The 275,261-nt window shown below is 48.5% G+C and overlaps 9 protein-coding genes and 3 long non-coding RNA genes across 29 annotated transcripts; 7 read left to right on the forward strand and 5 right to left on the reverse strand.

The window, feature by feature from the left end:
* The first annotated feature begins 1,304 nt into the window (after window positions 1-1,304).
* Window positions 1,305-10,136, forward strand: LOC104052332 (adrenodoxin). Of its 2 annotated transcripts, none has more exons than XM_009513580.2 (4): window positions 1,305-1,721; window positions 8,050-8,174; window positions 8,651-8,780; window positions 9,036-10,136. In XM_009513580.2, exons 1-4 carry the CDS (start codon window positions 1,543-1,545, stop codon window positions 9,154-9,156), a joined length of 555 nt encoding a protein of 184 aa, XP_009511875.2. In that variant the 5' UTR covers window positions 1,305-1,542; the 3' UTR covers window positions 9,157-10,136. The 2 variants fall into 2 exon arrangements, with proteins under 2 accessions (XP_009511875.2, XP_064318787.1); XM_064462717.1 differs by lacking the exon at window positions 1,305-1,721 and adding an exon at window positions 5,683-6,519.
* A 4,915-nt stretch (window positions 10,137-15,051) lies between these two features.
* Window positions 15,052-52,603, reverse strand: LOC104044078 (rho GTPase-activating protein 20). 5 transcript variants are annotated; one of them, XM_064462759.1, is made up of 15 exons: window positions 52,486-52,603; window positions 34,371-34,453; window positions 30,026-30,196; window positions 29,272-29,421; window positions 27,660-27,701; window positions 26,821-26,905; window positions 25,838-25,915; window positions 25,043-25,109; window positions 23,836-24,024; window positions 23,202-23,377; window positions 22,531-22,692; window positions 21,279-21,348; window positions 20,180-20,244; window positions 19,426-19,543; window positions 15,052-18,850 (listed from the first exon to the last, which is right to left on the reverse strand). In XM_064462759.1, the coding sequence occupies exons 2-15, from the start codon at window positions 34,448-34,450 to the stop codon at window positions 17,115-17,117; spliced, it is 3,189 nt and encodes a 1,062-aa protein (XP_064318829.1). In that variant the 5' UTR covers window positions 34,451-34,453; window positions 52,486-52,603; the 3' UTR covers window positions 15,052-17,114. The 5 variants fall into 5 exon arrangements, with proteins under 5 accessions (XP_064318829.1, XP_064318826.1, XP_064318827.1 ...); XM_064462756.1 differs by having other exon boundaries at window positions 20,180-20,369; window positions 21,279-21,388; XM_064462757.1 differs by lacking the exon at window positions 52,486-52,603 and adding an exon at window positions 51,801-51,886 and having other exon boundaries at window positions 20,180-20,369; window positions 21,279-21,388.
* Window positions 52,604-88,551: 35,948 nt separating this feature from the next.
* On the reverse strand, window positions 88,552-101,334 carry LOC135315314 (uncharacterized). The gene is made up of 4 exons (XR_010374749.1): window positions 101,185-101,334; window positions 96,630-96,770; window positions 93,277-94,818; window positions 88,552-92,349 (listed from the first exon to the last, which is right to left on the reverse strand). It is a non-coding gene; the product is annotated as an uncharacterized LOC135315314 (long non-coding RNA).
* Window positions 101,335-109,601: 8,267 nt separating this feature from the next.
* On the reverse strand, window positions 109,602-117,293 carry LOC104052915 (V-set and immunoglobulin domain-containing protein 4). Of its 3 annotated transcripts, XM_064462775.1 has the most exons (7): window positions 116,966-117,290; window positions 114,002-114,358; window positions 113,048-113,329; window positions 112,651-112,737; window positions 111,823-111,936; window positions 111,288-111,309; window positions 109,602-110,516 (listed from the first exon to the last, which is right to left on the reverse strand). In XM_064462775.1, the coding sequence occupies exons 1-7, from the start codon at window positions 117,018-117,020 to the stop codon at window positions 110,321-110,323; spliced, it is 1,113 nt and encodes a 370-aa protein (XP_064318845.1). In that variant the 5' UTR covers window positions 117,021-117,290; the 3' UTR covers window positions 109,602-110,320. The 3 variants fall into 3 exon arrangements, with proteins under 3 accessions (XP_064318845.1, XP_064318846.1, XP_064318847.1); XM_064462776.1 differs by lacking the exon at window positions 112,651-112,737 and having other exon boundaries at window positions 116,966-117,293; XM_064462777.1 differs by lacking the exons at window positions 111,288-111,309; window positions 111,823-111,936 and having other exon boundaries at window positions 116,966-117,289.
* LOC135315315 (uncharacterized) lies at window positions 114,337-123,943 on the forward strand. The gene is made up of 4 exons (XR_010374750.1): window positions 114,337-115,329; window positions 115,807-115,980; window positions 119,832-119,941; window positions 121,313-123,943. It is a non-coding gene; the product is annotated as an uncharacterized LOC135315315 (long non-coding RNA).
* A 122-nt stretch (window positions 123,944-124,065) lies between these two features.
* On the reverse strand, window positions 124,066-131,868 carry LOC135315312 (V-set and immunoglobulin domain-containing protein 4-like). Of its 7 annotated transcripts, XM_064462769.1 has the most exons (7): window positions 130,632-131,089; window positions 129,303-129,659; window positions 128,389-128,670; window positions 127,992-128,078; window positions 127,476-127,589; window positions 126,247-126,268; window positions 124,066-125,110 (listed from the first exon to the last, which is right to left on the reverse strand). In XM_064462769.1, the coding sequence occupies exons 1-7, from the start codon at window positions 130,684-130,686 to the stop codon at window positions 124,912-124,914; spliced, it is 1,116 nt and encodes a 371-aa protein (XP_064318839.1). In that variant the 5' UTR covers window positions 130,687-131,089; the 3' UTR covers window positions 124,066-124,911. The 7 variants fall into 7 exon arrangements, with proteins under 7 accessions (XP_064318839.1, XP_064318844.1, XP_064318843.1 ...); XM_064462774.1 differs by lacking the exon at window positions 127,476-127,589 and having other exon boundaries at window positions 130,632-131,107; XM_064462773.1 differs by lacking the exon at window positions 127,992-128,078 and having other exon boundaries at window positions 130,632-131,098.
* A 4,022-nt stretch (window positions 131,869-135,890) lies between these two features.
* On the reverse strand, window positions 135,891-152,190 carry LOC104046767 (heat shock factor protein 3-like). 2 transcript variants are annotated; one of them, XM_064462766.1, is made up of 13 exons: window positions 151,998-152,190; window positions 150,785-150,893; window positions 148,973-149,100; window positions 146,086-146,210; window positions 145,139-145,214; window positions 144,337-144,398; window positions 143,792-143,873; window positions 143,375-143,508; window positions 142,296-142,541; window positions 140,788-140,893; window positions 140,172-140,237; window positions 139,031-139,097; window positions 135,891-138,466 (listed from the first exon to the last, which is right to left on the reverse strand). In XM_064462766.1, the coding sequence occupies exons 1-13, from the start codon at window positions 152,124-152,126 to the stop codon at window positions 138,138-138,140; spliced, it is 1,659 nt and encodes a 552-aa protein (XP_064318836.1). In that variant the 5' UTR covers window positions 152,127-152,190; the 3' UTR covers window positions 135,891-138,137. The 2 variants fall into 2 exon arrangements, with proteins under 2 accessions (XP_064318836.1, XP_064318835.1); XM_064462765.1 differs by having other exon boundaries at window positions 140,166-140,237.
* A 142-nt stretch (window positions 152,191-152,332) lies between these two features.
* HEPH (hephaestin) lies at window positions 152,333-178,847 on the forward strand. Of its 4 annotated transcripts, XM_064462761.1 has the most exons (22): window positions 152,336-152,483; window positions 152,796-152,870; window positions 156,017-156,213; window positions 158,504-158,748; window positions 159,472-159,684; window positions 160,244-160,423; window positions 160,841-161,095; window positions 161,688-161,856; window positions 163,056-163,195; window positions 165,144-165,275; window positions 165,867-166,078; window positions 167,745-167,895; window positions 168,202-168,414; window positions 169,229-169,439; window positions 169,701-169,840; window positions 170,735-170,866; window positions 171,840-171,946; window positions 172,692-172,917; window positions 174,371-174,510; window positions 174,895-175,057; window positions 176,132-176,164; window positions 177,750-178,847. In XM_064462761.1, exons 3-22 carry the CDS (start codon window positions 156,053-156,055, stop codon window positions 177,992-177,994), a joined length of 3,468 nt encoding a protein of 1,155 aa, XP_064318831.1. In that variant the 5' UTR covers window positions 152,336-152,483; window positions 152,796-152,870; window positions 156,017-156,052; the 3' UTR covers window positions 177,995-178,847. The 4 variants fall into 4 exon arrangements, with proteins under 4 accessions (XP_064318833.1, XP_064318832.1, XP_064318831.1 ...); XM_064462762.1 differs by lacking the exon at window positions 152,796-152,870 and having other exon boundaries at window positions 152,335-152,483; XM_064462763.1 differs by lacking the exon at window positions 174,895-175,057 and having other exon boundaries at window positions 152,333-152,870; window positions 177,750-177,889.
* Window positions 178,848-203,814: 24,967 nt separating this feature from the next.
* LOC104043373 (G-protein coupled receptor 83) lies at window positions 203,815-213,020 on the forward strand. The gene is made up of 4 exons (XM_009502984.2): window positions 203,815-204,273; window positions 205,781-205,906; window positions 208,062-208,195; window positions 208,723-213,020. Exons 1-4 carry the CDS (start codon window positions 203,896-203,898, stop codon window positions 209,345-209,347), a joined length of 1,263 nt encoding a protein of 420 aa, XP_009501279.1. The 5' UTR covers window positions 203,815-203,895; the 3' UTR covers window positions 209,348-213,020.
* A 4,575-nt stretch (window positions 213,021-217,595) lies between these two features.
* LOC135315316 (uncharacterized) lies at window positions 217,596-222,339 on the forward strand. Its single transcript, XR_010374751.1, has 3 exons — window positions 217,596-217,985; window positions 220,517-221,791; window positions 221,895-222,339. It is a non-coding gene; the product is annotated as an uncharacterized LOC135315316 (long non-coding RNA).
* Window positions 222,340-233,101: 10,762 nt separating this feature from the next.
* On the forward strand, window positions 233,102-235,081 carry LOC135315426 (uncharacterized). Its single transcript, XM_064463574.1, has one exon. It carries the CDS (start codon window positions 233,102-233,104, stop codon window positions 235,079-235,081), a length of 1,980 nt encoding a protein of 659 aa, XP_064319644.1.
* Window positions 235,082-254,489: 19,408 nt separating this feature from the next.
* Window positions 254,490-262,948, forward strand: LOC104048745 (G-protein coupled receptor 83). Its single transcript, XM_009509293.2, has 4 exons — window positions 254,490-254,866; window positions 255,654-255,779; window positions 257,122-257,255; window positions 261,567-262,948. The coding sequence occupies exons 1-4, from the start codon at window positions 254,519-254,521 to the stop codon at window positions 262,159-262,161; spliced, it is 1,203 nt and encodes a 400-aa protein (XP_009507588.1). The 5' UTR covers window positions 254,490-254,518; the 3' UTR covers window positions 262,162-262,948.
* Window positions 262,949-275,261: the final 12,313 nt, after the last annotated feature.

A 275,261-nucleotide genomic window follows, 5' to 3' on the forward strand; every position in this document is an offset into this window, starting at 1 on the left:
GATCCTTCCATGGGAGGACACTGCGTGTGACCTGCATGGGCCTAGTAATGCCCAGCCTGCACTTGGCAAATAGGAGTGAGGTGGAATGAAATATTCCTCTGTGCGGTTCTACCAGATGCAAAGTTGAACAGAAGGAAGTAGACACATGATTTTAGAAGCTGGGATTTCCCCCCAAGAAATAAAAAGGGTTTTTTTCCTCTTTTAATCCTTTAGGCATTGCCCATGAGCTTCTCTCCAATGCAGCTATCTCAGCGGTGTGTTTGAATGCTTGGACGCTTGCCTTTAAAACTTTAAAACTGATTGAAGAACAGGATTCCCCTCCCCACTCGTGGAAAATACTTACGTTCCTTAACGTCTTTGATGCTTTTCTTGGGAAGCTTAAGCAACTTCTTCCAATCCAAAATCTTTGGGTGGAGAATTTTCATGTTGGGGTGGAAAGCTGAAACTTTCCAGTTATCTTCAAAACTACGAATTCACTCTGTGTGTGTTGAGGGGGACATTTCCCAGCCAGTTCTTATTCTTATGCTGTAGTTTCTCTCCCTTGTTTGGGCTGATTAGAGGCCAGTTTCAAAGGTTTTTGCTTATACTGGCTACTAAACGTTACTGCATTAAAAAACTTAATTAAAGCAAGCATCTTATCAAATGGTGAACTGTTATTTTGGTATTAGGGACAATTCAGGCTCCTGAGAGGAGAGCTATTCTCAAACTCCACAAAAAACAGGAACTGAAACTCTCTGTTGTTGCATTTTGGCCCTCGGGCAAACTGATTGGAGAGGAGGGTACACTAAGTTAGTGACAGTGTTGCTGGGAATAAATCAGAGTTTTCTTCTACAGAAGTCTCACTAGCATGGGATACCAGCATGAAATGAATGATACTTATCTGTGCCTTTATGGCACTTCTCGGCAGAGAATTTAGCAAATGAGCGAAGTGTGGCTGTTTCTCACCACCATCCTGTGAAGTAAGCGAATTTTCACATTTTAGAGCTGGGAGCCTGCAGTATTGGGGAAGGCGATGATGTGGCTGGATGACATCCATGTCAAGAGCAGAATCCTAAGTCTTACTCTCACCCCATTGCTGTAAGAACTGGCATGCCCTTCCCTTCCTGAGGCAGCAGCCTCAGGAACTCCTGCCAGTCTGCTCTTCCAGTCCTCAGTTTGCAACCCCCTCAGATTAGACATTGCAATTAATATTGCTCCTGAAACACAATTTAGGCCTGGTTCCTAAAACGTAGTTCTGTAAAGCAAAGCAAGGTGAGCATTGCTTGAGGACTGGTATTTGGAGACGATGTTCATGTTACCATACTTCACCCAATTCCCATGCCCTGATGGGCTGGACTGCAGCAAGATCCAAGCACAATCCCTCTGTCCATCCTTGCCTCCTCCTTCCCCTCTCTCCTCCTTCCCTCCACCCCCAGGGAGGCTGTCCTAGTTTTTTCTTTCCTTTTTTTTTTTCTTTTTTTCTTCTCCCTCTCAGCTCTACTTAATCTAGCTGGCCTTGCAACAAAGGACAGCCCAAGAGACACAAGCAGGACCCTAACTAACATGATAGCTCAAGGCATCTCGGGGCTTATGCGACCCTTGCGAAGTGGACTGAACGCGAGCAAAATTCGCTTTATTTACCTCTGTGGGGTGACTGAGCAGCATCACACACCAGCTAAGCAGGGGTCTGGAAGAGGCTTCAGCTCCACGCACAAGCTCCAGGATGCCTCTGGGGAACCGAGGTGAGTAAAATGCTGAACCCGACCTTGCTGTGTCCAGAAGGGCCTTTTCAGGAGGGGCACGCACTTCCCTGCCTTGTCCCACAGAAGGGAGAAGAGGCGCCCGTGTGAAACATGGCCTGCAGGAGGTGGTGGACAAGGAAGTGTAGGCTAAGCAGATGCTGACGGGAGGGAGGTGGTGCAGGGGGCCAGTGTGCGAGACATGCTTCTCTCTGCCATGGGAGCTGTGGAGGCCACAGCTAGTGGCCTGGATGCAGAGCGTGAAGACGATGGTGGCACAAGAGTTCATTGACTTCTGGGGCCCCATCACCAGCCTTTGAGGAATGGACATGGTGGGCAAGGTGCATCGGACAGCTGTGCCACGAGCTCGCTGTATTCCTGCTGTGGGGAAGCTGGGATGACCGCTGTGTCGCTCTGGGAATTGAAAGTTCTTCGTGTCCCTGCTGCTATCAAGGCAGAGTAGGGAGCTGACAATGTCTGCAGCCCCAGGGAGCAACATGCTCCTTTTGGGTTACGGGAAGCCATACCGTAAGCTCTCGTGCCTTGCTGGCATGCCTTCTTGAGAGGGAGGCGGAGGAGGTAGGCTGATGCTCGGCTGCCGAGACGGTGGCGCAGGTGCGAGGGGCTGAACGAGCCCGCAGCGCTGGGGTCCTGCCAGGCGCCGAAGGCTGGTGGTGACTGCTGGCGGGCTTTGCTGACTGCTTACTTGGGACAGGATGCACCGTTTGCATGGTGGCTGAGTGTGAGAGTTGAACTCTGACGGGGACTGGTCGGAAGCTTGTGTTTAGAAACACCTCTAAGCACGTTTGGTCCCTGCCAGGGTGGAGGCCTCCCAGCTGGTCGTCTGGAAGGGCAGACTTTGGCTTGTTTAGGGGCTGCCTTGGCAGTCCCTTGGGAGGTGGTCCTGGAGGGCAAAGGGGTCCAGGAAGGCTGGACGCTCTTCCAGAAGGAAATCTTGAAGGCGCAGCAGCAGGCTGTCCCCATGTGCCGAAAGGATGGGGCTGACCCGAGCCGCTGCCTGGCACGGTGCTCGTCGGTACTCCTGCGGCAGGAACTACTGCGGAGTCCCTGCCAGCCTTCCCTCTGCCTGTGCCTTGGGGATAATTCAGAAGGAGACTGCATTTCTCTGAGCAAAATAAAGGGAATTTGTAGATGTCCTAGGCCAGAATGACCTGGGTCAGACTAATCTGCTAGACATTGAGAAAAAGCCCCAAGAAACATCACAGGAAATACAATAAACCATTTTGCTGTCTGACCTTAGAGAAAAGTTACACTGATAGCCCTGCTTAATGGGATTTATGAAGACTCATTATCAATGGGTTTTCTTTCTAATTGGTTTGTTGCTTATGAAGTTATCTCTGGCAGTACTTGTAGGCATCTTGCTGTTTTGTACAGCCTTGGAAAGTATCTTTTTGGGAAAAACACTGACAGGGAGAAGATCCACCTTCTTGAAATCCCTTCACTAGTTCTCTGTGTCGCAGGAAGTTTGAGAGTGTTTTTTTGTTTGTTTCTTTAAGGGAATAATCATTCGGGATGTGTTGAACTTGCAGTGCTGAGTTTGTCACATCCTGATAAGAACTTCCAAAGCTCTGACACTGAGTCCTGTGACAGTAATGCCATTGTAAAATTGTTTAAAATAGTTCAGCCTAAATGAAGCAAAATTTAGTCTAATTAATTTCAAGTTGTTTTTAAAATCCCAGTTCAAAATTATTTTTTAACAAAATGTGAAAGGAATTTTTTCAGTTTCAAAAAACACTGATAAACAAATTCAGAAGTAAATAGAAAAGAAAAGGTAAATAGAAAAGAAAAGGTAAATAGAAAAGAAAAGGTAAATAGAAAAGAAAAGGTAAATAGAAAAGAAAAGGTAAATAGAAAAGAAAAGGTAAATAGAAAAGGTAAATAGAAAAGAAAAGGTAAATAGAAAAGAAAAGGTAAATAGAAAAGAAAAGGTAAATAGAAAAGAAAAGGTAAATAGAAAAGAAAAGGTAAATAGAAAAGAAAAGGTAAATAGAAAAGAAAAGGTAAATAGAAAAGAAAAGGTAAATAGAAAAGAAAAGGTAAATAGAAAAGAAAAGGTAAATAGAAAAGAAAAGGTAAATAGAAAAGAAAAGGTAAATAGAAAAGAAAAGGTAAATAGAAAAGAAAAGGTAAATAGAAAAGAAAAGGTAAATAGAAAAGAAAAGGTAAATAGAAAAGAAAAGGTAAATAGAAAAGAAAAGGTAAATAGAAAAGAAAAGGTAAATAGAAAAGAAAAGGTAAATAGAAAAGAAAAGGTAAATAGAAAAGAAAAGGTAAATAGAAAAGAAAAGGTAAATAGAAAAGAAAAGGTAAATAGAAAAGAAAAGGTAAATAGAAAAGAAAAGGTAAATAGAAAAGAAAAGGTAAATAGAAAAGAAAAGGTAAATAGAAAAGAAAAGGTAAATAGAAAAGAAAAGGTAAATAGAAAAGAAAAGGTAAATAGAAAAGAAAAGGTAAATAGAAAAGAAAAGGTAAATAGAAAAGAAAAGGTAAATAGAAAAGAAAAGGTAAATAGAAAAGAAAAGGTAAATAGAAAAGAAAAGGTAAATAGAAAAGAAAAGGTAAATAGAAAAGAAAAGGTAAATAGAAAAGAAAAGGTAAATAGAAAAGAAAAGGTAAATAGAAAAGAAAAGGTAAATAGAAAAGAAAAGGTAAATAGAAAAGAAAAGGTAAATAGAAAAGAAAAGGTAAATAGAAAAGAAAAGGTAAATAGAAAAGAAAAGGTAAATAGAAAAGAAAAGGTAAATAGAAAAGAAAAGGTAAATAGAAAAGAAAAGGTAAATAGAAAAGAAAAGGTAAATAGAAAAGAAAAGGTAAATAGAAAAGAAAAGGTAAATAGAAAAGAAAAGGTAAATAGAAAAGAAAAGGTAAATAGAAAAGAAAAGGTAAATAGAAAAGAAAAGCTACGGATTTTCTTTCCAGGTTCTCCTGAAGCCTTGGGTGCCCAAAGCAGGTTGCCTCCAGAGGAGGCTTGAGCTCATTTGGGGGATAGGAGTACAACCAGGCCGGTATGTGCGTGGGGCTGTGGGGTGTGACTGAACTGAACAGTGAAAACAGGGCGTAATGAGGCTGGGTTTATGCCCCGAACAGAGGCGCCTATGCTAAGAACACAGGCATGCAGCTTAAATTTCCTCTACAGCCAACGAAGGGAGAGAAGGTGCTTACAGGTGCTCTGTGTTGTGGTCAGGAGTACTTGGCACCGTCCCTGCTCTCAAAGGTGAACTGTTGCACCCAGGCTTCTCCAAAGTCACCCAGGGGGTCTCTGGCAATAGCATCTGCATCTATACTTCGTTGTATCTAAGGACACCCTGCGTGCTGTCCCTGCTGCAGCTCAGCTGCCTCGGAGCTCATTTAACTGGCAGCAACAGCCGAAGCGGGGCTGTGTCCAGGAGGAACTGCGGGGAACAAATCCCCCTAGCCTCTGTGCGAGCCTGGTGCAGAGACCCTCCCAGGAGTGATGCCTGCTGAAGCTCTAGGTGCCTCAGAAACTACACAGGCGAAGTTTTCTGTCAATGAGCGTGCGTGAAGCTTTGGGGATTGTTGGATCCAGCACACTCTGCCTGCAGGTAGCCAGCTTGCGCTACCCTGTTGAAGAATTGCAGCATCACGTGAAGTCCTATGACTTTACTATTTCTATTGTGTAACAAATTATTTTACCCATAACTGTAAAACCGACACTGCCAGGAAATCTGCCTATTGACCATAACAATCGAATAAACGGGTCCAATCAACAAAATATAGACAGGGTTGTTTTGTTTTCTTTCAGCATTTGAGAACTATCCTTTAAATTACCTACTTACAAAGAAATGTCTGTGGGTGTCTCTACGAAGGAGACTGAAATGTCTTAAAGATGTTCTTTGGCTGTTTGCTTTGGGAAATGGGGTGGTCCTGCCTGGCTGTGCAGGACTGCAACGTGATCTTTCCATTCTGCACGTGGGAAACTCTTCCCCCTGCAGTGGGGTCTCAATGCTAACTCCACAGCCGGTTTCGTACCAGGGGACCCTGTTGTACACTAATGGCCCAGCCATTGTTTTCTGCCAAAGGTTTCTGAACAACAGGAAGCCAGCCTCCTTGCGTGAGTGTGTAGTGGCCCCTGTGTTCTCCTGCTAGCTGAATCAAGATGCAGCTGAAAACAAAAGAGCAGAGAAGGCAAAAAATATTGTTTCAGCTCTTTTCTCCACCTCCAAATTTTGACAGAATGTGGGGGTTTGCTTTCCTAAGAGATAATTGCTTGGAATTTTCTGTGCCTGAAGTCTTGCTGGTGAAGTCCCTGTGACAACATTTTTAAGAAACAGCATCCTGAATCGCTTAGACTCCAACGATTTGTCAGCAGGTGGATGGGATTATATCTAGATGGTGATTGTGACTTTTATGAAGTGGAATGAATGATACCTGCAAACTTGAAAGAGGAGAACATTTCTTCGCCCTTTTCCGTTACATTTTTACAAGAATTCTTTCCTGTCTCCTATTCTGCTGCATCCATCCTCCGTGTTCCACCTCTGCCTCTTGTGAGTTAAGGAAGAGCAGAGGAAATTGTTTATACTTGATCCTTATACAGTTTTGTGCTTAACGTTAAGAGGAAGTCAGCAGAGATCTCCACGCGCTTCATTTTCATCCGCCACAGAGCAGAGATGGATGAGCAGACAGGGGTAAATCCTTTCAGCTGCTGGTGCTGCTACACCAGGGACAATTCCCATTTAACCAATTCTTCCTCCCAGTCTCTGACTTTCCAAGAGGACGCCTGGCACAGAGGAGCGTGGGTTCTGCAGCGTGTCCTTGGCTGGTGGGTTTGCTCTGATGTGTGGCTCTGGCGCTGTGATGGTTTGTATTCAGTGTATATTGCAGATACATTGCAAGAAGTCAGGAGGTAATACTAGAAATTCTCAGAGCTGTTTCTTTAACTGGCCCTCGGGTTTCCAGGAGAAGTGTTACCGAGCTTTATACGAAACAGCACTTTTATTGGAAGAAGCTGGATACTGCTTCGATCAGCCTTGTGTAAGTGGGAAATATCAGGGAATTTTGAGCTTGGCCAGTTCTCACTGCAAAATTCACTCTATCTTCAAGGCTGTGGTTTGTTCTTTCTATGCCAGAAACGACAGCAGCAAGGCCGTGGGGCAGCGCTGACACTGCCAGTGCTTGGGAGTTTATCAGCTGTGGGAGGCAGAGGTGGTTCTTTCCAGAGATCTGGGGGAGTGGTGCATGTTGCCAGCTTGACGAAAGAGAAGAGGATGGACCCATCTTCTGCCACTGGAGAATGTCCTGGGCTTTGAGATGATGGGTACTTGGGCAGTGACACACGGAGATGCACTGGGCAGAATAAGCACTGACTCCAGGGTGCTGCCCTGTTTCAGCACAGTGGGTGGGACCTTTGGGTAACCGGGACCTCCTGCTTCGAAGTGACCATTTGGGTATGTACGCTATAAGAAAAAAACACTGCTCCTGGGCTTCCTCTGGCAAATATAATAGATGATCTCAGAATATGGTGTCTTGGTGAGAAATCCTTGACAGCGCTGTTCAGGGTGGCAGCCTTCACTCTGGTGGGGAGAGCCTGGTCTGGAGGAGATAAAGTGGCTGTTGTTGCCCTCTTATTTGTAGATGTGGTTTCCGCAAGTCAGCAGTAATAGATGCTGATGGCCTTGTTCTTAACTCTGTACCAGGTTAGATCTTGCAGGCTGTCAAAATAACTAGCAATTTCTCCTGAGCGAGGATCACATCAGCTCAGAGGAGGCTACTCAGCATGGTTACTCTGTAAGCTGGGGCTGAGCGTATCTCGTCACAGCAAGGCTCCCTGTGGTTGTGTCCAGGGAAAGAGCGGGCACCTCATTAAAGAACAAGCAGCAGAAAAAGAACAGTCCTCAAGTAATCCCCTTGGAAAGGGGAAGCAAAATGTGAACGACAGCTCTTATTGCGTGATTAGTGTCTGCTCCTGAGCACTTTCCTTGTTATTACACTGCTCCCTCCAGGATTAACATCGCAGGGCTTGCAGCTCTCTGCCTGCCTACAAATGCTCCCTCCGCCAGCCAGCCCAAGCAGAGGCAGCGGACGCAGAGCATCTGCGCTTGTTCATGTGCAGTTAAATATTTATTCTGAGGGACATTTGATAAAGTGGGAAATATTTTGGGTCAACTCAGATTTGCCCACCACTGAGAACCGATGACCTGAATCTTCTCTGACATGCGTGGTGTAATCCTCCTAGAAAGCATTTGTGCGCACGTTTCCCTCCAAATGTCTCTAGTGCTCAGCCAAAAGACCTCAACGGTGGGTGTGCAGGAAAGGGTGGGATCCTCTGATTTTTTGCAAACATTTCTTACAGCTCTGCAGACCAAGTGACGGTGAATTTTATAAATCGGGATGGAGAGCGACTTACGGCCACAGCCAAAGAAGGGCAGAGTTTGCTGGAAGTGGTAGTCAATCAAAACTTGGCCATTGATGGATTTGGTAGGTGTTGCACAAGGGTACGTGCTCTTAGGATTTATGCATCTGTGCTGTGACCAGCGGGTGCCTGGGTAGAGTATACATGGAAATACCTGGGAACAGTGTACATGGAAACGGTGCACGTGATGCTGTGTTCTGCTGAGCCCATGAAGCAGGCTTCTCTTCCCCGACAGCTGCTTGCTGGGCTGGCTTACCACACTGAGACGGCCGTGTGATTTCCACGCCGTTACCGCTGGCATTCCAGCGGTCTCTGTCAGTGTGGGTGGCTGGTTAGAGCTGACACACAAGTTTGACAACTGATTGCGATGCTCCCAGAGAAGAGGCAGGCTGAAATCTGCATCCATCTGTTGTGTTTTCTGGCATCTCTTTTGACACGCTGCAGGTCTGTTAAAGGACCTTTCTCACACTGTTCCTGAAGGTGGTCTCTCTCACCCCTGTGTTTTTTCCTATTTGCTGTCACTCCCTCGTGTCTCCACCAGGTGCGTGTGAAGGGACGTTAGCCTGCTCCACCTGTCACCTCATCTTTGAGAAGGACACCTTCCACAAGCTGGATGCCATCTCAGATGAAGAGCTGGACATGCTGGACTTGGCGTACGGCCTCACTGAGACGTAAGCCTCCCTGCTGACCACAGCAGATCCTCAAGCCTCTGAGGCAGAGTCTCAGCAGCTGGCACCTGTTTCCCAGGGGACAGAACTTATTCTGTATTAAGGTTGTGCTTCTAGAGCTGCTTTCTCTTGGGGCACAGGAGACCTTTAGAGAAAACCCAGCCTGGACCAGACACCCCAATGTGGGTGGGGAATTTCTTTCTTTACTGTGAAGATGAGCTTCACTTAATGTTTTTGGTTTTTTTTTTTTTCCCTCAGATCTCGCCTTGGCTGCCAGGTGTGCATTAAGAAGTCAATGGATGGTCTGACAGTGAGGGTCCCCGTGGATGTATCGGACATCAGGAGGCAGCTGGAGGTTGGAAAGCAAAGCAAACAGTAACTGGAAACGACTCCTGCACAACTCACATCCTCATTTTAGGTGTGGCAGGGTACTTTGCTTTTGGTTAACACTATTGCTTTTTGTGGCTGGCCTGCAGAAGACCATAAAGGTCTGATGCAGTATAAATGCCTGTTTGGCAAATCTCTTATTCAAACAAAGCTTAATGCTAGGGTATTTGATATATGTTTTAAGTGCTTAAGTGCTCAGCTGGACTAAAGCATATGGCTTTACATTTCCCTGGGTGGATGACAGTAAACATCTGTGCTGTATGTGACTCACACTCTCCATTGAAATGTAAGGAATTCTGCTATTCTGAGTAACTGCTGGGAATCCTGCAGGGCTTGGCTTTTTAACTGTAGAGCAGATTTTTCCCAATTTGGGAAGCTTAAGGAGAGATAGCTGTTCCAAATACAAGACAGCGCGCTGACTGGCTTGATGATACAGGCTGAGTTTGGTTAGCAAGAACATACTGATAACCCTTTGAATGCTGCCATTTCCTATAAGAGGGAACCACTTCATATGAATTTGAGATGCCACATGTCACTGAATTATGTGCCATGATCTGCTATTTTCTCCAAATATTAAATTTTCCAACTGCTATGCTCCCACATACATCAAATAAAATTCTAATAATCAGGCTTCTGGACCTATGAGATGTACTTTTCTGGTAACATGAGCCTGGTTGGAATAGAATGAGTTTGGAAATTTAGGTATAATATCCTGTTGCCCCACTTTATTTGGCTGGATTTTCCCCTCGTGTTTGAGTGAGTATGTCAAACTTTCCATCTAAATGGTGCAGAGAACCTGTGATCTGTAAGCGAGTCTTCCACACAATTCTGCACAGAAACCTTCCCTATGGGTTTAGTTAAAACCCAGGCTATGTTTAGCAACCAATTTAAACCAACAAGTTACTGTTCTTAGGCAATGTATCAACCCCATAAAAGATGTATACATTTTAAAAATGCTTATCTTAAATTAAAGAATTCACAGTTTTATTTGGCATAAATTGCAGAGTTTTGATTGGGGCAGGGGATGGGGGACACAGGGCTGCCCTGTCTGGGAGGCCAGGAACTGCTCTATGCCTGCCACAGCCCCTTCCAGCTGGCCCTGAGACCAGTGTAAAATCTGCTTGCACACCAGAAGCCCCGTCAGTGACAGGAGCATATGGCCCTTGCGCTCAAATATATTTAAGAAGGTGCAATAAAGCCACTAGGAGTAGGAGACACAAGGAACGTGCGCAAAAGGAGACATGGGAGGAGGCAGGTGGAAGGGGACAGCGTTGGTGATCCAGCCTGATAAATGGTCATGAAAGGAGGTGCTCTATCCCAGAGGAAGCACACCTCTGAAGGGACTGTAGCCCATAGATGACCCACGCTGGAGCAGGGACAACCCTGCGGGACTGCAGCCCGTGGGTGACCCACCCCAGGGCGGGGACATCCCTGGGGGACTTGCAGGATCAACCTTGGGCATAGGTAACAGCTAAGAAACCAAGAACACTGGAAGTAAATAAGTAAGAAGGCAGGACTGGCAGAAAGAAACTTTTGTGCACATACCCTGACCTCCTGTGCCACCTCTTCCCTTGCTGAAGGCATTGGGAGGGACTGGTGAAGACAAAAGGTGTGGAGACAATGAAGTGGGGGGGGGGGGGGGAGAGTTGGGTTGACTGAAGTTGACCTTGTGGAAGAGTGAGGAAAAGTGTGCCCCTGTTTGTTTATGTTTGCTGTCTTCCCCCCGACTCCCCTCTGCCCTCCGATACCTGAATAAGTAATTAAAAGTTTATGCTAGTGGGCAATATATTAAGTAAAATTCCACACCTTGAGATGCTTCAGCCTGTGACAAAAGTATCTGATTAGATGGGTGAAAAACAAATTTTGTATAGACAGAGGTAATACCTTTAATTAGACCAAATGCTACAGCTGGGGGGAGAGCAGGGCAAACGCTTTCAGACATACAAGTGCTTCTTTGGATTTGAAATAAGAGCTGGAAACTCCAAGTTCAAGCATCCTTCCAAGGGGATGTTCAAGCATCAGGGGAGGGTTAGGCTGGGCATTAAGGAAAGATTCTTCCCCCAGAGGGTGGGGGAGCCCTGGCACAGGCTCCCCAGGGAGGCATCACGGTACCAGCCTGGTGATGTTCCAGAAGCACTTGGACACGGCCCTCAGAGACACGGTGTGAATTTGGGAAATAAGTTGGACTTGATGATCTTTGTGCGTCCCTTCCAACTCATGACATTCTGTGATTCTATGATCTTGATGCAAAGTGAGCGGAAAAGAGCGTTTAAAGGTCAGGATCTCTGCAAGAGCATTGAACGATTTTTGTCTGGCACCACCTTTAACTCTGCCTCCTTCTGGAGTTTTCCTGCGTTACCTGCTGGGTTTGACCCGGGTTTGTGCGGGGGTTGCAAGCCGGGGCCCACCCGGAAATGTGCAGCAAAAGGAAAACGCAATCTCCCAGCTCTGCAGTCACTGGCATCAGCCCCCGGCACCGTGCCAGGTCCCTGGGCCGGGGGGCCGGGGGTCCGGGGCCGGCGGCTGCCCCGGGTGCCGCTGGGACGCGAGGTGGAGCGCCTCGCACGCAGCAAGCGGCGGGAGGCGGCGGCGGCTTCGCTGGCTCCATCCCTCCTTCCTCAGCTCTCGCACGCTGCCTGGTGACTGGCTCTATCTCGGAAGGCTCAGAGCTGCTCTCTGTGTTTGATGATCTCGGTGCTACCTCCGTGCCTTTATTTAGGGCGGTGATAATGCTGACACAAGCCCTACCCCTCTCAGGGTGGGCTAATGTCACTGTGGTGCTCTCAGGCACGGGTGAAGAGTGACACCCTGTAAATCCGCCACTAGAAGCTTTGGCTTCCTCTCTGGTCCATCATGCAAAAATCAGTACAAAATTTTATCCAGGGAAACTAACAGAAGGCTCTCGCTGGGGGAATTTTCTGGTGTGGGCCAGAACCACTTGCTGTAGGTGGTGAATGCAGCAGGGCGGATTTTTGCAGGGTCCCAGCCCTGCTTTGGAACCATCGCTGTGGTACTGGGGCTTCAGAGGCTCTTGAATGGCACGTCACATAAGCCAGTGCAAGGCCAAACCTTCTCCAGGGCAGCCCTTTCCTCAGATATACCTCAGAAAGGCCCTCCAGGGTGTGCCTGTTACCTCTGCTCCAGCTTGCCCCAGCTTTACTATAATAAAGCAAAGAGAATAAAAATGGATTAAATGAAAGCAGTAAAGCTACCACCTCCAGCACTTCATGTCTCTCCCCGCTCCTGATGCCACCACTACCCCTTCGCAAAGCAGAGATGATCCGGAGCTTTGCAGTCCCGCTTTTCAGCCCCCTCCTGTTTGTGGGTTTGAAGCTGGACCGCAGGTTGCTGCTGAAAGATGTCGGTTCTCGACACGCAGGCATGATGCCACGTGCTGGTGGACGGTGAGGGAGGGAATAGCTGCTGGCTTGAAAGGGCTGAGTGATTGTCACGGTCCTCTTCGGAGTGTGGGTGACCTTTCAAGAAAAATTTTCTAAGGCGAGCCGTTTGCTTTGATACACAGGCAGTCAAAATAGCCCACAAGGCTTTCTGCCACTTGAAGGTGCCACGGGATGTCGGAGAGGACTCTGCACAAAGGAGCTACCTGCAAACGATGCGGGGGGATAAATCTTGGGGGACTGGCTTCCCTGGCTCTGTCAGGATGTCAGAAATGGCACTGAGATAGTTGAAATAAGCTACAGCTGCCCTGGGCCCTTCCATCACGATTGCTACCAGCCCACAGGCTAAGGGAACGAATCATGCACACCAAGCAGAAATGAGAAGGGGCTGATGTGCACGAGTCACTGTCTCTTCAAGGCGAATGAGTTGGGCTTGTCTGGCCCTGATCTACACTGGGAGCAGGTTACAAAGGCTCCTTGCTTCCGAGGTGGCAACCACATGACAGGCTGTTTTGGGTGACTGTGTCCGGTGGGGCACCAAGTAGGGCTTTCAGTATGTGTCAGGCCAACTTGGACTGAATCTCTCCTTTTTATCTGAAAAAGGGCAGGGAGAGAGAAGGGAAACCTAGTTGTGTCTGAGGGCTGTACAGTAAGGGAAAATGTGGCCTTTCTGGGGCAGAAAGCCAGCTGTCTGTGGATCTGGTACGTCTTGTTACAAGCAAGCTGGTTGCTGTGGAACTTTTTCGAGACTGCTTGGTGACTTCCAAATACATCTCTGCGTCTCAGGAAGGGGCACAGCCCACTTGGGTGTTTTGAGAAAGGAATTTTGGTAGGAGTTGGATAAAATATGTGCCAGGAAAATGACATCAAGCAGCACCCTAAGACATCAGCGATCACGTTCTCAGCAGGTGTGACTCAGTGTCAGAGGCAACCACTGTGAGGATGGGGTACGCTCCTGTTGAGGAAAGGGACCCTTTTTTGAAGGTTTGGCAATTGTCTGCCTCGGACTTTCCAGGAATCCTGGTCCAGAGATTCCACCACATGACAGAAGATGAATGAAACATACATTTACAAGGAAGACAAAGCTAAGAGAGTTGCACTTTCCTTCTTTGCAGGAAGACAAAGAGCATGCCTCTTTATCCTTATCCTGCCAGCTGCAGCTGCTGTGCAGCTCTCCTCCCCATGACACCTGCACCGACGGGAGCACTGGCGGCACATCTGCAAGCTGCTGTGGGAGCATGGGTGAATCACAGCCCCAGGGGCACAGTGACCCACTGCTGTGAGTCTCCTGATGGGGACTGATAGCAAAGCAAGGTGCTCTCACAAGAATCAAGTCAGAAGTTGTATTTTGGACAACTTTTATCTGTGCCCTTGAGTTTCCTGGGATTAAAAGCAGCAGTTTGGCATTATTGTTCAGCAGAGTCCTGGGACCTTTTTCTCTTTATGGCACAGTCCCACGGGGGCTGTGGCCAGGATCTGGGCGGGGGGGTTTAGAGGTGGGGCATTACCTGTTCCTCAGTTGCACTTGGAGCGTGCTAGATGGTGACGCAGCGCACAGCTTTGCCGGTCTGCTGTCCGAGGAAAATCTATGACTGATTTGCTACATGTCTTTTGGTAGCCTGGAAGAAAGCGGAACACTTCTGCTGAGTGGATGTAGTATTGGCTGCCAAAATGTGGGGAGCCTCTTGGGCTCCAGCATGCCAGACTCTCAGAACTGCATTATTGCCTGGGCTCGTGGAGAAAACAGTGCTGCAGATTTCCATGGCCAGGCCTTAGAGGGCCAGCAGGTAAGCGAGGTCCCTGTGACCTTGGGGAGGCCAGGCCTCCCTCCATTGTGTAGCACCCTGCCTCTGCTGTGCAGCCCCACGCTCCCAAAGGGACCAGTGGTTTGTGCTTTTTTTTCTTTTCTGATAAATTTTGGAAGATTTTGTTTTGTTTTAAATTACAAAAAATTATTAATAGAGAACTGGGTTACAGCAACTATCCAGGAAAACGCGCCCATATTAGGCAGCCTAAGACAAGAAAAGGAAAAAAATGTGGGTTTTTTTTGCCCCGCCTCGCCCAGTGTTTCTATAAACTAATCTCTTTCAAACTTGCTCATAATTCTTTTAGGTGACGCAAATCGTGAGCTCTTACTCTGCCTTTGGTCCAGGTCCCCCTTGTTTGAACTGAGACCAGCCCAGCCACTGAGCCAGTTTACAATCCTTTAGCATGTTTAGAATACAGAATAATCTCTCTTCCAAGCACAGACTGACTTTTCTCATGATATTTAGTGGTGTTTCACCTTCCTGAAAAGACACAGATAGGCGTAATGCCTGAGCTGAGTTGCTGGCAGAGGGCTCCTGGCCAGCAGAGCCAGCCTCACAGCTCTGGGGTAGGACGTGCGTGTTCCGCAGCAGTTCACTGGTTTGCAAACACTACCCAGGCATGGCAGAGAGGGACGTCAGGGCAAGGGAACAAAAGGCAATCACTGCACCACAAAGACAAACTAACTTGTGTGTCTTTTATTGAAATAGTTACAACTGTAGCTTTGCAAAAAAAAGCCTGTGAATGCCTTGTCAGCGTTCATGTGTGAGGGAAATGCTGGCGGAGTGGTGGGGTTGCATTATGAGTATATACACCTTTCATCATACAAGAGCCACCAAGGTGATCTGGGACACACAGTGCCACAGCTGCAAGTTAAACACCCTGCGTATAACAAAGCAAACTCTATACACCTTGGAAAGTGGGCTCTGGGCCTCCCCCCCCGACCCGACCCGGTATTCGATGGTGTGAATTTGGCGTGCTGGGCCAGTTCCCTGGCACTGTCACAGGCACCTGGCAAATGCGCGGAGGCGTCTGACACCTGCTAGGTCATTTTACAGCGGAGGCTTCCCCCTCTGTGCAAGGACTGAACCACAGCAGGTGTCAAGCAACTCCAGGTATGGCTATTTGCAGCCACTCAGCAACTTGCAGGGGGCACTTCCTCCACAAGGACTACCTTTCCGTCACTAGGAGTCATGTATTTCTGTCATCCTGCTACCCATTCACTGCTAACTGAGTAAAAGGAGCGGCTCTGAGAGAAACCACCTTAGAAAACTCTCACATAACTTTAGAATGAAACGTCCTGAACCTTTTAACCTTTGAGCCTTCTCCCATCGTTTTCTGACCGCCTGTCAAACTAACATGGTGCTCTCAGCTTCTTTTTAGAGCCCAGCTGGCAGCATCCAAACCCTCTAAGCAACTCCCATTATGCCTATGGCGCTGCTGACCATCGCTTTGTTGGAATCACGGGGATGCGCCAGGAGTCCACTGGCTGCACTTCTTCAGTGGGGCACCACAAGCAGCCTGCTTAGTGCATCCCGGCCTGGCACTCCTCCAGACAATCCTGCCGGAGCACACTGGCCCAGCCGCTATGCTGAGTGGGCACTCACTGCTTCCCTAACACAGCGGCAGTGCTGTTGAAGCCCGGCGAGGCTCAGCTTATGGACTTTCTGGCCAGATAGGGCATTGCTTCAGCATCCGCTTGACAACATTCTTGACAACTTCCACAACTCCTTGACCTCATGCTAAAGCCAAATCCTACCTAAGTCCCTCTCAGCATGACTAGGAATTTAATTAGTTGCCCCATCCACACTGCTACTGGAAAGGGCCTTCTGACATGTCACCACCATTTAGAGAAATATAATGTCACCTTTTACTAAGACTAAAAGGACCAGCTGCTCCCAGGGGACACCAAAGAAGAAATATGTTCATAGCCCCGCCAAAGTGATAGTCCTAAAATGCTTTAGCACTGTGGCTGTTAAATGCTAGCTTTGGGGAGGTATGAGACAAGAGAATCATCGCACAATTAATTGGAACAAAAAGCCACCTCAGGGTTAAAATGTTACATATGCCGTCTGCCAGTGAAAGCAGGGCTTTGGGCTCTGGGCCCCATCCGGTGTTTCTGGAACCCAGCCTCAAACAGTAACTAATGCAGACCGTGACTGAGACCGCTGGGGGACAAAAGATGAGCAGAGAGAAGCAGAAGTATTTTCTGGGATGGAGGTGAAGGGTCTTCCTTTGGATGAACGGTGGTGATGACCAGTGAATAATGGAGGATTTTGTGCAAGCGAAAACATTTTTAACTAATTCTGATGGAGCATTAGCTGTCCTACTTCTCCAGTCAGCCACGCTTAGCAGCAGCTGACTGGAGAAAATGAAGCAGAGTTTCTCCTTTCCCACTTTAAAAAGAAACAGAGTCAGACCCTGTACAGGTCAGCTAATTCACGGACAGGGAGAGTCTTGTGGCATTCAGCCCGCTAGCCACCCAGCCAGTGAAGTCTCTTCTGTAGAAAAAGGGTGTAAAGAAAAAACAAGAACAAACCCCCTGCACCCACCCCGCCACCACCCCCCTCCGCCAAAATGAATGTTAAACCCCACCATTACATACACATTAGTGTCGCTTTACACTTATTACCCCATGCAGCCTGCTAGATTCTTCACACCCTGACCATATCTTACAGAATATTTTCTGCTGCACATACACACACACACAAAAAAAAAAAAGTTCAGTTCTTCCCCATCCATCTCCCTAGACAAATGTCTCTCTCGCAAATGCCAGTGTATCATGCTCCTCTGTGGCCACCTCTTCCAGTGGCTGGCTCCTGAGCCACTCCGTCCTCCGCCGGAGGAGTTCGTTCTCCACCGCTTCCGCCTCAGCCACGGGGCAGGTCTTTGTGTCATCGTGCGTGAAATACTCCCTGACGGTGTTTCGAATGGAGGCGGGGAGGATGATACGGATGGTGTGGCTAAATGTGTTGCAGCCCTTGCTCTGGGTTGGCGCCTGCGCCATTTCCACTGACTTGCTCTCCAGTTCCTTGGGAGTGGAGGCACTCTGGGGGCTCTCTTTGTGCTTTGCCTGCGGGGACGGGCTCATTGGTTCATGGTGGTAGCGCCTGGAGATGGACTGCAGGACAAGGGGGGTATTCTGCCCATAGAAAACCGTCTGGGGGATAGGGACGCTCACAGTCTGCGAGCTCTTGGGCAGGCTTTGCTCGCTGCTGCTGGGCGGGTCACTGCTGCAGGTGTTTGCCGTGGCGCTCTCCTCTTCCTCTTCCACTGGAGACCCCCAAGAGGTTTCTTTATTTGGGGCCACGTAAAAAGTTATCTTGGTACGCTTCAGGCTTTCCTGGTTTGGAGGGCAGGCTTCACCACTTCTGATGTCGATGTTCTTCACTGCCTTCTCCCTGTGCTGCGGGTGGCTGATCTGTGGGGATTTCTCGCTGGCTGGGCTGGCCGCTGGGAGCTCGGGGTTTTGTTCAACCTCTTTGGTATAATCCTGGCTCCCGAGCCCTGGGCCAGGGCCCCCTCCACAACTCAGCTGTCTCTCCTCTTCTTCCCAGTCAATGTCAGTTAGTGGGCTTCCCATGGCAGCGCCACTGGCCGACGGAAAGCTTTTGCTCTCTCCAAAGCAATGGCTGCTCTCCACAGCTTTGAGTTCATACTCATGGAAACGGTCCAGATCACACAGATGTAAAGGCACAGAAGATGTGAAGGACTTGTGCCACTCTTTTGGGGGCCTCTTGGCAATCTTGGGGGACACAGCATGAAGCCTAGCAGATGTGCCAAACATGAATGGCAGGGACGAGACATCTGTGGGACTAATGGCTGATGATTCTGAGCAGTAGGAGAAAGCACTGTCTAAGGAGCTGAGTGAGGAGGCAGACGGGGAGGTGGTGGTGGAGGACAGGCTAGAGAAGCTGGACCTGTTGGACAGGCTGGATTTCTGAAGGCTGAGCTTCACCCTAGAGCTGGTCTGAGGCGACTGCCAGAAGTTCTGCCTGGCCTTATTAACCCCAGGGCTTAGGCCTTCATCAATCAACTTCTGGCTCTCCACCTGCAGCTGCTTGAGCCTGTGGATGTAGTCTGTATGGCTGTGCATGATGGTGGCATCACAGCTGGACTGGCGGGCCACCGGCTCATGGCTCTGAGCAGGAAGCTGGGAGCTGAGGCAGACGCTGGGCTCCGATGAGCACCGGTCCCTGGCTGGGCTGAGTGAACGTATTGAGCCGATGGAGCAGAAGGAGCCATCCTCTTCCAGGAGGTCATAGCTGTCTGCACTGGTGTTCTTGCGGACTTTGCTTTGGTAGCAGGCTGTGATCTCACTGAACAAGTCCCAGTCTTCCTGATCCTCATCGAGTAACAAGCTGCTGGTTGGGTCAAAAATGGCATCTGTTTCAGGTGCCAGGTGGTGCTTTGGTCCTTCTGGGTCACAAGCAGAAAATTCCAGCTCATCAGAGGAATCATCATGCTGAGCCAAGCCAATGCCTGGGGCAGAAAACACAAATTAATTTGTTGCCTATGTCTCCTAACCCCACATAGTGCCTTACAACCAAGGCAGGGAAATATTATCAAGTCCATGGAAAAGCAGGGATGACCCATTATTTTCACAGGGACCAAAGCAGGACTGGGAACAATATGAAAAATTCTGCCTTGATGACCTGAGCAGTCACCACTGGCCTGTACTCATAGGATAAAGTTAACAGAGACAACTTGATCTCTTTCCATTATAGATTAGCTTTATAGTAGTGACCTGGAAGAAAAGAATGCTGGGCCGTGGCATTGCTAAGGCTACACTGAATTCTTGTGATGGCTGGAATAGGCTGAACAGCAGCTACAGAGAAAGATAACCATTCTCAGGGACCCAGCTGAAGTGATGCACCTCAGCCCTCGGCTGCCCTCGCTTCCTGCCTATGCCTGACAGGCAAAGGGAAAACCAAAACCAACGTTTTTTTAATGCTTTTCCTTGGAAGACACACGAAGGGAAAGCAGTCTTTTGCATAAGGAGTTTACCTATTAAAATATTTTAAACATTTCTGGAAGATACAGTACCACTAACTTACCTAGAGAGTCCTCTGAGTTTTTGGACTTCTTTTTGTCTGGTCTTTGAAACAAGGAAGCAATGTCACCTCCAAAAATCTCTCCTGAGTTTTCAATCAGGAACTGCACTAACAAGGCCACCTGGCAGGGACATGAATTTAGAGTCAGTTTCATGAAAATATAGCCAGCTACATAAAGCAAGTCAAATCAGTCCCAGAATGTTAGTTTTCCTCTGACAATGATGTCATTTCCTACAGAACCTTATGATCAAGAAGCTGTTAAGAACATGGCAATGTGTTTGTATGAACTACACCTGGGGCAAGAATGAGCTACATGAACTGGTACGGTGAGCCTGGTACAGCAAGTTCTACAATTTTCCTTACTACTGATAACACCTCATAAGCTACAAGCAAGCACTCCTCCCCTCTGATGCACTGTCATGTCCACTGCTTACCTCGTCTCCGCAAGATGGCTTAAGACCCGGCTGAAGTGGCAGTGTCTAATTTCAGCTGCTCCATCTTTCTTGTGCTTGCTCGACCATATAGGAAGTTCATCTGGTAAAGCAACCACAGCTGCCCTTTCCACCCTGGATAAAGCAAGGGGCTAAATTCCCCTACCAGCATGGGCACAGCTGCACAGGGGAAAGGACAAAGCCCAGACCCCACTCGCCCAGCACTGTCACTGGTCCTACGCCTTCCTTTAGTCTACAAAATAGAGTGCCCATAAAAAGTAGTAAAAGGGGAAGACAAGCATAAGGCCCAAACCATGAAAGATTACCTTCTTTGTAGACCTGCTCTCCTCTTCAGGCCCCGTGGGACTTGGCAGCCACAGCATATTGGGTGCTATGCAAAGAGCCAGGTTAAAGGCATTCATCTGATTCACACCAGAATTCTGCTCAATATGATGGAGGACTCCAAAGAGGTGTCTGAGTAAGATGAGGTTGGCCTCTGGAAGCTGGTTGACTAGACTATTCAGGGAGTGGGAGCAAAGGAAAACAGTGCTGTTCACACACATCTGCTCTTCAAACATCAGAAATTGCTTCCCAAAGCTTTTGCCCCCTTTTGCAACCAGTTTGAGACACTCACATTTGATAGTAAAGTAAGACTGTGTCACTCCCCTCTGCCAAATTACACGACAGCCAGAACTTTACATCCGTATAGCCTGCCTGCTCTGGTCACAAAGCTGGAGGGACCAAGGGACTTACGTCCAGAACACATGGGTATAAGTCCATAATGCCTTAACAAAACAACGATCACCCAAAGGAGCTGCAGCTCCAGGCCAGCAGCACAGGAGACAATGCTATAAAGACAACGGAGGAAGGAGGCCCAGGCCAAATGGTAAGGTTCGAAAACTGAGCTGAGCCATTGACAAGAAGAGGTCTGGTATACTGTATGTCCCACAGGAGCCTGATAGACTCTTCTTGCTCAGGGCGGCAGTTTCAAGGCAGTAAAGCCATTTTCAAGGTCTCAGTCACCATCTTGGCAGGGCTATTTCTTCTAACTGCCAATATGGTGACCAGCTTAATTTTGTGCGCATAAGAAAAAAGTTACCATTGTTAAGGATCTAATTCCGCTAACATTCGATGTACTCCCAGTGGCTGAATTATTGTGCTTTTTCGGTTTGCTGGTTCTGGTAATCTGAACTGGTCATTGGAAAAGAATTTTCTAATGACATTTTTTGGGGTCAGAAATGTTAACAATGTTCATAAAAGACCATTGAAAGGAAAATATTCTGACCAGTGACACTGGCAATCAGCAATAGCTCTACTGTGGCCTGGAGCATTGCCAGGAGTCTCCCAGAAGATGAAATCTATGCTTAGGGCTGTATGGTCCCCTTTCTCCCACCAAAAGAAGCTTCTACAAAGGCTTTTACGAACCTTTTGATAGCTTCAATCTTATGTGCCATATTTTCTGTGTCCACAGCTTCCATCCACAGTCCGTGCATGTCTGAGGATAGAACACTGTCAGGTATATTTCGGAGAAAATCCTGAATTAAATATATACATGCAGAGCAGTCTGGTCAGTTTTTAATTCTTTGCTTTGGTTTCACGATGCATATAGTCATTGTTTATTCATATTAAGCACAAGATAAAACAAGACATGACACAAATACATTTCTCCTCCCCATCCCACTTCCACCAAGCTGTCCTGCTCACGCTCTTCCCTTGCAGCACTGCAGAACTGTGTTGCAGCTGCTGGTGGCAGAGGGTGAGCAGTCAGCCTGTGGGCCCTGCCCCTTCTCCGGAACAGGACTGATCTCTGCAGCAGGCAAAGGACTCATACCTAAGGCTTTTCTCAGCTATGAGGATTGCTGTTTTATTCCCAAGGGACTATTTAACAACTTGTATGTCTTGTGTTGGAAAGTGCCTGAATATCCTCCCAGTCAACAGCTTCTTGTTTCAGGCCAACAAGAGCAAGAGACACAGATGTTTTTTGATACTTCAGGTGCCTGAATTGTTCTGACCAGATTTAATTGCTAGTGCAAAAGATAGGCTTTTCTTACTAAACTTGGGTCTTATCGCAAGCTTCATCCCTCCCCCACCACAACCCCTCTGCAGCTGTTTTCCCTCTTGGGTGCTGGCTGATTAGAGGGTGAAGGCTTAGTGTCTAGGTAACGCAGGCTAGCTCCTTTGAGCACGGCCTCTCTGTTTGGGGAGGGATGCAGAGCAGTTGCACTTAAATGGCATGTGTCCTCCCTTATGTCCCTGCAGTCTCTTCTGTGTGTCCAGAAAAGACAAAGAGCACCTGTGCTGCGGTCACCACAGGGCTTCACGCCTATGTCAGTACAGCATCTGAATTGCTGAGTCCAGACTCTGGCATATTATTTGGCACTGTATAGATGCCATGGTCGTCTTGGAGGTACACATTGCTATAGCACCTGCTGGAGGCTGTTTTGTACAGGGAGGTGCAAAATGAAACACTGGCCTGAGGGCCACTGCACGTATCTGCATGTGAAAACCACCACCCCTGGGTCAGGCACACAGATGGACCAAGCCATCAGGTGAGAATGGCCTTGCTGGAAAAGGCTTTGTGTTCCCCCTCAAATCTTCTCTATGCATGAAGACTCATGTCGCTTCCTTAAAGAGGTAAGGTATGATTAGCTCAGCTGAGTTACTTGGCCAAACATACCGTGATGACAGCTGCAGCCACAAAGACTGACTCTCCATCCACCTGGACATCATCTCCAGAGTTCAGCTTCTCTTTCAGCTCCTTGCAAGTCTTGGCATTGGCAGAACGTCTGAAAATGCCCCTAGTAGAGGGACCTTCGTGGTACAGCAGGAGCAGCATATCCTAAGAGAAAGCCCAGTTGTACTTAAGAGCCTAACACTTTACCCTGTTGTCTGTGTATATTATACCTCATATATTTTAACGTAATTAGTGTAAGGACTAATCAGTACCTGGAAACAAGAGATTTGTCATGATTTAACCAGGGACGAGAGCTAAGTTGCAGGTACAGTTCATGTGGGTACGCTTATCCTGTGGAAGTGTGAGTCCGGTGGACCCTCGTAGTGAATGAGGTCTAGGCTCTGAAGCATGGCATAGTCCACTGACATTGCCCCTTGTCAGCTTGTGATGACCGGGTTGGAGATGCCACTGAAACAGGGTGGACATCTGTGCATGAAGTGATATGGATTACACAGGACAGGGATGCTTTCACGCATTACTGAGCTAGATCTGAATCACAGGGAAATACTGGTGGTCTTCCACATCCAATCCTCTTCAATACTACAAGTGACTTTAAATTCTGGGCTAAATACATCAAGTTTATGTCAGCACAAACAGTCCAGGCTGCTCCTTACCATGATTGGCTTGGGAAGGATGCCGTCAGGACAGACAGAGGACAGAGACAGACCAAAGAGCTTCCGTGGGGTAGTAGGAGACTGCGAAGGGGGGCTGCCCGTGGGTGTGCTGGTGCTGCGGCGCAGGGCCCAGTCAATCAAGGACTTCTTCCTCTTGGTGTGTTTCTGCAGTGAATCTGAAAGAAAACACAGACCTTCGTCAAAGAGCTGTCTGTCCTTCCTACTGGCCACTGAGCGATCTAGAGCGGAGGCAGAGTTCCCAGCAAAGCAAGGACTCTCTACCATTGTGTGGTTAATACCTACACTATTTACGGGCACAGTCAGATAATATACAGCAGTGAAATCACTTGTTCATATTTCAACCATCAGCAAAACTTTTATTCAATCACTGTTTGTTAGGGAACCTTGCTGTCTGTGCAATGTAAGAACGGCTTGCAGTTGAAAGCTAATGAAGGACTGAAAGCTAATTCTGAACATTTGCAAAGACAAGTTTAGTCCCTCTGCAATCTCTTCCTCTCTGCGTACACTCAGGTATGAGAAAGACTCTGGAATACATGTACAATGCGAGGAGGAGTTTGGCACTGCCATGGAAAGCAGTCTCTACTTGGTCATAATGGATTCCTGCAGCCCCTACCTCTCCTCAGCTGCACTGGAGCTTGGAGCCTGGGCTTCAGGACAAACTGACACTGTTTTTCCTTTGGCAGCCGATCAAGGAAGGAAGTCTCTGTCCCATCAGCCAGGAGGGTGTTATTGTTGGTTCCTTGTTGCTGGTCACTGGAGTCCCGGAGACAGTTCAATGCGATGCTGAAAGGATGCTCATGCCCTGTTGAGCAAAGAGGCATGTAAAGAGCAAGCAAACATGCAGAGCTATGTGAAAACAGCTCCAAATCTGGGCAGGAGGAAGCACCCACATCCAACGGCTCCCACTGCAGCAGGGCCTCTAAGCAATGTTGTTCAAAACCTCCACCTGTGGACTAAAGAGGCCAGGGCACATCTATACATATATGATCATCGCTTTACAAATAAGTTCACCCAGTTAAACCTGGCCCGCCACTCTTCATAGCAGCTCTCCAGACCATTGTGCAGCAAAGCACTATTAGCTGGGTTTAAGCCCTTATTAATAGGCTTATGGACCCCACTGCACTAATAAAACACTGTAAGCATTGCCCTGTGCAAGTGTTAGCTTACTATGACAGTCTAGTATGTATTGGATGGATGCAAAAAGCAAGCATGTGCCACGATGACTTGCAAAACACCAATAAACACCCATAAATAAACATATGCAGTCTAATGAGCCCCAGAATGATACTCTTAGTACAACAATATGGTCTTTGGAGCAAGATCTCTTTAAAAAACAACATGCATAAACTTCCTTGGAGAGCCTGGGGATGTACTTATTGGGTTATCACTGAAAACACAATGCAGAGTTAATGCAGCAGTTACTCAGTCAGCATATCTAAGCAGTATGCTATAGGGCAAAACAGGCTCAGCAATGGCTGCACCATCGATAGATCTGTCAGAGAAGCAAGCAGGAGCTGAAATGCACCTACCAGCTTGGCTACTGGGTAAATCAGCATATTTCCTTGCTTCCTCTCTGGCTAGATCTAAATGGTGGGCTCCTTAGTGCACGTACATGCTCTCTGTCAGGACTGCCAGTGCTGCCTCGCTCTGGCTTGGCAGTAAGGCCACGAGGGCTGAGTCTGCCCCAGCCCACACGCGCTGCCTGTGGTTTTTTAAGTGAAGACTGCAATGCCTGAGATGTTTCTCTGCCACACACCCCAGTATCATTTATCACTTGTTCCTGTGGTGCTAGAACTGAGGGAAAATGGGAGAGCTCTTACCAATGAGAGGGTAAGCAGGGTCATCTTTTCCTGAGATCACCCAGAGGTGGTATTCACTTGTCCTGCCCTGGCGGTTGAGGAACAGAGAAGAGAAAAATATTAGGTGAGGGGGGCCAGGGTGAGGGTCCGTGAGGCTGCACTCCACTCAGAAAGCAACAGAGATAAGGGCTGAAGAGGCCAAGGAGCCGGGCGTGCACAGCTATCTCCAGGACAGCCCCATGGCTCGGAGGGACGGTGCTCTGGATCAGTCTGTCTGATACAGAGTGGAAGGGGAAAGGTGCAGGAGAAGGCAAGACCGAGAGCCAGCAGAATGTAAACCCATATGATAGTTTCCCAGCCTGTTTTAGCAACATGTTCCACAAGCTTGGTACTAAACTACTGGAACACTGTCAAAGCTACCTGTCAAACACTGTAATGGGAAAGGCTGGACCACTGCAATGGGCAAGGCTCATCTGATAACATCACTGATTAGCTCATTATTTTTTGGTTATATTAATAATCCTTTGACAAGCTTGGCCCAATCCTAATGCTGGATTGAAGCATTGAAGTCCTCTGAAATCCAAAGGACTTTATTATACAAGGTATGAATTTAATGTAGGCATGTCAAGCGTGTCTGTGTTTCTAGTACTCGGCACCCACACAAATATATTGCTTCATCTTGTAGTCCAGAGAGTATTAATGCCTTACTGGTTAGCTACAGCAAAGCTAGACTTCTCCACATCTGCATTGTCCTGTAAACCAGACGTTGCCAGCCTCCTTAGCTAAGGTCTGGCAGACTATACAACTGCCACTTACAGGAAGTCCAAGCTGTAGAAGGGTCTTCTTCATCACACTCTCCGCAGTTTCCACATTGGACACATTGACAGCCGTAGTCTAGAAAGGAAAACAAAGGAAACATAAGAAGCTAATAAGAAGACACAAAGTTTGGTTGCAGTTTCCTGTAGCTTTAAAATCTGGGGAAAATGTCACTCATCTGTCTATTGACTGTCTTTATTAACCGTTCATGATTAGAAGAGTTGCACTAATTTGAACTACACTGGAATAATTGTTAAGGGTGATGGCTATACATAGTGAAAACTGTTCTGTGCTACCTCTTCTATCACAGGTTTATTATGCCATCCAAAAAGGTCATCCAGTAGAAATCACAGGAACTGGGTGGTGTTCAGAGCCTGTATTAGATCACATCAGCATTTGACTGATAGTAGAGCCACTGTCACTCCAAAGGGTGAGCACAGCACAATGCTAATAAACCATGAGTGTCTGGGGTCGCCCTCTGAGGGAAGAGTCCCCAGGACATAAATGTGACCCACCAAGCCTGGCACGAAGCCTAGAAATGTATGTTATTCATATGAAGAGACTGGGAAACATTCCAGTAAATTAATTCAGGAGAACACACCAGTGAGCCTTTCATCATCAGTATCCCCAACTTATTTCACTGAAAATAGGAATGACCGGGCACTCAACCACAAACCATCACCAATTATGAAGTGAAGCAGAAGGAAAAGAAAGAAGCCAGAGGCCAAGAATAATTTTAGGAATTAACTGTTCTTTGGTAACAGTCCGGCTACCTCCCAATTTCCCAAACCAAACCCCTCTGACTCAGCTTCCAGTGGGAAGGATGCAGCTGCCCAGATGCACAGCCTCTAAAACCTTTTCAGGTGGGACTTGAATTTTAAACAGGGATAGCAGCAGCAGCACCACAGCCCTGCCTGCCCTCCCCTACCCCACAGACCTCCATGCACTGCTGGTCTGATGAGCAGGTTCTTAGCTTTACTTACAGAAGAACCATTGTCAGCATCCAGCACAAGGATCTGAAGGGTTAGATTCTTCAAATATTCATTCTGTTTTACTTCATTGATATGCCTGAAAGTCAAAGAAAAGGGGAGGAAATATAATTTCCCAGCGAAACTTGAGAAGGACCCTAAGATTTGGATCCAAGAGGTCCAAAGGACCTGCTCCTTAGCTCGATAATAAATAGAGATTAATTACAACAGTAACAATAACATGCTATATTCATAGTGTGGTCACATGCTCTTACTGTCTTCTTTATCTTTCTCTGAGGCCCCACCCTAGCAAAACCGCACATGGCAGTACTTCAATGCAGATAGATGTCTAGCATAACACCTTCCAGTGTCCTTAGGATCATTACTGTTCTCCACAAATCAAGAGACTTCTTCCCCTCTCTGTACCTATACAAACGCTTCTGCCTGGATGTTAGTGGGAACAACATATAAAAACATAACATGAAAAAGAAACAACTCTAGCCTCTAGATGCCACAAAATCCAAACTTCAGTTCGAATCAGAAAGCAGCTGAAGAATCAGTAACATTTGTGACATTTCCACAGTGATTAGCAAAGCCAACCCCCAGCTCCAAAGGAAAAAAGGTGCTCCAGCAATGTTATCGTCTAGTGGATTTCATCTTTTCTGCACTGTCAACGCCAATTTTGCTTTCACCCAGGGGCTTCTACGTTCAGGTCTCAAAGGTGGATTTTTCGAACAGTAGCTAGACACTTAATGTCCTGAAAATCAGAGGGCAAGCTGACACCTAGCATGACAAATTTCTCTGAGGACTGTAGAGGAACCACCCAGGAGAATGACGAACGGACGATCACTTACCACAGTAATGCTGACAGCCATCGTTCCTTCACGTCAGCTGAGCTGAAGATAAAAAGGGAGGCAGATCATCAGACAAGTGCTGAGTGGGTAACAGCCTTTGGAAACTCCACCCAGTTTCACTTATATATAGCTGTAAGTCAAAGTTCCTTCCTGCAAAGCCCTGGAACAAAAGCACAGTCCTTTCCTGCTTCTGTCCTATTTTAACAAATAACAAAAATAATACTAATACTAAAAAATCCCAGCAACAAACTGGACTACATTTCCTGCCCGGGCTGGCAAGTGTTCAGATAAAGGACAAATATCTTTCTGTGATGATGGAGTTAACTCACCTTGTGGGCCCTTATTATTTTTGCAGTGACCTTTAATTGCTATTTTCTTTCTCCTATTATTTCCTTCCCAATGTCTGCCGTTCCTAGAAGCTTCTGCTGCCAACACGGGTTACCCAGGTCTCAATGACATGAAGGAAATGGAACTGCTGTTGAGTTTGGACTAAGACACAAATGGCAGCTTGCATGTCAGAGCATAAATCCTAAGGCCAGGAATGTATCACCCGGGAGAAACCATCCCGACCCTTGGAAATGATGAGGCAGCATGTATGAAACCATGGTCCCCATTTCTTTTTCCACCAAGGCTGTTGCCCCCCAGAAGGAAAAGCATCAGGCCAGATCAGCCCTTCCTAGCTGTGCCAGCAGAACCCCTGAGGACAGAGCGACCCTTGAAGACTGCTGACACCTCTGCTTTGCAGAAGAGAGAATGAAGCAGAGTTGCCTAAGCCAGCAGTGACCTGAGCTCCCTGTGGATATACCAGCTCTAGATTCAATTCAGCCAGGCTAGACTGAGCTCCAGGTAAGAAAAAGCTCACCTGCTTTTTGATGAGCCTTATTAGCTCAGGCACAACATTGGGACAGCCTTTGAGATGGCATTTGGGGCATGAATAGGCTACTCTCTAGCCTACAATCCCATGTTTCTATTTTGGGGGGTAGAAAAGGCTAAGCAAGCTCTGGACTATGCTGCTTGTGCAGACCCATCTTGAAGAACCTTTCCATCTTTAGAGGCTGTTGCTGTTGGCTTGGGACACCCTGGCAGACAACTGAAGGAGGAAGGTTTGTCCATGCCACACTAAGGGTGTATAAAGGATTTAATCCTGGCACAAGGCCATCTGGCGTTTTTCACTGACATAATTAACCTGTCCCTTGTAATAAAAATTCTCAAATTAGGGCTGATCTCCTACAAAAATGGCTGCTGGCAGGCGCTGAGACAACATGCTTGTAAGTTATATGATGGCACAAGCTGGTTTGCTATGGCAGATTTGGTTGTGATGCGCCAGGATGCTCTGCAGCAGGGTTAGCCCTTGCTATAACAACACTTGCACGCGTTAGTCCTCTAAAAGGCTCTCAGGGACCAGCCTGCAGCTATCCTTCTAAGATGACTGTCTCCCAAAATCTAAGTTTTCACCATGCTGCCTAAAGTGAGTGGAACTCCTCTGCTCAATGGGGAGAAGGGTTGTAGTAGAGTCCAGGGCCCTGTAGCCTCAGTCATTGTTTTGCTTTACACATGGGAGACCCGGGCAGCTGCCGGGCTGCAGAGGGAGGTCTGGTGTCTGGTGGGATACCTGAAGGTGACAACATAGTTGGTGGTAGGCCAGCCGATGACAAATGAATTCTCAGGACCCATCTTTTTCTCTGTCACTTCGCTGAGACAAGTGCCGGTCCATACTTCACTCAGATGCACCTGCTTTTTCAGCTTCAGGCTGGAGGAGGATCTGCAATTCAAATCATGGATTTCTTAGGCCAGATCCTAACATCTAGACCGCCAGAGTCTGGCCATGCCACCTTCCAGTCATGCAGATGCAGTGACAGCAACAAGTCCCCCAAAAACTAAATGTCTGGGCATGTGGAGGCACTACAAGGAAGTTTTGCAAACAATTTTGGGGTTGATGGCCACAGTGGGACAGCTGTAGCTTAGGGCAATGTGATCCACTAGAGCCATGTGCAGATAGATGGTGATTTAGGCTAATTACTGTCTATGCTAATAACTGAAGTCACCTAAGCTCTTAATTTATGTGTGGCAGAAGTAGCCAGAGCAGAAGCCAGTCTTCTATCCTTACTGCCTTTTGCCCTCATGCTATTTCTTCAAGAAGCCACATAACGGAAAGGGCAAAACCAATTAAGACAACCTTTTCCTTCAGGAAAATGCAGTGAAACATTAAGACCAAGAAGAATTTCTGGAGGTGGAAGGGGTAGATGCCACATTTTAGATCCACATTTGTAAAGAAGAGTTATTTTGACACCTGCTCCACGAATAGCTCAGAGCCTAGCTTCAACAGCACATACTGGGGAGAAGGAGTGAGCGTGAATTCCTCTTACTTGGACTTGGCGATGACCAGCACATCACTGAACAAAATCAAATGTCTTTCCTGGGTCTGCAGGCCCACGGTTAGCTGTACTCGCTCGTCCAGGATGAAAGTGGAGCCTGGGCTGCCGAACACCCCTCTTGGCAGCCCATTGTCTGAATGGGAAAAGGAAAGGGTATTTTCCCTGGAGGAGGAAGAAAAATCGTAAGACTTTGTCAGCAGCTTTTCTCACAAGGGTTTGTGATTGGACACAGGTGACCCTTGGAACAGCCCAACAGCCCTGCGCTTCTCCCAGCACTGCCCCTATTGCTCTCAGTTATGAACTGCATTTGCTGGCCTCTGGCCAATTAATTTTACCAGCCTCAGACAAATGGAAAACTGCCTAAATGCCTGCACCAAATCTGGGGAGGTGAAGCTGCTGAAATATTAATTTTTGAGTCATTTATTGCTCAGGTAAAACACTTATTTCCTGCACATGCTTGTGAGCTATGACTCAAAAAGAACACAGAAACCCCATGGCAGTCCCTGGCTCATGGCACTGCTCAGACTGGCATGGGGAGGGACCATTTCTGCCCATGTTTTCCATCCTCACTGATCTGCGTGTCAGTGCAAGGGCTGCAGCACAAAAAAAACGAACTGCATGTACTCATCTAATTCTGATTCTCACCTGATTCTGGTTTGCCTGGCTGCAATCCAGCCTCTTTTTTCTACTGAGATTGATATAGGTGCTGACCACTTCCAAAGAATGCTGATCGCTTTTGCACGCTGACCGCAGTCAACAAGCCATTGTCAGTATTGAACCAGATCCTTTCTCTATGCTCTCCTCAGCTGGAAGAGCTCCACCAGGTGCTCATCTCCCCACTTGCCTCTCAGCACCCTACCAGAGCACCTTCTCAGCGCTGCTCCTGGCTCTCGTAGCAGTGCTGGCAGTACAGCAGGTCCCACAGCCATTTCCTGGGTCTACCCTTGCTCTACAGGTGGGATTGTGCTGAATGGACATGCAATAGCTCTTTGCTGAGCCTTGGTCAGAGCCTGGGTTCATGTGCCCAATCCTGACTGAATTAGCTAACCTCCGAGACATGACCTTAGATTTATGTAGATAGAAAAACAACAGAAATCCTCCTGTCTCTACACATAGACAAAAATGTGTATCTGTTGCTTCTGCAAGTGAGAAGCTAAATCACCTTTAAACTTGATATTTAAAGCTTTCTATGTGTGCCAGTTAAGCAATGGGAGCCACGCCATCACACGAGCTCAGCAGTGGATTTCCTAAAGCTGGAGCTGTTACACAGCTTTGTAAACACAACAGCAGGATAGCAAAAAAGATCTCACCAATACTCTGGTGGCCTAAGCAAAGATGGCATTGTACCAGCTCCCTATCCATCATGAGAAACGTTTAAAGCTTCCCTCCCTCCAGAGGATATTCTCCAGCCAAATAAAGTAAAGAATTTGTTTCTCTTCTGTACTTTTTTTTAGTGCAATTTAGAAGGGGGTTGGGGTGGGGGTGGGGGAGACATGACAAAGAAGCCACATAACTTGGCCAGAAGACAATCAAATGAAAATCAGTCCTGCCCTTTATTTTAAATGATCCTACGAGACTGACCCCCACACGCTCATTTCAGAACAGCACAATATACTGTATGAATCAGTTACCTATGGTGTAACATAAAAGGGGTATTCTTCAGGAGGGCTGGTCCAGATCAAAATGTCAATGAGTTCAGCTTTATCATCTCTTTCTTACTAACAAAATAAAACTAAACAAATAACTCAGGAAATATTATTTATAAGGTTGCTATCAGAGCAAGGCAGAAAGGAGCGTGGCATCCCCTTATCTGTGTCTAGTAGTTACACGGTGCCGCAGGAGGAAGAGGGGATGACGTCGAAGAGTGCTCAGCTCCCACTAAAGGACCAAGGAGCTCTGCTCGTGGCTAGCACTTCATATTTCAGCAGAAGATCTGCACATCTGGCACGTTTGCACCTGACTCTATCTGCTGACACTCCTGGTGCTTTACACCTGCAGAAGCAAAGCGTCAGCAGAGCACTGGATGGCTCCGGCCTTGCAGGCGAGAGAGGGAGCTTTTCATGTCGAGGTCACCACCCAACCTGTCCACTCAACCTGGCTGTGCGGGAGAGGTGCTGTCATCTGACAGGGACGTGACCGCCCCGGAGGATGGCCGGATCTGGTGGCTCTCCCACCAAACGGCCTGAGCCGGTGCTGGCACACGTGCTGCCAGGGCATGGGCAGCCTTCCCAGCCCCCTCACATGCCCAGATGGATCTCCATCTGGAACGTGGCTGAGTCTCAGGGCCAGCTCTCCCGCTGGCGGCCCAGGGGCCGGAGGGGTCTCTGGCAGCATGTCCCCAGAAGGCGGCCAGGCAGGGACGTGCTGGGCGGAACACCAGGATGCTCCTCAGGGACGATGCTGCCACAGTCCTGGTGTGCGAGGCAGTGAATGCCACACCAGCCTGTGTCCTGCGTCCCACCGCACCTTCCCGGTGCACCTTGTCCATCCTCCGCCTGCCCTGGCTGCTCCCATGCCAGGGGCTGCCTCCCCTGCCTGCAGCAGCTCTGTCCGGACCTGCTCGGCCGGGGGCAGCTGGCAGCCTCCTTCCCCTGAATAAACTAAACCGCAGCCCTTCACCGCAGCCAGAGCCGAGGGGATGGGGACAGCCGCGCTCTCGTCCAACCCAGTGGGCCTTTGCAGAACACAGGCAGGCCCACACGGGGCCTCTCGGCACCACCGCCCTCTGACACCTCCCAGTTGCGCTCCTCACCCACAGCCACGTGCTGCTGGGAGAGGAGTCCCCGCGAACTGGTCTGCACTGGGCAGCTTCTCTCCTGTGGCTGCTTCTGTCTGTCCTTCCTGCGGCATCAACTCTTCCTTTTCGTAGGGCATCTCTGCTTCTGCTTCTCATACCACTGCCTGTGACTGGTGAAAGGGTAGACTAAAGAGCAAGGAATCCGTCAGCCAAGCACCCGTTGACGGTTCAGCCAGAACCACACCAGGAAGCTTGTCTCACTTGCAGTCCAGAAAGAGGGGGGAGGATAGAGCTTTTTCTGCTGTTTGCAAACATAAGGGATATATATACCTATTAAAAACCCCACCCACCCACAAATACATGTATACATACATACACACATAAATATTTTTATTTTTAAGGAAAATCTCTTATGCCATCAGGAGGTATGGCCTCTCAGAGTTGTAACGTAGTGTACATGATGTGAGTGACCTCGTCGCCGCATCTCAGGAAAAGAATCCCCTGGACTTTGTGTCTGTAAGCTGAGGCTCATTGCTCCCGCCTGGCAGGAGCACACTGGCCTCCCTGCACTGGCTATGCTACTGGGCAAGAGGGAGGCAGTGTGGGCTTCCAGGTGAAAGAGAATTTCAGGAAAAAACTCCAGGCTTACAACTCACGAAAGCATCTCCTTATCTAGAGACTAAGCGTGACACAGCACATAGTCACAATATGCCCCATGCAAGCTCTGAACAGGCCCATGCCTTCAAGTCTGCTACATTGGCAGGTGGGGGTCAGGGCATGTGAGAGAAAAGCCAGGAGAGCCGTCAGGAAGAGACAGAAGCTCTGCTACTCAATCCAGCTTGGACTGTATAGAGCATTTCATGCCCTGATGGCAGAGAATGGCGCTGCAAGGGATAGAGGAAGGGCTCTCTACCAGCCAGCCCCGGCTCCGCTCCCTGCATCTCGCTGGTGATGTCTACTCTGCCAGCGCTGTGACCACCCCCCGAGCTGAACGACGCAAGTGTCAGAGCTCGTTTATCCCAGCCAGGTCAACAGGGAAAACCCACTACAGAAACTTGCACACTGTTTCTCGTACCTGATCTTACTTGGGTGCCTCTGTGCTGTGCAATATTGACTGGGTCTATTTAGACTTGGATTTAACAAGCATCAAATACCTAGACTTAATATTACCTGCATTGAAAATAACAAGCTAGCCTTGCGTGGCGGGTTGACCTGAGCTGGCTGCCAGACCCCCACCAGCTGCCCTTTCACTCCCTCCAACAGGACAGGGGGAGAAAATAAGACAGGAAAAAAGAGGAATTCAAGCACTACTTCCCATCGGCGGGCAGACGCCCAGCCTCTGCCTGGGAAGCAGGGCCTCAGCATGCGTAGCAGTTACTTGGGAAGACAAACACCATAACGTGAATGTCCCCTCATCCTCCTCCTTTCCCCCAGCTTGTATTGCTGAGCACAATGCCACTCCAGTAAAAAAGAAACTATTCCATATCTGTCCACAAACAAATTGTCCTTAACACCGTTAAATGAATGTGAAAACAAGTTTGATTTAAGTCTCTATAGGCAGAAAGGTGGAAAAAGGAGTCAGAGAGGTATTTCCTCTACCTGGAATGGTACTTCGACTTGCCGAGAGCTTTCGTAATGGCAGAAGGGGTAGATCGTCTTCTCTGGACTATGGGCTTCATCTTCTGCAAGACAAAAAGACATTCCAGTTGGCCACCTTGGAAGCAGATCTGCTCATTACACTCTACAAGTTTTCTTTTTATCTAGTTAACACTCACGGAATCTCAGCACTGAGAGCCATGATCTGTGCTTTTAGACACCTCCCGCCCCCCTTCCTTATTATTAAAACACTTGTCAACTCTTACATTTATGTGGGACACTTACAACTTCCCTAACTTGAAATGCTTCCAATTTTCACAGCCCAAATTCAAAGTAATGACATGAAATTAAGCAGAGAAAAAGCCTGCAGGCTGAAGGTCAAGAAAAACTTCCTAATACTCATGCCATGGAGTAGTTTGTTAAGGAAAAGTATAGAAATCCAATTTAAAACTGCACTGGACAAAGCTATGAACAGCATATAATACTGTAGGGAACCACATTTTAAGGGCTGAAGCAATGGAGGAGGTTACTTAGTAGATTTTTCTCTATCTTCATTTTCCACGATTTACAAATTCAGCAAATAGACTGTTATTAGGCCCCTCCCCAGGTAGTGTAACCTCAAGACAATTGTACCTTTTTTAACAGCCACAGCCACCAAGTCTTGCATGACACAGAAATGAGGTGACTGTAATGGTACAACTTGTGAGCTAGACATGATAACCAACATACACACACGAAGGTCACAGGTCTCCTTTTATTTGCCAAATGAATTTTGTGCTGGCGAAAGATGACAGATTTTAGCCTGGGAGAGAAATCACAGAAATCCCTACATCAGTGGCTCTTGCTTAGTAGCATGGGAAAATCTGTCCCACAGCTCATTTCTAATTTCAGCATTTGCCTGTATTAGAGCTTGAAGTACAAGGAAGTTTAGAGTATGCTGAGAATTATTGGTCTTCTGCCTTCTGAATGTATCAAAATACAGAATATCCTAAGAGTAAAGGAAACCAGGATTGCTGGTTGAGCAGAAGCCCTACGGAGAAAGCATGTTGCTTTTATTAACTGTGTACTTTTCAAACTCTATGCTGAATGCATCAATATCCCTTGCATGTGAGCTCATTAGTCCCACCTCTGAGTACACAACACCATTACACCTCAGTACCTTGTAACCACATTAACATGACATTCTTACGCTGTTAGAGAAAGGTATCCTCATTGCACCGATGGAAAGGGGAAGAACAAGGTGATTGCACTGAATTTGGGTGCCTGGTGTTCAGTACATTGGGCCTGGTTTTTCTGAGCAGACAGAAAGGTTTGCTGAGGGGGTTGGTTTGAAGCGCTGTTCCTGCTCAGTGTCGCGTGAGCTACAGCGGCTCAGCATGGCTGTAAGTCTATCCCCAGGGATCTACGTGAGGAATCCCAAAAATTAAGAGCAGGGCATTAGTGACCACTTCAAAAGTTGCTGGAAGTGATTTACCACACTTCAGAAAGGAAATCTGTGGCAGAGGCTGGCGTGGAGTCCAGTTGCCAGGGAAGGCGCTCTCCTCCTCGTGTCCCATTTTGTTTACACAACACCTTTTGACTTCGGCAACAAAAGACCAGGGAATTCTACAGGCAAGAGCTGTCTCCACACAGACTCCTGATTCATTGCCTGATCAGGTCCACCAGAGCGCTCCAAAGCACAGACGACCTTGGAAAAAGTGTGTGATGATGTAATTCAAAGTTGGAGTGGGACTGCAAGTGCAATTTAATAAAGCAATTTCCAAATATATGAATACTCAGCTTTGCAACACCAGTAGTGCTCTCTAAGTAGATTCTTTGTGTATGTGTATATATGTAGACAGTGACGGATGGCAATTTTTCCCTCCTTCCCTGATACGACCTTGCCAAGCAAAGATCTGATTTCGGGAGTTTCACAGAGGGAACAACTAAATAAAAATAACATCTGCTCAAAAAAGTTTTTTTAAAAAAAAGAGTCCCTACTAAAATGGAACATCTGACTTTCAGAGGTGCCTTAATAGGATAAAATGTTCCTACAAAACATAGTACAGTAAAGCATCAGTCATGCAATATCTTAGGGTAGGAAGAAAGGATGGGTGTGGTTGTCTGGTGGAAAACCCCAGCAGGCTGTCAGCTGCAAAGACCACTTGAATACATACAGCAGGCATGCATTGTAGGAACCTCTTGACTGGCATTGTAATAAAACCTTGCACATGATAGTATCTTCTGTGCCGAAGAACCCTACCTATGGCACATAATAACCCTACTGTAGGTAAAGCAAACATTTTGGCCACCCCAGTGCGATAAGGAGTACCAATGACGTATGTTATGTGAGTGAATATAGGAGGGCATTTTACTCAGAATAGATGTCAGGGGAGATATGAGAGAGGCAAGTACTGGTGGATTCCTCCTCCTGAGCATTAGGAATGGTTTCAGGTTGTATCTGAATGGTGGTGGCAGTGCCTTCCAAGAAGCCTCATCTTTGCCTGCTCACTGCACTTCTCCGGAGGAGTCTGAGGACCTGTTTGCTAGCACCACTTCCAGCAGGCACTGGACGACCCATGGATATCTCACAAAGACAGAACTTTGGGTTTCCAGTGAAATGCTGTGACTACAGGGCACAAGGTATTCCCCATACTTGCTATCTCCAAATAAAATGCTGAGATCATCGGTTGCCAAGGGGTCTAGTTGCCTGATTCCAGAGAGACTCTAGGCAAACCAGAAAATTTCCTTCCAAGCCCTCAGCCAGTCTCTTCGACCCTAGCCCGTCAAGCATCCTTGGCAGGATGTCACTGAGATGATGGCCGCAAGATCACAAGCGGCATCTTACTGAGGGAATGGGACACAATTAATTGGCATGATTTCATGGTTAATATACTCGATTTGCATATTTGATAGAGGAATAATAAATTGTTCTGCCTTTGGTTTCAGTAGGCATGCAAGGTAAAACAGTTGCTCATGTCCTCCTTCCCTGCTTGGGATAACCTAGCTGGGTTCTAGAACCTACCGCATTTTAAACAATTTTGGTTTGTATGGTAGCCCACGTAAATGATGTTTCCTTAAGAGGCTGCTGGACAAGGACAGTCTCCTAACGCCTTGAGCGTTCTTCCAGTACCACATAGAATGTGCTCTGAATCCTGCATATTTCTAAGGTCTACAGTTTTATGGTTTTCTTGCAAAAAAACCCCCTCCCATCTCACCATGCAGAAGAAACACCACAAGGCCTCTGTCTCATGCGGGAGCTCTCTGAGTGGCCACAGCCGCCTTGTGCTTGAGCAGAGCTGGCAGTGCTTGAAGGGGTGGCTGGGGGTCCACAGCCCAGGGCTCGCCTGGGTGCCAGCACCATCACACCGCCTTTCCCCACAGGCACCGCTTTCAGATGAAGCTGTGCTCCTCCACGTTAAAGCCATGGAGAGCTTTTGCTGGAAGCCAGCTCTGTTCACATTAACCAGGCACTGGAATCAGAGACTGGCCAAAGGGATACGGCGTAATCTCTGTGCTGTTTTGATGCCATGGAAACAGATGCTCATTTACCCAACATACTCTGAAAGTGCTTGAACACTTGCAACATCCTGGACCGTGTTTGTGCATTACTCATCTCAGAGCTGCCAATTTTAGCTGTGTATTTCTTGGCACTGGGGAGGTTGTGAGTCTAATACCCCTCATTCCAAACCCATGTATGGCCTACACTATTGGCTCAGCTGGCCAGCATGAGCAGGGTATTTTTCCCCCCACTGACCTCTGTGCTTGAATGTTATTCATCAGATAGTTAAGGTGGGATGGAGCTGAAAAATAATGACACCTTCTTAGTACAGGGTGGGTTTTCCTTCCGTCAATAGCTGGTCAAAGCTTGCAATGTCTGTGGCACCGGAATGCTGCTGTTTGGCCTAGTTCACGTTCAGAAACAAAAACAAAATTTGTTTAATAGTGCAACTTTTCTGCAACACACAAATTGAAATTGTTGTTTCAGAAACATTGATTCACTGTGTCTTCAAAAGCACCACATGCTTTCTTTGACCCCTAGCATTTGCTGCAAGTTGACAAGACTCACGCACTCTGCTAGCAGCAGCGGGCAGCTGCCAGGTCAGACTCATCTCTGCCGGCCAGCGCAAAGCAGCAGGGAGACACATCTCTCTCACTCATGATGCTGCGGAAGACTGTAGGTTATGATGGCATGGAGGAGAGCCCCTGATGCTTCCAGACCAAATGTGGGAGGTAGACACAGCCAAGGAGCTGGTTGGCTTGGCCGCCTGCAAGGCCAGGGCTGCCGGGGTGCAGGACCACCTGCACAGTAAGATATGACAGATCTACAGGATTTTGAATTTCTGGGTTAGCACATATGATAGGGCTGCTGCAGAGCTGCAGACCACGGAGCTGGGTGGGTAAGCTAGCACGAATCAAGGGCATTTTCCAATGGAAACTTGCCTGGCAGGAAGCTTTAAGATCCTGTGTGGCAGGAAGAGTTCCTTCAGAGCCCTCCCTTCATTTTACTGGAAGGCTCTTCCAAAGCACTGTATCTTGATAAAATGTTTTCAATTAATCTGCATTTTCCAGGGAAAAAACACATTACAAGAAGGGTCCTGGTTAGCTCTGCTTTGGCCATTAGTATGTCACCACTGAAAGAGGGATCAAAAAGCCAGTCTGAAAACAAGTAGCAGTGTAGAAACAGTAGGAGGAAGCTCTGCAGAGCCTCTGCCACGAAATGGGGCTAGCTAGTATATTTAAAACTAGCCTGCTATGGCCATACCACTCTGCAGTCCATAGTGGAAACGTCCTTCATGAGGACTGAACACACAGCAAAGAAGATCAGCCAATTAACCTGTCTCCACCCCACACACTCTCTGCTGAGGCAGGGATGATAGCCATCACCTCCCTTCTCTTTCGACGAGGGGAGAATTGTGCACTGATTTTATTAACGTTGTCCCTTGCTAGACAGAGATGGACAATCGCCTAAAAATTAAGATGTCACTCCAGGTCTGGGACATTCACCCATCAGTGTCTAATGCATTGTGAAGGAAAAGTCCAGCTGCCCCAAGGAGCTCTGAATTTCGCTTGAGCATTTCCCCTTCTGTTCCCCTCCTGTGTGGTTGTTTAATGAGCCCTTGCACCGACTCTGTTGCTTCACACGCAGGATTTAAAGAGGTTTGAAGCCGCATTTTATTACAAACCATCATATGGAAATGAGACCAACTTCACACTTCAGACGTGACACTGTACCCAGGGGGTATTAAAAGCAGTAAAATCAAATACAGGGAGAGGGTTAATTCAGGTCTGCCTCTATTCTCAGCACACTGATGTTTCACCATGAGTTCTTTGCGTGCTGCTGAATGGAGCGACCCAAGCAACATGTCACTAGCATGGGTCCAGGCACCCAGCTCACACTTCCAAGGGACATTTGCTTCTCCCACTGCTCTTAGCTGCCACATTCTGTTACTCTTTTACACAGAACATTTGTCTGTCAGTGTAATTCTCCCCAGGTTTGACAAACAGTCCACTTTCTAGCTGAGAAGACAGTGAAAGGGTACCATACACTCTTAAAAAAAAACAAAAACAACCCAAAACCAAACCCACAAAAACCCTTATCAATGTGGCCTCTGAGTCAATTCCATGCTGACATTCACACCAGTTAGGGAGGCTTATGTTGGTAAAGGCACAGTCAGAGACAGTAAAACATGGGCCACAGAGTCTTTGACTACTTGGAGCATTACAGATTGTCCAGAGCCAATAACATCAAAATTATTCTCATTCTTGGGTGGATCTTGTGAAACAGTCTCTTCCTACAAATGCTCTCATCACAGTACTGGTATATTGTGTCAGAGCAGATAGCTGATCCCTGCTATTGATAACTGAACCCAGTAAGGGCACGTTTTTCAGTAGTCTACTGGAACAGAGCAAAAGTTACTGCATAAATGTGGCATATGGTTATTTAGCTCTCACAACATTCAAAAAAATACTTAAGAATCCAGTTAAGAGTACAGAAACAATTAACTGATTGCTTGGGCTTAGATCCATCCATGTGAAAACAACTGCTGCTGCTCTTCTATCCAATAATGAGTTTATGTTAGCAGCAGCATTCCTCAGAAATATCTTAATGAGATAATGTAAGACACTTCTGCCTCCTGCTCTGTCTCTTGTTGATGTGAGCACAGGATGCTCTTACAAAGTGCCTGCATAAAACTGAAGTTGCATTTCTGGTTGGAAAACCCAAATAGAGAGAGACAAAGAAAGAGAAGGATAAATTGTTCACTGCACAAAAGGAAATCAGGCATTAGATTACACAAACTGAAAACAACTGGGCTTGCCATTTCATGCTGATTTGCACTTAAAATGAGTTTAGGGAAAAGTGCACTTGCATGGCTGCTGTCTCATTCTCCGCTGTTCCCAGACTACATCTGCCACTTCAGAAACTGTATAAACTTGAATGTGACCCCACGACCAGGAGCAGCTTTAGCAGGGGCTCCAAAAGCTGCTGCCTTGCAGTCATTCCCCCTTGCCCCAAATGGGGAAATCCATTGCAGGGCACTCAGTGTCACCTTACTGGGAGGCAGCCTCAGCCACGTGTACCTGCCCTGAATCTCACCCAGAGGTGCTGTGCCACTCTGCTAGCCTGATCTTGGGTGATACTGGCTTGATAAGTTACACTCCTTTCATGCTCCTTGGAAGAGGACATGTTTTATTCTCAGCCTTGATTCCCTGCCCTGCTTGCCACCCAGAATAAGAGCAAAATCTCTCCAGTTCTCCTCCAAGTGTCCCTTAAAAGGTGCGTGTTTGGAGTTCTAGGACCAAGACAAAACCCTGGGCTTGACTTGTTCCTGTGCTGGTTTCCCCATCTTTGCCCAGTTCCCAGCCAGGGGAAGATGCTACATATAGCAGAGATCTGTCGTTGTGATGGTGATCATGACTAGGCATCGTTAACCAGCTTCTTTCCAGCTTGCAGCCAGGCAGGCAGGCCAGCATGACCTGATGGGGAGAGGGTTCCAAAATGTAGCAGGCCCTCCAAAAGACAGGTCGTGCGTGAACCAGCTCCCGAGAGGAGCAGCTGCTTCCCATGGGACCCCCAGCCCGATGTCCCCCCAGCCAGCCAGCACCACAGTAACCCCACCAACAGTTCCAGGGGAACCTGGCCTTGAGTGGTGGGCTGCAAACACTGCCCACTCTGATGCCTGTCAGTGAGGAAGGTCCCAGGGGCACGTATGGAGGGGAGATGGGAGGACAGGGGGCTGTCACAAACCGGTATGTCCAGGACTAAGCAGAGACCAGCAAAGACAACCATACCGTCAGCTAGGGTAAATCAATGTTGATCCACTACAGTCAGTAGCTTTATACTCAGGTAATGTAGCGAAAGAGCCAGGCCAAGGACACTGAACTCTATAGGGAAGTTTTATACACTGCTTGTATAGCAACATAATGATTGTAGCATGAAATCTGTATACAATGAATTATTTTAGTATAAGAGCCTTGTGCCTCTGCTACTAGAGTAATATGAGTAATTAACCTGGTGGAGCATTAGTTTGAAAGGTTTGCTAAGTAACAGAGCTGTTCAAGGATTAGATGTCTTTAGAAGACATCCAGAAATCATGCTATGCCTAAAAATTCAATCTTTAGAAGTGCAGTGCCTACTGACGTTAGAAACAGGAGTGATGTGAGCAGACGCACTAGTAGTGCCTGCAGCATGTGCTGTAAGGCATGTAACCGGAGGAGTGGGTCTGCAGATGTAGACAGAGTAAGACACTTGGGAGGTTAAAACCTTTTTGAAAATACTGATGAGAGGAAGGAGGACCTGGTTTCCTAAGGGGTCTCCCACGTCTGTCCTGTGCTTAGTTTCCCCCACGTCAGAGTGCATAAGAAGGCCATGAGTATAAGCACTGCTGGGGCTGGCTTTGTCAGAAGGCGCATGAAACCTCAGGGTGGAAGGCAGACTGCGTTGCTTTTCCTGTGCAATTAGGAATATTTCCTGTAACAACTTCACCACTAATTAACTGTTCAAGGTGGAATGATGTTAAATGGGTCACCACCCTGCCACGTGGAGTCTCTGCCTTGTTCTGCAAGGCAGCAGACCCAAGCCTGCCCCATCAGCTCGACTCTGGACTTCGGCTGCCCAAGGAGCTGGATCCAGCTTTCGAAGCTACCCCTTGCAGTGCTGACCTGGGACCAAGCAGCAGGGCAAACGCTACTCGCTGCCGAGGACTGACCGATCCTCTCCCCATCACCCCAGGCCCAACAGGCACAAGCCTCCACTTGCACATGGGTTCCTCTCAGCTGGTGAAGCTCCGGCAGCATTCGGTGGGCATCTGGGCTGCTGCCAGCCACTCGCAGCGACCCTGCTCCGGGTCCCCTTGTCTCAGCTTGAAGGGAAATGGGGGCAGCAGGGCTGGAGCTGCCCAGATAGGTAGACAGAGCCCCCCTGAGGGGCCACAAATGCACCCCCAGCAGACCAAGCCTCTTCCCCAGGGCCATCTGCGCCTCTCCCCCAAAAGCTGGCCCATCCCTCTACTTCTCACCCTGTTTCTTCCCCAGTGGGGATGGTCTGAGGCCAGCTCAGACAGTGCTGCAGCACGGTGGGTCTGCGCTCTTTTAACCCTGGAATTATGGCTTTCCCAGGGTGGGCTGTGAGCCCCGTTACCTGTGGATTATCTGCTGTTGAGGAGGGTGTCAGGATGGCCCTTCCCTGCAGTGGGGCTGAGAGGTGTCACAGCTGATGGCCTTTACTAAACCTACAGGAACATCCCCAGCCTCTGATACCTCCCTCCCTGCCACATCTGGCAGCAATCCACCAAGAAGCTCAGACATTACTGGTCATGGTGGGGTACAACCACCTCCCAGTCCTTACGGTGACAGCAAGTGCCTCATTTTGAGAGGAAGCCAGACCAAAAAGTGTAATTTTCCCCATTTTGGTGCCTGGCCTGCTGCACCGCTAGGATTGTTATCCACGGTCACAGCTGCTCCATACTCTCTGTCTCTGAGCAGAGCCAGGCTCTATAGGCAAAGGCACAGCTCTGTCAGATATTCCACCTCAAGACACCAGATGAGCCTTTTCCCATCATGCAGAATAGCCAGAAGATGAAGCATTGTGCTGCAACACCACCCCATTCCCAGCTCCCAAACAGCTGCATGCGAGCATCCCTGCAGTACACGAGGCCTTCGTGGCTGCTCTGAAGACATTTCAGGGCAGGCGAATAAGGGAAGAGAAGCAAACCCTACATATCTAGAGGAATACCCACCGCTGTACATGCCCATGAGCAGGTGGCCAACTGAGGAGCTCTGCCAGGACTATGATTAGCTGCCCGTGCTGCCAGAGGACTGACACAGCCTGTTTCCAAGACAGCGGTGGTCTTAGCAAAGTAACTTTCTGCTCTTCCCTCTATATAACTATTGTGCTTCACCTCAACAGCTTGCAGCTGATGGGCTCTAAAACAATTACAGTCTTTAATCAGCCAAGCCCGTGCTTACCCTTATCCCGTACATCTCTACTCCAGCTTTGACGTGACTGCTTGGAAAATGGAAAAACTGAGGCTCAGAATGGAGACATAAGTAACATGCCCACAGTGATGCAGAAAAGTAGTGGCAGAGCTAGACTTGGAAATTAGGTCTTTGTACTGGGAGAGGTCTAAGCTAGGTGTCCTTTCTCCTCAAATCATAAGGTATATTCCCCCAGAGTCATTACTGCAATGTTTTCATTGTGAAAAAAAAAAAGACAGACATGGTTCTGGCCCTGGGAGCTTATCCAAAAGCACAGATCAACAACATCTGTGGGCAGACAGAACCAGAGCAGATCAAATCTCATGGAATATTATCAGGAATTCCTGATACCTAAACATTTGCCATCATCTACCTGTCCAAAGAAACAGGTCCTTTTGCTACCATTGGGGCTACAAGCAGCTTTTCCGCGATATGGATGACTCACCCACCTAACAAGGAGCAGCATTAACTGCTCACGCTGCCCAGTTAATACTACAGTAACTGCCCTGTGCCTTCTGCCACCCCGAGACTCTGGCAGTCCATTCTGTTTTCTGGCTAACGCAACCCCATTCCGATCCGTCCAGCCTCCTTTTTCCATAGTGCTTCGTGTTAGGTAAGGACATGCATGCCTGACCATCTGTATTTTAATAGTTTGTCCTACTTCACTTTGCATAGGGTGAAAATTCAGTGCCCAGAAGAGAGGAACAAAAAAGTGCAGCTGTTTTATGAGCTCTTCGGGGTGAGTTTTGCCAGCACAGGCATATGGTAAAGCATTAACATTTCCTTGCAAATGCTAGGGAGAATCTTTAACTCTCCTGCCACAGCTTTAACCCTTTGAACTCCTTAAGACCCATAATTAGCCTAATTAATCAGAGGAGGAAGTGTAAAATAATATCGGGTGGCCACAGTCCGGTATTTTATTTGTGAATGCAAGTCCCTTCAGAGGCAGGACATGGCTTGATGTGAAGTCAGAGCTAAGAAACTTTGGTGTAAATGTTTATCTGAGTCATTTTACACAAGCTTGTCTTCCTGTGTTGTTTCACTAATTGCTTCCCTCTCCCTTACTGCTAAAACGCAGCTCCAAACTCAAACGTATCTTAAAATATGCAGAGCCTGATGGCAGCAAACCAGTTTGCAAGGACACATTTTGAAATGTTTCCTTTTCCTTCCAAGAAATGAAGCCCTGCTGGTTTATTTTAAAATGTCCCATATAAGGGGGACTGGGAGAAACAATCTGCGACTGCCAAAGGCCGAGCGGGTTTTCCACTCGGGGATGGTTGGGGATTAGTTTGACTCACACTAATCTGTTCCATGCTACGCTGTTTTCCCTGCTCCTAAGGATAACTTGTGCCTGCAGGGCCTGCCTTCCTTGGGAGTCTGGAACAACACTGCCAGCGACAGCGGGTGGCCATGGGAGAGGATGTCCTGTGAATCATGGAGGGGACTGCTGTCTCATGGAGCACCAGAGGTCTTCCCGACTGACAAGGGTCTTTCTGAACAGCTGATGTAATGGTCCGTGTTCTTAAATGACACTGGGCTGGACCCCAGATCAGGACACTTGGAATTTATCAAGGCTTGGGTCTGCGTTTCTGGCTACTGCACAGCCTTGCCCACATGGCACCGTCCTCGACCGGGAGTATCCATAGCTGGGGATCAGCACAAGGATTTGGCCCTGTGATACAGGGTCGTAAAGCAACGTGAAACTCTAAACTGTCACTCAGACTGCAGGACGGGTACCTAAAAAGGGACCCAAAGGCTTTAAGCAGGAAGACAAGGCCACAGCTCCCGTCCATCAGCTGTGCCTCTGTAAACACCTGGGAGCCAAGCCGGAGCTCTGCACTTCCTCACTGCAGCATCCAGTACCGGGCTGAGAAGTGAAAAACAGTGAATACAAGAATAACAGAATTTCTGTTGTTTCCAAGCCTCAGCACACCGACGGAGTGTTGGTGAACAGAATCTGTGGAAATTATGGGCAACTGCTGCTGAAAACACCCATGAGTGGTCTTTCCTCTGCAAATCTGCAGGTTCAGCAGGAGGGGATGTGCCCATGTGTTCTGGGACAACAACAGAAAAAGCACTGCAAGACAAGCGCTTACTGCTGGTGAGGACAATCATTGGCCACCACCGTCAAGAGGATCAGGCCCTGAACTTCTGAAGGGTGCACTCGGACAAATTCCTTTTTGTACAGATATCAGTTTGAAAAACTCTGAGTAATACAAATGCAAGTCTCTTCTTTGTAGCCAGCACAGCAAATTGCTAATTGATGGAAACTGAAGAGATCAATAAATATTGATGTTGATTTAGAAATACTTGCGTACTTTGTGCTTCTGGCCTGGTGAGGAACTAACAGCCGTTAGAGGAAGCACTTCCCCCTTCTAGCACTGTGGCCAAAAGTGGTGGGAAGAGTAAAACCTTGTTTTGTAAAATTTCTTCACCTTTTCTTGAAGGTCCTGACGGTTTGGTTGCAATTCTGGTGTCCAGGGCTGAGCAAATTTGAAATACTTGGTGACAATGGATTAGACCAAACAACAGCTGCCTGTTGGGATTTTTCTGCAATGCTTATTCCCGAGGTCAAAACCCACTGCAACAGATTCCCCCTGGATGTTTTGATAGAACTTTATAGTGGGACTTTTTCCTCATCCCTTTCCTTCCTTTGAACCAATGCTGAAAGCTACCCCAGGAACCTCTCATGAGGAATTCTTGCCTCTATAGCTCTAAAGAAAACCTCTGCACAACTCTACACACACACACGGTCTGTAGCATCATGCTGCGGCATGCTCTGATTATGAACATAGCATCAAACAGTTCTGGGGTTACTACTGATAAGGCTCATGGGGAATCACTGGGGGCATACTTTTATAAACTCCTTTAAACCATTTAATTCAGGCTGGCACTTTGGGGTAGAAGTTTCTGTTGTAAAGTTGGATGTATATTTAACATTGGAAAGGAACTTGCTGGATTTCACAGTATAAAAATTCATCACTGAGGCCAAAGTAAATGAAGAACCGTGCTCTTCCTTTAAAAATGCAAATAAATAGTTCACTGAATCGCGCTTTGGCAAAATGAAAAACTCGAAGAGCAGCAAAACCTGAAGAACAGAAGAATGTAACACATTCCTTCATGTCTTTAAAATAACCCCCTTCTCTTCCCCTCTCTTGGTTCTAATCTCCTCCTCTTGCCATATTAAAAGCTAAAAACTCACAGACAGGTGGGTCTGCCCAGCTACAGAATTACTTCAGCCTTCTGAAGCAGGGCCTCTGAGCTTGAGTATGCTGGTCCAGCCCCTGCTAGGGCCCAGGTTAACTCCCAGCGCACGAAACGCACAGTACCCACGCTCCGCGTGTGATACAGGACGATATAAACTGCACAAGGAAGAGAAAGTGTAAACTACAAACCGTTTGTGAGGCAGCAACGCCTCAGGTTCACTGAGCGGACAGTGCTTCTCCCCTTGAATGCCACGGTGTGAATCCTCACCTCTCCCCGGACACACATCCAGTGCAAGCTGCCAAGTTGCTAGCGGTCCAACACACCCCTGAGAGAGACTGACTAGACACTCAACACCTTTACAGCTGCTGTGCCTTTCTTTTAGGGGTAGACGCAGGCTTGTTTCTGAGCCAGCTTCCCCCAGCCCTAATGCAAACACGTGCATCAGTTGTGCTCCCCAAGAAAGGTCCCAAGTTCCCACCTTACGAATGATCTTGTTGCAAGCAGAGGGTCAGTGGGTGACACCATTCCCTCTACCAGGTAAGCGCCAGCAGCCTTTGGTGCCTGTGAGTTTAAGTACCTAGTGCGTGTTGCAAGTCTTGCGTTTTTCATCTATTTACAATGATTAAATCATTTTATTTGCAGCTCGGCCGTGGAAAAGACCTTGAAAAGAGGCAGCTCTGTGCATCTGGATTTCATTAGAGCTGAACATTAATCCCTTTATGCCCTATAAGCATCCGGTTAGCATTATACAGACTTGGGGTTGTTAAATGGCATTCTCAGAGCTGGCTGGCTGAAAAATGGGTTAATCGACCGCACCTCTCCCAACACACACACACCATGAAAGGCATTTTCCTCTTTCTGTTGCTTGCTCATCTGCCTGTCAACATCAGGACGGGTAACACACTTATTAGTAACATTCACTGCCGAACTCCTCCTCAAAACTCGTGATAGGTTTGTGCTGAATTGTAGGATTTAATCCCACAGAATTCTACACCTGATGGAAATCAAAAATAGCCTCAAATGAGGATCCAAACCCCATGAGTTGCAGTGGAGCTGCAAGTCTAAAGTTACACGAGCTGGGCAAATAAAGGTAGACTTTGGCTTGAACAACTGCAATTTTTGCCACTTTTTGGAGGTGCAGGAAGGCATTAAGGGTTGAACAGTGACAGAGGCCAAGAGTGAGACATCGCTGAGCAGCTGGGCAAAGGTCAAGAATGGAAAGGCAGGTGGGAGCAGCATTATGGGAGCTGAGCCCACGTGAAAAAAAGTGCGAAGGAGGATCCTGAAAACACAGCCTGAAGAGATGCCAGTGGACTGAGAAGGGGAGGAGAGAAGCTAGTCATGGAAGATGAAAAGCTCAGAGATCAAATAACCTGGAAGCCAGAGATTGTTCGCATCACTTGGCAAACTAAGAAATATGCATATTCTTAGAGTAAAAAGCTCTTGCTGTGAACCAACGCGAGTCAAGTAGTGTGGCCTTAAAGAACGTGTCCCAGTTCTTTGATGGCGTGAGAGGTGGAAAAAGATAAGCAGTGGAATCAAACTATTCACATTAAGCTCCTTACACGGGGCTGTTATAGTTATTCCATAGGAGCAACTGCTACAAGCTACTGCAGAAACTCAGATGAGCCAACGAGAAGAAACAATTAGGGAGAAAATGCCTTTTTCCACTGAAGTCAATGATAAAACACCAGTACGTTGTAGAGGCTAGGAGTTATAAGAGTGGGTACAGCATCTCCCATGAATCAGACAAAGGTTAGATAGCATAATGACTGAGGCTGAATAGTAGGCTCTTCATTTGCCCTCCCTATGCAAGCACATGTGCACACACACACGCTGATAAATTTCCCAATAAACACAGCAGGCAACTTCAAAACCAAACCAAAACAAGCCTTTCAATAGGAATTATGAAAAATAAGTTTTAAATCACAAAAACATCCTGTTTTGCTTCAGTTTCTCTCTCACATGCCACAAGCTGGACTCCACCCTACCTGTTTTCAGAGAGGCTAACTATGGGCGCCAGGTTTTGGAAATTTTCACGTCCTTATCTGTCCTGCCATTTGCTCTCAGGGCAACGTGAGGAGGGCAGTAGTGTGGAGACAAGAAGAGACACGTTGATCCCCTGTGCCAATCCTTTTTCCCATAGCTCTGAGATCCCTCAGGAGAAAATATTGAGAAGTAGAAGATGAACAGAAGATGGTTTTATTGGTTTGTTTTTTAAAATCAGTGTCTGCCATAGTCCCCACCTCTGGCTGAAATGGAGAAGGTGCTGTTAAGCAGACTTGCTTTTTGCTCTGCTAGGTGCAAGTACTCATACTGATGACACTTTCACAGGCAAGTTAAAGAGAACATCCTGAGGAGATGCCAGGTCCCTACCCAGAGGCGCACAGAGAGGTGGGAAGCTGGCAAGGCAGATTTCCTGTCTTAGCTGAGAAACCAGCCACGCAGATCAGATGCGTACCGCACTTTAGTACCACCTTAGATGACCTCTGCACATCAGCTTCCAGCCAGGGGATAGAGGTTGTCTCCCGAGCAGTGCTGCCAAGCAGGCGATGTGCTGCTAGTGCTCTGGAGGCTGCTGGGGTGTTTGTTCGGAACGGGAGCAGTCCAGCGCAGGTGTGATCATACGTAGCTGTAAGCGGGACATGGGCGAGTAACGACAGCGTGAGCGGCTGAGTGCTGCTGTACACATTTTCGGAGGTGCGTGGGTTTGGATCTGCTGGGGTGCTACTTGCTGTGATGGCGGCACTGGCAAGTGTGAAGCAGTGAGCAATATGTGGATGAAGGCGAATCGAGCATACACAGGAGCCTGGGGGTGTTTGTGACCGTGCTGGCATGACAGAGGGTGAAACAGCAGAGGGGTGGTGAACCTGTGGCAGGCAGGAAGGTGTGCTGGTGTAATGCTGTCCACAAGGGACTAGGAAAGGATCCACCAGGAGGATGTCTGCATCGGAGCTGCAAATCAGAATCTCCCATATTACAGGCTGGAGGGGGTCTGGGATCCCTCATGGCTAGTCAAGGCAAACAAACATCCACTACATCTTCCAGCTAATTAAGAGAAGCCATATCAATGGTACATTCCTCAACATCTCCCATACCTATGAAGTAAAACCCGTTTGACTACGCAGATGCTTGAGTCACATCCCCTGGTTATAATCTAAAGAAGTTCTAGTCCCTGGAGCTACCTCCTCTGCAAAAACAAGGCCACACACTTCCCATTTCTGGGACCAACGTAGCTGAATTATAATGAACAAAGGTGAAGCACCAAGAAGCATAAATGGTCCCTTCTGCGAATGCCAAGCTCACCTACATCAGAGCCACATTAAGCGATCTACATGTGCATTCAGCCAAAACCTCAAGTGAAGCAGCGCTTAAAGACATGTCAAGAGAAAGGAACTGTTTCCAGTGCAGTTGATGGGAAGACCTTCACTGGGCACCACTGAGAGTCTGCAGGGGCGGCAGAGACTATCATTATGTCTCCATGGTTAGAGAAGCCTATCCAAAATTAGGTTATGCACTCACCCAAAGCGTGGTATTGTGTTTCATAGGGATTCCCTGAAGCAGTTGACTCCCAGAAAATGTAAATCTTTTTAAACCAATAAACTTCAATATTTCTTTTCCTCTTGAAAGGTACCTACATTAATTTTTAAAGCATCACTAGAGGGCGTTAAATAAATAGACCTCCCAGTCAAGCTAACTGCCTGTACAGGCAGTGAGATCTCTGAGAAAACTGCTCAGTTGCAAATCCTGGGGGGTGGGGGGGAAGGTTTAAAAGGTATGTGCATATCAAACGGCCTCCTGACCACTTTCTTTCTGGCTCACAAACTAAATGTTTTGCTTCGCTTTAGGTGTGCCCTGAAGAGCAGCAGCCCAGGGGCCTGGGGAATGCACCCAGGTACTTCCCTGCAGCTGGGCACGAGCTGTTTCAGCAAGCCATTGGAAGCTGTCCCATGCCCATTTATACATATCCCATCAAGTACCAGTGGCTTAAGCAGCTTAAAGTCATGCTGGACAAACTGGTGATCAGGACCTTGAAGAAACCATTGGGAAGGCTGAGGTTCAGTACCTGGTGGTGCTCCGTGCATCCCAGGGAACACAACCCACATAGGAGCTTCATGCTCCTGCGGAAGCGGGTGTCCATGGCCCTCCTGCTCCGGCCGTGCAAGCTAGCAACCGGCCGTGACACTGAGGCAAAGACCATACTGCTAGAGGCCCTCGTTTCCCACCTCTGCAGGTAACGTAGAGTTGGCACATCACAGCAACACTTTGACTGGGTTACACAAAGGCGTCCGCACAGAGAGGTCTAGTTAGGAAGAAGATCGTTAAGGGATGTTCTAAATGTAGAAGAAGATGGGAAAGTAAAGGCAAAACCAGGCATCTCTGTCTCAGGTAGGGCCTTTAGGTAAAAACTGCAAGTGTCTCTAAAGAATTGGCAGCAAAAGCTGCAATAATGCATCACTGGATTATAAAGATCTCTCTGGTTGTGGGCACCTTCCAGCCCCTGGCAAGGGCAAGCACTATAAGTATTACAACTAGTTGCGGATTAATTTTTTTTTTTAACAGACCTTGCTATTTATTCCAGTGGAAACTCCCTGCAAATAAAATAGTCCCGCTCAGCTACTGTTTGTTTTGGATGATTTCAGAATTTCAGACCGGCATTTTGCATAATGTTTACAGTTTTCCCTCGTATTTTCCATTATTTCAGGCTAACCCCATGCTAATACGATATTCTATTGTTTGTTCTGTTGCATTTTAAAAAAGAATAATCACCACGGGTAGATGCAATTCAGTACCGAGGGAGCAGCTCTTCCCCGCTCTGCCGGAGCGAGTGCCACTAGCTTCGCTCACTCCAGAGGAGACTGCGGTTTCTCCTGGAGAGCCTAAAAATACGAGGCAGTAACAAAGGGACTGTCACTGTGTCCTGCCATGAAGGCAAAGCAACGCGCACTTGACAGGTCTCCTGGAACAACACCGGGATGCAAAAGCGCTGCGATTCTGCCGCCGCTCTGCGAACGCGCCCGAAGCAAAGCGGCTCCCGGACCCCCGTGCTGCGGAGGCTCCCACGTTGCTTCCCTGCCGACCCAGGCCAAAGGCAAGCGGGACCCCAGCCCCACACCGACGTGCGGACACACTGTGAGCTCCCCCAGCTCCCCCCGCCTCCCCTCCCTCCTGCAGCCGGGCTCGGGAAACCAGACACCTTCGCCTCCTTCCAGGCTGGCGGCCGCTTCCCCCAGCGCCTCCTGAAGCAGACCCTCCAGCTGCCCCAGCGCCAACAGCTGAGCGACGCCGCCACCGACGCGCCGCCACCGCCGGCAGCCCTGGGGAAGCGTACGGAGAGACACCCCCCGCCCCGCAGCGCAGCCCCCCGGGGGAGGGCAGCAGGAGACCCCCTCCCCGCCCCGCAGCCCCGGCGGGAGGGCAGGATTGAGCAGGGCAGCGCTGCCGAGGTACTTGCCTGGCTCCGCGCAGGGCCCGCGGCGCTGGCGCCTTGTCATGCCCGCGGCCGAGGCGCGGCGCGGCGCATGGCGGCGGCGGCGGGGCCGGCGAGCGGGCTCGGCGCGGCGGGGCGCGCGGCCGGGCGGGGCGGGGCGGGGCGGGGCGGGGCGCGGCGGGGCGGCTCCGCTCGGCGCGGCTCCCGCCGGCCATTGGCTGGTCGCGGGGCCGGGCGTGGCCGGCGGCAGCGCCCCCTGCCGGCTCGGGGTGGCGGGCAGGGACGGGAGCGCTGCGGGCGGGGTCGAGCTCCGCGTCCCGCGTCCCGCGTCCCGCGTCCCGCTCGGCCGGAGCTGCTGGAGGCGGGAGGCCGCGGTGAGCGACCCGCCGGCGCCCGCGCACCCCTGCGGGGCGTGGGCGTCCCGGGGAAGGAGCCGGCCTGGGGCAGGCAGCGGCGGGGCTCCCACCCGCGACACTCCGCGTGGGAAGGCGAGGGCGGGGGAATGGCACGCTCCAGGCTCCTCCTGCGTGGGACGAACGCACCTCTCTGCGTGCTCGCCTGCGACCCCGAAGCGTTGTGGGGAAAGAAAGGGCCCGGAGAATGACTTGTGCTGGGGGAAAGGGCAGGACCCGCTCTTTGCAAAGCAGCTTTTCTGCGCGGGGCTTAAGCACGGGTAGGGTCAGGCTGGGAAACTACAAAGCAAAGCGAACCTGGCACGGAAGGGGGCTCAGTAGATTTGTTTGCTACCTCAGTGCTGCAGAACCGGGCTTTCCATGGTGGGCATTGCCCAAGAGCAGAGTCAGAGACTAACTACGGGGAAAGAGCTACCCAGAAAATCATGCTAAAAGATAGCTTTTCTGGGCAAACTCAGTGGAAGAGCTAAGAACTCACAGGACCGGAGACAGTCACGCTCTTGTTCCAGAAAGCAGTTGTTCCTGAGCAAGATGGCATGAAAGCAACTTTAGAAGGTATCACACACAGTTCCCACACCGCTTCCTTCCTCCACGCTCACCTCCAGATCTTCTGTCCCAGTTATCAGCAATGTATGTGCCCACGCAGCTTTCCAACTTCACCTAAAAGCAGACAGCTCCCCACTTTGCCTGTGCCAATCTGTGTCATTCCTTACATCTCTTTCCATACAGAGCTCCAAAAAAATCTCACCCAGTTTAGCAGTCCATCCATTCTGTTAGGAGGAAGATTCTGGTTACACCTGGACGGTACACATCAGAGTATTTGGGACCATCAGCTGTAGCCATTTCCTCTACGTGTCATCATCTTTTCCTGATCTCACTGTTCCTCCTTCCAGCTTTCTCAACTCCTTCGTTTCAAACTTCCTCCTTTTTCTGCATCTTTTCTCCAACTAGACCGCAACTCTTTGGGGGGGACACTCATGACCACAACCTACTCAGAATTCTGTATATAACCTGTTGCAGTACAAACACATAAATAACTGTGAGAAATTGTCCAGTGAAACTATTTTTCTTCCCCAGTGGAAACTGCTGAATGATTCACATTTGGGGGAAACCCGTTCGTTCTGGCAAACCTTCTGATGGAAGTCAGGCACAAGCCCTCTGCAGGAAGACCTTGGCGTGGACTGGTTTGCTGCCAATGCAGCTCAGCTCAGCTTCTCAGCCTAAAACCTTGTTTTTTGAGAGCCTATGAGTACAGGCCAGGTCAGTTATCCGGGGGCTGGTCAGATGCTGGAGGCCTTGCGAGTGGGGCTCCTACTTTCAAGGAAAGCACCTGTTGTCTGGTATCTGGGTTGGAAGACTAAGGATCTGCGATGAGGCTGCCTCCAGGAGGGGCTTGTCTCTGTGCTGGGAGTCCTGGTGGCTTACAGAAATGGACATAAATACTGCCAGACTAACCAGGTGCTGCTGCTATTCAGCATCCTTGGGTTCTGGGCCAGCTGGAAATTCCGTACATTAATTCCATAATTCTACCATGATTGCTGGACAGAAATTGCTATGGAAAGCAATTAAAGCATGCACTGACAAGGCACATTCCTCTCTGAAATTATTCCTACGACTCCCCCTGTATTGACAGAACCCATGATTGCAGCACATTTCATGGGATCACAAATAACCTGCTGTGGCAGTCACCCAACTTTCCACTCTTCTGTGCCTTTCATGGAGGACCTGGTACCCATTTGCCCTCCCTGCTATGTGAACATGCGCCATGATCACAACACTGTGATAGAGCTGATGCAAAAGAAACACAGTGGGTCTTAAAGGGAGTATTGGTAAAAGAGAAAAGACATTTATAATGCAGATTCTTGTTTTGGAAAGATTTCCAGAGTAGCCTATTGCTTTTTCCTTTCTAATTAGTATGAGATGAATATTTGTGGGAGGCCATCATTTATCACCAGTTTTGCTAGATCTTTCAGCTCTTTTTGTGTGCCACAACAAAGCCTGTACTGTTCTCCTTTGTATCACTCTTCTCTTATTAAATATCTGCTTTGAACATTTTGTCACTTACTTACTGTGAGTTTTTCACCTTAATCTCTTTTTTTTTTTTTTTCCCTTAATTTTAAGCAACTCTTCCTGCATCATGCAAGGTAGCGGACAGATGACCTTGCAAGGGGAACTTGCGGTGCACCCACAATGCAGGTCAAATACATGGGCTTCTCCTGTATCATCCACTTTTAAAGCCTGACCCTAGGAGGAGAGTTGCTGTCTCATTTTGGGAAAGGCTTGCTGACCATCCTTACTGTGGTTGCTTGACCTCTTCCTTGATCTTTCCTCAAGGAAGCCAGTTAGTGGCAATTGTGCTAATTGATTTTATCACGAAGTTATTTGTTAGTGTTACTATAATGTACAGGGCTGAAATTTTTTGAAAGACCCCTATGTAGGAGTTTAAGTCCCACTGAAAGTCAAGAGTAATTGGGCAGCTAAAGCCAGCGGGCACTTTGTTAAGTTCTCACTCCAAGATTTTTGAAGTTCCTGTCATGGGAATGTTTTGCCACCATAAACAGAGTTGAGAGGTATGTAAATGCCCTCAGAGACTAGCCCAAACTCCTCGCTGTCCCGCATTACTGGCGCTGCTTGAAGTGGGACCTGCCTGGGTGGCTGTCGTACAGGCTGGAGTATCTGGGACCATTCATGGCTGAGAAGACAGGAAAAGCAATAGGGGCCAAGCGTATTCCCTCCCTGCCCCTCCTTCCCCTCCTGACACCAACCCCTCGTTTGCGTTTTTTTTTGTTGTTGTTGTGTAGGAAGTTTCCTTTAGAAAGTTTTCTATCTGCACTTTTGTCTCTGTGGGGAAGACTATTTACGTTGAGAAAGAAGCCACTTGAGACACTATTCCAAGGTAAACACATACCGAGGGCGGATACTTTCACAGTTCCATCACATTGGGAAATATCTGTACTATAAAATCCTCTATGGAGGCGTGCTGGAAAGAATATTTTACACCGGGAGAATGTACTCTAATCTATGCTAAGATATTTTGATCTCTTTCACGTTTTCGGTTCAGTCCTGCAAACAAGTACTTAAAGTGTTAAATAAACTGAAGCGTTTAAAAAAACAAGCACACCACATCTCAGTCACACAGACTGTCTTGGAAAGTCAGGTGATTTTTGAAACTAAAAAGAAATATGAGGAATGCTTTATTTGGTACGTGGTACACTGTGGTCTGATCTTTGTTTTCTCTATGCATACAAGACTTGAAAAGTTGCAATATTTCAGTAATGACTGCTCCTCTGTCTGTAAACAACCCTTACAAATATTTTTGAGCATAAGGTACCCAAGAGATACTGCTGGAAAATGAAATAATAGACACCTCTCCACTTCCCTAAGAAATGTGTAAGTGGTTTGTCTTTAAAGAGACAAAATAAAGTGGCCAGCCTCCCCCCAGCATGCATTCACGGAGTATTACAAACCACGCAGGCCCCCCTCATCATCTCTCGTTCTCCTGGAAGTAACCTCAGGGGGCATTTCCTGTAAGCAAAAAGGTACAAATAGGCCAGACAAATCTGAGATTGCAAGCAATACTAGTGCTTATTAGTGCTTTTCATTCATATTTTCCCGTGCCTGGTGAAGTGGATCCACAATCCTGATACAGCTCTGCCCGCTGTCTTATTACAGCAACAATACTGTAAGTAAAATGGCACAGCCTTTTCCGAAGGAGCTCTCCAGACAGAATGTCTTGATCTTTCTTCTCAAAGTGCTAGTGAGCAGAAAAAGTTCCTTTGCAGTTGCAAGTTCCTGTGAATTCTGAGTTTAATAACACTTATTACATTAATTTAAACATGCTTTAGAACCTCTAAGCTTATTACAGCCAAGCTACACAGGTAGCTTGATGAGTTCAGCTGTGTTTCTTTATCTCCATTGCATAGGCATAGGGTTTCAGGATATCTGTGTTTTTAGACCAGCAACATGTGTCAATAAACAAGGCAACATTTCTTCTAGATTGTTGGGCAAACTTAGGCAGAAGATCATCTTCCCTTCACTTTGTCTCCTGCCCAAGCATCATCCATGAATGATCATTTTCTGAAGAGCAGTTAATCTTCATAAGAAAGGGCTCAGAAACAGCCTGCTCTTTTCTCAAGCTAGTTTTCTTTATGGTATCACAGCAGCTGTGTAGAGGATCACGTATGGAGAAAGGAAACAGTTGTATCATGCGAAGGTACAAATGCTGAGGCACTCTCTCCAAGGAGCAGAAGTAGCGACGTGGAGTTTAGGAAGGTCATCTCTGCTTGGGTTATCTTTGCTCGTGACTTTGTTGCTCCACTCCATCACCTGCCTATCTTCCTCAATCACTCTGCAATGCTGCCGGGTTTTTTTTCTTCCTTTCTGAAATGTGAATACACATCAAGCATTTTTTAAAGATACAACTGCTCCAAGCTAGCCAAATTGGCTGCAAGCCTGGATGTTATAGGGAGGAATTCAGTCTTGGAAATCTGACAGCTTTGATGGTATTTAGGACCCTGGTGTCTTTCAAAGGGGTGCTGAACGCCAGCGCTCCCCAGAAACAGCCTTTTCTACCAGGGAAGTCCATTTGCAGTAAGATCAAAACTGACTTGTTTCAATTGTAGCTATTAGAGTAACCTTTTAAAGAGTCCTTACAAAAAAAAGAGCCACCCCCACCCCCAAAATAAAACCCCAACAGTTGGGAATTTGTTTTCAAAAGTACGTTCAAGATAAATTCCTTGGCAACTGTTACTGCAAATCATCGTGCTTTGGAAAGATGCAAATTGCACATTATCACATGGGAGGCATCTCAGACGGACCCAGTGCTACACCTACAGCTCTATCTGCATTAGAAATAAAGAATCAGCCAAGGGATTCCGCTCCAATGCCATTGTTTTCTTTGTTGGTTATGCATTTGTTTCAAAACCTAGTGTGGTGCAGTCCTCATCCTCCTGTGCAGGCAAGGAAGATCTTGAAATACTTCCCTTGTTTATGGGACATGGCTGAAAACTTTGCTCCGCTGCTCTCAGATCTCCTTGACCCTGTTGCTTGAGCAGCAGGGATGAGGCCTCTGTCTGACATGAGCGACTCAAGCAGACAGGCTGGTGGTGTAAATTTCTCAACAGATAGAAATATTTTGTTTTAATTTTTTTTAATCGTTATTTGATAGTGCAGAGAAACTGTTTGAAAGAGTCAGCCAACACACAGGATCAATAAATGCGTTCACTGTGCTCCTGGGTTTGCTCTCCATACTACAGTGCTGCAGAAATACTACATGGCTCACGATTGCATTTGCCGTGCTGCTGACATTGCTACCTCCATTTGTAATGCACTCATATCTAGTGGTCCTAATTAGATGCTTGCTGAAAAAATGCAGGGATCGGCTAAGAAACATTTCCATGTCCAGCACTGCACTGTCAGTGAGCTGAAAGCCAGGGAAGTTCCTCTTTCCCTTCAAGCATTAAGTCATAGGCTGTGGCTGAGAGCAGGAAATTGGGTTAGCCGGGGCACAGATCAGATCTGTACAGAAGTCTGTGTTCCTGTGCCGTGAATTTTGATGATAACCTTTGATGTGTGAAGGCTAGCCCATCACATCCTCCTTACACAATGTCATTTAACATGGTTGCCCAGGCTGGATCTTGTTCTCAAGCCAAAGGTTGAGCTGGCCCCTGCTATAGAAAGAATACATCCTATAGGCATTGTGTACTCCTCTCCCTGATTTACATCGTGTTTCCTTTAGCCGGGCTCGCTGGCATCCTGTTTGCCTGGTTCCTTTGTCTGCCATAGCTTCATTCAGGGCTGAAAATACCATGAGGATGTCTGTACAATGATTTGGCATGTCTGAAGAGCATGAAGGCTACTAAAAGGAATATGTTTCCAAATGGCAGATACTCCTTTTTCTTTCCTTCCTCAGGGCAAAAAGCCAGTTTTATGACAGCCCTTCTTGCCACAGTCTCTTAACCACCACTTCAGGTATGCATTTCCCATGCAGTTTCCAGTCATTGCCCTTTCTTACCCTCAGCCTGATAAGCCTTACCTCTCATGACTGACTTGCTGCTTTGTGAAAGGTTTTGTGCCCAATTAGCAACAGGTTCCTTCACTGCTTGGCTAGTATTCATTAGAGTGGGGTGTCACATGGTTTTGCTGCTAGGCCAGGAGAGAAATTTGTCTACAGCATATATAATATTCTCCCACAGGTACCCCACCCCTACCCTAGCATGAAGACAATCAGACAAAATAAAGATCTTTTAAAGCCACCTCTAACTTGGAGCTGTGCTCCTGTTTGCAATACAAACAGGCAGTGTTGTTTTGCCATGCCATTAATCAGGCAAACAGGATTAGAAAACACCTCACTCGTGCTATTTGGCCAAGTTGTTGTTGCTTCTGGAATCTCATCTTTTTCATTTCCATGCACGCTTGACTAGCCAGTTCCAGTGTGGTTAAACCTTCATTTAACTATAAGAGCAGCTGGAAATACCCATGCAAAAATCCACGACCTGCTGCAATCAGTGGGATAACTCATCGGTTGCTCCCTGTTCCTCTGTTTCAATGAAACATTAATCACATGAGTAAACCCAGTGAGATTTGGGCCACGATTTTAAGCAATGTGATTAATTAGGTTTTGCCTTGCTTCTATTTCATACTTAGAGTCCTGCAGACTCAGAAGAGAAAGCCACCAGATTAGAAAAGCTGTATTTTCTAAACAGTTTTGCACAGATTTGGGAGACCGGAAAGAGAAAGAACTGGAGAACAGGTCTTTAGATCTTTAATAGTGATGGCATAAGGAAGGCTCTTTTCCCATGCCTGTTCTTGTTATTGCCTCTCTGGAAATAGCTTGGCACAAAGTTGGTCTGAAAGGACAGGAATATGTCAATCTACATTGTGACTGCTTTATCCCAGGTAGAATAATAGATGAAATAGATTCCCAACTGAAATGAGCATCTCTCCAGCACTGTGTTCTCACACACTGTTTCTCGTTGAGTGCAGCAGAAATGCAGGACTCCCCTAGATGTTGGGAGACCTGTGACTTTCTTTGATCCCTGAATAAAGGACAGGTCTTCTGAGAATTCTGCTTTGTGAGGCTGATGTTGAAGTGTTCCTCATGCATGCTATCCCAGCGGAAACCCTGAAGCGGCAGACTTGGCCCATAAGACAGTAGAGAGTAAGCTTTGTTAAGGTCCATTACAAAACTCTGATGCCCAAAGCACACTCGGGGAATTTTCAAGCACTGGTAATAATTTCACTCCAGGTTCCACCCTCCTCCTGTCTCAGTGTAATGTAACATACATCACAACCGGAGATGTAGTGGCCTCGGATTAAGTCCTGCTTCCAGACCTGGTCCTGAGCACTGCCTTTCATCTCTCCTTGCTGGAGGCTTGTTGAAAAAAGCACAGCCTCAATATTTTTAGAGGAGAAGATTGCACACTGGGGGTTTGGGTTGGTTTCTTTTCACTTTCCTTGAACTTAAAAATACCTACCGGGATTTTGTTCCCAGTTTTGAAATAAAACAACCCCTCTTAAGAGAGACCAAGCATGGGAGATGTGAGGTCAAATACTCAATGGAAGCATCCTAAGCAAACTTATGACAGTGGATGTTGTTGTGCAATCTTACCTTGGAGGTGGCTGATATCTGCCATAATAACACACCGAAATACATGCCACTGTGAGAAAATGGGCTGAATGTTAGAAGCTAAGAGAGCCTTTTCAACACCCACTGTGCAACAGAGCTTCTGAAAAAACAGTTTAAACAGGTGATTAAAGCTATGCATTTTCTAAAATAGTTTAGAAAGGAGTTGCTGTGGTTTTTAGAGTATGCTGGTATGTTCTATTTACTTAAAGGTGGTTTGTTTAGTTCAGGGGATACCGTCACGTGCTGTCAGTGCCCAAGAGAGGCTGGAGTCAGAGGTGTGCACTGCTTGGTTTGGACATTCAGGGAGCTGCTGCAAACCTACATGGGCTAAAAGGGTCTCTCTGAATTTGCCACCTGTGAATTACTCCCCGATACCACCCCAGGCTGTTCTCACCCTATGCTGAGTGTGACGCCACCTGTCCCTGGCGAGGGCTGTTAACCCGCTTCCAATCTCCCTGGGTAAGAGCAAGCTGCCAAAGTCTGCAAGGCGCTAACCAGCCGTAACGGCCCCCAGCAGCCCTGCCCAGGGCCTCCACCACTGTCTGCCCCTGCCCATGGGCCCGGGGCCTGCAGCCTAAGCCCCAGCCTGCCGCAGGAGCGCTGGGCTCCAGCGCTGCTGTGCCTGTGCCCAGCGAGGGACCCAGCCAGTCCTGCAGCCCCAGCCTACCGCCACCTCCCAGCCCAGCCTCAGACCTCCCGTGTCCCCGAGGACCACATCTAACCCCAGCCACCATCCCTGGGCCTGAGCAGGCCCGACCCATGGGCTGGCCCGCCACGTGTCCCAGAGCCCGCTTCCTCACTGCCCGCTTGCCCGGGCTGCCGGGGCCTGGCTGCCCTGCGGCCTGCGGGGCAGGCGGGATGGGCCTGGGCGGCGAGGCCCTGCCCTGCTGGGCACCATGCCGCTCGGCTTCTGGCCAGCACCTCATGCTCTTGAAACCCCCAGAGGTCTAAAGCCTCCGGAGCCAAGCTGCCCTGGCTCCTCTGTGCTCCCCACCTGGGGGGAGAAGCATGGTGGTGCCCGCAGGCTCCTGTGCCCACAAGAGCTGGTGAGACCCGAATTCACTTGCACTGCCTCAGCGTGCGCTGGCTCAGGGAGCAGGGCCGGCATGCGGAGAGATCAGTGCCGGCGGCAGTGGCGGTTGTGGTTTGGTTGCTCTGTGTCCTTCGAGGGACATGGGGCAGGTGGAAGTCTCAAGCCCCGTGTGCTGGGCTGCAGTGCACTTCAGTGGCTATGAAGCCACCTACAATTTTATCCTGGGTGCAAACATGTCACAGAGCTGCTCCCTCATCATTAACGGACATCAGAGCACCTCCCTATGCCCATATCAGTTCATGGTGGCTGGTTCTTAATGACTGGCCATTTATGGGAAAATATGTGCTTTCGAGAGTAAGAGTGCTGCCATGGTAGCACTCTGCCCATGCAGACAGGGCTGTGCTTCTTGCCAGCTTCCAGCCTTGGCCCTGCGTACATGATTTAGCCTTTGGAAAAGAAGAGGTGATTGGCACATCCTGTGTCTGTTTGGAGAAGAATGCACAGCAACTTGTGAAAATAATCTATTGCACATGTTGAGCACCAAGAATGTCAGGCAGGCACAGCACTGAGGGCTCGCTGTGGGATCAACCTGTGCTTTCCTTGCAGTCATTGCTGGGAGCAGTTCTGAGCATCCACCAGAAATAATCATGGCAGTGAGGAGCACAATGTTCAGAAAAACCCTACAATTTCCATTCTTTTCCTTCCACTCATTGACAGCTTCTAGGATCAGATTCTTCTGAGCCTCTGATTGCCTTTCTTCCAGCTCTTCTCTGCTGTTTTCACACTGCTGCAATTTCAGTTCCATATTTTGTCATGTGTAGGGCAGAACTGCCTCAATATTTTAATATCTAAGGAGAGGGTATAGAGAAGGAAGTCAGGCTGTCCCCAGAGATGCAGAGTTGTAGAACACCAGGCAGCAGGTTTGAGCTGCCAAACATGAAACTGATTAGATGTAAAGAATTTTTTTTTTTTTGCTGTGAGGGTAAGTCAAACACAGACAAGGTTGCACAAAGAGGTTGTAGAGTCTCCATCCTTGGAGATATTCAAAGCTTGACTGAACAAGGCCCTCAGCAACCTGATCTAGTTGCATCAACTCTGAGGGTCACGCTGGACTATGTGATCTCCAGAGGTCCCTAACAACCTAAATTATTCTATGGTTCTGTGACACTGTGCTAATATTTCACACTGAATCTACTGGATGAACTCCTAGCGTTCATCCAGAGATTTAACTTCTGTTGAGTACTCCATTTTCTGAGCCTCACATTTGTCCTATTTCTCCCATTGGTACTAGATGACAGTTTGGACTTCTGCAGGATTGTTTGCTCTTCAGTGTGCAGCCATTTGGAACTTGCTGAGCTACAAACACAGAAGTCAGACAGGGAATACAGATCTGGATATCTGCCTTCCTCACAATTTGGGGATGTACAAAGCAAGCATTTTGTTTCATGTTCATGCTTAGAAGTATATAAATGTGACCTTGGAAGTATGCAAACAAAGCTGCTACCAGTCCCTGTGTCTGCCATGCTTGGTACAACAAGGACAAAACAGTGAATGGAGTCAGCAATCTTTACTGAAGAGGACTAGGATTTTAATTTCAAGTCTGGTTTGCCTTTTGCTAAGCTAACAGAATTCACTGGTAAGTACAGACAGGTAGCTTTCAGCATGTATTTCTCTTTCCTATACTGTCTGAGGATAGGTAAGAGCAGATGAGCTGGGCAAGGCCTGTGGACCTCAGAATCTATAGCCAACCTGGAAAACTGGATCCCTAGGAACACCTTCCTTCTTGTTGGAAGTAGATTAATTGTGAGGAGCACAGCGAAGTTCAGATGGCTTACCCAGAACTGATTTTAACCTGAAATAAGAGAAATAAAAACGGGGAATAGTCCCCCATCTGGGATCCAGGACCATGAACTACACAGGAGGCAGCTGTACTGCACAGCACAGGTTACAAGCTGATGAGCTTGTCCACTCTGAGTTCATTCACGTCTGAATTGTGTGTTGGGGCACCTGAGCTGTACGATAAATAGCAACGCTAGGTTGACTATGACAGCAGACACCGCATTTTCTATGAAGAGCATATGTGAGTGTACGTGAGACACATGATGTGCGTTTGAGACTGTATGCAGCATGTGTTTTTGGACGGGTGTGTTTACAGATGTTTTTGGCCCACTTAAAATATCTTTGGCAAGAGGCAGTTCTGTGAATTTGAACCAAGCCAAACACACCTCTGAGGTCATTGCTGCCATGAGATCACCACCTGGGCATAATGTTCGGGACCTTTGAAGACTCCCTTTGTGTTTTTTTAACATTTTCCCTCCTATTTGAAACTGATCCAGGGCAATTAGAATCCACTAAGGGAACAAACAGAGACCGTTTGCAAACCAGAGCCATAATAGCTAGGCATGGAGATCACATGCAGGGGCTAAGACAAAGTGTGCGCTGCTCTGGTCTTATTTTTCAGAAGGACTCCAAACTTGTGAAGTCAGTGTAAATACCAGATTACCATGTTCCTCTGGAATTTTGAGTACAGCCTCCTACTAGGTCACTATTTCTGTTTTCACTCTCTGCAGAATATTGATGAACAAGCTTGATTTTTTTTCTCTATTTTGGTTTCAAATGAGCTAATTCTGTTTATCAATCTACTTGGTACATGCCAACTGTTGTTCAGGAACCTGGCTTGGAGAAGGGTGCAATCTTAGACATCAGATATTAGCACCCCAAGCACCCCAGGGTGTTGGGGGTCAGCTTCATCCTTGTCCAAGCCATGTGGGCTGGGGCAATCTCCAACCCAAGCCAATTTGGTTGGGTGAGGGTGGGGTTTTTTGTTGTTTTTCTTTTTTTTTTTACCCAGAAGAAACAGCCAAATCCTTGAACTGCAAAGTGTCAAAGTCATACGGACGAGTGTGGTTGTGAGGCTACTGCAATGAAGGAGGAAGGTTTTTTTTTCCCTGTGGTAACACTGATACATGTGAATACATTCAGTAAGATGATGTCTGATTGACTCAAAAATCAGGAGAAACATCTCTGGAGCAGTTGTTCCATAACGATCCTCGAACCACCAGCACTGCAGCGACTCTGAAGTCCCTCGGTTCGCTCAAGGGAGCTTTGAAAGGATGAAATGTTTATTTGTTTGAAGGGATGGACAGCTCTTGCTGAACCTTGGCACCCTCCCCAGGCTGTAATACCACAAGTTTTCTGCTTCAGAAAAGGATACTGGATCTTGAGTGTTAACAGGGTAAAATAACCGTGTAGTCCATGGGATTGGAAAAGGTGGTGAGAGCATCCGGGATGGGGTGTCTTTTTTGGCAGCACGGTGCAGACGCTGCATCCATCGCTGTGCCACCCACAGACATTCTGCCTCATATCTCCCCTTTGCAATCCTCTCACACACCCTCCGCTCCCAGTCCTTTTCAAGCAGTCTCTCTCTGCACAGCCTTACACAACCCCTTTCATCCTGTTCCCACTCTCTTGCCACCACCCACCCACCCACCCTCTCTCTCTCAAATACTTTCTTCTCCGGTTTTAGTGCAGATGCCTCCCCTCCGTACCCTGTCTCGCACAACATCCCCTCTTGCCCGACACACAGACACCCTCCCTCTCCACAGCATATGCAGAAAAGAGGCATTTCCTTTTATTGTCCATACCGCCCCTGCAACCCCACCCATCTCCCGTTTATTCACTGCAATAACACATTTGGAGTGGAAGTAGCCCTGCTGAGAGCAGCCACTCAGACAACGCAGGAGAGCCAAGTCTTTGCCCAAAATTGCTTCTACTTGTAGACTACTGCTTCCTGCCTGTGCACCCAGAGGAAGAGGCACGCTCAGGCTTTGGAGATGTGGTGGCGAGATGTCCTTTGCTGCTCCAGGACTGTGAAAATGTTTGCAAAGCCCCTCTCCTCTTTGCCAGGACAAATCTGGCACAGGCAGCTTCAACACTGAGTTTTCTAGCGCACACTTTCCTGTGACATCTACATTGTCTGCAAAAATGCATGAGTGTGGAGGGGGACAGAATGACATGGGAGTGTGTTCATGGGTGGTAAAGCACTTGAGCTCCACGTTGAGGGTGATGGCAAAAGGGCTGGAGAGTGCCAGTGGTGGGGGAGACCATTTGAGACCACCAGATTATGTGATACAGGTCACAGACAGAGCAGTCAAAGAAATAAAACCAGCTTGTGCAAGCCAAGGAACTGGCCCCAAAAAGCAAATCTTTGGGGGACCTAGATGACAAAAAAACCCCAGAAATAAGATCATAAGCAGGGCACTACCCATATAAACCACCTCTTTCTTAGGAACACAAATTTGGAGGCATAAAGCAACTCTATATCATGATAGGGTACAGCCTACAAAATCATACTGGACTAGAAGATTTCCAGCAGTGTCTCTGAGCTCTTTCCTCAGGGCTCTCCCATGTGCTTCTGTGCCAGTCATGAGCTGGGAACACTTTTGGCTGTCCAACACAAATCGGGGACCACTATTTTTAACAGAGCTTCTCAACTCTCTCATGGCAGATCCACATTTTCCCTTGCTCCTCCTCATCCCCAGAGGCCCCAGACCTTGCCACTGCAGAGCCAACTCCATACAGGGTCCAAGTGAATGTGTTACAAAGCACTTAAGACCTTGCTTTATTGTTTCAGTGTTTTATTAAGATGCATGTTGCCTTTGAAGGATCAGTGATGCCGTACAGGATCCAAAGACCCACTGAAATCAATGCCTCATCACGCTGGGGGCTGTATACACAGTTAGTGAAACATAGTCCCTATTGCAAAGAGTTCGGACTCCAGCGTGGTAAGACCAAGAGGTGCCCTGGCAGTACAGTCACTCTGAGCTGGCTTACACAGCCACTTACAGGCCTGATCTCAGGGTAACATGCATATGGTTTTTTTGCCAGGTTGAGTTGGGATAAGATGCCCCACTGGGAGCACCACGCAAATGCTGCGTCAGGACTGCTTCTTCTGGCAGCGAAGCCAGCTTACGCCAGTTTAAAGGGACTATGAAAATACAGGCAAAGGGTAGGATGGAAGCCAAAAACCTCTGGTGCTCAGTGCCAAGGCTGGGTGTAACAGCCCTTGCTGCTAACTCCTCATCCAGGGCCATAGTCGCTCACTCAAGCTTGCTATAGAAATACAGAAGAAAAGTAAATGCAGCAGGGAAGCCGCAGAATCTGAAGACACCACATGGCTGTCTCACCAGCCTCTTCCCTCCTCATTTGACTTGATACATTTGGCAAGGGATTGACTGTCAGATGAGATAAAGAAAGATGCACCCCCTGACCCCTTCATCTTCCCTTCATTGTTTACAGCCCTTCCTGAACTTGGGGACAGTAGCAGCAGGAGCAAAAGGCATGGAATGAAACCAGTCCTTGATATGCTGTGAGTGCCCAAGAGTGTTGAGGACAACAGGCATGTGGCAAATCTGATTGTTGCCTGGAGGTGGTTTTAATAAAGAAACTTGGCATCAGGATCACTTCTGGGACATGAACATCTCTTTGAGCTGCCTACAGCAGTGGAAGATGAAAAGGGCTGGTGGGTGGTGGGGAGGGCAGAGGGAGCAGGAGTAGTGGTCGTGAACTTTGAGAGATGCTCAACGCTTTTATCCGGAAATGCCTGACAACCTCAGTCCAGTTAGGACTGCTGACTGTCTTTGCCAGGAACTGTCACTGCCAGAACTTCATTCAAAGCTTAGCTAATTAGGAGCTTAATTACTTTTGGGTTACATGTTAAAAGAAACCCTGCTAGCAAGAACTTTTCCCACACAGACAGATGAGAGGCCAACATTTGTCCAGCCAAAACTAACAAATCTGATGAGAATTTTCAAGAACTAGGATGTAAAACCTCCCAGTGCCTAGACCTCATTTCAAAGTATGGCTCGCCAGACTTGGTCCACAACATTCTCCTTCCCACTCCATTATTTGAGGGGTGAATAAATGTAGCCCTCAACAAAGAAAGCGTTAAGAATAGTTGCTCTTGCGGCATTTCTGTCTGTAGTAACAGCAGGAAACCTTCAAGAACTCATGGCAGAGCTTTTGACTCTCATGAGCTTTTTTGCCCTGTTCTTCACACTCACATCTTTGTGAAGGTCTGGAGTTGGCCATGGAGTGGCTCCATTTTCAAATAAAGCTCACTCTGGTCTTGGGATTCAACTCAGACCTCAAAAGCCCTCTCTGGGGCTATGGGTCAGTCCCTTATCTAGGAGCACCTCTCAGCTTTGCTGAGAGCTGTTCCACTTGGAATAAATAATGAAATACTTATTAAACTGGGGATTCTTGAGTCCATTTTTTTATATCATCTTATATTGAAAATGTGACTACAGGAACTCTCTTTTTAAGTGTGAAGACTTTACAGTTGGACTTGGTGATCTTAAAGGTCTTTTCCAACCTACATGATTCTATGACTCTAAGACATGGAAGCCCACTGGCTTTGGAGTCTGACTGGGTATAATTCCATTACAATTCCTTAAAAGCACCATTTCCAGGTGAATGAGAGCTTTCTGTTTTGTGTTGTAATGGAATTGTGTGTTTTTCATGCTCAAAATAAGCAAAGCTATTTCTTTACAGCCACTCCCATCTCACAAAAGATATATTTAGGCTTTATTGTAAAGCGCTTTGCAATTTTTGGGTGAAAAGTTCAAAGTACCGAGTATCACACTGCTACTGCTATCAGTTTGGTCCCCTAACAAGGATGTTGTGATGTGCATATTTGAGTGGATAATCTTATCGTAAGGATGAACTTGTCTGAATCTCTTCTTTTGGCGTGTTCAACTCCAAACTTCCCTTCAACATCTGACATGCGTGTTTTATTGTTCAACTGACTTTCTTTTTGTACAAACATCCTGACTGAAGCACATGCAAAGGGACGAGGGGAGACATTCCTTTCCATATAGCTTTGAGTTTGTCTTCTTGCTATGTGATCCCAGGGACACATGGAGGGCCCTGCGTAATTATAAGCTCTTTGTTTCCCAGTTTCCAAGGCCAGATGGCACATTCTAATGTTTTGTGGCACTTTTACCTCTAGGCCCTGAACTTGTTACAAACTGGGATGAGACGTCCTCACCATAGCAGTGTGCAGCTAAAGAACGTCTTATTAGTTACTGCTTTGGTAATAGAACACGTTGCATCAGAAGCAAATGAGGAACAGGTTCTGGCAAGGCATTTTTCTTGCACTGGTCTATCACAGAGTGCTTTTCTAGTCATCTGTGCATTAGACCTGGTAATTTGCGTCTTGGTTACAGTTATGGCAAAGCTAATGGATTTGGTGATTAAGGTCAAGTTCATTGGACTGCATATATGTTCACAGCTGCCTTCCACTGGATGCTGGACTTGGTCCTTTGTGTCCCTGTCAGCTAAACAAATTGTCAGTTGAACCCATCTGGTTTTGACATCACGTTTGTTATTAATCAGATTATTACTAATTGGATTTTTATAATACCACAGTGTTAAATTTTACATAAGCACAAAGGAAGAGATGGTCCCTCATAATCTCATGCAAGACAAAAAGGAGGTGTAGAAGAGGCAGAGTTCATTCAGTTCATGGACAATCTTTTGTTCTTTTCTTATTATTTTTGGAAAAAAAATGCTGCAAACTATATGATCATGAGAATATGATTTTGGCTGGAGTATATAAAGCGGATTAGGTTTCTGCTAATGTGAAGGGAGCAGGAGAAGGTATCCACTTGTCAGCACAAGGTCTTGTCTGAGATTGTAAAATATTGTTATAAATACATTTGTTTTCTTAAGACAACAATGAGACCTATGAACCACAGGGCAAGATAATTCTTGTTTCTCTTTCAGTCACAATCTGCTATATTTTCTATTATGTCAAATAAGGGATGAATTAGATGCTCTCCTTTTCTGAAAAGAAAACAGCATTAAGACCTCCCTGTTCAACCCAGGTCCTCATGTTTTTAAAACATGTGAAAACTTCATTACCTTCAAATGACAAAAATCCAGAAGAGGTTGTCTGAAACTTTTCCAAAGTTTAAGAAAAAATTAACATATTTGGATTTACGGTAAAAGCTCTGTTTTACTACAAAACAAAGCTAACAATACATCTGAGGCCTCTAAGGAACAATGGACTAGATGCCCTTTACTGCTCAAAAAAGACAAACTCTGTGGCATGTCTGTTACGTGTCTCTGCATGAAAGGGTTCTCCACTGGTTTCTTTCATCTGGCTCTTATTGAAGTTTCCCTAGGAGTAAGACCCGTGGAGAGAGAATATTCAGTTTATAGTTTTTGGCCATGTTTTATGATGTACTACAATTTCAGAGCACCTAATTTCTATGAGAAGCCTGATCTTCTTTACTGCCTAAGTGCTCCAAGAGTAGGTACTATATAGGCTGTACTCTAGTATATTGCTGGCACGGTGAAACTGATGCAGCTTTGCAAGTGCAATTGGTTCCACAGTTATTGCCCATGTGGCTTTGTCTGTCAGGGTCTGTATTCGTGCCCATTGTAGCTGGGTTGGCACAGAAAGCCTAAGCACAAGAACGGGAAACCACTCAAACCCTGGCGGAAAGATAGCATATGCAGACTTGTTACCTTTCTCCTAGCATCTGGTTCTCGTTGCTACCATGAGACACAGGGCTATATAAACTGATGCAGTCCGGGAGTTGGGTGGGAAGGCCAGTGCTGACACTGGTGATCATTCACCTAAGAAAAAGTTATATGGTCCTCAAGCCTGGACCAGGTGTGGGCACATCACCATAGATAAGCAAACTGCTTTGAAATGGCAGGCAGCCAGTGAGCTTATTTACACAGCAAATGGCACTTTTCCATACTGAAGTTCAGGGACAGGTAAAGATCATGAAGTTCTGTTCACCAAGCAGATATAAAGGCAGCACTTTCTAGAGAGTCCTGCTCTGCCTGTGCCCATGATATGGATAGGGAGACATTTATTTGAAATGAGCTGGATTATCCTTCCAATTTTAGAAAGGGAATTTTTTACTCATAGTGTACTACTATACAAGCTCTGAAGATGCTAAGGCTCTTCCTGGCATTCATGCAGCAATTACAGTGGAAGGATGTGTCAGGGCATGTCTTCTTGTGTGTTAAAGATTGGAAATGTGGATGATGGAGCAAACCTGACCAAGACTAATGATCATGCCCATATCTACCACAAGGCTTAGATCTTGGGATATATTTTTTTACTTTTGAGTTCTTCCATCCCCCATGAAAGGGCACAGTGAGATTCAATGCTATTGGTTTAGAAGATAAAGAAACAAAATTAAAAGAAGAGTGTGCTGCCAAAAATTGTTTAAAATGTTCAAAGTCTAAATGTTTTGGGAAAAGCCTTTCTTACTACTCATTTGCCATCAAGCTGTTGAAAACATTGTCCTGGAAATGAACATGTTTAATATTAGCAGCAATAGCTGCTTAATAGGCATCATTTATACCTACCAAGTAAATAGCCAGTGGTTTTTTTCCAACTGGGAAAGTTCACACTGCTGGTGAATGATTCTCAGAATACAGCTGCAATGGTCCAGTGTACTCTTGGAGTGACACCGTTGATGGTCTTTGTCTTTCATGTGGTCCAGATGTTTTGCGACATCAGACTGCTGCTAGCAATGACTGGGGTACTGCAGGAGCTTTTCCAGTAAACATTTTAAGAGGTAGTGCCTAATGACTTACAACGTGTGCTGCAATGCCTGTAACACCTCACATATATGTGGCAGAGACAGAGACAAGGATGGTCTCTGAAGCCCGACTCCACCACCAAATTCTTTCCAATGTCAGCTGGCCAGCTATATTCTGCCCTTGCATGTGCCGATTAGTCGCCTGGCCCTGCTGACTGAGCCATCAGGCAAGCGGTAATAGGGCTGCTGGTTTGCAAGCTACATACAAGCCTACAACAAATTTTCTAATCAAGTGTAGCCTGCAAGACAGAAAGAGACATAGATGTCCCTCTGGGTCACTAAATGACTCCTTATTGCAAGGACTCTCCCGTACCCCCCAAGCCTTCCACATGTTAAAAGCCCTGATCGACAGCCAACAATCTCATCTTCTTTTGGATATTTCTGAGACGGCACTGTGATGGACAATTTCTGTTCTGCACCCACAGAACAAATGTGCAACCCTGCGAACAGTCAGGGAGGCTGTGGGAGGTGCACAGATGTGAGAGGTATGTGGCGTGGTGGCTGGTGGTGGTTGTTTCTGTTGTTTTTCTAGCTCAGAACTGGGCTGGGTTTCCTGATCCTCTTGCTCTAAGCGGTCAACAATTTATTTCCAAGCTTTGTCATTGATTCCAGCTGGAAACCTGCTGGCATGGTGGTCCATGAAAAAGTAATTTCACAGCTGTCCAGCAGTCTCTTCCAGGGGAGAGAGGTAAGTAATGGCTGGGATAAAAAGCATCCTTTAGATCTCTTAACGCTGTGAATTCAGCCAGCATACATTCTAGAGAGTTAATGAGCCGAGAAGGCTAAAACGATGGTTTTATGGGCATGTCAAATGGCTGGAATGTGACAATATTTTAGTGGAAAATAGCACAGTTGAAGCAAAAAAGGATAAGTGCAGCAAATCAGAATGAAGTAAACTATTTGAATGACATTCAGATGGCCTTTGGTTCATCCCAATCACACAAACCTTTGCAAGTCCTAGGGAAGCAACATCAGCGCTTTTGGTGACAGCTCGTTGGAGCAGACCTTGGCCCCACAGTCCTTGCCTGGGAATTCACCCCAGCAGAGAACAGGTCTTCCTCCTGGAGCTGAGCTGGGTTATACAGCCACTGGACACTTAGCTGATCTGTTCCTCCTAGCCCAATGCCTTTTACTGGTGGGTAAAAGTGGTCCCAAACAGGTTTTCTCCCATCTGCTGGAAGAATTACTGAACTGGCATTGCAGAGACTTGCCAGGATCAAGCCGGGAGGCCTGAGTCCTCCTGCACTATGCATTTTTGAGCAGTTTAAGTCTTGACATAGATTCATATTTCTAAGAATTTCCAAGTTTTGGTGGTTTTTTTTTGTGATGACAGGGAAGCAACATGAAAAAAGCCTTTAAAGGTTTAAAGACAGAGAGGGGAAATATTTTGGTCCTGTTCAATATGATTAATGGATTCTCCTAGAATGGCTTTCCAAGATCTATGTTGTTACAGGAGCGGTGGGGATGGGTTCTTGAAGGAATAAAAGCTAAGTAGTTATAAAAATATTGCCTATTGTCAGTTTTAGGCACTAGTTGTAACACTTAGGCCCCAAACAGTTCTTTTCACCAAATGTTCAAGAAGGAAGCAAGAATTGTTGCCCACGCTTTACAGAGGCCCAGGGGGCTGAAATGCCGAGGGGTGGTCGCGAAGGAGGCCAGGAGCATGCTCCCAGCGCAGCGCTGCTTCCCGTAGGCACCCCTGACACGCAGTCAGCGGTGCTCCGCAGCGCACAGACACACACGTGTGCGTGTGCACGCTGCGGGCTCCCTGCCTGCAAACAGCTACCTACTCGTAACCCAGGTGCCCAGTCCTCCATCAAAGAGCTGATTTAACAACCAGGCGGGAGAGTACAGAGAAGGTGTGGGAGTGAATACAGCGAAGCCAGGCTTTCAGCTTTCCACCCTTTAAAGGACGAAAACATAAGGGAAGGTGTCAGAAGTCAATTTGCTTTGGCGGAGAGAGGGGGAAAAAAAACTCCTGTGGCCTGGCTGGGAGCCAGAGGATTTGTGCCGGCTACAGCCGAGATGACGCTGAGGACCGGGGAACAGAAGAAGGTTTGTGCCGGTGTCTCGGGTCACGGTGACCTGGCTCTCGGTGCGGCTGGGGAGGGTTGAAGGTGGTGCTGGCGTGGGGGCACGGCAGGAGCAGGACGCAGCAGCCTGTGGTGTCACTGGAGGCCCTGGCCCACGTCTTGCCGTCCGGCTGCACAGGGAATTCCTTTCCTCTTGCTTCAGGATGTGGATGTGTGTGAGACTCTGTGTGTGTATGTTCGGGGGGAATGGGGGCTGGGGGAGGAAAAAAGGACACCATTCAGCTAAATAGCCTTGTTGGCATTAACCTTTACCTTCCTGGCTTTTTCTGCCCAGCTGGACAAAGGAGCTTTCTGAGGGATGGGTAAGGGAAAATCCCATTCCTCCGTGCAGGGAAGCACACAGACCTCTTTGGATGGAAATTCTTAGTAAGCCCTCAGTCCCACTTTCTTAGCTTGTGTCTGCCCCTCAGTTTCACTCCTTTTCTGAATTTCACCATGCTGGATAGTCCTGAAAAAGCCTGAACACAATATGGGAGGCTCATCTCAGGGGCTTCCCCATCCCACTGAGTGAAACCCACCATCCTGGAGGAGACAGTAAAGGTTTTCACCTGAAATGGAAGTGAAAGGTGCATCTGTCCAGGCGCCTTAATCAGTAACATACGACCATGGTGTTGAGAGTTCAGTCCATGCCAACCCCTCCCCGCCCTAAACTCTAGCAAAAATTCCAGCTCTGCTCACTGATGTATCTGTCTTCACCTGATTTTATTTTGGTGGGGTGAGAGAGACCAAAATAGAAAACAGGATAGGTCTTATTTTAGAGGAGGTGGAAATCCTGCTGTCATCTAATAAGCTGGAGAAGGCATCTCCCGACTTGTAGTTCTTGTTTTTGGGTCCTACATATGGAAATTGTTACTCTGAGTTATTACAAATAATTACTTAGTGACACTGGAATTCCTCAGCGGGGTATCACACCCATGTTAGCGTTCCTTCTGCCATGCTGCACAGAACTGGTTGTATTGAGGACATAACTCGGGCATGACCAGTCTCCTGTTGGGAGATTTTGTCTGCTGTCTGCAGCCTGTGATTGCTGTTGTGAGGAAATGGGCTGTATGCAGGAGAGTTACTCACAGTGCTTTCAATTGGGTGGAGGAGTTTTGCGAAGCTGTCTAACCCTGAGAAGCATCACTGGAGACCGGGCTGGCCAAAATGTGATCAAAGCATTTCCCTCAACTGTCTCCTGCCTTGGACAGTCGCTTATTGGGGTGGTAAAAACCCCTCATAGAAAAATGATAGATGTTTAGATCTCCTTCCAACAACCTGCTAATTTGCCTGTGACCTCACTCACTCTGTAAAAGAGCATGGAAGAATTCCAAGATTTTAATCTCATCCTCTAACACCATTGTCCTGCATGCTTCCAAAGGTGGAGTGGCTTTGAGAGTTCTCCAGGAAGCCAGATATCCCCAGATTTCTGCAAAGATGCAGAAATGCCCACATACAAATGGCCACCACCATTGCTCCTTGAAAGGTGAGGCCCGTTGCCTCACTATTCGCTGTTAGGAAATAAAATTCCATCCCTGTGCAAGTCCTGGGGCACTGTGAGGCACAGAGCATGCTTATCAGACACGGAAGCGTATCAGGGCTAATGAGCAATGCAACTGAGAGTCTGGCAAGATGGTCGTGCTGACACCTTTTCTCATCACATCAGCACTTGGGTAGAATGAGCAGCTCTTCTGCTGCCCATATTCGCAAGGATTTTATGAGATCATTGTGGGACACTGTAGAGTTAATAGATATCAGTTAAGAATAAAACAATCTCAGCAATGAATTTTTGTGGCTCCCGTGACAAATTGACAAAAGCAATAACATATTTGTTTCTGTTTTCTTACTTTCTTGCACCAAGGCCAAATCATTTCAGAAATGAAACAAAATGAAATGAAACCAAACCAAACCAAATTTCTTTTTCTTCTGGTTTGTTTACAGTTAAAAACAAACAAACAAAACCCTATTGTATGTTTCTATTTTTTTCAAATTAACCTTAGGTAGCTTGAAATTAAACTATTAAAAAATAAAAAATTACCATCTTTTTACTTCACACAGTCTTTCAGGTTTTCTGGATAAATAAATTGGATACAGATGCTTTGGTTGCTGGAAATATTGGGGCATTTGGTTTGAACAAGCATTCCTAGTTCACTCAGGCTTGCTGATTTTTTCTGTCTGTCTTCACTAGCAAACTGCTGTTTGCTGATAAAGGAAAATCCAGGGACTTTGGCTTCCATTTGGCCTTTAGGACTTTGGCTGGAGACGCTCATCACCTTGGCAAATACAGCTCACATCTAATGCTTGGAAAGAAATGGTGATGAGGAGGAAAGTAGAGCCCAGGAGCTCAGCGCTGAGCTGGGCTGCACTGGCAGCTCTAACAGGAGCGCAATTTGCTCAAGGGACAAGACGACATGAGAATCTCTCTGAACACTTCCCACCCTCCACCTGAGCTGATGGGCAAAAGAAGAAAGACACCTGGCTGCAACGCGTGCATGGGCGCGGGTGCACTGGGGAGGGGGAAACTTCCGAGGAGAAGCAGATGTTTATTCTATTCTGTTGTTTAAAGCCCATGCATCGGTTCACACTGGACGGCCAAGACTGCCTACAAGGCTGGGAAGGGAGACAGTATTGCCCAAGGAGTTGCTGGGGAACAATGGAAGGAAATACGGACTCAGTGAATGACACAGACTGGGGCGGGGAGGGGGGATGTCAAGAGGATGTGAGCAGGATGGTGTTGGGGGAGCAGATGTGAGAAACTGCACACCACTGCTGGACCCAGCTTTCTGCCTCCTGGGTTTGCTCTCTCAACAACCTCCAGGAAGACTGTGAAGGTCATACCCAGGCCCTCTCCCACCAGAGAGCTCCCAGAGCGGCTTATTCACGAGGGGGTCAGTGGGATCCCATCCCTGCTGAACCATCCTCCAGTTACGCTGTCAGCATTGATATGCCTCTGAGGACCAGGTACCCACTCTCTGCGATGGAGAGCAATTTCTCATGTGCTCCAAAATATGTGTGAGAAACGTGTTTTACTGGAGCCAGTTCTGCAAAGCCCTCCTGAAGAAACTGTCCATTCCCAGGCTGCCCGGGCCTGCTGATGAAGCATGCATGTTAACGATGGCGCACAGACCAAGAGGGCAAGGCTTCAGGCAGCAGAGACACAAGGTGCACATTGAACCGCCTTGTCCTCACCGGTTGCCTGAGAGACACAGGTTCTTCTTCAGTTCCTGCCTGTGGTTTGCACCCGATGTTGGGGAATGCGCTCATCTGCCTATTTCCCCACCTGCCACTTGGAGGAAATGGTGCTCACCTGCCCACTCGAAGGATGATTCACATCACTGTCAGTCTCAAAAAATGAGATAGGAGATATTCACTGCTTCATCTGGAAGAAGGAATTACGTCCACCCGTCTGCGGGCAGCCAGCATGTCCATCCTCTACCTTTCACCCTGCAGACTTTGCTACTGGGAAGCACCCAGGGCTCATCTTTTCGGTGAAAGCCCCAGCGAGGTTTCCTGAGCTTGGGGCATGGTGGGAGCATCTTTAGGAGAGACAGGAAAAGATGCAGTCTGTAGAGGCTACAGTTTCTTCTCCAGCTGAATCAATCATTTTCCACTCTGATTCCATTCATCAAAAACATAAACAAACATAACAGAATAATAAGAAGCCCTCAGAAATGAGGGAATGAAATAGCAGCCATGATTTTGGACTGTCTTCCAGATGGAAAGATTTATGCTAACAGACCAAGGTAGAAGTTGAGCATCTGGGTTTCCAGCTTAGGGTTGATTCAGTTTTGACGTTCCCTGTGAAAGAGAAGAACTTTGGTCTGGAGCCCAAAGCAATCTGGCCAGATTAGGAATTGCTACTACTTTTCTAGGAAGTGCAAAGGAGAATGAATAAATCTTTAGCACTTGAAAGTACATACAAACATGGGTGACTGTATGAATATAAAAACAACCTTAATTGTATGAGAACTGTCAGAATGTTTATAAACTTCTAGTGAAGTGACATGAATCCTACTGGAGAAGCCTCAGATTCTCCTGTACACATAATAAAGATATGTTAGGCTAAACAAATCAGTAAAGAGGGCACAGAAAATGTTAAACAGACTCAATATATGTGCTCTTGGCTGCAGTCAGTCTTGGGCTTCTTTATCACTTCTCACGCACCTGAATACTTGGGTGTCTGCCCTGAACTGCAGTCCCATGAGTCCTGCTTTGTTCCTAGTTGCTTCTTCCTGCAGACTGTCCATGGAAGGGGGTGCCAGACATGAAGAATTTGGGAGAGGACAAAGTTTATTCTCAGAAGATATAAAAACTACCCCCATCAGGCAAATTCATCTAACTTCACTGTATAGTATTTTAGCACCCATCATCAGATGTAGCAGCAGCAGACCTTAGTGGAACTGAATAATAATTTTCACTGCTCCACTTGAGAATGGTGAGGGAATACTTCTTCTAGTGGTGCTTTTAATCTTAAAATTATTTTCTCAGAAATAGCATTTTTGCATTTTATTTACATACATGCAAATAGTATTTGCTTTTCCAAATTAAATAGCTCTTTTCATTTGCAGATCACAGCACTTAGCAAAGAACGGAGTATACCTCAGTTTGCATCGTACAAGTGAGCTGTCTTGAGAAAAAAGATGAATGAGAGTGTCTTTGAGGTCTCAGAAAGTCTTCCCCCAAAAGGAGACAATTTCCAGGTGCTCTCCAGCAGAGCCTTTCTCCACCAGGGACGTTCTTAACTCATTCATGCTCTGACCTCAGTGCTGACTGCTCACACAGCTGTGTTTGAATGATGCCACGCTATCTCAGCTCTGAGCCCCGCTGATGAAGGAACGTGGTCCTGGCCAACAGTGCTGTTGTCTCGGGTCCTGGCTCACCTGCTCTCTTCAACTATGGCACTCAGCTGCTGCTCCATTTCTAGACCCAGACCCAGCACTTCTGTCAACACACCTCGTTCCAGAGCTACAGTGCTAACTTTTATCCTCCATGCCAAATTAAAGAGTGGCTAAATGCTGTGAGTAAGCTTTCCACAAACACCAAGATGAGAACTACATTATGCATTGAACTTGAACAAAACAAGTACTCAAGAGGAGCTTGTGCTCTGGTGGCTAAAGCCTTGGCATACTTTCCAATACTAAAACCTGCACTTGTGGTCAAAGACAAAACAAATGCCAAAATGAGTGACAGCTCAGGAACATACAGGGTATTACAGCCTATGAAAGACTCCTACAGCACGCTCATTCTAAGGAAGGCACAACACTGAATAGTGTTTGCTGTGTCCTGTGCTTGTGAGACTTTCATCCATCCGTTTCACCATTTTGCTGAAAAAGCAGTGATCTAACCAGGGAGGATCTAGAAAAGAAAAATCTGCTGCTTAGGGATTTTAAGGGAAAAGTTAATGTGAAGGAATAAAAAAAAAGGATTGAACTGGGAGATCACAACGTGTATAATCCTGCCCTCTGCCTACTTCTTGCAGAACACGAGTGTAAGCACTCCGGTAGAAGGGAAATTATTTATAACAGTCCAGTAGGACATATCTAGGAGCTGTATGCTGAAAAAAAAAAAAATTAGGAAGAATCTCAGAAAAATGTCTTAAGACTGAGGCGTATTAGGCTGCTAATTGTTTCCTGAAAAGAAGTGGTGGAAGCTTCATCACCTGGGAAATTTTAAACTTTTCTCAAGCAGACAATGCAAACTGTCCCATAAGAACCAATTCTGTGCTATCCAAGCAAAATGGATTAGACCTATCAGCAGGTCTTTTCTATATTTAATTTCTGTGATGTATTTACGGAATGCTTGCCCATGTGCCAAACCACAGAAAAGTCTTTACACATTCCTAGTTTAAAGAGTCCTTGCTGCAAAGCCCCAGATCCTCATGCTCTCCAATTTAGATTCCAGCAGCAGCACAGGCTTCAATCAGTGTTGAAAACTGTTGGCTCCACGACTATTTTCCATTCAGCTGCATCATTGTTTGAGTAAAAAATCCCATGTAGAGGTACAGTTTGGAGAGAAAATGGGTGTTGGCCTTGTTGGATTGACTTCCACAGGGGCAGATGAAACCTGGTTAAAGGCTGAAAGAAGAAAATTGACAGGTTCCTCATGCACAATTAGAAAAAGTGTAGCTTAGTTTCCCTTGTGGGACCGTGTTCCTTTATTACTCGAGGAGTGACTGCTGGTGAATAAGCCAGAACCTGAAAATTACAAAGGACTAAGGCATTCCAAGAAAATCAAAGTCTCATCATGGGCAATTAACTCATCATTAAAGTAGGCTGAAAGAGGGCGATAATTAGAGCAGTCTGATATTGTCAAACTCCCTGAGCATATTAAAGTTGATAAGCTGCTCTGACAGTTTGCACATAAGGTCAAGAGAAGGTGGAATGGAACTGTGTGGCCATCCCAGACCAATCTAAAGCCTTTTGCACTGTCTTTGTCTTTCTATGTGTCTTCCCTTCATGCTGGGCACGTGTGTGTTTGTAAGCACAAGCATGTATCACTTCTCTGAGGCCTCTGTTACCAATCCTGACAATAATTATACACTACGCTGGCATTTTCAGCCTTTTGCCTCTGTTGGTGTTTTAATCAGTTTTAGTACAAGTACAGTATCCTCTAAGAACATTCTCCATGGATCTATCTAGCATAGGGTTGAAAGGCCCAAGCAGTGGATTTAAAAATGATCAGGGGTTGCAATGTTGTAAAAATTGCACAGCTGAAATACAAAGGCTTCTGCTATTTCTCTTGGGAGCTTATATCTCAATCTCACTATAAGGATGCTTTGCTTGTTAAGTTACTAGTTAGTCTAGTGTCCCTTTTGCACAATTTTCATATTTCTCTCAGCTGTAGTGTTCCAACAAAAATATGTAATTTCTCTCCAGCATTCGTATCTCCAGGTTTGTGCCTGTGCTGTCACTGTGCTCCTCCAGTTACCCTTTGCTGAGTGTGCAAGGGCTGCATGGTGTGCATCTCGGTGTACAAGTCAGCCACGTCATTTCATTTCCTGGATTAGGATCTATAAAAAGTCACATTCCTGGAATCAGAAACCTCCCAAGCCCATCCTGTGCCCAGTGCGACACAGGCGCCTTGCTGCAAGAAAGCCTCCCCCCCCCCTTTTACAAGAGCAGTAACAACAGCACGTGAATCAAAGAGCCCATGTTAAAAATAAATTACAAATTTTAAATAGAACAATTTCTCTGTCCCAGTCCAGGGGAATTCGGTGCTGTGAATTTTTTCTGTTTCCACTGCTCACCTTCTTCCCCCTCGCAGGATCCTGGCATGGAGCATGCGTGCAGCCCAGCAGCAGAGTGGTGTGAAACCTCGTAGGGCTGCCGGGGGCTGTACACCATCCCAGCCTGTCCCTCCTTCCTCATCCCTTCCCCTTCTCCATCCAGGCGGAGATGTGTGCTCGGGGGGCCTCCAAGGGACAGAACCCTCCTCGCTTTGCTTTGGCCCTGCTCCAGGTCCCCAGCGCCTTGCCAGACTGGCCCTCCCAGGGTTTGCTGCAAGGGCAGAGGGGAGCTAGGGGAAACCGGTCACCCACCACCCTGGCAGGAGGAAGAGGGAACCTCTGTATCTGTCACCCTCTCCATTTTTTTGAATCCCCACGCTTACCTTGGGAACTGCAGGAAAAACCAACATTTCTGGCCATTCGTGTGAGGGGCTACAGTTTTGCCATCTTAAAATGTGCTGCTTGCATCGGTGCGTGCCTGTCACAGCCTGCTGGGGACGCTTGCTGGGGACCTGGAGGGGAGAGGGGACCTCGCTGGCCACAGGTGTAGCGCAGCACTGACATCGCACTGCAGATGCAGACAACTCCCTTCTTTCCTCCCACTTTTATTTAGATCATTAAACCTTTGCAAAACAGTAAAGATGGTCCGTCCTCTCAAGTCTGTTTTTTGCAGCGAGTGCCTTACATGGAGCTGAATGGTGGCATCACTCACACACCCAAATACCTAGATTTGTATAGGGTTGAGGTAAAACTTAGGCATTGGTGAGCTCTCCTGGGTTTCTGCTCTCATCGCCCCAGGCTTGCCAGCACTACCTTCTGTGGCTTTGTAGATATGCACAGTGGAAACCATTTCAGGCTCTGGGGTGGCTGACACATGTGCACCACTTGCTGGCACTGTTTCTTCTCCTTAAAAGGCATTGTTTTGAAATGCCATTGAAAATTATCTTGATTCTTGCAGAAGCTGGAGGACCCCCATCCTGTGCCACTGGCTGTTTGGGGAGGAAAGAAGAAAAACAACAGCTCAAAGTATTCGCTTTCCCTTGAGAAGCCCTACATGTCCCAGCACCATTTGCAGAGCTTCGGGCCTTGGTGTGTGTCAGAGCTGGGGGGGACCATGAGATCTGGAGGAGGTCCTCAGAGCCTGGAAACATGGCTTGGCAAACTACAACCCTTCATTTTCATGCCCTGCTCCATCCAAACACATTCAACACCTTGTCCTGCCCTGGTCAAGACTCTAGCCTCATGTCTCACACAGAGAAGCCAGTCATACAAAAATGAGCAAAAGAGTACATCTCTCACAGAAGGCAGAACGATAGTAGAGCTCTTCATTAATTACCTTTTATTCTAAACAATGAAATAGTTTGCACTGTTTGCTGTGATGAGCAATTGCACTTACCTAACCTGCTCCTGAATTTACTCAGTACCAAAGGCTCAGAGGACCTGCTTATCTTCCAAGCTTTGATGAAGGTGACTGTACCCTAAGCCACTCTTGCTTTACTACCCATCCCAGTACATGGTAGCTGCAGGTTTTGAAGTATGGCTATGTCCTGAAGTTACTCTTTCATGTTGACAGGGAAGGCTGAATAAGTCACAGTCTAGCTTCGGTGGATGTGTTTAGTGCTGATAAAAAGGGTCTCCGCAACTGTGGAGGGTGATGGTTTCTGCTTAGCTGTAGTAGAGGCACATGGTTATACCTGTGCAGCAGAGGAGGGCCTGACAAACACTCACCTATTTTCTATAACCAGTCAAGCAGATACTGGCTGATCATGCTGACTTTGGTTTGACCCAAGCAGACGATGGACTGCATCAAAGCTGTAGCTGCAGTCAAAAGGCTTCTGGAGAAAGGAAAATACCACTTACTGATACGCTCATCGCAGCGCAGCGTTGGAAGGGATTCACCTTCACTGTCAACATGCCACCTCCGCTCCTCAGCTTCTTTATAAGCCCAGTTTCAGGAGTTATTTCACATCCCTCACGAGTAGCTCTCTTTATCACAGCAGTGATATGGCCAGTCTTTCCTTCAGGAGGGTGCACGTGGTTAGAGGCAGGGAGAATAGAAACAGTGGAGGACAGGAGACACAGCCAGCCAGCGGATGGGTGCTAACATCCACCACCGGGTGCGGAAAAGCAGCCAAAGAGCTGTCGGGCCGTAAGGTGGTTTTGTGAGGGGCTGTGCAAGCGAGGTTTCAAAAGACAAAACGTACTGAGCTTCATGGTCCCTTTTTATAGGCCAGTTTAATCCATAGGGGACACACTGCAGGGGGGAAAAATAAGATGCGATCTGATGCTCTCGAGAAATTAAGAAAGCAGAATTCCTCCTGAGCTTTACCCAATACTTTACTGACCTCCTGCTCTAGCCCGTCCCTCATTAAGAGGGATGTCAAAGGCCTTGACACTGGTGACAAGCTCTGTACAGGCAAAGATGTCTCTACTCATTGCAGGTCTGGAGCTCAACTTTGCAATGTTTGTGCGATGACATTTCTGCGAACTGCTGGGCTGCTGACGCTCCCTGTTCTGCGAAATGGAAGCTGAGAGGCATTGTGTAACATCTGCCCTTTGATTTGCATGAAATATTCATTGCAGGCAGGCTCCCACCCAGACCCAGAGGTACAGGCGCACCCCTCCAGGCGTAACCGGACCTACAGTGTGTGATTAAGAATTCATGTCCCAAGGCTTTCTAAATGTCTTTAATTTTTGTGGGGTTTCCCCCTCCCTTCTTTGCACTAGTGCCACGCGCTTCCTTGGGTAGGAATTAGTACGAGAAAAATATAATTATAGCGACAGACAAGCAGAAACATCTGTCAGCCAAATGGTCTCTCAAGACCGAGACTCCAATTTTCAGTCTATGAACGGCACTTTGTGTGTCCTGCCAGGGGGTGAATCTGGGTGGATGCCCAGGAGTCAAACAAGAGCCAAGCAGAGAAAGCATCAGCACAGCCAGTAATACAGGAAAAGGCAGAATTTTTGTGGAATCTTCACTCTTTCCTGCTGGTTTCCTGCTTACTACATGTGAGCAACAGAAACAGCTTTTGTATTGGAAACTGAAGCACAGCAGCTATTCTGGGACGACCAGATTGAGAGAAATAGCCCGTGGATAACCCACTGCCACTAACCTGGCTTTAACCTTCGTTGTGATACGCGATTCAGCTAACAACTGCTCTGATTTCCAGGAGTTTGGTCAAAGGTCTCTTTATTTTATTTCTCTCATTCCTTTGGTAAAAGCCTGCCAGCCATCCAGCATCGGGGAGGATGGGCACGCTGGAAGTCAGTGCCGTTACCAGACCCGCTGCTCTCACAAACATGCACACAAGTAGCACTGCCTGAATGGGTTTTCCCTCTCATGGTCATAAGAGTTTCTGTTTATTGATATACGTTGATCTATGTGGTATATTAACTCAGGAAAACCTTTATCTGGAGATCTCACAAGCCTTTTTTTTGGTGCGAGGACTAATGAAAACCTTTCCCTTGAGTATCCTGCTGTTGAAGAATGAAAATTAAGATGGACATTCACCAAGATGTGTCTTTCATTGTGTTTTAGACTTGGTTTGGCAGTGAAGTGGCGTGATTCACGGCAAACACTACATCCAGCACTAGGCTGGTGTAAGCTATGTAAGTGTGTGTTTTTATAAAGAGATTACATTTATCTCAAAGCTAGAAGGCTGGTGGGGGAACTTTCCCAGGGTCCTGACAGTATTTTGCATAGAAAAGAGGAAAAAAAACCTAGACAAAACTTTACAAAATTATATCATACTGCAGTTTTAAAATGGCTTGCACTACTAAAACCTGACCAACCTGAGAATAAACCTCAATCAGACTAAATGGGTCTGCTTCTTTTGAAAGAAAACAGTCCATGCCCCATCCCAAGAAACTGGCCTACAAGCAAGTGCCAGAGGGACAGGAGGCTTGGGAGAGAATTCGCTAACCAGCTCTCTGTTATCGTTATGGCTCAAACGTGATTAATTCCTGTGGAATTTGTTGTAATAATATTAGTCCTGGTGACCTCATTTTTTATACGTTACTGCCATTAGGACTCCAATATGTTACCTAGAAGATACTGAGCTCGTAGCCATCTGTGCTGTGCCTGCTGTGAGGATATCTGGACCTCCTCACCTGCAATTGCTGCCCAATCCTTCCCCCTCGGCAGCTGAGGCTGTCAAAGGAAAACTATTGGTGATTCAGGTGGTTCGGGACTTGCCCAATGTCCCAGCATGTTTAGACTTTGCTTTGCTCCTCTCACTGAGAAATCCCTGCTTTGTTTAATTTGTCTTTGTTGAGTTTTGGCATTCACTTTTTTGTCATCTTTCATCAGCCTGGTCAGATCTCTCCTTTTTATCCATCTTCTTATCTCTCTCTTCTGATGGATACTGGGGTCTGCTGACCTGGACTGTTCGTTCCATCCACAGCATGACTCTCATTTGAACTTGATTATTACAAAAAGCAGGAAAGATTAAATCAGTTTAAAACCCTCTTTTGTTTGCCAAATGTAGATGGGATGATCACAGCTACTATCAGAGGTTGCTGGACTCTGTTCTTCTACCCAGGGTTTAGAACAGTAATCCATTTTCAATGAAGTGACCCCTACAATTCCCTCTATACTCTCTAACGCTCATGCAGTTAAACAAGGTTTGCCAGATACTTAGAGTCCGATTAATGCACTTTTCTTGAGTTTGAGCCCTGCTCCTAAAAGTTTCCCACTTGCTGTGTGCATCCAGCAGGTCCAGAAGACTCCTGTGTGGGTGCCCAGCGCTGGAGACCTTCTGACTGTGCGTTGGCAGGACCCAGGGCTGCTCCATGCTTCACGAGATCCAGGCACACCCTGTAATTGCGTACCTTGAGCTACCTTGGTCCCTACGCTCACTTTGCAGGTCTGCGCTATAAGGTTAACACACACTGACTTCACAGTGGTTGAAAAACTTCTTTGGCGTCTGCACCGTGAGATATATTATTAACGATCGATTTCTTTGTCCTCCCAAGGACATTTTGTCCTGTTCTCTCAATGTGCTCTGCAAACATGACTTAATGCATTTCCCTTGGCTTCATTTCATGTCGTCCTGTTTAATTTTAGCCTGTTTCTGAAACCAATGGGATGAAACTGTGCAAAAGGACATTTAAGATTGAAACTCAGTTAGAAAAATGTCCTAGCGCCAAGTTCTGTAAAACCTTGGCAGCATTTCCCAAGGTGAGGGGACGGAACCCCTGCCGCTTAAATCATGTTAATCTGGGCTTGGTAAGAAGCTTGGGAATGTGCTGCAGGGAACCAACTCATGCTGGGCCAAAGTGCCTGTCCACTCGTACGAATCTTCCCACCCCCCGGTGTGAGGCTTGAAACAGGTGCCGCAGCGGGCAGACTTCTCTTTGCTGTCTCCCTTTTGGAAAATAAGAGAGTTTGATTTTCTTCTGCCCTCACATTCCATGAACAGTCCCTGGAAGAACTGCCTGGTAGAAATATCTAAGAAAACATGAACTCATGTCAAAGCTCGCCGAGAACAAATAATAAATTAGGGAACGGTAGCAGAAAAGGCAGTCCCTTGGTAATGGCCATCTCACTGGGAACAGACTCACCCCATATGAGCCAGGGGTATTCACCACGAAGGTCAGGTTCTGACTAGTGCATCTGAGCTGGAGCTGCCTGTGGAGTGACCGCACACGGAAGATGTGTTCTCAGGCTGGAACAAGCAAATAGTTTTAAATAGTGAGTCAAATAGAGAAAATAAGGTGTGGGGGGGGCCGGGCTGGGCCCGTCCGGACCGACACACACAACAGGGTTGGAACAGAAAACTCACAGAGGGTGAACTGTGTTGAATACATTACTGACTGCGAGCAATTCCTGCTGGTCTCAAGAGAAGAGAACGAGCTGTTGAAAAAATTATAATGTCCTTCAAAACACATTAAAAGTCTTTGTTCTTAAATGCTTTTTCTTTTAGCTTAACGACCATGAAATGGTTTTAGCTACTTTTCCCCCAAGTGTGGACCACCCTGGATTTTAGGAATAATCAGCAATGATTCCCTCCCATTCCCAAGACTGCTCACATGGCACTTCTGTTCCCTACTAATAGTGGGAGCAGAGTAGCTTACTGGGCATTTGAAGAACAACCAAGGCAGCCCTTCAAAACCTTCATCATTGCATGCAGCCCTGCTCCCACTTGCCTTAGTATCCACAAAGCCCGAGCATGGCACCACCGACGGTACCTGTGATGCTTGAGTGCTGCCACTCTCTGTGGAGAAAAGCCTCCTCCTGCTCTCCTGGTGGCAACGCTCTGCTTGCTGCACAGACCTAGCATGCCCTCCACATCCCATTCCTGCCCCAACCCCTCACACCACGTGCGACACTTCGTCACGCACGTTCTTGTTCTTTTGTATCAAAACAACCTCCACAGTAGATCTACCCCTCTGTGCTGCTTTAGAGAAGGATATAAATATTACAGTGCTTGAATCATGCTACAGCAGCTGACGGTCACTGAAAAAGAAGAGACAAAGAGCAGTGCAGGAAGGCCCAAGGTGTTCTGATGCTCCGGGGTGTCCCCGTTGGCAGATCAATGTATAAACGACATACTTCCCTGATCACATCCCTACAGCTTCAGTTGATTCCCAGGCTGTGCCTACACTGCTGAACAAAACATTGCCAGCTTGAGAGCTTAAGCGCTGGACCAGTGACCATCTCTCCTGCTCAATTATTAGCTCACACCCTGGCAGTATTTTAGCCTCTGCTAATAATACTCTCCAAAATGATGCCTGAACATTGCTTGGACAATATCATAAATCAGGAACCACTGCCAATAGGCAGCACGGGCAAGCCTAGAGTTTCATGCTATGAAAACAGTTCTCTGATGGATTGCAGCACAGGATGCGTGTTCTTTCACGTGCTTTGAACTGAAGAAAAACTCACATGAAAAATTAAGGCTTATGCCTTAGGACCACAAGGCCTCCACGTGCTGGAGACCAAGGACTAAGAGCTTCATAATGCGAACGCAACCAAATCCATGCTGTTTGACCCCAGGGCTCAGGGAATGGACTGCTCCATTCAGTGTTGCGGGCAGAGTTTGGCCCTGGCCGGTGAAAGCAGTGTGATGGGGAAGGGCCGTGCCCCGCTTTGTGTGAGCCGCCTGCGCTGTGGCCACGCATGACTGCCGCATGGGAGGTGCTGCCTTCGCCCCGCTTCTCCAGGCTGCGCGGTGGGGTGGCCGGCACGTCGCCTCCCGCCTGCCGCGGCTGGGCTGCGCCAGCCAGGCCACGTCCAACCAAGGGCACCCAGGCTGCCCGGTCGGCTCTGCCATCTGGGGGTGCCCCAGGGCGCCGCCGTGCCCTGCCACGGGCTGCAGGTTAGGAGGGAGGAAGCTTTGCTTTTGGAAGAAAAATGCTCCTTGAAAACCTGATGAAGGCCAGCCAGAAATGAAAGAAAATGGGAAACAGTCCCTTTGTGCCACTTCAGCCTTTACTGGACCTTATCAGAGTCTTTTGCTAAAACATTTCGGTCAGGCCCACAGCTGAAATACAGAAGGTTTTAGAGGTGTTTGTCTTTCAAGTTCTCTCTGCCACAAAGAGTTTTCACCACGGTGGTCCCCAGGACCTCCTGAGAACAGCCTGCTGGCAGCGGCGGCAGGCTGGGCTCCGGGCAGCGCTGGCAGGGCCGCCCCGGCAGCAGCTCCCACGGCTGCCACAGCTCCTGCCCTGGCTCAGGCCTCCCGGGCCCTGGAGGACCCAAGCCCCCCTTCAGATGCGGCGCCCGCCTCCAGCTGCGCTGCCTCAGCCCCGGCGTCTCTCCACTGCGCTGCGAGAGGGAGGGAGAGGAGAGCCGCATGTTAGCACCGAGGCCGAGGGCCAGTTCTGCCTGGCAGGTTTCCGCCAAAGCCAGCGGGTCTAGAGGAGGTACAATCTCACCGGTCAAAGGTTTTCAGTGTGTGGCAAACTCAAGAGAGACGCTAAAGCCAGGGTTTTGTTGGAAGTAAAATGCTTCCAAGCTTTTTTATGTGAAATAAAACAATAGGGGAAGACAAACTTGCTTTCAAGCTACGGTCACGGTGTGTATATGTGTAAGCGTGTGTCTGCATAAAGTGAGAAAAGGTTTAAAAGTCAAAAAAACCCCGAACTCTCAGGTCACGTGAAGTAAGAAATGTATTTTATTTTTCTCATGGGAACATGATGCAAAAGGCTAAGAACCAACAGCTGAAAGAAAAAAGTATCTGAAATATGCATTTTTTTTTTGTTCTTCCCATGTTTTTGCAAACGAAAAATGCTACATATGGAAAGAAACTGGAGAACCCTTTCATTTTATCAAATAAATGAAGGGAAATTTGAGGAGGACCATGCCCCACTCAGCATGCATATATATTTCTATTGATCTCCAAAAGATTGATTAAAATAAAAAATGTGTCCCTGAATAAAGAACAAAATGTTTCAGTCCCTGAGAAAACGACATGGCAAAACACATTTTCATTGACAAATTGCACCACTGCCAGTGTGACTGGGGAGCTGCTCAGAGGGGATGAATGACCTCCGGGTAGCTGTGAACGGGAAAGCTTGTGGGACCCCGGGAGCGAGAGCCAGAGCCCGGCACAGACCGGCAGGGGAGCTCCAGGTGTGCTGCAGGAGTGAGGCGCATCAGCACGGCCATCCAGCTTACGGAACAGGCACTGCCCTTTCGTCTGCATTAGCCTGTGCTCTCCCTCCCCGTGTGCTCATGGGAACGCGGATCCCCGCTGTGAAGTGCAGATACTCCTGATGATTCAGCTCAGGTGTTCTTGCAGAGTGACACCATCTCTGTGGGCTCCACTCTGATTTGCAGCTGCTGTCGTGCTCTGCAGCCCAGCCAAACCTACCTGTTTGCACTTATTTATAGAGACAAATGCTAGTGCTGCTCTTCCCAGGGCTGGCTCCTCTCCCTTGGGATGTGAGCAGCTTGCGGGTCAGCTCGGGCTGACCTTACCTTGCTTCACATCCTCTTGGCCTCTGGCCCCTTTCCTGTGGGACATTCCAGCGGTGAGTACTCACTCGCACCACGGCTGACGCCTCGTCCGCGTGCCCAGTGCGGGCTGCGTGCCGTGGTCTTTTGCTCACCTATCCCTTTTGCTCATTTCTCCTTTCTCGAGACATTAATAGCATAAAACTTGTTATGGCACTCATCCCAGCTGGCAGCACCTGCAAACCTTGTGGGACTGTAACTGCCAGAGAGAGAGAAGGACCTTTGTGAGGACCAGGCTGAAGGATGCAAAGCCATGCCAGTGGGGGAAAGATGGCAGAGCTGACGTCTGTGCGTTGACAGTCAAAGCTGCCCTGCCTCTGTGTGCCGGAGGTCTGCTTTGCCACTGCAGAGTGGATCCTGTACCTGTCCTTGTGAAGACTGTCTATTCACTGTCAGTTGCCTCTGACCCCTAATGTAAGTTGGGAAGGTTGAGTGTGCACCTCCCGGTCTTGGGGTGCAAAAACCGTACAGGCACTCCTGCCCGTGCCTTCCATTAAGGCTATGATGGGGAGTATAGACCACCTTTGGAGGTCACACAAAGTACAATTCTAGAGAAGCTTTGCATGAGCTCCAAAGGGGCCTAAGAAGGAGCCACCCAAAGTGATACGGGCAGTTTAGAATCTTCTGAAGAGGAATCAGAAGGACAGTAGTTATGCTGTGTAATGCAGGCACCTCCAGTGGAGCCAAAGCTGGAAGCCTTGACTCTCTCTCTGATCCACGCAGGAGGGAAGGTCTTTCCAGAGGCCAGCTCGGGATAGGCAGCAGTTATGGTGCATCTTCTGGAGGCACTCCTAGGCAAAATGGGATCTACACTTCCACATCAATGATGTGCCTAGCGAGGGAGCTTGGCTCTTAGCTTGGGAAGTTAAATCAGGTGCCTGGCATCAGACTGTGGAAACAGTAGGAGTAATAAGTTTTAGGTGTGTTAATTAGGCGCTGAGCAATTTAAAATCATCACTATATTTAAGATGCATTTGCCATGGAGGCCTGGGGCTGTCATCAACAGTTCAGGGCTCAACTTGAAGATCACTTGAGCTCTAACCTCCTAGTATCCGTACCCTCCCTTGTACACTCCCTGTTGGACCTCTGCGCTGCTCTCCCACTGGCCTTATGCCATAAGGGACAGGAAAGGTGGCAGCATGGAGGGGTTTAAGCAAGAAGTTGATAAGGCAAGGCTACCTCCAGTTACTTTCCCTGGGTGCAGTGCCTGTATTTACCTGTTTTCTAGAAGAAGCAGAAATGTTTGTTTCTCCCCCTACTACCCTCCTGATTTCTCTGTCTCTGAACCCTAAAGAAAGCAATTAATTACCCCTGCCAATGGGAACCAGGGGCAGTGCTTGCACCAAAAGAACAGTCCACTTCTTCAAGTTTTCTTTCTTGGTGTCCCTACTTCTCTGCTGCCTGCCTGCCTGCTGGGGAAGGCCATCCCCGCTCGCCTCTGTGCAGTGGCTCAGCGAGGCGACGGATGCTCGGCAAGAAGGAAACCCCGTGCAGACACGCCATGTGCCCTGCGACCAGGCATCAGAGCAACCACGGGCGCTGCCAGCGTCTCTGCTCACGGACACTCCCAGGACACGCTGTTGCTGGTGGTCTCTGAAAGCACGTTGTGCTTTAGGGAGAAGTGCCGGGTTGAGGCAGGCAGCAGCTGTGATGATTTTGATCATTGCTGGGTTTGGAGGCTGACAAGAACCCAGTTCCTTAAGATTACTGTTATTAGCAGACCCTTCTTTGTTTTGTTTTCTTAATCCGGTCCTAGCAGAATGCTGTAGCTGACATAATACCAGAGGTCACATTTTCACTGGTAGGAAGGCGATTCCCAGGGCAAAGAATTCAGCATCGCTCCTTTCGCTTCACTTGCAGTTATTCAGCAGGACTGCTTGAAGCTGCCTGGGAAAATCTCCGCTGCTGTCCCGCCGCTCCATCTTCTGGGTGCACGAGCAGGCACAAATCTTTATTTGCATTATTTTTACATGGACGTTAAAAATAAAATCCAGGCCGCCTCTGAAAAGTCCTCCTTGTATTTTTCTGACCAGCAGCTTTTTCCCTGGGGAGGCAGTAAGCCTAGGATCGCAAGGAATGTTCCCATGCCGTTTCCACAGCACCACCCGTCATGGAAATGGGGTGTCTGCCAGCCCCCGGGCCGCGGGGGGGGGGGGGGCGGCCCCGGCACCCCGCACCCGGCGCAGCGCGGGGCCGGGGCTGCCCTTGTGCCCGCGGCCGAGGCGGGCAGGGCCTCCGCGGGGCCGCGCCTGGGGTAGGGGCCGCCGCCGAGGCCCGCAGCGGCTGAGGCGGCGCGGGGGAGCCCCGGAGCGCCGCGAGCGGAGCGGCAGCGACACCCGGCGGCGGGAGCGAGCCCGGGTGGCGGCGCCGGGCCGGGCCGGGCCCCGATCAGGTCCGGCGCGGCGGGCCGTGGGCGCGCTGGGCCCCGCCGTCCGGGCCGCTGCGGGCTGCCGGTGCCCCCCGGGCCCTGGCGGGGAGCGGGGCAGAGCCCGGCCCGGCGCTCCCGCTCGACGCCGCCTGCAGCCGCGGGGGTCTCTGCTTGAAGCCGCTCTCCGCTCCTCTCCGGGCCAGGCCGGCTCTGAGCGAGCCGGGGCCTTGCAGGGGCCGGGCGCGGAGGCTGAGCCCCCGGGGAGGATCTGCCCATTTCACAGCCTTCCTCCGGCTTTCAAGGAACATGCTCACCTTGGGCCTCCCCTCCCGTAGCTGTTCCCTGGGCTCCGGTCGGGTCTGGCCGCCTCTCCGTGCCGTCTAGTCTTGGCTAAGGAGTCTCTGCTTCTCCCTCGGGTCTTCCACTGACCAGCTCTACGGGCAAGGTCACAGCTGAAGAGGGGCCGTTGAGGACCCTGCGTGGTTTAACAGCCACGATACCTGGATGTGCGCTCAGCGGGCTGGTTTGGGTGTGCAGAGGGAAGGAGGACGCTGCAAACACGATCCTAGAGGAGGCGAGAGCAATGTGAGTGTGGGAGTGGCGGCTTTTGGCGCAAAGCGTGTTCGCCGCCACGTTTCTCTCCTCTTCCTTGCATCAGCCACCCTAGATCTGGCTTTCTATCTCATAAAAAGTTGCAAATCCTTAGGTAAAGCCTAAAGCTGTATGTCACTGACATACAGAAGTGACACACAGCAACAGCAGAACAGTTTTTTTAAATATTCATGCCTGTCTTGGGGCCTTGCTGAATTCTACACTGTTTCCCCTATACACTACTGCAAGGGCAGCTTTGTCCTTGCTTGAGAACAGCACTTGTGCAAAGCCTACCCATCAGGCTAGAAATTTACTTGCTTAGAAAAATTACCCTGCCTCACAGAGTTACCCTGTCTCCTCCAATTTTAAGAGTCAATGCTCACATTTACTCAGCCTTTGACAGGAAGCCATGAAAACAGCCCTGACCCTATCAAGACCTCCAATCCGCCCTGCAGGCAGCCTTCCTTGTTGCCTGCTGGCATTTTAACCGGCTGGGCAGGGTAATCAGTGCTCTGACACTAATGCCTTGCTCAGGCAATGTGCTCTGATGGGCAATTTCTTGTCTGTCTTGGTGCCAAGTGTAAGTTCACTGTCTGGATAAGGCTAGGGTGCTGCTGAAAATACACTTTTTATGCGCCTTGTTGGATGTGTGCGATGTTCCATAAGCTGCTTTGAAAGCAGGCGTTTGTTTATGTATTTGATGAACTCTTCAGACTGAGGGTTTTCAAAGCTCATTGTCATCCACATCCTGGGACAAACCATCAGGTGCAATAAAAACCTCTTTCCTTTCTTATTTTGCCATGCTCTTACCTAAAGTTGTCCCTGATTTATACCTCACTGAGTAAAGGCTGTCAAGCGACTCAGCTGCTCTGGGAAAGGGGGAGAAACCCCTGGTTACTACATGATGCCGTTTCAGCCTGCATCCCTGCTGTAGGCAACACCACGTGAAGCACTGCAGTGGGAAAAGGTGTGCCGACAGAATTTTGCTGAAGTGGAAAATGCCCTGGGATGTCTCAAGAGCTCCATCACAACAGGGAAGATGCGCTGGAAGTAGATACTGGGTGTTGGAGGTACTCTGGTCTGTTTGGTGGGTCCCTCTCTCTTCAGCTATAGCATGGAGCCGTATGATTTTTAAAATACTCTTTTAAGAGTCTCAGTAGAAGAGAAACGGCTGCCCAGGTTACGAGGGCTGCAATCTTTCAAAATATACTTTTCCTCTTGGGAAGGGTGAGAAACATTGCAGGCAGTCAAGGCAATGCTTACGAAAAAATCCCACTTTTATAAAACTTGTTGGCAGTTGTAGCAACCCACATGATTTTGTTTGGACTTTTCTTGTCCCACTGTGGAGGGGTCTGACTGATGCAGGTGATCCTGCTATGAGAGGTGGTTTTTGGGGACAACGGCTGCAAAGATCATCTGTGTTCAAAGAGGAGAGGTTTGATGCAATAGTTACAGGGAGGCCCAGCAGCGTGATACCTCGTGGCCTGAGAGACAGATGGATGTTGTACAGCCAAACCCCCTTTTGTTCTGTTACAATGGTTTCTGCAGCTGAAAAGCAGCTCTGGTCTTGGGGAAGCACTTCATTGCCACAGAGGATGATGGCTGATGTAAACCCAACTGTCACTGTTGAGCAACGCAGCATGCTGGCTGCAAGCTGGAGCCTAGTGGTCACATACTTCCCTACGACAATGACTCTGCAAGCAAAGGCACAAGTGTTGAAACGCTAGAAGTGGGGTGAGCGATAAGCTACACATCTGCCTCCTCCCGGAAGCCCAAGCAAAGAGTCCGAGAATGGCAAATGCTAACATCTTGGAGACGCTGCGGTGGCTGCCTTGTGTGGGAGCTCAGGACTGATAAACACACCATTTTGGTATTGTAGGTGTTCCTGGTACTGTTGGTCCCATGTTGTTTCTGCAGTCATTTCTGAGGCCTAACCGAAGAGCGGAACGTCTGCCCTGGGTCAGACAAGGGCCTGGCCAAGCCGGTGCTCTATCGCCTGGGGTTCGCCAGCAGCAGATGCCAAGGGAAGAATGGAAGAACAGGGCAACCGGTATCTCGCTAGTGCAGTCCTGGTTTCCAGTTATCTGTGACTCAGGAGCCTTTCAGAAGCGGTGTCTCTGAACTTAAAAGGCCTGATGTGTTTTTCTTCCCTGACTTTGCCAATTGCTTTGGCCAGCAATGGCCCCTTGAGCCACAGGAGGGGAGCAGCCTGAGACCACCACCTCGGAAGGCCACCCTGCAAAGCTGCCTTTCCTGATGCGTTCCCATGCAGGAGAGAGCCTGGTATAGTTCAGAGACTGTAGTGGCAGAGTGAGTGTCTGTGTTTAACACAGGCCTTTGCTTGCTATGCCATGTAGGAATCTGCAGTGCTTTGGAACCAGGATGTTCATTTGATAAGATCTCCAGAAAGTGGCAGCAGAGAAACTTGGCTAATATGTGGTTTCTGAAAGTAATATGCAGAGAAAAGTAATTCAGCATGTTCAGTAAATGGCAATGATTAACATCAGAAGCACAATTGCTCTCTGCCTTCATTGTCTGTGAAAACGAATCAGCACAACCCTCTTTTTGACAACTTCAGTGCTTGTTAAATTTTTTTGATGGGTTAAAAAAAAATAAAGATGTGAATCCATGGCTGTCTTTCTAGTATTCCAGGGCTTGATTCTGTTCTCAGAGATAATATGTGTGGAGTAACTGTATCAACATCAGCAGTGAATAAAGTGCAGCTCCATGTCTCCTGATTTCTTTAAGAGATAAAGTCTATCAATCTTTTACAGCCAGAGTAAGACTTTACTCTTTGCCTAGCCACATAACAAGATTACCGCTGGAGAAAAGATAGTCCTTTGAGGGAGTAAATATGGGAAAATATGGCTTTATTTTTTAGTGATGTGCTGGAATTAAGGAGATAGATGGCTGCAATATGAGCTTATTTTGAGGCAAAACCTGTAGGCAAGGCTGTGATTCTTACTCAGCACCTGTGATCAGCAAACTGGTCTCGACTGAACAGGGATGTCAGGCTTTGGGAAAACAAAAGGAAGTCTGGTTTTCCTCTACTCATATAGAAATCTAGATGTACCAATTAAGATGGAATAAGAATGAACCCAAGCTACCCGAACGCACTGGACCTCTGGCTGGTGCTATTTTTCTGCTTCTTTAGAATTACAATACTCACGCTACTATTATTCATTTTATACTATTAATATTGATAGTGTATGATGTACAGGATGTCTTTTGGGTCAATGGCTGTGACAGTTAGTGGGGTTTTCTTATCTGTCACTGCCCATCTGAAAGACAGCTTTGAACCTTCTGGTTTGTGTCTGTCTTTTTCCCTCATCTCTTTTTTTCTTAACCAGAGGTCTAAAATAAAAGTAACAAACGCACAATCAACCATGAACAGAAACATCCTCCGTTTGCTGCAGTCCAGCCTCTGACTCTCACCGCTGCGCACCCGCCCGAAAAGGGAGCAGGAAGGGAGGGAGATAGCACTTACAGCAAAACTGGAGGGCCCATGTGGTGTGTTGATTGGTTTTTTTCTTTTCTGAATGAGATAAAGAATGGAAATGGAAACTAGGTGTTCCTGCGACTCAAAGCCCAGGTTAGCCAGCGAGGCAGGGTTTGGCCAAGCGTGCATTTTGCTGAAGGAACTAGCAAGCAGGCAGACTAGCAGTGAAGCCTTATGTCCACAGGCAGACTGGCTGAAGTGATTCCTCCGAGAGCCCAGCTGCAGGGGTTAAAGGCCAGGGTTGTGGGAGGACCTCCCCAGTGAGTTCCTCCATCATGCACAGCTCAGCCTTCAAGGAATAGTTGTCATTTTTTTTGTGCCTAGAACTAAGCTGCGGCTTCATCAACCAGTTTCTGGAGGGAAGGAATGGTGACAACACTCACCCCGTCTTGCTCCCTGGAGAATGCAGCACCACGAGTGCTTCCAGATGCAAGGCTCAGGACTGCTCCTGTCTCCCCGTTCCTCCTCCCCTCCCCTCACTCCGCTATGGTCATTCATGTGAAAGACCCTCTTTGTACTGTTTTTTTTCCCCAGCTGGAGGATTTGCTGCTGGCTTCTTTAGAGCCTGGGGCACTGTCACCGTGCTGCAGGGCAAGTCAGCAACTGCTGCTCACAAAGACAGCTCAGGAGAAAGTCTGGTAGCAAGTGGCTCTTTGAGACTTAATCTGAAAGCTCTCCAAGACCCAAGGATAGAGGAAAATAATTCAAAAATTACACTAAAAAGAGGCAATGCAGGAGTAAATATTATTCCTTACCTGGGAGGAGAACCTGAGGGAGAGTGGTTTGGTATTTTTGAGTTTGACAATTGTATTTGCATTTCTTCATACAGTGGCTTCAAAACTGATGACCTCCATTCTGGATGCTGCTGGATAGCAGAACTGGGTTGACTGAGCAAACTGAAATGAAAGACAGTCACTGATGGCTGGAATCAGGCCTGACTTGGTAACGTAATAGCTTTAATTCCTTTATCGAGTATGTTGATTTTGAAGATATTTGTGCAATGAACTGTCCCAAGGAAAAATCTCCTGGCACCAGGTGAAGGTGTGCTGACCAACAGACCTAACTCTGCATTCACCTGACCTTGGCTGAGCCCCTATGGATCATTGAGTGAGAGCAGCACGGGTGTAGAATGAGCCCCGATTTGCCTGTGTCCAGTACAAACCTGCCAGTCCTTCGTGCCTTACTCCATGACTGGTAAAAAGTACAAGGACTTGAAACTACAGTGGGAGGGAACTGGCTACATGCTAATCAAATGGACTGTGTGACTCATTTTAGCCACTTTATTTCAAGTTGTTTTCCAATAAAATTTTGTGGTTCGGGGAACAGTATGCAGAAACCTCTGAGGCAGTATTTGTTGGCAGTCCGTAATCCCCCTGGCTACCTTCTTTCTTCCTCTTCCCAGAGCAAGCCACAGAGCTGCATGCTGCAAGTGTACTGAAAAAGCTAGCTTGATTAGGAAATGCTGAGGGAAATTTCAAGGCTATTGCACAGAGTGGGGTAGTGTGGTGACATTTACAAACTATAGAGGAAATCAGCTTCACTGTGAAACATCCACCGCGGACACCAGTCTTGGCCTATGGGACTGTGTGGCAATTAGGAGCGGCGCAAAGCAGGGTGTCCTGGCTGGAGGGAGACACTTGATCTCCCGCTGTCCCAGTTAACGAGGCTCAGGCTTGTGGTGGCATGTTTGCTAGAAAGTCTTCGCTGAGTGAAGCTCATGCTGTCCTACATAAACGAGCTTTAGGCTAGCTGGTTTGGATGGTGCTGTGGGACGCCAGCAAGGGGTTCAATGCAGGTTGACGGTAAAGAATCTGAGCTTTTAATGGGAGGTTTGCAGACATGCCCTTAGGCCTTTTTGTTGAGCGTGCAAGGGTGTTGCTTCTTTTTGCACTGATCATAACTGTTTCGGGGTTTTTTTTATTAGTCTGTTTCTTGCCCTGGACATGTGATGTCAATAAGAATTTGTGCGACCACCCAAGGGGAGCATGAAATATCCAAAGAGCGTTTTTCCACATGACTCAGATCCCAGATTCGCAAGGCCTGCTACTAGGTGTGGCCAGATGCCACAAAAATGAGCCCGACAAAATGACCAGACTTATAAAGAGACTCCTGAACTCCTGGGACCCAAAGGACCTGATCTGCAGGAGTGTGCAGATCGGGGGCCAGGGGGCCACATCCTTTGCCAGAGGCCTGTTTTTACCTACGAGCCTATCTGCAGATTTAATACCTTACATTTGGGCATCCAGGTTTGATGCTGTCAATAATTCATTTTTGAGATACAGTGGCCAAAAAAGACCATTTTGATTAACTGCTCTGTCCTCCTGAATAACAAATGTAGTACATTTTGACAGTCAGCTTCAGAGCAGTATGGGGATGTTTGCCGTGAAGATGAAGCCAGTCTTGCTCTGAGCATTGCAGTTGGTTCAGGGTAGTTTAGTTTGTGGAGGAATGTTTCAACACTGCTTTTGTTCTCCTAATGAAAGCATTTGGATTGTCTGTACATTTTGCATATATACACGCATCCTGAGTTTTTTTGTTTCTTTGCCTGGGGGCCTGAATCGATTCTGATCCATGCTGTAGTACATCAACACTAGTCCCAGTGAAGTGCAGGGAATCCCATAGTTGTAAATGACATGTGAGCAAGACCAGAAATAAGCTGCAGTATTTTGTCAATCTTATTGCAAACTTGGTGTAGAAACTAGCAAAAAGGAGTGATCAGTTAAAATCTTCTGTTCACGCAGCAGAAAATGAAGGGCGATGCACAGTTACCTACTGCTGTTTGAGAAGATAATTGAGAAGATCTCTGCTAGAGATGGATGCGGACTAAGGATTTTGGATCTGAATTTAGGTCTGAGCTTTTATAAATTACAAAATGTAGTGGTATTTGCTTTGGGTCTTCTCAGTCACTCATGATTTTTTTAAATTCAGCACTGACTTATGTTCCACTGAGAGTGACCAAACATTTTGGTTTTGTGCTGCATCCCCACAAAGAATGGGAATAAAACTTCTGTCCTTTTTTCTTTCCATAGACCTTGACTCATTTCAAAGCCTTTTGCGTACAGGCAGGATAAAGAGAGAGTGAAAAAGAAAGCCTAGAAGAAAACCTACGCAAACTACATGAACAAACCTACTTCTTTCCCCCAATTAAAACCAATGCAAAAACGAAACAAAACCACTCAGACCTTTCCATTCCTCTTTCATTGTATATTTTAAAACACATGCAGATGAAAGAGGAACTGGAGAGTAACTGTATTCCTCATTATCTAACTATGCCTGGGGCACAAGGGCGGGTTTTGCTTTTAGCAGGAAGGTTGGCCGCACTAGGTCTGCGTGCAGGCGCAGGAGTAGCTCGTGAGCACTCTCAGGGAGTCAGTGTGCACAGTTACTTGGAGGTGTAAGTAAGTGTTTTCCAGATCAGGGGTTTGGACAGAGCTGCAGAAACGTAACAAAATATGTGGCTGCGGCCCAAGCATGCTGATAATGTAACTAAAGGCTGCTGGATGAATGCAGGCCCTGGCAGCACGCACTAGAGGATCCCCATGTGGTTTGGCTGCAGAGCCGGACGGCAGCGGGGAGGCTAGGAAAGCAACACCAGGGAGGCAAAAACTGGAAAGGAAGGGCAGAAGCCGACTGCTGGGAGCAAGAAAACCGGGCCTACAAGAAGGATCCCAAGGTCTCCATCACACTGGCACGGCTAGCTGATAGCAAACATGCTTGGGATAATGCAGACAAAGAGTGACGTATTTTTAACAAGTCCTGGCCTTACAAGATATGCTATGCACCATACTGACCTAAAGAGACTAGGAATGTCGAAAATTCCTGCTTCTGCTTGAATTGGTTTGGCTTCTGCTTTGATAGTTGTACCGCCAGCTTGAGCCCAGACAGCTCGTTGGCCTCTGTTTCCAGAGCTGCGTTGCCTAGCCTTGCTCCTACCCGGGTTAGATGAAAATAGCACTAAGAGGTGACAGGGTATGTGCCTTAAAGCACCTTGTATTAGAGGTGGTCCAGGAGAGGGAAAGAGGTGAGAAAACAGTGGAACTTGCTTTGGTTATAACTCTGAACAAAACACTGGCCTTTACTTTTCTGCAGGGGTACTGTGGCTGTCGATCTGCTCCAGAGGTGGACCTCGGCGGAGGCTGGCGGGTGTGCAGCGGGACTGGCAGTGGCCGGGGTGGGGGACCAGCGCTGGCTCTTCCATCAGGAGCTGTGACGGGGAAAGCAAAGCCTGTCTCCCGGCGGGAGTGCGGGGGAACAGAGGCATTGCAGCCTGCATCCAGGCGTTCAAAAGGGAGGTGAGCCCTGTGGGGAACCTTTTGTAGCAAAAGCACCTGCAGCGGCTGCAGAGTCAGCTCTCCCCTGCAAGCAGAGCCCTGCTTCCCTGCTCCTTTTGCGGCTGGAGGGGTAAGAGATCCCTCTGGGCAGAGCACAGGCATGAGCCTGTCTCCTGAGCCAGAACCTTTCCGGTGGTCCCTGCCTCCATGGCCCTCCGCCGCGGCCCTCCCCAGCTCTCCCTGTGGCTCCCCCGGTCCTCCGCAGCTGGGGACACGGGGGTCTGACTGCTGTGGGGCCGGGTGACTGCGAGGTGGCCGCACTTGGGACAGCTGGTGCGGCTACTCGCTCAGCTCCCTGCCGACCTGCCCTGTGCCGCCTTCGGCTCGGGTGTGAGGAGGGCAGCCGCCAGCACCCTGCAGCTCCCCCAGCACCCTGCAGCCCCCCCAGCACCCTGCAGTCCCCGCAGCGCCCTGCAGCCCAGGCCCGCTGGTGTGACATGGTTGCACGGGGTGAAGGTGCAAGGTACTTGCCCTCCCCCAGCCACCCCTCGCCCCGCTCGTGAGCTCTGCGCCCCGGTGGCAGGATGGGGAGAGCTGCTTTCACAACCTGGACATGTTGTCACTCACATCCAGACATTTCCTGTTATCTAACCTCAGCCTTATCTTCCCCATTTGCAGCTTCCTCTGAAAGGAGGAGCAGCCCCTTCAAAAACGAGCTGTGTGCCTGGTGTGTGCCCCCACCGCGCTCCTCCTGTGTGGCCCCCGGTGCCAGCCCACACCACGGCAGCCCCACGCTGCCGGCCCCATGCCACCGGCCCTGCCCGCCTCGGCCAGGCTGGCTCAGCACGGTAGGTGCCAGCTCCCCGTCCCGCCTGGAGGAAGGGGTGGCTGGGGATGGGGGAGGATCGGTCCCTTGCGGGTCACCTCCTGTTTCTCCTCCGGGAGGTCCCAGGGGACCACAGGGGTTGGGACACCGAAACCCATGGGGTAGCTGCACTCCTGGCAAAGCAGAAAGCTGTCCTCCCACCCCACATTGTACCTCGAGCTTCGGGGGGACGGAAGCCAGCTCAGGTTTGGACTGCTTCCCCTTGGAGATGGCAGCGTGTCTGCCTGAGTCAGAAGAGTTTTTTGGTATTTTCCTTTGGGGGAAAGGCGGCGGTGTTGAGCCAGGTGTGCTTTGGCAAGGGTAGGTTAGGGGATGTGCACGCTCCAGCCAGGGAGTGCTGCCCTGGGGACAGTGATTAACTGATGAGGGTGGACTCCAATTAACAGTGATGGCGGTGTATATGCAGCCCTACTAGGTACCAGGATGCACATGCATGTGCTCCCCCCAGCTCGCACGCACACACACGCTGCAGAGGAGTTGCTGGCAGGAGGGAGATTTTGATCTAAATTAGTCATAGATGAGGCAGCACACAAAGAGCAGGGGAAGTTGCGGGATGGAGGAGGGCTTTACTAGGGAGAGTCGGTGTCCCAGCTGGGTGCAAGTGTGCTCTTCAGCTCCTTTTCTTGCTGTCTCGATGGCTTCAGGACGGCAGACAAAGGTTTACCGCACACCCCCCTCCCCTCCCTGCTGGCGTTGGGGTAGCAAGCAGCCATGGGGCAGAGTCCAGCACGCTGGGGCGGGGGCCGCAGTGCTCAGGTGAGTGTGGGGGCTGTGGGAGGGCATGCAGTCAGTGGCCTCCAGGTAATGGGGGGGCTTATCGGGCCCTTCCCCGGTGCTTTTGGGCAAGCCATGAGGCACCGGTTGCAGCATTTCTGGTTCCTGGCCTCGTGAGCCATTCCTGCAGCCATCGCCGAAACCCACAACCTCCCCGCTCCAGTGTTTGCCAGCTGCCGGAACGGCGCCTTGCACGTCCCTGCCCCCGGTGTGGGGCAGCTGGGACCGCGGCTGGCACCTTGCCTTTCTGTCCCGAGCAGCCAGCCCAGCCTTGCAGTCTGGGTCTGTCTTTTGAACAGTCCCAGCCTCAGCGGTGCATCTGCTGCCAGAGCAGGTCTACCTGCGCCCGGGGGTTCGCCCAGCCGAGCTGGCCCGTCCTCCGCGCCCTCCTGTGGGACAGGCTGTTGCTGCAAATGGCTGCTTGCCAGGAGAGGATGGTTTTCTCCTGGGCTCTCCGGGAAAATCTCCCCCGGCTTCGGGGCCTGAACCCCTGTGTCGGGACAGGGGGAGCGGCTCCGTGAGCGCCAGCCATGTGCCTCTGGAGCCTGTGGGGAGCCAGGGCACCGGTGCGGCATCGGCGTTGCCTCGCGGCGCGGCGGAGGCGTTCGGCTGCACCTGGGACAGGAGCGGGGGGCTGCGCGGGCGCGTGGTCAGGGGTGCTGGGGGGAGCCCACCAAGCGACAGCAGGCACCAGCCGTGGGAGGGTGCGAGGGGGGATGTCAAGGTCTGAGGTAGGAAATGGCATTGTTGCTTGTTAGAAGTGGGGCATGCTTCTCTGTGGGCAAGAGTGCTGAATTACGTTTTTCACTTTTTGGATCAAATTTGAAGAGGAAGTTGGGACTCGTAGGACAAGATGGAGAAGTTTATCGTAAAGCAGGGCTAGGCAGAGGGGATGTCCAGCCTGGGCTGGGCAAGGAGGGGTTCCTTTTAGTGTTAGAAGAGCAAGGAAGAAGGTTCCCTCTTTGCCCACGTGAGCCTTCTCGGAAAGCGGAGGGTGGCCTCGTTGGCAGCAATAGCATCCTGAGCCTGGGGTTGCTCTCTGCGGCAGAGCAGGCAGCCACGGAGCCGCTTTGGCACCTGCCAGCTGAGGAGCAGGAGTTATTCATTAACTGGCTGCACCGTTTGGCCTCTTGCTCTGTTTTTGTATTGCTAACTGTCTCAGCCAAGTCAGCAGATGCGCTACAGGGAACTGTGCTTGGGTATACGAGCCCAGCTTGCCTGCAATGAAGCAAGCCCTCTGGGCTGCAGCTCCAGGCTTTGCTGGAGCCTGCCTGATGGATGAGATTGACCTTACTGAGACAAATATTCCAATATTTGTCAGGCAAAGCCCCCGCAGTGTCAGCTGCAGGGCTTGGGAGCACAGGAAGATCCTATCTGAAGCAGGACGGCATCCAGTGGAAGGCTGCCGGGAGCAAAGCCTTGTCTGAGTTTGACTTTTTTTGTAACGAAGGCTTCCAGCTCCCAGGAGAAGCACGCCCCCGGGTAACTGATGGGCAGGGGTTCAGCAGACCCTGTTGCCCACAGATCTGTGGGGATACTTGCTTTCAGTCCAGCCTGTGGTTTGGGTTTCAGTAAGTGGAAAACAGAGATGGCCTTGATTCCAGTTCAAATCCTGCATAATATGTGCATGTCTTGAAGCGGCTGCAGCCTCCGTCTTGGGGCGCTGCTACTCAGCACGTGAAAACCACACTGCCACACTTTTAAGCATGCTGTTATTAGGTTTAGGCTCAAGTCTATCCAATAATTTTACTTTTCATTTATTTTCATCACAAGTTGCAGAGCAGTCCGACAGCCCTGTAAAAATACCTGAGAGATGACACGCAGCTTGTGGGGGGAAAGGCAAAGCTTTCTGTGACTTTGATAAGGGACTGACTGAAGAATGCAGGAAGAAGTCCTCTTTCTGTTTGCCCTTCAGAGTATGCAGTTGATTGCTCAGTCTGTTTTATAACACTGAGCTTTTACTTGGAAATACCCACTTCAGCTTGAAACCAGAAGCTCTGACAATGACAAATCCATTCAGATCAGATACTATCGTTACAGGGTGGGGTAACAAGCTCCATTCCCATCTGCTGATAGAATTGTCTCCACTGTGTACCCTCCTCTTATCTGTTGCTCACAGCAACGTCTCAAGTGGCTGTTTTTCCCCTCAGAAAGCCACAATGGGGATCATTTTAAGCTGCATTATGACTGGTCTGTTGCTAGAACCCACAGATCAGAGTATGTTGGATTAAGAAACGTTAACCCAGAGCCTTGGCTACATTAAAACCTTTGCACAAGGGTGACAAAATGCTGGGAAGGCCCTGGTCCCTGAAGACAGCTTGGCACCCCTCTCCTGCAGCTGGTGCCTGGCCGCTTCGTGCTGCAGCGAGTGTCACTGCGGTGCTGCAAGAGCTCGAGAGGCATGACAGAATCAGTTCTCATTGTGCTTAAATCAGTAAGTCTTTTGCTAGGCTGATCTTAAGTCAGCTTATTAACACTGTTTTCTAATGCTCGTGAAATACACATGCTTCTTTTATCCATTGCAACATCTTTTATCTACTACGGTTGAAACTCATTCTGAATTAGGAGCCAGAACAAAGAACTGTTCACTATCTACATCTCACCAAAGCCTAATGTGGAGGACAAGGGGAATGTAAGACTTGCAAAACCTTTGTAGTAACCCAGTCTAGAAACTGATTTTATCTTTAAAGCTGTAGCTGTTCCCTTGCTGTTAAAACTTATTTCACACTCTGCTGGTTTTGGAGCACGTATAAAGAATGTGTATTTGCCATTACAATTTTTTTTATTTTAACATGAAAAAAAACCTTGCCTTTTCCACATATATTTCTATGTGTGTAATATTAGCGCTGATCCTATGATCATCTGTATAAAACAGAGTCACAGAAGTTAGAGATAGAAAAGGGTTAATAAACTGCCCACTGTATGATGCAGTTAATACACTTCAGCTGAATTCTACTTTTGTGTCTTTAATGGTCTACGTTCCAAAATATAATTAACATATCCATTTTAGTCTTTTCGCTGTGATACTAAAAATAGTGCAGCTGCTTTCTCACGAATTGGTGCTGCTGGTCACATGAAATTGAAGTCAGGGACTGGAAAGGAAGCTAAAAGCACCATGCTTAAAACTGAGCTACCTCTGGGCCTGGCTGCAGAGAATATGAATGGCATTAGAATAGTGTTATGCAGAATGGGTGTAGTTTAGAAGCCAGCCGTGATGAATTTTTCTGGGAGAGTTGCATGGTATCAGAATTTCCAATCTGCTTTTAGACTGAAATTCTGAATGGTCAACATCTCAGAAGGACACAGACCACAGTAATACTTAGCAATGTCTTCTTCTGTACGTTTTGTTATTTAATTTTCTTTAAGTGCATTTCTGCATTTAATGCACGCTCTTGTTAAAAGAACAGGGGAACCAATGGCATCTTTTGGTCTTTGTGCAAAAGAACAGCTCTGTCCAGTGCAAAATTGCTCCCCCACCATATGTCCTCCGGGTCTTTGTCTAGGCTTTATGAGCCTAGAGCAACATTGGTCTTCGTGGTGTTGGACCCAAGTGTCATGGCTGTTGTTTGCATGGACATTTTCTCAATATTTCAAACTACCAATGTACCCTTATGGCTAAGGCAGAAGGTTAGTCGGGAACTCTCAGCGTAATTTTCAGCTCCACAGAGCTTCAGCCTTTGAATTAATATAGTGGACATCTTCCTCAGCAGAAGGCAGCGTCTACTTGTGTGGTTCTCTGTCAACCAAAGAAAAGCATTGGAGGGGGAAATATGGGAGGGACAATGATGCTTTTTGCTAACTGGAAAAGCCTCTGAAGGTAACAGCGGCTTCTGCCCTTCTTTTCCCTCTCCGTTTGCCCAGGATGGCGCTGCAGCGAAGACCTCTGCCACACCCGTCGAGAGCTGCAGTGCAGCACTGCGTGTATTTGACAAGCTGAGTTCGACACTCAGTGTGCAGAGTGTCAGTTTGTCAAATACCCCAAGTGAGGCATTTGCCGAGCAACGCGGCGGCGCTCCGAGGAGACCACCTCCTTCCTCCCCCTTGGGCAGGACCCTTCCTGCCCGCGTTCTGCTCCTCCAAAACGCTGGCGAGACTGAACAACCCATCTCAGTTACCGAATGCCTGACTCTGAGCCTGTGCCACCAGGTTTCCCTCCCACCCCAATTTCGGAGGCGGCTCTCGGGGTACTCCTCCTGATGGCAAACCTGTACCGACATGGGCCTGGTACAGCTGCTCTGCCTTGTGCAGGCAGAGAACTGAGCCCTGGCTCCTTACTCTCTGCAGCCAAAGGCAATGCTGTTCTCTTCGCAGCGTTAGCTAGCCAGCTGTTAACTGGGCTCGGTTAGCAAGGATGCTGGGAACTATAACCACAACATCATGGGTGAGGGCAGCATTATCCATAATACAGAATCTTTTCTTTGGACAGGTAGGAAACTTTTTATATTTGAATTTTGAGCACAAATTAATGAGGCTTCTGATTAACTTCCCTCTGTCCCACTAGCCAGTGAAAAACGCGTGTTTGCTCAATCTGTTTTTAAATTAGGCTGAGGAGTCCATCACTTCTCCTTGAAGCCTTGTTGTTTGGAGAAGGCTCCTTGGTTTTGGATGGTTATTCCTAGTCAGCACTTGCAGCTATGTTACCTGTTGCTTTTCTTTCATTTCTGCTATTTAGTTAAAGTAATTCCCGCTAAATCATCCCACTTGAAGATCTAAGGATGAGTACGCGTTTTTAATAACTGACTTGTAGCATATCAGATCTGCAGCTTGAGATATCTCAGGGTGGGGAGAATGACAGAGGAGCAGTGCCCAGCCCAGTCAGACGAACTCTCTGAAAGCATTTAACATTGAAAACTCAGAAACTAAGAAAACATCCCAAGACCCGACTGACTTGTTTTAGGACAGTACCAGCAGCAAATTTTGCCGTATTTGGGAATATTGATAAACTTCAATACTAAGCTTTTGGGGTTTTTGTTGCAGCTATTTCTTGCTAAATGTTTTGAAGAAGCTGGGATTTGTACAAAGCTGGGACCAATGAATGTATATCGTTGCCTACGCAAATTGTGTTCTGCTTTTTGAATAGGTCCTATCATTAGGGCTTACTGTGCGCTTCTGGACAAACATGGTCCTACTCCTTGTGACTCAGACTCCTGTGGTCTCTCTCAGGCACCTACTCATGACTCACAGACATCACCCTGATCTTTATCACTGAGGTCAGCTTCAAAAGAGAACAAAGTCTATTATTTCAGGGTTTGTTTTGTCCCCAGTGGATCCCTAATGCAGCAGGCAGCTGTGTCAACCCCAGTCCTTTCTGCCACCACAGACCTCAAGCTTTTAACAAACCTGAACCCTTCTGCACCACAGCTAGGCAAGTGTTCATTTATGCTTTTCATCATTGTTTTCTCACACATCTCCCGCATTTACTTTCAGCAGGGTTTTCACCTCTGCTTTTAAATAACACCCCCTGCCACCCCCTTGGCGCCGCCCCCCCCAGCCCCCAGTTCCTTCTAGATGGCTGGGGGAAGGGGAAGAAAGTTAACCCCTGTCTCTCTTACAAGAACAAATACCAAATTGGGGTGGGATGGGTTTCTCTGAGACTTCCTCTCCCTTCTCCCTGCTGAGGACAGCAGGTTTGGAAGGGCTCTGAAGGCCAGGTAAGTGTAAAAGCCAATTGGTCCTGTCGTTGCTCTGCAGCAAGGGGAGCTGCAAGTCTCATGACATTGTGCTGGCCACTAGAATTAGTGCATTTTTTTGGAGGCAGTGTAGTTTCGGAGCGGAAGCTGAGGTTTCCCTTCTGTGCTGGAGCAGAGCTGGCACTCAGCAGATGAGTCATGTCACTGGGTGAGTGACCAGCACAACAAAGAGAGAAGTTCTTTTGTTGGATGGCGATACAAAACAGCAAAGCCCTCCATGACTGTCAGAAGAAAAATAATATGTTTCCAACAGGTGTTACTCCCAAACACACAAAAGAATATAAATAAAAATATAGTCACACGCTTGCTGCCTAGGGAGAAACAACAGCTTTGGCACTGGAGAGGCACTTTTTGTGTTCCCACTGTTCTGCTGCTTATGGCCAGAGCCATTTTGCTGTCCGCCCTAGAGGCAGTGCCAACGTGGGGTACAGAGCGTCTGCTCCAGCTGGGGCATCAGCTACCCCTCTTAACCCCTGTTGCCTTCTTCCTCTGCAGCTTCTCCCAGGCTTCAGGTCTTCTGAGGAAGGTGCCCAGACCTCCTCAGAGCAGACCGGCACTGGGACGAATCAAAAGTTGGAAAAATCATGCTGTTACACAGCCTATAAGGGAACTTGGAGCTGGGAGCTTATATTGGCAGCAAATCTTGCATAAAACGCTAGGCTAATTGAAAATTAATGAGGATGGCACTTGGGTGACAAAAGAGCGCGCCGTGGCCTGTGTTTTGTTTCTGGATCTGCTGAAGTGAGGATGGGGAAGCTGAGATGTTTTCAGTTCCCTTCCCACACAGCACTGACCTCGCACCACATGCTTCTGCCCTGCGTGAGCACGGCTGCAGCTCGCCATTCCCCTCACTTCGTTTGCTCCGCGCCGCCGCTGAGGGTGCTGACGCCAGCAGCTGCTGCTGCAGCCTGGTGCCGCCAAGGCCAGCTTGCGCTAGCTACAGCAAACACTGTAGTGGGGTGAATTACCTCACCCGAGGTGCAAAGCACGAGAGACCCTCACGCACGTTGCTAATGGTCCCCGTGCTTCTCGTCCTCGGTCAGGGCACAGCTGCCCTCCTCTCCACGGGGATGGGGGAGCTGGCCAAGACTGAGAGCTCAGAGACCAGTGCTTGGCGGGGGGTCTGGCACTGCCGGAGCCCCTGCCAGGACAGGCAGGCCCTGCTGGCTGCTGCCCCGGGAAGCGCAGCAGCCTGGCACTGCAGCACGGCCGTCCCTGCATGTCCGTTGCTGTGTTTATGAAGCCTTCACAACACAGGCAGGAGACTCCTCTCTGATCTTGCCTGATAATCAACTAATGTCCTGAAGAAGTGTCACTGTAATTCAGAGCAATAAATGTAAAAGCAAGGCTCTTCTTCCCAGTGCTCAGGCCATAAAAATCTAGGTGAACCTGCTATTAGGTCGCTGATCTGGGAAGGGGAGGTCCATGGCAGCAGAGACAAAAGCCATGTGGGTCCAAGTCAGTGCCAAGAAGGAGGGCTTGCGTGACCCAGTGCTCATCGCTTCCCCATGCTCCCTCCGCAGCACTGACTGATTTAATAAAAGCCAGTAACTCTCCGTACAGATGTGCTTTGCTAAAGCCAGGCGGCATGCCCCCCTCCCTGCCCCTGATCTGCTTGCCAAGCCTGCGGGACAGGGGGATGCTGCTTGGAGGTCTCCGACAGACAGGGAGGGCAGAGTGCTCCAGCAGCACCCCAGCACATGTAAGATGCAAATGATTAACAATGAAGAAGAAAACCAGGCTATGAGTAACAGCGTGTATTGCAAGAAATGCATGTCAGCTGAAGGGAGGAACAGCAGAGCACACAGACTTGCTGCTTTTGTAAAAAGGATCTTTTCTTCTGGTTTGCTTTTGCCAGAGGTCCAGGAATGCCCTGGAGTGGGTTTAAGCTGCAGTGACAGGCTGCACAGCCCACAGCAAAGCCTGCACCCCACTAGCATGGGGCTTCCGTCCACTGGTGTAGCAGCGCACTCGTAAGCGTGCCCCTGCCAGCCGGCACCTTCCCGCAAGGCTGTGGCCGTGCTGCGCTCAGCGTGGCTCAGGTTGGCCACTGAGCTGTTTTCCACTTGGAAGAGACTGTTTGATTTGAGTCACCAACAGCCGAAATACAGGGAGGTGCAGAATATTTTTTAAAAGTAACTGATTTTTAGAGCAAACCAATGTGTTGAGCAATGCCATGGAATGAAAGTTAGGAGGCTCATCACCTACAGGGACATTCCCTCTTCCTCTATCAATGAGCTCCAGCCTGATAGCAAAAAATGACATTCCTGAGACATCAACTCACCTCTGTGGTCCCTTTAACATGCTCTAACAACAAAGACTCAGGGACAAGCAGGATGTACTTTCAGTTTTCGTTGATCTATAAAAGCCAGAGGGAGTCCATTTCCAGCACCATCCGTGGCTCCTTGCAGGCTGGCAGGAGGAACATGCACTTGAGAGTACACCCTGCTGGTGCTATGGGCTAGCAGCATTGCACCCAGCTGCACCTTGATTTGCAGGCTGAAGACATTTGTGTTTCCACTCCTTCAGATCTTCTCTTCCTCGCTTTGGTCCTTCAGGCTGCTCAGAAATTATTCGCTCTATAAAAGTAGGTAGATAGCCCCTTGGCCGAGGTTTTCCGCACGGATGGGCAGGGCCTCCTTTGCCAAAGCCCAAGAAGGTTATGCAGGTCCCCTGGGTTAAAGAAAGGAGTGAGACTGGTATAGTTTTTACAGCAGAAGGCAGACAGGAAGAAGAGTTTCCTCTGGTAGGGTTTAACGCCTAACATCTGCAGCCCTGCACAGCCGTTGTTTGGAAAAGCTGGTTCTCTACTAAACTTTTTCTATTTAATATTCTGATTCCATTGCATTCACAAGATTCTCATAATCAGGATTTTTCGTGATGCGTATGTTGTCATAGCCGTTGTCTTGCATGGGGAAAGTGTCACTGGGTGTTTCAGTCTTAGAATTTGTCTCCTTGAGTAGGCAGCTATCAGGGACTTCCACATCAGCCTCCAATCTTGTGTCATCTGCAGTGCTATGGCTGAAAAAACAGACGTTATTGAGAAGGTCGACTAAATCAGAAGTCATGTGATTTACATCTTAGTCAAAGTCAAGATCTATCGCATCATCTGTGGAACAGCAAAATTGCTGTAAATCTAGTGAGGGCCTGGGAAGCTCTGAGACACTAGAAAGTAAGGAGAATTACACACACAAAAAGAAGCAATAAACAGTTAGTAGCCATAAACTCACGGCATCATCATATTATGCTCAAAAGAGTTATCACCAGATAGTCTAGCCTTTAGAAAGTAACTACCAGTAATATGTGGGAAAAATGGCAGTGTGTGAGGCTAGAGATGGCTCAGGTGTGCCTCTGAAAGGGAAGCAGTATGAAGGGATTAGAGGTTGAGATTAGGAGAGGGCAGAAGATCTGTTCGTGAGAGAGAAAGGCGTCTGTAGAAGGAACTTATCTCGAGGGAAGAGCTGAGAATTCCTGTCCTTGGCTTTGCGAAATAATGGTAGGAATTTACTACAGAGATGTTTTCCCACGGCTTCCGCAAGGCCGAGTGAAGGGCCCCAAATATCTCCCTCTTGTCCCAACACATTAAAGAAGGGGCTCTCTTGCTATCTCCTGCACTAAAGTGTTAATGCCCTCATGCTGCTCACTGAAGGGCTGTCAGGGCATTCAGATCCTCCCCCAGCAAGGCACGGAAATCTTTGGGCTTTTCACTGAGCAAAGAGGCCTTTTGGAAACAGACACCGGTGCGGTGCCTGCAAAGTCCTCTTGACGTCCCAGGGGAAAGGTTGTACTCACAAAGCAACTTCATAGAGAGGTTCTGGAAAAAAAGAGGAATCGGAGATGTGCATCAACATATTTTGTGGTTAACGTGCCACAGAAAGAAAAAACCCAGCCGCTCCCAGGTATCCGCCCTCAGGAACGACCCTGCCACCCTGCCTCTCCCTAGAAGGGACCAGTGGGGCTGGGCTTGGGGCAGGGGCCGGGGGATGGTGGGGATGATGATGGGGTGATGATGGGGGTGACGGGGATGCGGATGGGGCCGTGGCCACCGCCCCGCCCCGCCCCGCCCCGCCCCGCTCACCGCCCCGCCCCGCCCCGCCCCGCTCACCCGCCTTGCCCCGCCCACCCGCCCCGCCCCGCCCCGCCCCGCCCCGCTCACCGCCCCGCCCCGCCCCCCCGCCCCGCCCCGCCCCGCCCCGCTCACCCGCCTTGCCCCGCCCCCTCCCCGCCCCACTCACCCGCCTTGCCCCGCCCACCCGCCCCGCCCGGCCCCGCCCGGCTCACCCGCCTTGCCCCGCCCACCCGCCCCGCCCCGCCCCGCCCCGCTCACCCGCCTTGCGCCGCCGCCGGCGGAGCAGCGCGGCCGCCAGCGCCCCCAGCGCGGCGACCCCCAGCGCGGCCGGCAGCGCGTAGAGGTGCGGGGGCGGCGCGGCCTGAGGGGGACCTGAGGGCGGAGGGAGAGCGCTGTGACAGCAGCGGGGGGACCCGCCCGAGACCCCCCCGCAGCTCCCCGGGCTCCCCCGGCGCTGGGAGCGCCTTGAAACACCCTCTTAAAACACTTCAAACGAACGAAAGCTGCAACTGCGGCCAAAGCCCGGACAAGCCGCCGAGGCCCGGGCCCAGGTCGGTCGCTGGGGGGTCGCCGCGGGGCCCCCTGGCAGCCCTGCCCCGGTCGGTGCGTCTCCAGGCACCGGCGTTTGTAGGTGGCTGCAGCACGGCCCGGGACCGCTTCGGCCTTGCCTCGCTGGGACCCGCCGAGGGTTCCCCAGGACTGTCTCGCTTCCTCTCTCCGATGGCGGCTCCCTGGCTGCTCTGGGGCGATTTCCCGCAAGGCAGCTCCGCCGTAAGGCTCCCGGACACGTGGAGCGCCGAGCCAGGTTTCTCGCCCCAGGAGACCTCCCGCCGAAGCGTTGCAGCCTCCCGGTGTCCCAGGCTGAGGTCCCCTCTCTGCCACTGGTTGTGCTGCTGTCCTGGGGCTCCGCCGCAGCCACCCAGCGCTGGGCACCCGCGCCCGCGGCCCGGGCGGCCCGCGTCCGTCCCGCCTGCAGAGACGCTCTGCAGCCCAGAAGGAACGTCAGGCTGGTTTGTCTCGCCGCCATCGCTCACAGAGCCCTCGGCAGGGTGGAACAGCCCTTCCCCGGCAGCCCAGGCCGCTTACCTGTGGGCACTCGCTGGGGCACATCGCCTCGGGGGGTGGGCTGGGGCCTGCCGGCCTCGGGGCTGGGCTGCCGTGTGACCGGGCGCTCTGTGGGAGAGACGGGGCCTCAGGCTGCTTCCCCCACCCCTCCGCAGCACAAGCCCGGTCAGAGCAAGGCACGGCCAGAGCCGGGCTCCCATCCTGCAGGGTCCTGGTCCCGGGGGGGCACGGGGGATGTTTCCCTGACCCCTGCTGCGATCAGACGTGCTCTGGAGCAGAAAGGACGCCAACCCCCGTGGCTTCCTCGTTGCGTGGCAGTCAAGACACGGTTTGTATTTAGTGTTATACAGGTCTGATGGCGCTGTGAAGGAGGGAGCTCGCTGCCTCAGCCTCGTGCGGCTGTAGGCCGGGGACTCACCGCTCACCGTCAGCTCCACGGCGTCGCTCTGCTGCACAGCCCTGGCCCCAACCCTGTTTTCTGCCTCACAGAAGTACGTGCCGGTGTCGGAGGGCTGCAGGCTGTCCCACGCCAGCTCGGCCTGGCTGCTCAGGAGCCGGGCTTCCCCCCCCGGGCCGCTCCTGAACCAGCGGTAGCTGATGGGGGGGGACCCGCTGGCCACGCACGTCAGGCTGGTCCTGGCTCCTGGCGCGAAAGTCAGCCCCGGCTCGCTGGCCCTGATGACGGGCTTGGTCGCTGCAACTGGAAGACAAAGCAGGTTGGGCCGGGGTCACGCTGGCCCTGGCTGCGGTGGGGAAGGTACCCCCCGCCATGGCAGTTTTTGCTCTGGCTTTCGGTGCTTTCCCAGGAGGAGGAGGGGCACTGCGCTCGCATCACCTCTCTGCGCAGGTTAAGCTCAGTTCACGTGTGCTTAAAGCCAGGTTTATACCAGCTCTGCCACCATTGTTACTGCCATATCGTACAAGGCCTGCTCTGTTGGGTGGGTGCCCCCCTTGCAGAAAGACAGCTCACTGTAGCGCACACTGAGGATGCGTGGGAAGGGGAGAAGGCAGATTTGGCTAGTACAACACCCGCTCGCTGTCCCACTTTGTGCAAGAACCACAGAGATGCTGGCTACCTGCACAAAACCAAAACCAGATCTAGATGTTACCTCAAGCACCATGGGTTCAAGTGGCCTGTTGGTAGATCCAGACTGGGATGTGCACTAATGGATCCCCCTTTCCCCAGTCCATCCCTACGCCCCCATGAGTGGAGAAGGGCTAACAGAGCAAAGGCAGAGGATGCCTCAACACCCAGCCTGGGCGTGGGTAGACAGTATGGTGTGAAAGACTATGCCCGCCAGCTGCTTCTCCTCCTACATGCTCTGTGGATTAGACTGGCTATGCAAGAGCGGGGCTTTATTGCTGGTTTTACCTTTGACAACTTTAACCGTAGTGGTCACCTCCTTTTTTATCAGGCTGTTATTTTTAGACCTCCAGATGACTTGACAGGTGTAGTGTCCGCTGTCGGGGATTTCAAGCTTCTCGATCAGGAGCGAGGCATCCCCTGGGCTGTGCTTCGGGACACTGACCCGATCTCGGAACTTGGACAACAAGACGTGGTCACCAGAATCATCCCGCCGAAAGACGGTGGAGGTGCTGTCGTCTCGCTCCATGCTCCAGATAAGCGTTTCCTGTGTGAAATCGTCTGAGGGCCTGTAGGTACATGGTAAAGTGGTGGATCCCATCCACGTGCCCTTGACCTCGTGGACACCAGACAGATCCAGGAGGGCTGCAGGGAACAACAATTGAAGAGAAATAAGAATGCAGCGGAAGAGAACGTCCTTAGGCTAGGCGGTGGAAGTCAGCATGCGGCCACGTCTTAGATGTGCTGTAGACCACAGCCAGCTAAACCAGGGCCTGTCCCCATCTCACTGAGCACAGGGAAGTGAACAGATCTAATGGCTATTTTTATTGTTTTTCTCTGGACGCTTGCCAGTTCTCAATTCCTTCTCTGTACAGAGAGGCACAAATCCTCCTCCTGGTGGCAGCATCACAGCTCCAGTCTTCACAAGACCTTAAGGAGCATCTCTTACTCCTGCTCTCTAGCACCAGCCTGTACACCCTACTTCCGATGCTTGGCTTTCTGCTTACACTTGCACATGGTGACTCAAACAGCAACGGCCTCGCCCCACTGACACGTGATGCTCTGACAGCACCACTGGCAGCGTTGACTTCTACCTTCTATATGGGAGGAAGGACGAACAAAGCGAGTTTACTGCTTCGCTGCAGTGAGCAATGAACGCAATGTGTTTGCGTTCATCAACATCACTTTATTTTTATGAAACTTGCCTGTTGCGCACAGGGCCCAGGGGTACACCTGCACGGGGAGGGGCACTTCTCTGTGCAACAGCCTGTCCTGGAGCTAACGGGAGGTGCCAGTTGCGGGGAGGCAAGCATCTGTGTCTCCGTGACCTCGGGGACAGTGAGGGGACTGATGGGGGCGAGCACAGTGGGAGCTTGTTTCTGACATGGAACTTGGCTTTTCCTTTACCAGATGACTTTGGGAGGGCAGGCACGGCTCCATTCTTCAAATCTCACATCCCAGTCAAAGGCAATTCCTTCACGTATCAGTTTTAAAACGTTTTCCATTTCTCTTCTTCCTCTTTTCACAAACCCCCACCAAGAAAAGCCGAGAGGGTGGAAGCTATTTAGAAAACTGCTCAGAAATACCCCCAAGGCATTTGATGCACTCAAGTTCAAGTATGTTTGCTATCCATTGTATTCATCTGGACACAATTTCCTTTAAACATCTCTCCCGTATTGTTTTGCATTGCTGTGTGCCATGAAATAACTGCCAGCATCCACCGATTCCCGGGGAGCCGCTGTACTCTGTATGTGACCAATTTCAACATTAGCAGGGATGACTCCAAACGAGAGCTGATTGGAAGGAATGGGAGAAACTCAGCAAAATAAAAATCCCTGAGACAGCATTTTTAAAAGAAGTATTTCCTCCCAGTGGACACTTCTTAAACTGGGATGTCTTCCAGACAAACAATATGAATTTTCCCACAGGAGGGAAATAGAGCTGGACCAGGCAGAAACCTGAAGGGCTATGTTAGAGATTACAAGACTGATCAAAGGGATTTTTATTATCTATAATGTACGATAACAGAAAAAAAATTTGAACTCTCATATTCTGGCCCATTTTCTAAGACATCTTTCTTCCTATCCTGGCAGCACCAGCTGTCCTGGTGGCATGGAAGCGGCATGAGGGCAGGAGCCTATTTAGGGATCTGTTCTGAAGTACTGGACCTGGAACGGGAACGGTGGACCAAACCCGATCTTTTTGCTTTAGCCTCAGAGAACTTCAGATCTGACCTAGATTTCTTGGGTCATACCTGCTTCAACCAGGTAAGCACCCTGCCAAGCACTCGAGGGGGCACAGGAGAGGAGGGGGCGGATTTTATGGCACCTGGCTCAATCTCCCAACCTCTCCAGCTGTCTTCCCACTGAGACCACAGCTCCTCTGGGAAGTACCTCATAAGTAGCAAATTACCGGACGTTAGCTGGACTTGGCTCACCTCTACCCGTACCCCCTTATCCCGCTCCCCCTCTCCCCTCCTCCCCAGAAAGGTACTGGTTATGTTCAGCTGCATTAACTCCCAGTAAGTCACTTCAGGGGCAGAGACCAGGAAGCTGCAAAGCTGGTTTTTAATGATGAAACGGGGAACACACTTCAACCCGTTTTTTAAATGTCAGGGGCAACTCTGTGCTTCTGTACACCACTTGTTAAAACACCTCTCTCCTGTACCCCAAAACCTTTCTCTGCTGGTGTCAACGCCGTGTGTGCCCTGGGAGTGGCACGTACGCCTCATGGGCACATGAATTGAAGCAAAGATTCCAGTATTGCCTCTCCTAATGCACGTAGAGAGTCAGCAGGTCAGAGAGACCCAGGGGAGTCGTGTGTGCCTGCAGCTAGTCTCACAATTATAGCTTTTCTTCTTCCCAGGACCATGCTAGCAGAACAATGGTGATGCATTATTAAACTCTAGAAAAATGTGTATTCCAGCTTCACAACGACTGCTTTGGAAGCTTACGCACCAGAGCAGGTCCTCTCCAAGGGTCCTGAACAATCCTGGGTGTTTTTCTTGCTTTGGGGCATGGGAGCTGCCCTTTTGCTCAACACTGCCCTGTTTGCTCCACTCTTAAAAGCACCGTGTTGTATCTGATACCAAAGGAGACCTTTCTGAATTCCCAGGCTCTATCTTTCATACAAGAAATGAAAGACTTTCCACGCTTGACAACTTCTAAAACTGAAGACACTGTAATTCGAAAGATTTTCCCTACCCTCTTACTACTCTGGTTTTTGTTCTTATACACTGAAGCATTTACTCACCATTGCAGCTGATGAGAGCCATCATGAACACCACTGTCCGCACAACTTCTCCCATTTTTCCAGAACTGCAGGTCCGTCCTCCTTTCCCTGCACTTTGTGAGAGACCCCACACTCCTGGGACCAGAATGCAAATGCAGAACACTTCCCTTTCTTCTGCCCTTTGTCATCTAGGATCCTCTTTCTGAAATATCACGAGTCCATTTCACTGCTGACTTAGATGAAGGATGAAGGATAATCCGAGTCTATAAGGATCGTCTCAGCTCCATTTCACATTCCCCTGTCCCCATCCACTTCTCTTACCATTCTCTTGATTTTTCTGACTAGTGCTCTTTTTTTATTCTTCATAATTACGTTTATTTTTCTCTTTCATTTTCCTTCTTTCTCTTTCTTCCGCATTCACATCCCAGTGAAAGAGCTTTTTGATGACTACACAGTCAAGCACTCGCTAGCAAGGGAAAGCAAACCTGAGGATGCTTGTGAAGCATGAATTCAGTTCCCTCTGACTTGTGTGTGATGACATTGCTCAGCACAGTGCTCAGCGTCTCTCTCCGTCGTACCATGAGGGCTCAAAACTGGGCATCCAGAAATGGAAAAGCACAGGTCTGGGTGCACTGACTAACCTAAAAGTCATGCAGAAGCATGAGGCAGAGACCAACTTGCTGATGCTCAGTTCTGTTTCCTTAGTGTCTTCCCCTGCTGGCGGTACGCAGCTCTTCCACCACACAGATACCAACTTCTGCAGCAACAGACTCTCTGAGGGCAACAGTGTCTACCTTCTGAGTAGGTCAGTCTGTGACCTGAGTGAGGAAGACAACCAGCCCTCGTTTCTTTGCCAAAGAGCCTGAGGCTTTTAGACCAGAAAACTTAGGATGCCACTTTTACTGCTTTTTTTTCTGTTTTAACAGAAAATGTGTGGAGGAGAGGTCTTAAAAACCCAACATCCTTCTCTTTACTACGATAGGAATTTCCCTGCAAAAGCTCCATTTTCTGCCACCTGCCCAGAAGCTGAGCCCTATTGCAGCGCAGCTACAGATGCAGTTATACCTACCAGAGCCACGGAGAAGGTGCATGGGGAAACGGAAGGTTAACCAGCTAGAGTCATCTGCATTTAATGTTACACAAGCTTTTACCATCCCCTGGTGATCAGATGGTTGCTGCCTGGTGCCCTCGTTTGCACAGCATCAGAGACTACCTTGGTACATGTTTCTGCTGCAATAGTCCAGCTCATGGGCAAAAGTCTTCATGTTTCATGCTCTTCAAGCACATGCAATGTTTTCTAAGGAGCTGATTTATGACCAGCAGCAGAGGGACTTTAATTCAGGAGACATTCTGGGTATGCTCGCTAGGGGTACCTTTAAAAGTGCATCCAAAAGTTATCAAGAGGGATTGTGCCCAGATGTAATATGTTCCTGCTAGTTAGTACCAAAAGGAGAAGGGATTACATAAGATAAGAAACATCTATAAAGCAGATCTACTGACCTAGCGAATTCTGTTATAGGTTTTTAATCATTCACTAAAGCAACTTTCAGGCATTTATTCAATAGACGTGCCTTAGCATACAGTTTTAACAACTGCACCAGGAGAATAGTGTCTTTGAGCAGGAGGCAGATGTGTCTGAAAGACAGGGAGTCATTTTCTGTTGGAACTGGGAGGGAAAGGTAATTGGTGTAGTTTTACCACAGCTACATCCCATCAGGACAGATACTGTTTGATTTAGCTGAAGTTTTTACATTGCAGCTGAGCTCAGACTGTTCCCTGGAAGCGCTGCTGTTTGTCAGTGATGGCTTGTTCCCTCTCTGCACAGGGCAATGAAAACTGGGGACTATCTTCATTTTCCCCAAGTCAGTAAACTGATGAGAACAGTGCAGGTCTCATTTCAGTCTTCGGGTGGAGGCATGTGCACACGTGGATGGCTTGCTGACCATGATTACAGCTGAGCTCTGCTTATTGCTGCCGTAAAACTTGCCTGTGGCAAGCATGGGCAGCCTGGAGCAAGAAGCTGAATGTGGTGTGGCGAGACCTGGTACAACAAATTCATACGCTGTTCCAGACTAAAAGCTACCACCCGCTGCCATCCTGCTGAGGTAGACAACGGAGGCAGCAGCACCACCTGCTCTTGCAGAGCGTATCCTTGCTGGTGTGGTGGAAACTGGATTTTTGCTGCCTTTTCTTCATGACTTCTTTGCTGAAGTTACCAGCGTGGTACCAGCTCATACTGCCCATACTCCGCCTGCCCTCTCTGCTGCCAAGAAGCCATTAGCTATGTTTGAGTCTGCTTAAAAGCAAGCAAGCAAGCAAAAAAGCACTGGTTAAAATTCAAGCAATGCCACTGAGTTAATATGAGTCCATTTTCAGATAAATGACTTAAAACCAACTTTTTGCACATCCTGGCCCATGGCTGATGATAGAAGCTTGTCCCAACAAACTATCTCCTCTGCAAAAGACTTTAAAAGAAGCTGGATTTTGGGGAACATGCTCTGGATCCAGCTGAAAACCCAAGCTAAAACTGCTGACATGACGGCTTTCTGAACCGGACATGCAAGACTTCCTGAAGCTGCAATTATACAGGAAAAAAAAAAAGAAGACTATTTAGCTAAAACAAAAACAAAGAGCTGTAGTTCCTCAAATGCACAGCATCTTTCTCTCCCTGGGACAGAGATGTAGCTGCTAGTTTTCCCCTCCCTGAATCACAGTCAGCCCATTTCTTTCTAAGCAGAGGGACTCCTCATAGTTTTGCATCTGAACACATGAAGAAAAAGCCTTTAATGTCTCAGATGTTATGGCTAGTTACCTGGATTATTATAACCAAGTATATTTATTTCAGTGTCTCTGCTTTGGATTGAATCCATTGCTTTCTCCCTTGCAGTGCCAGGTGGGTGAGGCACGCTGCAGCCGCCCATCTTCCTCCCACATACTGGACATGACACACTTTCAAGCATCATTTCGTCAAGTATCGCAGCTCACGCAACGTGACCGGTATGGCTCTTTGTTCTGCAATTTCTGCTACTACATCTCAGGCTAATTAGGGGTGGCACAGTAAGGTCCCCATTTCCCCAAAAATGAGCACAGATGGGACCTCGGACCCTACTCGTAGGGACCAGCTCTGCAGAGCCTGCATCTTACACTCATGTTTTGGCATAGTCTGCCCCAGGCTAGAGAAGTTTGCTACAATTTTCCTGGTGGTGAAATAAGATTTTTGGCCTGTGAAGGGGTGAAATTCAGTACCAAGCTTTGAGCAAACCACCAAAAAGTAGGTAACTGAAGAAGAAAGGTCTCAAAGTTCTCTTTTTGAACCATCTGCGCTCAGAAAAAAAGGCAATTTTTACTGCAAGACTTGAGGCATTCTTATTTGGTCCAGTCATAACAAACTCACAGCTCTGACTAAACAGACTGTGGTTTACTAAGTACTTTTCAGATGTCCCCCGGGAACTAATTGTATGAGCCTCTACAGTCATGTACACCACCATCCTCTCACATATACCAGGCAGTCTTACAGCAGTCATGAAAACATGACCTTTGTTCCAGCTAAAGAAACAGAAACTTAGTGCAAATGAGCATCTCCTTCAAGGTCTGTGTGACAGAAACGTGATATACAAGTGCTCTTTCTGAAATTTAACTTCCCTTCCCAGGAACTCCCAGGTCAATGACATCGGTTCTGGGTTACTCATTATCTTGGCCGAATCCTTGTAAATACTTCCTAGCACTAAGAAAGGAGCCCATATTTATGATGTCACCTGAGTATTCATTTCCTACCTGGTGCCACAGATGGCCTTCACAAATCCGGCTATTAGAGCAATACAGATTTTACCTTTACCTGCAGTTATGACACGTGCTAGCTACTGATGCTTTTGGTAGCCTCACTGCTATCGCAGTCCTTGCTCTTTGCAAGCTTCCCAGTTCCTCTTTTAGTGGTTCCATGAAGGCTGGTGGAGCTCTGGTTTTGGTAAACACAGGTGCTGGTCTAGGATGAGCTGGCTTAACCTCAGCTTGTCTTCCTGTCACACCGCAGTTTGCCATGGACGTGCCGCACAAGATGCACAGCAACTGCCCTTTTTCCCAGAGATACCCCGCACTGACTCAGGATCCAAGCCCTGTTGTGCATCGCGCAGCTGTCCAACAGCGCATGTGGACATGAGACACAGAGAACCTAGATCATGGGTTTCTTTTCAGTTTCATGAGCTTGTCTTTTATGGCTTGCCTTAAAACTGTTTTATTTACCATCACCAGCTCCTGGCCATGGCTGTCCAGCCAGCATAAAACTGTTATTTAGCCATGTTTGTATGGCCACATTGCCTGTGGCTTTGCAATGCAACCAGAATTGCCTTGTTTTTTGATTCTGTGGTACAGCTGTGGGATGCCTGACAGCCGTTGTCCATGGAGTGTCAACAGCGAGAGTGCCCGATATGTCCAGACAGCACTGTGACCAGCCTGCTCGTCCTCGGAAAGCCCTTTGTCTCCATAGTTCTACCTTGCCTTAGTGCTCTCTTCTTCTTGGGCTGGAGCTCTGGCCACGTCACACCACCTCAGATGAATGGCACCGCCGGTCATCTCTGGCAGCCAGAGCCGGGTCCCTGCTTGGGCAACCACGGCAGTCACGTTGAGGTACTCTGAGCGTGTCGAGTGTTGCCGCACTCCCACCTGAGAAAACACATCTTGCAGAACCAGTGTGCCTTCCGACATGCTGGGTGTCTCTGACTGCTGGCCCTTTGACTTCCCCAGAACCTTGAGGCACGTTTCATCATCTAGTACAAAATCCACAATTTCTCTCTGAAAACAAGGACAAAAGGAGAAGGGAAAGCAAGCTATCTCCTGAGAGAGCCGATAGCAGGGGTGACGTTGCTTAAAATAACTGCCCCAGCCTAGCACAGCACAGAGGGTCTTTCCCAGCTGGGTCAAGACCAGCAGTGGTGGAAACACAGGCAGGGAGGGAAGAGCTCACGGTGCCGGCTGCATTGCCATCCTTCAGTTCGTACAGAGCTCAGCTCTCTCCTGAAGAGCCAAGTCTACTGCTCTGGATGGCTGCACCCATCGCTCCGCTTAGTGACAGGACAGCTCTTCTCTCCTCGTTCTCCAAGCAGCACATGCCACATGCACCCCTTTGCTCAGGTGTTCACCACATTGCCCGACTTTGGAGCACCTCTGCTTTCCAGTTGCTTCCTATAGCGCTGAAGGCCCGTATTCCCATTGCAATAAGTTTGTTTCTGGGACGGCGCTTAGATGGATGGGCTGCTTCCCAGTAACAGTGACATCCCCTTCCCACCCGCTCCCTACCACACACATGCACACACACGCACGCTTTTCTTAAAACCCCTTTTTAAAGAATGAGACCATTACTGCAGGGCTCCAAAAACTGCAATCTCATCTAGAACTGAAAGATTACAAAAAACATGACAGTTTCCCAGAAAATTTCAACACTGTTGGCTTGTCATCACATTAAGACACTATCCAGTCATGATTTTTTGGTTGTTCTCTAGAAACCTCTTTTAATGATAATTGTGTGCTTTGCAACTGTTTTCCTCCCCTACTCACCTACCTGCTTAGGAAGGAAAATGGTCAGGCTTCAACTGGCTTTTTACACTCTTCGTAGACGAGCTTTTCTTTCACCTCATAGAGGTCTTTCCCAACCTTAACAATTCTATGATCCTAAACGTCTCACTTCCTTAGCTCTGAACCTCAAATTGCACTAGCAGCAACTCTTGCATCTTCTGTTCCCTACAGCCTACAAACACCACCTGACACAACATTCAACACATATCCCAAACTCAAGCAGATTTACAATAATTCCTGTGCTTTCCGGTAGAGGGACCTAATATGCTCCCAGGAGGTAACTCCTGGGCACACACAGACATTCACACACACACACTTTTATAGGCAAAATAATGAGAAGTATAACAAAAAGCTACTAACTTTGCAGTTCTGAAGTTTAATGCTTTTCATTTGCTTCTCCACATTTGGAGTAAACTGCGTGTTCACATTGACAATTTTTTCCAAGACGTCATCACTGACAAAAGCTGCCATTTGTTCCCTTTCCATTTTGAAATCAAGGTTTCCCAGCCCTTGATTTTTAAGTACTTTCTTAAAAATGAGAAATGAAACTTGTGGTACAGGAAATTCAGGGAGAAAGTATAAGGTCACCAATAAGTGCCTGTGAAGCATGCCTGGTTGGTTGTGAATTTTGATGAACCTTTGTGTCATCAGTTCCGCCGGTTCCTCACTGGACCTCTGTGTACTTTGGGTTTCATGGCTCTGGATGGGTAGCATTGTGTTCCACACTTATTTCTGTATTGCATAAAAGAAGTACTTTTCTGCTCCCTTTAAAAGTGCTACCAGATAATTTTAGCTAATGTCTGCTTCCTTTTCTCTTTGGAAAAACTGCAAACAAATAGTCCCCATTGCTCTCCTCCACGCTGGCCACAATGAGTAAGTACATTTTGCTCATTTTGCCTCATTCTGCTCTTTTTTCCCAGCTGAGACAGTATAAAGCATTTGCAAAGAAGTGGTTTTATGCCACTAATCATCCTTTATTATCAATTGTCAGTAACTTTTCTGGCTCTGTTAAGCCCTTTCAAGATGAGAGACCTACATGCATACATAAGGTGGAAGAATTCCATGGGATTTTACAGTATCACAATCCTGTTTTCTATTGCCTTTCCTAATAGCACCTAATACTCTTTTTGAATGCTGGTGAATTTTGAGCTGATGCCTGCAGAAAACTGCATGTGCAGATCTTTTCTGAGTGTGAACAGCAAATCCAGGGGTCCACTAATCCTGTATCTGTGTCGCTGATATCCCCCTCACCCCTCAGGTTGCTTGTTTTGTTTTACATCTGTCTGCGTGGTTTTTGATGGGACATGGTATTGCCCTATCCTTCATCATAAAGTTCTTCTATAACTCTGCAGTATCCAAGTTCTAGGTTTACTCAGGGTAGTAGAAATTATGAATAACAAAACTTTTCAGCTCCCTACGTACCCTTCAGGCCTTCTAAGCCAGGATAAAAGTACTTTGTGAGTACCGGCTGAGGCGCTGTGAGTGCTTGCTGCATTTAAAGATGAGCTGGTCATGCAGAAAATATTAATATAAAAATAATTCAGACATGTATAAACAATTTTATCCACAAATTTATGGAAAAGTACCTAACTTCCTTCAAATATTAAACATCATTAAAAGAAAGACTAGAGCAGGTGAACTCAGAAAGCATGTGCCTTGTTGCGGGGTCAGCATCACCCAAGCTGTCCGGCGCCGCATCTATAGGAAGTGCGCCTGCATCTCGGCGCGAGCGCTGCAGAGAGGCGCCCCGAGTACAGCACGATGGGCACCCAGGACATTTCTTCTTTTTGCTCTGCTGCTCCTAGTAGGGTAAGGTTCTTGGTTTTATCCTGGCTTTAATCTATCTTTCAGTGTTCCTTTAAGGGCCATCTCACATTTAGGACATTTCACCACCTACGCAGCACTTGGGGCGATGGAGGAGAAACGCCCACTCCAGGCCAACCTCGTTCTGTGCTTCTTGCCCAGGAACGATGGGGGTGTTGAGCAGCCTGTGGTGCTGGTTAGACTCCTACCACACAAAGGCTATGAATGTATATCCTTTTGGTCACATAAAGCAGTAAGTTTAGTACACTTTAGTGTACTAAAGTTTACTTACACTTTAGTAAGTTCAGTTTGGCCTGGGCTCCTCCTATCCTAGCTTTCAAAGGGCTTTCGTCTACAGAGGTCATGAAAGGGAACCAAGAAAAGCAAAATCAGGTCTATACAGCAGGCTGTAACTAACTGAAGTTCCTAAAGAGGTTTGTGTTTTCACTGCTGAAATTGTTAAGGCTCCACAAATCGTGGAGGAGCAAAAACTGCTTGTCTAACCTATTTTTCAGAGGCAAAGGTGACTAAGAAGATAAATATTGCCTGGATGAAGGTACTCTTCAGGACTGCTACCTGCAGAGCACTGTTGGTTCTCATGCAGTATCGCCTACTTCATATACAGATTCCTGTGTGTTTCCAACACAGTCATATTCATTCTTTTCTGTACTTATTTCTTGAGATCTTTTGTTTACCATGTGCTCCATCACATAGTTGTTTTCGGTGGAGCAAATGGGTTCCTCGTAATGACCTGCACTTTCACATCTTGAAGAAGCTGCTGCTCTCAAGTTATGGCTGAAACCAAAACAAAATACAAAAGAAGAGTTGCAACCAGAGTAGACAAAGCATCCCCCAACCATTAAGATTTCGAGAAAGACTGGTCTGATTCAAACCCATGTAAACCTGGGCCATTGGAGTATGAGAGTATTCTGAGGCAGAGAGTCTTGTCCTTTGCTTCTAGGTGGCAGGAGAACCTTGGACATTATAGCAGCATTTCCCCCAACCCAGGGAGCATTTCAGAGGCAGCAAAAGGCATGTAAGGAACACAAGATTACTGCCATTTTTTGGAATGGCACAACCAGGCAACTGCTCTTTGCATATATATATGTACATATATATATTTTAAAAAGTGGTGGAGAAATGGTGAATGGCAAACTGAATGTAGCCCACACCCACCATGTGGCTTATGATATCTAATATCTTTAAAATGAAGGTAAATCCCATGAGGGGAAATCCTATCGCACCATTCGTTCAGTTGCTCACGGTTCAACTGTTGCTTAAAATGCTGCTTTATAAACTGCTTGGGAAGCACAGGACCTGGGCAAACACCCCAGGCATGTTCTACCATGGCACCCAAAATCATCAGCACTTTAACTTTATCTAGGCAAGGGGTTCTCCTTGTATGTTTTGGCTGGATTATTAGGCTTTTCAGTATGGATTCCATAGGTTGCAAGTAGATCAGGATGCTGAAACCCGAGTTTAGAAACAGCTACAGCTTCCTGCCTCAGCTATGATTAAAAGAGGCAAGTTCAGCCAAGGATATCTCAGGGATATATCAGAGTATAATCAGGAGCCTTAACTCTCTAGAAAGGGAATTCCTGTTCTTTGCATTTGAAAAAAACACTGGGAATTTATCCTTAGCAATGATCTTTGATAGTCCTCATTGGGCTGAGGAGTTGATAAACAGCTCCTGCTCATTATTATCATTCTAATATTGCAAAGGAATAGACCTTTCTTCCTAGAGTATGTGCTGATGTGGAAAGCCCACAGATCATCAGTACAATGTACTACTGAGCTACCCTTGAACTTCCTCATCCATACTGCTTAAGAGGCTTTTAATCTTGACAGCTAACTAGCACTGTTTGTTTATTTCCTGCTCTGATACAGTCCCCAAAGACTCATCAACATGTTAGGCAAAGGATTATACTCACTCTTTTACTTCATAGACTTGAACTGGAAAAGAAAATCAGAAATGTGTATCAATAATTTGCATTTATAGTCTCAAAAAATAATTTCTACTGTCTCTTCTTGATATAAAAAAGTGACCTCTGAAGACAGAATAAAAATAGGAACCTGAGAGATCATGTTAGGTGGATGATGACTCCTATTCCCAGGGTTCAGTCCAAGAAAATGAAAACAACCCATATCCCAGCTGTAACACAACTGTGTCAAAATAACTGGCCCAAGGTCAAAGGTAAAGTTGAGTTTAGAAACTAGAAGTTCCCAGTTCCCACAGTTTTCCTATTCACAGGAAGTTCAATAAAGAACCATTTAGAAAGAGATTATTTTGGATTTCATTTTAAAAAAAGGCAAAAGAAATATTTGATAATGATTACTATTAATTGGTAGCATGGAGTTTTAGAAAGGTAATTAAAGAAACAAAGGAACAAGGATAAAACTATGGCCATCAGTATTAAAAAACCCCAAAGCGAAACCCCAGTGTCGTCTCTGTACACTGCTGAGTGCTGCTGGTGGAAAGGGCACTCCGAGAGAGCATTTGGGCAGGAGTTTTGTAGTGTTAGTGCAGAAAGGAGAGAAGTATTCAGTAAATAGATCCTACGTCTGAAGACTAGAAAGGAAATGCATTTGTTTTGAATAGGGAGAATTAATGATGACCTCTTTTCCACCAGGTACTAAGGGAAGTATCAAACAGCAGCTGGTGCAAGCAGGTATTTTAAAGTTTGACTGGCTACTAGATACCTTAACAGAGATGATCACAAACTTGGTCGAGAACGGAGAGCCATGGGATGCCTGTGAGGACCCGGGGGAAACACCCATCCCCAATAACCACGGCGGAGCAGAGGACAGCGTGGTGGAGAAGCTGAGCCCCATGGGCGGCCCGGGGAGGCAGGGGCAGAGACCCCCTGGAACCAGCGTGAAGAGGAACGATGCAGGGGCTGCTTCCTGCGGCGAAGCCGGGCAGGTGCTCCCCTGCTGCAGCTGGTTTTCCCTAAGGAAAAGGGGCTCCTCTACCTCTTCACATCTTCCACCACCTATTTTGATCCATGCTTGTCTTGATTGACTGCTGGTATGATGCAGGTGCCGGAGCGGCTGCCAGTAGCTGCAAGCACAGTACCAGCCCCATCCCCAAAATCCCTCAAAGGTAAAACCAAGCTGGGCATACACAACTCGTTCAAATTTTGCAGAACACTCCACTCACCTTCTTTGGGCTTTCTAATGCAAATGATAATAAAGACAAGAAGGAAAACCACAGCACTGCAAACCACAGCAATCAGGATGACCAGGGGCAGGGACAGGCGAGTCCCCTGGGTACCTAGAGCAACACAGCAGAGTCATGAAGCCTGTGATCCGAGAGCCAAGCACAGATAGCACACAGTGACCCTTGAAAGAGGCAAAGCCCACTGAGCTCCCAGTGGAACAAAGGTTATGGCTGAAATAGTGCAATTTTTGTTTTTCGTTGCAGCCGTGGCTCTGTATGAGGCCTCCGTTAGGCTCAAATGCGTTAAGAGGCTCTGCCGGTTGCCTTTACGGCCGCAGCCTCTCAGCAAGAGGTACGTGCCACCGGTCTGGCTGGCTCATGCTAGGGCACCTGCTCAGAGCCAGGTGGGCGAGGGGCTGTTAGGGGGAGGACGAGCAGGGACACACACAGGCAGCGCAGCCCTGCGAGCCCTCGGCAGGGTGGAACAGCCCTTCCCCGGCAGCCCAGGCCGCTTACCTGTGGGCACTCGCTGGGGCACATCGCCTCGGGGGGTGGGCTGGGGCCTGCCGGCCTCGGGGCTGGGCTGCCGTGTGACCGGGCGCTCTGTGGGAGAGACGGGGCCTCAGGCTGCTTCCCCCACCCCTCCGCAGCACAAGCCCGGTCAGAGCAAGGCACGGCCAGAGCCGGGCTCCCATCCTGCAGGGTCCTGGTCCCGGGGGGGCACGGGGGATGTTTCCCTGACCCCTGCTGCGATCAGACGTGCTCTGGAGCAGAAAGGACGCCAACCCCCGTGGCTTCCTCGTTGCGTGGCAGTCAAGACACGGTTTGTATTTAGTGTTATACAGGTCTGATGGCGCTGTGAAGGAGGGAGCTCGCTGCCTCAGCCTCGTGCGGCTGTAGGCCGGGGACTCACCGCTCACCGTCAGCTCCACGGCGTCGCTCTGCTGCACAGCCCTGGCCCCAACCCTGTTTTCTGCCTCACAGAAGTACGTGCCGGTGTCGGAGGGCTGCAGGCTGTCCCACGCCAGCTCGGCCTGGCTGCTCAGGAGCCGGGCTTCCCCCCCCGGGCCGCTCCTGAACCAGCGGTAGCTGATGGGGGGGGACCCGCTGGCCACGCACGTCAGGCTGGTCCTGGCTCCTGGCGCGAAAGTCAGCCCCGGCTCGCTGGCCCTGATGACGGGCTTGGTCGCTGCAACTGGAAGACAAAGCAGGTTGGGCCGGGGTCACGCTGGCCCTGGCTGCGGTGGGGAAGGTACCCCCCGCCATGGCAGTTTTTGCTCTGGCTTTCGGTGCTTTCCCAGGAGGAGGAGGGGCACTGCGCTCGCATCACCTCTCTGCGCAGGTTAAGCTTGGCTTAGCTGTGCCTGTACTGACTATGCCACCCATTGCACCTCCTACCCAAAGGCTTGCTCTGTTGGGTTGATGCCATCTCCGTTCCTCTATAATCACCACTGCCCAGGGAAAGGGAAAGGGAGATCGAGCACGTACTGATGAAGTTTGGTCAAAGAAAAGCAATGCAACATCCCAAGGACTTCCCTTCTAGTGTGTGTCCCTTGGAAACATTGAGCCATTGGATACAGGTAGAGCCAGGGACAAGTTGGTGAGAGGCCACAAATCCTCCCCCGGCCCCTGCACCGCAGGGCGCAGTATCGTGGGCAGAATTCCTCTCTCTGAGCCATTTGCTGCTTCTTGCTGGAATCTGACACTGCTCAGCAAAACACTCCTGCATTGGAAGTGGATGGTCACTGCCTATTCGGTCTATTCAATCCCTAAAAGCCTGCCCAAGCCAAGCCTTCCACCCCTGCACACCTTCCTTCTTGGGTTTACCTTTGACAACGTCCACTTTAGTGGTGATCTCTTTTGCTATCAGCGTGTTGTTGCTGGCTTTCCAGGTGACCTGGCAAGTGTAGGTTCCCCTGTCAGAGATCTCCAGGTTGAGGATGTGGAGAGACACATTCCCTGGGGCGTCCTTCAGGACACTGACCCTGCCCCTGTACTCAGACAGGAGAACGTGGTCGCCAGAATCATCCCTCCGAAAGATGGTGCCAGAGCTCTGGTCATGTACCACAGTCCACGTGAGCGTTTGCTGCACCAAGTCCTTCACAGGCACATAGGCACATGGCAGGATGGTAGATCCCTTCCACACGCCTTCAAGCTCACTGGGGCCAGTCAGGTTCAGAAAAGCTGCAGGAAGAATGGATAAAGAAAATTTTTAAAAAAGCCATCACGGTGAAGGCAGGTCCTGGGTGATGAAGCGATGGTGAGAGCACCGGCTGGTAGAACCCACCAAATCAAATGCAGGGGTGGTCAGTGGAGATGACGAGGGATGGTCTGTTCAGGGATGGGCTAACAAAAAAGCAGCGTGCCATGAGGAAGGCAGATGGGCGACAGCTGATTGCCAGGGCACTGCCGTGTGCTATGAGCGCAGTTTGGCTCTCATGCTCTGCCTGGGGCTTACCTGCAGTCAAGTGAACACCAGGCAGAGCGTAGGATCAGGATTAGCAGACAGCTTAGGGCTGAGGGAAGGAGCTTGTCTCAAGCCCGAGTTGCGCAGCTCCCTGGTCACAGCTGGCATCTGCCCCTGCCACCCAACGTCACCCTCTGGGCTTTCCTGGAAAGCGCTGCACGTTAACAGCAAACCATTTGCTCTTCCGAAAGACACTGCTTTTTCAGATGAAGCTGAATTTAAGCAACTTAATGGATCAAAGAAGTCTAAAACTTTTTAAATTTTCCTAAAAAATTAGGTCCATTGCCTTTGTCCCAGTACATTTTTGTCACTCTTAGGGCTAAACCTTTTCTTCCATAGACACTTCTTAAACCTTTTCTCCCAATTTCCAGACCTCCCCTTTCCTGGGAACACGAGCACTGGCCGGACCCCTTGCGCTGGGCTGCTCGCTGTGCTCTGTGAAACAACTGTCGCCAAGCACCGGGGGTCTTTGCGCTCCGAGTGTGTGGGCAGCGCTTCCGCAGCCTCCGTGCACCGCTGCGCTCCACGGCCACTGGATTTGGAAGAGCTGAGCACCCAGCCAGCAGCATGCAGAAATGTTGGCCTTTTTGCCATGTTTCTATTTGCAAAGCAGACTGCACCGAGACCCGCAGACACACCAGCGCCAGGGAAGGAACTGCCCCAAGCAGGAGACCTTTCCAGAGACTCACCATTGCAGAAGAGAAGGGGACTTAGAAGCACAGCTGCTCTCACCAGCATTCCCATCCTCCCCGGGCTGCAGCTTCTCCCTGCCAGGCACAGCAGTCCTGCTCTCTCCAGGTCAGCAGAGAAGTCAGGAACACTTCCCTTTCTTCGCTCACTTTGTCACTGAGAACCCAGGACAGCTGCTGATGTTTTTTCCTTCCTCTTTTTCAGAAAAAAGTGTCTCAGTGATGACTGTCAGAGGTGTGGGCAGAACAGAAGTCCTAAGGGAGGGTAAAAAGAAGAAACTTTAAGAATTACTTCTACTCTCTTTCATATTTCCTGCTGAGTATGCTTTTTTCCCCTTCTATTTTTTAATTCAACTTTAAAAAAACTGGTTCCTTTGTTTCTTTTTTTTCCTAAACACCTATTTCTTCCTCTTTTCCTCCTTACATTGCTTTCTAAATAACAATTTTTAACTTGCATGTTACATACAAGAAGATCCGAGGGAGTACTCTTAAGGAGCTAACCAAGGCCCTTACTATTCCTTTTCTTATCAGTTTTCCTATGGAGCTCACCACTGTGTTTTAAATTAAGATTCATGAAACACCCTAAATCTTTACATTACTGGTGTGAGACAGATGATCATTTTAGGTCCCTTCCAAATGAAATATTCTATACCATTATATCCCATTTGAGAGGTGGAGAGTTTAGGTGTACAAACCCAAAACCAAATAATTTCCTAGAGCTGCAGACACCTGGCTTGTCCATCCTACTCTGTGTCACCAATTGATCCTCCTTTCTCAAGTAGCAATTTAGCTGCTTGGTTCAATTGATTAATTGCATTCAATTAAAAGCATGAATTAGGGCCGTAGGCACCTGCATTTCCTGCAGGCTACTTTGGAAACTGCTAAATAATTATCTGCCTAGAGAGAAAAAAGCAGGAACTTACCAAAGTAGGAAATCTTTGAGACTATCAAATCACGACTTCCTAACTGTAACGAGATGTGTTATTATTTATTAAAGGTAATGTTAGCGTTAATCTGTATTATTAAGTAATTGAGCACTAACTAGACCTGCCTAGGAGAAGTATCTGTCTCTACTGAAACATTTTCTTGAAGAGATTTTTGCATGTCTTCTTCTGTCTTCTGCAGCTCTTAATTTTTCTTATGCCCTAATCACAGAAATCTCTTCTGCTTCATTGTATTCAGCTAAATTGGTATGAGGACTTTGCTGTTGCTGCATCCAAATTCAACATACAGTCCTCCAATGCAAGGAACCAGACTAATGAAACACAGTCAACAAAATCCTAGACCATATTCTGAAGTACAACCCTCCTTTAAGGACAGTGAGACAATGTTTGCATCTGTAGAGGTACAGAGGTACAGAGTACCAGAGCAATCAGTGCTGCACACCCGATTCTGAAGTGGTGGCAATGTGGGGGAAAAAATATTTCTTATAGTCTTATATATGGCTTAAAGATGGCTCCACCTACATTGTCATTTGTAAGCAGCTTCATTAGGTTATAGTGTAATTTAACATTAAAAGCAGGAGTCTTGTGTGTACAGCCCTGGGAGCTCCGATATTATCGTGTTCCTTTTCTTTTGAGGTCTTTGCTGTCATTGTGATTGCTTGCTTTTACATATAGTCTTAATTTAGAGCCATTGACAGATCATTCTGCAAAACAATGGTGCTTAAAAGCATATATGCATATAGAAGTGCGATTTTTTTGACTACTTGTTATTAATATTGACCTAATTAAGACAATGTTATTGATAGGAGTTTGGATTTGGTCCTTTTCAGGTTATAACATTCTGATCGCTGTTTCCCTGAAGCTGGTGATTTTATTAAACACAATTTTCATGCCTTTATTTGGTTAGAAAATCTTTATATCCTTGTGGTTGTTTATCAGTCTCAGCCTAGAGAATCATCTGTTCAATCAATTTCTTACCATCAACTATATTTGCAGTTATGCCTGTAATTAAAGCGGGCACCTAACCAGCTTAAGGTCTAAATGCTACTTGCTATCCTACTTGATAAGGCTGAGTAAAAGCAGAGATTTCAAGAGATTTTGGGACCTGATTTCACATACTTCTCCCTTGTAGCTCTGTATTCCTCCATCAGAAATTTTCCGTGAGCTGCAACTCCAATCTGCAGCCACCGGGATGGGGAGAAGCAGGAAAAGCTTGTGTGGGTTACAGTGTTCACATACTTCTTGGTTCAAAAAAGGAAGAGAAAAGAACATGTTAAATTCAAATTAATGAAACTCCTTCCTGGGGAACATGGCTGGCTGGACAGGAGGGCAGAAGCCTAAACTGACTCAGACTAGGTCATAAGGGAACCTACCCCTAGCAGGGTACATACCAACGAGGAAGCTAAAACTCAAACTGTTTGACCAAAAAATGTGTGTATATATACGTATATATGTATATATGTATTTATATATTATAGCTTCAAAACAGCACTCTTGTTTTAAGAGGCAGCAAAGCATTCTGAGCATGGACTGTGTGAGGTGGCATCATACAGTCCAGGACAGACAGATCAAAAGAGGTTTTTCTCATACTCTGGAAAGCTCTGTGTTAGCAAGCAAACAGCAGTACGAGATAAAAACGGGTGGCTAGGCTAGCACGGCCGGCGCGGGGAGGACCAGTCTGGAACCGTATGAAAAATGATTACAAAAGAAGCATGCGTGGGGCACTTCTCAGTTTCTCATGCTGCGCTTGCCATGCCTGGATGTGTTCTGTATATTCTCAGCACGTGGAAGTCCAGGAGAAGCAACCTTTCCCACATACAGGACACTAAAACCAAGAAGTAAAAGCAGCAGCCGTGCGTATTGATGCTGGGGGAGAAAGGAAACTTGCATCATAGTGAGGCAACTGTAGTCACAGGTAACAGTCGTGCATCGAGCTGCACCGTAGCCCCAGGCGGCTGCACGCTGAGGGTCAGCGACCGCTGCCAGGCGGCCGGCTGCGCCGCGCAGCCCGTGTGCTGCAGGTGTACCTGCCTGCAGGCTCGTGCTCACGCGGGGATGTCCCTGCGGCCCCCCGCGCCGCTGCCGCCTCCCTCTCCTCATCTCCAAGCACAGCAGCACGTTTTCATATAAACTTCCTTTTTCTTGGCGGTGGAAATGATGAATACTGTTGTTTACTTCTGGGAAAATCTACAAAAACTGTGAAGCCCACAGTGCCGGTTAACCTCGGCACGGCCCCGCACAGCGTGCCGTGCCTGGATCAGAGGTCTGCCTGATGCTAGGGCTATCTGTGATGGTCCCTGTTTCCTTCTCACGTCACCTCCAGTAAACGTTGTTTTAATCAACACCTTACGGGGCTGAGGGCCTTTCTTACTGGAGCCTACGAAGAACACTTGCACCGGTGGCTTCACCTCGCGTAGCTGGCGGAGCCCAGTGAGAAATGGCTTTTCGGGAGAGGGCGGGTGCGCGGCTGGCCCCACACGCAGGCGCAGGGGCACCTGTGCAGTCTCTGGGCCAAGTGACCGCCCCCCAAGTCGGCAAACTGGGTGTCCCACCCCAGCTGAAATATGAACTTGTCTCCAAAAGGAAAAGTAAAGGGTGGTAAAAAACAAAAAATCCAAACAAAACCCAGCAGAATTTACATCGTAGTTGGTTGTTATTGGCACACTTTCCAGAGCGCTAGCAAATTTTGACCAAGCAGAGCGTTACAAAAGACTGAGATACGGGAAGAGCTGGTGTGGGTGCCCCAGCAACGAGAAGCAATGACGAAAGAGCAGAGAGCTGCACCCGAGTGGCCACGGTCACAGCAGGGGGCACAAGGCTGAGGCTGGGATTCTGCAATGCGGGACCACAAGCTATGAACAAGCAACAGGGAGCCTGGACAACCTTATACACTGCCTCTGTGTGAGATTACACCCAGGGAGAGTTGCAGAACATGGTTGAAACTCAGTTGCAAAAATAGAGGAGAAACTAGGGCAATGGCTCTGGAATAGAACTGTTGGTTTCAGTAATGTGTTTTCTTTTTTAAACAAATGCATAAATAAATAAATAAATCAGAATAGAAGTAATGTTAAAGGAAGAAGGCATAGATAAGTATTAGAAGATACTCAGACCTGTCTGATAACCAACCTTAACACCTGTAGTCTAGTGAATCTAAGTTAACCCTGTACAGTACGTGAACTTCAGCTGCTCACACCTTCCTAAAGAGGAAAGAGAAGATGGTAAGTGTCTGTGCATAAATACACCAACTGCTGATCTAAGCTACAATGTAAAGTTTATCCATTTGTTATAGAGAGGATAGGGGGAGATGGAGAAATGGGGGCAGCAGGGGGAGAAAGGTGAGTGAGTATACTGGGTGCTCCTATGGAAGAAAATACTCCAGCTCTGGGAACAGAGATAACTACTAACGAACAGCTTTTGTTAACCTTTTCCGCAACAGGTAACAGAGGAACTTGGGATCCCCAAAACTTCTGGACTCTTACCAACTTAATGACGTTTCATCCTCCAGGACTTTTGCACAGAGCCGCAGATGATCAGAGGGGCCAGATGGTTCCTACGCCTTGGCAATGCAGCTCAGGGCAACCAGAGTTTCCCATTGCTTTGTCCTAATTGTTTTTGCCCTGTCTTTCATCTTACTCTCCCTTTCACTTCCCATGGATTCACTTCAGTTGATTTCTGTTTAAATAGACTTCTTATTCAGAGGATCCCTCTGCTCCTCTGAGTAACATAGGAGGGCTCAAGGATACTTGCTCCTTTGAGGCAGCAGCATTTGCTTTGCTGAGCTTAGGGCACGGTGGTGTTCGTTACCACAGCACCTGTTTGAAGAGCAGCTTCCTGGAGTTGCCATTTTACAGCCCACAATCCATCACGACTTTCGGTCGTCCACTGGGGAGCTTTCCAGCACAAGTCCGCTTCTCACTAGCACCCAACATAGTATTTTGAGCTTTCACATCACCACCTATGAAAAAAACCCAGTATCAGTCCACTCACTGCTTAAATGTGAAGGCTGGCTCCCAGCAAGCTACCTGCATCTAGGCAGCGAGTAAATGCCCAAAGCCAGCCTGGCCCAGCACTGTCAGTAACGCCCTGTTCTCTCAAGCTTTGATTCCACAGTATATTGAATATGGGTTAAGATAGGGCTGACAGCTCTGAAAACAGGTGCCAGGCTAGCCCTAGCACTGCAGTTATTTTTGATCCAGCAGCAGCTGCCCCCAGAGAGCATTAAAGCTCCCCTTTCTCGAAAACTCAGTAAACAGGTTCGGGAAGTATTGGCACACACAGGAACACGCACAAAAACAACGTACAAGAAACACGGAAATGGTTTCACAGTTCTTGAGTTTAATTGTTTCAGCATGTGGGTTTTCCTTGCTTTTCAGCCTTCCCATTGCCATCGTTCTTAGGAAACCTGCATGAACACAGACTCTTCCTAGACCAGTACATAAACCAGACACAGATGCACAAGTTTATTTGCAGTTTTCTTAAGCCTTGGTTTCTTAACTTAAGAGAGAGTGTATTAAAAAACTATTATGCAATCAGATCAAGTATCTGACAGTGAGACGCACTGAGATCAGAGGACTCCACGATGGAAGAACATGACAGGAATCCCTTACAGGAACTACACTTCGGCCTAGCCTGTTCAGGAAGTCAGAGTTACAGAAGATCAGCCTCCCAGAGAACTTTGTTGTCTCCACTATGCTGTCAAACCAGCACAGAAGAAAAGTCTGTTTCTTACTGTTTCACTCTTGACAAAATTGAGGCCTTTGGGAAGAAATGGAAAAAACAAAAGTGGAACCCAAGACAGATATTCACTCATTTCCCCCTCTCCCTTTAGCTCACAAAAACTTGAGACTCTTCAGCCCATGTCTCACAAAAGAAGCAAAAAAAAAAAAAAAAAAGAGACTAGAAAGGGCTAGCATAAGATGTACTTGACGAAAGGCAATTCAAAAGATACAAAGACGAAGGGTCATGAGGTAAAGAACAGTTACAGAAGCATGGGAATGAAACGACACTGTGAAGGCTTTACACATACACACACACTCAGTAGCAAGATCCTCCTCTGCAACTCAAAAGATTTGACAATGAAGCACAAACCCAATTAAGCAAGGCTAGCATAATGTGCGTTATCTAGTAGGCTTTAGAATATCAGATTAACTTGGATTCTTGAATATAAAAGATCTCAAAACTTGCTCAGAAACTTTGGAGAGAACAAACCCTGTAGGTAGCCTGGATTCCTAAAACTTGAATAAAATTTTCAAGTAATTGTGCTGGTAGGAAATATCACGTGATATTATACAACGGGTTTTCTACCCGCTTCCAGGCCTCTTCTAGTCCCAACGGTTTTGTATCACTACAGCAGGCTCCAGGTTTGTGTGGGCTAGTGGTAGACTGTTAGAAACTTGGTATCAGCGAAGGAGAGCTGGCAATCCCACTGACACCAGGAGCTGCTGTCCACCTTACAGTTGCTCAAAGAAGTTAGGAAAACAGTGTAGAAAGGAATTTTGGGGAAAGGTTTTTTGATTAACCAGACACTAGTTTTGTAATTTGCTGTCAAAGGACTCAAATGCATCTAGTTAGTTCAGCTTTAAGATTCCACAAGCAGAAAATGGAGGAAGAAGTCCAGTGTTCATAAAGGGTCAGGTAGACGAGTAGCTGCTGCAAGCAGAAGAGGAATCTTAATGTCACGTCCTGCATCAATGCAAGTTACCCCATGACTCCTTTCTGCCTTCTCTACCCCCCCCCGCCCCTATTTTAAGGGCAGCTGCTGGACTTTGCTAGACATGAATCAGTTCTACTCAAAATTTCTGAGGACACACAACCTGTGAGCTAGGTGCAAGTTACCCTAGGAGAACTGCCATGCAATGTGCATGAGAAACCAGCATTACGCAGGGTGGCAAGCACTTCCTACCACAACACCTACAAACTGTGGCAATGGATGTGTGTTAGCATGTTAAAAAGTAATATTCCACAGTTAAAATGCAATTTTCCATAGGAAAAAACGTTCCCTGTACCTAGGAGCAAATCTAGGAGTACGAAAGTGACCTAAGCAGATGCAAACAATTGTAGCCACAAACTATCAAAACAGATCTCAAATTAAAAACAAAATTAAAAAAACCCCCAACAATCTTAATTCCAAACAGTAAACAAGCCACCTATTAAAATGGGCTCTTAGAAAGAGTAAAATCTACGTTTAAAATATTACACACCACGTTACTATCCAGCTAATAAAAAAAAAACCAAAACCAAACCAAAACCCACCAATAAAAATAACCCAGCCAAACTTTACAAACACATTTCCTTTGCAATAAGGATATCAGATAAAAAGTTATGGAACATGCTGTGGTACGTTTACAGGGAGGTTGTTCTTCCCCTCTGCCCAGTGCCTTTACTCCCACCAGCTCTTCTTCTGAGCTTGTGCTCAGTTTTTCCAGATGCACTCTTTGCTTGTAGAAAGAGAACTTCCTTTTGTCCATGGAGAACACGGCACCCAGGAAGCAGGTGAGGAGAGAGGTCAAACTTCTTGCTGTCCATTTCACATCACTGAGCCAGTTGCAGATGTTACGTGAGTTCAAGAAGTTTCTATCTCAGAGGCCTCTTCTATGAAGTTAGCAACAGGACTGAGGAGCAAGAGCGGAAACAGTTTATACTCTCCACTCCCATCTTCCGAGAGGAGCGGTGGGTCGCCCATTCCCAGTGCGTCCAGAGGCTCAGTCTGGCTCGTTGGAGTTGTTAGCGGCAAGACAGTTTCACTATCTGGTGGAGGATGAAGAGCAGGTTTCTCCTCCAAGGGGGGCAGCAGGTCTTTCGGATCCTCTGTCTTCCCTGCAGCTTCGCTTGAGGGTAGTTCTTCAAATAATGAAAGCAGAGGATTGGCCCTGTACTGTATCAGCTGCATATCTGAGGGGAAACAAAGGGTTTAAACTCCAGGCTCCTCTGTCACCTAAGCAAAGGCTCTTATTCAAGACAAGGAAAACTGGAGAGGCTGCTTCAAAACTTGGTTCACTAAAGAAAACCATACAGCTGAGCTGTGACAGACCACATCCAAGCTGCAAGAGGGGAGCTAAGGCTGCCGTGTCTGTTCACATCAGTATCTGAAGCATGCTTCAAGCCCCTCATACATACAGCATGCAATGGCAGCACTGACGTAGTAAAATGAGTAGCACTGCATTTGTGGGGGTCGTAGCCCATTAGGAGATACTTCCACAATGACATTTGCACTTCTGTTCCCTATTGTGACACTCTGTCATGTGTAAGAAAAAGGAAATCATTAACACCAATGTGGGGCATAGGATGGGGCCTCTTAGGACTGAGGCACAGCTTCGTAAGATCAGTGAAACATTCCAGTCTTCACAAAAATTTTAAGCCCAGACCAAAGGAGGAGATAAACAAAAATTCCATTTCAACACACAGTTTTGGCAGAGCTTGGAGCTGTCACAGCTCTCAGTGTTCCTTCCTGCCCACCTTTGCTTCCTGCTGTGTCTCCCTCACTCGCTCCCGGATCTTCAGTGGTCTCTGTCAAGTCTGCAATCTGAAGCAAAACAGACGGAGCATAAGACAGAATGCTTAACAACAACAAAACCCGTCTTCACTGACTGGTTAACAAAATTAAAGGAGAAAGGAGGAGAGAAGAGAAATGAAACAGTTGACCAATAAGCCCCTTGTTGCACTCGAGGGCCAGCAAAGAGGAGTTCTCAAAAGAAGGCAGGGTGAAATACAGACAAACCTAACTTACCAAAGCCAAGCAAGCTTCTGACCGGCACATATTTATTTCACCTTCCAAACCATTTATTATAATGTCTTGTTGGAATAAAACTTTTAAACATGATTTCATCAATACAATTAAATTTTGCAAGCACTGCTTCAACACAGCTGCATTTTACCACAGTTGTGGTCTAAGCTCTTACGACTGGAGAGTCCTAGCTTCAATATTATTTCAGGACTACAAAATAAATGACACTTGCAAGGTTTTTTTTTTCATTTTAACATGCATAAATTTTAGGAACTGGACCAAGAGAAGTAAATTTGCACTGAACTTTTATACGACCTCTGAGAAAATTCCACAAAGCCACGTTCAGAATAAATGCAGTATATTACATTATATTTTTCATTTCATGCTTTTCCTTCAGTCTTCAGACAGACTGAAGACACACAGTCTCATCTGAACTACAACCCCAGACCTAGTCATTACTTGGCTAAAAGACATCACAGGAATCCCTGATGCTACGAGAAACAAGCCAAGAAACTGTTCTCACACACTTAGACTAAAAAAGAGACAAGATTGTCTACCCTCCTCATTCTAAACAGAGGGTCTAGAAGTATTAGATAGAAAGAACATGTTATTCAAAGCAAAGTGACAGTTTAAATCAGCCCAGTGAGTGTATTACTGCAGCTAGGAACATAAGACTTGAAATTACCTTGAGAACCCTCTTAAATTCACATATGCCAACAGTGATAACTGAAAACATTAAGTCAGCAGGACTAGATAAAATAGCAGTTTCATCCTCTGCTATCAATCAAGTCCCCACCCTCAAACTGCATCAGTCAAAATGTAGCTCTGAACACCATATTAACCCTCCCCACCATAGAAGCAACTTACGCTTACATTTTCCATACCAGGGGAAGTTTCCATCAAGCTTATATCCAGGGCTGGCAGCTCTGGATTAAATGTCTGAAAATAAAAACAGTCCATGTGTCATATAATAAGGTTCTTAGAACAAAACGTGAGAGAGCTCCTGGAAGGAGAGCAGGATCCAGCACAGCACACCACCCTCTGAAGCACAGCGAAGGCGGCTCCTCCACAGGCCTACAGCAATTTACTTTCAACCTGTGGCAGAAACTGGGGTCACAGGAGAAAAGGACACCATGTTTCCCAGTGGTTTAGGGTATATGGCTAAGTTTCATCCCATACCACAATGCATAATGGAACACACAATCAGGATGTCATGATAAGTTGCGAAGGAGAAAAATGTCCTATTTCTTCATTTTTTTCCCCTTGAGTTACGTATAACAGAAATACTACATGAACTGAAAAAGGTTCTCAACTTACCTTGTATATCCTTAGGCTCCTAGAATGACTATGTATCATTCTATCCACAACTACTTGCTTCTCAGGATTTCCCCCCCTCTTGCCCATTACAAGATGGAATAAACCAGTAAAATTTCATAATGCACCCTAATCAATATTTTTCAGAAATCAGAAAGAGTCAAAAGACACTCACATCACTGAAAGCTTCAGAACCAAAGTTATACTGCTTCCCAGATAACATTGCTTGAAGCTCTTCAAGGCTGGCATCAATGCAATTAAGAAAATCCTGAATTTCTTCTCTAAAAAGACAAAATGATATAGTAGTGTACAGGCAGCAGTCAGGTCCTTCTTTTGCACCACGAGGCAGCAGAAACTCTTAGCAACGATGAGCTGACCTCTCAGTTATTACAGCTGTGGGGCAAGATGGGAGCCAGCCTAGGTTGCTCACCATCCAGAATAGCTTCTTGCCTAATGAATGAAACGGCATTCCTGCATCACTTTTCAGGGTCCAGCTCTTTGAAGGACAGGTACAGGGAAGACTACCTGAGCGGCAAGTATAATAACAGCTATCACATCAAAAAGCAGTTCCTCCTTCCACACCTACTTCCTCCTTCATTTTCATATCTCCTGAATGTTCTCAGATCCCAGCCCATATACCAATACCTGTTTAAACTAAGGTCTGATGGCTGTCACCTGGGGACGATATATAAGCAGCAAAGGGCGGGAAATAATCTGGATCTGAAGAAACACTACCTATTTTGAAACACCAGATTGTTGCCAAATTGTGCGCTTTTCCAAGGACACTGGGCAGGACACGGGACAGGGAATGAAGCGGAAAGGAAGCAGCAACACGGTGCCAGTCCTGCACTTCTCGCTGTGCTGCAAGCTACCTCCTGTGCTGGAATACTCAGCTACAAGCAACACCCAGTTCCAAGGCATTGCCCCGCATTTTGCAGTGCCAATGAGGTAAGGTCTTACAGGGCCTTCAGACTACACTGAGTGCTGACATGCATCATCTCAGCACTTCCTACCTGAAGTTAACCGCAGAGGAAGAGCTGCCAGGACAACGAACTAAAGCTAGTTCCTTGATCCAGCTCACCCTGCAGACACACGAATGACTGCACCGATAAAGCTCAAGGGCCAGTGCAAGCCAGGAACCGCTTACGTGGCAGTGCCACTGAGTGTGAGACCACAGCCCACATGATTTTGGTCCTAGGGGAGAGTCTGGTCTGACAAGACAGGAGGGAAGCGAACCTTTGCAAAAAAAGAGGGGCAAAGAAAGGAAGCAACAGCGAAACAACATCAGGCTAGCACGGACACAAATCCGCATCCAGTTCTCAGAAACAAGCAACACATGGTGCCCTCCTGAAATCGTCACCCTCCATCTGCTGTTCGGCAGTGCCAGTAGTTGGCGGTACATGGGCTGATGCGAGAGTGACCTCGCTGACCCTCAGACTGACAGACACATCAGAAGTCGGGCACACTCATTACTAGAGATGGGACTCATGAACTCGCCCTGCTTTTAGTGTACGATGCTAACACTTGTCTTTTTCAAGACCTACTAACAAAGGGGCAGAAATTTAAGTGAATTAACTTTCTAAATGTCATTGATGGACTATGTTCTGCTAAACACATCCTCTAAAACTTTGACAAGTTCCCCCAAGATGACGACAGCGTAAGTTTCCAGAAACGAGTTAATACCTTTCCAGTAAAGGATCATTTTGGTTTCCAGAGCTGTTCTCGTTCAAGATGGAGTCAATCACTGACACGGGGTCTTCTGGAGCATTAGGTTGTGCAGAATGGAGTTCCACAGCAACATTTCCTATTTCACTGGATTTGCTGACATCGTTTATAAGAACTGGTGGGACAGGTTCTGCACGACTTAACTCATTTGGCTGCAATACTTGACAAATAGGTAAGCTGGGATCCAGAGCTGCCTGTGTCTCTCTAAAATATGACCCAATGAGAAAAAACACACAGAAGAATTCACCAAATGTATTACTGCTCATTTCAAGTTTAGTATCTCAAATCTTAACAACTAATAATGTCAAGATAGTCAAGGGTTCAAACAACCGACTGGTCTTTAGAAAAAGAAGGAAAGTGCCTTCCTAAAGGCAGATGAGAATCTCTTACTACAGCTTATACAGACAGCACGTATCAGAGCAAACCACCCCATTTTGCCAGTGTATGGAAATTAGGCAGGAGGGAAACGCCTAACATTGCGTCTCTGGAAAGAAAAGATCCCACACTGGTCCATATTTCACTCTGGGTGTTAACAATTAAATGGGTTTTCACAAGAATCTGATGCCACAGAAAAGAATGCCTTCCCTTCAGTTATGCTTAGCATAATGCTAGTGAGAGCAGTACTGAAACTAGAGATAAAACTATATGTCTTGGTTTCTTTATTAGTAACCTTTATACATTTTGGATTGTTTGTTAGTAACCTATATATTCATTCAGGTCCCTGTTCAGTCAAAAAGTTAAGTATGTGCTTATTTGTTGATTAGACAGAAAAGGCTCAACAAACCAAACCTGGAGTGCCAAGCGGCTTGATAAGCCCTCAGGCACTCCTGAAGAGACAGGAGCTCTTAAAAAACTTTTGAGGACCACGACCAATGCTGTGTGCTGTAAAAGAGGCAGCCTAGAAACAGGCCTGTCGTGCACAAATAGAGTAAAAACCCGGAGAGGCTGTTTCCCAGAATTCATACGGATCACTCACGCTAACGTAACTACCCAATGAACAACCTAAGCATAAATACCTCCACATTCTTTAAACATACCTGGCTCTGCCACTTGTGTGTGCCACAGCAAGGAGACCATCGGTGGCGTTTTCTAGGGTATCAGTGATATCTCGAATGACAAGACCTGTACCATTTCCATCCTCAACATCCGCATTATGTTCCGAAAAAGCCACCTGCAGGGTACAGCAAACAGAGTCAGTAAACCAAAAGGTCTGACTTTTTCTGATGTTGAAGCTCCATTCTTCTTGCAGCTTCTCTTCCCTGTTCAGATTTCATCTTTCACTAGTTGTACTAATCTGCATGATTTTACAGACAGAGCAATGCTTTAAAGCGGCCCATTTCAAAATGGAGTGCATCTGATTATAAGATTAGGGTATTAATAGTTATAAGGAAGACTTTGAGATCCCTGTATATCATCCTGTCCAACCCATTGTCTCTCTCTCTGGGAAGACTTACTGCTTGGCCACTCTCCACCGGTATGCGAACATACTGACGACTGTATTTGGAAGGTGAAGCACCTGCAGCATCTGTTAGAGACCTGAGACAAAATACGGCTTTAGTATATAGTTCCACAGTAAAAATCCGTAGTGGTGCCAAATACGTACAGCAATGGCAAGAACCACCATTCTTCTACTTCTAAGACAACTGGCTTTTGGAAATGTTTTTTAGTAAGCGTACGGCAGACAGGCTGCATTCTAAACACGCTTTTTGCTTTGAATAAGTCAGTCACATTTGCACACTTTGAAGGAGTTACCATTTCTGATAACTGTGCCCTTCAAAATTCAAATTGTATAGTATATTCTCTTCCTACCCATTTGTTTTAGTGCTAAAGCAGAGGAAATCTTTATTTCATGCTTTATTCAACTTCCATCAGCTTTCTCAAGTCTGAATACACAAGTGATAAAAATATTCTTCGTACACTTTATATATCTTCCTTCTAGAAGCTGATTTATCCCTGTAATTGACATCTGACACTGGTTTGTGACCTATCCAGTAATTACCTTTTTCTTTTGACCCCAACAATATAATTCCCTCGCATCAAACTTAGTATAAATTGAAGAATCTAAAAAGGAAAAACAAACAAAAAAACAAAAACAAGTGGTCAGCATAGCAATCCTAACAGCAAATTACTAATTCAGACTTTCCTACAAAATTATGTAGTTATGTGATTGAAATTAATAGGTAAATTAAAATTCCATTTCTGTTCATGCCTTAAAAACAAAATGATAGTTACAAATGGCATTGAAAAGTTAGACCCCTTGGACACTTTTTTCTTTTTAAATGTAGCATAACACCACAAGTCATTAGAAGATTCCAGACCATAAGCAGCTGAGGGATAAACCAGAGAAAATTCGTTCCAGTGCAGAAGCTCCTATAGTTTCCTTGGGTTCCAAGTTGACTTCTTGAGTGGTCTAAGTCTGTCTTGGTCCAACATCTTTCACAGACTCCATTCCATGTGCCTGCAATCTCTTGTCTTAGGCTCCTGCTACCATGCACTGCCTCCAGCCCCATGTTTACCCCAGGTCAGCTTGGTTTACTGATTTCTCTCCAAATAAGATTCACTGATATTTCAAACACAGTGAAATCCTTTTTACTATGACTTTTCCTTAGTATTTTGCTTGTGGTTCTTTGCTGTGCTACTTCTGGGACGCTCAGGAACTGTGAACATTTTCTTTATGCTGTATTAATATAGCCTGTTCAGCTCTGTGTCATTTGTCATTCTACATAAGCAAAGAATGCCATCAGAGAGGCATCACAGAGGCAGGAATAAGGATGGTAGCACTGAAGATGCTGCAATGGTACCTTAGACAGCAGCTTCTGTTGTTGACTGTGCTTCTGCCTTAGAACTGCCACTTCCTTCCACAGGGCCTTATTTTCTCTGCAATGCAGAATAAATTAGAAGACAGAGGATGAACAGAGTTTACTTTATATGCTTTAGTTTTACAGCTTTCAAACTTTCACAGTACCTTGCAGGACCAAGGGCAACATTCCTTCTGAGGATAACTAACAATCAGTTAATCGGATCCACTATCATGAACTATGGGTTAAATTAACTCAATCTTCCATCAGGCAGGACCAAGCACTCACTAATAAGGACATTCTCATCCTCTGCTGCTCCACTAATAATCATGATCTGAGGTGTTCCTTCAAAGCCTCAAAGCCTTAGAATAAAGACACGGTGTTTGGAAACAGGCTGAGTGTAACACAGCCCACCTCAGAACAGTTGCAACGTTTGTGTTTGAGGGTTTGGTTTCTTTTTTTAAAGGAACAGAGGAAGTGGAGTGAAGGTATCTCCTGAACTTTGGTCAATACCTGCTTGCGTACCAATGATCTGAATGAATTACCAGTGCCTACACAAAAACTATCCGAGGGAACAGAGATGAGGATGTGCAAAGTCCACTTTCAATTAGAAAGAAAAACCAAAGACTAATTCTCCCTCACTGCATCTAACGCTGCTTTGTGTTTAGAAAGGGAAATGCTTTGATCGCCCTAAAAAACTACTAGAAGTGATGGCAACCAGAATGAAACCTCAACATAGTCAAACTCCCAGTCTTAATCTCTGGTCTGTAACTGAATTATAAAACCAAACAAGATTCAGAATGTCCTGTGGAGTGGAATGGGAATTCTTAGCAAAAAAAGGTATAGCTTCAGCTGTTCCCCGTTCAGATGAAGCCCACATTTAGAGTCAAACTCCATTAGATATAAGCAACATTCAATGTATAAGTGCCTCTGAAACAGATGGAGTCTACCTCTTCATGTTAGCCAGTCTGACATCCATGTTGTTCTGCTGCTCTCTCATTTCCTGGACTTCTGAGAGTACTTTGTGCAAATCCTCCGTACAGACCTTGAGATCCTCCGTTCTTACTGCAGATACCTAGAACAGGACCAGGTTGCACATGCTTTACTACAAACAGTGCCTTGCACACTGCTTTCTACAGTTAGTCTGTAGAAGAACAGGTACAAACTCCATTAAAAGATTAGGTAACACTATAATTCTTATGTGTCACAAAACACTGCAATTGCTGTAGATGATGGTCCTTAGGACAGTCTACTCTGAAAAAAACAAGATATCAATGAAAACATGAGATTAGCACTTTGTATGTGCAGGCAGTAGATTCATCACTAATTCATGAAAAAACCTACCACTGATTGAAAAGAGCCTTCCCTATGGTGTTGTCTCTGACAGGTCTGGTGACAGCTTGCCCTCTAGTGCCAAGGAAGAAGACACCAACCAAAACCAAAACAGAATCTGTAGTAGAATAAGACAATCGTATTGTATTCCTTTTAGGTGTGGGTAAATCTGCCAGCACAGGAGTAATAAATTTCCACCAAGTTGCTGGTGGCGGATGTGGGAACAGGGGAGGGAGGGAAGGTGTCTAATTAGATGCATCTTACTTGATTTGAAAATGTGTCCCACACCACCTGAATTGCAGACTCCCATATTGGTGCTTCCTCTATTACCACTCTGCTCAGTGACATTCCAAAATTATGGAGACTTGTCTCCAGAAAGTCAGAGTCCAAACTGCTCTTCTGCCCATAGCAGAATCCATGACTGCTCTTCAAACGATGGTGGAAGAGTCACCAGACAGCAAAAAGCTCGCTCTCTCCTCCCCATATTCAAAATTCTCCAGTTCCTTCAGCAACTCTCTGTGTGGTGGTGGCATCGATGGCTGACATACAATTCAGTATTTTGAAAAAGATGGGTCTGGTGCACCACACGTCTGAATGACATGTCCAGGTTTTGTGGGCATAATTTTAAAGATTGCTTAGCCAAATACTGATGATAACTGAACCAAATGGAGTTGCACACGATAACCACCAGATGTCCCCTCCAACCTACAGCATGCTATGATTTTTCTTATTATTCTACTAAATTCCAAGAGGGAGGTGAAAGCATCTGGGATTGGCCTGCTGAAGTGCTAGATAACTCCCATGCAGGTTGGCTCAGAGAACCCTTTTTTCCAAAGGAGAATGGGATGGTCAGAAATGGACCTGCAGTGTTATAAAATAACATCCCATCACTTCTTGATGAAACAGAACCTAACTGTTATGTAACCAGTCCACAGAAATAACTAACTACTTTCTTAACACAATCCAGTGTCACAGAGGATGGACCGAAGGGCCTGGCAGTTCTCCTCTCTGTCTGCGTTTCCAGGTGCTTCGCTATTCGTTGTGGGTAATACCTTATGCTAAGGCACACGAGCTATATCCCAAATGCAATCCATGGCCGTCTGACTTCTCCTCAGCACACCACCTCTCCACGGGGAAGACACCCAAAAGATGTCGAGAGCAGGTGGGAAGTCCAAATGCAGTCAGCCTGCCTCTAAAAAAAGGGCCAAACAGAAACATTCTGCCCAAGTGCAAGGAACTGCTCTCTTCAAAGTCTTTAACTCGACAGTAAGGCTGTCAGGACTGAAGCACACCAGCAGAGCTAACACTAAAAAGGAGTAGATAAAGGAAGTCCTGCATTCAAACTTGCATTCCTGTTAGAGGCTTGAAATCCAGTTTATAGCAAGTACGGAAATATGACTCCATTCCAGACAGTATGAAATCAAGAAAAAACCAACGGACATTTTGCGAACAATCCCTAACGTTTCCTGTGCAACAAAGAATACGTTTCACCAACCTATTCAGTAGTTTCATATGAATGTCCTTGGCACTAACTAGAGCTTTTGTCTTTCCATCTAGAATACTCCACCCAGAGCAATGCTCCTGGGATACGTGGTGCCATACATAATGTCATCAGCTGACTGCCCCAGAATACCAGAAAGCGAGGTGTGCAAGCCAAGACAAGTTAGCGATGACAGCACCTGGGAAGAGCACAAGCCTGAGTCAGAGAAGCAACCGTACAACTATATTTAATCAATTGCGATTCTGAACAGAGACAGCTCAGTGAAGAATCAATCAAAACACAATTGTGGCTCTCAAGCCTGCCCCGTACTTCTATTGACTTGGGCAATGTAGCTACCACATTACGACATTCTAAAGAAAAGATTCTGCTGTTCAAACGTCAACATGATGTATCATGATACTCTCTTTCTCTGGCAGCCAGGATATTATGGGCTGTAATGTGCCAACAGAGGATAAATATCTGTGCAGAAACAGGTCAGAGGAGGCCTGAATGTACAAAACAAAACTGGAAAGCGCTAATAAAGATGTAGCCTACTGGCAACACAGTTTTGGAGGAACAACGTCAGTTATGCGAGCTCACCCAAATGAGCTCATTACTGATGCCCTTGCTAATTTTCATTGAGCACCAAATGGGAATGTATTTTCTTTCACTTCTTTCATTTTGTGATTCCTTCCAACTCTGCTGTGCTGGCAGAATTGAAGACCATGGTAAGCTGTAATCATGTATATGAACCCCCTGTGGGAAAACGGCTCTAGTTTGACAGCTAGGAAGACCGTGGTCCTACTCCAGTGCATTGCTAAACAACAGCAGGGTGTGTTCTGCCCAAGAGCTGGCCCGAGGAGGCCAAGCCAAGCATTAGCCTGGCATTCAGGAGGGAGTTGCAAAGGCTTGCATCATGATGCACTGCCTTTGTTCCCATGGAATTTGTTGGCTGAGGACCCTAGACTGGTCTTGATAAGCTCCTTTTCATAACAAAGTGAAGTAAACACTTGCTTAGACTGTACCTTGCGCTTGATGTTTTCCAGTAAGTGTGCCTTCCCTTGCTTGAAGAAGGGGTGCTGGAACTCAATGACTGAGCTTTTCTCTGCCGTAACCATACCATTCTCCAGAGCAATCACCTTCCTGAAACCATCTGTGAAGAGGTATTAACAAGGTCATTTCTTTCACAGTACAAAGCTGACTGTTACAACACACAGCTAAAGAAACCCCCGAGGCTACTGAAATACCTACAGCACTACAGTTGCTGGGAGCAGAAACTAGGAAAAACAGCCAAAGTAGCTTTTCTTTGGTGCTCAATGACTTGACTGCTCCAGTCTTTGCAGCTAGAGAACATGTCCACAATACCATCAAATGACCTTGCAGGCTGTACCAACAGCATGCACGGCAGAGACCAGCTAGGGTCTGCAAGTCAGGCAGTGATGTCCAAATCATCACAGAAATTAGGTAGAAATTAGATTATGGGTTTTTTTAGGGTATCTTGAATAAAATCTTGTCCCAGTGGAAGCAGCAGAACGGTGAACCTTCCCTCTCGTGCCTATAATCCCAGACAACTACATATCAAAACAAATGCTGTCACGTACCACCGGGGTCTACAGAACAAAGTAAGGAAGAGAAATTAGTTCCCAGCCTTCGCAAACACGTGCACGCAGCGTACTTTCTCCATACCAGACTGCCTGCATGAAATAAGACATTGCCAGCTCTATTTCCGTCGCTGCTTCAAGTACCACAGGGCAGATGCGAAATACAGTTGACAGACCAATCCGTACCTCTCCTCATTTGAGTTTTTAACACAGTTAATGCACTCCAATTTCACTGCACCTCAACAGTGCTACCGTTAGAAAACCTTACTGGAAGGTAGGGTAGGTCCAGCAGGAAAAGGAGGCTGCCATCGCATTTCATGTCTTTGTAGGAAAATCTGCATTTTAGCATTTACCCTTCCTACAAGGCAACTGACAATTGTTTGCTTGCACTACCCTTTGACACTCAAGCGAGTCTCAACACTTGACACAAACAGCAGCACCCACCCTGTGTCAAGAGGCCAAGCGTACGCTTTCTGTCTCACGTCTGGCAAAACCTAAACAGGGATCAGCTAGAGAGACCAGGCAAACCTACCGAGCAAGGACAGAGAGTTCCTCCCCTTTCTAAATAAGGTGGCCACCTTCTGTGCAGTTTGTACCTTCACTCAGCCCATAAGCCATCTGCTGCAAGACAGCTATTTCTGCCGTGTGTTGCAGCCCCACACATTGTACCGTCTCTCTGAAATACCACCCCACTCCAGCTTCTTTGCCTGTACAAGCTGCACAGGTGTTATATCGTGGATGCCACATGATGCTCACAAGTCAGGCACAGAAAACATCATGAGAAACTTAGTCCAGCTTGATCCATCAGCGTGACTAATCTTCTTTCAACACAGCAATGCAGGCAACAGCATGATCTAGGCAGTTTTATTCCCATGGTAGATGCACGGGTGTAGATATGCCTGTGCTCCCCTAGGTACACACAAGTTTGCTGTTACTGTTGCCGTTCACCCTACCACTGGAGCCCAGCGAACTCTACCCAAGCTTCAGGTACCAGCATGTAAAGCGGTATTTTTACAGTCGTTGCTCAAAAGGACTCAGAGCTGGAACACAGACAACAAAGACTAAGCCAAGCTCTACTGTTATTCTTTTCTTTTGCAAAGCAAACTCAAGACCAGAATTCACGTTTTCAGGGATGAAAGACCTGTCAAGTCAATCAGTTTGTTTAAAGAAATCCAAGTCGATGCCAAATAGCAACAAATTTGGCAGAAAGAGTACACAAGAACAGCTGATGCTTACACATGTTAAGCTGTCGTATGAAGCTGGAGATATTGTTGTGCTTGAAGTACTTGGGGAGTAACTCCTTGGCAAACCTCTGCTCATCCAGAATGCAGAAGTTCTCACCATTCTAGGAAATAAGCAGAAGGAACAGTTAGAGAACAAGCACAATTCTTCTAAGGCGTTGCTCATAAGCGAAGCCATAAATCAACAGGGAGAATCCCTACGGCAGGGAAGGGCAAACGCCTCAGCAGAGGGAATTGCCTGCGCGAGCATGGTGAGCCCTTGGGACCGAACTGAAACGACGGTCACACAGCACACTTCTACGGAACGGGGGATTTTTTTTTTCAAGTCCTGAAGTCTTGGTCTTAACCCAAAGAAAGATCATTCTAAAAACCCCGCCGCCTGCTGCTCCCTTCGTCCACAGGAGACACAAATACCGCTCCAGCGCCACAGAAACTGTGCTACTAGAGGGCTTTTATCGCCTTTGACCAGAGCCCACCAGCTGCTGATGAGATTCTTCCCTTGTACGTGCTATGTCACCACTAAATATAACCAAGGAATGTCGCAGAGTTACTAAAAGCTCGGACGTCACAACCCTGCGGTGAAAACGCGTAACTGTGACAGAAGATGAAGTTTCCACTTCATCAGATTCTCAGGTTCAAACTTCCCGGAACCCGGCGGGTCTCCGAGCCCTGTTCGTGCAGCCCACAGAGAGAACAAAAACACCACGTTTCTTTTCGTCTTTGCCTTTGCAAAGGCCAAACCTCTGAAAAAAAGTGGAGGAAACCCTACGGCTGTAACGAGGGCAGGGGACAACACCGCGCGCCGTGTTTGCGCCAGATGTCTCGCGGGCCTGTTCGCGACGCCCCGGTGCCGGGGGCACGCGCCACCAGCACGGCCACGTGCCAGGGCTGGGGAAGCGACAAACCGGGAGCCGATCGCTTCCCGGGGCGCGGGGCCGCCGCGCCCCCCGGGGCCGGGATGCCCCCCCCCCCCCCCCACGCGCTGCCGCCCCGCCCCGCCGCGCCACGCCTGCTCACGGCCAGGGCGCGGGCACCCCTGCGGCGGGGAACGGGGGACCCCCGCCGCCCCGCCGCGGCAGACCGGGGTCCTCCCCAGACGCCGCCGCCCCGCGTCCCGCCGCCCCTCCCCCGCAGCCGGCCCCGATCCCCCGCCCCGCGGGCGGCGGTGCCAGGGCCGGGCCGGGCCGGGGCCCGGCGGCCGCCCTCACCCTGCTCCAGCAGATTACGTCGTCGCTGTGCGGGTCCTCCACCAGCGCCCAGAGCTTGGCCAGGAAGCCGGGCACCGGGGCGGCGCCGGCGGCGGCGGCGGGGGGGGGCAGCGCCGGCCCTTCCCGCATCCTCGGGCCGGGCCGCGCGCTCGTGCAACGGGCCGGGGAGGGCGGAGCGGCCAACGGCGGCCGTGACGCCGCGCGGGGCGGGGCGTTGCCTCAGGCCCGGGGAGCCCGCTCATTGGTGCGTGCCTCCTGGCCCCGCCCCTCCAGGCGGCCCCGCCCCGTGGCCCGCCCCGCCCGGCGGCTGCGAGCGTGACTGTTGTTGTGCTCCCGAGGGAGCGCGGAGCGCGGCCCCGTGACATCACCGGCCGCCGTTAAAGGGGCCGCCCACCAGCCCCGCTGCCTCCCCGGGGAGGGCCCGTTGGCGCGGGGAGGGCCGGGCCGGGCCGTGTCCCACCGCCTCCCGCCCCGCCCACCGGGCAGGTAGGTGCCGGTGGCCACGGGCCGAGTTCCGGCCCTGCGCCGAGACCCCGGGGACTCGCCGCGCCGGGGGGGCCGAGCCTTTCTCCCGCCCCGTTACCTGCCCGGGCCGGGCCGCGGCGCTCCGAGCCCGGGACACCGAGCCCGGCGCCGGGCGGGGCGGGCAGGTGCGCTTCCCGGCGGGGCGGCGGCGGCTGGGGGCGGCCCGGGCTCCCCGTGCACGGCGGGGAGCGGGGCCCGGGAGGGCGGGCGGGCAGCGCCCCGTTTTACAGCCCAGACTTTGCCCCTCCGCCGCTGGTGCATCGTACCCCGCAGGCTCCCGCTCCCGGAGATGCCTCCCGGCTGACGCGCTCGCCTGCCCGCACCGCCCGCGCCGGCCCCGCTCCGCACGTAAGGGACGCCATCGTCTCCCTCCTCGTCTAACGCTTTCTTCCACCTCTTTCTTGGGCAGGGGCTGCTCTGCAGCCACGGGTCAGGAAGGGGCCCCGCGGCCAGTCCCTCTGCCTTGGTAGCGTGGAAGCTGGTTAGCGACCCCGGGGGACTGAAATCCAGTTTTCTGTTCACTTGTGACTCCTGTGCTATTAGTGAATCGGCCAAGGGAAGTCTGGGAGTATAAAGTATTGAGGTTCAGGGATGAACGTGATACAAAGTTGGGGTTGGCTTTTTTTTTTTCCCCCTTGAACAAGACATATATTTCAAAGAAAGATTAACTTTTTGGAATGAGTTTAAGGTTGTTGCTTTCCTTTACCTTGCACTAGCAGAGTAACTAAATGGTGACTAGTGACTGTAAAGAGAACATGAGAACAGAATCGGTCTAGCCTGCTGAATCTTCGTTAAGTGGTGTTGTTTTGCTCTTTCCTAAAGTTGCCACAGAGTTACGTGCAACATCGTGATCAAACTGCACCTGGAGGTCCAGACGGGGCTCCTGTAAAGCCTCAGTAAGGCTGTCCCAAAGACTTGGTCCTTGATTTTGTTTTTTTGAATGCTAGAGCACATTCGCAAGGCATTTAGATGGCCATAACTTCTGGTTGAGTCTGATCTATCTGATAAGTTGACTGATGCTGCAGTGGGGAGCTTTACTGTGGTAAGCAGGGACTATGCCATGTTGGAATAGTGGGCTGGCGCAGCTGGGATTTGTCTCAGTAGGCAGTTTACACAACCAACTTTAAGAGTTGCTGTTTGTCCTTGGTATAAAGTCTAAGCTTTGCCCTTTCCTAGGATTTGATATTGCTCACAAAAACTGTTAGCGTGGTAGGATGTAAAAATTAGTGCCCACTGGCTCCCCAGGCTCGGCTGCTTCGGTCCTTGGGGACAGCCACTGGGCATGCTTTCTGCAGAAAGCTGCTCCTACAGACTTTGACCCGTGTTGACAAGAAGGCCACTTCTTTGGCTGAGTCAAAAGCATCCCCCTGCCCTTCCCAGCAGGGCGTGTGCTGACGGGATGGGAGGTTTCGGGCTGAGGGCTGGCACTGCCGGCTTTGTCTTTCCTTGTTGCTGTCCCCACGGCCTTTTGCTGTTATGGCATGTGTGTGTTCAGCACGGGTGCAGCTTTCTGAGCTCCTTACTTTGAAACCTCTTTATTGGCACAGAACGAGTGGGTCGGTGCAGGTCCTTCACCTCTCTGAACAGCAGCGGTTGCTGGAGCAGCGGTAGCAGAGGGTAAGGTCGGCGAGGTTAGGGCACGGCGTGCAGCAGCAGGGTTGAGCCAGCGTTCTGCCATCGTCCCCGCTCAGCAAGTGCCATGGGGAGGGGGCTGTTCTGTACCTGAGTGTGTTCAGGTGTGTGACCAGTACCTTCTGGAGAGCTTGCTGGTGGAGCCGCTGGAGCAGAGTGATGCTGTGTTGATGGGTCAAAACCATCTTGGATTTAAAGATCCTTACAGCTCCCTTTTGAGGAAGGAGGGAAGGAAGGCTTTTCCAAGTTGAGAATTGCTTTCTCTCAGCTTTGCAATTTAATGACTCTTTGGAATCAGTAATACTTGATTATTGTTTAGCTTCTGAGGATAGCACAGCATGCTCAGAAATAGAGGTTTGGAAGGTCTCTAGTCCATTGCCACGTACTGGGGTTGAATCCTATATATTGGGTGTCGGATGTGGTAAGAGCTTTCGCAGCTTCTCTGGGAAAGCTGTTCTGGTGTGACGCTGTACTAGCTGAAAGCTTACAGAATATCCAGCTTTGCTGCAAATAAACCTGATACATTCATGTTGCTTTTACCAAAGACAGGGGAAAATAAATAATGACAGCCTCTTTATAAAAAAAAAAAAACCCCTTTCTGTGTCTGACATGGTGTTATGTCACCATCCCTTTCTGAAGTTAAAGAAAACTGATTCCTTTAAGCTTTCTTGCTGGGTTACATTTTTCTAATTCTCTTGCTTTCTGTTCCTCTCTGCTGAATGTTTTCCAAGTTGCTGTTGTGTCAAGAACTGGACATTTGGTTCAGATGGCTGTTTGATTATTGGTTACATCCAGCTCCAGCTTTGTTAATTCCGTCACTGGGTGAGGTCCTCCTTAAGCATTGTCATGTGGGTTTTTTAGTTTGTCACGCATTTTTTTAACTCTAAGCTATTTTCTTATCCTTTGGTGTAATTCTGCTGCCCCATGTTGCACCAGTTTCTCCTTCATACAGGTAGTTCTTTGAACTTGTGTTCAGAATTGTGTTTTGATTATTTCAGACAATTTCTGCAACTTCCCCTGGATCTCTCGTTAGAGTATTTCTGGTGCTTATTCACACCAAGCTCGGTATCGATTGGAAGCTTTATGAGTAAGCTCCTTACTTCGTGATCTAAGTCATGGGGAGAATATTTAATCGGACTAGACTAAGTAAAAAGCCTTGTGTAGCCCATCTGAGGTGCACTCCCTGGGTTACAGAGAACCACTCTCTAAGAGCAATCTTTAAAGAGGTGAAAATTTGAAATTACTTCAGAGTGACTAAATCATACTTCCTCAGATGGCTTAGTAGATACGAGATCTTGGCAACGCTTCAAAATATAAAGGTACTTGCTCAGGATTATTTTCCTGAGCGTTGTATGTGGTCCTGTAAGATGACCTGGGCCATCAGAGGTGGTGAAAAATGAGTCACCTGAAATTCCAGTGCGCGTGGCACTCTCTGCTCAGGACCCCGCCGCCCTAGGGCGGCTGTTACGCAGCGCGCAGGATTTACAGGTGCCTTTTCCGCTAACGCAGCGCTCGCTGTGAATCCGTTCACCTCGCTTACTGAAATTACTGAACTAGCAGTATTTTCTCAACATGATGGAACAAAGCATTTGGAAGAGAACTACAGACAAAGAGAAAAGGTTAATCAAACTGTTATGAGAAGCGCGTTTGGTATTGGGGGCTGATCAGGAAGGCATAGTCTCCATCCACCTTGTGCCTTAATTTTGTTATAGGAGTGATTTCCTTCCTGGATATGTGAGTAATGATCCCAATAGGACTTCTGTGATCCCTTCATACCCTCTCAAAACGTCCAATACCTTCAAGCCACGTGCTTGTGTTCTTCTTCTGTTCCATTACCTTTGTTTTTCTTTTCTCCCAAATAGGTGTAACCTCCAAAAGTGCCTTCACTCCAGGCTACGATGGGATTGTTTTGGTTGCTGCTGCTTTACATCCAAACGCTACCACCCACGTTTGCTGGAGGTGTCACCCGAGTCTATTACCTGGGGATCAGCGAGGTGCACTGGAACTATGCTCCGACAGGGAAGAATGTACTTGCTAACCAAAGCATCGCACATGACCTGTATGTTTCGTTCTAGAAGAATTTAGTCCTGTACTGGCTTAAAATAGTAACTTTGAGTAATTTCGTGCAAGTATTCTGGGGCTTCTAAGCAAGCAAGAGACACGACCTCATAGATGTCTGTTCTTTATGAGCTTAATGTTTAACTTGTTTTATCGTAGGAACATAGAAACTGTATCAGTGGGAAAATGCGCACTCAGTTTAATGGAGCATCTAGTGACCAGAGCCCGCACACTAGAGAGAAGTACAAACACTCCGTAATAGAACAGATTGTGCAATGCTCTGCCCTGGGGTTTCATTTTTCTTAGTTCCAGCTGGTGATCAGCTTGTGTATCCTGAGGCATGATGACTTTTCACCTCTTGATGTAAATGACTTGTCAGAGCTGGCTTGGTTTTGTTTGAATGGCATTTTGAGCCTTAGACTTAGTGGAACTCACTGCGTGGAATTTCAGGGGTTGTTTGAAAAACGTTTTTGTTGCAAAAGTAAACCTGGAAACTGTAGAAATTACTTTGAGTCACTACAAAAAGAGGTTTTGGTTTTAGTTTTCAAAACACCAAACTTCTTCAGTGTTTTTTTGTTTGTTTTTTTCTTGTCTGGTTATGGGGTTTTTTGTTTGTTTGGTTGGTTTTTTTGGCATAGCTTTTCTCAGCTTTTTAAAGGCATTTGTGCTTTCCCTCCCCTGCTCCCCCCTCATTTTGTATGGCAAATAACTGGTATTTCTTGACCTGCTCTGTCATTTACCCCTCCATGATAAATAACGCTTGGGTTTATACATATTGTTCAGCAACAGCACAGCATGAATAGGAGGGCGCCACAGCAAAATATCAAGGTCTGTCAGTTCAGTATGGAAAAGTCTCTGTTCTCTGGAGATGCTGAATAGGCTTAAATTAGTTCACGGAAAAGGAACCCCCCCCAAAATTCAGGTTAATAAAGATGTTATTGCTGATTCCTGCAGTGATAATGAATGCAGTGATTTTTTTGTTTGCTTTCTCTTATAATACATGAAGAGAAGGAAATGAAATTCAAGGCCACTAAACTTAAAAACTGTTCTATCACTGCATTAGCTAATGGGACTTATCTGTACCATGACTGCAGAAACCAAATCGCTAGCAATAAGGATGTGATATTGATATGAATGAAGGAGGTAGTAAAATGCTTGAAGAATTTTTTTGCTGGGAAGAGGTGGACTAAGTGGGGGGTGGAAAAGAGGTCTGCAAAATGAAGTATGAATTATTTGTAAATTCTTTGCCAATAGTGGCTGCAGGAATGACTTCGCAAAGGGTTGAGCTCTAGCTTGCACAACTAGAGCCCAGCCCTTCACGATTCTGAATTACAAGGGCTTGGTGCTTCATGGCTTGGTCTCAACTGTTCATCTTCTGGAGATACGTGTTAGAGTTTGCCTGTATTTCTGGGCTACTTATATGACTGCAGGGTCATTGATGCTAAGGGGGAAGTGGGAGGAGTAACCTCAGCTCTCATTTAGGCTGGTCCCACTAATACCTGGACCATGATTCATCTCTTATCTACTAAGAATTAGCCATAAAGGGCAAATATACTCATGAGTTGAACTTTAGTACCTGTATGAGGTTTTAACTCTGGAAGCTGGTTACGTGCTGGGTACGTACCTGCCTGACTTGTCGGCTGTTCTACAAGTAATGCAGAATTTGTTGAGTAGGAAGGTATCTTTTAGGCTGTGAATTTTGGCCAGAGAGCTCAGGAGATCAGCCCTCCCCTGTGAATTAGCTGCAAATGCCTTGGAGGCTTTGAAGTGAGTTTCTAAAAGGCCAGTGAAGGCTGAAGCAGGCGTAAGAAGGGCTTCTCTTCCCTGTGTCCCCTGCACGTGGTTGTCAGAGAAGCACCGTCCTTCCCGCTCCTTGTTTGTGCTGCACAGTTCAGGGGTGCACTTTGTGTCCGTGCAGGGACGGGGACAGGGCTGTGGCCATGCAGGGCAGCAGGGGGAGGCGCCTGGCCATGCTGGTGGCTGTGGTCCCAGGCTCACCCAGCTGTTAATGTGCTGATGTGCCCCGTTGTGTTTCACACGCTCAGAAAGCGGACAAGTCTAACGGCCAGCGCTGCCCGTTTCTGAAGCGGACACGGGTAGCGCTGCCCCCGCAGTCAGAGGTGCAGGAGGAGGGAGTTCACGGATGACTTCGCGCATGCTGCCTCTGTAATGGCAAAGCTTTCGGGCTTACCTGGGGAAGTTGTGTGTCATTGTCACTCTACTGGGTTATCGACCAGCTGTTTTATGTAACACATGACTCACAGTGCCTTTCCCTTTTCTCAATTTAACAGCAAGGCCTCAATATTCCTCCAGCCTGGCAAAGACAGGGTGGGAAGCACGTACAAGAAGTCTGTCTATAAGCAATACACTGACTCCACCTACACCACTGAGATTCCCAAACCTGGCTGGCTGGGATTCCTTGGGCCTGTCATCCGAGCAGAAGTGGGGGATACCATTAAAGTACACCTAAAAAACTTTGCTAGTCGACCGTATACAATCCATCCTCATGGTGTTTTCTACGAAAAGGACTCTGAAGGTAAATGAGCCGCTGCCATAAAAGGGACAGATATTTTTCTCGCTGGGAACTCAGGAGTATGTGCTGAGGAGAGATGTCTGTAAAGCTGCAGACTTGGTTAGCCCAAAGCTATATTGCTGGAAAGCAACTGCGCTTAGGTGTTCAGTGAAGGCACCGGTGTTGGGTTAGCAGGTTCATGGGTCTGGGAGTAGTCTCCTGACCTGGGCATTACAGTACACAGCCCAGATTTCTTCACTTTAGAAGAACCTTCAAAGCTTGCTAGTGGGAGAGTGGTGCAGAGGCAAAAGAGCTGTATTCATTATTTGAAGTGCTGTAGTACGAGAGTCATGAGTGCGATGAGCTTCAGGGAATTCACAAGAATGGTGAGGTATGAGACCAAAGAACTGCTATTTGAAGCAACCCTAGAGATTGTAGAGAGGCTGACTGGCTCGTCGCAGAGTTGAAGGCAAAGCAGCAGTACGCAGATTGGGAATCATCTTTCTGATGACTGTCAGCCGTGTGCTGGGCCAGTTGCCTTACAATGGCTCTGTGCCTCAGTTTCTCTTTGAAAGAATAATGATTAAACACTGTTTAAGCCTTGGGATGGTGAGTCTTGCTTTGATATTTGCTACCCAAGTATACCTGTGCAGCTCTCTGCTGAGTGAGAGCAGCTCAGTGTAAGGATACATGTATGGACATCTCTGCTCTTCTTGAATGGATGTTGTGGTTGCTCAATTGTTCTAGGATCCCTGTATCCTGATAGGTCCCCCCAGGATCAGAAGAGGGATGATGCTGTTTTCCCAGGACAGAATTATACCTATACTTGGACTGTCCCTGAAGATCACAGCCCAACTGCTGATGACCCAAACTGCTTGACCTGGATCTACCACTCTCATATTGATGCACCAAGGGACATTGCATCTGGATTAATTGGGCCATTACTTACATGCAAAAAAGGTAAAAACTCCAAGAGGAAGCAGCTGAGGGCTGCAGTTTCATACTGTGAAGATTTTGTGGTGACTTGAACAAAGATAGGATGAGAAGATACTCTGGTGGGCAGCTCCCAACTTCATGGGAGAATGCAGCATGACTGGAGAAGACAGTACCCATGTTCTAGCTGGGTTATGACATTATCTTTATATGTTGGTGGCGGGGCAGGTGAGCTTGTAGGCCTCTTGATATGAGTGCGCTGTCTGAATCCATATTAAAAGCAGGAATCTTGTCCAAGAACTAGTTTGTGTATTTAAAAAATGGGGACTGTGTGATTTCGGCAGGAGTAAGAACACTTGAAGGTGGTGCAGTTCAGCCATGCAGTGGCAGAGCTGCTTGGGAATGAGAAGCACATTAGCAGGGATATATTAGAAAAGAGTGGGCTTGCTAGAACTCTGCAGTGAGCTGTGCTAGGGTGGTGGGGAAAGCATCTGTCTCTAATTTGTGTGGTAAGAGTTTTAATCCCTTGACTGATGTCTGCTGTTCTGCATGGGCGGGTAATCATTCATCTTTTCTTTCACCCTAGGTACACTGACTGGCAATTCTCAGAGACGCCAGGATGTGGACATTGATTTCTTTCTGATGTTCAGTGTGGTGGATGAGAACCTAAGCTGGTACCTGGATGAGAATATAGTGTTGTTCTGCACAGATCCAGGCTCCGTAGACAAAGAGGAGGAGGAATTCCAGGAGAGCAACAAAATGCATGGTCAGTGTCACCTTTGTGAAGCCACTAACTCTGCCCAGGCACTCCAGGGGTGTCAGTGCTCTGGTGTCTTGAAAGGCACTGTGTGCTGGTGTATGCCAGGGTGTGGGCGGAGGGGAGGCAGGAGGCAGCAAGCTCCAAGACCGTGTGCTAGGTAAACAATATGACAGGGGCAGTGCAGCAACTCCAGAAAAAAGTGTTACTTTAAATTAATCTTTGGCTTGAGTGGGCCTTTGTTAGTTGTTTGGAGATCCTGAATACATTTTAGGAATGAGTTGTGGAGCTGGGCTCTCCAGAACGGGAAGAGGAAGAAGAGTTCTGGTTAGGTCCGTCTTCAAACCTGCCTGTACTGTGGCCTGCTGACAGCAGCTCTGACAGCCCCTTTTCTAATCTCTGATTTTGGCTTGCTTGGTTTTGCAGCTATTAATGGCTATGTGTTTGGGAACCTCCCTGACGTGATAATGTGTGCTGGGGATTACATTTCATGGCATCTCTTCGGGATGGGCAATGAAATTGATATTCATACAGCCTACTTTCATGGACAAGTGCTCAATATTCGAGGCCACAGGACAGACGTGGCCAGCCTCTTCCCAGCCACTTTTGTTACAGCAGACATGATCCCCAGTAACCCTGGGAGATGGCTACTGAGCTGTCAGATCAATGATCACATACAAGGTAAGGCAGAGGTTGGAATATGTCCCACACTCTGCAGCCTCCCTTTTTTTCTCCCCGGGTGGGCCCGTGACGTACAGTGTGGTAGGGGGCAGTGCCTTGGGCAGGATTCCCGGTAAAAACGTCCCCAGATGAATGGGGTCACTCCTTGCCTTGTATAAATTGGGGCGGATTGATCATTACAGTGCAGGCCAGACTTACTGGGGGTGACTTGTACCACTGTATGATGGTCCACGTTGATCGGTGGTGAAGACAGTAAGTTTGGTACAGCTGAAAGCTAAGACGAGGCAGTGCTGTAAGAACTCTAGTCCCTGTTAAGAGGCACTTACGTGGTACATGGGGGGGATAGCAGAAGGCTCTATTCGCTCCCTGTCCATACTTCCGCAGCATCTGATATCTAAGGTAAGAAGCTCTGCGAACTATCACAAACCCCTTGCTGTGGGAGCCACCTAATCACCTTTTCCCAGCCGTGTGCCTTTGGGACAGCAACAGAGGAACATCCAGTTTGTGGTAGGAATGTGGGATGGTGTTTATTGCCTGGTCAAACAGTCTGAGAGGGGTTAAGCATGTGTGTCCTCCACTGTGTCTTGCACAGCTGGGATGGGGGCACTCTATGAAGTCCGGCCCTGTTCTCGGCAAGCTCCAGCACCCACCCTGGAAGGGAAAGTTCGGAAATACTATATAGCTGCAAAGGAAGTGCAGTGGGACTATGGACCTTCAGGGCTCGACCAAAGCAGTGGGAAACAGCTGAGTGAGGCAGGCAGGTAAGCACGAGGCTGATGGGCTAGGGCAGTGTTTGGGAGTCTCTAGTCTGTGTTGGGGAGGCGGCTAAGGAAAACATGGGATTTCTTGTCAAAATACGTGCCCACAATTTGTGTGGAATACATTTCCTGGGAAGGCAGATCACCCCATCTGGAGCTGTAGGTTGTTGTAGCTACTGTACTGAGAGCAGTACTAGGTTCACAGCCTTAGCACAGACTCCAGGAGTCCCAGCTTAGGTAGAACATGAGCTGCCACATGTGTCTCTGGGCTTCATTTCTGCTTGCTGTGCCTGACCTAGGAACAGATGTGTATATTTTATGAACTATTAAGAAAGCACATCTTGCAGCGGACACAGGGTGGCAGAGCTAGCCTGCAGATCTGCTTCGGTGTAGCCTTGCTGCAGCAAGCAATTTCTAGGAAATCAAAAGCAGTGACCTTGACGGCAGCCTTCCATCCCACGTGTGTCAGATGGTTGTGGTGGCAGTTGGTGAGTGGTTTCCCATTCAGACTTTGGCTAACTGAAACAAAGACATTCCTCCCCCTCCATTCCCTTGCCTGGGAAGCTGTTGGAGAGGATAGACCTCTTTCAGATGGAGAAGCAGAAATGTGGGGTGGTTAATGATTTACCCAAAGCCATCCAGCAACTCTTACAGGCCTTAGAACTGAAAGTTCCTTAGACCTGTGAGCTGGCCTTGTAACCAAGCTGTCTCTCCTGCAAGGCGTGTTACGTCCGTCTGCATGTTTGGAGAGGGTGGTGGCAGAGGAAATGAATCTCTCTTTACAGCTGTTGTCTGTGGGGTTTTTCCAGTTATGACTGCAGTTGTCCCCTGGCCTCTGAAGAACTCGGAGATGTAGCGCTGCCTTGCCGTTTACTGCGCTGCAGTTCCGTTCACTGCCCTCTCTTGCACACCTTGTATAGAGACGCTGTTCACACCTGTGCCACTGAGCACGGCTGTTTCAGCTGGGAGAGGGCTGCGTGCCAGAGGTGCTCTCTGAACACAGTGGGTAGACAAGTCTGTAGGGTGAAAAAGTTTCACTGAGGCAAGCTGCGCTTGTTCCAAACCAGAGGTGCTGTCCTTGTCTGAAAAGCTGCTTGATTTGGAGATGCTGCTGGCATTGCTGGAGGGGTGTGGGCAGGGAGCAGGAGGAGAACAGGGCTGATTTTCATAGAAATGACCTGACGTTTGCTTTTTGCATTTAGCCCTGCTGAGCAGTTTTTCAAGCATAGCACCTACCGAATTGGGGGTGTCTATTGGAAGGCAAAGTATGTGGAATATACTGATGAGAGCTTCCGCGAGGAAAAGCAGCAATCAGAAGAGGAGAAACACCTTGGGATACTTGGTAGGAATCATCCAGCAACACAAATCCTCTTTCAGTGCCAGCGAGAGCAATGCTGATGTTGGGAGTTCCAGTTGGCTGTAATTGTCCTCTTGCTTCATGGTGCAGTGAGTGGCACAGAGGAGGCGTTTCACAGCATTTACATCTAAGAGTGAGGGGGACAGACCTAGGATGTAGAATGGTAGAACAGATGGAATCACTTTTCTGCCAGGGCAGTCTTCAGAGATTGTAGTAAGGGCTGAGGGATGCAGTGTGGTGTCTGTAACTAGAGCTGAACGGCCACAGTGATAGCCTCTGGTTATGTGGTTTTGACTGAGCATCTTCAAGGCATGCTACAAACCCCACTCCCTCACAGAAAGCTTCCTCTTCTGAGTGGGTGGTCTCTCTGTTATAGCCAGGTAACAGTGGGGGTGGTGAAGAAAGACGAGAGAAGAAAATAGGCAGTGTGTAGAGGCAGATAAATTGTTCATGAAGGCTGTGACATATGTGGTAGAAACATACAGGTGTGGTCCAATTTCCTGCATCAACAGTGACTAATAATCTAATGACACTAGAAATTAGCAACAGCAATCCAGCAGAGGCCACAGAAGGAACGAGCACATGGAGTAAAATACAGACTGGGAGGGGGGAGGAGGATAGTGGAGAGGCAAACAAGAACTATGAGCAGCTGAATAAAAGTTAAATAGTGGAGTTATGCATGGGAGAGATGCAGTGTAACTGTCAGGAGCTGACGGTGTCTTGCCAGACCTTAGGAACCAGGGGAAGAAAAGGGTTAGCATTACCAGCAAAACAGCCACATTCCTATAGAAAGGCGAGTGACTGAGGGAAAACTCTGATATAACAAAGAAATTACAGATGTTTTCTATTGTAAACTAAAACCACTGAAGAATGAATTGATGAAAATCCCTGGTTAGATAAACAAGTGACATCTGTGGGGGGGGTGGCATGAACTCGTTTAACTGGCTCATTAAAGCTGACTCAGTAAAGTGGTTGGGATGTCTAGAAGGGATATGGGGCCACGAGGGGCTGAGCTCTGGCACAGGGAGCTGCTGAACGGGACGTGGTGCAGTATGGACATCCTGTGCTGCATGGGCATGTGCCGCTGGCTTATGCTGCCTGTTCTTGCCACAAAGTACACTCAGCTGGGCTGGTTGTTAGTGCTGTTGGTTTTCTTCATGGGGCCGTTAGGCGCGGCCGCTGTGGGCACCTGACAGCTCCTCACCCCGCAGCTCGCTCCTGCTGGCCTCCACCTGCCTCCATTGCAGTGGCCTGCTGTGGTGCCATCCAGAGTCCCTGCGCTTGCGGGATGCTGCAGGTAGCTTATTCACGTTGCTAACCATGCAGCAGGTTGCCTCTTGGTTTTATGGCCCACATCAGTCGCCTGAGATGTTTAATGAACAGTGGGGATGGAGCCTGGGCTGCCTAGGAGGGGAGGGGTGAGGAGGAGGAAGGGGGAGCCTCATCAGTGAAGAACTGCGGCAGGATTGCCCTGTTGTGGACCATCACGCTAACGTGGTCCCTCTGAACTGCAAGGAGCAGTCCAACCCTAAGTCTTAATCGATGGAGGGGAGAGGGCCACAGCTCCAGGCCTGAAAGGAGCCCCCTCGCACATCAGGAAGGTGAATGGTGTATTTACAAAGGGCTTGGTTTGGGGTTTCTCTGAGGAATTGGGGTGCCACCCAGAGGAGATGTTGACCCCCAGGGCAGTAGTTGCTACGGTGCAGAGCAGGGCCTGGGGAGGCCACGGTTTTGGATAGTTCTTGTCGGCCCCCTGCTCCTGCTGCCAGGGCTGAATGGCCTTAGGCAGCGCCTACGTACGAGGGTGTCTGCATTTCTTCTGCATCCTCTGCTCCCCCCTGCCTGGGTGAAAGGTGGCCCTGGCTGCTTCGGTTTGCCTGGTCACCCGGGGAGTTGCTCAGTTGCTGACATGCTCTCTCTGCTATTTGTGTAGGTCCAGTGATCAAAGCTGAAGTTGGAGACACCATCCTGGTGATGTTTTTTAACAAAGCCTCCTGGCCTTTCAGCATCCAGCCTCACGGAGTGTCCTATGGGAAGGCATGGGAAGGGATGCAGTACCATGATGGTTTGTGGCTCCTTTTTCTCAAGTAATTGAATGCTAATGCTGGTGGTGGAGCTCCACAGCTCGTACCTCCTCAGTGCGGGGTAGTTTCTGCAGCCGGGAAGGACTCGTTGTGCTCAGGAACTGGGTGGAAGCCAGCCTGGTCCTCTGCGCCTGCCCGAGGCCTTGCCGAAGGAGGCTTTCCACTGCCCTGGTGCCCAGGAAGGGTGCCAGAGGGAGTATGGCTCCAGAGGTGCTATTTTTTGGATGAAAATTCTAAACCAAAGCTCAGACCATTTCTAGCTGTGTGAGACCCCGTGAGCAGAGGAGCGCACCCAGTGCACTCCAGCTTAGATAACCATCTCCCCTGATGCAGGGGATCCCCTTCGTTACCTCCTGTCACCATGCTCGTCCCTGCCACGGCACCAGCAGGAATTTACATGGTACTGAGAGCAGCTCTCTGTGCCTTGAACACTCCCACATCACACTTCAGAGGGGCTGGGTGTTCTGGTGACACGAATGAAACAAAGCCCAGTACGAATGTAGCTGGTGAGAAGATGTAACCAAGTTTGTTCAGGGACCTTGGGAATAACCGTGCCAACCCCTGTTGTAAAGGTCTGTCCCAGAACGGGGTTGCTGTTGCGCCACTGCACAACTTCACGTACCGCTGGACTGTGCCGAAGCACGTTGGGCCCGCGGCCAGCGACCCTCCCTGCCTGACCTGGATGTACAGCTCTGCTGTGAATCCCGCCAAAGACTCCAGTTCGGGTTTAGTGGGGCCTCTGGTCATCTGCAAGCCGGGCACTTTGGATGGCAACAACAGACAGGTAAAAGGGGTTTTCCTGCCACAACCCTTAGCACGTTCTTTGTTCTCTTGTAGAGAAAGAAGCATCAGTGAAAAATTAGGGAAAATAATCAAACCAAATGTATGATAGTGTGAGTCTAGGCGAGTTGAATCAAAGCCACAAGGCAGGTTAACACCAGGACAGCTGGTGCCTAGGTCTTAGGTGGGAATGGCTGGAGTTCTGGGCTCCCAAGGGCTGCCCTTGAAATGATTTCTGAGCTCTGCTTTAAAACTCATGGCCAAACTTGGCTGAACAAGTGTACCTTGGATGTGACTTTATAGGTAGCTTTTGTCCTGAGACTTGCGTAGCAGGCTGCTTTGAGGCATGTGGAATATTCATTGCAGTCTCAGAAATGTTGAAAAGACATTTTTACTTACAGGTGGTTTGCTTGAATGATATAATGCTTTGAGATTTGGATGAATTGCATTTCATCTGCAAGATCAGCTCATATTCGAGTAGAGCTGGCTACAAAAAAGCATGTGAAAATCCGTGTCAGTCTTTATGCTTTTGGTAAAGAGAGTGGAAGTCTGAAGGGCAACCAGAACTTAACCTTATTTCACTCAGGGGTAGTCTACTCGTGGCAGTTAAGTCTGGGGAAGGCAGCAAATTAATACTGGGGAAGTGCAAGACAGATTAGCAGAGCCTTATTGTGAAGAACAGTAGGTAGCAGAAAAACAACCTAGTGCCACCCTGCCTACCTTGCGGTGTAGATCAGGGAGTGGCTGGCGGGTCTCAAAACAGCTGCCACAAGAGCCTCCCTGGAGGATTTGCCTGTGACTGCTTTCAGTGGTGGCACAATGTGGCTAAATTAGGAGTGCAGAAGAGATCAGCATGTTACACAGCGTGGAAATGTGACTCTCCTGAGCCAAGAGAATCGTGAATATGTACAGCTCACGATGTGAAGGAGCTGTGATAACGATAACATCTGCAGGTATTGAAAGGGTGTAAACAAAACAGACTTGTTTGGAAAGGCAGGCCAGGGAAAAATCACCTGGGGCAGCAATTCTGGCTCCACAGTCTTGGGCAACCCTTTAATGAATGCTTAATTAGGAAAGGTGCCTGGCCACCCCTCGTGTGCCACCGTCTGGGAATAGTTCAGCCCCCTCTGCAGGGTGTCCTCCTGGGTAGGGCTGAGGAAGCTGATATTGGAATGAGAATCTGGACAACAACGGGGATGTTCTTTTAGTGGAGAAACACACCGTGCTTTGGAAGAATGCATTTCTTAGGAGAATGAACACTTTCAAGGACTTAGGGTAATAAAAACATTCCCAATCTAGACCTGTGGTAGGAGAAAGGAGGGGTGGAACATAGTCCTCGGCCTGCCGTGTGGGCTGGGCTCTGATCTCAGGTCTGATTGGGACAGGCAGTGAAACCTCCACCTAAACGTAGGGATGGTGGGGGAAGGAGGCAATGGCTTCATATCCTTGCCTGCATTTTGGCCACTTTACTCATGTGAAGTATAGAAAATCCACAAGTGGTGCCTCTTGTGGAACGAAAGAGGAACATTCAACTTGACTAAAGAGGCCCTCAGTGAGCCAAGTTATAAGGTAAAGGGGAAAGTGAGAGCCAGGCACAACAGCTTTAACTGTGAGGGTAATTAATTGGTGCATTTTAAAAATTAACAGTCATGATTATGATTATATCTTAGAAAGGGATCGACAAAGAATTTTACCTTCTCTTCAGCGTGTTTGATGAGAACCTCAGCTGGTATTTAAATGCAAACATAAAGTACTATTTGAGGATGGAAGAGACTTCTGTGAAGAAGGATGGTGGCTTTGAGGAATCGAACAGGATGCATGGTATGGCCTGATGCTGTTCCACATGCAGCGGGAATGAACCTGCAAAACCTGGGGCAGTGTTCACCTGAATATTGAGCTGGGAAGCTGGAGTGGCTGTGTTGTGAAATGGAGTGAGGCTAGAGGCAGCAGGTGGGACATGGGAAAAGAAGAACAGCTGTCTCAGAAAGCATGTCCTGAGCGTATTCAGGGGCGGATTACAAGGAAGCTGTATTTCCACTGGCAGGTCTTCCCTGTCAAACTGCATGCACAAAATAAATCACTTGCCGATACGTACGTGCAGAGATTTAATTGTTTTCTGCTTTGCAGCTATCAATGGACTTATGTTTGGTAACTTGCCTGGGCTGAACGTGTGTGAAGGAGACAATGTGTCCTGGCACCTTCTGGGCTTGGGCAGTGAAGCAGATGTACACAGAGCTGTGTTTCAGGGAAACACCCTGCAGGTGAATGGGATGCGGAGGGATTCAACCAATCTGTTCCCCCACACGTTTGCTACTGCCTTCATGCAACCTGATAACAAGGGTAAGTGCCTGCATACCTAAAATTGCAGCAGGAAGAGTCTCCTACTGTAGTACTTGCTCCTGTGGCTGATTTTTTAGCACAGTCTAAACTCTGACAGGGCGAGCTGTGCTGTAGATCTGATTTGGTCCCATTTACGAGGCCACAGCTCCTGTCTTTGCATCTGATCCTGGGGAAGAACTGGAGATACAGGGTCTTGTTCCGTATCGTCCCAGACTGATTTTCTAGGCTGCCACTTCCTATTAAATACTTGTAGTAACAGCCCCGACGGACGTTGCTGCCTGCGACCCACAGAAACATGCGAGCATGTCTTTCACAATAAAGCAGCAGGCAGTTGCCAGAGCTTAACTCCGCTGCCCAGGCCTCACGGAGATTCACATTTATGGCAGACCCCAGCCTTCCCAGTTTGCGGGATAAGCACACAATACCATGCCTTATTCAGACAACGTGATGGCCTCCGCTGCCAGTTGTCTCCTCCGCTTTGGCATTTGCAGGCTAGATCTTTTACTTAACAAGCGTCTCAGCAGTGATACGCAGTTATGTCACTTTATGGGTTTCTTCACATCTAACAAGCTGGTTACTGGGTAAGGAAGTCTCCCGAAATGATTTTTATGTAGGACTTTGTGCCATTCCTGCTTGGTTTCTCTAATAACCCCCTTTCATCTTGGCCTGTGGCAACCAGCTTCCCTAAACAAACACCCAGACACACAAAACACACATACCGGTGTCAGCCACGAGACAAGCTCTGCACTGGGAGCAGCTTTTCCCTGGGATCTTTAAAAGTAGCTGACTTCCTTGTTCGTGCTGCCTCCCTCAGGGACTTTTGAGATCTACTGCCAGACGAGCAATCACTACGAGGCTGGGATGAGGGAACGCTACTCCGTTTCCAAGTGTGGAAAAAGGGATCCCGCTCCTGCCCCACAGTACAGGGGGGTGCGGACATACTACATCGTGGCAGAGGAGGTGGTGTGGGACTACGCGCCTGACCGAAGCTGGGAGCGGGAACGGCACAACCATTCTGCAGAGAGGTAGAGCCCTTCTGGGGAAACCTTTGGCAAAGCTTCTCAGTAGACCCTGGTGTGAAGCCTGTCGGGTATCTTGGCCATCTTGTGATGCGGTGTGTATGCCGCTGCTGGTGGGAGCTGCAGCGCCCCACGTTGCTTTGCCCGCCTTTGCAGCCAAAGCAGGTCTCTGGGAAAACCATTCAACTGGTCAATCCCCTGCCACGAGTTAGCTGTTTATTCCCTGTGGGCTTTTGGGTATCTCAGCACTCCTTCTGCATTTCTCAGCTACGCTGATGTATTTTTGAACAACGAGAATGGACTGCTCGGCTCCAGGTACAAGAAAGCAGTTTACAGGGAGTACACCGATGGGACTTTCCAGACCCCCAAGGCCAGGACAAATGGTGACGAGCACCTCGGGATACTAGGTAAGGATCTGTGCAGAGGGTACATCTTCCACTCGCACAGCAGTGGGACTTGGCCTGTAGAGTGTCAGTGGCTAAGGGCTGTAATCTGAAGGCCTCCTAGATATTTAGGCATCTGCTGTGTATGCAAGTGAGGAGAAATTTAGACTCTCTCCTGTCCAGCTTTGGAGAAAAAGGGTCCCGAACACAGCTTGTAGTAGAGAAGACTGGGTTCTCATGCCTGCCTTTATGCCAACTTTTGTGTCTCGGGCAAAGTATTTCACACCTGCATTTCTCTGACTGTAGAACAGAAATAACTGCTGACTTCTGAGAGATGTAGGTGGAAATCTGTACCTGGGAGAGAAATACTTCTGGGGCAAAAGCAGGCAGGCCTTGGGAAGTGGAGAAGCACGTTACATGTCTGATGGGAGTCTGTAGAGACACAGCTCTGCATTATGAACCCAGGACTGTACGTAGTGCCAGAGCAGCAAGGCTGAGGCAGTATATGCCATTCAAAATAAGCTGCAGCTCTGATTTGTTACACTGTCAGGCCAAATTGAATATTACCACATTTTTTTGAAAACAGCAGCAAGGTATGATTAAGATGCTGTGAAATTTAGCGTATTTAGAAATTGAGCATATTTAAAAATCAAGCCTTAGCTGTACTGGGCACAGTTAAAATGCATAACAACCTTCACTTCCCTCACTGTGAAACTCAGTCTGGTTTTCTAAGACTTACTTGAACTGGGACTGACCTGCAGTTCTCTTTTTGGAGGGTAGAGAATAGGTAGGGGAGTATCATAAATATTATAAGGGAATATGTCTGGGGAGAAGACGATGAGAGAGAAGATGGGAATATCCTCAAGGGATGCACTGACAGTTTTTGCTAGTCTCTGAGTACATTCTTCCTATCTCAAGGTCCTTTTCTGTGGGCGGAAGTGGGAGATATTCTCAACATCGTGTTTAAGAACAATGCCACGCGACCCTACTCCATTCGTGCACACGGGGTGCTGGAGAGGGGGACGGGACAGCCGCAAGTAGCAAACCCAGGTAAGTCACCGTGGTCTCCAGGCATGTTCCTGTACGGGCTTATGAAGCTAACTTGAGCCTATAGCTAGACCAGTTTCCTTTTAAGCAGGCTTAGATGTACTTGTTTTCTTGTGGTAGAGAAGTGGAACTGAACAATAACTGGTTGTTCAGGTTCACCACGGTTTAAGTGGGTATCGCTTGTGTGGGGGTGGCTGCCCGAGGAGTTCATGTTCTGCTCTGGCTTCTGGGCTAAGCTTAGCTCAGACTTTTCTGTGTGCAGCCTTATCTTCCCCACTGAGCGTGGCCTGTCATAGGAAGGAGAAACGATGGCAGTTCACAGCTCAGTCCTTGGTAGCTCTGGGCTGACAGCCCACGGTGGGGGAAGCCTGCCCCTCTTTGGGACCTATATTTCCTGTGCTGTGCACAGTGGTATGAAAATAGCATGAAATAAGAGAAACACACAATTGCTTGCAAGGATGCTGACTGAAATAACCAATTTGTTTTGTGGTCCAGGTGCCAACTTGTATAATTCTTGGCCCCCCTCAAATTGTGCAGGCTGTCTAAGCAGCAAACAGGTTTTCAGTCAGGCCCTATCTCTCTGAAATGTGTTGCTAACACACAAAATAGTAATTTTAAAAATGAATTTGAATGAGCATTGTAAATATACTTCAAAGAGACAAAAGATCATCTCAAGCTCCATCTGGACTGAAGAGGTGGAATTTCCTTGGTCAGGTTCAGTCTGAAAGGTGGCAGATGAGAGTTGCACGGGTATCGGACAGCGCGTGCATCCTGTGACCCCTCGGCTTTGCTTGTGAGAGGGGAGCTTCCATCCTGCTTTGCAGTGTTGGGAGAAGGAAGATGCAATATCCAGCAAGATCAGAATTGAATTTGCACTTTGGAGACAGGATCTTCTTTTTTTGTTTTGCTTTGCATGCTGCTCAGCAAACTGGTGAGTGTATCACACTGGTGTTAATGGTGCTTCTCTGTCACTCAGGTGACATTGTGACGTACCAATGGGAAGTTCCCGAGAGATCTGGTCCCGGGTCAAATGATTCGGCTTGTGTTCCTTGGATCTACTACTCCACAGTGGACCCAGTAAAGGTAAAATAGAAGTTAGAACTGGAAAATCCCAGTTAGACCAATTGTTCACCCTGTCTAGAAAACAGTGTGAGCTGGATACAGTTTAGAGATCGGCCGAGCCAGGAGGTAGAAGAACCACCTGGTGGCATGCCCAGTGTCCTCTTGGGATGGGAAGTCCTCCAGATTTGTCCTGATGTTTGTCCTTATTTTTTCCCTAACAAACCCTCATAAAACAATTCCACAATTCCTTCCTACAGCTATTTGCAGGCTATGAGAACCTCTCCCAGTAAGTCATGGTTGCTATTAGTGAGAGCCATAAGGCTAACCAAGAAGGACAGAAATTGTCCAAAACTGGGTCCTGTGGATAAAGCAGGAAGATCTGAGCGTTGCTAGGATCAATTATCAAGGCACTGATTTCACAGGGAAACAACCTGGAGGATCCTGCAATAAACCATTGCATTCAACTCCGAGGTCATTGTCTTGTTATCTCAAGTTGCAGATGTTTTTGCAGCCACAGAGTGGAGAATATTTTGATACCATTCATATTTATGACTTGGATTTGCATTCATAAGAGCATGTGTAGTTTCTCTTCTTGTGCTTTGGTAGCTGATTTTCACCAATGAGAGTACTTACACAGTAGCGCCGTTTGCTTTAAGTGGGGTGATGCAGGGAATAGAAAATATGGTTGCTGAGAGGCAAAGCACTGCATGCAAAAGAGGGTGAGAAGATTCTTGCCTCAGAGGCTTTTCTCCTTTGTTCTGATTAGGATCTGTTCAGCGGTTTGATTGGACCCCTGAAGGTCTGCCAGAGAGGGGCACTGCGGTCTGATGGGATCAGGAAGGATGTAGAGAGGGAGTTTGCTCTACTGTTCCTGGTTTTTGATGAAAATCAGTCCTGGTACTTGGAGGAGAATGTGGAACGTTACAGTAAGGGGAGTGACAAGGAGATCAACCTGCTGGATGACAAATTTCTGGAAAGCAACAAAATGCACGGTAATGCCTGTTAGGCACCTGAGCACCCCTTACTGTCTCTGCAATGCTGATGTTGATTCTGTGACCTCTATGAGTAGTCAGCCACCCAAAAACCAGGAGCCTGACCCCTAGCAAATGCCCTCATCCTTTTCCATTGTCAGTGGCACAAATTAAAGAGTCTGTTCTCAATATTACAGCACGTGTATGGTGCACATCTTTGATCTACAATAATTGTTACGGCTGTCCCCGTCAGGAGGCATAGCAAGATATGGGCCGGAGAGGTTAATCTCTGATGTGTCTGAGTGACTTGGGACAGGAGATAAAATCAAATATGAAATTAACACGTCAGACTCATTTCATCCTGTTTGTGTCAGGGCCAGTGGAATACGTTAGATTTCAAATTGACTGAACTATGTGGCTGCAATACATGGCTCAGTTGTTTTAGCCGATTACCAAAAAGCTGTTTCTGCCATAGTAGGATGAACACATTTTTCTAAATCACTTCTGGTAGTTTTTCTCCATATTATATCTATATTTCTTTAAAGTACTCTCAGCAAAACAAGTCCCGTGGCAGCTGTGGAGATGACAATAGTGAAGAGTTGCGTTGTTAACTATCGTTACTACGTGATACAAAGAATCTCCAGATATACATGTCCGTTGTTGTAATTGTTAACATTATAGCTAGCAAAACCAGCATGCTGAAGTTGGATGCTTGTTTTGGGCTACCGAAAGTGCTTATGGCAGATGTGGGAGTAAGACAGCGTTGTTCCTGCCCTCACATCGTGTCTCTTTCCATCTTATTCCCTCCGTTGTCATCTGAGCACGAAAGTTTCTGTGCGTGTGCCACCGCATTCAGCTCGCTCACTGTTCTGGTCCCTTTCTTGCATTTGCAGTCAAAGCAGTATTCCTTCTTGCTGTGCTGATTATGCAATGAAGTCCTGCCCTGTAACGCTTTTACAGGTGATCAGCATGTAATGTGTACAGCCAGCACGAGACTCTTAGAATGGCAGGGCTGCCTCTTGGCAGGATTTACCCGTCTTCATTGTTCAGCAAGTAAATTGTTCAGAGGTTTATATGTATATAGATATATACCTGTTTCCCTACCATTGGGCTAAGAAGGCCATTTTTACACATCTTGAATTCTAGAAACAACCGTCTCTGCTGGCTGCCTGCAGATCTTCAGCAAGAGGTAGTTTCTGAGATTTATTTGAGCTGAGCTACAGCATGGCCTTGGATGCAAGTCACTTTACTTCTACCCATTAACAGAGTGGATAAGTAGTTGAGCTGGAGAGAGACTGCCAGACTTCTGGGGGACTGTCATATGGAAGGCACTAACTGCTGATGCACACTGGTTGCTAAATGAGCTTTGTAGCATCTAACTTGCCCTGCATGTTCTTCCTCTGAGATGGCTCAGCATCTTTACTGTTTCAGTAACAGCCTTTTCTACTCTCTCTGTATGTTATTTACTGCACAGCAATCAATGGGAGGCTCTATGCAAACTTGCCTGGGCTGACCATGTTCCAGGGAGAGCGGGTGAACTGGTACCTCCTGGGAATGGGTCAGGACATTGACATCCACACAGTCCATTTTCATGCCGAGACCTTCATATACAAGGTAAGAATATCCTGCTGATGATAAAGCAGAGACTGACCACTGACACCATCACTTTTGCTTGACTCTGGTGGACTTGAACTTCTCGAATGACTTCACAGCAACTTCACGCAACTAGGAAAGGGTTGTGATTTCACACATCCAAATCTGACTCGCTGAACCTATGTATTGTGCTGGTATGTCTCGCCTAACCCTTCTCAGGATTAGGCATTACCGAGTTGTGTTTGCTTTCCCAGCTACAGCCCTGGAGCTGCTCTTTGAAATATTTTTTTGAGTTTTCAAAAGCTGTAGTGGCACTGAAGTGGTCCCCAGTGACACGAACAGAATTTTCTTTCTGAAAAGGAGCACAGAGTACTGCAGGCTAACAGCCTCCCTTCCCTTTGACAGAATGGCAAAAGCTACAGAGCAGATGTTGTGGATCTGTTCCCTGGGACCTTTGAAATGGTGGAGATGTTGGTGGGGAACCCTGGGACATGGCTGCTTCACTGTCATGTGTCTGATCATATTCATGCTGGTATGGAGACAGTCTTCACAGTCTTGCCCAGGCCAGGTAGGGGACTGTCACTGGTGGTTACCCTAAAACATCTAACAGCGCTTCCTACTACTGCTGCTGAATGACGAATGTTTGCATCACACTTACAACTCTTTTACATACCATAAACAGCCAGTTAATTGAGCAGATAACTACTTAAGTACTATTAATTTAAGATGCTCTGTTTGAATGTGGTAATACCTGCAGCTGGAATTAATAACAAATTAGTTTCTGGGGTTGACAATGCCTATATTGTTATTATGAGTTTTATTTTAGCTTCTGTCAGAGAAGCAATGTTCAGCCATCAGCTAGTAATTTTTCTTACTAAGAATATTACCTGTAATCTAAATGTACTTCCTAAGGCTTCTCACTTCACCAGTAAACTGGAAGGTGCTCAAAGGTGAGTGACACTCAACTCCATGGCAGGCAAACTCAGTAAATTTTCTTTATAGCAGCCCATGTGGTGCTGTGGTTTAGATTTGTTACCAAAACAGAGTTGATAACACACCACTGGTTTAGCTGTTGCTGAACAGTGCTTGCGCAGCATCAAGGTCTTCTCTCTTTCTCACTCAGTAGGTTGGGGTGGGCAAGATGCAGGGGAGGGACACAGCGGGGACAGCTGGCCCTGGTTGACCAGGGGACGTTCCGTGCCACATACATCATGCTCAGCAGTACAAGTGGGGAAAAGCTCTTCCCGGAGTAGCCATTGCTCAGGGGCTGGCTGGGCATTGGTCTGCCGGTAGCAAGTGATTGCTTTTGCATCACTTGGCTTTTTAGGGTAGTTTTTTTGGTTGGTTTTTTTTTTCCCCCTTCGCTTATTAAATTGTCTTTATCTCTACCCACAAGTTTGGGTTTTTTTTTCTTGATTTTGCCCTTCCGATTCCTCCCCTGTCCTGCTGAGGGGGTGAGTGGGTAATACAAAAACACCCTTGGTGTGATGTGGAGAGGGAAAACGTTGGCAGGAGAAAAGAAAACCTGCGAGCCCTGAAAAACCATGCTGCCTCTGGGTCTGATCCTGCCCAGCGTGCCATGTTCTGGACTGTGTACCTGTTCAGCCCAACGCTTTCTCACCCTCTTCTTGTTTCTTTTCAGAGCCAGAGCTTGAAGTCCTAAACTACGGTGCAGGTACGGTGTATGTTGCACTGCTAAATACTGTCTGTGTGTGTGAGGAGGAGGAAGGGAGGTCTGTTCAGAACAGATTTAGAGCTGCATGAGGAGAAGGGAGGAGCACAAACAACACTTAAAGCCTCTCTGTCAGGCTGGCCAGCGTGTTGGTCTGAGGCCTGGCTGCTGATAGATAACAGGGAGGGCTCCAGGTTAGTTTGTTTATCTGTCCTCCAGATGTCTGTGCTCTGATGATAAAAACAAGGAAGTTGAGCTCGTTTGACCATGTTAGGTGAAAAAGTTTAGTGGGCTCGCATGCTGTTGTACTTGCTCCTTATGGATTCATCTTCAGAGGAGAGTGCAAGCTTAGAAACTGGCAGAGGTTCAAAGGGTTTCAAAGGAGAGTGTTGCAAAGGAGATTATTTTTCTTATCACTTTTAGTCAAAACCCAAGGGGTGCCTTAGATTTGTTTTCTTCCCTTCCTGAGCTGTCAATGACTGTGGTTTCATGAGTTTTCATTCACCATTACTAGCTGAAGGGACTGAGTCAGCATGCAAGCAAGCACATCTGCCTTCTGGTTTGCTCTTCCCCCAAGAAAAAAGCCTAAGCATGTGCCCTGGGTCTTTCAGGTATTTTAAGGAACAGATGTGAGAAGACATTTGTTTGAGCAACACCAGGGAGAAGGAGTAGATAAGATCTCTTCAATATTTTCTAGGGTAAAAGTCTGAGTAGTTCATGGTGGTGATTTATTTCCCTGATTTTTTTCATCTTTCTCCACAACTCCATTCTTCAGCTGCTGTGAATAAATGCAGCTGAGCTGACTTCAGAGCCGGCTCAGACCAGCTGAACATACAGCTATCTACCTACAACTTTTGAGTCTTTCTCTACTGATACATCAGTCACTTCCTTCCCAACAACGTTTTCCTCACTAAAAATGAGTGTAAAGAAGAGTAGGAAATGTGTCAGCATAGTAATGACAGTATTAAATAGTTTGGTTTTATACCCTTCTCAGACATCAGCTGCGTATGCTCATCAGGCAGAAACCTTGATCAACAGTGGTTACCTGTGCAAACAGCCACTTCTCAATCGGTTGCTGCTGCCTCTGCATGGAAGCGTACGAGAGCTCAGGATCTTAAGTGGCTCACTCGCCACTGGCATGACTGAGCAAGTGCACTCTGAAAAGTGGTGGTTAGCACAGCAGCCATGTGCGTGGGGAGCCCGGAGCAGGGCGGAGAACTCGCAGCAGCCCCGGTCCAGACACATTCTCGTCTCCATTCCTCCGTTCCTAGCCCAGCCACTGACTCCCCACACAACCTCAGATCCCCTCCCTCGTGAGCGGGGGCAGCAATGGTCAGCTGTGTGGGCTGAAGAGCTGTGAGACGTGGTGACGTCCTGGGATGGAGTCGATTAGGGAAAGAACCATTCATTCTCAAATTTCTATGTGACCTCAGGGATGAGGGTCTGTTAGATGGAGGGCGACTGGGTCTCCTTTGACTTGCTTTGATTGCAGTGGGTCTTTATTTGGTCCTTTTTTTTTATTTTCTTGAACCTTTCAGTTGTGGTATTTCTGCCTCTCATTGGAACTATCTTTTTGTTTGTGTCTCAGAGTTTCCACCTGAGGACAAGGATGTGTCTAAGAAGATCATGCTTTTTGGAACTAAGTTGGCTCAAGGGCAGATAGAGGCCACAGTCATCACTCTAGCTGTTGCAGGAACGATGCTCTTCCTGGTCGCCTGCTTCCTCCTGGGAGTGGTTATCTATCTCAAGAGACAAAAGAAGTTAAGATGCAATCGGAGGTCCATCCTGGATGATGGATTCAAACTCGTGTCTAAAAAGAATTCGTCACTGTAAAAACCATGTACGAACTTCAGGCTGTGTGCTTTGAGCAGAGGCTGGATCGTTGTCCACAGCAAAGATTTTGGGGCATCATTTCAATCATACACTGTACTTCTAGAAGCTAAGGAGGGAAAGCTGGAGCCCTGACCTCTTCATATATCCTCATCAGCACTCTGTAAAGAAAAAGTCCATCCAGGAGAGATCTTAGGACCCTTTGAACTCGCCTGAAGACAAGTAACAAGACTAAAAATGTCCTAAAATACTCCTCTTCCCCAAGAAAGAGGCAGGCATTTCCCCTATTTTCTTCTGCCCAGAACAACTCCACTTGGTCTTTCTCAGCAGTCTAGCTTAGGCCAGATTCCAGCCTTGCTCCATTGCCAGAGCTGAGCTGGGAGTTGTCTCCCAAGAAACTGTGAGCCTTTAAAGTAATTAATCTGAAGGGGGAAGATAATATTCCCATTTTTGTGAATCAATTAAGAATACAGAAGAGAAAATGTTAATTTAGATTTGGATTGCTGGTTTTGATGAGTAATTGGACATATGCAAATTCAGGGCAGTACATATCAGGGTGTGGAGAGCTCTGCCGAGGACCATGACAACCGCTGTGCCTCACCGTCAGCCTTGCTGCAGCACACCCTTCTGCTCTCAGCACCCCAGGCAACGTGCTTTGATATTGGGCATCCTGTGCCTTGTGCTTTTCCAAGAGCTGTGGTGTCCTGGTGACTTCCCTGCATCGCAGCTCTGTCGGCCTGCACACGCGGGGCTGTACCTCAGCACCTCTGCAGCTGCTTGTGCAACAGGGTCAAGGATGCTGCGATGTGGTTCGCTCTCTTTCTTTCAAATACATTTTATTGAATTTGTCTCCAGAGTTGAGCTGTTGCCATGTTACTGTTGTGAGCCAAGCCAAAGACTCAGTCCTGTGTGAGCTGGAGTTTATGCCTGGGACAGAAAAAGCCAGCGGGTGCTTCCCCCATCATGGTACAATGGCAGTTTTGTCCAGGCAAACTTGGCCACAGTGAAGACGACGGCTAAAGTGCTGGTGGAATCTAGCAGCGTGGAGCAAATAAGTGGCAGTGCATGGAGCCTGAGGTAGTGTGGCCTGAGCTAAGGGAATGCTTGCCAGAGCGAGGGGCTGCACTAAGGCGACCCTTGCCCTGTGATAGCACAGAATTGCAGGTGTTAGAGATGGAGAGGCCTGTTCTGGTAAATAAACAGTCACAGAGCATTGCTGTCTACAGAACCCTCTGTGCTAATGACAGCCCCCATGGGGAGAGGAGCTGGGGGGAGCCTGCTTGGAGCCAGGAGGGGACCTGGGACATGGTGCCTCCTCTCCAGCCCCGGGGACGCCTTTGGTTGGGGTTGGGCACCTCCTGGTGCCTGCTCTCTCTGCTGCAGCTGCCTGCCAGGAGCCAAACTGTGGGGTGGGTGGTATAGCCTGTGACTAACCCCAGAGCTCTGTAGCCCACCCTGCAGGCTGTGGCAGCCATCCTGCAGCAGCAGGATGCCCTCACAAGTCAGTTGCATTGCTCTGCATGTCGAGTACCAAGCAGTTCCCTATAAAATACCTATCTTCCTGGCTTACCCACTGAATCCCTATTATCTAAATGGACGCAGGTTAGTGCTTACATATTTCTGTCCCTGGTTTTAAATTGGAAGGATTTCTTTTATGCTCTTTTCTAGGTGGCTTTCAGTGGCAATTAAAGCAGAGCGAGCTAAAATGGCTGTAATGACAAGGGACTGCTGTAGGCTATTTAGGTATAACAGCACCATTTTATTCAGAACAATAGTTATAACGTACTTAATCATGCTCAATTCATATTGGGTCCCTGCATATTTCCAGCTGCCCTTTCCTTTGGCAATGGGGACAAAGCTCATTAATTTCCTTTCATTACACTTCATTAAGCCTGGTGAGGAGCTGGAGGGCTGTTGAATGCTTTGAACATGGGTACTCTTTGCTCATTGTCAACCCTGGTTCAGCTGCTGTTGGAAAGCAGAGGTTTACAAGCCCACCAGTCCTGGGTGAGTTTTGGAAGCAATGTCATCAGAAATAAGAACCAAGCAGGAAACTTTTTTTCTTTCCCTCCCTCACCCCCTGCCCCCAGCTTGTTTAAAAATAGATCAGAAAATGTTCTTAGCCCACACTGAGACAAAGCAGTTATTGTAAATGTATTTACTTTCTTTGAGAAAGCAGAAAGAGGGAAGTAGCCCTTTTTTCAGTTCTTCAGCCAGTTGGATGTCGGCAGGCTTGGGTTTCAATGCTGGCTCCAAAGCCGGGCAGCGCAGGGGCCGGAGCTGGGTCTCCAGATTTGCACGTGTTCCCTAAACAGCTGGCTGCCACTATTGTGGGTTTTTGGGCCAAGTTGGAGCATCAGTGGTGGAGGTCTCTCTTCCAGTGTTGATAGGTAGTATACCCTAGAGGATGCCTCAGATGGGAGGGCTGTGTCCTCTGGTAAGCAATTCCACCCCAGATGGAGAAAAATCAAGGGAAAGCTTTGGACAAAACAGATTATTTTGCTAAAACTTTCTGTTGCAACAAACTGTGGTGAAGAACAGTTTACCAGCAACTTCACAACTGCCTCTAATCAGGAGTTGGCTCTCCCAGCCAGTGGGTGTACGAGGAGAAGAGGTGTTTCACAATTCTGGTGACTCTGAGCTGGAGCCCGTGAACAAATGTGAGTGTGCTTTGGCAGCAAGCCTTCTGCCTGAGCGTCCTACGGCGTCTTGTTTGTGCTTATCCCTGACACACGTAGGGCTACCAAGGAGTTACCTCAAAAAGACAGGCGGTGGGTGGGATCAGGGTCTGGGCACTGCTGCTCTGCAGGGAGACGCTGGGATGGCAACGCCGCCTGTGCTGAGCTGAGGCAGTCGGTCACGCGGGTGCGAAATAGGCTGGCGAAGGTAAACCTCTGTTCTGTAGTTGTTCAAGATAAATGGTTCACAGTAATACTCAGTAGGATTAGAAGTACTCAAGTAATCCATTAGCATGGCTCAGCTTGTAGGGACAGAAGGATAGAAATACATGCATACGTGCTTTTAGATAGTTTGCTGTAGGAAACAAAAAAACCCCCACCCCACTTTATTACACTGCCAGAATGAGTCCAGAACAGTTTTATCTTCATGGAAGAACTGGTCTTTCAGGTTTTATGTGGGTTAAACATACGAAGCAGCTAATATTTTCTATTGTATTCACTTTAGTATTTCTTGTCTGCTCTTCTAACGCTACCCTTCCCAGGGCCCAATTAGGTGTTATAAACTTGTCAAAGTTTACCCAGATGATCACGTACCTATTGAGAGTTACCCACCCTTGTCCAGGCTGTCTTAGGTGACTGCAAAGCTGAGTTGCTCATTTACATGGCAGCAGCTGGGTGCTTGCAGCAGGGCTGAGATGAAAATCGTTTTATTCGTGCTGTCGCCTTGCTCAGTCAGGGGCACAACCACCGCTGCAGTCAGCAGGCCTTGCTGCGCGTCAGGGCCGGCCCGGCCTTCAGCTGACGTTCCTTTACACTCCCACTCGTGTTACGGGTGCGAGAGATGTGCGAGTCAAAAGCAGGGTGGCTTTTGGGTGTGCACACGGAAGTATGAAACGCCCTCCGGATTCTTTTCTCAAAACACAAAATTTTAATGTCAAGTTAACCTGAGGAAAACCATAAAAAAACCTGACACTGGTAATTGTCAGTGGAAGGATTTGAAAGTCTTTCAGGTGTAATGCAGTCTTTAGTTCTGAATTAAATGTGTGGCTTAACATGTGGCTTGCTTTGTAATATGTAGCTGCCTTGCGGACTGTTTACAGTGGCTATAATTTTGTTGGCACGGCAAATGATAGGAGTGATTGTAAGTCCGGAGCGACGTGCACATATACTGCCTGGGGAAAGGAATTCAAGCGCAATAGCTGTCAAGACAAGGAGATCTGCAAGATCACAATCAGAGGATGGATCTGAGTAGAAGCAAAAGCTGGCGTCGTGCTTATTCCTATGTGGAGTACAAGAATAAGGCAATACGCGTATGCGAGGTACTGAACTTGCCGGAGCATTAGTCTCAGAAACAATTGATGAATTTAGTCACAGACTGTTCTGGCAATGTGAGAACAGCAGGACCGGGCATGTGGTTGATGAAACAGCTGTTACTGGAAATTAGCATTTATGGTGTTAAAATTCAAAGACAGCCTGCCTTGGAAATCAATTTGTTTCTTAATTTGCTCCTATTTTAGAGAAAGTAAATCTATTACTCAGCAGGTGTTCTTTATAAACCTCATATCCTTTGGTGTTCTTGAGAGACTGGTTTTGTTCTGTCGTTGTGTGTTCTTAAACTGTGGGAAGGATGGGAGAGCTGAAACAGTTGCCTATCCCCGAGGAGCCCTAGGGGAGGAGTAAGGGAGTAGGTCAGTCTATTGGGAGAAGGTACGGGCAAAAATCCTGCTGTGTCGGGGACAGTTAAATGGGTGCAGTGCTGCTGGCAGCGTGTTTGAGGGGTGCAGGAGAGGAACGGCCTCTCTGTTATTCAGTGTCATCAAGAATAATAAAGAGATTATGTCTTTGTGTACGGAAGGATGCCGATGTCATGGGAAGTTTTGGAATCTGTCATTGCAACAAGCTTACAGAAAACCCTGCCTGTAGGACCTTCCTATCAGATTCTTGGTTTTCATATTTAGGGCTTACTTTCTTCAAAAGAAAGCTTTCACTTTAGAGGTAAGCAAAGGATAGCCATCTGCCCTCAGCCAGGCTGACTTGCCTTTGAGAAAGAGAGAAGCAGAAAATGGCTCGGGATGCCGAGCGAGGCCGGTGCATCGCTGCCGGCCCGAGGGCTCCTTTTGTTGGAGCTGTGTCGCAGCGGCAGTGCTGGGCCGCGGGAAGGAGCCGCCGCCGCCTCCTGTCAGCGCGACCGAGGGTCAGGTCCTGCACCGAACTGATGTGCAGGAGGGGGCCCTGGTGCGGGCCCCGCCTGTAGCTTCAGTCACACCGGGTTTGGTGGTTACCCGTTAGCCATTTTACAGGTCTCCGCTGTCGCCACGGTTGGGAGACAGAGGGCCGGGCGATTTACAGTTGGGTTTGGGTGGGCTTTTCAAAACCTAACCCGTTCAACAAGACTGAGTATAACGATTGCGGCTGGTCCAATTTACAGACCCTCAATTTGTTAAACATCAAAAAAACCCAAAGCGTAACAGCAAAGTGGGCTTCAAAACAGGTGGCTTGTTAGCTGGATTATGTTTAACCTGAAAGCGCTGCAGTGCTCTGGCTTGTCTAGAGGAACTCATTAGCGGTGCATTGAGCTGAAATATTCTTCAGCCTTCTTTCATCGATCCTTTGTGAATATACAATTCAGCAGGTTACAACTGGCATGTGACCCCAGAAAACTTCCTTTCTGCTTCCTTTTTTCAGTGCAAAATAAATCATTCTTTTGATGAGGCGAGAGAGCTGTTCATTTCATCTGCACTTTGGCCTAGATGTTAAATATCATGTTTACAAATCTGTGTGCGGAGGCTTATGGACGTGTGCACGTTTTTGTGCATCTTATCCAGTGGGGAATCTCCTGCCCTGCCCGAAGGTCTTGCCCTGCTCTTACACATGCAGCTCCATGTAAAGCTGAGCAGGCATGACCATTTCCCATTTCTCAAGGCATGTCGTGCTTTTAAGTTGCAACCTCTTTTTTTTTTTTTGTTTCACGAAAAAAGCCAACACACATTTCCTGACTGAAAGGTTTTGCTTCAAGAAAACTGAAACAGGCATTCCAGCTCTGATTTCAAAAAACCTGAGGGAGATTTATGCCGAAACTATAAACTGTCTTTCAAAAGGTGTTCACAATGGAAAGTGGAAATTATCCCTTCAGTTTACAGAGATGTTTTGATGCTACTGGAATATTTCGTTTGATTTGTATGAGGTATGACAGAAACTGAAACTATTTAAAAAAAAAAAGGTATCGATAAAGTCTTGACACAAGGTCTTCCCACTTTCTTTTACCTTTTTGCATGTCAGGAGATCTACCCAATCCCTCCGCTCATCTGAAACTTAAAGAGTAAGTGAATCTCTTATTAAAAACGCTAGCCATCTAAATAAACCGTAAGGCAGGAGAAATACAGTCGTCTGCTTTCATACCTGAAAATTTCTTAATGAACAAGTACCTGACTTGCTCAAGGGACACCCTGAAGCAAAGCTGTCATCTGAGCACAATGGCTGCCCCTTCCTCCTGAGCCCATGCTCTTCCCACCACCTCCCTCTCCATCTAACTCTGTCTAGAGATTTGGCTGTAAGTCCTGTGTCAGAATATCTCGTGGCTCTTGGTTTTTCTTCGCAGCCTTTAGAGATCCTGAGCTTGGAGGTGTTCCATGAGTTAGGCTGGAAGAGCCAGCCCAGATCCTTTGGCGTTGCTAATTGCCAGCCAGAAATGGCCTCCTTGTGGGTGCTGTTCTCTTCCTAGAGTGAATGGGACCCACAGGCTGGAGGGTTTGCTGCGAAATTGCCAATTGTAGATGTAATAAATACCAGGTTTTAGTGTTGCTTTATAAGGAACCTTCTGGGAAATCTGCTGCTGGTGTCGTGGCTGAGTTATGCGATTCCCCTTGGGTGGACCTATACAAAGGTCTGATGAAACTGATTGCAATGTTTCATTAGCCAGCAACTTGCTGAACAGCTGATCATGCATCATAGCATCCAATCACTGTCAGGAATGACTCAGGATGTGAGACAAGGCCACATCTCTTACCTCTTTGAGAAATTCCGATAAATCACTGTCAGGATAAGTCATCATGTCCAGTCAGGTTAAAAGCCTGAAGACTTGTTACAAGGCTCGCAACAGAAGTGAAAGGCTTGTGGGGAAAGGAATCTCAAATGATTCAGCTCAGCCATGGTAATGCAATGGGTGGAAATGCCCAGGAGCACCAGTTTAGTTAAAATAATGGCAAATGCCTACATGCTATAACCTCAGGGACTATAAGGAAGCAGCTGGCATCCTGAGAGCTTGATACGCAAGGCTTCAGGAATAAATCGCTACTAGCTTCTTTATTTTCTAAGTCTTTAAATAGAAATACATCATGTTGGCATTTCACGCTGTGTTACAGACAGCATATTCATTCTTACCCAGGGGAACATCAATGTTGCTGATACAAAAGCCGTATCATAATTCGGTGGATTTTGAATAGCCAGGTGAAATGAAACCAAGATTTTAAATTCTTCTCATTCCATTTTTCCCAAACAAAACCTGAACAAACCAAACACCTTCTCAGACTTTGCCTGTATGCAATCAGTGTTGCAAACAATAATTAGCTAATCATCAGATACCCGTGTCCTGAGCCATACACCCTCTGCAGTTGCTCTGTGATCTCTGTTAGCTCTTCAGTTATGCAAGCGTGGTCCATTATGACTTTCCTATTAGTACTTTCCTCTTAGGCTGCTTTCACAGAATCTCAGGTTGGAAGGGACCTCAGGGATCATCTAGTCCAACCTTTCTAGGAAAAGTGCAGTCTAGACAAGATGGCTTTCCGCTGCTATATTTAACCGACTATAACCTCACCGCCTCAGTATGCTTCGTGACAGCGGCTGCTTTATGGGTTCCACCCTGCGCACCCACCAGCATCTGTCTCGCTCACTGCCTGCCTCTCCCAGGGTTTCCTGATGCTTTACACACTCCCGTTGGTTCTTTGGGCCATTTGTAACATCAAGCTTTACTGCCTCTTCTCTCTAAATCATAATCTTAGAAAAATAGCGTATTTGTTTTAAAAGCGTGTTGCCATGACAATGCCACATCTGGATCTTGTAAATATTTGGAAAGTGTATATTGTTAATCAGGGGAAAATGAGAATCACCTCAGTTATGCATTAGATGCCTGTTCGTAACTGGGCTCCCTCATGTAACTGAAAGAGTCTGGAGTCAGTAGAATGGATGATGGTTTTGATGGAACAGGACATGCACGTGTGCTCTCATGGTGTCCAGTAAGTTATCAAAGTTATCAAAGTAAGTTATTTTCAGAGAAACCAGGGTTGGCTGACCAGATTCATGCCATGAATATTGCCCAGCTCTTAAGGAACCAAGGAAATTCTGTAAAAAAGAACTGCTTTCTGCCTACAGGACTAACTCCTCTAGCACTCCTGAAACAATTGCTGATACACATTCTCTTTTCCATGCCTGAAAAGGAGACAATCTGTTATTTAACTCTGTCCTACAGTACGGTGTGGATAATCAGGCACTTTTCTCATGTGTTCCTCACTACTTTGCGAACACTGTGAGAGTTCGTTGGCTCACCTGGAAGCCGTATGTATTTATTCTGCACTTGCTTTCAGATTACTTTCACTTCGTGCAGAAACCAGTGTCATTTATAAACATTCAGAGAAGCCTGGGAACCTGCAGTTTGCCCTCAGCCCTTTCAGCCCGTGGGTGACTCTGCAAATGAGCACGTCAAAAATAATTCCTTTTGCTAAGAGCTGTGCCACAAGCTATGAGCTTTCTTTGCTGTTAAGAAGTCTTTTAAAAGTTCAGGAAACAGTGGCTTCTGAGGCTGTCTCTGCCTGCTCAGCCCATGCCGCTTCCAGGCGCTGCTGTGATGGCAAAGCACGTGTTCTGACAAGCACTACACAGGCTTCCAGGCTCTGGCAGTGGCTGAGGCTCCATGCTGCCTGACGGTAGGACTGTAAGTGTACAAAATGCTTGCTACCGAAAAGGTAACCGTGGAGTTTGAATTTTCTGTTCCATTATATGGAAAACAATCCTAATGCTAAAACTCACCCAGACACATCTTTCTTGCACAAAGCAGCCTGTACGTGCCTCCTGGGAAACCGGCTATGGACCTGAACGCTCTACCCAAAATAATGACTGAAAAGCTCACTCAGGAGGTGATGCTTTGAGATACAGCTAGGCGAATAGTTCAGGGGGGATGGAAATAAGGTATTTTAAAGTCCGATGAACCCCACCTGAGGGTTTACCTATGTTCATCTGCACCTTTCTGGGGTCTATCCTTAGACTGCAGGATGAAGGTGATTGCCCAGCTTCCTGCAGGCTAAAGATATATAAATTATGAAACTGAATGGAAGAGAGTCAGTGGATTCCTGTATGCTTTGTCTTAAGGTGGTGGGAAATAAATTTCACCCTGGGGAATGGAAAGGCAACAAATGTTAACTGGGTTTGCAGCGCTGGGCCACCCAGCGCTGCAAACTCCCCACCACAGGGCACGATCCCGCGAGTGTCAGGGCTCAGGGGGCCTTCTGTGAGATTTTTTGCTTTGTGTGATAAAAAAAGAATCTCTTTAGTAGGTCGTCTACATACTGCATTTGGCATGCTGATGCTAAAACACTACAAAGATACAGAAATAATTTGTTTCATTACTGCTCAGTAAGGTCCTCCCTGGCATTCCCTAGTTATGTATTACAGCAACAGTCAGCTGGCAGTGGCAAAATGTGATTAGCTCAGACTGCAGAGCACAGTTCAGAGATGCAGACTGTAGAGGATTAATTGAGGGAAAGTCTGCAGGGGCTTTGGAAGGCAAGGAGGCTCCTGGAGGAGCCTTAGTCAGAAGTACGAATTGCAGTTTGTCCGCATGGCTTTCAAGTAGACTTCTCTTAAGGTGTGAGTTTAATTTATCTCATGCCTCCATGAGAAACCTGTGTGATGAACTGGTCCATTGCCTGCTGGCAAGGCCTTGTGAGCTACCAGGTGCAAGTACCCAAAGCTTCTAACGAGCCATGTGCGGAGAAAGCCAAGGATTCCCCATCAAAACAAAGACTCCTAGAAAGTGATCAGACACCAGTGAATGACTTGGGAAAGCCAGGTTCCTCATCTGCCATCGTGGCTTGGTGTTTGACCTGCTCCTGAGGAGTCTTCTAGGTCTGGTGGCGGGGGAGTGGGGAACAACTGATTCCCTGCACTTACGAAGAATAGATTGCTGCTACTTAAGGAAGGTCATGTTTTAGGGGAGAAGCATTTGCAGAGCTTTGTAGCTAGTCAAAAAACACCGTCAATTTACCAATATATGTTTTGTTTCTAGTTGTCAAGGAACAGAATAAAATTTAGCATCATATCATATCGAGGAACGTGCTCTAGAAAAACTGTTTTGTCCCTTTTCTGGGCTCCCGGCAGCTCTGTCAGAGCAGAGGTAAGAGAGATTCCTGAACTCCCAGGCTTGTCCTTCCTGCTGCACCAAGTGAAACCCAGGCACTGATTCCCCATGTCCTGATGAGTGGCGGTATCCTGACAAAGATCACTCAAGAAGCAAAAACATAGCTTAGATAACGTGTAAACCTTATGATATATCCCACAGTCTTACAGACTGCTGTTTTATCTCCTTCCTACATATATTTTCTATCTTCTCTAATATTTAAATAAAAATCAAGGTGGGCAGAGATAGGATGTCTCACAAAATGAAGTGCGAGTTAGGTATTTGCTGGCAGGTGTGTGCTATTAGGCACAGTTGTATATTGGTGAGGAGGTAGCTCAGCTGCAGGAAGGCAGGTCTGGAAGGGAAAGATCCCCATGCCAAATGAACCCGGGTGGTATTAATCTGTTGTTTACAATGAAGTGTTTCTCATTTCTAGCATGCTTTAACAAACGGAAGAACTGGCAATGCCCATGTCAGCTCTTGGTTTCTGCAGCTCTCTCTCCGCTCGCATTCCCAGCACAGATGCCGCTCCCCGCTGACCCCTGACAGGTGCTGGAGGTGGTAGTTCTCTTCTGGGTACCTGTGCTGGGACTGGCCTGATGCTGGGGGCGGCTGGAGCAGGGCTGAGGGCTCAGCTGAGGCTGCAGCTGCCTGGCGGAGCGGGTCCCCCCCACTGCCTGGGGAGCCGGACGCAGCCCCACTCCTGCCAGGGCACTGTGTCTCCGCACGGGTTGTCATCAGCCCTGTCGGTGCATGGTGCCGGGGCTGTTCCCCAGCCGTGCTCAGCGCTTACAGCTGCAAGCCCGAGACTGTGAGTGCTGCACTTTGTGCACAGTGACAAAGGTCCCAGAAAAGCCCACAAGGCTGATAGTTTCAGAGCTGGAGTAGCATGAGCACCATTCTCTGAGCACCGTCAGAGAAACGCCCATACTTTCTAGGCTGGGCAGTTTTCTTCTAATGCGGGTTTTGCTTCATAAGCATATAAACATCATGTCCATTATTTTACTCAAGCAGCCAGAAGGGAAAAGCAGATTGCAGTTCACCCCAGATGTTCAGCCAGATAGCGTCATGTTTGAAGTCATTACTAACCCTCCAAATAGCACTTAGGGAAAGTCATCCAAAGGCAACTGTAATGGATGACTCTGGTCAGCTCTGCCAGGTAGAGCCCACCCCGACCAGGAGGAGCCACCACTCGCTGGCACAGCCCTGTCCGCAAAAGCTCTTCCAAAGCTCCTCACTCCTGACTGCACCCAGAGCCAACATCTGCTGACCTGGAAGCATTAACCTCCTCTGTTTGTCTGAAGTTTGTGGCAGATCACCTCCATCTGGTGCTTCGGGTTCCTGGGTAACCCCTCTCCAGACCTTTCCCATACGCTATCAAAACATCTTGGTTTGTGCTGATATTCCTCACAAACACTCTGAGTCATGTTTTTCATTGCTATCAAAGCATTTAGCACAGACATCAGCACACCTTCTGAGTCCTGTGTCTCAGCTCTGAGAAGCTGGCTGCGTAGAAAACAGAGAAAAAAAAAATCATTATTGTCTGAGATGCAAATTAGTAACAGACCGACCAAGGTGGAGACCAGAAATTCAGGGCTGGTTTTGGCTTCACTTGGCATGCCTTTTCTATAGCAAAAAGCAGCAAACCAAATAAAAATCCTAAACCGAATGTTCACGCAGAAGTACTTTCTTTGATCTTTTCTTCACATGCAGAGCGATCTTTTCAATGTTCTTGAAAATTTGGCCAGCTGCTTATGATTAATTTTGCTTTACCTTCCAGCAATTGTAGCGGCTCAGCGCTTGCTCCAGAAGTGTACTGCCCAGCACACACCAAGGCACAAACACAGATCATGGGATCCTTTTTTTTTTTGCAGGGCTTGTTGTTTTGCTTCAGGTTGACTCACAGCAAATGTTCCAATATGACTCAGAAAGAGCCAATATTTAATCGTGGAGACATTCTGTACTAGCATCTGAGGTTCAGCAACTTAAGATGCTGTTGCTGATAACAATAACTTTTTGCTAACAGCCACTTCCATTCAAGACTCTCAGCGTTGTTTGAGCATTATCCTGGTAAGTTGCTGGAAGGGCTTAAAAACTGCCAGGCAACAGAACCCTCTGCCCAGCTTGGGAGAAGTTTGGATGTAACCCAGGGCTACTTTGCTTCAGATTGTCTATAATTAAAAATTCATAATACCTTCTGGAGGCAAGATTTATGTGCAAATCAGATACGCCCTGGTGGCCAGCCACATAAAACCTTTTTTGGCCGGCATTAGAGGTGCTGTTGTTTTGAGTGTATGAAATGAGACATCCTGTTCCCAACTGGATTGTTATTTCTGGTCTTTCATGGGTATAAATTCTGGTAAATTTTAGGAAAACACAAACAATAAGAAGGCCATTAATTTTAGAGGATCAGGATTAGAGCTAAAGAGAGGAATAAATGTTTTCACCTCTAAGCTACTTTTGTGAAATTAGGTGCATCTCTCTGTATTTTGGCTTAGTCTTTGGTCAGCACCTTTTGAGCTGCTGGGATGTCATTTCAACTGGGCTTGTGCTTCCAAACATTCTTCAACTCAGCTGAGCTAAAGGAAAGCAATACCCACCACAAGTACATAAACCACCTTCCTCCAGCTGATCCTTCTCCTATTCACCATCTCCTCGGTGCCAGCAGCAGCGGAGCGCCAAAGCAGCACACCCCAGAAGCCCAGCTCTGCAGTAGCACCCCGACAGTGCCCAGCGCGGTGGACCCACGGCCGACTGGATGAGCAGCTCCAAGGCTGGGGGCAGAGTATTGTGCTTTGCAAAACCCACCTTGTTGTTGCTAGGACTGCCACTTACTCTCTTGTTAGTGTAATCGCAGCTGTTCTTGGTCTGACACATTAAAGAGAGTCCCAGGTGCTTGTTTTACGGAGATGAATAATTAACTGGCAATTATATGAAAGAAGCCTTGCTTAATGGCAAGTAGTTCCTCAAGTGCCCAGGCTGCAGGGGAGCTCTTTCCAACTGAAAATCTGCATGGTTCCTGTTTGTCTGAAAGCACATTCTTAAGAGACCTGGAGCCTGGGAGCTTCTCTAGAAGGTGAGTGGCTTGTGGCTTTGGCCAGCTCTGCTCTTGTTCCTCCCTGATTCCCCTCACGTACCACAGACCTGCAAAGTAAAGCTGAAATGAGTCAAACCAAATGACTAAAAAGTGAATGGGGAGAAATATTTCTAACTTGGGTTATTTGACTCCCCAGATTTGCTCCTGCCAGCTGATTTCAGGGCAGCTGCAATTGCTGTTTGATCTATTGACGAACACAAACCCTCAGAGAAACTGCCTGCGTTTGTTTAGTGCCCGAGTCTGTACAACCTGAAGAGAAGCTCCTTGATTTAAGTAACCAGCAGCAGAAAGAAAAAATGTAGGAAGCCGTAGGCTGTGTTGGAAACCTCGCACCCAGGAACTCTCCCACAGATTTTTGTATTTCTTTTCAAATTCTGACTGTTACGGAGGTAATACAATCTCAGACTTTTCTTTCTCATCTGCAGTTGCCTCCTTTCAAACCTTCCTTCCAAGCTGAGAGCCTCCTAAATTCCTAGACACAGTTGCATTCTTTGTAGGAAATTAATTACGATGGTGACTGCAGCCCCGATGACAGCGTTCCTGTTTGCAATTCACCAGTGTTAAAAACCTGAGCGACTCTATCTTAAAAAACGTTTTCTGGAGGCATGTGAGGTCTTGTCAGACTGCGTCATAAAGCAAAACCTTTAGGATAGTTCGACTTGGTCACTTTTTTCTTTCCCTAACACGTGCATCCCTGCACCAATGGGCTCCTGTTTTCAGTGACTCAACCCTCAGTCTCCTAAAACAGCCCAATACAGAAAAAGAATGGCTTTATCTATCTTTCGGAGCACTTTTGCTTTATTGTTACATTAGTTACTTCAAGGACAGTGAATAGTTCAGAGCTTGCTAATGGGTCTTACTGAGTTGTCTTCCTTCTGATTCATAGGGAACGCAACACGCAAACGTCCTTCTCGTCCCTTTCTTATTTTAGCTGGTCAAGGTACAAGGAAGCCTCTTTGAATTTTTTTTTTCTTGCATTCACTCTTGTAAATCGCATCATGGAGAAATAGATAAGCACAGGTACTTACCTGTTGTTCTTTCACTCACTTCCAAGTAGCTCTTCTTGAATACTTGTGTGCTGGGGAGAAAAAGACGACCAAATAATTTCTACTCTGCTGATCACTAGTAATTTACAATATCACCAAGAACTTTAAAATGAAAGTGACTTGGAATTAAAAAATAGTTTCAAGAGAGGTTTTAAGGGGAAAGTGGCTTACTGGGGAAATGTTTGAGACGGAGGCGATGGTGGAGGGGCCGCAGGAGTGACTGGCGGATCAGACCCGCCTAGTGCTGTCACTGACCCAAAGCAGAGCTGTGCTGGAGGCGGGGGTGATGCTTGGGAGTAGCAGCACGGAGACGGGTCAGTAAGCCCTGTTCCTTGAAAGCATTTTGGTGCCGCAGCCCTTTGAGAGTGGTGGGTGGAGAATTTGGCCTGGGTGTCCCAAGCCCCCCCGGATGCTCGGAGCCAGGCTGGGGTGGGCGGCGGGCGCGAGGCTCGGTGCATTACGGCAGGCACAGCTGATGCATCTCGCACTGGCTTGCTCTGGAGTTCCTGATCCTCCCACACATGCTCTGGGCTCCTCCTTGTGTCCCTGCGGGCTGCTGGCCCCAAATCGAGACCCCCAGTGCGGCTCAGTTGTGCCATGTAATGCTGGTTCTGCTTTCTGTGGGCAGCGTGCCTGGAGAGCAGACTGGGGGCCATGCCTGGGGGAGAGGGCTTGTCTGTGTGCTTGACACTGCCTGTGCTCAGTGAGCTGCCTGGCTCCAGGCTGCTACAGCAGCCCTGCCTGCATCCCCCTCTATGGTGCAGCGTCCTGCGGGGTCCCGCAAATTGCAGCTGTGAGCTCAGCCGCTCGGGGATTTGCACCATTCAACCCCGCACCACCGTGTCGGGACAAAGAGATGAGCACAAGAAGTAGAATTTGTTTTCACAAAGGTGTTATCTAGTTTACAGCTGTTAGCTTTAAACCAGCCATCTACTTAGAAGGAAACATCCCCATGGTTAGCAACACACCAGCCTGTTATTTAGAAGAAAGCATCCACATGGCTCTTTGGAAAGGGACAATTTCCCAAGCGTGTGGTGGGCTGGCAGAAATACCCTGAGAGGTGAAGCTGAGGGAAGGTTGTCACCAGCGTGGAACTGGCACAGCAGAGCAACAGAGAGCTGGATCAGGCCCAACTGGTCACACTCTTCTCTTGAAAATACTTTTACGCAGTAATTTTTATAAACGCACCCCGTGTTCACCTTGTAATCGTGCCTGTGCCTGGCCACCACATGAGATAACTGGTAGTGCTTTGAAGACAGAGCCGTTCCCCGTTTCAGCTAGCAGGGACGTGCACGCCTGCCACGTCGGTGCTGAAGCCTTGCCCCTTGCAGCAACAGGCGGCACGTCTAGGTCTGTGCATCGGTCCCCGTTCGCTGCCCTGCCAGCGGCATCTCGGCTCTCGTCACGAGCCGGTGCTTAAGCAGCCCTTCGGCCTGAGCCCCCCCTCTTCAGGGTAGCACCAAAGCATCCCCCGCCTTTGGTGGGAAGGGTGGGACTGCTCGGTTCAGAACTTCAGGCTCCACCTTAAAATAATTAGTGATAAAGAAAGAGGGGCTAATTTATCCCAATGTAATTAGTAAGTTATCACTTAGTATTTAATTAAGATTATTAAAACCAGTAATGAAATCGTCACAGCCCAGTTAATTGGAATCGACACTGCTAATGAGCCGTGAGTCTCCTCCCTCCTGCCGCCCCCCAGGGGACAGGGCTGCCGTTGGTTGGGGGCTCTCAGCCCCCAGCCCCTCCTTGGTGCAGGCTGCCCCCTCCTCTGGGGGGAAGGTGCTGGGAGTGTGGGGTTTGGTTTGTCTCGCCTGCATGAGCCGGCTCTGAGGATGAGGGAGTGAGGAGGGCTGCTGGAATAACTTGCCCGTTGAAGAGCAGGGGCTGCAGCGGAGAAAACACCTGAAGAGAAGCTCCTGGAGGCTTTACTCATGTGAAACCAATTTGGTCTGGGGAACCAAATCTTGGGTCTCCCAGGTGAAAGACTTCACTATTTCTGCATGCTTTGAAAACATTCCTATCTTTAAGAGCTGCCTTAGCTCAGTCACTACTCTTGCAAATCCATGCTACTGGTTTTGAGCTAACTCCTTTCGGCCTTCCCTTTCCCCTGCAGGCAGGGCTGGAGGGGTCCCACCGGGGCTGGCCCAGGCCAGGGACATCGCCACAGCCCTGTGCCCTGGTGCCACGCACAAGGCCTGTGTGGCAGGAGGCAGAACAAGGAAAGAATCATGAGACTGAAAAGGAAAAATCATACTTTGAGAGGGTTTTGTGTTTTTTCTAATATCTTGTGATCTTTAGAACCAGCTAAATCATCTTTTCCTGGACACATGCTCTGCTTCTTTTTTCCCCAATTTTCTTTCAAATCCAGGTTTCACCTTGAGTCCCTTAAGACAAACACTTGCTGCCACCTGCGCTTTGCTGCAGTGGCTCCTGGGCGGGGGCATCGCTCCAGGGAAGCCCAGATGGTTCGGGATGGGAACTGCCTGGTGGAGCTGTGGGACCAGCCCTGGGCCGTGGGGCAGGGGGCTGCTGGCTCCTGTCCCCCAAGGCGTGTGGGAAATACCTCCACTCTGCCCTTGCCCAGGGAGAACTCCTCTGAAAACACAACCTCCATACTGCTGAAAGCCAAAGCCAGGGGAGTGTGTTCTAGGCTCTGCATTTGAGCTTTCCCTGTCTCAGTTTCCCTGAGCTAACGGCTAATGCGATCCACCTGGCTTCCCACAATGAGGAAAAAGGCAGCAGAATCCCAGGGGCAAAGAAGAGGAAGCTAGGATACTGTAGAGAGAAGGTAGCAGCTGTGTAATTTTACATAACAAAGCAATTTTGGGAGGTTTCAGCTCATTCTTGCACCATAGTAACATTGGGTTTTCGTGTGGCTGATGCAGCTATGGTTGGACTGCATTTGAAATGGATCGCTGTGAGAAATGGGTTGTTAAAAACCATAAGCCGTTGGTCAGGTGTGGAAGTGAAGCCGTGGGTCTTACTTTGATTCCTGCAATTGGCTTACATCTCCGTAAAGAGATGCCCAGGCACAGGGTGGCAGGGGGTAAAATTTAGCTGGGAGATGGCCAGCAACCCCTCAAAAGCAGCTGCCCGCTGGCAGCCCCTGAGCTCCCCACCGCAAGGGCAGGCAGAAGGGTGCTTACGAAAACATTCTGCCGAATTCTTCTCCGGCTAACAGGCCCTTTTCTGGTGCTCAGTTTTTGGGCACCAAAGTGAAAAACGCTGCCATGAATTTTGCAGCTTGCCAGCGAGATGGTTGGAGCACGGAGAGTTGGAGATGGGTCTCGAGAAAAGGCTCTTCCTGGTGCCGGTGTCCTCACCTCCCTATGCCCGTTAGCAACAGAGCAAGGCTTGCCTTCTGGAGCGCGTGGTGTCTCTATCCCTGAATTTTTGGATACTGAAAAGGAGATACGGGGGTTCATACATCATTCAGGAATGTGAATGCAGCATAAGGCCTTTAAAGGAAATAGTAGATGTAGATTTTTTTTTTTTTTCTTGAGAGCCAGGAATTTTAGTGAGCGCAGCTGGGGAAGTGGCAATAATACTGAGGAGAGAAAATAAAGCACTGCCTAATTCTGCCCTTCTTGGAGCAGAGTTGAATGAAGTGCAGTTGAAAAGCGAGAAGGGACTGAATGCAAGAAATGTTTTTCGTAATATGAACACAAACTAATCCAAGCTGGAACAGCCGTCTTCAAAAATGTAACCTCTGAAAGACTGAGATACTCATTCTGGGATATCTTTTTTTCTTCAGGTAAGAGGCACCAAAAGAGACGCTGAATATTATAGGTACAAAAGAATCCCAGTGGGAAATGCCCAGGCTAGAGGAGGTGTAAAAGGATGCTGCAGAGCAGATGGGCGCTGGTCAGGTGAAGGTAAGGAATGCTGTCTCAGGGTGCGCCGCTGCCAGCGCGACCTTCCACATACCTGAGACGAGGCACTTTGCTGCTTCTGGCTGTGATTCAGCTGTGACTTCCCTCCCTGAAAGACGCGCTCCCGGCACAGGGCTGTGTCCTCTGAAGCTGTTTGCCTCCTCCAGCTCCGTGGCAAGATCCCTGGGAGCTGGCAGCAGCCACACTCGGTAACCGTAGTCTGGCTGGAGAGGCTGAGGTGAAATTTTGCTTTTGCAGAGAAATATTGGCTTCTTAAGGGAAAAGGATTTAAAAAAAAAATTTTAATGGAATGGAGTAAAACTTATTGCTCATAGCTAAAATTTCAGATCGGCATTGATTACTTTTACATCCTGGCTTTCATTCAGATTTTCAGTGAAAACCCAGCATTTTTCAGAGCACAGCCATAACCTGCAGAACACCATCGGTTCTCGGGTCACTTTCTGATAAAGCAAGCTGCTGTTCAAGGAGAGGCTTTGCAACTGTGTGTTTCAAGGCTCATGTCATCCCTGCCTCCAGGGAGTCTTCAGAAGCATTTCAAGGCTTCTTATTTCACTTTTTCTAGCAAATAGTATTTTATCTTCTGCATCACCTATTAAAGGAACAGGGCTCTCGGTTCCCATTTGCACATTTGTAGCTGCTAGTAAAATCAGACCTGGCCTTTTTTTGGTTATTTTTCAGAACCTTCAGAGCAGTTCTTAGTCTAGTGCATCTTCCCACCCTCCCAGAGGGGTTTTCTTCAAACTAAAGAAAAAAAGGCACAACAGAAGCTTCCACAGCAACTCACCCGCCTCTGCCAGTGGAGTTGGCTCCAGAACAGCCTGCCTGGCTTTTTCTCCTGGTGTTGAATCCTCTGCACTGGGAAGAATCCCACAACATTGCCTGAACCTGGCAATGCTCGTTTCCTCCTCCTGATGGACTGTGATCATCAGCTGCAGCATCAGTGATGATTGCCGCCTCTGTATGTCTTGTCTCCGCTATATCAATCAAATCTTCCTTGTCAAGGGCAAATCTTCAGGATTACCATATGTCAGATCTCATGTTCTGAACTTATCGCGTGCCCCTTGGTTACTTTACCTTGTTTTTACTTTAAAGCCATTCGATTGTAATAGGAAATAGGAAATAACATGAAATTTTAGAATGCTATTTTGTACTCTCTTACCACTTAGAATTATGTGCCTGTAACCCGCTTGAGCATTTTGCTGTGGGTGACCTATATGTACTACAGCTGATCTCTGCTGTGCGTCTGGCGCACTGAATTAGAAATAATTGCAGGCACATTAGAGAAGTCACGGAAGGCCTGTCAGGTACATTTGTGTCAAGCTTTACAAAGGCAGTTGGCCAGAGCCGACTCCCTCTCTTGATTTGGGAAGTTCTCCCTCTCCGGGCAAGGGACACAATCTAGCCAAGACCGCTCTCTAGGTGATACTGCAAAAAAGAAAGCGGCAAACATACTCAAATGTCTCTTAGCGCACAATATTAGAAAGATTGCGCTGGTTCCAGGCTGCGGAGCTGGGTATTTTAGGTGTTCCAGGGCAAACGTACGGGGTGCTGTGCATGGCTCCTTTAGTTACGTTGGCAAAATGTGGCCCGTGATAATACAGCACCTGGATCACAAGGTCGTGTCGTTCCTCAGCACGCCACCAGTTTGCCGTGGGTAGTTTTACACGATGCTTATATGTCAGCCGTCACTATGGAAAGGCTGGTCCAGCGTATCCAAAGAAGTCATTTTCATCTCCTAACTCCACACACCAGTGTCCTGGGTAATCCCGCACAAATCGTCTGATCTTTCGTCCTTGTCTGCAAAATGGGAATTATATTTTACTACCTCCTAGGAAAGCCGTGAGAATAAAAGCTCAAGTACTTTTTCAGGGAGATTTAATTGAGTACCTTGGCAGAAAAACAGTCTGTACCCAGCATGTCATTCATGTTTTATCCCCACAAAGAATAATTCTTTCTTTCCTATTAAGAAAAGACAAACTCTACAGTGTCTGTCTAGCTCAAGGCAATCCATTCCACTGAAAAGAAACCATGGAACTTCAAGGAGGACCTGAAAGTAATTAGTGATGTTTACTTTGGCATGACTATTTACTGAACATATATACGTGTTCCTTTTCTGGGTTAAGTATAGGTGGCCTGTCCATCTTGGTAAAAAATAGTGAAAATTGTCTTTTTGGCAGGAATTACACATCGTGATACCGCGTCCTAATACATCCCTACTTACTCTCGCCCTTGTTATCACAAGCTTTTGTCACCCTTGGCAGCTCCAGGGGTGTCAGGCTCTCACCTTAGATAGAGAGGAAAGGTCAGTTTATTTACAAATCATCATATAACAGAGTTATCATCAAACATTAAGATTTTACAATGGCTCTTACTTTACTAGCAAGCCTATGCATAATGTCCACTTAAGAGAACAGTGCCTGATTCAATAATTGAGGAGATAACTTCTGCTGGGAGCCAGAAAGTCCAAGTTCTTTCAATCACTCGTAGTTGTCCTGATACCATTTTCCATGTGCGCCTAATGGAGATCCCATAAATTTGATGATATTAACATTAGTCAGTTCCTGCACTTGTTCTTTTAGGTGTTGGTGTTTCTTAACCTTTGCTGCTGCTGCATCCACCAAAGATGTTAATTTGCTTTCACTCCTAACTGCAATGTCCGCGACCAGGGCTTGGTCGCCTTTAATGATCACGGTTTATGTGGTTCATTCTGTTCATCTCGCAGCGGTGGCTCTTGGAATACTACCCAGCCCTTCTTTTTTGCCTCTTCAGCAAAAAATTCACATAAGTGATTGTGCCTTTTAATCCTGGCATCCTCTTCTGCTGGGCAGTATCCAATAACATGTGCGCAGGACTCATTCTCCGCTTGACGGTGTCGACAAGATTTAATTTGACTTTCCTGCGTACCCCTTGCTGGAAATTCTCTCAACTGTAATGCAGCGATGAGTTTTCTGTGGGGAATGCGCCTGCAAAACTCTCACCAGTTGTAACTGATCTTGTCCTTCTCAAAGCTGGAACTATCACGGCCCTGGGAAACCAGCTTGGCCCATTCCCTGAACTATTTTCTCCAGTTACAGGAGATGGCTTTTGGAGCGGGTATCTCCCATTCTGAGACCGGTTCCTCACCGCCGGGCTCCTCGGATATCACCATTGCTGTTCCTGGGCCCCAGACAGGTGGAACTTTTCCCTTATCCCTTCCTGCTGCAATCCATAGTTTTTCAAATTCTTTCTTGAGCTGCCCCGTGTACTGCCTTGCCTGGAGACTGCGCAGTTCTGTGCAGCCTTTGGGCCTGCCCACTGGGAATCCATCCCGAGAGCCTGGCAAAACCCCGGCCTCCCTCCCGAGTGCCGGAATATAGGTCGGCATCGCATGTGCTTACTGGGGGTCCCCAGCGCATTACAGCAACCGTGAGAGGAGAAAAAGTTCCCAGATCATGGTTTCCAAGGGCCGTCCAAACTCTTACTTATAGCACACCTTTTGACTGAAAGGAGAAGATCTAGGGATTGATATATAGCTCTCATTGTTTCTGTTATTTATCAAACCTGTATTTAAAACAGAAAAGTGTAAACCATTAACTTCTCTAGGGAACAGGAATCTTTCAAACGGCTCCCTGATGCAACAGGCACATTGAGTGAATCTTTCCTCATTTAGACCTGAGAATTTAGCTGTTGAATTTTCTCCCTCTGGACAAGGCTCAAGCACTGAAACTTCTCACCTACTCCAGCTGCTTTCAACTCTGAATGGCAAAGCAGAGACATTTTCTTTTTCAAGCCAGAAATTCCGTTATTGTACCAGAAGTCCTTATTTTAAGTTTTGCCGTAATTTGCGTGCTCCCTCCCCTGCAGCGCAGCCGCCTGCGAGGGCAGGGGATGCTCTTGGTGGCATGGCTGGTTCCTCTGCGCGTTGCTCTATGGAGGCTCTAAGCAGGAACGGCGCAAAAGCGGGAGCGGCTTCAAGCAGCAGCTTTTTCGCTAACGGCTCCCACGACCTGTCCCCACCGGCGTGGGAGGCCCGTGCTCGGCGCCAGCAGCGGCGCTGGGAGAAGGACAGACAGAGCCGCAGACAAGGAGCTGAGAAACGCACCTTTGGGGCGCGATGGGAACTTTTGCATTAGGAAAACGTTTAATGTAATGGCCTTGTATTCTCAGTGTTTCTCTTATGCCCTCTTACGAGGCCTTTACGTACCTCATAAAAATGAAACATAATAATCTGCAGGGACCTATAGGGATAATTTTATTTGGCTTTGCAAGCTTTGAAAGCATTTTCTTTAGCTCTTCATGGGAGCAGACGTGGACAAGCATTTTAAAACATACACCTGCTAAGACTGTGGTAACACAGCCTGAGAAGACAGATTCCATTACCATCGTGGTTTGGCTCCTCATTAAGTATTGTCCAGTAGTGAGGATGAACCCTGTCTTTAGAAGCCATTTCTTTAAAATTAGCTTAAATTAAGGTGCAAGAGTGAGCGACTTTGACCCTGGCCACTCTTACATACTGCACAATGAAACTGATTGCTGAATTATCTGACATGTCTGTGTCAGACAGGAAACAGTCCCTGCAGCCAAGTACTGGGAAGGTACCGTGAACCCACAAAGTCCGGTGACTCGTCCCTAACAGCCGACTTGGCCTCCCTGAGGAAAGGCAACGCAGCCCGCGCTTTTGCTCGAAAGATCATAGGTTTCACTGAGCGAGAAAGATGAAGAGCAAGTGAAACACTGTCTAAAAATGAACCGCAGCACTGGCCTGTAAAAATGTTCATAATCTGGTGTTTTAATGTTCCCGAGTGGGATGAAATGCCCGAGAGCTTACAGAGCCAGAGCCGGCTACTCTCCTAACAGACTGGGTAGCTGCACTGATGAGATGCGCATTTGTATTTTAAGAATGCATACGCCAGCTCCCAGGCGGATTACAAAATCAGGGACAGGGATCGAGTCACATCGCGTATGCTGACAACGTAGCTTGTGTGGCCAGCATCTGGTGAGAGCGCTGGAAAATTTTAACTGAGGAGTTCAGACCATTCCTTATTTTACCTGTCAAACTCCAATCAAATGCGTGTATTTTATTTTTTAATATAAATGCTTTAGTTCTTTGGTATTTAGATTTGCTAGACTGCTGATGAAGCAAGGATCGGACTTCTTTGGCCCTCATCAATATGTAGCGTACATTAGATTTATTCAGGAAGGGAATCTTCACGTCAACTGGAATTTCAGCAGTTTGACGTTTCTTTTTGACACAAAAAAGCACCAAAAATGAAAATGCTAAATAATCTCATGAAAATGAAAAGTTCCAAAAATTTTTGACTCAAGTAGTGTCAAAAGGAGAAGGCCAAAATTCTTCTGTAGAAACAGTTGACTCTGCGCAATTCAAATGGGTGTGTTTGAAAAAGTACATTTCTCCTTTGCTTTCTCTGTTTGGCCAAGAGGAGCCAGCGCAAGCGTTCAGTTACGGTGCATGACAAACAGCGAGGCCTGCCGAAGCAGCTCAGAATATTTGTAAGTGGATAATAACTGCAGCAAAACAGCACGTGATTGCTTAAGCGTTTGAACCTTTGACAGAATAAATCAGTTCTGCAAAGAATACTGTAGTATGAGAATAGCATGGCACCGGGGGCATTTCACAAGGGGTTTGTGCGCGCGCATCTAAATGCTTTTCTGCCAAGACGTCTTTCTAATGCATGACAAAGAAATGAAAGGGAACGCTGCCAAATGAGCACTCTGTAACCACAGAGCGAGGGAGCTCGAGGACGAAGCCCCGCGTGTTTCTTCTTTATTTACAACTTACTGTGGTAAATAAATTAATTTTAATTCCAAATTAAATCTAAATCTAAACACGAGTTACTTAGCTACAAGCCTCTGTAGTGCCACCGTGGAGATGCCCGCGGGTGCTCGCCCACACCGGCGCTGGTCAGCGCAGGCTCCCAGCCGCGTCGGGGCTGCGACGGCTGCGGCACAGGCACCTGCCCGCTGCACGTGTTGGGGCAAGTGTGCGAAAGCACTTGCATAGGTACCTGTGGTGGCATTCACTGCCAAGCCACCAGCAGCCGCGGCTGGCAGCCGGCGTCTCCAGCAGACGCGTGCAGGGAAGGGGTTGCCATTTCTCCCTTGGTAGGAAGAGCCCTGCTTCTGATCTCGTACGTGCCACAGCCCTCCACCTTTATGGCTGTAAGTGATGTGTCCATGATCTGCCATCCTCCAGATAAAATCCCGGGTGAGTTGATTGGTTCCTTATGCAACAGAAACTGTGAAGAAAAAGATGAAACCGCCTGTTTGTCGGTTCGTGCCTGGCTCAGCCCCCCAGCAGGGTGCAGGTACGGGCTGGCTGTGGGCCAGGAGAAAAAAGGGGTCTGGGGATGCTGAGGAAGGGTGGAGGGGCCTGGTGACATCTCTGAAGACGCATGTGACAAAAACATTGATGGCAAAAGGCATCCTGCCTTGCCAAGGGAATGCTGGGATGCTGAGTGGGTCAGAAATGAGAAGCTGACTTTTGCCTCCAATCCCATATGAAAGCCCACCTGTTTCCCACTCAGCTCCTCCTGCGGGCCCAGCAGCCAGTGCTGATGACCTGCCCCCAGCCTGGGCGTGGGGCTCACTGCAGGAAGGCAGCACAGAGAGGCTCTTTGCGCTTGAGTTTCCGAGCTTGGAGCCTGAGGCTGCTCTGCGAATGACTGTGTCTGCAAAGGAAGGGAAGGAAAAGAGAAGGGATCTCCACTCACGTTGCTGCTATTTGCTCCTGCTCTCCCAACCTCCTGGCTCAGGACACATGCTGAGCTGTGGCAAGAGTCTCCCTGGACACTCAACAGCATCCTGAAACTTCTGTTCTCATTTTCAGGTTGCATTTTGCTTTTTACACTGTCCTCTGTGCCATGGGGGAGCAGAAGGGGACGGTGCCATGCACAAAGCTGGGAGATCGCTGGAGGCAGAAATCCTCGATGTTCTCTTCTGCTAAAACTCTGGAATGGTGAGAAAGAAAGATGCTGCAAATCAGTAAAGATGCTTCACCCCGCGTGGCTGCTGTGCTGGGTACCCAGAAAGGAGGAGGAGGAGGAGAGAGGAGGCAGGGAAGATCAGGGCACATCCACTCTTTCTGTATTTTGCTGCTCTGCTAGATCTGCATGTCAGGCTCTCCGATCGTCTACGTGAGGGGTTGCAATACACCTCAGGATAAACTAGGAAGAGATACACTATTGGCTATTTGATATGCGGTGTGTCATCTGGCAGGCTGTATATATCACTAGGAAAGCAGGGACCACTCAGCCTCTGAGCAAAGCTGCTTCAGTGTATAGCTCAGAGATACTCTGAGGACGGAAAGAAAAGGGAAAGGCTGCTCTTGCTTTTTCGATTGTGACAAGCTCTGAAAACTCTTGGGAAACAGAGACCTGACACATGAAGGACTATGTGGAAAACCAATAAAGGAGATTTCCAAGGAGAAGCTGTGGGAGAGAAGCAGAACAGCGCCCAAAAGGAAATATTCACTACGATTTCTTCCTAGGCGAAGAGGAAAAGTGTTTGGGGATCTCTGATATTTCAGCATCTGAATCAGCTTCTGTATATAGGACATAAGGGACTGAAAAGGAATAGCAGCTGGAGAGTCCCTGGAGCAAAGCTCACGCGTAATCAACACAGGAAGGACCCATTTATCAACTCTTCTATGTAGTTTGCAACCATGGGATGGATTTCTAAGACGCAAGCGTGTGTGCTTCCTTCTGCGACCGCTGGCTTCAGCACCTGAGCTGCCGGAAAGGAGGGCAGAGGGACGAGCAGCCCGCCCGGGGACCCGGGCAGCGCTGGAGCTTCGCTTCCCCAGCCATGGGCAGGCACACGTGGTTCCCTTTGCAGTACATCTCCAAGCCCTTCTGGAGAGCGGAGAATCACAACGTGACCAACTTCTTCTCTGCACTGTATGGCTTCCCTAACCAATCCTTCTTCCACAGTGATTTGGACCTGGAGGACCTGGGGGACTTTGACAGCAGGACCAAGTATGAGGGCGAGTCCCAGAGCCGGACGGTGAAGGCGCTGCTGATAGTAGCCTACTCGGTGATCATCTGCATCTCGCTCTTTGGCAACATCCTGGTGTGCCACGTGGTGATCAAGAACAAGAGGATGCACTCCGCCACCAGCCTCTTCATCATCAACCTGGCCGTTGCCGATGTGATGATCACCATTTTGAACACCCCCTTCACGCTGGTGAGCATCCGGCTTGTCTGTGTTTTGCTGGTGTCCGTGTGCCGGTCAGAGCTGTGCATATGGGTATCGAACGGGCCAGCAACGGGCTAATATGCACAGTTTCTTTGTGGTTCTCCCCCCTCTCCTTTTGTCTCCTGGATGAGCTGCAGTCGTGCGCTGTCCGTAGCATTGTCCTGCCTTCCAAAAGCAGTTCCCAAATTATCACTTTGAATTCACCTTTTCTTAAATTGATCCTGTTTCTTTGCTGGGATCTCTGCCTTGCTCTGGTGGGATTTGCACCCCTTAAGCTGTTCAGGGAAAGCATAGTGCCCTCTTGTGTGTTTGCACCGCAACAGTCACACATTAGGGACGAGTAATTAAGTGGCTGTAACCTCTCTTAGGAAATTGCTTTACGCCAACTTCAAGGAAACAGCAAATTGTGACAGTTTCAGTGACAGAGTCACCCACTAGAGTTGTCTCTGTGGGGAAATTATTAAATTACTTGAAAACAGATTAGCTAGCTTTGACTAATTTTCTGTGAGGATAAATGTTTTGTAGTAAATGTTCTTCACTTCAGATCAGGTTAATCTGCTTCCAGAGTGAGTTACATTAATTTGGAATAAATATTGCGCAGCCAGGAGTAACAAGGGAGTGAGACAACAACTGTTATTTGGAATACTCTCCTCTGCAGAAAAGCCACGATCAGTAGCACCTTGCTGGGAAATGCCACGCTTTCCTCCCCACTGCATGCTCGGGGAGGCTTTAGTGTCCGCACCTCCCGCCCCTCCCCATGAGCGGCTGGGTTTCGGCGCCCGAACCCGCAGAGGTCAGACCCGTGAGGAAGGCAACCCAGCTTGTGAAGTGCGAGTGGCTTTTCCAGCCGGAGGGTAGAATTTTCCTCTCGGTTTGTGTAAGTTACCTGACAGCTCTGAAACTGCAGTCAATGTCCCTCACGCAACGTGATGAGAGGGGAATCGGGCTCGGGGACCAGCATGTGCGCTAGAGCCTGCCACCCAGCGCCGTGTCCTGTTTCCAGCGTGGCAGGGATGCTCCACAGGCACGTGGTTCCTCACTCAGAGGTGTTTCTCCACTCAATTACTCAATGATTTTTTCTTCCACGAATTTATCTCGCTAAGTTTTGAACCCGTGCAACTTTCAGCAGCCACAAATTCAAACGTTTTAACAACAGACATGCAACAGTTTTTAAGGGGCAAGTTACTGTTTTTCCCTGCAGAGCCTCATCAAGGAGTTGAGCTAAGATTTCTTCACATTTTCCAGAAGGACCATGTTACATGGATACATGCACCCAAACACACAGACCTCTACTCAGGCGGATTTTTTTGCGCAGCATAATAAATCAAAGCCTCTTGCATAGTCACTTTTTCCCCAGAAAAACTGAGTATAATGCATCTACAGAGCACAACGAGACTATATTAAGGCATTTCTTCCTTACCATACTCAGGGGAGGCCTATTTGCTACACTTCAGATAATGCACGCTGTTTTAATCCAATTTTGTCTGTTCTTCAGGTGCGATTTGTAAGCAGTACCTGGGTTTTTGGAAAGCTGATGTGTCACATAAGCCGGTTTGTTCAGTACTGCTCTGTTCATGTCTCTGTGCTGACCCTCGCTGCCATTGCTCTGGATCGGCATCAGGTATGTGATAGACATCACCCCTACGTTTGCTAGAAAATAAGGCACTAAATACATAGTCTTTTCCCCTTCAACTCCTAGTACCTGGAAATCTGCATTGTCATGGGAATCAAGGAATGGAAGGGAGCACTGTAGCCTTCACGGCAGCGGACAAAAACCCCCACATTTTTTTTCCAGCTGAGGGTGATCAAACATTGGATCAGGCTGCCCAAAGAGCTTGTGGAGCCTCTGTCCTTGGGCATATTCAAAAGCGAACCAGAAGGAGTCGTGGGCAGCCCTGCTTTGCACAGGGGGCTGGACTAGACGATGGCCAGGAGTCCCTGCCCACCTCAGCCATTCTGTGGAGTACGGCCCCGAAAGCACGGTGGGAACGTATTCCAGGGTTCAAACACCAGCAAGCCAGTGCATTTTCTCAGCGCTTATTTATGAAAGAGTCTTACCATTTTTAGGCTTGCCCCATTATTTTGGGATGCCTAAGAGTGGAAGTAGTGAGAACTGTGTTAGCACTTCCAGTCCAAGGTGAGGCGTTCTCCTCTCCTCCCCCTGCCCCAATACTTTTTTTGCGCATATCGGCCAGGAAAACCTTACAGGTCAAGCAATGAGTGCAAACCGAAGGGTTTCCTTGAAGTACAACACAGTCCGTAATTTCGCTGGAGCTGATAAACGCTGTGCAGTGGCAGAGCAGGTCCTACAAGGTGAGCGCTCGAGCAGAACGTGTATTTTACTTGCAGCGCTGGAGTCACATAAATGGTTGTTACTGAAAAACAATTTCTCATGATAAATGACACGGGTAGATGAAGTTCGAAACAATAAGGGATTCCACTCCAATCGCCTGGGATGTGCTCCATCTGGTGTCAGAAAATTACAGTGACTGCCAGAGTATATATCATCTATTTCTGTCTTTTTTTTAACCACAAAAAGTTTGGTAGTCTGCCCATTCTGTGTGCAACATTGCAGCTCCTGAAAGCAAAGCATTTTGGTAATGATTCATTTTAATCAGTAGATTCTGGGTTGATGGCAAAGCATGGCTATGTATAAAGAAGTGTTTGTTTAATTCAGGGCAAACACAATACATGCCTTTAAATTCAGTAGAGTAGGTTCCTCAGAACTGGAATTAGCTAGTATGGTCCAAGGAGATAAAAACAGAAATAAGGAGATGTCGTTGAGCAAAGAGAAATCAATACTTGCCTCTAAAAATATTGCTAGTCCTGAGAGGTACCAGAGTAGACAGATGCTCCAGGGGAGTTGTAGAAGCTTGATTAAATAGATATTTATAATGAGATTAGAAAAGACATGCATAAAATACCAAAGGCTTCATCAGCCCGGAGATCACTTGGATTACGATAGGTCTATTTTTAATTATTGCTTCATTGCCTAATATAATCATCCACACTGCACGCAGCCCAACAGGTATATAACCATCATGCTCTCTGAAACCAAGCTGGTGGGTGACACAGCGTGCTTCTCTGCTCAGGGCACTGGGCCAGCAGCAGCCCTTAGTACTTGCACAACTCTCTGCATTTTCTGGCTCTTATACTCTCCATAGTCCAGTAAAATGAGTCTCCCTTTTCTGCCTTTTAACAAAGGAGGGATGCAGAGCTGCTGCAGTGCTTCAGACTGCAACGCGAGGCTGAAAGAGTGGCCAAGACACTGTCAGATAAAGCAGCCCTCCTTAGCAGCAAGCACGCCTGGACTACACCATGGTGTGGTTACTGCACGGGGTAAACTGAATATAAAAGAGCCAGCCTTTGAGTCTGTGAGCGCTGCGTTGGCCACAGGTTAGATTCAGCTGCGGTTCCCAAGCGTCCTGTCGCTCCGTCTTGCAAGTCCGGCAGATGCCGAACGCTGCGAGCGTCGTGGCTGCCGTCGGCGCTGGAGGCTTGTCTGTAGTAATGAGGAGACTTTTTGCACTCCCTGTAGCGTAAGCCAGAACAGCCTCCTGGCTTTCCACTTGTGCCGCGCTTCACGCCCATGCTGAGTATTCCTTGCTGTCCGGGAAAGCCCACGTGCTGTTTGCCTCTTGCTCAGTGATCAGCAAGGAATGCCTGCTCCTGGACGTGGATAAAGCAAAGATGCATTCTTTTTTTTCCTAAAGCTTGCAGCTCGTTTTTATCGGTTGAGGATGTTGTAAATCCTCAGGATTGGTTGTTCTCTGCAGGTTATCATGCACCCTCTCAAGCCACGCATGTCCATGGTGAAAGGAGGGATTTGCATCATTATCATCTGGGTTATGGCCAGCTGCTTCTCACTGCCTCATGCCATTTATCAGACTTTGACAGGATTTTATATTGGGTAAGACACTTGCGCAGCGCTTTTCGTATATGACATACGCAGCTTAATCAAAGTCCCACAGAGTCTAAGGCACGCGTCTCTCCGCCTGTGTTATTAAAAAAGAAAGTATGGTGAAACAGAGACATCTTCCGTCTCTGTGACTAGGCGGTGTCTTTCCCACAGAAGGACAATGACAGTCAGTGGAGTTGCTTTTGGGCTCGTTTGTTAGTTCACTTTGGCTCAGAGGTTCAGCCCCGTCACTGAGGCAGGCACAGAAGAGGGGTGCGCTTCGTCGTTAGAGGGCACGGGTGTCAGTATGGATTATTTTTTTCTTTTCCTGGGGATGCGTTTAAAATATCTTCACTGGGACCAAAGGTCAAACTTAAAGAAAAATTTTCCACTGGAAGGGGTACTTGCCCACGTTACTGAGTGACTTCTGCTACCTGTACTTTTACTGAAACTTGTGAGAACATCTGAGATGTGTCTCCTGCAGGTGTGGTGTGCTCCTGGTACTCGAATTGACAGTTCTTTCTCTCTTTGACCTTCAGGAACAGAACAACACGAATGGTTTGCCTCCCCAGCTTCCCTCCTCCTGCTGATCTTTTCTGGAAGTATTTGGACTTGACTACTTTTGTTCTCTTGTATGTCCTGCCCTTGCTTGTGATCTCCATCACATATGCCATGGTGGCCAAGAAGCTCTGGCTGAGAAATGCCATCGGGGACCTCACCATGGAGCAATACTATGCCCATCAACGGAAAAAGAAGATGACGCTGAAGATGCTGATGGTGGTGGTGATTGTGTTTGCCGTATGCTGGTTCCCCCTGAACTGCTACGTGGTGTTGATCTCCTGCAGGGCCATCCACAGTAGCAATGCTCTGTACTTTGCTTTTCACTGGTTTGCCATGAGCAGCACTTGCTACAACCCCTTCATTTACTGTTGGCTGAACGAGAACTTCAGATCTGAGTTGAAGTCCGTGCTCTGTGTGTGCTGGCGAAGGAGTGCAGCCCAGAGCCATGCTCTGCAGTCCATCTCCCCGCCCTTCAGGAACGCCTGGGTTGAGAACTGCCACTATAAAAGAGGCAGCGCCTGCCAGAAGGCAAGGGCATCCTCCCAGAGGAACTCTGCAAAGACAGACATATCCAGTGTTCAGCCAATTGTGGCTGAAAGCTAAACCCTGTCTGATGGCCAGGCAGCATCATGGGGAAAACGGAGCTGGAAGGGGCTGCTGGAGACCCTCTAGTCCAACCTTCCACCCAAAGTAAGCTAACTTCTACCTTTGATTGGGTTGTCCAGGACCTGGTCCAGTCAGGTTTTCAAAAATTTCCGGCCATGGGCTGCCCACTTGTAGGCTCCAGAATGACGGGCGTTGAGTGAATGTTTCATTGGAAGAGTCAGCAAAAATTAAGAGAATTCTTTAAACAGCACACAAAATCTTCCACAGCCTAGGCAAATAAGGGCACCGACACCGATTATACACACGCCAACTGATGCACACTGTTTTAAAGAAAATGGCTGTTTATGCATATAGAAACACTGTATTGATTCCTTCTTTTCATTTATTTGTAATTTGTTCAAGATGAATAACATTTACAGCCATTCCCGTATTTATACCCAGCGCATCTCAGCTGCTTACTCTGCCGCTAGAGAAGCGCCGCCGCCATGCCGTCCGCCTCGCTGCCGTGCCGGCGCGTTCCAGGTGGCCGTGCCTGCTGGTGGAGGGGGAAGGGTCTCAAGAATCACAACGGGAACACAGCTGAGAAGCAGGACAGCGAAAACTCGCTCCATTTTTATGGGTGTTGTTCTTTCAGGGGCTTCTTTTGTTCTGCGAGCGTTACTAGTGGTCACCTTGAGACACTGCTTGTACTGCAATTTGTGGTCAAGAAGGAAATTATGCAAGCGAGCTTATTCTCAAGCACTAACTAGCTGAGGAACCAACCCTTTCTTAAAACATACACAACCTGTCATTTTGCTAAGGACTAAATTGACGCCCACCCACCAAACACCACCAGCCACCCAAGAAATAGAAATGGTTCCGGAGGCATTTTTCATTTTTGCACATTCTACCATGTTTCTCTTTTGATGTATCTCTATTATCTGCATAGGAGATACCAAACTGGAAGTCAAAACAATTTTATGGAGCTTGTACCAGTGGAGACACCAGTCTGAGTCTAACAGCGTGGCCGTCATGCTCACTGGTCCCAGCGAGTTAAGCTGGTTGACTTTGGCGCAGCTTCCCAGGCTGGACGACAGTGGCCCGTTGGGTACATTCGGAGGAGGCCCTCGGGCCGTGGACTTCAGAGACCAACCTCCCTCCTCACCTTCTGAATCAGGGGCGTCCGTTGGCAGGCCAGGGTGGGAACTGGGCTGTCAGCAGTTTCTCTAGCACTGGGAGCGTAGGCAAGCAAACTGGGGGTACCGCTCCTTGTGCGAGGGAGGGTGGATGCCACGCTCGTGTAAGGGCTGTAAGGCCCACATAAATATGCTGCACAAATACAGCTTTTTACCTATTCCACAAAAAACTTCACGGTTAAGAATAAAAAGAACATGTGAGCACTCAGAGGTGGTGAAGTCTGAATTGCCTTGCCAGGCTGTATGTGGAGCCAAGAGGGGTGTTGGCCCGTAGGTACCTGTTCTGCTGATACACGTAGGGCTTCGTTATCGTCTCTAGGCTTTCCCTCAGAAGTGTCTCACATCATTATATTTCCTAAGAAAAGTTATTATTGCCGTGTTTTAACATCGTTAATTGACGTTTTAGAGAAAAGTTTAAATTATTTTCAGTTTCAATAGTATCTTATTTTTTACTAGCCCTCAGGAACTGTGTCCCTCATGGCTTCGTTGTCAAACTGGCAGCCCTTCCCCGGGTGTCAGCCTGTCTGTCCTGGCAGTAACCCGCCGGGCAGCAGCGATAGCTGCTTGGCAGCTGCTGAGCGGGGCACCCTGCTTTGCCTGAGGTGGAACCTGCATTGTAACTCCAGCGCTGGGAACAGATCTGCAGCTTCTAAAACCCAAAGGCAGGGGGTAGGAAGAGTTGGCACTAGATAAAGGAGGTCATTTGTAAACCTTTATACACTCCCCCGCTCAATAAAGCTGAGCATTTGATAATGTGCCACAGCAATTGCCTCAAATACTAATCCCTGCATTCCTGCTGCTCTTGGTGGTGGCCAAGTGCTTTCAGCAGCGTTGATACTGTTTTGAGCATGGGCTCTCCATACCTAACGAAATAGCTGAGATGCCTGGGCTCGTGGGCACGGGCCCCGCGGTGCCTGGACAGCCGGTGCAGGCAGCTGCTGCTCTGATGGATCACAGTGGGAGCTCAGAGCTGGATTTGGATCAGCAGTGACACATATCAAGTGGGAGCATGTGGCCAGCTTCAAACTAATGGCTCTGAAAAGTCACTAAAGCTGCGTTTTTCTCTTCCTCGGAAAGAATAGCCGATCTCCTTATTTGTGACCGTTCAGTGCTGGTTTGGCCTTGTGATGGCAAAGGGTTTAGCCTCAAATCAGCGAAAGGAAGATTAGTTTCCTCCTTCCTAGGCAAAACAATACTAATTACACGTCTACAGCTTGGCATTTCCACTGAAGACCGGCAGTTTGCTCCAGTTGCCAATCTGAGTGAGAGACTATTTAAGTTTGGAAATCAAGATGCTTTGATAGGGTCAAAACTGTTGACGTGTGACCTGAGAATGTATTTGCACCTAAAAAGGAAACAGTGAAGCTGAGGAAAGAGAGGTGTAATGCAAATCTTGCTTCTTCCTAAGACAGTTGTGGGAAGGGAAAGGACACCAGACAAGGAACAGAGACCTCACGTGGCTTGAGATACTGCAAAACACGCTGGCATTTGCAATGGTATCGCTTCAAGTGAATGCTCCCCTCTTAAAGCAGTGGTCATTCGTCCCTACCACGTCTGCAGGAATTGCTCTGCAGGAGGATGCACTTAGGGGAGGAAACTGAATGAGGGAAAATCTCCTTGGAGAACAAGCACCCCAGACTCAGATGTCTTCTCCGATTCACCTACAAGAAATGTGTTGAACAGGCTTTCTCCTGTGGGCTTTATCATGTGAGCCTTTATTTTGTTTACACTAATAAAGAAGGGTAAGTGGAGACCTGAATGGAACCGGCACAGTGGAGGCAGACATCCGAGTCTTTCATTGTATGTTAGACATAAATAACAGCATAAACCTGATATTACTACTAAGTTAGGGTTTTCTACTGTCTGGAAAACTTGGAATTCATACCACTGCAAATGTCATGTTCATAAAGTAACTGTCTGGAGGGTTTCTATAAAGAAAATTATTCTTGTTAAAACAAGCAAACCACAAACCCAAATACAACATTGTTAAGGTGAGTAATTTAATGAAACATCTTCTCATTCGAATGTTCTTCTTTTTACACTGGAAAAATTCAATGAAATTAAATAATGCGGTTTGCATGTATATCCCAGTGCATGCCCAGAGAAGCGCTGGAACTCATCACTCTGGAACAAATCAAAGAAACAGAGTCTGTTCTTGCTGCTCAGCTTTTTAACAGGACAGCAAGCTGGGTCCGGCTTCCTTCAGCCGTTGCATGGAGGGATGCAAGGTCAAATCCACCGTCTGCCTGTGCAGCAGCGGTGGGCGGCAGAGACATCCCTCGCCTGGCAAGGTTTCTCTAGGGGACAGTTTGCTCCCAGAAAGCTGACATTGGAGTCCTAACACACCCCCTATGCTAACCCTTACGCAAGCAGTGCTTTCTTCAGTGAGAATCTGCAGTCTGGCAATGTTGAGCTGCCTTTAAAAAATATTTTTCCCTTGAGGTAATTGTCAAAAGCTTACATTTGTGTAAAAGTCTGGTGAACTTCATCATCATTATGTGCAGCCTTCCGCTGGATGCTCTTGCTTTAATATGAGCTCTGTTAAAATTTCCATATGGTTGTAATACAACAAGATTCGATTTACTGATGCTTTTTTGGGACTAATAACAGCCAAATAAAATATCTGGTTTAGGACCCTCTCTCTCCTGTGGCTTTTATTGGAAAAGACATAATGAATGTTAAAGTTTTGGAAGGGAGATATCCCCTCTTGATTACGTGCACGAGAATTAACAGGAAAGCATAGACTGCTGCTCCCGACAGCCTCAAAACCATGACCAAACCGTACGTCTGCATTTGTTTTGACATCTTGCAGCATGAAAAGGCCTTTGTAAAAGCAGAGCTATGATTACCCAGATGAGGAGTCAGCTGCGGACGTGTGCCGACTATAAATGACCTTTCATCCCCTTGCATTTCATTGCAGCTCCATGCAGTAAAAGTCGGTCTCACTTCTCGTCACCTGGATGCCTCAATCCAGACAGGAGCAGGGGCACACCTAACTTGAACTTAACTCCTACTATTCTCCAATAAACACTTCCATGAGCAGAAGCACAGCCTGATTTCTTGTGCATTCCTCCCAAGCGCTCCCGCCAGGATCCTCAGCCCTCTCATGGGTCCCCTTCCCCTCGCTGGGGACCTCATGCTCTCCCTCACCTGCCACCAAGCAAATAGGGTAGGAAACGTGCACCGCTGAGGCTGTTACATCTCTGTCACTCTTTGAAACTGGTTAATGAAGTCTATTTTGGGGGGAGTAACTGCTTGGTAGCAACGCTGCAGTGTGATCGGGCAAAGCTGGAAGCACGACACCAAGGTCTCAGGCAGGTAACCTGGTTACTGAAGTTGCTACACCCGTTCCCAGGTCCGCACCTACGGATAAAAAAAGCAATATGCCAAATATATAGCGCCCTACATCTACATTTGAACAACCCTTCAGTGTTCGAAGTGTTAAAATTAGGCAACCATACCAAAAGAAAATAACATTTTATTGTCATTTCTGGGTAGCCATTTCTTATATCTCTCCTTTTGAAGAAGCTTTGCAAGCGGAGTAAGGACCTTTGCAGCTGCAAATCATTTAACCAGCTCTGATCAGCTGGATGCAGCTCCAGAAGGGTCAGAAGACTCCCCGTTCTGGAGAAGGGTCCGATGTTTGTGTAAATATTTTAAGTCACTGAATACAGTGAGGTGAATATAAGCGCTAGACAATGGGGGTAAGCACCCCACAGTACCACAGCCAAGGCATTCTGTCCAGTCTGTCCCAGAAGGTGGTTCGGGCAGCATAAAGGTCAGTCCCCTTCCGTATGACATCGGTGCAAAACCCTTTCAGAAGGACGGAATGCAGTACAAGCAGGGGGAGTTGCCCAGGAGACAGAGAGCAGCACAGCTGGCCCCCCGCTGCACCCCACGCCTCCCAGCGCAGAGGGTGCCGGGTGTGCAAGGAGCTGAGCGTGAGCACGGTGCGGGCGCCCGGTGCCGGCGTCCTGCAGCCCAGGCTGCCCACGCTCCAGCCAGGGCTGGGCAGGGAACAAGGACGCCAGCTTGCCAACACCTCCCGCCCGCCACTCAGGCTGAGCTGGTGCAGCAGGGAAGGCAGCCGTTGTCGTTGTTTTACCCTGAAAGCAGCGGCTGCCATCCTGGATACCGACCTGCGTGCCTGGGTTTGCCTCGGTGGCTCATAGCATCTGACAGAGGTTTAATAGCATGTGATGGTGTGAAATGTGCTGTGAAACCAGAGCAAGACCTCTGTAAGAGAGGTTGTGTGAAAATATTTTTTTTTCCCCTCTGTTGGAAAGCTCAGTGAAGAATGGTGTTGTCTTGCGGCACAACAGAAACACCCGTCATTCTGAGAAACAGGTAAAGCAAGTTTGGCACCAAATAACTTCTTTTAATACGGAACTGTCTTTTTTTTGTGCGAATAGTCTGTGCCATATCACATAATCCTGCAGCAACAACCTGATTTCTTTTCTATATACTACTTGTAAAAAGCCCCAGAGGTCTAAAAATGACACTGCTTTACAGGGATGTGTTTTCCTCCTTTAGCAAAAGCTAAAAGCAACAAAAGCTGTTTCATTTCCTTCCTCCGTAACCCGACTCAAAGGTCCTTAAATTCAATGGAAAAGCCCTTGCTGATTTCAGGCAGGTCTGCATCGAGCATCTGGCACAGGAGGCAGCGTGTGTGCTCTGTGACTTGCCCCCACCGTGGAGAGAAAGGCGGCGTAGGTGTCCTCACATTCCCCCGGTGCAGGATGCAATGCCACGGGCTAGGGGGAATTAGTCACATCCTGAGCTATTAGAACTGTACCACTTCACTGGGTTCACTTCACAGCACCATTAAAGCGCAAAGCATTATGGCTCTCTCTTAATCAGGGCCAAATGCCTTTATTTTGAAAAACAGGGAGAGGTAGAAAGCGAGAGGTATCTGTAAGCAAGAGGAATGGGGAAATATTTCCATCCATGGAGGGTCACCCTCTTTTTGCCTTTAACTGTGACAAGAAGAAATCTGAGGATTCACTTGTAAGGCTCTCCACCTCCCAAAGCCATTACTGTAAACATGTCAGATTGGTAACCTAAATTTAGACTCAGTTTAGGATTATTGCTATTACTAAATAATCCCGTGCTCATTGTGCAGGAGATAAACTTGCCAGTGGTGTAATTATTAGCTAATCGTGTAATGATGACGCTGGCAAAACTAATAGCGACTTTACTTCTACTGCAGCTTTGTCCATTTTTTGAATTTTTGATCACCGACTCAGATTCCAGCATTGGACCTTGTTGGTGATTTTTTCTTTACAAAAGAGGCGTTAACTCTCATGATGCCATTATCTGCACAGAGACTGGTGTCTGATAAGGTGAGGAGGGGTGGACCCAGTATTTTACATGGCAAAATGAAAGTAATTCTTTTTTTTTTTTTAAGAGAAAAAAAAATCTCTATTTTATCAAGTAGAAAATCCTCATCTGTGGCATCTGCGCTGACCCTTAAACTGTCCCTATTCATCTTCATTTTTAATATTCTGACAAGAAGTGGACAAGAGTAGATGGGGTTTGTATTGACATTCATCTCTCAGAAATCCGGTGTAAGGCTGTCCCATTGATGGCTTAAAATCCCACAGGCTGTTCATCGGCAAGGTACCGTTCCTGCGTGCGCCTCCGCGAAGGAAGATGTGAGAGCATGTCTGCGGAAGCAGAGACGCTGCGAGGAGAGGCACGATGGACAGCCAGGAGGGGACCGGGCTGCTGGCAACGCTCGAAGGCCTGAGGGCCGGGAGGGTGGCACACAACACGTGCTATGTCACGTCTCATCTCTCCCCCACCGTAAATCCAAAGGCCTGGAAGACTGGAGTCTGTTTTTCAGCTGGAATGTGCCACACTGAGGTCCTGACGTTATGGAAGGTCTTGTAATTCCTTATAAGATCAGCATTACCAACACTACTCATTTGTTTTGCTTCTACAACGGCACTTCACTGTTTCACCTCTGTCCGTTTGCTGAAATGCAGCGGTTTCTCTGTGGTTTGCTTTATTCCAGAGTATTTCAATGAGGTGTGGAACGCATTTTTCAAGTGAGGCAAACTGATGGCCCCGGTCACTGCCAATTCGGACGTTTCTGACCGGCCTGCCGTGGCTTGGAAGTAGCTTCCGTAGGCTTTGCCCTGCTGATTCAAATCTCACTTAGCACCTTATTTCCTAATGGAAGTTTTGCATTAAATAAGCGTGAAAATATAGCAGGTCTCATCTGCATAAGAGCTTCCATGAAACCCAGAGCTGAGATACTGACAATTAATGATGGGTTCTGAATCAGAGCCACCGAGAAGCACAACAGCCAGCATCTTTGGACAGAATAATGAGTTTCAGGATGTTCCCAGTAATGCTCCTGTACATCTACTAGGGTACTCCTAGTAAAGGACCGTATTAATAAAGTTTTCTTGCAGCATGTTGAGACAGAAAGAAGCTGCTTTCTTTTTTTTCCATTATCCCTCCTTCAGACAACCGTTTGTGTTACATTTTAACTTTTCAGCTTGGTCCAAATGTTCTATTTGTTTTTAGGGTGGAGAAAACTCCCTGGAGCATCCCGGGGCTGTGAACGGCTCAGCAGGGAAGAGCGAGGGTCCCTCTTGCTGCCTGCCTTTGCCTGCGGCACCCACCCGCTGTTCTGTTGCGTGTGTCAGAGCACTGTGGCAACGAGAAAAAGCAAAAGGTGTCAGAGGCAAGACGGTAAAAAAAATGTTGTTCCACGAAATCATATTTGTGTTTAAAGTGAACAGGGTCCAAAAGGGAGGAAAAATGCTCTGAGGATCAGATCAAAGTGGCTTTGAGAACTCACTGTTAATGAAAAAGCATCCAAGATTGTTGTTATTCCTGTAGCTTCCTGCTCAGGTCCAAGCCTTTTGTAACAAAAGCCATTTCCCACTCCTCCAGAAGCAAGGGGAGCCGTGCCCAGCCGTGGCAGCCCTCACGGGGCGAGTGCGAGCGGCTGCCGGCAGGACGGGGCATCGCGGTCCCCGCCTGCGCTCCCTGCCTCGGGGGGGGCCTCGGCTGCTCTTTGCCTGGCTGGGGGCGGCTTTCGCAACCTGCACCTCTCCCGCCTCCCGGCACCTGCGGTCACTGAGCCACAGCTATGGGCTAGGCTGGAAGACCGTTTTTCAGATGGAAGAGCAACGCCTGGAATACGTGCTCTCGGAGAACGGGAGGCGAGGACCCAACCCTCAGCACTTGCTCTCCACGGCTCCCTCCCCCCAGACGTCGAACGGGTGGGCACTGGCTCCAGCAGCGCCCTGGGTCTGGGGGCTCACGGTGCCCGCGCCGTAAGCACCACAACAGCGTGAGGGCCCCGACTCCTGCCTTGCCTGCCACCGGCATCAGCTGGAAGAAATTCTGAGTTGTGCAAGTGCAGCCCACGGCTGGCAGAGCTGGGGGCACTGGGACACCTGGCAAGAAGAAACAAGGAGGGTGCATGAGAAGAGTTTCCTCAGGTAAAGGATAAATACATCCGGGGAAAATAGCTTGTCTGGATTTCCACAGTACGAGGGGCAGATTTCTGGTAACTTTATCAACAAGTTTAGAATTAGCTCTGATCCCACCACAGGATAATATTAAACTACCGGCTGTCTGGTCTCTGTTCCAGTGTGTTGCTTTCACAGGTGTGTTGTTGTGGGAGCTGCACTTTGACCGTATTTTCCTTCACCAGCACGTATTACTGGTTGCCTTTCCTCCTGTTCTGCAAGAGACGAAAGAGCAAGGAGAGAGTAAAGAGGCACAAAAATGAGAAAAGCAATCAGAGATTAGCAACTCCATCCGGGGCCAGGCACTGCCTTCCTGGAGCTCTGCTGAGCACGGCCCACGGGGCCAGGGATGCCCGCTCGCTGCTGGGCACGCTCGTCCCAGGGGAGGTGGTCAGCGGGCCCGGTGCCCCCTGCCCCCTCAGGGCGGCCACTCCAAAGGGTCCGGTGGAAGAGTTATCAACTCGCCGGATGAAAAAGCGGCGCTGAAACCTGCCTACCTCGTCGGAAGGCCAGACAGATGCAGGATGCTTTAAAATAACCTGTCGCTACAGCTCTGCCTCGTGACTCACCAAGGGGTACTGAAAGTACTGCCTAGAGCCTGATTGAAGCGGCGTTTGAGGAGCCATCACTGGCTGAGATTAGACACGGGCAAGACTGAAACAACACCGCAAAATCAGTCAAAATAAATGTCAAGCATTACATCATCCACCTGGCAGCAGGTTATGGGACCAATAAGATGTTCAAGTAGTTGACTTGGTGCTACCCCAGCCAGAAGTGGTCCCCTCGCTGCCTTCCCCCAAGGTGTCTGGTACGGGAGCAGAAATAGCCAGCAAGGGATGTTGTACATTGTCCTCCAAATTGTGACCCAAGCTGGGCAACAATATTCGTTTTCAAGCTGCTTTGGCAATGGAAAGTAGGATAAAGGCTATCATACACAGCCTTTTTATAAAAACGCTGGTTTTCAGTAGTGCTATAGCGGTATGAGTGAAGAATGATTTCTCAGAGAATTTGCAAAATCATATCAAAATATAATTTGAGACTTGAGAAATACAATACGAACTTGGGCACCTATTTGGAACATTTTAGCCATCTGTGATAAGAGATGAGATTATCAATATATGGTAAGACATTGCTTGTGCATGTGCGTGCATGTCCCTGAAAGCTCACCTGCAATTCAAGAAACCCAAGGTCCCGATAAGCCATACAACCATCCTTTTTCAGGGGTGTGCCTCAGTTTAAACCACTCATTGCTAACGCCAGTGCTGTAATTCTGGAGCTTTGCCTACCGCCTTGGCAGAGATCGCTTGGGCCTCAGACATAATACACATCTGAGGAGTTCTGTATCTAAGTTAAAAGAACACATTAAAATAAATAAGATAAGGTAGCCTGACCTCGAGTTCCTAATGCAGCCCAGCTGGATAACTACACCGAGCCTGAGTTCCCAGAAGTGATAGCAGAGATCGGCAAAGGAAGTGGAGCAATTATGTTCAAAGCACTTCACTGACAGATCTGAACCAGCCAGCCTGGCAGAGAGGACTTTGGCAGGGGCTTTTGTACTCACAACCATAGAAAACAGTCAATAGAAAAGCTTAACTTCCTGGACCTACGCTGCATACTAAGTTAGCAAAAGAGTACCTCATTATTATGCTACTTTTTACAAGGAAACCGTGGGCAGAGGAAATGTGACTCACCACAAACACTGGGATAAAAAGGCACTGTGCGAATGAACAAACAAAGTACTTGCAAGCAAGCTCCGCTGAGTGCCACTATCACATTCTTGTTGAGTCTCAGGACGTTTCAGGATCCACTCCAAAAGTCCTTCGTCATTCATATGACTAAAAATAGGCCTTGACGGCTAAATTGCAACGGTCAGCCAAAGCAGAGAGTAGCCAAATACCACTGATACACTGAACTTAAAACTTTGGACTCTTCCAAAAAAGACAAGGTAGGTGACAAATTTCCGGTGAAGTTGAACCAAATATTGAGGGTGTCAGTTTTTGTCCTCTGACATAACGTCTCTCTTCTCCAGCTTATGACTTGTTAGTAGTAATAGTGCACCTAAATATACACAGAAGCCCACGACTGGAAAACCCTTGCCCTGGGGAAGTTAAAACAGATTAATCCCACAGATATTTTTCCCTGTCATTAACACGTCTTCCAGAGTTTCAACGCCGCTCTAAAGGCTGTTTTGAACAACGTGCCATCTTTTTTCTCAATTTCTTCTCATGGGTGGGCATCCTGTCTTTCGTCCACTTGTTCCTGAGTCGTCTACATTAGTCTTGAAATCACAAGACTCAGCAATTTTTATATGGAAAGAGCAAGGTATGCAAGGTTTGTTTCCATGAGCCGACAGAAGAAAGGATGCTAAGATCATAGTGCTATGCAGAAAGTATCAGAAAAGGAGGTGTTGGCTTAGCCTTGTGAGAATAATGTATAAAGTGACAACTTTAAAAAGTCAGTGGAGGAATAGAAAAGTAGAGTAATGTCCCTCTTTGTCACAGGAGTGAAGGAACGATGCTGAGATACGGAGGTTGGACTAATTCAGGAGGACCAGGATGAAGGGAAAGGGCGTGTGGCTGTTTGGGACCACAGGAGAAAGAGGCTTGTGTGCCACGCTCCAGCTTTCCTCCCAGCACTCGGGGTGGCTGAGTCACACTGTTAACGCCGGTGAAGAGGAGGAAAAGCGAAGGCAGTGAGACTTGCCCGCTGTGGCACAAAGGCAGCTGGCAGTGGGACCGCTGTTGCGGTGGGGTCAGCCTGGCCCCAGGGGCCTGCAGCAGCTTCGGCGAGGCACCCCGCACGGGCTGCTTCACTCAGAAACATCTTGAGAGGACAAAGAAAACTTCTCCTGTCAGTGCAGCAAGCCTGACGGAAAAACAGCCGGGGGTCCACGGGGGGATTTTCAGCGCCTCTGACAGACTCGAGCGCACGTCTCCGCTGTTCTGCGCGCTCCTGGCACAGGGGTCATTTACCTTAACCCTGCCTCGAGAACAGGGGATGTGGTTCAGTGGTGCTAAACCTGGACGTGGAGGGGGACGGCCTCACGCCTCCAGGCTGGTATTGCACTTCCCTCAGCTCATCGCCCAGCATGTTTCTGGAAAACTGCTCCCTCAGGGCGAGCAGTGGGGTGCAGCTAGTGCAACCACCTCACCTCACAGCTGGAAACAAAACCTGGCAAAGTCCTGAATCCTCCCGAGCTTTGGGATCCTTTTTTACGATCAGCTTCTTAGGGAGCCCCTCAGACACAGTATCAGAGCCCCGCACAGCCCCAGGCAAAGCCCCGTTTGAAGAAGAACCAGACCAAGGAGCTTTTCAAGAGTGTCAATTCCAAAAGACATGTAACAAGTAAAAGTGGTCACGGGTCCTTTCTGCTCATTGTAGCGTGGCTCGCTCGCATTTATTTGGGAAAAAAGCGTGAGCATGAGATGGGGGAAGGAGCTGAAGGCAAGATCTGCCGCAAGTCTCTGCACAGGTCGCAGTAGAGAGGGAAACTGGGGCGCCGGGGAAGGACGGGGCCCAGCGGCTGCCGGGAGCGGGGCTCAGCCCCGTGGCACACCACAAGGGAAGCTGTGCGGGCTCCCACGCCAAGACTTCGCTCGCTTCCTCACCTTGCTGGTTTCCCTTATCACATTGATCAAAATCCCATCTTCTCACCCGTTTTAGCACCTGAAGGCTGAAGACTTAAATAATTTGAATGGATGTCTTGGTAAAGCTTTTCTGAAGGAGTAGGCTAGAGCTCAAACCCCTACCTCACAATACCGCTCCCCTTCAATATTGTGAGTAACTACTTAATATTTGCAGAAGTTTTGTGAATGCTTTAAGTGATGAATACTGCTATTTCTTGCCATTAACCTTTCTTTCTCTTCTTCTACCTAATAGCGACAAGGGTCAGAGTCAACCACTCGCTCCACACAAGAGCCCTGTGTGGGGAGCAAGGCATGGCTCGGTGCGTATGGCAAGGTGGCAGAATCAGACCATGAATACATTACTATAGGTCATCACCTGTTTCCACAGCTTTCAGGAAAGGAACAAAACGTTTCCTGGGCTGTGTGGCTGAATTAACAGAGTCTTCACCGCAGCCTGCTGTACCACAGCTAAGCGGAGGTGCCAGCGAGGTTTTCCGGAGATGCGCCCGAGCCAGCCATGCCCAGACCAGCGCGGTGGGACCAGGCGCCCAAGCACCCAGCCAGCCTCCCGGCAGCTGCTGCTATAACCTGGCATTCACAAAGTATCACCTCTGCCTCTCGCTGCCTGAGAATGAGACCCACAGGGGATAATCTTATAGCCCAATCACACAGAGCATCGTGTATTGAATACCAATGGTCCTGGAATAAAAGTTATTGGCTGCGTTAATGCCTACAGCATATGACCCTATTTTATCTGCCTCCAGGGTATTTTTTGAATTTCTAGATGTGGGATCAGGTCTTTCTGTTAATCTTTTGGTAGAGTGCTTCCTTCTTGTTACATGAACACAAGTGAGAAAAAGCTTTCATCATTTCATTTTGTATGAAAAGCTACAAAGCTTTCATCTAAAGTGTGTTGTAAAAGCAAAACACACGATTCTCATTGTGTGCTTCTACTTTTTTTCTCCTTTTTCCTTTTAGATAGATATAACAATCATCAATTATTAAAAATGCTTTGGATCTGCCATCATCTCGAGTTGGAATGACACTCCTGACAGCTCCTTTAGTGCACGTTGCCAGCTCCTGCTTTCGAGAGTTTTATAATTTACAGTGTTTGTACTTACTCAGGAAGGTGATCAAAAAGTTAAAAGTTGATAAATTCAGCAAAATATCAGCTAAATAAGATTATTCACAGCCTCTTATCCAGGCTGCACTCCTTGTGTTTGGAGAGATGCCTCAGGGCTCTGAGGCTAAAGCCAGGGCTTTGTAGGAAGGAACAACTTTCCCCAAATCCCAGAATTGCTCCTCTTCTCCTCTCTCCAGCACACTCCAGAGTTAAAGGGGACTTCTGGTGAGAGGTCACCCCAGGGATCTTTATCCTGTGTGAGATGAAGCTGATGAGAGTGCTCTATATGTTGCCTGAACGCACAGCAATCCTTCCTGGGGTTTAGCAGGGTTAAGCACACACATAGCCCGGGGAATGCACAGCGCTGTTACTGTCAGGATGGCTGACAGTGGATGAGATGGCTAATTAGGGCTTGCTGCTTTAAAAAATCAGAACTTTTTTTTCAAAGTTTATACGTGCTTTTAGGTGACAAACTGCTGGCCGATGACTGGGATCCCACGAGGGACTGTGGATGCTGTTGAGTAATGCGATAGAAGGAATCAAAGCTTATTGAAGCCAGTGACCCTGCCAGGTGGGGTGGTGCTGGCTGTGTGTGTCCCCCGAGCAAGCTGCAGTTCATCACCTCGTCACCCAGGGCTTACTTCTAGGAGCCTGCTCCCTAGAGCTCCTTTGGCTCAGCACCCTGCTTTCCTCCCACCAGCCGCAGCAGATGGCCAGACCCACGGCGCCCAGGCCCACAGCATCCAGCTCCTGGAGAAGGTGACCTCATTGCCACAAAGTGGCTTCTTCTGTTTGTGGGTTTGGGGTTTTTTTTATGCATCTTCCCTAATTTCCTGAGTTGGTCTCCTGCCCTGCAGGAGAGATGATAAGCTTCCCTTAAGAGAACAGATGCTAAGCCAGATTCCTCTGTGTCTTATTGTCACGATATGTATCAAAAGGTATTTTGGGAAAACATCTTTGGTTTAGAGAAAGCCAGGCACTGTGAAGCGTAAGCCCAGGTACAACTGGGTGACAGAAATTCAGACACCAGTTGTGTTCCCCCATGTCTCCAAGAACAGGTTTCAGATGTGTTCTGGGGACCTCTTCTTGGGAGTAGGGGGTGTGCTTTCATTTCTTGCTCTCTGCTGAGAAGAGCTGGCTTCTGCCCTGGGGCTCACTCCTAGGGCTGGAAGTTGACGTGATAATTTTGCTTTGGTTGTGGTTCCTCTTTTGAACAAGAAAAAAAAGCCTCAAATCTTGCCCCAGAATGTCTGTTCTCTCCTGGAAGATTTTTTTCAGTCTATATTTCAGCCTTTGCTGTTTTGGATCCTGACTGTGAACTTGGTCACCGTTGTGATTAAATACGATTTTGCCTTTCTTTAATTTGCTGGAGCTGGCTGGGCTTTCAGGCAGCAGTTCCCAAAGCAAGGTGCCTAGCAACATGCAGCGTGTAGTATTTTCAGTCTAGGGAACTCATATGATGTGCTAACATTCCTGGTAATTAGTGTGTGTGTTTGTGTATAAATGTTGGTTCAATTTAGTTTGTGGTCCGAGATTTTTAGCTGGACTAAACCATCTTGTTCTTTCCTACGATAACAAACGTCTGCCTGTCTGTTAAAACACTCTGTCCTCGTTACCTTTGTGTCTACCCGAAGAGACAAACACCCTGGTGCCCGCCTGGCCTGTCCGCTCAGGCTCTGCGCAGCAGGAGGGTCCTGTTTCCCTGTAAAGGCTCGCCAAGTTTGCGTTGAGCTCTTCGTGGGCGCTGCTTCCCTGAGACCCTAAGCCATTGCGCTCGCTGGGGTGCGGTTATCCGTGCTGTGCAGCGACATAAACGGAGAGCTACCCCCTGCCCAGGGCTCTGGGCAGCTCTGGGGGCCGGGGGTGCAACCCTGACCTCGGCGCTTTGCTGCACGTCAGGTAGCAGGAGGAGCTTGTCCTGGTCCCCTGCCCTGCGCCTCCGCTGGTGCGATGCCATCGTCGCCCCCTCGCTCTTCCACCGGGGCTGTCAGTGACGTCCAGCTGGCGCGGCCCACCCCGCACCGCTGGGCGCTTCTAAATCTGGCGTTTAAAAGGCAAAAAGCTCTGTTTCTGTTCCCTGTGTGAGAAAGGGTTTTTTTTAAAAAAAAAAGTTGAAAAGAAAGAAAAGTTAAACTTTAAAAAAAAGCATAAATAACTTCAAATCAGAACCATGAAGTCCTTCCTCTTTTTTTCTGAACTCACGCATGGTTTTCTCAAGCAACTGTTTCTGCTCTTTCTAGAAATACTAAGTGAAAAACAATAAACTCTGGGTAAAGAAAAATTCTAACTATAAATTTTTTTCTGTGAATTCTTCACCTGCCCTTAAAACCAAGCAAGCGCGCAACAGCAGGGAGAAAGCCCACAGAGGTGTGGTTTCCAAAGGAAAGCCTGCTACGGTCAGCAGACTGCCGCCTTCGCGCGTCGGCTCAGGTCAGAGGCCGCTGGGTGTGTAATAACCTGCTGGGGGGGGGTGGCAGAGAGCGGTCGGGGCGCCTGAGGGGTCCCTGGCTGTGTCCCAACGGGCTCGAAAAGCTCCACCAGAGTTTTCTCCGCAGCAAACACCTGGCACTCGGTGTGGGATCCCCCTCGCGACCGTGCTGGCAGGGCTCCGTGCGCCCTGCTGCCCGTGGTGCCTCCGCAGGGCGGCAGCTGGGCCCGCCTGCGCTGCTGGGGGCCCGGCTGGCTGGGCACTGCGTGCCGGCGGGGCGAGAGTGGCGGGCAGCGGGGGCGCAGGGCAGAGGGAGGGTCCCGGGCGGCCGCTCTTCCGCCGCTGGAGGCTTTTTGCCAGTTTCTCAGAAATCCCTGGGGCAGTTCAGAGCCACAGCGGGCTAAGGAAGGGGATGAAAGGGATAAAAGTGAAGGCAGTATGGCAGCTGTCAGTCACGCACGACTTTCAACATATTTTATGAAAAAAGATTAGTTTCTCAGGAGACCTGGCCAGCTAAAGGAGCTGTCAATTGCCATAGAAAAATCGATTATTTTTTTAAGTATAAAATACCAACTAGCACTATCAATCTTAAACTGAAAAAAATCTTGGGTGAAAAATGTTTTCCAGCAGCAACTTAAAAAAAAATATTCCTATTTCATAATATTTTCCAATTGCAGACAACTGACTTTCTGCTTGAAAATTTTTTATATAGGAATCCTCTGCTGTTCTTGGCAAAGAGCTTACTTGGGTATTTCTTTCATTGAGACAGAGACATCAAAGAGGGTGAACAAAAATGAGCCGTTACTTCCCTCCTTGTCCCTGTTCTGACTGCCTGTGCTCGGGCTTCCTTCCAGGTCTCTGCGGTTTGGACCCACCTGTAGGCTTATGTCACCAACCTCATCGATCTTAGTTCAAAGGTTTCCTCATTAAGTGAGCAAGTCCGTGCTGAAAGAAACTCTTCCCTTTGCTTCATATGGACCTTGGTCCCGCTCGGCAGGTCTCTTTCCCTGGAAAATCACTTCCTCTGGGGCCACCCCTGCCGCCAGGCAGGCGCTTGCCCCATTTTCCTCCTGTAGCCTGTACAATTTTAAAGGTGTTGGATACACCACAGTTTGGCTTTATTAATTTTGAAGCACTCAAACTTGCTCTTAATGTCTTTGCTAATGAGCCTGCCAAACTAATAACAATGCGATAGTCTCCTTTGCCTTCTTCAGGGAGCACTTGGTAATGCAATTTAAGCCACAGAAAAAAAGAAATATCTGGAAGGTGAAATGCAGAAACAATGGTAAAAAAAATAACTGTAAAACTAAAGGTAATATTTTGCTAGACCGAGAGAAGTTCATGGGAGGACACCTGTGACCTTTTATCACCTGATTTTAAAGCCCGTTGAAACAAATTTCAATGAGCTCTGATCAGGGCTTTAAAAATCCTGTGAAACTTCCTTGGCCTATGGATCAGAAAAGAGGATTCACCTTCCCATGAGTGTCAGCAGGCCTCGGATGCTTCATTTTTACCAAGGCATGCTAGAGGAATTCCCTTGGTTAATGTGCTTTGGGACCTTTTCCGGTCCCACTGTCATGTAAGGTTTATAACTGACATCCTTTCTCTGCCGATAGTGGTAGAACATAAGCCAGGTGAAGATTTACTTTCTCTTGTCAATGCATTTTACTGACTTGCCAATCATCAAACTAGAATTTAAAGTGAATGGTTTGAAGCAACAGCAAGCATTGCCAGGAGCAGTGTTGCCTGTGGGGTCCGCAAACTTCTGAGCCAATGGGCAAGTCTGCAAGACCGGCACTGGCCGTGACCCTCAAATCTTGCCGATCTTGTCAAACGACCAACCTCCAAACAATACTCCAGTATAGGAAGGAGTTGTCTCAGTAGAGGAGAATGGTTCAAGAAATTTAGAGAGACTCCTGGGAACGCAGAAAAAAGGAGTTTCTGGAAAGATGGATTTCACCTGGAAGAGTTAAGAGTTTAAAAAACTGTTCCAAATAAGCTTATGCTTTAGCTTGTCTGAGCTGAGCCAGCTCTAGGGTGGCACGAAGCCTGTGAGGCATAAATAGAAATGATGCTGTGAGCACGCCATCAGCATTCCTCTGCTACCGCATCATAACGGGAGCAGAGCATCTGGGTAGTGTCATTCTTGAAAAGGCCTAGCATCTGCCAGACTGGGCAAAATCTATTGCTTCACGAGCCCTTTTAAACCAGGGGTGAATCCCTCACCGCACTCTGAATCAAATACGAAGCAGCACCAGTCTCGAGCACCACAGTGTCAGAGTGTGGTTCCCCCTTCCTCACCCTTGAAAGTGTCTGTGTGTGTGTATATATACACATATATGTATATGTACATAAATATACAAGACTCATTTGAAATGTAATCCCCTTCATCGATACTGAGTGTGAAGGGCAAGCCTTTTGTCTTCACAGAAACTAGTGGACTCAGACTACAAATAAATTTGGTCTGAGATCTTAGGAGATTGGATCACATCTTGGCAGCTGTTGCAGTCACCACCCTTCCATGATGCCTTGCGAGTCAGAACAAATATTCACTGAACTGATACTTCGGGGACTTTTTTTTTCTGCTCAGTCATACCCAGAGGCTCTTCACTAGTATCACTAAGTTCACTTTAGGGACAGTCACAGATTCTCTCGGTTTCTAGGAACTGAGACATGAAATCCAAACCATGTGCAAGGAACTTGTTTCTGAGCAGCTTCGTCTACTGTCACTGATATTCTCCTCAGTAAATCACAGCCTGTGGAGAGCAACAGAGGTACAGATTCATGGCCAAACTAAGGAGCTCATTTAAGTAGTGGAAGAGTTAAATCCTGGTGAGACAGCTACAGTCAGTGGAAATACGCATAGCTCACAAAAACTTAGAGGGTCTGTGGCAATTGATAAGATGCTGTCAGATGAGGCAACTAGAGCCGACTCTACCCAGGCTCTGAACTGCTCGCGTGTTCGCACAGGGCTTTTCCCACTCCTTTTTCCCAAGCCAGGCAAAACTTTGACAGGCATAGGTTTAGTTGTTTTCCAATATTTTTAGGTCTAGAAGCCTTGCAGTTACTTCCCATCCTTCTCATCACTTCAGGTGACTTTTCTGCAGTGGCACCCACTTCCCCACGTCTGGTGGGACCCCATCTTTTCTGTTTCCTGCTCTCTTTCTTCTTTTCCCTTCTGGTGATGCTGAACTAGTCATCCCATCCCCAGAAATAAAGCCATCGGTGGGAGGAGGGTGCAATGTTCCTTTGCAGTGATTAATGGGCAGTGTATTTGGAGCTAATAAGTGAGATGAGTCTTTAAAATAACATTCATCAAAGGGAAGAGCTTGTTGGTTGCTAATTTATGAGGGAGAGTCACTACCCTCCTACTGTAGGCTGATAATCCGGAACTGACTCACTGACTAAAATTGTCTAAACTTCATATTCCTGAAGTATTACATTTCAGGTCAAGGCTTAAAGGGCCAGGAGCATAACTGGCTGACACCGTTATGCATGTCTCATCATCCATCTTGAGGGAATATTGCAGCAGCAGGAGCAACCTCCAAAAGCTTTAGCCATCGAAGGTCCTTCTCCAGTTGCTCCTAATAACCCCAGTGTCCTCTGTTTTCCCATGAATGCTTTGGAAAGAGGCAGTATGCTTAGGAAGCTGGTAATTTGGCTAGGACACAGAAAAGAGCTTCTTCCCACCAGTGTCTTCTGGAAGCCTTGGCCAGGCAAGCTCTTACAAGGCATGCCAGATACACACAGGCAGAACTGGAGTCATCCTCACAGCTACGCTTCTACTGAAACTGTGCAATTAAATCACTTGCCCAGCAATGGGGAAGCCTTCCTCCTTGGTGGGAAAAGCTCCTCCTGAGCCGGAGGGTGCCCTGGGCTGTGTACCTTCCCTCTCTGGAGAACGCCCTTGCCTCCAGCAGACACCCACAGGGAAAGGCCGTGTTTGAAACGCAGGCCTTCCTTTGGAAGGCTGTTCTACTTCATACCTATGTGGAAATGAAAAATAATTTAAAAAGAATTAGCTACGCTGCAGTCTATAGAGAACTAATCAATGAATTTTTAGCTGTGATCACCTGAATAGGAAGAGGTGCACCAGCTGCAAGCTGGTGGGGCTGAGCAGACGTTCACAGCCCTGCGAGCATCCCCGCTGGAGGCGGTGCCTTGCCCTGCGCCTTGTGAGGCACAGGGAGCAGGGAGGAATACAGGACCTTGCACAGGAACGTGCATGATACCGCATTCCTGGGACCCTGGCAAGGACAGACTTCCTTACATTTCTAAACCCAGCTCCGGAGCCCCTGTTCTGCTTGTCCCAGTTTGGGAGCTGAGCACTGACCCAGGAAGTGCGACCTGTCAAGTCCAGCAGGGACAAGCATCCCAGTTGCTCAATAAAATGGAACCCTGAACTCTGCTGTGCATCCAGCCTTCAGTCTTCCATGCCTTCATCCGTGTTTCCTGTGGCTGGTCGTGCCAGGGCGGACAGAACGGGGTGCCCAGGCAGGAGCCTCGGCTGCCGGTGCAGCCCTGCGCTGGCACGTGGCCGTGTGGCCCCGCTGTGCCCCGGGCCGTGGCGGGGCTGGCGGCGGGGGTGGGCTGGCCCCCCAGGTGAGTGCTGCCGCTCAGGTGCGAACAAATCACATTAAAGCAGTCAAAGATCGATCAGAAAAGCCTTTTTTTTTTTTCTTGCAGTCTTCGTTTTCTGTGAATTGCTTAACAAAAACTGAAGCATTTGAAAACTACACCAAAACTAATATATATTTGGGTTTCTTGATAACCCGGGAATGGAAGCCTGCTGCAGTTGCTGATTGAACTGAACTGCTAAAAATTTCTGCTGTTACTAATGTTATTTTAACTTTCACCTCTTCATGGGGAAAAAGCATTTCATGTCTTAAACACTTCCCCTTGCCCTAGTCATGGCTGTAGTCACCCATGAGTCCTAAACAGGGGAGAAGTCTCATTAATTGTGCTCAGCCTTTAGCAATCAGCCAATCAATAAATAGGGTAACGGGGGTTTTTTTGGTGGTAAAGTCATACCTCAGGCTATAAAAAAACTCTTAATGGACACATTTATTGGAAAGCTAAACACATACCCAAAGACCACAAAAAATACAGCAGAGAAATAAAATCCTCTCCAAAATAAAACGAGAGAAACAGAACAGGAAAATTAAGTGTCTTGGTTGTACAGATAACTTTCCCCTCTCTCAAGTCTCAATAAATGTCTATGAGGCATTAGTAACAGGAAAGTGTCCCCCAAACTGCTGCCCATGCTCTGCTTTGTCTTTTGGCTGTATTTGAGCGGTGCAGCATCCTCTGTGTGTGCAACAAAATCAGTCTTCTGCACAGTTTTTCTTAGTAACTGCCCTTCACTGACTGAGCTTGTCCAGAACTTCTGAAATATCTTTTCTGACACCTCCATGGGCTGAGATGTGGTTTTTGGCAGTCTGGGCCACTGCCAGCCAAGATACGAGTTTCCAGTACATGTAGCATTAAAAAGGATGCCCAGGGATTGCCGAGGAGAGCGCTTGTTTTGTTCCAGCGTCAAGTATTGTCGGCACGTTCGCCGCGGCTCAGCCCTCTGACAGCCGGGAGCAGCCAACCGCTCCTGTGTGCCGAATGTGTCACCCGGCAAAAATAAAACCGGCTGAGAAAGCCCTGCCTTCTGGGAAACCAGCAATACTGGCCCCGCGTGCCAGGGCCGTGACTGTGCCAGGGAAGGGCATTATCGTTTCGCCTTGGCGTGATGCGCGGGTTCGTGCCGGTGTGCTCCCCAGGATGTGGCAAGCCGCTGCCCAAAGCAGAGCTGTGCCGTGCCCGGGCCGGGCCGTGGTGCCTGTGGTGCCGTGGCAGCAGCTGGTCCCACCACAAAGAGCCGTGACCGGCCGCAGGTGATGGACAGAGCACCCTCTTGCTGCAGAGGGGCATGGTGTCGTCTTCAGGCTGAAGAAAAAGGCCACCGAATGCAGACACTCTGAATGCGCGTTACTGCCAGAGAGAGGAGGAAGGGAAGGCAAGCTTCCCTTGTTCCACTGCCGGGGCAACCCCGGTGTTTATTATAGAGATTATGTGGGATAAAATAGAAGAGAAGATATGAGCAAAGTGTGATGTAGGTCTCTGTGCTGGTTACCCAAAAAAGGATGCCTGGCACTAGGGATGATGAGGAGAGGGATGGTTCAGAGATGAGACCTTTGAGCTCTTACTCCCACATTAACGCTGATTCTCCCTCTTTGCCCTCAGCAAATCACTTAATTTCGCCACTCACTCCTTTCCATAAAATGAGGTTAATGATAGCAATTTCTCTGCTTCACAGGAGGGCTGGGTATGAATTAACATTTGCCAAATAATATGAGGCATAAAAGACATGATATTAATGTGGAATAAAATTGCTGCAGAGAAAATGCAGTTTTAAAATTGTTGGGATCTCAGGGGTGAAATAGCTGGGCATGATGGGTCTAGACTGAGGAATACGAATTAATGTCAAAAAGATTTGTGAGTTCATGTGATGCGGACTGGAATGCCTACGGCTGGTGCAGTGAGACTGGGGTTTAAGGAGGAGGGCACTGGTTTTCTGCAAAGTACAGAAAAGTGTTAATTCTCTCCCCGGAAATGGAAAGGAGACCCCAAGTTAATAGCAAGGTTCCTAGCGATGGGGGTCTTTTTGTCTTTGCATTGGCAAGTTAACATTGAACATCAGGATTTTAAGATAAACATTCATAGCAGCAGGAAAAAGTTATCTCCTTTGCTTTCTACTCTCCAGCTAACATGGAAAACCTGGTCCAACATTTATCCCCATACCAGGACTGGAGTGAGGAAGATAAATGAGGAGTTCATGTTGGGCTAGACTCTGTGTTCGTCTATAACTCCAAAGTAGTTCCTGAATTAGTCTACTACTAATAATCTACTTTCACCATAACTGGGAGGACAAGAAGTTCTGGCAGGCAGTGCATCAGACATACAGGAGAAAATGATTAAAACAGAGCCAAAAATATCGCCCTACTAGAGTCATGAGTCAGATCCTGACCTTTCAAATAAGCACCACAGAGAGACTGAGCTCATGTGGATGGGATCCCAGTGATCCAGGTGAGAGTAACAGGACAGCTCAGCATGGTCGGCTTTCAGCAGGGGCGGGGGAGACTGGGGACACCCCCAGGGGCAGGCACGAGGGGCTGGGGACAGCAGTGCTGCCCTTCAGACGGGTCTGTCTCTCCTACGGTCTTCCCAAAGGAAAGGCTTGCCCCGTGCTGCTGAGCTTCATGGTTTTACATGGCAGTACTCCTGATGAGCTCCTCGTAAAGCACGTGCATCCCCTGGTTAATGTGATCATAAACAGTAATGAATTCCATCTTCCTCTTAATCAGCATTTTAAAAGCCCTATAAGCTTGTGTCAAGTCACGTTTTCTCAGGAAAGAGGACGATTATAAACGCACTTCTTATGAAAGCCACGATTCTTTGTGAAATGATAAGACTGCAAGAGAGAGAATTTCAAAGAAAAAGTGGCTGTTGTGAGGCTCGCTGTAAAGCTCAAAAGCTGGCTCTGCAGCGACAGAGCTGCAGGTGGACCATCCTGCAGGGCTGGGGGGAAGGCTCTGGGTCATGGGTTTGAAAAGGCCAAGCTGCTCCTGCACCCTGGGGAGGAGCTGGGGCAGGTGCTGGCTGCCCCCGGCGTGCTGTTGGGAGCCACCGGTGCCCCGCGCCGCCCCCGACACCCCCATACATCAGGAGCCACCAGTGCCCTGTCCCGCCCCCGACACCCCCATACATCGGGAGCCACCGGTGCCCTGTGCCGCCCCCGACACCCCCATACATCGGGAGCCACCGGTGCCCTGTGCCGCCCCCGACACCCCCATACATCGGGAGCCACCGGTGCCCTGTGCCGCCCCCGACACCCCCATACATCGGGAGCCACCGGTGCCCTATGCCGCCCCCGACACCCCCATACATCGGGAGCCACCGGTGCCCTATGCCGCCCCCGACACCCCCATACATCGGGAGCCACCAGTGCCCCGCGCCGCCCCTGACACCCCCATACATCGGGAGCCACCGGTGCCCTGTGCCGCCCCCAACACCCCCATACATTGGGAGCCACCGGTGCCCCGCGCCGCCCCCGACACCCCCATACATTGGGAGCCACCGGTGCCCTGTGCCGCCCCCGACACCCCCATACATCGGGAGCCACCGGTGCCCTGTCCCGCCCCCGACACCCCCATACATCGGAGGCCACCAGTGCCCTGTGCCGCCCCCGACACCCCCATACATCGGGAGCCACCGGTGCCCCGCGCCGCCCCCGACACCCCCATACATCGGGAGCCACCGGTGCCCCGCGCCGCCCCTGACACCCCCATACATCGGGAGCCACCAGTGCCCTGTGCCGCCCCCGACACCCCCATACATCGGGAGCCACCGGTGCCCTGTGCCGCCCCCGACACCCCCATACATCGGGAGCCACCGGTGCCCTGTGCCGCCCCCGACACCCCCATACATCGGGAGCCACCGGTGCCCCGCGCCGCCCCCGACACCCCCATACATCGGGAGCCACCGGTGCCCTGTGCCGCCCCCCGACACCCCCATACATCGGGAGCCACCGGTGCCCTGTGCCGCCCCCGACACCCCCATACATCGGGAGCCACCGGTGCCCTGTGCCGCCCCTGACACCCCCATACATCGGGAGCCACCGGTGCCCTGTGCCGCCCCCGACACCCCCATACATCGGGAGCCACCGGTGCCCTGTGCCGCCCCCGACATCCCCATACATCGGGAGCCACCGGTGCCCTGTGCCGCCCCTGACACCCCCATACATCGGGAGCCACCGGTGCCCTGTGCCGCCCCCGACACCCCCATACATCGGGAGCCACCGGTGCCCCGCGCCGCCCCCGACACCCCCATACATCGGGAGCCACCGGTGCCCTGTGCCGCCCCCGACACCCCCATACATCGGGAGCCACCGGTGCCCTGTGCCGCCCCCGACACCCCCATACATCGGGAGCCACCGGTGCCCTGTGCCGCCCCCGACACCCCCATACATCGGGAGCCACCGGTGCCCTGTGCCGCCCCCGACACCCCCATACATCGGGAGCCACCGGTGCCCTGTGCCGCCCCCGACACCCCCATACATCGGGAGCCACCGGTGCCCTGTGCCGCCCCCGACACCCCCATACATCGGGAGCCACCGGTGCCCTGTGCCGCCCCCGACACCCCCATACATCGGGAGCCACCAGTGCCCTGTGCCGCCCCTGACACCCCCATACATCGGGAGCCACCGGTGCCCTGTGCCGCCCCTGACACCCCCATACATCGGGAGCCACCGGTGCCCTGTGCCGCCCCTGACACCCCCATACATCGGGAGCCACCGGTGCCCTGTGCCGCCCCCGACACCCCCATACATCGGGAGCCACCGGTGCCCTGTGCCGCCCCCGACACCCCCATACATCGGGAGCCACCGGTGCCCCGCGCCGCCCCCGACACCCCCATACATCGGGAGCCACCGGTGCCCTGTGCCGCCCCCGACACCCCCATACATCGGGAGCCACCGGTGCCCTGCGCCGCCCCCGACACCCCCATACATCGGGAGCCACCGGTGCCCTATGCCGCCCCCGACACCCCCATACATCGGGAGCCACCGGTGCCCTGTGCCGCCCCCGACACCCCCATACATCGGGAGCCACCGGTGCCCTGTGCCGCCCCCGACACCCCCATACATCGGGAGCCACCGGTGCCCTATGCTGCCCCCGACACCCCTGTACGTGGAGCAGCACAAGCCAGCCCTGGCGGCTGGGCTGCCCCGGAGGGGGAGGACCCGGCCATCAGTCTGTTCACACCTCGGGAGCGCCGGCAGCAGGAGAAGCCCAGGGATGCTGAGAGCAGGATGCGGCCCGGTGCCTGCTGTGGGGAATCATGAGGAGAGGGGAGCCCTGATGTGTGGCTGATCTGTGACTTAGGAGCGCTCATCCCCCACTTTGGGTGGCGGGATGGGTCTGCCCATCACCGGCTGCTCAGGGCGTCCCTCCCCAGCACCGCAGCGGTGACACGGCCATGGCCAGGAGGGCTCTCCCTGTCTCCAGGAACAAGCAGCAGAAACGTGCCAAGGCAAGAACCACGCTTGATAGGGACAAAACACTATCAATGTCAGTGTGAGTTTCTTCCTAATTACGGCTCAGGATCCAGACTTTCACCAATGTCAGAACACACCAGACTGGTTTATGGTTCAGGCTGTAGGGAGTGCAGAATCACCTGCTCCTCAGCAAGCAGGGATGTAAGCTAAGCTTTTGCCTCGAACTTGTACCTCTCCCCTACCCCTGGTTGTGCTCTGTGCCCGTTATCACCACCTGAGTGCGCCACAGGAGGCAGGAGCGGTGTGTGCTGGGGAGCCCTACCCTGCTTACCTGCCAGCACCGTGTGGGGAGCAGATCCCACAGCTTCAGGGCGATGCGGTGGGCTCTGCTCCTGGGGCTGTGACAGGCTGGGAACAAGATCCCAGGCTTGTTAATCACCTGAGCTGCTGACCTTACCCCTGCTGCTATAGGAAAATACTCGCTTTCACCGCATCATACATGTTTAATGCGCACAGCCTCCCTCATCCAGTCACCACGAGATCCTCTGCAGAGGCAGAGAGGAAAAGCCCTACCTTTGCCCCGAGCAGAGATCCACGGGATCCTTCTTCATACACTGTCCCGAGGCCTCTTTTGGGGAAGCTGCTGCAGCAGGACTCCCCAGGGCGCACGGGAGAGCACCCAGCTCCAGCACCCAGGAGGGCACCCAGGCACCCAGGCACCCATCTCCCTCTGGGCTCCCTGCCTGCGGCGGCTCTGCCGGCCTCCGGGCAGCCCTGGCTCGTGATGGGGGTGAGAGCTTGTGTGCCCTGTCCCCGGGCCCAAAGCTGTGAACCCTGCAGAGGTTTGCCCCTCACCTTGCCTTCCCGCTCCCTGGGGGTCTGGGCAGAAGGCTCCCTGGCCCATGCATGCAACACCTCCAAACCCTGCAGAAGGCTGCCAGCAGGAAAGGACTATTTGTCTGCATCCATTCTCTGTAAATAAAAATAAGTCTTTTTTTTGAGGTCACAGGCAGAAGAGTTGTCATGTCTCCTGCTCTTTATGCCTCCGCAGCAACTCCTAACTTTCCAAACACGCAGAGCAGCCGTGGTCTCTCTGCAGTACTTTAACTCTGCTCGTCGCCCTGGCTTTGTATCGCAGCACCCAGCAGGCCCCGGTGCGGGAGCGGAGCGGGCAGCAGCGCATGGCAAAATGGCACCGTGGTGTCCAGGTGATGCTCCGTGCTTTGTTCCCCCTACAACTGCAGGAGATGCTGCCTGTGCGCCTCGGCAGAGCCCGCAGGGTCTGATCAAAAGCTGGTAGATGGGGGGAGTAATTAGAAATTTGTCTCAATATTTGGCTCCCAAGTCCAGAGTCGTTCACCTTCCCTTGGGTCTGTGGGTGTTTGTGGATGTTTCATGGGATTATGGGCACGATTTTCTCCCTCCCAAGAACAAATTACTCAGCCGGATAAAACAAGCAAGATACTGCTTGTGCTGATTCATAAGGAAAAAATTTTCCTTCTATTTTAGCACCATAGCAGCAGGAAACTGCAGTGCGATCTGCTACAGGGGCAAAGAAAATGAGAATAGGTAGAGATTATCCAACATTTCCTGGCTGTCTGGTAATTCCTTCACAGTCCTAAAAGCTGTGAGTAGGTTTATGCTGCACAATGTGGTGTAGAATAAAGAGATTAATCCTCATCTTTAGTAAGCTTCAATACCAGGAGGAGCTCAAATAAAGCTGCCTGGAGCTCAGTGGGGTCTAATTTACATCTCTGGAAAATGGTACCTGAAAGGAAGGAAATCCCCACGGTGCTCCCTGCTGCGTTGGCTACGCCTGAGTTTGTGCACTTCACAACCATTCCCTGCGGGGACGATTCCTGCCCCTGCCTCCCACACCTGCTGGCAAGCGGGGCAGATTTCCCAGGGGAATCATGCCTCCGAGCGGCCTTTTTGACACCTGAGCCCTGGAGCTGTGCAGAAGGGCCGAGGCTGCACCGTCGCTCTGCGGGCGGCGGAGCCTGGCACGTGTGTGGCCAGGAGAAACACCACGACCGAGTCCTCCTCGGCTGCCGAGAGCCGGGGCTGGGGGCTGCGGGGAGGCAGAGCAAGGTCTGGTTGTGCCTGACGTCTGTTCCTGGATTCCTCCAGTTCGGTATCCGCACCTTGCGAGTGGCTCTGCTTTTCAGAGGCAGCCAAAGCTTCAGTCTCCACATCTGGAAGCACTTTAGAGTTTCAGTAGTTTAGACTTCGCTTTGCAACTAAAAGCCTTATTTGCTACCCATAGAAGTGTAATTGCCTGTTCTTGTCTGCTTTTCAGCCATGAAGTGGTTTCTCCCCCCTGTGAATCTCTCTGTAACACCTCTCTCCATTTGTTGGTAAGGCTGTTTCACAACTCCCTTCTCTGAGCATAGCTGTAGTCCTGTGAGATTCAGTAGCATTAGATTATCCTGCAGCAGCTACAGCTGCCCTTTTTGCCTCTGCTAGCCTCACTAATTATCCAGATAAATGATCTGCAATGCCCAGAAATAGGCTATTTTGCGATGCTTGGAAATGCCGATCGAGAACTCACGAAAACTCAGCCCTTCCCGTATTACCCCAGCACCCCACGGTGGGGAGGAGGCACCTCTCATTCCGGGGCCTCAGGTTTCAAACAGCAGCTACTCAGATAAGCATGTTCGGTTCAGGAGAAAAAGACAAGATTCTCTAAACAGATTGAGCAATTTTGCTTTCTCTGGGAATTAAGTAGACTCTAAACTGCTTCTCCACTTAACAGCTCCAAAAGACGTTTTTCCCCTTCATCTCTACTCATCATTCTCTCTCTGAGCCGCTGCGTGGCCGTGAGCTCGGTGATGCTCTGAGTTAGATCATCTGTTTCCTGTTTTCCCCCACATCAGGACCGTACTATTTTGAGCAGAGCATAGCAGAAGATCGTGGCTTGGTCAGATGACAGGGGATAACACAGGGCAGGGCAGCAGAGAACTATTGGAAGGCAGAGGAATTATTCGGACACCACCAAAAGAGCAAAATGAAAGACATCTGCTGTCTGATTGAGTAATCCAGCGTTAAAGATGTTGATCTGTGTTTAAAAAAAAATCAATATAACTCTATGTTGGCATTTCTTCTTTTGTTTCTGCAATGATCTTGTAAGGGGCCTCGGGCAGGGAGGCACTCAAGGCCATCATCTTTGCAAGCCTGATGGGGAACCTCCTGGAGGGATGCAGACAAGCTAGCAGCAGGCGCCAGTCCAAACCAAGACAGAAGGGACTAAGCACACAGAACACCAGCTGAAACCAACGCACCTTGTGACAGAATTACCCGATGGGCCAGCTCATGACCGCATGTGGACGAAGGACTCAGGGTTCGTGGAAAGGACACAAAACCCACCCCTTCAACAAACCACTGGGGACCACCGGAGACTACCTGATGCCTCTTGAGGGGCTCCTAAGGGACTTAAAAATGCATGGGGAATTAAGATGTGAGTATTATAGTTACCTCCAAGAAATAGAGTGAATATGTATAACTATTCCGGGAAATCTAATGCATATGTAGATAACTGAGCAATATAAGCTCAGTCTATCGCACCTTGGTAATGCACACTAGGAGGAAATATCCCCCGTGCACCTGGTGCCACAGCAAAGAGTGCCTGCTTCTTAACACTACATTGGTGTTAAGGGGTTTTATTCCAGATTTCAGTGACAGCTTCACTTCAGAAGTGAAATAGCCTGCAAACAGAGGTAGAAATTTATCAATTTGTTGCAATCCATTGCCTACAGCCCTAAAAGATAATGAAATTCTCAGAAAATATCCTGCTTTCTAGCACCCTTTAAAGGCGATCATATATGGTCTGCTAGGTTTACTGATGGGCTGGATGACCTCAAGGGTCTTTTCCAGCGCAAACGGTTCTGTGGTTCATGAGCAGCCCCAGCAGCAGGATGGGCAGGACGGGGTGCAGGGAGGGACCATCCGGGTCAGGGAGCACGAGCTGCCTCAGCCCAGCGTCCGCTCCGCGTTTGGGGGCGGGGGTGGCGAATGCTTGCCAAGGACTGGGGTTGACGTTTTCTGGAGTCGATTTTAAAGCTCTTTCAAGTACTGTTACGCTTAACAGCTTTTCATTTTAATGCATCGACTTCTACAAAGGAGCCACGAGCTAACGTGGAGAAAAAACATCGTTTAATCTAGGCTTGAAGTTCTGAATATTCATTGTTTATCTCCACCCCAGCATCTCCAGGATGGCATCTAGTAGTGAGGGGTACAGATTGATTCAAAGCTTTTATTAGAAAACTAGGTATTTTTTTGAATAAAAAAAGGTGTAAGAAATTTGAATGTCATCTAGCAGAAAGACTCTGACATAACCTCGCAGCTCATCTCCAGAAAGCAACTGCATTCTGATAAAGCACTCATTAAATAAACATTATCCAGTCCTGGTGGAGAAGTCCTGATGGAGAAATAGTACTGGGCTGCGTAAATGAAGGCTACCATAAAACAGACACATAAGCAGCAAGGATTCATGTTGCACAAGAAAACTTCACTCTGGCATTTATTGATTGCTGCGTCTTTGGCTTTGCAGCCTTAGCAAGTGCAGTATCTGTAGATGAGTCTGAAATAATTCCGGGCTCTGAAGCTGCAGTGAGCTGCTGCTTTGCTGCTGGAAGCTGCTGGCTGCCACTAACCCAGCTCCTGACAAACAGCCGCTGCTGGAGCACAGCTGGCTCTGCGGAGCAGAAGCCACCCGATCTGTGGCATGGTCTGTGTTACAGGGTGCTATTCTTTCACTGGTCCTATTTCCTCACTCATACACACAACACTTTCTTTCTCTCTTTTTGAAACCTTCCTTTCAATTTCGTGGTCAGCATTGATGATCCCAATCATATACTAAGGAGAGAAGAGCGAAAATTGCTTGCTGAGCAGCCTAGCAGAAGAACCCCACTGCTTAAGGTCTTCATCCTCCTCACTGTGGCAACGAAGGTACTCAGGTGGCCTTGCAGGTCACTTCCATTGCTTCATTGCAGTCCTGATTGACTGGAGCAAAAAACGCAGGCTGGCATGATCAGGAGACGTGGGGATACAGCTGCCTCAGAGACTGCCCCTAGCTTTAGCAAATCTCTTCTGACAATGAGCTTCTCGCCCGTGGGGAAGCTGTCAATTTATTGCCACTTGAACTGCAAGCAAAGCAGGATATCGGCCCGTCTTTGTTCACAGCTCCCATGCAACTGTAACAGCCTTTTCTGTACCTTGTCCTCTTCCGAGGCAAACCAATATTGTTTCCTGAATCAGATGGGGAGGGCATAGACTGCAAAAATAAGCAGACGGCCCCAGCCCTGTGGTAGACCTCTGCTCTCATACGCGGTCTCCCACGCTGACAGCAGGTGACTGCTTTCATCACAGAAGACTTTTAGGGTTCAGGTCCACAGATCAGTTTAGGCTGGTCTAAGCCAGCGTCCCTCCATCCCAGCAAGCCGCATCAGTGACCAGGGTCACTCACCCGCACTTTTTCCACTTAGATTATACCCTGTTGATTAGCACAAATGAACTGAATAGAAAAAGGAAAATTGCTCCCCAGGCCCAGCACTTGACAATAAATTTTCTATATGAAAAGGAAATGCCTGTCTCTTCAGTTTTAAGTGTTCATATTCTTAAGCTAACAAAGGCGGGTTCCTGGTATTCCTCCTCTGCAGCCATTCATCTGCCTCTGAGGAAGGTTTGGCTTCTGTGCTTGCCAAGCTCATCAGTGAAACAGAAAACACAGAACATTAATGCCTGTTTAAATCCCAGGCACTGTGCAGTCACAAAAAAAAATTTTGCAAGATGTATCCACCTGATCCCCACAGCCACTCCATGGCAAATGCTTTAGTCTAGGGAGAGAAAAGCAGAGGGGTCTTTTTCAATTTGAAGTTTCCTGACTGAGATACCAGCTAGGACAGGACAAAAGCCAGAAGAAAACCGGGTAGGACTTGAGTTCCAGGTTGGAAAAGCCCCAACTACACAAATTAATCCATCAGGCAGCGTACGTAAGCATCGCTGGCATGAGCAGCGGGTTGCCAGGGAGCCTGATGAACAGACAATTTGGGCAGGCTTTCCAGAGGTCCTGGCGTGGGTCTTGGCTCCAGGGAGGCCAGCGTTAAGCCTACCGAAGGCTTTGAAATCCTGCTCCACGTTTCCTCCTGGGAAAAGCCTTCATCAGCAGCGCTTTGCTTGGTGTCTGTATTTTTGCCCCCTAGGAGACCCCTGCGATGTGCAGGTCTGCTCCTCTTTGATATGGAACGCTTTGCAGCCTCACGTGGTGCGTTTCAGGCTTCCAGGCACGTGCTGGGTGCCATGCGGCAGGCAGGGGTGGAGTGGGCAGCCCCTGTGAGCATCCTCGCGCCAAAGCCTGCTCCCTCACCCGTATCCCAGGCAGGCGCTTGGAGAAGCCCGGCCGTGCAGGGAGCAGCAGCACAACTGTTGGCCGGTTCGCGCCTCCTCTCCTTTGCAAAACATGACAAAAGCAGGAAAGGGGTTTGTAATTTTTGCGCTCACGTCTGGAAAGGGAGGAGCCCCACAGGACTGTGATTCCTGAAACCTCTCCTTGTACCAGAGGTACCCCAGCTTCAGAGAGGGCTAACAGCCTCTCGTCAGTTCGGACAAGTACCAAGCAGCTGAACAAAGCTCCTCTAAATCCAGAGGAAAATCCGAGAGTTTAAAAAATATTTTGAAGCTTCATTTGAAGCCAGTGGCAAGGAGAACATTTTCCACCTTGGCGGGGGAAGGGGGCCCTGCAGAAATCCCACAACTCGAAGGGTAATAGCTGGATGCAGCGTGCTGCTCCTGCCGCACACCAGCTGTGGTGGCTGAGACGTGACCCCCGCTGCCGTGTGACAGCTTGGGAACCTTTACTAGCTGTGCTCGCTAATTATAGGGGTTTTTGAATCTTTTTCGTGAGAACCTAATCTTCTGGTGTAATAAAGTTGTGTGTTTTTTCCTTAAGCTGAGTTAAGCAGGATTTAGCAGAATTGGTATTTCCCTGGAGATAACAAACCCGAAGGGAGGGTGTGCGGGTAAATACGCAGGGTGTCTGGCCGGGCATGAGCGCCCACGGCTGGGTTCGCCCCCCACAGACGCACACCCACCACCGCACGCCGGAGGTCTCTGCGGAAGGAGACCCCAGCGACCAAAGGCAGAGCAAGGCTGGTGGTTAGAGGCCAGAGAGGGCAGCTGTTTCAGGCCTTCGCGTCTGTCTGAGACAGAGACCATGAACCAGCAAGAGGCAGTACACTGTAATGTGTTTCCCCTCCGTTTTTGCTGGCTTCTGCACTTGTTCCCCAATCCCAGTTCCAGAATATTTAAGTTTAAAACCCAAAGCAACAAGGGTGCAACATGCGGCCACCACCGGAGGAAGGTGAGCGATGACGGCGCCGGCTTGTGCCCACATGGCTCTGAGCCCGGAGCCCTGGCTGGCTCCTGGGGGAGGCAAAGAGGAAGGCACTGGCCAGCACCTGGCTTCATTCCCAGTTTAAGCTCTCTGGTTTCCTTTGGATGCCTGATTTTTTAAGAAATAACCTAACTGCCTTTTTAAAATTTAAAATTTTAAAAATTTGTATTTATGCCTTTTTTCCCCCTAGAAAAATTATGAGTATGCTAATATCATAGTGAAGAGGAAAAAATCTGCCCAATTTACCCAGCAGTGAAATGCATATTGATGGGCCTTAACTTCACACCGTGCAACTGTAGCCGTTAAAGTAAGTTGTACAAAACATTGCAGATAAAAGAGCCAAAGTTCAAACACGTTATATGTTTTGATCAATAACTGAGGCTAGGAGTAGTCTTCACAGAGCATCTGGGTAGCTCTATTCTACAGCCACATGCCAGCTGGGTCATTTGTGTGTTTCTTGCCTGGGTGGTTTAGGATTCTGTACCAGTAGGGAAAGTAATGGAAAATTACCACCTTGTCCACAATTACTACAGAAATCTAAGTCTCCAAGCAGCTCTGGAAATCTTCCTGTATTGCTTGGTCCCAGGTCCAGAGATCACTCCCCAGTGCTTTTATTTAGTTCCTTAGAACTAAGATTTTGAGGCTCCAATTTTCTGAAGCACTGTGTTTTGATAAGACACTATAGTCCCTGAACTGTTTGTGTGCTTACAGATGTAGAGGTGCAGGTGTGGTGCATAACTACACATCTAAACTGCGATATTTTTTCCAGCACCTGAAGGCCAGCCCTTCAGGAAAGTGCCAGCACTGTTCAGCAAAGCCGAGGCTTTTCACAACATTGAAAAATTCTCCTGTTCGTTTCAGATCAGTTAAGTTATTCCTCTCTCGCTGCAGCGTTTCCCCTGAAGGATTTCTTGGCGCCGACAGCCCTGCCCTGGTTGTCCGTGTGTCCTGTCCATGCAGACTGATGCTATCGTGGGACAGGTGAGGCAGGCAGTCGATTGCCCTCCGCCAGGCTTGCCTGCCCCTGGGGCTGGTTGGGCTGCCCCGTGCCCGCGGTCCCGCGGCAGCTCAGCTTCTTCAAAAGCCTTTGTTGAGAAACCCAGCCGAAATCTTCCTGGGGACCCAATGCGCCTGAGCGTAGGGGGTCCTCCTTATCCACGTTGCCTCCTCAGGCAAGGAGATCTTTTCTCTACAGTGAGGGTGTCTGGACTTTTCCTCCAGTTAATCACATTTCTCCACGTGTGTCTTAATCTTATTTTTCAGGATGCTTGGAAGGGACGTTAGATGTAAAATAACCAGGATTGCCTCTGGAGCCCATCTTAGAAAGGTTGCCACATTTGCCATTTTCTCTTCCCTTGGTGGTAAGGCAGGTTTAACTTATAAATTAAAAAGCATAAGTATTAGTAATTTTGTGTTTGAGCTCTTTAGACCTCCTGGGGAAGTGCCATTTGGAGTATGCTCTTCAGATTTCACTATTATAATTTCATAACCTCTTCTGAGTGAATTAGCTGAAAACTAAATACTAAATGCTTCAGAACAAGTGACTGTCAAAACTCTCCTCCTTTCCTGATTGTTTTTGCTTCTGCTGCCTTTTGTTTGCAAATACAGAGTGACGTAGAGCTGAAACCTCTCCCGTCACCCGCCGGATCTCCGCTTTGCAAAGGCTTTCGTCCCCCGTCCTCCCTGTGAGCCCGCTGCTGACGCGCTGGGACCCGCCACAGCCTCAGCACCCTCCGACCCCTGCCGCTGCTGGTGCCCCAGCCCTGGCCGCCGCGGGCTGCGCGGGCAGAGCCCACCCGGGGCAGGGCAAGCCTCTGCACGCGCCGTACGGGAAAAGGGACGAGGCAAAGTGCAGGGGCGATGCAGGACGATATCTGTCACTGACGCTTAGCCACTTTTTCCAGGGGGTGGGGAAAACGCACAGAGATCCTTCCCAGCTGACCGGGTGAGCTTTCACCAGAGCTCCACAGATCAGAGTTTTGACCTGACACAGCTGTTAACAGCTACCCACAGACACATTTGCCACCACACTAAGGTCCCCAAATCAGGGGCCTGGTGGGTGACTTGGACCCAGTCAGAGCTCAGAAGGACGCTGCAGTTGCTGTCAGCCTCTCTACATCAGCGCCCTTTGCTGGGTTACGCAGCCTTTGCCTTTGTCACCTCTCTTCCCTTGGTCAGAGCTGCACAAAGGGACAGAGCTTTGAAGTAAATGTACATTTTACCACTACTTTTTGAGTCTCACCTTCCTTCATTCCTCCTTCCTTTGGTATGTAAGTCACCCCAGCAAACCCATCAGGCCTTTGAAGGGAACGGAGATGATGAGCTATTACAGGATGCCACTATTTAAAAATCCAGGAAAATGTACTGCAAACGCTAAGGTGCTACCTAAGTTTTTCTCACCTTGCCAAGTGCATCCAGATCTCAGGCTTTGCCTCCTTAGCTCGTGAGGGGTGTGGTGCACATGAGAGGTCTCTGCGGTGTCTGCCGGCACGCTCGCCTCTGGTCTCAGACACCTTCAAAAGGGTTCAAAGTGCGAGCGCTCCTGTTGCAAAACCTTACCTGCAGAGTTTCAGCTCTCTGGCCTCAAATCAGCAATGCACTTGTAGGCGGGCTTAGTGTTAAGACTGTGAATGAGTTTTGAACTTTTCATCAAAGGCAGTAGGGCTCCTTGTAAATGCAGTGAAGTGTGGTTTTAAATGTAGGTTTTGCATGTTCTCACCTGAACTTGGGAGCGTCCCCGTTTACTGCTTCTGTATCTTCACAGACGGGCTAAAAACAATACGCACTGGCTGGTGCACCCAAGTCAGAGATGAAGAAATAGATGTGCACAGTAACAGTCGTAGGTACATCACACATAAGAAATGACTTATCCTCTCCACTCATTGTCAGGCCACTTCTATTGGCAAGGAGTTTTCTGTTAAGGAAAACACGGTGAGTTGGTTTGTTTGTTTTTCTGCCCTGTACTCCTACACAGAGGGTGGAGAAGAGCTAAAGAAGAACCTCCTAAGAAGAAAACATACACTAAGGGATGTTAAAGGCTTGGAGCCAAGAGTCTGCCACAGCAAAGGGAGATGCATTCTTCAGAGACCGTCGGAGGTGTTGGTCTTCCCCCGCGGACGGGCTGCTCCCATCCTTAAGGACAGAAGGCTGCTGACCTGCGCAGGGAGCCAGGCTGGAGCCCTCGGCAGCACAGGTAGGAACTGGCTGTCTGCCGCTGCTGCCCGCTGGTTTTCCGTACCACAATGGAAATCATGTGGCCAGCTGTCAGGCAGGAACTGAACATGCTGTCAGTGGCATTCTGTAAGACTTCAAGGAGAAAAAAAGGAAAAAAAATAAAATAAAAAATCAAGGCTGAAGATCCAGACCCCAGTGGAGTCACTAGACAATACCCATCAGCTCAGGGAGAGGGCAGATTTACCATGTCATATTGGATTCCTTTGTTCTGTCACGCAAGCCTTTCAGCTGAAAATTCAAGGACTATCAAATCCATTTTAAAGCCTTTCTTTTCCAACCGCTCTGAAGTTCCATTATTAGTAGCTATTACGTACTTGCCATTTATATTTTGAATAATAAAGTCTAAATTGCAACTGTCCACAGAAAATCAAATGCAATTGCTATTGCATTGTTGCTCTTTTCTTATTTCTCCCATTGAAGCCCATTCTGTAAAACTCACCCCTCCACCCACTCGCTCGCCATGAATATAAGTGCTATGTAGAATATGTGCTAATGGCAGACTTTAATCTGAAATAACGTGTTTGGAAGCACTGTCCCATTTAGATGGGCAGCTAATGCTAGAACATACTCTGGCCCTGGGGAAATTGTGCCTGATTATCACTGGAAGATCAGTTGCACTTCCCAGTTCCTACCACCTTAATTCTAATTTAACTTAAGATAGCAGATGAGTTTAAATGTGAAATTAAATGTGAAATGTCGGTTGTTTAGGAAGTTGGCATGTTTATCCAGGTTAGGAAAGCCTCTGTATGGCTGCTGCGGAGTGGCTCCGTCCGGAGGGAGGCTTGTAGTCCATGCTTAGTGAGCCGAGCTCAGGTGAAACAGTGGGACAAAGGGAAGCGGTCTGGTGCTGAAGATCTTGCCCTGCAGTTCAAAAGTTATTAATTCAACCCCTGGCTGTGTTGCCGCCGCCTTAGGTAAACCCGAGCCGGCTTTTTAAATGTGCGCCTCGGGACCGAGAAGGGGTGAGTGACCTACACATTGCCCGTCTCTGCACGTTAATGAGTGCGTGCAGGTATAAGGCTTGGTAATAAATATTTCAGGGACTCAGCTCTACCTTTTGTGCCTTAAAATCTGGTGGTGATAATAGACACCAATGTTTGAGAGTGAAAGGAGGAGTTCTTGCGGCTCATAAGTTACAATGCCTCTGGTGACTGTGTATCTGTGGTATTATTAATTCATCTGTCTAGAGGGCATCTAGCCCTCCAGGAAGCAAAAAGCCCTTCTGACATTTAAAAGTAAGACACAAGAAGGAAAGATACTGAATGTCTTTAATATCTCCAGCCTGCAAAGTCTCCACGGAGACAAGCAGGTAACTTGAATTTTGCCCAAGAAAAACAGGCAGAAAACTCTAAGCAATTTTATTCCACAACACAGCCATTCCTCCTCCTAAAATGCTTTCTGATAGCTAAAAAAACAGACAAGCATCAATTAGACGCTTTGCTAATGACACAGAATACAAAGGACTGGCAACTCCGTCGAGCATCCGTGGGACGGGAGGCGGCTGGTGCGGAGCAAAGGCAAGAGTGCGCAGTGCCAACATCAGTCAAAGCATTAATGTCTTGGGAACCTTGAAGCGAAGGAAGACTCATTTCATTGCTATGAATTCTTTAAAATAGCTTGATTTCAGTCAAATGCTTTGAATCATGCCCTTGGGAACGTGGCTGACAATGGTTTTAGTCTCCGCTTGGATTTCAGGTTGCAAACTGTCTGAGATGTTCAGTTCATCGAGACATCGAGGCACACACAGGGTCAGTGACTGCAACAGATCAAACCTGCCGCAGCACTGGGACCTGAGGATGATGCTCTGCTGAATCACCTCGGCCAGTGACTGCCGGCAGCGTTCTGCTGGAGGCTGTGGGCAGCTGGCTGAGCATGGAAGGTCAGTTTTAGCCACCAAGAAAGCATACAGAGAGAGTGGGGTGGAGAAGGTGAGCGGCTCCTGGCCAAATCCCTTCCTCTTCCCCCTTCACCGAGCAGAGAGGCAGTAACCCAGGGCAAGAGGAAAAGCCAGGAGGAGCAGCGGACATTCAGCTTCTTCCCTATGCTCAATCCAGAAACCAAGCAAGCGGTAAGGCGTAAGTGAGCAATAGGGGACCAACTGCAGAGGGAAGAGTCTCTGTCCCCAGTCAGGAGGGTTTAGAAGGATTATTGTTGTACAAAGGAAGGCTAGATGCAGCAATTGTAATGAACCAAGTCTTAATTCTTCAACCAGTGAGTGCTACAGTGTTTCAAGAGGTTCCAGCCCATTCCTGTAATTAAATAATTTGCACCTGGAGAAAGATAATGTGCCTGGGATTTTGCCGGAAATTTGATTAGTCTAAACTCATAGCTTTCCTCTTTGAGTATACTTGGAGTTATAAAGCCAGTAATAATATGTGCCAGGCAAGAAAAATACAAGAGGATAATGACTCTTCAGATGCATGGGAATCTCACAGTCGTGATGAGAATGACTTCGGGGGGAAAAAAAAGCAGAAGCCTTCCAGATCACCTTGTTGAAATGATAATACATGTACAGCATGTCCTTTCTACAGCCCTCAGGCAAGAAACTCTACATAGTAAATATAAAACTTCATTCTGCTTCTGCTGAAAGCAACTGGAGTTTTGCCACAGCCTTGAACTGGAACAGCTTTGAGACCCTGGGAAGCAATAAATACAAAATTCTGAGTAAAGAACTGGTTCCCTGTAAAGACGCATCAAGTGTACATAGCTTTCCTCCCACAGAAGGAATTCCTATCGCTGTCTAGGCTCTCTGTTCTCCAACTTGCCAGGAAGATCTCCGCCGGTTTCTCAAAAAGCCCCTGTCTGATGCAGTGCAAGCTGGGATGCTCAGCCTGCTTTGTGGCAAACAGATACCCAAACTGGGGAAAAAAAAATAATCTTCCAGTTATCATCACCATTTACTTGCCTTGACAGAGGTTACAAATGTGGCCGGAGACTAGGGCACGCGCTAGAGCCAGGACAGGTGATCGTGGCAAGGCTTGGGGAGCAGCGGGAGCACAAGGACCCACCGCTCCGGCCCCGCACGTGGCTCCACGGCCGCCAGCAGCTCTGGCTCTGGGCAGCACAGGAGAGGCCATGGCCTGAGTTACGTCTTCCCAGCGCCACCTCAGCTTCCCAGGGTCAGGAAACAGAGCTCGAGGATGCTTCTGGATTATGGTTTTGTAACTCTTGGTGGCAACAGCTACTGGAGACGAGTCCGTCTTCCCAGAGACACCAACTCCTTGCTCTAACAGCATGCAGAAAAGGTGAACTTAATGCCAGAGAACAGGACAGATGTTAGGAAACCTGTGTATAACAATTTTAAATGCATTATTAATTGGAATTAGCAATAGTTAGATCATTTGGAAAATAAAAGTGTTGTTATCATTGTAAAAGACAGGACTACAAACAGTTGCTTGTTGAATTGGACTGGCCTGTTAAACCTCAGACTCACAATAAATTTGAATTATTGGCTCCACACATCAGTGTGTGACCTTTTCACAAAATTCTGAATCTAGCAGGAGGCACGTTCTCCGTGTCCCACGGCCCTCCCGTGTGCTCCCCATCCTGTAGCTACTCCCCTGCCGATGGCATGCGCCCGGAGCCAGCCTTCCGCGTGGCGTGACGGGGCCACAGCGGAGCAGGGTGAGAAATGGACAGTGGGAAAGGAGCCGTGGGCAGGGTTGGGAGGTCACAGAGGTGACTGGAAGTGGGCAGAAGACAAAACCTTCTTTTTTTTTTTTTTTAAGTAAGGTGTGAGTGAGACACAGCACGCAAAATTAGAAAGACGATGCTATCTAGTTTAAAAATAAGTAATCTAAAATCTTTGCCCGAAACCTAAACTGTCTCTTTTTTTTTTTCCCCACATTTGTGTCAGCTTCTGTCAAGAGGACACCAGACGTGGAAAAAACACTTATCTAGGAACAATCCATCAGTGCTGAAAAAGCCATTAAGAGCCTAATTTCAGGAATTCAGGCTTGGAGAGTTTTGTGAAGGTTTGGTTGGTTTTTTTTTTTTTCTGCTTACATTAATTACGTTGCCTGTATCTCTGCACACACAGATGTTCCCTACCAGAAAAGGCAGCGAAGGACCCACATTTGCAGCCCACCCAGCCTGGTTCTGTGCCTGCAGCGCTGCAGCACAGCGACAGCGGCAGACTTTGCTCTTTGGCACTTGCCGCATCCTCGCCAGGCAGCTGCGGGCACCACAGCTCTGCCTGGGGACTGGATCTGGAGCCCAGAGAAGCCAACACAAAGATCAACATTGAGCTTGCTGGGCGTTGAATCAGGCTTTTCAGCAATCCCCTTTCAGAAAGGTGGCACAGACACTGACTTTCCAAACCAGCTGGTCTGGGAATTAATGTGGGGAGATGAGAATTTCATCCTCAGCATCAGCATGTATATGTTCTGGCAACCTACGCAGAAGAAAAAAAACAAACACCAATGTATTATTCTAGCTCCTGTTACTGACCGTTGAGAGCAGCCCAATCTCTTAGAAGAGGAAAAAAAGTCTTGTCCCATTTTCACAAGTACTTACAAACAGCTCATCTTCAAGAGGAAGAGTAGCAATTGTCCCTACACGTATCGAGCATGCTATCTGTGGTTTCTTATACTTCTGAAATGAAAGAATAACATGAGACTTGTAAGCAGCTGTTTACCCGGCTGAAACGCCGTAGGGGAACGCACGCGTTACGGTTCCTGCCGAGTTCTCCATGCTGCAAACTCCTCTCTTTGCCTGGACGCATCTGTTAATGCCTCTGAAGAACATGCAAACCTGTGGCACAGAAGCAACTCAAAAAAGGATGGCCAACCCGCGGCGCTGCCCTCCGACCGGGGCGCACCTGCCCGGGGACCAGCCGCGCCCCCGGAGCCCGGCGCCGTGCCCAGCCGCGCCCCGGGCGGAGCGGGGCCGCCTCCGCCAGCGCGGCGTTACCGGGGGCCGAGGGGGGCCCGGGGCACCCCCGGGCTGAGGGGGCGCGCCCGGCGCTTTTTTTATGAATGGAGTAGTGACCCCTGCCGGGGCCCCGCCCCGCCCCGCCCGCCGCGTGCGGGCCGCCAGCCCGGGGGCGGGGCGGGGCGGGGGTCGCTGCCCGGAGCCGGAGGAGCCGCCGCTGCCCGGAGGGGTCGGGGCAGGGGGATGTGCCTAGCCGGATGGCGGAGGGTAAGTGACGGGGGGCGTGTGGCTTGTGTCCTTGGGTTTGGGGGGAAAGCGCGTGTAACCGCGCCCGCCGCGGCGCGGAGGTTTGCCGGGTCCGGCGAGCGCTGCCTTCTGCCCGGGGTTCACACGGCTTGGCGGGCGGCTCTTGGAAAGGTGTCTCTAAATTTGCGAGAGTGGACGGTTAACGTTTCCGCCTCAGGAAAAAACCGTTGCGGCCGCAGCCGGGAGCGTTCAGCCAGCCTGGTTGAACCAGAGACTAGACGAGCTAGGAGTCGTGCGGCGCGAGGCTTTTCCTCTCTGCTCCTTCACATTGTATCAAGTTATAAAAACTGAAAGCTAAACTCTCTTACTGCATGAAACCATTGTATTTCAACCCATCAGGATGACCTGCATTTAAACACACCCTTTCTCAGGAGGGGAGGAGTGTCCTCTCTGCTGCACCTGTGGTCCTGGCCAAGGCAGCGGCCAATGCCGAGAGCTTCAACGCTTACTGAAGGTAAAGCTTTACTGGACACAGAGAGATCTGAGGAGAAATTTCGTGTTAGAAAATCAGGTTACAGCTCCATCACCTTAAGCTCTTCCATTCTCCTTGGGCTCCCCAGGGAAGTGGTCATGGCACCAAGCCTGGCAGAGTTCAGGGACCGTCCGGGTGACTTTCTTGGTCATATGGTTCTGTGTGAGGCAGTCCTGCGAGGAGCAGGGCGTCGGACTCAATGAGCCTTATGGACCCCTTCCAATGTGAGCTATTCTATGATTCTGTGATTTGTTCCTTGAGCCTTCCCTGGAAAGAAAAAGGTTCAGCCATGCTATGGGTCAGGTCAGGAAACCAATCCAGCTGATAACACTTTATTTAATTTTCAGATGGATCAGCTTCTTGATTTGATTGTACAGGGACCTGGACATAGGCACAACAGAAAAAAAATGTCTATATGTAATAAGGAAGAGATGTCCCCATTCGTCATCTACATTTAAGGCCACAGTTCCCCAATCACTGTGAGCTACTCAGGAGTGCATCCTTGAGAAATGGGCTTCTCAAACACATGGGCACTTCAGAAAACCTGTTTAGCTTTTTTAAGTTGAATAGTCTGTACGAGGTTCCTTCTTGCAATCCACCAGCCTGAAGCATACAGACTGCAGATCTGATCTGACCCATGCATTATAGCAGTTTCTTGAAACTCAGCCTCATCTCATGGCAGAAAAGACAAGTTTCCACGTGAGAACCTCATGTAAATTGATGTGGGCAAGGCAATGGGCGGGTTAATCTGTCATGCCACAGTATCCTCTCTCGAGCTCAGTGATGGCATTTCAGCAGAGCACGAATACCTCAGCTGTGCTTATTCAAAGATCAAAGTGGTTCAGCTGGAGCCGACTAAAATCGTATTTCTTTGTTACACACATGCTGCATTATTACCCTTAGAGCTCAGCGCAGCTCCCTCTTCTCGCTGCCTGCTGAGAGCTGCCGTGTGCCATAAAGAACAGCACCCTCGGTGTATACCACAGCGGGCAATAAAGGGGTGTGAAGCCCTGCGTGCCTCACCCAGGCGTGGCATAAACCTCCCAGGTCTCTGAAGTCCCTCCGTGGAGTGGAAAGCCTGTCTGCTCTCCCACGCCAAAAGCCCAGCGGGGTGTAGTTCTGGACTCAAGCGTTATGTCCTTTCTGACTCGCACCAAGCTCCAAGTCTCAGAGGTGCTTTGCTGCAACAAGTCCCGTGCACCAACCACCTTTTTCAAACAAGGTGAATGATCCTTTCCCTGGTTTTGGCTCTGCCCCCAGTTTCATAGCAGCTCCCCAGGTTCATGTCTTGTGAGCAAGTCAGACTGGGACCTGGTATAGGGCTGGTCCTGATGCTCCCAATACCATCAGCATTGGGGGAACAAGGAGGTGAATTGCCTGCTGCATTACAGCTGCTTCGCTCTAGCAGAATCTGCGAGCGTTTGCCATGCTCTGTGTTCCACCCAGCCTTCCTTTGCCCATAAATTTGCCCAGAAAACAGCCATAGTGTCTTTTCAAGATTTGTTCTTCTCTCCGTCTCCTGGATGATTCCTTCCGCCCCACCAAGTTGCTTTAACAACCACTTGCTTTTGAGACACATCCTCTTGTGGGTCCTCTGGTATTCCCGACACTCCCCAGAGTAAGCAGGCAAGCCAACGCCAATTGTCTTATGGGAAAGCACGGGTAGGAACGCACACTCGCTCAGTCCCCTGCACCTAATTTCCGACAGAAAAGAGTCGATGTCCGACTTGTGCTTGGTGGCGTTTGCAGCCGAGGCCGCCGCCGTGGCCGAGCGGTGTGCTGGTCTGGGGTCTGCCGGGTGTCGGCCTCAGGCCACCGCCTGTCATGCAGCGAGCTGGCTGGCCCTCGTCGCCTGCCAGTCTGCTGCGTGGGCAGGCGTCAGGGAGCCTTTTAGCGCTCTGGAAGCTCTGCTTATCAATCCCTCACACTGTGTGAGGTCCATTGATCTGTGCGCACGGCCCCGGGGCTTGACAGGAATGGCATGTACCAAAGAAATCAGCCACCCTCTCGGAGAACCCAACAGAGCTTCTGAGCAGCCTCCTCCTCCCCTCTGTAGCGTATCTGTAAATACCGGTGTGCATGGTTAATAGGTTCCACCTATCATCAGTAGGTCAACGCAATATAAAACCACCAGAAATACCTAAAAATGGATATCAGTAAAGGTAAGGAAGCAGAGACTTTTGTCTCCAGGGAATTTTTCTTGTGTATCTAGTGCTGTATGTTGGCTTGGCTGTATATGGTGTAAGTGGCTCCTCTGTGAGTTGCACGCCTCTACTGCTAGGTCTCACTGAAACTGAAACACTGGAAGCAGAATTCAGTTGTTGTCCGGAGGAGAAAATACAAGATAGAATAAAGTAAACTTCTGATGTGATTTCCAGGTTCTGAATCGCTTTAGAACGATTGCTGGGGCTTGATGCAGACAAAAGCTATCTCTACTCTTAATTCTGATCCCCAAAATTGTTCTGCCTTTACTTTTCAACAGAAAAGAACTGGGTGTTTTGAAGTAGAGGATGAAAGCACCAAGAGCGCAGTCTTCTGTGGACCTTGGAGGAAAAATAGACTCAGGTGAGAATAAAGAAGAGAAAGCTGACGTGGGATTAAAACAACTTCAAATCCCACCTGAGGTTTTCCTACATTTGCTACATGTAATAACTAGTTCTACTTTCCAGCCCGGCTGCGGAGCTGTTGCTTTTCTTGATATATGAAGGAGTTGAGAGCCTGCAATCCCAAACCAGCCCCTTTCTAACGTGCCTGTTGGAACTGCTCCCCAGTGCCGCCCCTGCCCCTGGGGAACACATTGCACCTCAGAGGCTCCCTCCAGCTTTCCGTTCTAAAGTAGTGTTTGTAATGGCAGCTGCATCTTCACCAGCTTCCCAGGGAACCAAGCAGCTGAAGCTGATGGATCACTTGCCATGTCAGCTGGAGCTGTGATCCCAGCAGCTTTGAGCTGAGTGAAGGCTCAGGTTAACCCACCACGCCTCGCTGGCTGCTTCAGTCGTACAGGTCAGAGATGGTGGGGTTTCTTAAGGAGTTTGACCATTACTCTTCCTTGGCCAAACTCATGTCAATCTACCAAGCAGCCAACAGGACCACCTTCAACTGGACGGACAGCCGCATTGTTGAGTGGGAGAAATTTGCTGAGCTGGCTAAATATGAGCCGGAATCCCAGAAACCAACAGTGAAAGCTCTTCTAATTGTGGTGTACTCGGTCATTATCATCATGTCTCTTTTTGGGAACCTGCTGGTGTGCCACGTGGTGCTGAAGAACAAGAGGATGCACTCAGCCACCAGCCTTTTCATCGTCAACCTGGCAGTCTCTGACATTATGATCACGCTGCTCAACATGCCTTTTACCCTGGTAAGTGGCCCTCTGTGCTGTCCCGTCAGCCAGGAGGGGAGTCTCTTGCAAGAATGCTCTGCCCGGTGGTCATGCCTTCTCTGTGCATGCTCTTGTAGGGCTGAGGTGTGAACCCAACACAATCAAGTCTAACAGACCATGCTGTCAGGCAAGTAAAACACTGTTCAGCAACCTGTGAGCTCCCTTTGCTCCGTTAGCCTCTGTATCTCTTAAAAGACTCTGAAGTCTCTCCAACAATGCCACCAAACCACAGAAAGAGCTTCTTGGGGAATGCAGAATAAGTGCCTGGATGAATATGTACTTTTAATGTACATGCAGGAGAGCACTAGAGAGTCACCCTTAAAACTTAGTGGGTCAAAACAGCTGGAATGCCAGTCATACCCGGGTGACTGGAAGAAAGTAGTCAAGCTTTTCAGAGCTGCCAGCTGGGTAAAGTCATCAGTGAAAGCTCCCCAGACTGAAGGGGGGTTTGTGTGACCAGAATTTGGTCCACTTTTTCCAAATATAGTTGTTAGTATAATCAAAAAGTTATTACCGCTGTTCACAATGGTCTTTATACGAATAGGCCAGGAAGTCTGTGGCAGTACCACTTGTTTAATCTGCGGGTTTTGACCTTATAAACTCTTATGTAAAGGTGTTTCAAAATCCAGGGTAGCTAATCTTTCTTCGGGTTGCAGGCGGAGCTGCCCAGCCAGCCAGCCAAAACCCACGTGCCAGCTCAGGTGCAATCCAAAAGATTTCCCCCTGGATTTGTTTTCACTACATTTGCTGGCTGTTTTCCCCTCAGGTTCGGTTTGTGAACAGCACGTGGATCTTTGGAAAGGCCATGTGCCACATCAGCCGCTTCGTGCAGTACTGCTCCCTCCACGTCTCCACGCTGACCCTGACAGCCATCGCCCTAGACAGGCACCAGGTAAACCACCGCCCGGCCGCTGGTCCCTTGCAAGGCTCTTCCCAAGCCCCTGTCAGTCTCGGCTGAGCCATGGGTTCAAGGTGGCAGAATCTTGGGGATTAAACCCATAGCCAGTGAGAAGGCTCTAGAGCTAAATTCAAAGATGCCCCTCGTGTCAGGGGTAGAAAGGCTGGATGGATTTCTGTAGGCTTCCAGGTACGGGGCAGGAGGGAATAATCAAAATTCCCTCATTGCAGGTTTCACAGGCCACTCCCAGATTCTTAATGGAAAAGAGTAAGGACATCTTTTTCATGTAGTTAAAAGAGAGCCAGGTCCAACCTAGCCCCCCAGGTATAGCAGGGAAAGTTGATTCAAGAGGCTTTGTTTTACATGGGGGTCTTGAAAGACAGCAGAGCCAGCGCTGAGCGCAAGGTGTTACTTCAGCTATACAAGGAAGTTTTTCAAGCATTTTGGTTTAACACCCAAAACCCACAGAACACCAGTCTGTAGCATTCTGAGCTTAAATTCTCATTTAGTTGTCTATTTGTTCTTTTGCTCTTCTTTTCCTATTGGGCATTTGCTGCATCATCAAGTGCAGGATATTCGGAGTAAAAAGAAATTCTGAGCCTAAAGTCCCATGGTATAACTATGGGACCAAGGCTGGACCAGTACAAAGGGGAGCAGCAGAGTGGGAAATCTCTGTTGGAAATACTGGGGGACTTCAGAGCTGTGAGAAGACTGCACCCACCATCTACCTGCAGCCAGGCTGTGCTGGCTCCCACCGTGACAAGCGCTCGCTGCAGGAAGGAGAGGGCAGCCCAGGCCAGGCGCTTATCCCTAGCAGCCACTCTTCTATCCTGTACCATAGGTCTAATAGTATCTGCCAGACTCTCAGATTTTGTAAGCGCTTTACCTTTTCACCTAACAAAGAAAATTTCGTGAAAGGTGAGTTAATGCCTCAAAGCGGGGAGGAGGGCTCAGCTTCGTAAGTTCAGGTAGAACAGGAGACTTTTTTTATGTAATAAAGAAATATCATATAGAATAAACAAACATATGCACAAGTGAAGACTTGTGTAGATATCTTCTCTTTTTTTCCTACCTAATGTAACCCACAATTTAAGGAAAGTGTTCCTCATGGAACGAAATAGAGGAAAAAGTTTATTTGAAAGCATTTCTGAGCAGATTGAAAAGTTCAAGGTTTCCCATTTTCTAGGTCACTCTAATAAGCAGGACATTTTCCTAATCACAGCTGCCATTTTTTTAACAGCATTAGATCATGTCAAAAAATGCCTCTGCTGCGTGCATTGGTGAAGGGACTTTGCTTTCCTGTGCGATAAGAGTCACGGTGAAGTCTCTGTTGCAGGTCATCCTGAACCCGCTGAAGCAGAGGATGTCCCTAACGAAGGGAGTGCTGAGCATCTCTGTTATCTGGCTGATGGCAACCTGTTTCTCCCTACCCCATGCCATCTACCAAAAGCTTTTCCAGTATAACTACAGGTGAGTTAATTCCCCTTGCAAGTGAGCGTGAAGAGGTCCGAGGGCCCTCTGCAGCAGTGAGAGCTCCTGGAAGGGCTCCCAGGCTTAGGGAAGGACAAAGCGGAATCGGTGGGAGCTTGTGTGTGGGTGAAATCTCGCTTCCCACGGCAGAGGCTTGGCCCGCTGGAAGAGCTGCCTGGTCCGCTGCAGGGCATGCACGTCCCTGGGACTGGGGCTTGCTTTCACCATCTCCCAGGCTGTGGGGGGTCCCAGCCTCATGCTGGTGGCGGGCTCCAGGCACAGCGGGGCAGCCAGCACAGCCTGGCTGGGGCACGGCAGGCCGGTGAGGCAAACCTTCTCCAGGGTCCTCATACCGACAGGAGGGGCTTTGTCCTGAGAAGGCCATTTTCTCCTGAGGGCCTTTCCTCTTCCCTCCTCATGCTCACTCATCTCGAGACAGAGCTGAAGCTGCAGTTTGAGAAAGAAAGAAAATAAAACTCATAGTGTAAACATCTGGTACTGAGATTAGCAAGCCTATACAGAAAGAACAGGGAGGAGAGGACCACTTTTGTGAGTCAGCAGGTCTGCGAACCCCAGGCCTCCAAGACCTCATACGCTGATTCATGCATTTTAGCTTCCTTGCATTTTGTCCATCTGGATTTATGGAACAGGACCAGCCTTCCTTAAAGCTTGAGCTCCTCTGCCTGACATTACACAAACAAAAAAAGGGAAAGAGAAACCTCCACCTCTCCCTCTGCCGTGAAGGGCTGATGAGAGGAGCAGTGCTTCGACAGGGGAACGAAGTCGTCTCCATGTGCTGCTTTGCCTTGCCCACCAGGAAAGGGAGCGCTTTGCTTGGCTGAACACAGCAATAAAAGCTTTTAAAAGGAGATGAAGTGGAATTTCACATCCCTGTGAGGACTTCTGAAGTATCAGAAGAAAGTGAAGGTTCTGACCTAGAGGGGAGAAAAATAAAAGAAAGGGGGGAAAAAAGCTTATCTCTGCCTTCTTCCAGCTGGTCTAGTGATGGCATTCATTGCTGGGAAGTCACCCTCTCCACCAGGTACAAATAAAGAACCAGAAGCTTTGTGTTGGTTTGCCCTTGCAATCTTTTGCTCCTCCATGGTGCCCCAGCTGTTCCAGGCCTCTCACCCCCACCAGCCTGTGGCATTGCTGCGACTCCTCCTGGCTAGAAAACAGTCCGTAAGGCTACACAGTCCGGTGTTTCTCATGGTGGTGTCACACTGCTGCTGCCTGCATTTCACTTTCGAGGGCAAGGGGGTAATCTTACAGTGAACCGTGTTTTCAACCTGAGAGTGGCGTCCCAGGGAGCAGGGTAAGGAGGCAGTAATGGGCAGCAGGAGAAACGTTTCTGCTGTAGGCATTGAGCTTCTGTATAAAGGGCAAATATCCGCCTTCCCACAGCGCAGCCGCTTCCCTCCCGTCAGCATGGCAGGGAGAGCGTGTGACTGCCCGCACAGGCTTTTATTGCTGCCCTATAGGCGAGGTTACACGAAATGGGAGCGTAACCCGGGGCTTCGCAGCTCTTCCTTACTTGTGCTTGTGATTGATTTCACCTCCGAGGGGGATAGAATATCTTCATCTGCTCAGACTTTGTAAACAAAGTGCTGGGTTACTCCTGTACTCGCGTTGCTTCGCAGCTGTGTTTGGGGTATTACTGAGCAAATTGCTTATGAATGAACAAACGCCGCTCTCTGTTTCACAGCACCTGTCTCTGTTCGTCCTTTAGCATGGCCAGAGGAAACCGAGCCTCACGTCGGCATGAGGCAGCTCAGTGGTATAAGGACTTCCAGGACGTGCTATTCTCATCCCTGCTTTCCATTGAATAAAAATCGCAGTTGTAATATTGCTCGTAATAGCTCCTGCAGGACCAGGAGCTCCTGAGAAGTCCCACCAGGGAGCTGTTGGGGTTGCGGTCAACGCTGTTGAGCGTGGCCAAGTCCATGGTCATACCAGAATTTACCAAAATGCAGCGTCCTGCCTGATATTGCTCTCAGCCAGCCTCTTCCCTGAAGTAATCGCAATCCTTTTCTACAGCTCTGGGCCCCTTCTTTAGGTGGTGAGAGGGAAGGGAGCAGCGAGGGCAGCCACTGGTTTTTTGATTACCTGGGGCTCACCCTGTTGCCCGCTCTGTTCAAATGTGGTTTTAGGCTCCGCAAGCACCGAAGCATCACCCTCACCAGCCTTCAGCTGCACTCCAGCACCGACTGCTGCAGCCCCGACCCCATCCCAAGCTCAAGACAGTCCCCAGATGGATGATTCCTGGTGCAGTGGTGGGGGATGACTGCCCCGCTCGTCCCCTGTCGGTTCTGCTCTTTTCCTGCAGCTTTGCTCTTCAGCCGTGGCTGGGGAGGGTCTGACCCCGTGCTGCGGTGTCACCTTGGGTGCTGCGCTTGCTTCCCCTGCCAGACCTCTGGTCACTTTGGCAGGTGCCCCGTGGCAGGCAGGCAGGCACAGCTGCCTGCAGGCAGGGGCTGGCCTCCCCCGTGCCTTCAGCCAGTGGATCCTGGGGACAGAAAGGTCAGGAGCGCAGTTCACAAAGGATAATTTTCCCTTCTGCGTCAGCTCCCCTCTTGCGAAACATCTTCAGGGTCCTCCACGGCCATGCTTGGCATAGCTCCACTCCCCCACCCTTCGTCATCCCTCCGACTGCCACACGCAGGTCCTGCTCGCAGCCATCCGTTTTCAAGCAACCTTCTATTTGTGGCACAAAAGCCAGCTCCAGAGGTTGAAAACAGGATATTAAAGATATTAATCAATACTGCAACAAATAATGCAGCTTGATGGGGACTTAGGTCTGTGCTGAATACAAGTGAGCAGAGGACAAGGGCTGAAGAGAGAAGGGCAAAATGGAATAAGATGAAGAAAAAGGCGGGGGGAGAAAGGAAAGGAGAAAACATCCACTGGAAATAAATGTGTGAGTGCTCCTCTCTCCTAGAGTTTAACCATTTCCAGTCCCTGCGAGATGCAGAGGGGACATGTGGTGCTCTGCGGAGGGCACTGGGGTGCGTCAGCTGGAGGCCATTGCCAGCCAGAAAATGTGAACAGAGCCTGGAGCCATTGGGTTGAATGGGACAGATTGCTGAAGTGCTGTTAAAATAAGCTACTCCATATCGTTAAACTAATATTTTTTTTTTTGTTAGCTAACCATCAGCAGTTAAACTGTCGGGCTTAAGTTAAACTTGAGTTGAGTGACCAGGTTTTCTAATCATCATGGCTGTTTTAAGACACAGCAATTAAGGTTTTAACAGCCAGTCTCCTGAAAAGCTGATGGAAACGGATGGTTGGTACAGGAAGGAAGGAGTGTTGTCTGTGCAGGTGGGGTCATCCCTGTGAGGCTTTCACATGGCCCCCAGCCTCCCGCAGCCCCTTCCCCTTCCATCCACAATGGCTTCGACTTCCCAGCTGGTGCAGCAGTTTTCGGCTCTGGCCGAGGGCGTCCGGTACCTCATGGGGCACAGAAAGGCAGGTGTTCCCGTGTGGGGCACGGGCTGCGGAGCCAACGCAGCACAGATGGGTCAGAGCTATCGCGAGCGTGCCGCAGCGGCGATCCAAGGGCGTGCTGTGCCTCTGCCCTGGCCCGGGAAGATCGGGAGAGTTGTGCTTGGCCAGACGACAGTTTGCACAAGCCACGTGCAAGAGGAGTAACACATCCCAGGCTGAATTTCTAGGCGGGCGTATTCAGGGAAACCTGGGCATAAAGTGTCCCTTTTCCAGGTGCGTAGGAATCTCCCATGGGACTGGAGAAAAGCAGGAGTTAGGTGGGTCTCACCCACTGCCCTCCTTCCTCCTGCACTGGGTTTTTGGGGAGGAGACCGGCACTGCCATGCCTGTGTGCCCGTGCACCGGGGGAAGGGGCAGATGCAGCCAGGTCAGCGCTTCTTTCAGTAGCCCCTTTTGTAAGAATGGGCCATCAGGGGCGACTTTTGCCATGTTAAGGGGATACGAGGGACTTGTTCAATTAAAATCAACTGGAGCTTCTAAGAGGAAGCTCCAGTTTACCTTTCTAAGAATTTATTTATCAGACAACACAACAATTTAAGGGGAAAGGAGATAACGATGCACAGTAGCCAGGCTTATTCTTGGTGAGACAGACACAGAGAACATAATGAGAAGACATTCTGGGAAACAGAGGCTTGTCTGAGCTTTGTTTTGTTGAGATGAGCAATGTCTGGCCTGCCTCTGTCCATACTACAAATCTGAGGAGATGGTTGTGGGTGGTGTGGAAGCCCCACTGTGGTTTGCCAAATTAGCAGCATCCATTTGTACAGCAATGGCCATGTGCTATATATGTATTTCTTTGTTTTCAAGGGAAGCCACTGTCCGGAGTTTGTGCCTGCCCGATTTTCCTGAGCCTGCAGAGCTGGTCTGGAAGTATCTGGACCTGTCTACTTTTCTTCTTCTTTACCTCCTGCCTCTGCTAATCATCACTGTCACCTACACGCGCCTGGCCAAGAAGCTGTGGCTCCGCAATGCTGTTGGAGACATCACCACGCAGCAGTTTATCACCCACCACAAGAACAAGAAGAAGAGCATCAAGATGCTGATGCTGGTGGTGGTGGTCTTTGCTGTCTGCTGGTTCCCGCTCAACTGCTACGTGGTGCTCATCTCCAGCCTAGGCATCAAGACGAAGAACTCCCTCTATTTTGCCCTGCACTGGTTTGCCATGAGCAGCACCTGCTACAACCCTTTCATCTACTGCTGGCTGAATGAGAGCTTCCGCTCGGAGCTCAGGTCCTTGCTCTGCATGTGCCACAAGGTGCCTCAGGCTCAGGACAACATGCTGCCGCCCGTGGTCACGTCCTGCCACGAGGCGTGGATGGAACAGGCCACGTACAGGAAGGGACTCGCCTCGCAGACCATTTGCTCCACTGTTAACATCCAGACGGCCAACACAGACCTTTGAGCCAAAGGGCTGAGGTGGGTTGGCTGGATTCGGTGGACATCAAAGGGCATCTCGCCGTTTCTCCTCAGGAACTGACGTTGCTGCTCTGGTGTTTCACTACTGACTTTTGACTCGTATCACAGTAGCACCCCCTTTACTTGATGCAGGGGGAGCACAGCCTCTTCAGCACCCTCCCTGTGGGCCCACACCTGCAGCCGGTCCAAGGAACAGGTCTGCGTGGAGGGGACATGGAGGTCCACAGACAGGATGATTTTCTTTTGGGGTTTCCCATCTTATTACTAGCAGAGGGAGTGGGACCCAGGTTTCCATCTTTGCTCGTGCTGTCCCAAATCGCTGCCCTATCTCAGCACTCATAATATGTGCCATGACACCAGCGGGGCTTTGCAGAGCAGCAGAAACCACTCCGTTCTGACCTGTGTTTGAAGGAAGGACTCGGACATCCAGGTTGACTCCATCCATACAGAGTTTCACCAGATAATTTATGCCAAAATCTGCCAGCAGAGGTAAGAGTTGTCAACAGCAATTTCCCCTTCGGCGGGTGCTGCTCCTCCTCCCCTTGCTCCTGCTGCCCCAGCTCTGTCCCACCCCTCCCTGTGCCGCTTCTGGAGCTGCAGATCCAGCAGCTGAAAAACAGCCCCGGCCCAGAGGGGAGCAGGAATGCATGCCAGGCATCGGCGGCAGCAGCCTCAGACGGCACATAGCCAGACAAATCCAGTCCATTGAGAATTTCTTTTTGTTTTTATTAGAAATGTCTTAATTCAGGAAATAAACCTACACTGGCACTAAACAAAAGGCCACAAAATATTTCATCAGGGCTGTAGCATTCACTAAGTGAAAACTGAAATAATTCTGCATAATTACCAACTTCTGTAAAAGAGTTTCATTTAAACAATGGAATCAACTTTAAGAGGGAAGGTTTTCTTTACAGTCCTGGGAAAAATACAGTTTGATTTAGCTACACTTGGGAGACGGGTAAAAAAAAAAGATACAGAACAAAGGAAAGATTTAGTACATGAGAGAAGGAGGAAAAAAAAAGAAAAAAAATCAGGGGAAAGAGACATTCAAGGCAGAAAGAAACAAAAATGGCTACGTGATTTCACAAGCAGTGTGGAGCAGTGGCTGGGCACTGCGGAGCAGGAACTGGAAGGACCGCCTGGCCTGGCCAGCGATGTCCTTTTCTCCGTCTGCTCAAAAATGGCACCAAGACTAGAGAGGCCAGACTTCCCTCAGCTTCCCTGGTTGAGCTTGAGCAAGGGACTTCTCCGACTTGCAGAAGACAGACAAAAGCTGGGAAAATATTTATTACTTGTCCATCCAGACTTTGGGTTGAGTAGACTTAAGTCTTTTGCGGGAATAAAGCCATGTGTGTTTGGAGCCCTGACAGTTCCTGGGTAATCCTGCAAAACTCAGTGCTGGCAACTGGTACGTGCTGCGGCGGTGACAGAGGGGCTCTGGTACGGAGCAGCTGGGGTGGTTACTTTCTGGTCCTCAGACCTGGAATTCATAGGGAAACACTGTACTCATAGCAAAAAAAAGCCCAAGCAAACTGCTTTGGGTAAAAGCGTTCAGTGTTGGTGCGGCCTCACCTCGAATACGCTGTGCAGTTCTGGGCTCCACAATTTAAGAAGGATGTGAAGGTCCTTGAATGCGTTCGGAGGAGCTGGTCATGGGCTGCAAGGAATGTCCTGTGAAGAGCAGCTGAGGCCTTTGGGTTTGTATAGTTGGTGAAAACTAGATGCTGGTTTGCAGTAGTTCAAAGGCAATCATAGCTGCTGGGGGTCAGGGATGCTCTGGTCTACCCTGGCGGTAGCCTGGTCTGAGCTTCTGTCTGGGGAGGTGGTGGTGGGGACCCGGGTTGCTGATGGGGGCGAGGATGTGCTCCCACCACCTCCTGGGGGAAGATAAAACAGACCAAAGAAGGGAAACTAAGGACTGATCCCTGCCCTGCCATTTGCTCAGTGAGAAGGAACAGGAGAGAAAGGAGGGGAGGTCCTCACTTCCAGGCCACTTGAGGCCCCTTGGCCGCGTCCCTGCACATCAGGTGTACATTGCAACATCCACACAAGGAGAAGAGAGCAGAGCATCGTGAGCAGCAGCAGAAATGGATGAATACACAAGCCCCGAGTCACTCCACTTGGAAACTCACAATTATTTGAATATGGGAATTTAAAGCAGCCTGCTGCTGGGTGCAGGCACAGCTCTCTCTCTCTGTAGAGCAGGGTCTGTTTTCAATTTAAAAACATCATTGTGTACTTTCCAAAATGTTAAAAGTATCTCTAATTCATGAGCATCACCTCATTTAATTATTAAGAGAAGCTGCCATTTGCCATTTGCCTTGTTACTGGTGCTCACTCCTCATCAACTTTTAGTGAACGGCCATCAAACTACCATGTATTCCACTTTATTAAACTATTATTTCTTCCCTGTGGAAAGGTGGGTGCCCAGTAGCGAGTTTTCGGTTTCTACTACAGAAATGTAGCAGCCCATTTCCACTCAAATATCTTCAGAAGTTTAAGACACTTTTCCCAAAGTTCACAAAAACCAGCATCCTTCATCCTGTGGTTGCTGTAGCGCAAGTTCTTAGAGCTGACGATGTAAATGAGACACAGTTACAAGGTACAGTGGACGGCTTCTCCCAGCAACTGGGAAGTTTCCTTCAAGAGTGGAAACATGAGCGATGGCAGCCTCTGGGCAAACCAGGACATGGCCACAAAAAGCCTGGGAGGTGCCACATCATACGGGCATGGGAAGGAAAGAAGTCCTGTGAGGTCCTACTTTAAAAGGACTAACTGGAAAAAGCCTCCCTCCCTCCTCAGAGTCCAGAACAGGGATGAAAAATTAGCAGAAAAGAATGTTCAGCAACAGTTGGGTCAAGTGTGGTGTCACCCAGGCCCTGGCCTGGAGTCAGGAGGGAACAGCCCCATGGCACTGAAACCCCTGCTTGGTGTCTGCTCTGGATCTGGAGGACTTTATCTGGGCTATTGAACTTCCCTGACACGCTCTCGCAGGGCCCCTTCAGAAAACACACGGTTTAAACTCACTATTTGCCAGTAGGTAACAGGATTCATGCCAAGTGATAAGTAAGAAGAAAGAGTACCTGTGTCTCTAGTGCCATTGCGGTGGTGCCAAGTGAACTGTGACAGCAGCAGCCATCAGTTAATAAGGCAGATGCAGAGCTTCGTTAGCTGTGATTCATGGGCTTAGTTGTTGTTCAGTTATTCAACAGTTTCAGACAGATATGCATGAAAAACACCACAGGTGTCACCCGAAAACCACGCAGAGTTTAACAAAAACACTCACCTGAAATTTCATCCTGGGCAAGCATAGCCTTTGTTTGCTCTGTTTTATGGCCGGAGACAAAACTTTCCAGGGCTCTTTGAGTAACACCCACAAAGCAAACATGTCACAAAGAAACAACAGAAAATGCAAGCTCACACCCTGCCCCTGGCCCAAGCTCTGTGTAGCAGCTTGGGAAGCTGTGCTTGACCCAATGCCCAAGCGGCAGCACTGGCAGGGACCTCCAGCCCTGTGCACAAGCCCGTGGCTCAGCCCCATGCACAGCGTGTTCTCAGTGTGCCCTTCCATAAGCTACCGTACGATGTACTGCGCACACGAAACTCACACAGTTTCTAAAGAGGTATTTCTATTTTTTGCTTTCAATGTACATCTTATAGCTTGGGCTTCTATGAAATAACCATAGCAACAACACTAACACTGATATCTTCCATGAGAAGCATTAAGCTATCATTCTTGCTGTGATTCTGAAATGAAATCTACCTCGCTGTTGGCAAATTCTGGGGTACAAGCCAAGCCAGGGATTAAATCCCATCCCCAGGGCTGTTTTACAGTGCAGTTAGATAGACAGAAATTTTCAGTAGTTTCTTGAGGTGTTTGTCCAAGAACGCTGGTGCAGATGAGCGGCTGGTTTCCTCAGATGCAGCAAGCAGACTTTGGAGTCGTACCTGCCCATCACACCTTCAATCACGGAGCTGTTCTGGGACCCCCTGTCACATCTAGTGGCTATGGGTGAAGTAGAAGTCTCTCTGAAGTCCCTTCACCTTGTGTTGACTCCTTCTTGAATATTTATTATGTTGGGCTTCCCCCCCTCCCCCCCTTCTTTCTTTAAATGGCATCATAATTGTTTTCTGGAAGAATCAAAGACCTCATTCCAAAGAAGTCGGTCTCTCTTCGTACTCCCTTGATCTTCTGCTAATCCATGTAGTTAGCTATCTCTTGCTGTGAAAAATAACCTAGCTGGTGTTCCTTGGATCTGTCAATTGCAGCATCTCTTCATTGCTGCATTTTTCTCCCCTAAATGGGCACGATGTAAGAGCTGTCTCTATTGCATCTTCGTAATGGCTTAGCTATCTAGACTGGTAATTATCAATGCCTGAATGAGATTCAAAGCCTAGCGTGCTTTGCCCATTGCCTTGAGGCTCCGGTGTCTCCTGAGGATGCCTGACTAACACAGCAGCACTCTCTCGGCACCATTCAGGCAAACGACAGGATGCACAACGTCATAAAAAATAACAGGCTGAACTGAGCTGTGTTGTTTGACCGGGGCAAGGCACAGTGACTGAGGGGCAAGAGATTGCATGTCTGCTGAAGTGCAGGCACAAGGCTTGCTGCAGCAAAGGGCTTACCCAGCCAAGGCATGGAAGAGAGTCTAAGAAATTCTGCTTTTCCTGAAGCAGGTCAAGGTCTGAGCCAACTCAGCAGGTAAATAGATCCTGAACCATTCATTAATTTGTCTTCAGACACGCCGCTCGCCCGTGGGAATGGTTTCCTGAGTGGCACCGGCGGCAGCCCGGTGTCCAAGATCAATAGCACCAAGGGAGAGCTTCCAAAAACGGACCACCGCTTCCCGCTGGCCGCCCTCCTCCCCGCTCCCAGCAGGGCTGCGCTGGGGGCTGCTGCGGGGCTTGTTGGCAGCGACCTGCCCTGGCCGGGGCAGCCCGTGGTGACGCGCGGGCAGCACGCTTTGCTTGCCGCAGCCCCGTGGTGTGGCAGCCCCGAGGCCAGAGGGCTGGACGGGGCGAGGGCTGGGAGAAGAGCACCCCGGGAAGCCCGTGCCATCCAGAGAGCCCTTGTCCTGCTCATGCGCCGCAGACCAAGCCGTCACCCTCCCCTTTGGTGGCTGTGGCACTGCTGTCCTTGGCAGGCAGGGGACTTGGATCTGTCTGTGGCAGGCAAAGCCCCAGGAGGCAGGACCCCGAGGGTGAATTTGGTGGGCAGATCGTTAAAACACTGAGTTACCGGCAGTCTACTCCAAGAAACTATTTGAGCACACAAAAATGAGTATGCGAAGATTCAACAGAGACATGTCTGAGTGATTAATAACCCAGATTTATTAACGTTAGCTCATGCCAAATGCATCTAACTGCCTTCAGCATAGCTGCTGATGAAGACGATAACAGAGAACACAGTGCAGGGGATACCTGAATTCCAGAGACAAATCCCCTTATATAGCCCCATCACATAATGAACAAAGAAACCACAAAATGCCAACTAGATTAACAAAACGCAAGCACAAAAAAGCCCCACAATGAGTCAGAAAATGAGCTCAGGAAGGAGAAACAGAATAAAATTATCATCAGTTAGCTCTTCAAGTGGAAGACAGTACCAAGGGGCTGTCCAAAGCATGCTGAAGGAACAAATGGGAATGTCCTCAGTTAAATCCAGCTCAAGCCCTGGGAAGTGGGGATATAGCTGGGTCAGTGTCAGAGGTCATCCTTTTGCACCGAGATATAACTCAGCAGATTGGGTCACTCCCAGATCAGGGGAAGAAGAGGGAGGAAAGAGCCCAAACCTTGACAAGAAGGCTCGGATGCAAAGGGCACACCCAGAATTAACACTTGGAGGATAACGAGCAGACACCCTCTGCCATGGGCAGCAAAGGAGAGTCCCTCAAGTCAGGGCAGGCGGCTCTACGCTCTCACCGACTGAGGAGCAAACATGCCTGCTTCCCTCAAGCTATCGCCTCCTGCGCTGCGGTAGGGAGAAAAATGCTTCTGATCTCCCCAGACTTTGGATGAAGCCCAAGCAGTAACACTGACAGGGTAAGGGCGGGTTTATCATGCCTAACACAACGCTGCAGTCAGCTCGCAGTTTAAAGATTCAAGGCTTTTCACAAAGGTGCCCTGTCCCACCCGTGCCCAGCCGTAATCCCTACCCAAATTCCAGTGTATATTCCTAAACTGCTCCCCCAGGCTTGATGGCCGGGCACCCCCAGTGCACACACCTTCCCAGCGATGGCCACACCACTTGGCTCGTCCCGATGCACCCTCTGGGCCGAGCAGCTATGCCAGGGGCAAGCTCATTGCCAAGACATGGGGCAACGCTGAGTTTCGGGTGTCTTCATTAGAGCAGGACTAAAGTCCTTTGGGGCCTCTGGCTGATGGTACGAGGCAGGAGGGCAGGAGCGGGTTACCCAACGCCACTGCAGCTCAGGCGAGTGCCTGAGCGATGCTCCGACGGGTGCTGGAGAGGGCAGGTAACAGCGGGTAGGAGGGAAGCGAACTGACACGGCGGGGCAGGGAGGTCTGCGAGTGTCTGTGCCCGCTGCGCTACGCTGAAGCAAACCCTTCCTCAGGAGCTTACTGGAAGTCTCCCCAGCCAGCAAAGCAAAAGCACTTCTTGCCCTGCCCCCCCATAATTTTAGCTTTGCCCCAGTAATAAGGGTTGAATAAGGGCATTTGGCCCTTGTGATGAAGCTTTATTCTCCCATCAGCCGATACGAGCTAATAATGCCTTGTCCAGCAGCGCTAAATCGCCCTCTGCAATGAGACACTGCCCTCCGCAATGAGCTGTCAGTGACAAGACACTGACAGAGGTGAGAGGAAAAAAAAGAGTAATAAAACCCCCCCAAAACCAACAGGCTGAGTCCTGTAGAAACCACGTGTCTGACTTTACAGCACAATAGTCTGTCACTTGAAGAGACTTTTTCCATGGCAGGCCTCATAAAAATCTCCTTGGCAGATAAGAACAGATGAATTACTTTATAAAATCACACTGATGGACCATCTAATTTGCCTGCTGGAGACAAAAACAATTGCTTTAAGGAACACCGTAAGTGACAATTATAGGGAGTGTCCCCTTCAACGGAATTTCTGCTAATTGCCTTGCAAGCTTTAGAGCACCAAGGTTTATACACTCTCCAAGTGTCAACTCTAGCTAACATACCCATGTGCTTTCATTGCATACATGAGTATCTAATCCATACTATGTCCTGGCAGGTTCTTGAACCTCAGTGGTCTCTTGCCCCAAGGGTTTCCCTGCTGCAAGGTTCTTCAGCTGGTGTTTGCAGCTGAAAGTAGCGACACTGATTTCCAAAACATCATTTCTGACAGTTTCGTGCCGTTCTACCAGAACTGCAGCGTATTCCTCAGCCAGACCTGCAGAAGCCATTGCTATTCCAAATGCACGCTTGTCGCCACCATGAGTACCGTCATCAGCGTGATTCCAAGGTGGCCAGTCTTTGGGTTGTTAGGAGATAGTTTATGATACACAACAAAGATGATGGTAAGAAACTTTTAGAGCAACAGATTTTGTTCCTCTTTGTAAGACGGAGATGACATTTGCTCACTGCCACATCTTGTCTCAGGCAATTTCAAACAGGAATTAAGTGATCAATTAATCAATGGCCTAAACCTTCTTTCCCCTTCCACTGCTTATTTTGATCTTTTACTGGTGACACATGTCAAACAAGGCAGAATTCAGAATTATAAGGAGTTCCTGGATCACCCGAAACTTCCATGATGGATTTACCACAAAGCTCAGTTAATTAGGAGGTGCAATGGACCGGATGGCCCTGGGCTATCTTGGAAGGTTTTCTTTCCTTCTGAACTGTGATACATTGCTCACAGCTCTCACAGTAAGGTTAATAAACCAAGTCCCGCCTAAAGACTGCAAAGGAATCAAGTTTTAGTTTTTTTACCATTAGGATATTTCTAGAATTCCCTTCATGGGACAGTGTCTTTCCTGAATCTGTCTTTACTGATCAGTTATTTAACACACTATCTTCATTTTCTACCTGTTCTTGAATTCAGTGCACCAGTGGCTCTTGCTTACAAACAGTGAGTAATGCTGGCAGTTCCCTGCATGGAGACGGCAATAGCTACAGCCCCAAATGAATACCTTAACGCAGTATCCCCTCTTTATGTTCACATTTCTATTGCAGGCTATGGATTTTCTTCCCTTTATTAAATTCGAAGGTTAATTTTAAGAAACTAAAGCTAAAGCTGACTTGAACATAAGATTACCCTGCGTTCTCTTTATAAGCATTGTATTAAACTGCATTACCTTGCCTTTTGTTTAGTGGAACGGAAGCCTTCTGTTGTCCTTCAGCCTGCAGGGCATAATGTAGAAACACATTCATCCTCTGGGTGAACTGTAATGATTAACATAGCTAATAAAGACCACGAATATTTAGCAATATATTCAGACATCTCAGCTATAAAGGAGAGCAGGTTGAAAATGAACCTTAACCTTGTTTGATCCCCAGCATTCAGATGCTGCAGGCACCATCATGTTCCTCCTTCCAGCCATTGCCAGGACGAGCGACTTCTAACAGCTTTCTGGTGCCCTTGTGAAACACTCATAGCGAGGAGCTGGAGGATTGTACTGTTAAACTGTACATTGCAAATAGGAAGTTTATTGCCCTGCATTTCTGGTTAGCTCTGGGGCCATCAATTCTAATTTAAGGGCCGATTTATATTTCACTTATGGTGTGATTTACGGTGTGGATGGAGAAATGGAGGGACAGAAGAAAAAGAGAGGAAAAAAAGCACGCTGAGGGCTAGTCACAAACCCAGCTTGGGTGTGCAAGACCTTCCAGCGGCAACTCCTATGCTCGGTCCCTCAGCTCCATCCACACACCCCGGCTGAACACCCCTCTGACCCCTCCGGTTGCTGGTGGGCCAGTCAGAGCCCCGCACCCAGCCTGAGCCCCCCAAGCTGCCCTGAGTCAGGCTTCCGCGCTTAACTCGCTTTCACAGCGGGCCACGCAGAAACAGCGGGTTCCTGGGGTTTTGCCCAGGGAATTAGCAGCTAAGACAGTCACTTTAGTCCTCGGTGAAGCCCTGCAAAGTGAGCCTTATGTTTTAAAGCAGCGGGGTTGCTACAGCCTGCAAGGGACAGTAAAGGGAACCTTGTGACCTCAGGAGAAAAGCACTGGCTTTGATTCACGCTTTTCTTTGCCTCCGAACTCAAACGTTCTAAAACCCAGCTGGCTCACACGTTCTTGCCACATGAAAGGTTATTTATCACCGCATCCACTAGGTCTTATCTGAGAACGACAGAAGAGTTTGCTCAAGAAGAGGAGAGACGCTTCAGCTCCAGCACAGGCTTTAAAGGCCCTTCGGGAGGGCATGCCTTTGGGTGAGGTTGCGGGTGTGCCCGGGAAAAGGCTGGCCCGTGGCACAGCTGATTGCTTGCAGACCTGCGTGAAAACGGGCAGTAATATAAGAGAAAAGGGAGGACACTGCAACACCAGCTTGGCCAATATCCCTTTTTATAGAAGCTTGAAATAGGCCAGAAATCCCAAATATCATGTAGTTTTCCACGATTCTCATTCTTGGAAAAAACTAAAGCTCCTTTAGAAACTTAAAGAGTTCTGTTTTACCACCTTTTATCTGTTTGCTCCTTTGAGCACTTACCATGGCTAGCTATAATATTTGTTAAGTGAAGAATACCGATTCTATTTTCATTGTCTCATAAAACTGGCATAGCAGCAAGTTAATAGAATAGGAAATAAAACACAGGCTGTGGACAAAGCCAGGAAACTAAGAGGAGGAAAGGCGGAGGGAAGGATGCTTTATACTAAGGTGTCATTCACAGGAGTGCACGGGGCACGCAGCTGGACCCGAACAGAGGCCCGTTCATCCGCGCAGGCAGCTGAGGAGCCTTGCTGCTTTCAGCAGAGGCAAAGGTAGCACTGCAGTGTTTGCTTCGTCGTCCCTTTGCTGGCTCCCGCATGGTGGTGCCACGCTTGGCACCAAGCGCCCGGAAACTAAAACCGTCACGTCGTTCAAATGCTTCTAAAAGCTGCTGAGAACTTCTTGGAGCTCCTCTCTGTGGGGATGGGGCAAGGCGTGGACACAGTGCCTTGTACCAGCAAGGACGGAGCAAGAAGGGGGGGATGCCTACAAGTGTTGCTGCGGGTTGTGTGTTTGTTGGGACAGGCTGCTGGTACCTCCGGGAATCAACCCGGAGCCTGCATCTGCCTTGGCCTGCGAGCAAAAGCAACGTGCTCGAGGAAGTTATATGCTGGGTTTTGCCAAAATATTCTACTCCAAAACATTCTAAAACGTGGCTGTAGGGAACATGGGAGTTGGAGAATCAAACAGTAAAAACGCAGGAAGTTAAGGCTGCCTGTGAAAATTTGTGTTCTTCTGCCTGTGCGTTACGCTACAGGCACTGCCATTTCCAGCTAAATGACGGCCAGCTACGATGAATGAAATCCTGTATGTGCATGTGTGCATGAAACATGTTTTCCACCAACCTCATTCCTGGGAAAAGCTTAATTCTTTCATCTGGAGTTTTCCAATAAAACCAGGATTAGTCTGAGGCAGACAGAGCGTGGCAAAAATCCGTGGACATTACTCAGGCGAGGCCAAGTTAATAGCTGTGAAAAGCAGAGCTCTTTGCTGGAAAGTAGCGCTCACGGCAGCTCGTGTCCAGCCCCGTCTGGAGCGATGGCATGTACGGCAAGTGACGCGCTCACAGCTCTCCTGGGGACGACTCCTGCTTCTCCCCTTGTCGCCCACCAGCCACTCGGGCCTTCCACCCTCACTTGCCTGTCCCGCATCCCACCTCCCTTGGCCTCTCCCTGCTGCTCAGCTCGGCTAGGCAGTCACCGCCACCGCCCTGAGCTGGTCTCGGCTTGTGCCAGACTAGGAACAGCCTCAGTGCCCAAGCCTGAACTGATTTACGTATTCCTACTGAAGCCAAGTCCTCAAATTTTTTGTTTTGCCTTTGTGTTTCCCCAGTCGTTGCAAAGGAAGGAGAGAGTGAGGGTGAAGGTGGGAAGAACGGCAGTATTTTCCTATTTGTTGTTTTAAGGACTGCTAATATGTTCTGTGCTCCCCCTCCCAATACAAAGTGGAGGATACGAGCCTTTCCTCCATTACATTTCATTTCTATTATTTATATTTCTGATATTTATATTTAGCATATCAATACGGATGCCATTTCAAGAGCCGTTCTGTGGCGCACGTGTCCCAGGACAGGCGCGCATCTCCGTCGGTGCCGCGGCAGGGGGGCGCAGACTTTGGCAGGACCCTCTCGGACACGACAGGTGAGACCTCAGTGAGGCCGGGAAAGCAGCGCGCAGCCTGCCCTGCGCCCAGCAGAGCTCTGCCCACGGAGGGGTCCTCACCGCGTGGCCCACACCCTGCGGCACCCACCGAGCAGCACCAGGGCTGGCGCAGGACCGAGGCCCCCGCCCCGAGGAGGGGTCCTCTCTGACTCGTCCGGCTTCCGGAGCGGCCGGGGCGAACACCCGTGCACTCGTCACCCCTAATGGATTCAAATGAACTGCAGGAGGTAAGAAATTATGAAAACCGGCTCTATTGTTACTATATTTGTTGGGGTATTTATTTGTAAGCCAGTTATTCCTCAGAACCAGCTCAGAGGAGGATGTGAGGGGGAGTTTGAAGACATATTGAATGGGTTGCAAAAACACGTCATTCTTTTGCTAAAACCTTGTTCCCCAATCCAGCTGCCTTCAAATCCAAAATCAGCCCATTATCCAGTCTATTGGCTCCTGTTCACATAATAATTGCCACACAGAAATATTATGTGAACATAATTGCCACACAGAAATAGGTTGGCCAGTCTCAAAAAAATCTAATTTACCACCAGGACTCAGGGAAGGAGTACAGGAATTTCACTGGGATAATAATGTATTTTTGACAGATCGTAATAATTATTGGCATCAGGCTGTCCCTGAAGACAAAAAGTGTTTGTTTTTCATCAGCAAGGCTTTTTGACTGGAGCTGCAATGTTTTTCCTTAAAAATTAACTTCTGCTGCCAATAAAAGGAATTAGGTTCCCATTTTTAATCTTTTTTTTTTTTTAATGGTGGTTATTGTTGCTCCCAGTTTGGTTCCTGTTGAGAGGGTTTGCTGTCATCAATGTCCCCCTAATTCTCCAAACACTGTGTCCAGTTCCCCAACCCTCCATCTGCACAGCTGGGGCAGCGCGGGCTGCGGCGGGGGGGTCCCTTCTTCAAATCTGGGGGCAATTTAATGGCAGAGACAGCCCCCAGGCCTGGGTGCGGTTTCGTCCGGCAGCAAAGCCATGGGGTGACCCTTGCACTTACCCTGCAGGTGATGAGTAGCAGCCGGAAACGCCGGCATCCCAAACACACGCACGGTGGAGCTTTTTAGCACGGAAAGCCCGTGGAAAATACAAAATGGGAAAATCAGAGAACAATAAAAAAATCATCTGTAGGGAAGGAGAGGAAAGTGGAGAGGGAAAGAAACTTGGGATGGAAACTCAGTTCTCTCTAATGGGCTTAAGCCTTCATTTTTAGCAAACGAAGTTTAACTAACTGTCCTCTAGCCCCCCTGTGCAGAGGAGGCAGGAGCACAAAGAAACTGGCGCGGAGCACATTTAAAAGGTTCCGTGCCACAATTACTCTGTCAGGGAGAGCGCGGAGCTGTACGGCTGAGCAAGATGAGCCCAGCGGGAGAAGCGGTTTATTACAGCGCTAAGTGCGACCGATGTCTACGGGAACGAGTAACTCCCACGCGAGGAGCAGCAGCAGAGCACGAGAGAGCTAAGCATCACCCAGGCCTGTCCCTCCTGACATGAAAATGAGCTGAAATTTAATTACTGGCTTTCTGCTTGACTTCACCCTCGTGAACCCCCTTCTCTCCCTGCCATCATTTCCATGGGGTTTCTGCTCTTTCCTGCTCACAATAGGTACACACAGCAAGGCTGGGGGGCGGGGCTGGACCCTCCTGTGCATTGCCACTTCCACCAGCCTCCCCCCACCTAAAAGCCGCTGCAGCAGCTTGCCACTGCTGCTGTGCTTGGGGACACAGGGGATGCTCAGGGCACGGCCCTGGCTCTGCTGCCACTGGGGTCTGCGCGGT

Source organism: Phalacrocorax carbo, chromosome 11 (genome assembly GCF_963921805.1).
Source record: "Phalacrocorax carbo chromosome 11, bPhaCar2.1, whole genome shotgun sequence".
In the NCBI taxonomy this organism is placed as follows: domain Eukaryota; kingdom Metazoa; phylum Chordata; class Aves; order Suliformes; family Phalacrocoracidae; genus Phalacrocorax; species Phalacrocorax carbo.

Excerpts from the sequence above, each read along its gene's own strand:
- LOC104052332 (XM_009513580.2), top strand. The coding sequence starts at position 1,543 with ATGATAGCTCAAGGCATCTCGGGGCTTATGCGACCCTTGCGAAGTGGA. Across the intron at positions 1,722-8,049 it reads GATGCCTCTGGGGAACCGAG|CTCTGCAGACCAAGTGACGG; the intron begins GTGAGTAAAATG and ends CATTTCTTACAG. Across the intron at positions 8,175-8,650 it reads CTTGGCCATTGATGGATTTG|GTGCGTGTGAAGGGACGTTA; the intron begins GTAGGTGTTGCA and ends TGTCTCCACCAG.
- LOC104044078 (XM_064462756.1), bottom strand. The coding sequence starts at position 34,450 with ATGAAGCCCATAGTCCAGAGAAGACGATCTACCCCTTCTGCCATTACG. Across the intron at positions 22,693-23,201 it reads TCCTTCCCAAGCCAATCATG|GATATGCTGCTCCTGCTGTA; the intron begins GTAAGGAGCAGC and ends GCTTTCTCTTAG. Across the intron at positions 18,851-19,425 it reads AAACTCAGAGGACTCTCTAG|GCATTGGCTTGGCTCAGCAT; the intron begins GTAAGTTAGTGG and ends TTTCTGCCCCAG.
- LOC104052915 (XM_064462775.1), bottom strand. The coding sequence starts at position 117,020 with ATGGGAGAAGTTGTGCGGACAGTGGTGTTCATGATGGCTCTCATCAGC. Across the intron at positions 114,359-116,965 it reads GGCTCTCATCAGCTGCAATG|CCCTCCTGGATCTGTCTGGT; the intron begins GTGAGTAAATGC and ends TGTTCCCTGCAG. Across the intron at positions 111,937-112,650 it reads GCCCCAGCGAGTGCCCACAG|GTCCCCCTCAGGCCGCGCCG; the intron begins GTAAGCGGCCTG and ends CTCCGCCCTCAG.
- LOC135315312 (XM_064462768.1), bottom strand. The coding sequence starts at position 130,686 with ATGGGAATGCTGGTGAGAGCAGCTGTGCTTCTAAGTCCCCTTCTCTTC. Across the intron at positions 129,660-130,631 it reads TCCCCTTCTCTTCTGCAATG|CTTTTCTGAACCTGACTGGC; the intron begins GTGAGTCTCTGG and ends TTCTTCCTGCAG. Across the intron at positions 128,671-129,302 it reads TAAAGTGGACGTTGTCAAAG|TTGCAGCGACCAAGCCCGTC; the intron begins GTAAACCCAAGA and ends TTTGTCTTCCAG.
- LOC104046767 (XM_064462765.1), bottom strand. The coding sequence starts at position 152,126 with ATGCGGGAAGGGCCGGCGCTGCCCCCCCCCGCCGCCGCCGCCGGCGCC. Across the intron at positions 146,211-148,972 it reads TGGAAAACATCAAGCGCAAG|GTATCTGCAGTAAGAACGGA; the intron begins GTACAGTCTAAG and ends GTCCTGTTCTAG. Across the intron at positions 138,467-139,030 it reads AGACACAGCAGGAAGCAAAG|ATATGCAGCTGATACAGTAC; the intron begins GTGGGCAGGAAG and ends GTTTCCCCTCAG.
- HEPH (XM_064462762.1), top strand. The coding sequence starts at position 156,053 with ATGGGATTGTTTTGGTTGCTGCTGCTTTACATCCAAACGCTACCACCC. Across the intron at positions 158,749-159,471 it reads CTACGAAAAGGACTCTGAAG|GATCCCTGTATCCTGATAGG; the intron begins GTAAATGAGCCG and ends CAATTGTTCTAG. Across the intron at positions 167,896-168,201 it reads GGAATCGAACAGGATGCATG|CTATCAATGGACTTATGTTT; the intron begins GTATGGCCTGAT and ends TCTGCTTTGCAG.
- LOC104043373 (XM_009502984.2), top strand. The coding sequence starts at position 203,896 with ATGGGCAGGCACACGTGGTTCCCTTTGCAGTACATCTCCAAGCCCTTC. Across the intron at positions 204,274-205,780 it reads TGAACACCCCCTTCACGCTG|GTGCGATTTGTAAGCAGTAC; the intron begins GTGAGCATCCGG and ends TCTGTTCTTCAG. Across the intron at positions 208,196-208,722 it reads TTGACAGGATTTTATATTGG|GAACAGAACAACACGAATGG; the intron begins GTAAGACACTTG and ends TTTGACCTTCAG.
- LOC135315426 (XM_064463574.1), top strand. The coding sequence starts at position 233,102 with ATGCCGCCCCCGACACCCCCATACATCGGGAGCCACCGGTGCCCTATG.
- LOC104048745 (XM_009509293.2), top strand. The coding sequence starts at position 254,519 with ATGGTGGGGTTTCTTAAGGAGTTTGACCATTACTCTTCCTTGGCCAAA. Across the intron at positions 254,867-255,653 it reads TCAACATGCCTTTTACCCTG|GTTCGGTTTGTGAACAGCAC; the intron begins GTAAGTGGCCCT and ends TTTTCCCCTCAG. Across the intron at positions 255,780-257,121 it reads TCGCCCTAGACAGGCACCAG|GTCATCCTGAACCCGCTGAA; the intron begins GTAAACCACCGC and ends TCTCTGTTGCAG.